The sequence below is a fragment of the Rattus rattus genome, chromosome 4 (genome assembly GCF_011064425.1).
Source record: "Rattus rattus isolate New Zealand chromosome 4, Rrattus_CSIRO_v1, whole genome shotgun sequence".
NCBI lineage: Eukaryota > Metazoa > Chordata > Mammalia > Rodentia > Muridae > Rattus > Rattus rattus.
In genome coordinates this window covers 175,928,569-176,216,926 of record NC_046157.1, presented here as the reverse complement: position 1 = coordinate 176,216,926, position 288,358 = coordinate 175,928,569, and the positions used below count along the sequence as shown (strand labels likewise).

Genomic DNA, 288,358 nt, shown 5'->3' with positions numbered 1-288,358 from the left:
TTGTTGATGTTGATGTTGTTGTTGCTGCTGCTGCTGCTGCTGCTGCTGTTGCCGTTGCTCATTTTCTATTGGTTCAGGACACTGGGGATAACGTTAAAGACCTGTGAATGATTAGCATATGCCATTTTGTTAAAGCACATGTAGAAATGCTAGGTGAATCTATTTCCAGGCCAACTAAGTAAGACACTAAGTAAGACAACTAAGTAAGACAGAGTGGTAGAAAACACTAGGAAGTGTACAGAACGGAGGCTCTTCAGCTGGTTCTCAGAAGAGAAGTGGTGACTGAGTGGTCACACAGGAGGAAGCCACAACCTGAGGTGTGTGTGTCTGGGAATCACATGATAGAAAGAAAGTAGCCCCGCCCCTCCTCCAGGAACAGGCTGAGGTCCTGGGCAGCAGGTGCAAAAGAGAACGGGCTGGGACAAGAGAGACTGCAGGCTGCAGTGAGATGCAAGTCTTTCCCTTGTTTGCAGAAGCCCCAGAGGCTCTATGCCTCTCCTGGGGACCCTGGACTGCTCCCTAGACGCAGACCCCTGTGTAGGACCTACCTCAGATTCCTCGCTGCCTGTGCCCCATGTTCCAGAAGATAAAGCACACACTGTCCATGGTAGGATCCACTGGGTAAGTGAGGCATTGCTCTAGTTCTAGACGACTGTTGACTATTGTCAGATTTATTGTCCCTTTTCTTCATGCCACTGTTAGTCTGCAATGTCTGTCTCCTCCATGTGACAAAGGTTTCCATAGAGAAGTCCCCCACCCACAACTGGGAGCTTTTGCCAGGGTCTAAGCCTGACAACCTAGGGTCCTACCTGACGGAAGGAGAAAACAGACTCCAGCAAGCTGTCCTCTGACCTCCATACTGGCATTTACACACCTGTTCATCTCCACTAACTATAAAGGCAAAAGAAATTTTAAGGAATGTTTTGAATGGGTCGAATGGATAGGTAAGCTGGAGGCTAACGTTAGTTAAGATGGTGAAAAGACAGTCTATTCACACTTAACAGTGAAAAGTGTGTCTCCTGCATAAAGAGATGGGCGACCAATAGTTCACAGCTTTAAATGGGGAATTGCAATACCAGGGGGTGTCAGTCTCTTATGCTATAGACTAATAAAAGGGATGAAAAAATCATCATATAAAAGAGGCAAACTGAGATGACAGCCAGGGAAAACAATGAACCACCCACCTCTCAGGATAAACAAGTGGAATGTCAGGCCACAAGTGTGGAGTGGCAGGTGACAGGTGTAGAGTGGCAGGTGACAGGTGTGGAGTGGCAGGTGTGGAGTGGCAGGTGACAGGTGTGGAGTGGTAGGTGACAGGTGTGGAGTGACAGGTGTGGAGTGACAAGTGTGGAGTGGCAGGTGTGGAGTGGCAGGTGACAGGTGTGGAGTGGTAGGTGACAGGTGTGGAGTGACAGGTGTGGAGTGACAAGTGTGGAGTGGCAGGTGTGGAGTGACAGGTGTGGAGTGGTAGGTGACAGGTGTGGAGTGACAGGTGTGGAGTGACAGGTGTGGAATGGCAGGTGTGGAGTGGCAGGTGTGGAGTGACAAGTGTAAAGTGGCAGGTAACCGATATAGGATGAACAGGAAGTAAGCTTTACTCACAGGAAGGAGAGTCTACTGCACAAAAGAGGTAAAAGTTCCCCAGATTAAGAGTAGACATAAAAAGAGTGTCATGACCTCTTCTTTAATTATGATTGTTAATTACATGAACATGCAGTCCATGTGGAAGAGCCGGCCCAGCCAGCCAGAGCCGAGGAGTGGGAAAAGACAGGCCAGTGGCACCTCGAGAGGTGTGCCCTTAGTTCTTGTGACTCTGGAAGTACAGTAAGCCCACAGGAGGCACAACTAAAATTTGACCCAACCAAGTAACTCAGCCTCTGACTGGAACGTGTTCTGCCCAGGGCACCAAACTCTAGGGCTCTCTTATTACATGAAGGGACCACAGTACAGTGGTGGAAGTAAATAGTCATTACAGACTGGCCACGGAGCACTCAGTGAACATTTGTCTCTCAAGCCAAGGGGGAAGGGGAGATTAACTTCCAGACTTCGAGAGTGAGTTAGTCTGACCTCAGAAGACTCCTGAGCCAAGGCAGAGGATCCCGTCCTGTCCCTAGCTCACTAAGACCCAGGTACATTGTGGAGCAACCCAAATGCTGTCTGGCATTGTGTTTAGCACGTGAAATGATGCCCTATAAGCCCTTTTATTGTCATTTGAATGTTTTAATTTTTTGAAAATTCTATACATGTGTACTGTGTTTATGTCATTTCAACCCCCAGCTCCCTCCAATTTCTCCTACTCCCCTCCCTCTCAAATTCATGACCTCCTCTTCTTTTATTCCAGTTATTATTGTTACATACATACATATATGCATGCATACATGTATATGCTTATGTTACAAATATGCATGCATACATGTATATGCTTATGTTACATGTATGCATGTATATGCATGTTACATATGTGCATGTGTATATACATATGTTGCGTGTGTGCACGCATATGTGTATATGCATGTTACATGTGTGTGCATGTGTGTATACGCGTTACTTGTATGCATGTATGTGTATATGCATGTTGCATATGTGTGTGTGTGCATATACATGTGCTTGTGTGCGCATGCATATATGTATATGTTACATATGTGCACACATATGTTGTATATGCATACTACATATATGCATGCATATATGTGCCTGTTATATATATGCATGCATAAATGTGTGTGCATATTACACATATGCATACATATATGTTTGTGTTACATACATGCATTTATACATGTATACAACAACCTGTTGCCATGTGTCCATTCATGTTTAGAACTGACCACTTGGTATTGAAACCTATCAGGATGAGAGCAACCATGGAAAAAAACTAATTCTCCCTGTCTTAGTCCTCAATGATTGCCTGTAACTCTCCACTAAGGGGTGGGTCACTGGGGTTGGTCCTTTGAAGGACACACTCCTTCATTCCACACCCTGTTCCTTGCTCCTGGTCCTCTGTGGTATGAGCAGCTCCACAAACACACTCCCATCACCATGAACATGATAGACATGGACCCACGAGCCAAAGGGAATCTTTTCTGCCTTAAAGTGTTTCATGCTAAGTTTGGTCACAGCAATGAAAAGCTAGCATAGCACATTCTGACTTCTGAGTAAGGTAGGAAGCTACTTCTTAGTCCCCACCCCACCCTACCCCCACCTCCACAGCTCAGGGCTGGTGAGGAGACAAATGGCCGAGGACGTGCTGCTTGGTGGTAGATGACAGCCGTGTTGGTCTCCAGTCACATCCTTTGCCTGCGGTTGCACACGTCACCCCCAGTGCACACATTGTCTATTTACAGCTCTAAGGTGGCAGCACAGAAGTCCCCTGGCTCCTGCAGCCCATACCCGTGGTCCTAGCAGGCATCCTGATCACTCTGAGAGGACTCACTGCCCCTTCTGGCCACTCTCCCTAAAGCTGAAATCTGTTTGCACCTCATTATGGGGTGGGGAGCAATCTCACAAAGCAATTTTCTACTAATCATCATCTGCCATTTCCTGCGACAGTTCTGACACTCTGGGATCACAGTTTGATGCTAAGGAAATTGAAAAGCTCTAGAAAGATGTCCGGGATGTTCTTATCCTCTCTTCGGGTTTTCACCTGCAGCTTCGGGCATCTGAACTCAAAGTTGTGCAGCTGCCGGCAGGTTCAGAACATACTAATTATCAATCAGTTTCTCTCCGTCCCAGCCTAAGGACAGGATGCTCTGCACATCTGTGTTTGGCATTTGTATTCAGCAAAGGCACCCATGTGTAGATCCAGAGAAGGTAATCTAACAACCAGTTGAAGACTTATAGTCTAACACACACACACACACACACCCCTAACACAGGAATAAATTCAACAAAATGTCTAAAGCAGACTGAACAGAAACAGTGTAAAGCATGAAGCCTCTAAGGCTAATGGCTCATTCTTTAAGATCCTGTGATCCCTTTGGCAAGCCTAATACACCTTCTGAGTGTGATGGTTTGTATATGCTTGGCCCAGAGAGTGGCACTATTAGAGGAAGTGGCCTTATTGAAGTAGGTGTGTCACTGTGGGTGTGGACTTTAAGACCCTCACCCTAGCTGCCTGGAATCGAGTCTTCCACTAGCCGACTTCAGTTGAATATATAGAACTCTCAGCTCCTCCTGCACCATGCCTGCCTGGACACTGCCCTGCTCCCACCTTGATAATAATGGACTGAACCTCTGAACCTGAAGTCAGCCCCAAATACATGTTGTCCTTTATAAGACTTGCCTTGGTCATGGTATCTGTTCACAGCAGTAACACCCTAAGACACAGAGAAAATGTTCAAAATAATGATTTCCAGTTTAAAACAAAAGAAAGTTAAAAAAAAAAAAACTACTTGTTTAAGCAAAGGGAGAAAGAGACACAAATAACGTCACTGAAACTACATTTAAAGTTGCATTCCTCACAGCCAAAGTCACTCACAGGATTCTCGAAAAGTTTAAAGAAAGCCGCGTTAATGAGAACAGTAAAGCTATCTGGAAAATCTCTTCCTCAAAGGATGCTGCGGAGGATACAGACTATAAGAGGGAGAGAGGATAGAATGTGCCCCTGCTACTGTGCCCTACATTTGGATGCAGCCATGGAGGAGAGGAGGAGCAGCGCTTCCAGACCCAGATGTGTCACCAGTACGAAGGAGCATTGTCCGGTCGCATCTGAACACATTCTGCCCTGAACCAGCCGGCGGAAGCAGACATCTTTGCTCAGGTAATCAGGTAACCGCAGCAACATGAGACAAGAAACGCACCCGGAAATGCCCGGTCTGGCTGTGTCTCCACTAAAGGGCTCCGCCATGCAGTTTTTTCCGGTGTCATTATGGAGTGGTCAAGGTCAGCATTCCAACTCAGCGAGAACTCATAGGACATTACTGTACCTGGGGGAATACAGAAGAATCACTCCTCAGGATCCACCAGGTCCTTGGTCCAGGATCCCTAGCCCTAACCCAAGGCCTTGATGCTCAACTGCCGCATACAAAATGGCGTGGTATTTGCAGGTAACCGCTACACAATCCTCCCAGTCACGGCTTGTTCCTAATGCACTGTGAATGCAATGGAGATGGTGTTAGACTGTATTGCTCAGGCAATAGTGGCAAGGGGCAAAAAACCCAGGCATGTTCCGTTACGTGCAATTTTTTCTATATCTTTTTATGCACCCCTGACTGAATCCAGGAGTACTGAGCCCAAGAACCTGTGCTTCCCAGTATTGGGCACTGGAATAGGTGTTCCCTAGCAAAACAAAGGGAAAACACAGAATTCTGTTATTTCTAGGAGCCTAGTTAAAGGATCTTGGTAAGATTGACTTCGGAACCAGATTCAGTGATCTCGAATGGAATAGAAACCTCATCATTTAAGATTTAAGTTTAAACTGTGTGTAATGGTGCGCGTGCACCTTTAATCCCAGCTCTCTGGAGGCAGAGGCAGGCATATCTGTGAGCTTGAACCCAGCCTGACAGAGTGAATTCCAGGTCAGCCAGAGCTACATGAGACCCTGTCTGAAAGAAAGAACGAAAGAAAGAAAGAACAAAAGAAAGAAAGAGAGAGGGAGGGAGGGAAGGAAGGAAGGAAGGAAGGAAGGAAGGAAGGAAGGAAGGAAGGAAGGAAGGAAGGAAGAGGCGGGGGGAGCCGTGGCTTACCGTGCAGACATGGCCAAGTCCAAGAACCACACCACACACAACCAGTCCCGCAAATGGCACAGAAATGGCATCAAGAAACCCCGGTCACAAAGATACGAATCTCTTAAGGGGGTCGACCCCAAGTTTCTGAGGAACAAGCGCTTTGCCAAGAAGCACAAGAAGAAAGGCCTGACGAAGATGCCGGCCAACAATGCCAAGGCCGTGAGTGCACGAGCAGAGGCCATCAAGGCCCTTGTGAAGCCTCAGGCCGTCAAGCCCAAGATGCCAAAGGGCTCCAGCCGCAAACTCAGCCGTCGGCTTTCATCGCTCACCCCAAGCTTGGGAAGAAGATTCGAAGCTACATGGCCAAGGGTCATAGGCTCTGCCAACCAAAGCCCAAGGTTCAAACCAAGGCAGAAGCCAAAGATCCAGCTAAGGCCCAGGCTTCAGCTCCAGCCCAGGCTCCCAAAAGTGCCCAGGCCCCTGTGAAGGCCCCATAGAAAAGTCCCCTGCCAGTGTGAAGACAGATGGACGGCTGTGACACACCTACCTACACACTATGTACAGATGACCAGTGTCCTGTGCTGTTTACAAATAAACTTGAGACAAGAAAAAAAAAGAAAGAGGGAAAGAAAAGGAAAAAGAAACTAACAAAAGGACTAAAGTTATTTATTATTGTCTTAATTAACAACCTACTGCTCTTTTGTATATTTATTTTATTGCATATGTCTGATTACCTGACATTTTTTTTCTTTTTTCCGGAGCTGGGGACCAAACCCAGGGCCTTGCGTTTGCTAGGCAAGCGCTCTACCACTGAGCTAAATCCTCAACCCCCAACCTGACATTTATATAACTAGTTTTAGTCGTTTCCCCCCTCATTCTCCTCTCTAACGTTTTCTTCCTGTGTGGCCACTGAGTTTAGAGTTGCTTGCTTGAGTGCCGATGGGAGGGTGTTTGCTGGAGCAAGAGAAACATGTCAGCAGATACACCACTGAAGAAAATGGCAGACACACACACACACACACACACACACACACACACACACACACCATGGCAATACTTAGTGCTGCTTTTACATTGTAAGACAAAGTAACGAATGCATTACAATTGGATGGAGTCTAAGAATTCATGTTAATGTCATAGCAGTGTGTGAAGAAATTCCCCCGGACAGCCCACTAAGCGTTAGTGAGCAGCTTGTAAAAGAACCTGGGTCACATGTAAGGAGGCTTGGCTACAGGCTTAGGGATGGTGGCAGGAAACAGAGGACTAGGAGAAAGACTTAGAATTTAAAAGTCTTGTAACATTTTAACCAAAAAGAAGAGGGAGGAGAAGGAGGAGGAGGAAAAGAAGAGAAGGAAGGTATATGATGCGGAAAGAGAGGGAGTATCTTTAATGTCCAAGCACAGAATCTCCACCTCTCAAAAAAACTGACAAAAAGCCAGGCATGGCAGCACAGGCCTTTAATCCCAGCACTCCAGAGGCAGAGGCAGGCAGCTCTCTGAGTTGGAGGCTAGCCTAGTCTACAGAACAAGTTCCAGGACAGTCAGGACTACGCAGAAAAACCCTGTCTTGGAGAAGGAGAAAAAAGAAAAAAGAAAAAGAAGAAAGAAACAAAGAAACAAAGAAATTGACCAGAGATTACCCACAACTGAAGAATATAAAAATTCTAAATTAAAACTACCTCTCCCTCCCTCTGTGCCTGTCTCTGTGCCTCCCTCCGACCCCTGTCCTTTTCTCCCTCTCTATTATCTCTTTCCTTTCTCTAACCCTCTCTTTTTCATATAACTTTTAACTATTTGTTTCATTAATCGAATAAATAAAACTGTATTTTGCACTCTTATATTATTTATTACAAATAAGGGTATTTATTACACTTAAAGATAAAATATGCATAAGAAAGGAAACGAGGAAGAACAAAAAGAAGAGTGGACACCATCCCTGTGTAGAGCCTCAACTGCTGATGCAATTCCTGGAGAGCTTGGAGCCCCGCAGAGGCCAACCCCACAGAGCGCTGCCCCACAGAGTCCCACAGAGCCCCACAGATCCCTGCCCCACAGAGCCCCACAGATCCCTGCAGAGCCTCACAGAGCCCCACCCCACAGAGCCCCACAGAGCCCCACCCCACAGAGCCCCACAGAGCCCTGCCCCACAGAGCCCCACAGATCCCTGCCCCACAGAGCCCCACAGATCCCTACCCCACAGAGCCCCACAGATCCCTGCCCCACAGAGCCCCACAGATCCCTGCAGAGCCTCACAGAGCCCCACCCTACAGAGCCCCACAGAGCCTCACAGAGCCCCACCCCACAGAACATCACTAAGGAAAACTTGTCCTCTCCTTTTCTTTTTTACAATTTGTTACTATGATGATGATGATGATGATGATGATGGGGGTGGTGGTGATGATGATGATGATGATGATGATGTGGAGGAGAGGCTATGTGCACATGAATGCAAGTACCCACACAGGTATCAGATCCCCCTGGAGCTGAGGTTATAAGCAGTTGTTAAGTGCCCTGATATGGATACTGGGACTCAGGACCTCAAGCAGAGCAATAAGTGCTCTTAACCACCCAGCCATGCAGACCTTCCCTTCTCCTTTTCAAAGGCTCTGTTGGCTCATTTTTCTATAGATGCGCTAGCAGCCAAAAGTCACTGTCCCTAGAGAAAGTTTGCTCCCTCTCATCTCTCTTATTCTAACATTTGCTGTGTGTTCCCGGAAGCCCCGAGATTCAGGTACAATCCCTTAGCAACCATCTTGTTTGGATTTCCTTTGTCCTTGGTCCAGAGCCAGATACATATTCTTTAAGTGGGCTGTACATTGACGTGTCCTGTGTTGCTTTTCCTTTTTCTTCTCTTTTACAGTGCTAGGGAGGGAACCCAAACTTCTTGCTCGAGCTCCACTCTACCACTGAGCTGCAGTCTAAGCCCAGACCTTGTGTGGTCTCAATCCAGTTCCCATTCAAATGCCCAGAGGAAGGTGTTCCTATCCAAAGCCTTAGACTGCCTCAAAACCTGGACAGAAAAATCATCTAAGGCATCAAACACATAAAAATCAGTCAAGAGAAAAAAAAGAAGAAAGAAAAAGAGAAAAAAAAAAATCAGTCAAGAAGAACCGTCTGATCTTTCTTAAATGTGTAACCAGCCTAGTAAGTAAATTATTTCTCTTCTGCTTGAGAAACCTCATTAGTTTATCTGAGGCTACACACTCGGGTTTTTTGGTTTTTTGTTTTGTTCTGTTTTTGTTTTTGTTTTTGTTTTTTGTTTTGTTTTGTTTTGTTTAAATAAATAAGCCCCAAGGTCACATTTTCTCAGCCAGTTCGCAAATCTGCCCCGGGGGATGTTGGGAAAGCTGCACCAAGGGAAAGTGGGGGAGGGGCAGTGGTGCCTTAATTAGGGTTCAGGCAGAGGTGTGATTGCTTGGTAGACATTGGTTTTGCTTTCCCAGCACATCGACTGCTGTGGCCTGGATCCTCCTGGGTCTGGAGCCCGCTGCCCTCTGCCAATTGGCTAGGCCATTGCAAGCTTTCATGTCAGGTTTTCCGTTTGTGCTGCTGTGCACCGTTCTAGGATTTTGGTCTTTAAACTGCTCCACACAGATACGGTTTTGAGTTTTGTTTGTTTGTTTGTTTGTTTTTGTTTGTTCGTTTTTCTTCTTGCTTTTTTTTCTATATTTCAGAAGTTAAACCTGAGAAGTTTCTCTTGTTATATTTCCAAAACCTGTTTTGGATTGCCAAAAGCTTTCCTTACAGAACTTAGAAGCGAGGGACTTTTGTTTATAACTTAGAACATATCCAGCAGAATCCCAGGGCACTGGCTCCTCCCTGGGGAGACCAAACCCCCTGTTAAAGGAGGTAGGATCAGCCTAGGCTGCTCACGTCTTCCTGGATTCCTGAGTGTCTGTAGATTACACATTGTCACTGAACAAGTCCCGTTTCGCCCTCTGCCCAGGGCGCCATTCAGTTGTGTGTGGAAGGGATTTATTCATAAAGCAAGGAACACGGAAGTGGGGAGACCTAGGCGTTGAGGCTGGAGAGATGGCTCACTGGTTAGGAATAAAAACTGCTCTTATTAAGGGCCTGGATTCAGTTCCCAGCACCTGTCCACATCCGGCAGCTCCCACCTGCCCTCAACTCCAGCTCCTCCGGGAGGTTGGGAGGGATTGGACATCTCCGTGCCGTCACATACATACACAATTTAAAATGAAATAAATCTAGAAAGAAAGCAGTAACGTTAGCATGGCATGGGAGCAGGGTGCTGGGCCCCCAACATCAAAAGGTCATCCATCAGATATCTGCAAGGCTAGAATGAAGAGTCAGTGTTTTCAATAAAGACACTGGCCTGTAAGTTGCGGAACAGTAACCTAGGCAACCATTGTCAGGGGAACATTGTAACTGGTAGAGATGCTATCTGCAGCCGAACTGGTGGGAGACTGACAATGTGTAGCTCAGCTTGTGTGACTTTTAGAAGTGGTGACTTTTAAAGGCAACAAAAATGTAGTGAATAAAAGCCAGCAGCCAGGGAGCTGGTTCAGGGTCTCACTGGGCCCACTTCCGGGGCCTGACACCCTGTAAATGCTGCGCACGCGCGTGGTCGCGCCCTGTGTTGTTTAGGGAATGAGGAAGAGAAAGATGTAAGTCAGGTTCAGAACAAAGGTGAGTTTTTTTTTTTTTCTGTCAGAACTTAGCATTGCTTTAATTCCTCAGCGCGGAGTCTGCTGGTGGGAAGAACCAGCTGTACCTTTATTTACTTCTAATATATATGAAAATAATTTAGATAAGCTTAAATTGGCTTGGGCCAAGCATAACCTCCTCACTTGGTGGGGGATGGGGGGCGGGGGATGTTCTGAGGCAGGAGGAAGGTGAGTTCAAAGCAGCCTGGACTATGCAGAGAACTTTAGGTGAGTCTGAAATACCCAGAGCGTCCAGTTTTAGTCTGCAGTACTTCCATTAAAATGCACATCGAGAAGTAGAAAGATGGTTCAGTGGTTAGGAGCACTGGTTGCTCTTCCACAGGACCGGGATTCAATCCCAGCAAATGCAGTGGCTCATGACCACCTATAACGCCAGCCCAGAGCATCTAATGCCCTCTTCTGCCCTTCTTGGGCACTGTATGCACATGGTACATGGATATACAAGCAGGCAAACACCCGTACACATTTAAGAATAAAACAAAGAAAAGCTATACATCAGATGTATGTGGAAAAAACCTCTCATTGACTATTAATAACCCACCCATGAACAATCTATTATATAACACTGCAATTGTTTGCTGCTGTGAAAAATTTCTCCATACAAAATAACACATTTTGCTGGTGTAATACATACTTCTTGGCCTCCACAAGTCTGCGGATTCAATTTAAAAAAATAATAATAATACTGATAATACTGAAAAGGTAATACATAGTGGGGTTTGCTTGAAGGTTTTTAAACACATATTTTTTTAATATTTTAAACTCTAGTATGATGGCTCACACCTTTAACCCCAGCAACAGGGAAGCAGTGGCAGGCAATCTCCGAGAGTTAAAGACCAGCCTGGTCTACATGATAAGTTCCAGGCTAGCCAGGGCTACGTACTGAGATCCTAACTCAAAAAAAGAAGTTTAAAATTCTACATAAAATATTATATTAATTTATAACTCAGAATGTCTTTGATTTGTAATGCATTCATTCTCATGAAACCCATCATAAATTGTCAGTATCTTGAGTTGAAATGAGAACAGCGTCCTACCTTATCAAACAAGGCAGCTTAGTGAAACAGCACACTCTACAGTGTGTCGATGTTTTTCCTGTGGTCACTGGGTGTACTGACTGGTTTTGTGTGTCAACTTTACACAAGTTGAGTTATCACAGAGAAAGGAGCCTCCCTTAAGGAAATGCCTCCATGAGATCCAGCCGTAAGGCATTTTCTCCATTAGTGATCAAAGGGGGAAGACCCAGCCCATGGTGAGTGGTGCGGTCCCTGGGCTGGTGGTCTTGGGTTCTATAAGAAAGCAAGCTGAGCAAGCCAGGGGAAGCAAGCCAGTAAGTAACATCACTCCATGGCCTCTGCATCAGCTCCTGTTTCCTGCCCTGTGTGAGTTCCAGTCCTGACTTCCTTTGGTGATGAACAGCCATGTGGAAGTGTAAGCTGAATAAACCCTTTCCTCCTCAACTTGCTTCTTGGTCCTGATGTTTGTGCAGGAATAGGACCCCTGACTAAGACACTGGGTAAGAGGGAACTGACTCAGTGTGCTGCCCATTATCACAAGAGAGGTCAGAGTGTGCAGAGCTGCCACCTGAAAGGTCAAAAGTCAAAGACGGCACCTACCAACTAATCGTTTTCAGGGGGTCAAACCAGCAGCTGGGGACCACCTGGATATTGTCTTCAAGTTAGCAGGCATACTAATTTGTCCTGTTTGCATGTTTTTAATTGCACATGTGTGGTGTGTATATAGTACACACATGTGAGTGTGTGAGTATGTGCACTTTTGCATGCATAGGCGTGTAGCAATTATCTACAAATTTAAATAGGCCATCCTGTAGGGAAAGGACTCACAAGTTTCTAGAAGTTTCTGAAACTGACCAAATTCTCAAGTCCCTGCCCCCCTGAGGTTATATAAGAAATGAGGAGGGAGCCCCTCCTACCTACTGAGACACCTACAATCACACAGAAAGCTCCAGGAGTCTGGCCTTCATGGGTTGGCACCCAGTGATGGGCTTTTACTGATGAGGTGTCTCTAAGTCATCTCTCCTCCCTTAAGCAACCCCCAATAAACTCACTGGTCCACAAAACCAGCCTTGGGGAGTAATGTCGGTCAATTCCCTGTCTGAGGTGAGGAGACATCTGTTCACGTCTCTCTGGGAATGATGTCAGCAAGAGTCCGGGGAAGTTAGTCCATTTAAGAGCTTCCCAGCCCACATCCTGAGACCACTGGCTCACCCTTGGTTCCCAGGCTCCACCTGCCTCTGTGCCTGGAGGCCGGAGTTCCAGCACACACAGCTATGCCTGGTTTTCTGTGTGGATGCAGGGGCCTCAGATTCTCGCATTTGTATGGCAAATGCTCCCATCCATCAACCTGTCCTCCCCAGCCACTACCGAGATCAGAGAGCAAAAACCCAAACCACAAGCGATGGAACTGTTCGATCACCAACTAAATCTTTAGCGGACAGAAGTAAACCTTGACGTTGAAGTGGATTGGCTGACTCACCTATAAGGAGGTCAGATCCATGTCCCTGTGCCAATATCACCCTAGATAAAACCCCATTCTAAGCAACATGAAGCAGGAAACGATCATTTGCCTTCTGGGTTTCCAAGATTCTGATTTTTTTTTTTTTTTTTTTTTTTTTTTTTTTTTTTTTTTTTTGGAGAGGGTTGGAGGAGGGAAGACAGGGAGTTGAGACAGGGTTTCTCTGTGTAGCCCTGCCTGTCCTGGAACTCAGTCTGATGTATTAATAAAAGGATGGGGGATATGTTCTATGGAGGTCTGAGGAAAGGGGTGCCTCAGTGGGCCCATCCCTTCCCCCTGAGGGACCAGCCACACGATGGTAGAGTATAGAATAGAGTTTATTCAGGGGATGGGGAAGGGAGTTGAGAGGGTAGTAGAGACAAAGAAAGGGAGAGAGAGAGAGAGAGAGAGAGAGAGAGAGAGAGAGAGAGAGAGAGAGAGAGGGAGAGAGAGGCTGGCCATGAGCACATGGAGAGAAAGGGGGAGGGGAATGGGGAGAGAAGGAACAAAGGGGGAAGAGGGTAAGAGCAAGAGAGAGAGGGAACAAGTGGGAGCAAGAGAGAGCAAGAGAGTGAAGAGGGGGCAAGCAGCCCCTTTAATACTGTCAGGCTAACCTGACTGTTGCCAGGTAACTGTGGGGTGGAGCACACCTAGCTGTTGCCAGGTAACCGTGGGAGTGGAGCTTAGAGAGAATGCTAACACACTCTGTAGACCAGGCTGGCCTCAAATTTGGAGATCCACCTGCCTCTGCCTCCCTAGTGCTGGGATTAAAGGCGTACAGCGCAGAGCCAGCTACAGAGAGTTTTTCTGTGTTGTTTTGGCTGACCTGGAACTCATGCCGTACAGCGATCTGATCTAGAAGTCAGAGATCGTTCTGAGAGCTAGGTTTAATGGCAAAGCCACCATGCCTGGGCAGATATTGGTTTATCTGAGCGTAGTTTTGGGTTTCTGCTCCGTGTAACTAGAGAGAATCCATACATATTTCGTTACTGCTCTTGTTTTTCATACATTTTTATCGTGTTCTCCCCTCCCCCAGCTCCTCCTAGCTTCTCCCCCTTCAGAGGGCACACAGACCCTTAAAGCCAGAAGAAAGTCTTCACAGCCAACAGCAGCTGCACAGGGAACTTGCCCAAATCCTACAGCCCTTAATGTTCTTGGCTTTTAAGCACAAAAACCCATGTCGTAGATTGACACATTTCAGTTAACAAGACACTTATCAAAAAGCAGAACTAGAAAAAAAAATCAAGGTTAGTACATTTAAGGACTTTCCCAGCCACCTATTGGGACACTGGCTTAGGTTTTGTTCCTGTTTCTGCAGGCATTGCCGCCACACGCCGGGTTCCAAGGCCGAATGGGCTTCTATCGTGGCGTCACTTGATCTGGGGCTAAGGTCTGGGGCTGTCGCAGTATTTAACAGGCGGTGAATGTGCCTAGGCGATAGAACAGGCTGCAACAGCAGAGTCACGGATCTTCCAAAGACACCAGCGCTGTTCATTTTACACATTTGAAATTTGTCAGCAAACACTGCAGCAAAAGCTCCGCGCGATCGATCGAATGCTTTACCGGAAGGCAGGCACCGGCTTTGCGACCAGTAAAAATCGGTGTGTTTTTAAAAGTGCGATGTGGTTGAATCTCCGAGAGAGAGAGAGAGAGAGAGAGAGAGAGAGAGAGAGAGAGAGAGAGAGAGAGAGAGAGAGAGAGAGAGAGAGAGAGAGAGAGAGAGAGAGAGAGAGAGAGAGAGAGAGAGAGACAGAGAGACAGAGAGACAGAGAGAGAGACAGAGACAGAGAGAGAGACAGAGAGAGAGAGAGACAGAGAGAGAGAGAGAGACAGAGAACGAACAGGTTCCATGGGAACTCAGTGAACCCATGTGAAAATCTCCGGAAGTATACAATGGGAGGCACATTCTAGAGATAAGCCCAAAGTGTTACTTTTTAAACTCCTACTTTCAACTGAATGTGCTCAACACTAACTTGGAACCATTTTTTAAGAAAAAATAAAATTCCTGTCATAAGCAGAAATTTGCAACAAGAGATGTCTGATTCACTAAGGTCTTTAAAAGTGTCACAAAGGGGCTGGAGAGATGGCTCAGTGGTTAAGAGCACTGACTGCTCTTCCAGAGGTCCTGAGTTCAATTCCCAGCAACTGCATGGTGGCTCACAACCATCTGTAATGAGATCTGATGCCCTTTTCTGGTGTGCATGAAGTCAGCTACAGCTATAAAAGTAAATAAACAAATCTTTAAAAGCATCATGGAGATTGGGAGGTTGCTTGAGGGAAAATGATGGTTGATTTGTTGTCTGTTTGAATTAAGATTCCTTTTTTCTTTTTGATTTTTATTTATTTTTTGTATGTTTATGAACACACTGTGGCTGTCTTCAAACACACCAGAAGAGGGCATTGGATCCCATTACAGATGGTTGTGAGGCACCATGTGGTTGCTAGGAATTGAACTCAGGATCTCTGGAAGAGCAGTCAGTGCTCTGAACTGCTGAGCCATCTCTCCAGCCTGATGATCTGGTTTTTAATATGTGATATTCAGGGGGATCAAATTGCAGTGTTTTCCTACACTGGGACAACAAACAGTGAAAAAGAAGGATGCTCTCATGGGTCTCACAACAGACAACCGAACACTAAATTTCAAAGTTCGCTTAATTTTTTTTTTATGTGACTATCCCTAAAAGCAAACTTCGTGATGTTGACAGAACCATAGACTAGAGAATATGTTAATCATTAATTTTGGTAACCAATGAAGATCTGCAGTTGAGCTCTGCTGATGAGCACATTGAGACATTTTAAACCCGTGGAAGAGGAAGGCGGTGAACTATTGAACTAAGTAGATTTCTTTATAATACATCGTATCAGCCTGGCTGGAAGTGCCGTGCATCTGTGACAGCAATTCTTGAGTCTTGAGTTGCGAATCAGAATATCTCCATAGCCTTCATGATAAGTTAACTCCTCCAGTTCCAGTCCTCTGTAGAGAATACAGCTTCTCAAGATAAAGCCTTTTTAAAGTTACTGGAGGTCTACAACGGTCTACACAGCAGAGTCCTGGGATAACAACGCACTGCTCCGAAGACTTTCGATGTCAATGACTTGGTCCTTCTAACTGAAGTGATACAAACTTTCGTAACTATCTCCTGTATCCAAAGAGACTGGAGCTTTCACTAACCCTGACAGCTGTTAGTAATGCAGCTCGAGGTCACTTAAGACTTAGCCGGAAGCCCTTCTGTGTACTCAGCCTGTTTGTTTAACCTCCTTAAAAGAACAAGGTCACAACCAACCTCTTGCCTCGGACAAACACTCAGCTTTCCCAACCTCAGCTAATATATACCTTCCATCTTAAATTATGTGTTCTTTCTTGCCTCGAGCCAGAGAGTGATGGGTGTGTGTGTGTGTGTGTGTGTGTGTGTGTGTGTGTGTGTGTGTGTGTGTGTGTTACAGTACTCATTTGCTGAAAACAGCAAGCAGGCCAGAAGCAACCTGTCACAACCAATATTTACCGTAGATGTTGGAAACAACATATGGATATCGCTTGGTGATGGTGTGTTTGTGGTTCTGAATACATTGAGGTCACTTGGGGTCAGTTAGAGAGTATAACTCTCTTTTTTCTTGTAAAACCCTGTTAAGGATTTCTGTACAGTACCCTCACATTCTTTCCTCCATGCCGTTCAATAAATACAGAGCAAAGCCCTGTGTCAGGAACAAACACAGGCAATAGGGACAGTTCAGACACCCAACCGACAGACTACAGACAAATCAGTAACCACAAACTGAGACCAACAGAAGAAACGTGGCTAGTTCAAACCTGGGCTCATTCTCAGTCAAATGAATCCAAGGGACAATGCTCTATTTCCTTTCCTTAGTGCAACACCAAAAATTCTGGTGCCTCTGAGGCTATCTTTAATGCACTTGATTCGTCCAATGAATGGCACTGGGTTTGAGTTGTGTATTGTATTTCTCAATTTAAGCTGCATAACTTTTTACTTTTCTACTCTTGTTAAAAGTATGCTTGGGATTTTGTTTGTTTGTCTGTCTATTCGTTAGCAGATGGAATCCAGGTCTTGCCTGTGGAGATCAGTACTATAATGAGCACAGGAGTGCCAAGGACCAGCCTTAGCTTGGAAAGGGCTTCTGAGGAAGGGGTGTTCGGGAGCAGCAAAAGCAACCACTTGAAATCAAATCATGGGGTACAAGCTGACAGCGTTGTGTTCTACAGAGACAGCTGTCTCTGGAGATCTCCTGACAGCGCATTCTGATAGGTTAGGTCTTGAAGACCAAAACCCGACCAGTCTTTTATTTCTTTTATTTACCTATCAATTCAGTAATTTACTCTAGGCCCCCTTCTGGTTATCCCATGAATCAGTATTCCTCGATTCTTAGAAAGAGAGTAAACAAGCGCTTTTTTTTTTTCAACATTACAAATGAATTCAGAGATCTGTCTGCCTTGGTCAGTGCAAACAATAAGCTAGCTGGGTGGGATCCTTCCTGAGACTACCATTCCCACCACACCTGGGCCCAGGCTGACTTGAATTTAGGAATCTGCCTGCCTTTGTATCTTTCCAGCAACCTGACTCAAAGTGCAGCTGCCTCTGTCCTATCTCTGATTCTACTCCAACAGGGCCACACCCTCTAATAGTGTCACTCCCTGGGCTAAGCATATACAAACCATCTCATGGTCTTAAAAAGCAAAGAGGAGACCTACTGGGAAAAATACCCAACACCCACTTCTCTACCACTTGTTACAGTTGGGTAACCCACTTGAATCAGCTGCAGACCATCTGGGCTGCACAAAAGCCCCATGAGGAACCGATGGAACGAGATGGAGCTCACACTTGCTCCAGGGTTTGTCTTTGACCACAGTGCTCATCACTGCTGCTTCTGATTGACTCTCTTGGCCAAGCAATTAAAAGCAGCTGTGAATAGCCACTGCATAGGATCAATACAGGAATCAATTCCTACATCTCCAGGTTCTAAGTGCCCAGGTGCTAAGCAGGTGCCCTTGATGAGCAGCCCACATGTCTGAGAAGGCCTGGATGTGTGTGTGTGTGTGTGTGTGTGTGTGTGTGTGTGTGTGTGTGTGTATGCTGTGACTCTATGCATAAGTGTACCTGTGACTCTGTGTATGCCTGTGCGTGTATGTATGCATGTGTGTGCACATGTGTGTATGTTATGTACCTGTGACTCTGTGTGTGCCTGTGCTTGTGTGTTTGCATTTGTGTGCACATGTGTGTGTGTACCTGTGACTCTGTGTATGCCTGTGCATGTCCATGTGTGTATGTGTTTTTGTGTGTATATATTTGTACATGTGTCTGTATGTGTGTATGACCATGTATGTGCACTTGTTCATGCCTGCACATGAGGACAGAAGTCTTTATTGCTCTCCACGTTTTCCAAGACAGTATCTCTTGCTGCTCCTGTAATTTGCCATTTTGGCTAACCTGGCTGGCCAGTGAGACCTTGAATCTGCCTGTTTCCCCCCTTCTCTCCACTAAACGCTGGGGTTCCAGGTGATCGCTAGCTGGCCTGGCTTTATATGAATACTGGGGGTCCCCAAGTCAGAGATTCTGAAACTGTTAAGAAGCAAGACCTCAGCAGGCTGCCGTCCCTGTGGGTGAAGGAGCCGGAGACCAAGGCAAGACCAAGAGCATCTGAAGCTGCTGAGGCAGTGCACAGTCCAACCCTCCGAGCCAGAAGAGCAGGCTCCTCCCACCGGGTGGTCAGGTCTTTACAGGCCCAGTCCCTTCATGGCTCAGCAAACCTTTGCTGGGGGCACTCCCCATGAAAATAAAAGTAACACAGGTCGATCCTGGAGTGAGGGACCCAGGTCATGTTCAAAGTTGTGGCAGACATAGATTTATGGTGCCTCGTAGAAGGACAGGGTCCTGTTAAATCCCAGGAGCCATTGAGCCTGAACATGGATTGTTGAGACCAGGGTGGATCACCCTGGCGCAGACTTAAGGAAGGTTTTTATGGCTCTGGAGACAGGCGTGTGTTATTCACTGAGAAATACATTTTATCTCATTTAGCTTCCTAACCGTAGTCAGAGCCAAGAAACTGGAGAGGTCATGAGGAGATGCGGACTAAGGTTTCCACTTCCTCAGAAGGATGAGTGACGCCCTGTGGGTGGACATCGCCTTGGCCGGGTGTGAGTAGAACTGTGGGATTCAGAACGTCACAACCGTAGATAAGATGGGAAGACTGCAGGCAAGATGAAGGGCCCTCCTCCATGACCCCTACCCCTTGGTGGGAATAAAAATGGAGGTTCAGCCTCCAGACAGATGCCAAGATGTCCACCGGGTTACTCTAAAGCCAGAGGGGACAGTTTATGTAGAGAATGAAATGGAGAGAGGAAAGAGAGAAAGAGGAAGAGTGGGTAAGGGGTCTGTTGTTGTTTTAAAGTATGTGTGACATAGAGAAACAGGCAGCCAGAGACAGAGAAACAGACAGAGGAATGGGAGCAAGAGACAGAGAAACAGAGAGAAAGTGAGAGACAGACAGAGAGACAGAGAGACAGAGAGAATAGAAACCACAGCCCCATGAGCAGCAAACAATTTTTTTCTGAATAAAAGGATGAGACACAGTAGGGAGCGGTAACTACATGCTTTGCAGCTGAAATTGAAATTCAGGCAAAAGTGTGTATTGTTTGGGTAATGGAGTGGCGTGGGCTAGCACGCACTGCACAAGCCACAAACCACATCCCAGGCAGCCTGGCCTGCCCTACAGCTGCCTGTCTGAAAGGCTCTTTGTTACCTGGAGAACAGCTACTTCCCACCATTAACACCAGCTAACATTGGCAGTGTTAAAACCCATCACGGTGGGCTTAATCTTCAAGTCTGAATAGCTCGCCCTACAGAGAGAGAAGAAACATTTGAGTTGTTTTCTTGCCAGCATGACCATCCGTGAAGACGTCCAGAAGCATCTTTGGAAAATGGTGACAGAAAACACCGTCTCCGTGGGGTGCAAAGCTGTTGAGAGGCGTCACGTCTTCCACACTTTGCTGGGTACTTGAGGTAGATGCCCAGGGCTGCCTCACCTCACATTACTGTTACGTCTCCAACACTGCTTCTCTCTGTGTCTGAGCAACTTGAAGTCTCTCCTTTCTAAACTCCTAAGTGCTGTATAAATATATATAAATGTATAACTCCAAAGGGAAGGGGTGGCAACTCTCCCATAGCTAGGACTTTTTTGTTTCTTTTCTTTTCTTTTCTTTTCTTTTCTTTTTAGAAATAGATGGACTGAAAATGCGGCATTAGTGAACTTTTAAAATTCACCAGTGAAATACAGCCCTCAAAGTCCTTAGGTTGGAGGTGAGGAGGATGGGGCATTGTGTAGTATGTAAGAGGATTTAAGGGTGGGAAGTTGCCTTCCCCACCCCCCACACACATATGTAGCAGATGTGCAGCTTGGGCTTCATGTGTGTCCCCTAACAACTAGAGTAGGGGCTGTCCCTGACTCTGCTGCCTGCCTGTGGATCCTGTTCCCCAAACTGGGCCACCTTGTCTGGCCTCAGTGGGAGAGGATGTGCGCCTAGTCCTGCAGTGACTGATGTGCAGTGGGGTGGGGGGGTCATACCCAGTTGGGGATCCCCCTTCTCAGAACAGAAGAGGGAAAAGGGGAGAGGAGCTTTGAGAAGGGGGATACTTGAGGGGGGCTGATATTGGAATGTAAAGTAAATAATTAATTAAAACAAGAGAAATGGGAAGTTGGGGTTACAGAGACAGCTCTGCCAGTAAAGTGTATGCCACACAGGCATGAGTCAGATCACAAGTGCCCATTGGGCACTGTAACCCCAACAGTTTGAGATAGGCAAGCACTGGCTGACCAGCCAGACTCAGTCTGTGAGCTCCAAGTCCAGCATGTGACATCAACCTCGGGCCTCCACCCCAGAACCCCAGGGAAGGGAAATGTGAGTGCTGCCCCAGAGCCAGTGGGTCAGACCGACGAGAACACCACCACCGTGTGTCAGCTTAGGCCTTGTCCAAGAGAACCATTAGGAGGGGCACTGAGCATGGGCAAAGCACGGGCAAAGAGTCAGAATTACCATTCCTGCTTAGGGAACTGCCAACAAGAGATGGCTATGGGCATGGAGGGCAGGCAGAACATAGGCAAGAAAGTCATACAAACCTTCCTCAAAGAAAGGATCCATTTTGGGCTGGAGAGATGTCTCAGTGGTTAAGAGCAGACAGTGCTCTTCCAGAGGTCCTGAGTTCAAATCCCAGCAACCACATGGTGTCTCACAGCCATCTGTAATGGGATCTGGCGCCCTCTTCTCTTCTGGTGCCTGAAGACAGCTACAGTGTACTTATAGATAATAAATAAATAAATATTTAAAAAGCAAGAAAAAGGATTCGTTTATCTTCCAGGACTATGGAGAAAGGAGGCAACAAGCCCCAGTAGCAGCTGAATTCTAATGTCTTTCTCTTCTTCCCACTACCCATTACACCTGCCAGCCCCTGAGTGACCAGAGCTGCGGCTGGTGAACTGCAGGAGACTAGGAAGCTGTGGGGTGGAGAAAGAAAGGGACCCGTTTTCCAGCCTCCTCTCTGCAGCTGCTCCTGCCCTGACTCTCGGGGAAATGCCCTGTGCAGATTTGCACTTAGATTATTGCAGGGGAGTAGAAAGGCCTCTGCACTGAGACCATTTGTATTCAGAATGATCTGAAGGTTGTTGAAAGTCTTAGGTTTCCTCGCACGGAGACATGAGCAACAAGCCCCCCTCCCCCACCCCCACCCCCACCCCAATGAATTTAAAAGAATATCGAACACAGGGACTGGAGAGGTGGCTCAGCAGTTAAAAGCGTTTGCTGCTCTTGCAGGAGACCGAGGTTCAGTTCCCAGCACCCACATGATTTATCACAATCACCTGTAACTCTGGGTCAACTGATCCCTTCTGGCCTCTGTAGGCGCCTGCACACATGTGTTGCATGTACATACACTCAAGTACTTACATAAACATAAAGTAAATCCTTTTTTAAGCGAAATGAAGTGATTCCATGGTGACAGCTGCTGTCTGTTCATGTCTGTTCATGTCAGACAAGTGTTCATGTCTGTTGCAATGAAAGCTGCTCGCACAGCGGGTGGAGAAGGCTCTGCAATGCGGGCTTATGTTGTTTGACTCTCACCATCACCTCAGCAAGGGAGCACACAGCCTCCAGTTACCTTGGGAAGAGAAGAGACATAAGATTCAAAGGATGACAGTCATTATTTGAAACTGGGGTCAAATTCATTATTATGACACTGATTGTCGTGTCTCCGAGTGTATCAGCCACCTTTTGTCGTTGTGAGAAAACATCGAAAGCAACTTCTGGAAGAGTTTCTCCATAGAGAGTTCGCCCTCTGAGGGAGGCATGGCAGTGGGAAGCCGGAGCAGGAAGGCTGGAGATCACATTTTCAGTCACAAACAGGAGGCAGAAAACACAGTGGGCAACACTCAGGAAGTGGGGCAAGACTATACATTCTCCAAGTCTGACCCCAGTGACCCACTTCCTCCAGGAAGGCTCCCCATCCTAAAAGTTCCGTCATCACCTCTTCAAACAGCACCCACAGCAGGGACCGTGAGTTCAAACGCACCAGCCTGTGGGGACGCTGCTCACCCAAACCACCGCACCGTGTACAATACTCGGTTCACCACAGATAGATAAAGTTGTCTCCCAATGCGACACACATTAGCTAGTTGACAAAAGTGCTTACGTAAAAGAAAGAGCTATCCAACAAAAATACAAGTGCAGCCAAGAAACAGCTGCTTGGTAATTCTGCAGGTGAAATGCTAACTCTCCTTGAGCAGAGTCATAGAAGAATTAGCTAAGTTAGTGCAAGGTGGGCCCACCGCTGTTCAGAAACTCCTGGTGTGCAGCCAGAGAAAGACCTTGGTGGTAAGCCTACTTCCTTCGTGAAGAGAGAAAGACAAGACATCTGAAGACAAAGAACAAAGATGACTCAGAGGGAATGGTGCCAACAAAACCTTTAGGAGCTGATGGACTTTGGGAGCTACTTCAAGACATAGAGAGCACAGAGCATCGAATGCTGGAAGCTGTACTAGAAGGTTCTGTGTGTCAACTTGACACGAGCTGGAGTTATCACAGAGAAAGGACCCTCCCTTGAGGAAATGCCTCCATGAGATCCTGCTCCACGCTGTAAGACATTTTCTCAATTAGTGTTCAAGGGAGGAGGACCCAGCCCACTGTGGGTGGATCCTTGGGCTGACAGTCTTGGGTTCTATAAGAGAGCAAGCTGAGCAAGCCAGGGGAAGCAAGCCAGTGAGTAAATCCCTCCATGGCCTCTGCATCATCTCCTGCTTCCTGCCCTGCTTGAGTTCCTGTCCTGACTTCCTTTGGTGATGAACAGCAACGTGGAAGTGTAAGCTGAATAAACCCTTTCCTCCCCGACTTGCTTCTTGGTCATGATGTTTGGTCAGGAATAGAAACCCTGACTAAGACAGAAGCTGGCCCAACTTAAGAAAAGAATACAACAATTCCCAATCTAAAAAGAACAAAATAAAAATGAACTACTACTGATCCAGTGATCCCATGTGAGTCAGCTTTCTGTCACTATAACCAATACCAGAGACTATCAGTTCACAGGAGGGAAGGTTTGGTTTAGCGCACAGTTTCGGGGCTTTACTCCATGACCAATCACCTCAAAGTTTTGGTCATGATCGAGAAATTGATGAAAGGGGTGGAGATCCCAACCTCCTCCTTTGAAGGCATGCCCTTGACAACCTAACTGCCTCATCCCTTTCTTTTTTCTTGAGAGAGGGTCTTATTATATAGCACAGGCTAGCCCTGAACTTACAGAGATTCACCAGCCTTTGCTTCTACCTTTCCTACAGAGCAGACTCTGGGTTCTGGTCTCACTCTTCTGGATCAGGCCTCATCCATGTGGGTTAAGGAGCTATGGACCGGAGGCCCTTTAAAATGACAGGGGAATATTCATAAGGCAGGATATGAGAGGACCCCTTTTATTACACAGTCTGGGCTTAAGAGCAAGCACCTTTATTTATACAGTTATCTGTGACGACTTCATTCACTCACCCATTCACTGACTCATTCATTCATTCATTCATTCATTCATTCATTCATTCATCCATCCATCCCTGTAATACTGGCTTGCTGGTGTGTGCCGAAGCTGTAGGTGCTGGAGCACCCTGGAGTGACTTGATAGTTGGTTTAAAGCTGCAAACAGGGCTGGAGAGATGGCTCAGTGGTTAAGAGCACAGACTGCTCTTCCAGAGGTCCTGAGTTCAATTCCCAGCAACTACATGGTGGCTCACAACCATCTGTAATGAGATCTGATGCCCTCTTCTGGTGTGTCTGAAGACAGCTACAGTGTACACATATACATGAAAAATAAATAAATAGATCTTTAAAAGAAAAAGCTGCAAACAAACATGGGACCATGGCCCTGTGGACTTGTTTCCAAACTCCCCATTTAAGACATTCACTACTCTAGTAAATTACAGGCCTACCTTACCGGGAAGAGAGTATTTTGGAACCAGAGTCTCTAACCTCACACGTCCACGGCAGTCACCTATTAGGAACCAGCTGAATTCCTTGCATTTATATCTCCTTTGGATCTGCCTCAGGCTGTGTGGAGAATTGCTTTGTCGTTCGTTTGTATTGACGTTTTGTGCAACAATGATACATGAAAAGAATCTTTTCATTCCCATGGGAGCCTCTAGGTCCCACCCCCAGTACCTCCAGGAAAAAAAGAAAGATGATGTAGGGTGGGCTATAACATTCTTAGAATCCCGATTGTGATTACTGTTGCAAAATAATGTTGTCAATTTTGCATCCATAGCAAGACAAACGCATGCGCTATGTATTAGTAAAGCTAGTTCTAAATACGGCTGAAATTTGGTGAGGAGCGTGATCATTCTTCGCAGGCTCGCCAGCTGCTATCATGTTTAGAACCCTGTGTTCTGAGGTGCTCAAGTTCACACGGAGGAATTTGCTAAATAAATCCCTGGCAGGCTTCTGTAGCCGTAAATACTTTCAAGTAGAAACGGCAAAATGACCCACCCACGTCAATACCTAAACCTTCGGAGTTTAGGTCGCTTGTCCTCTGAAGTTTTACCTGCTGGCTTCCTCTAAGGTGCATGTCACTTACTGAGTTTTACGGACTGTAACTCAAGAGTCTGAGGAAGACAGCAACCCAGTTAATTTAGCCGATTCTTCGGGGCCCCACACAGAAAAAGTGCACGCAGAGCCACGGCCCTGCAGGGTGCGTGGGCTTTCTCCAGAGTGGCGTTCACACCCTAACCCCGCGTGAGCCAGATCGTGGACCCTTGGCACCCAGAACACCCTAAATTCCAGACAATGATCACAGGCTATAAGCACTTTGAGACACGTCCCTGGGACGGGCTGTTAAAAAGAAGTGTGTAGTTCTTGGGAACAGTGCACGGTGAGGGTAAACCACTAGTGAAAGTGCGCGGGGGAGGGTGGGTCGAGGGGACGGGGGTGACTGAGAGAGACCCACACACTCATACACCCCGCGGATCGGAGCGCGCGGATCAGTCCTCCGGCCGGCAGGGTGCGCACTCCGGTCCCGCGTGGCTCCGCGCCTGCGCTTCCTGCCCCTCCCGGTCCGGGATGCTGCTGCCGCTGCTGCGGAGGAGCTGCTTCCCTTCCTCGACTCCCGGCGGCGGCGGCGGCAGCGGCGGCGGCGCGGAGCAGGTGGAGGTGCGGGGCCAGGGGGCGCGCGGACGGCGGCCCGAGCGCGAGCCGTATGCGTGCATGGATCCGAGCGCCGCGCTGCACCGGCGGCCCGCGGGCGGCGGCCTGGGCGCGGTCTCCCCGGCGCTGTCCGGCGGCCAGGCCCGCCGGAGGAAGCAGCCCCCCAGGCCGGCCGACTTCAAGCTGCAGGTCATCATCATCGGCTCCCGCGGCGTGGGCAAGACCAGCCTGATGGAGCGCTTCACCGACGACACGTTCTGCGAGGCCTGCAAGTCCACCGTGGGTACGCCGGGCCTGTGGCGGGTGGGCCTGGGGAGGTCGGGGCCCGGTCCCCGTCCCCGTGGGAGCTCTGACTGTCTTCTCCCGGTGTCCCGCCGAGCCGTCCTACGGGTGCCCAGGCATTCCCGCCGTGGGCACATCTGGCATCCGAGCCGCGCACAGCCCGGGTTCCCTTGGAAGCCTGACCCTCTCCAGGGACCAAACCGAGTTTTTCCGTGGCCTTTCTGCGGGTGTCCGACCCCCAGAACCGGGACATTCCCTCCCGGAACCTTCTCGAGTCATGAGGTTCGGGTGATGCATCCGCGGAAACTCCCGGTCCGTTACTCCAGCTCGCCCAGGAAAACGGCTTTGTGAGCTGAAAGTAGAGCCGAAGGCCACCCACCGGTGCAGTGCCCCGGGGTCACTATCCTAAGCGGGATTGGACCTCGCAGCTATTCGGGCTGGAGGGACGGACCAGGGTTTGCTTTCTTATTTTCCGTCTATTTTCGCGGTTTACTGAAAAGAAGGTTTAGTGCAGAGACCCGTTCGCGCTAAAGCTACACTTCGGTTTCTTTCTTGTTCTGTGCACAAATGTAGGGCAAAGGGATTTCAGCTGTGTTTATCCTTGACCTCAAATAACCGGGTGGATAGGCAAAGTGAGGACGGTTCCCCGGCATCCGGCACCCACTCGAGGTCGGTGAATTACCGGGAAATCCATAGGTGACGCTCCGGTTGTACCTTCCTCGCGATCTGGATTAGAAACTGCAAGGGAATGTTTTTAGTGACGTTGGATTGACAGGGCTCGACGTAGAGGTTTGTCAGGGATATGGGGAACAGTTGTGCCCATGGAAAAGCTCCCCCGAAAACTCTCATTTGGGGTCGCTTTGTAGAAGAAGAAACAGAGTAAGCAGAAGGTACTGGACAGACAGACAGTCAAAAAAAAGATCTAGCGCTCAGGAGAGTTTGAGACCAGTCTGGTCTACACAGTAAGTTCCAGGACAGCCAGGGCTAGGTAGACAGGCCCTGTCTCAAAACAAACAAAATCTCAGCTTGGAGATTTGAAAAGCTGAATCCTAATACGTGTATTTTCTGTTGTAACCATTGATGGTTACCATTTCTAGATGAGAATTCTGTAGAGGATTTTAGCAACTCCCCATTGTAATTGGTAAGTTGTCGGGTAACAAAACCACTATGGTTTTAAGTACTTACTGGAAAATTAAACCTCCAAATTTTCACACTGACTTAAATTTCCTTTTAATGCTTTTTTTTTTTAACAGACCATTTTGGAAATATTTATGTTCCTCTACCCTGTTTGCTTTTTAAATGTTTGTCTTGGGGACGTGTTATTAGAACCCAGTAACATAATTATACCCGCTGCAAATATCCAATCTTGGATCATAAGAGTATGCAGGGAGTTATTAACCAGGAAATGAGGCTTATATCGTTTTGTTTGATTCTGACACAAGTGCTTGAATGCAGTTGAGAATTTACCAGTCTTTTATGGCCCCACATTTACATATGCAAAACTGAAAGGTAAATTGTGGTATTGATGCGGAAGGGAAATCGGATAACAGCTCTATGAAGGCTTAAGGTGATGGAAGGGGTGGGGAGAGCTGTCCTTTAGGACGGCACACCTATGTTCTAGGAAGATTTCCTAGGTGCACACTGTAGTGGGTACTAGGAGACCTTGGCCATCCTGTCCTCTTGAGAAAGGTGGGCCTGGGGTTGGGGATTTAGCTCAGTGGTAGAGCGTCATTGGCAAAGTGAAACTAGCCTGGGACATCCTGGGATGGCACAGACCTTTAGAAACAGGTCTCCGTCCATACATAATCCTATGTCCATGTTTACGGGTGTCTACCCACACTGAGAGTGGTTGAGTTTTTTCCTTGAGTGTTTTTGTGTACTTCATATGCAACCTGAGGTAATTAATTTCAACGAGTGTTTCTTCTTGTGGGGAGTTCGGAGGAAGGTGGTAACTGTAGCTTAATGAAAGCCCAAAGACACTAAATGCTAACAGGTGCCTTTTCAGCTCCTGCCTCTGCATTGCTCTAGTTTGTTTTCTAGAGGACCTGTGGTTTGTTAGCACCTGCTGTGTATTGGGTGTTTCGCTGCCTGTCGGGTAATGTGGAAGCCTAGCGTGGGCTCAGTGAGCGAGTGGGGCCGGCAGGAGCTGTTACAGTGCTCAAGGGGAGCACAGAGTGAAGAGTACTTAACGCACAAGCCTCCTGGCTGGGGCTCGTTAGAGGATTCCTTCCCACTGGACCCTGTGGAGCCAAGCTCATTCCTTAAGTTCCTTTAGAAAAGGCTGTTTAAATACACCCCTGGGTGCAGTGTAACCTTGTATCTACTGTTTGAGCGAAGCTCGTAGGTCTTCCTGGGGCCTGTTTTCTAGTTCCTGCTCATTCTAACACAAAGAGCACAAACAGGAGTGACTTCCCTGATGTTTTCCTCACTGGGTCAAGGCTGCTTCTGGAAGAGACCACAGTCCCCAAGCATGTGTACACCAAGATGGGTGGCAGACGCAGGGACATGGCACCTGTCATTGAGAGGGGAAAAGAGGGGCTCCTGAAACACACCTCTGACAGGGAATCAGACACCTGTGGACCATTCGTCACAGAAAATAGCAGACTCCTTAGGGATCTGTGGTGGTAAATGAATGTTAAGTTTGTACCAGCGAATCATTGGTATCTTTATTATTATGATTAATAATCAGGGCATGGGTTTAAAACATAGACTTCACAAGGATGTGAAAAGCTAACGTATTTAAATTATTTAATGGAGGGCTAGGTAGATGGCTCAGTGGTTAAGAGCACTGACTGCTCTTCCAGAAGTCCTGAGTTCAAATCCCAGCAACCACATGGTGGCTCACAAACATCTATAACAGGATCTGATGCCCTCTTACAGTGTACTGTACTTATAGCTACAGTGTACTCATATATAATAAATAAATAATTGTTTTAAAAATTATTTAATGGAGGGGTTGGGGATTTAGCTCAGTGGTAGAGCGCTTGCCTAACAAGCGCAAGGCCCTGGGTTCGGTCCCCAGCTCTGGAAAAAAGAAAAGAAAAAAAAAATTATTTAATGGAAATTATCATGATTTTTCAAATAGATTCGTATTTGCAGAGTTGAATTAGTCTGACACAACTGGACTAATCAGCCAGCGCTGGTTGTTAGTGATTAATGAAGGGGCAGTATTTTTGAAGATAGCAGGATGGGAAAAGAAAGCTTGTTTGCCACAGCTGTCCACACCCCTCTGAGCTGAAGCTCACAGGCTCCTGTGCCAGTTTTTCTAGTTTCTTCTTTGCCTAGACTCGTGGTTCTCAACCTTTCTAAAGCCGTGGCCCTTACAGTTCCTCATGTTATGGTGACTCCCACCGTAAAATTATTTTTGTTGCTATTTCATAACTAATTTTACTACTGTTGTGAATCATAGTGTAAATATATGATATGCAAGATCTCTGATATTCAGGAGAATCCTCTCAGGGGTTCGTGACCCACAGGTTGAGAACTGCTGGCCTAGACAGTGTCTGACGTACTGATCCATTTTCCTCCCCTGCATATCAATGTTACTGTAAACGTACTTGACGAGCTGTGACTCCCTAGGTAGGTGTGAGTTCTCATGGTCCCTTTCTGGGCCAAAGCAGTGTTGAATTCCTGATCTGTCTTCCTCGTACTGGGACCCCTTAACTTAGTATAAATACCTTTTTAAAAAGTGAGTTGTCTCGGTGGTTAAGAACACTCGTTCCTGCAAAGGACTCAGGTTCGAGTTTCAATACCCACATGGAAGCTCACCCCCTCCTCAGGCACCAGGCACACGTGTGGTGCACAGACGTACATGCAACCCAAATGCACATAAAAAAATAAAAAAGAAAATTATTTTTTAAGCATTTAAAATCTGTTTTTGGGGGGCTGGAGAGATGGGTCAGTGGTTAAGAGTGTTGCTGCTCTTGTTGAAGACCAGAGCCTGTTTCCCACGTGAGGCAGTTCAGAACAGCCTATAACACCAGCTCCAGGCAGTTGGACACTCACTCCCAAACCATTGCACTAAATGACCTTCCTGCGACCTTTATAAGGCGTGTGAGGCATAAGCGTTGATTTTAGACTTTAGTCTCTGTCATCGTCTCATTATGGATGTGAAAGTGTTATTCCCACCATCACCAGCTTGGGGGGGGGGGCAGTGAGAGTGGAGATGGAAAAAAATCAGGAAAGATTAGCTAGCAGTTCTAAAGCTCTTTGTGAAGACCTCTGACCTCTGACCTCTGACCTCGCAGCAAAACTTAAAGCTTCCCAGCCCTGCCTTTGGAAAGGTTGCAGCTCAGAGGACAGCTAAGTACTGAGAGATGCTAACTGATTGGCCACAGTCCTGTGTTATTACCTTCCTGGATGCCCTCTCTAGTTCATGCAGGGATGGGGCCTCAGCTTCCAGGGCTAGGCCACCCCTGCTGGAGCACTTGAACTGACAACAGAATCGAGGGGCCATAAAACAGGTGAATGACCGAGTCCCCAAAGAAATGGCTACCTGGCTCGCCGCCTAGAAATGTCAGCATAGATGTCTAGCTTTGCGTAGAACCCGTATGGAAGAAATTGGCCTCTCTGCTCTTTAGTCTGGGTTTTGTTTTGTTTTTCCGAGACAGGGTTTCTCTGCAGTGGCTGCCCTAGAACTGGCTCTGTAGTCCAGGCTGGCTTCTGATTTACAGAGCTCTGCCTGCCTCTGCCTCCCAAGTGCTGGGAGTAAAGTCATGCATGGGCCACCACATGAAGTTCGGGTGAGAAAAGTCAAGATGAACCTACTATTCTGGCTTAAAACTCTGAGCTGATTTTATTTTGTTTCCACTTCTGTACTTACGTGCGGTCTTCCAGGCCATGACAGACCTGCTGAGAGTTGTGGGGAGGGGTTGCTAGGGAGGTGTCTCAGCAGTTAAGATGGCTGCTCCTCCAGAGGGCCTGGGTTCAGAACTCAGTACCACATGGCAGCTCACAACCATCTGTATACAGCTCCAGTCTAGAGGATCTTATGCCCCCTCCTGACCTCAGGGCACCAGGCGTGCACGTCGGTCACAGATAAACACGCAGGCAAAACACCCCTGCACATAAAACAGAGAGAGAATTAGGGAAGAAGGAACATAATTCTCTTCCCAAACATCAAAAGAACAGCACAGCCTCCCGATCACCCACCATCTCCCTGCCAGAGTGACATGCCATGACGACTCAGGGAGAAGTGAGGGTGAGAGGAACTGAAGTTCAAGTCACCGGCTCAGGGAGTAGCACTGTGATTGGTTTATTTAAGGGGGTTAGTGTAAGCCCACAGTCTTGTGCAATGCCCGCAGACTCCTGGTTATCTGTCTACCTGAAAGCTATCTTTCGGAGAAAGGCTAGATTTTGGAGTGGGTTGTATTGGGAAAATAAAAATCTGGTTAGGGGCTCAATGGTTAAGAGCACTGACTGCTCTTCTGGAGGTCCTGAGTTCAAATCCCAGCAACCACATGGTGGCTCACAACCATCTGTAATGAGATCTGATGCCCTCTTTTGGTGTGTCTGAAGACAGCTACAGTGTACTTATATATAATAAATAAATCTTTAAATAAAATAAACCCTTACTTTCAAAAAGGCTACACCGAGATTCTGAACATTCAATGTAGTTGCTAGCGGGCCTGTAAAGATTTAAAAAAAAAAAATCTGGTTAGACCTGGCCTCAGAACTTCCCTTTGCTTCTGCCTCTCACACCGGGAGAGAAAGTTTTATTATGCCTGCTAGGGGTCAGAGTAGAGATGGCCCCTGTTCCAGCCCTTGGAGTCAGCCAGAAGCCCTGGAACTGGCTGGAGAAGAGAAGAGGCTCCTTTGAGCTGATCGATCGCTGAGAGGTGTTTTACTGCCTAGGCATCAGATAAGTTGTTCCAAAAAAGCATTGGCTTGAACCAGGAAAGAAAACGTGACCCCGTACAGTGGTCCCTAAGCAGGTATTTTTGAGGGGTTCAGTGTATCTACATCAGACCGTTCTGGGAGCCATTAAATAGGGCATAAAGCTAGCACCTCCCTTCAGAGGGGATGTGGGTCACAAAGAGAGTGGCAGTCCAGTGTTAGAGGTGAGAACTGGTGTGCTTCGTCAGAGGGAAGAGACTGGCTGTTTACTTTTTTCCTCTCTGTCCTAGTATAGATTTGATGTTGGAAAAACAAAACTACATAAAGACCAGCTACCCTAATTAAGTGTGGTTATGTTGTTACTTAGTCCTGGAATCGCCAAGAAGCAACAATACAGATCTAACAGGAGCTGTGTATGTGTGCTGGAAGGTCTCCCGTCAGTCCCTCCTCAGTCTGACTCTTGACAGTCTGCTGATTCCAGCCCTTGTGCTCCTAAGTTTACTAAAAGAAAAACAAGTTCCAGTGGACCTCTGGGGGTGGGCACAGAGACCCTTCCTGTCCTTAACGGAGAGGCCTCTGAACTCTGCCAGAACCCCATGATGTCACTGCCCCCTACCATGCTTTTGTAGGGTTGAGAAGTTAGTTGCCCTTTGTTTTTTCTTCAGCCTTTCCCTGTGCTGGGAGTTTGGTAGGAAGCAAGCTGGACCTCAGTTCAGACTCTTCTGTGTGTTACCAATGTGTTTTAAAGCAGACCACTTCCCTCAGATCCCTCATGCCTTAAGAGAGGGTTAGGGAGACCAGGCATGGTGGTGTGCGCCTTTAATACCAGCACTGGGGAGGCAGAGACAGGCAGATCTCTGTGAGTCGGAAGCCAGCTTGGTCTACAAAGCGAGAACCAGGACAGCCAGAGCTACACAGAGAAACCCTGTCTTGAAAAAATAAAACAAGAAGAGAGAAAGGAAGGAAGGGGGTTGGGGGAGCTTTCCACCCTCCCCAGTTCACAATGTAGGAATAAATGGGGTATCATGTCTAGATGCCTGGAACAGAAAGGTAATCCACCATTCTGTCTTCCATACAAGTGCTATCAATGCAGAAACCGCCAGGAAATCGGTACCCAGATTTAAAGATGCACACGGTGCATGCGGTAGATTAAGAAATACCAAGTGTCAGGCACAGTCCTGGTGAAGGAGGACCACCTGGTGCCTGCACTGAGGCACAGCTGGCCGAACAACTGGCTTCCCCCAGCTGTTTCCCACTGTAACCCTTTCCTTCGCGCCTGGAGTAAGAACTGGCAATGATCTGTGACACAAGGAGTAACAGACGTCCACTGGTGTCAGATCTCATTTACTTGTGCATAATAAAGTTCACTAAAGGGGTACACAGCAGTGAAATGACACATATTAGGCTCTTAGAGTAGGACCTAGAACACGGCAAACACCAGAACAGTTCTTGGTCCTTTTACTTCCGTTTCCTGAGATTCCCCCTGTATACTTCCATGAAAACAGAACTCCCTCAAGGAGATGTGGGCACTCCGCAATCCTGGCCTCCCCTGCCCTATGTGGTGTAGCTGTGGCTGTGTGGTCACTCTGGCTGTCAGTTCTTGAGGCTGTGCGTCCTCCTCGAGTGTGCGACTGTGTCCTTTGTTGTTGGTTTTTTTGGGGGGCGGGGGGGCGTTCCAGGGTGGTCTGAATTTGTCAAGGCCAGAATGAAAGGGAAGGCAGAGCCAGTGCCATAGCCCAGTGAACTTCCGTAAGGAAGCATGGTCCGTTTACCCTCCCCCTCACCCCCCTTTAAAGACTTACATTATGGGTGTGGGTGTCGTGCCTGCATGTATGTCTCTGCAGCACACGTGTGCAATACCCTCAGAGGCCGGAAAAAAGCTGACGGGTCCCCCTTGAAGTGTAGTTGCAGATGGTTTCAAATTACCACATAGATGCTGGGAACCAAACCTGGGTCCTCTCTGAGAGCAGCCGGTGCTCTTAAACCACTGAGCCTTCCGTCCAGCCCTACCCATCCCCAGTTTTGCCCTTTAATGATGTCTTCTTCAGAAATAATCACAAGATTTTGTAATTAGGATATTATTTTTAGTTTTACTGAATCCTCGCAGTAACATAACTTAGGGAAGAAAAGTCAGCCAAATCCCTGAGGTTTCACTGGTAACATATTTTCTGGGGTTGATACAGTGTTGATGTGTGGGTCTAGAGGCAGCCAGCCGCATCTCCCTCTCCTTCAGGGTGTGTAGGCTCAGCTTACTCTTCTCAAGGGCAGTGCAGCTTGGGCAGGAGACACATTTCCTTTAACAATAGTAGAGCTGTCTGTCACACACACTCAGTGCCTCCCACCCAGTGATGTACTTGCCTCTGTGGTCTTGACATCTCTTAGTCTCTCACTGTCAGTGCAGGGATAAAATGTCCAAAGTGGCCGGCATCAAGTACTGTGCCAGAGCTACATTGTCACAGCCATTTTACCTATGTCAGAGCCCAGAACTGCATAGCTGTGTTAATATTGGGTAAAGTCCAGTGTGGCCTAGGACAAGCTGAGGTCTTGGGTTGGCAGATAAGCAAGGCGATCTACTGGGCGGGGAAGCAGGGAGGCTGCCTGTTATCGAAGACTTAGGCCACTGTGTTATTTCTTCTTCCGACAGGAAAGGAATGTGAAGAAAGAGTCTGTGTATTCCTGCTATTTTCATTTTGTAACTTCTTAGGGCTCGGCAAAAGAAACAATGTTTGGAAATGTTTTTCCTTCTGGCCTTCCTAGGCACCAATTCCTTCTGCTATGAAAGACCACCTAGAAGGAAGCAAAGCCAGGCTCGCCTGGTGACATGATATGATGAAAATGGGCCGTTTGCAGAACACCCCACGTACCTTTTCTTCTCACCCACACAAGTGTAAACGAGTAGGAATTCTGCAGTAGGCATGTGGTCAGTCAGTCACCCCCACCTCCTGTCTCTGATCCGATGTCCCCTGCAAGATGACGTGTCTGGGCTGCCATTGAGCACAGGATGCTTTGGGTGCAAGGCACTAGATGACAGATGTAACTGTCATTGCTGCTAAAACAGATGAAGGTTGAGCGGGAGCCACAGTACCTCAGAGGCCACACATTGGCATTGGTGACAGGGAGCCTAACACTGTAAGTGAGGCCTTTCTGGAAACACGGCTATTTTCAGAAGACTTCTAAACAACCGGGAGCTTAAATGTGGGTCCCCGTTACCAGAGTAATCTACTTAGGGGCTAACCACTCCATGGAAGTAACGGGGTAGGTAATTTGTTACCATAGAGATCACTGGGCTGAGTGTGCGCAGTCTAGTAAAAGCTGCCTTTTCCTTTACACAATTGTATAGGAAGTAGAATGCATCTGCACACACGCACGCACACACGCACACGCACAGGTGTTCGTATCTGTTGCTTCCATTTCACATCTGTCTCCTCTGCCTCTTTAAAAACAAACAAACTGGTCAGTCCTGGATAGCCCTAATTTCTCCTAAATTAGTCAGCATTTCTCCTTGAATACACAGCGTTTAATGGAGAAGAGAGGCCAACTGTGAGCCTAGGCAGGAAGCCAAGGTGCTGAGTCTTTGGGGACGCAGCCTATGGGTGAGGCCAGCAAAGAAGGATGCTGGAAGGACCAGAAGAGTGCCTGGCCAGGAACTGGGGCAGGAGCGGCGTGGATGCGGTCAGGGAAGGTTCCTTGGGAAATCTAGGATTTAAAAGGTTTCTGGGCAGACAAGAGGGTTCTCTAAGAGTGCATGGCCGGGGGAAGGCACTTTGCTGCCAAGTGCCTGGTGTGCTAATGTGGGTCAGTGTGACCCAGTCTTGGAGGCAGGGACGGTCCCCATTTACCGAAAGGGTAGTGAGGAATGTCGCTTGCCTCTAAAGCCTAGAGAAACTGCTTTCAACAGGTGACAGCCTCTTTGTCCCTTGAGTGGGTAGTTCTCCAGTCTCCGCTGACTGTCCCTAAGGCTCCTGTAGACAGCTGAGACTGTCGATGACTTGCTGGGATTCATTAAGGACCATTACCATTTCTGTGGCATGCAGATGCTGCAGATACACAACATGGAGTCATTTTATACTTGGGAGGTGAGGTTTCTAGACATGCCCGATGGTATACTTATATTAATACAAACGTGTGTCCAAGCCGTAGGTTGGATTAAGTTCCAATCATTACAAGCTACTTGGAGCTGTTGTTAGATACCGTGCAGGTTATTTTATTTGAGGGAGGGGACTGTTTTACTTATTTTTGGTTTTTCTTTTTTTTTTTTTTTTTGGTTCTTTTTTTTCGGAGCTGGGGACCGAACCCAGGGCCTTGCGCTTCCTAGGCAAGCGCTCTACCACTGAGCTAAATCCCCAACCCCTATTTTTGGTTTTTCAAGGCAGGGTTTCTTTTTGTTTCCTTGGCTGTCGCAGAACTCACTCTGTATACCAGGCTGGCCTCTAACTCATAGAGATCTACCTGCCTCTGCTGCCCCAGGGTTGGGGTAAAAGCGTAGGCCACCACATCCCCGCTCTTGTATCCATTCATCCATCCATTCACTTACTTTATTTACTTATTTTGTTTGTTTACTTATTTTGGGGAGGGATAATTTTAATGAGCTGTTACCATTTATAGACTTGTTTGTTTGTTTGTTTAGATTTATTAATTTTAGGCTGTGAGTGTTTTTGCCTGCAGGCTCGTATGTCAGAAGAGAGCATTAGGTCTCCTGGAACTGGAGTTATGGGAAGTTGTGAGCTGCCGTGTGTGCTGGGAACCGAACCTAGGTCCTCCTCTTTGAGGGCAAGCGTTGCTCTTGGCCACATTTCGGCCCTGATTAGATAGAGATTTAGCCACTTAACTGCACTGGGTGTCTCTTACCATGTGGTGTGGTTACTCTGTGCCCACACTCGGCTCTTGTCAGTGGGTAAACAGATTCCTTGTCCTGTTCAGAATCTGATACCCAGTCCCGTTTCCTGGTTTTGAGTATTAATGCCTGATCCTTTCGTTTTTGTTCATTGAGCTTCGTAGTTAGAGAAATGATCCTTGTGGAGGGCTGCTAAAGCAGGCCGGTTTCTCAAACTGCTTGAGGAGTGGAGAGTGCAGGACACTGCAGGCCCAGCATGACGTAGCAGAGAAAACTGTGTCCTCAGGACATACACTGCCTGTACTGGCCATGTGAAGGGTTCTGTCAGTCCACTGGAAGCAGAGCTTGGGAGAGATGATGTCACTGGCCAGTTCTCTTCAGCAAAATAACAAATTTACAAATGTTACATCTCCCTTAACTCAGATTCTGAGAACAATTTCATTTGAAGTGGGGGCAGGATAGCTATGTGTAAGGGCTCGCCTTGGAGGGAGATGATCTGCTCCCTGGTATCCACACTGTACAGAAAATGAACTCCTGCAAATCGTCCTCTGATCTCCACTTTCACAAGTACACACACACAATAAATAACAAATAAGTGACTTTTTAAGATTTATTTACTTATTTATTTTACAAATATGAGTACAGTCTTCATGCACACCAGAAGAGGGCATCAGGTCCCGTTACAGATGGTTGTGAGCCACCATGCAGTTGCTGAGAATTGGACTCAGCACAGAAGAGCAGTCAGTGCTCCTAACCTGCGAGCCATCTCTCCAGCCCTTCATTTAATTTTTAAAAAGTGAAATAAAAGAGTCATGGCACCTTGAATTTGATCTGTAATTCACATCACACACTTTTAGGTTACTATTGTGAAGTGGTTTGTCACCAAGATGTGCCTTTTAATAGTCAGAGCGGCAGTGTAGTCATGCACCCAAGGTGTCGCTCTAAAGAGCCGCCACCTGAGTGAGTCATTTAGGAGTCTCGAGGCCACGGACTGCTCAGACCTGCCCCCAGGTCCGCAGCTATGCCCGAGAGCCAGTAGACTTCGGGAAGCAGCCTGCTGGAGAACTTAAACGGGGTTGTGTTAGCCAGCCTTGCCGCTCTGGTGTACAGAATCACGAGTTGAAATGTGCCAGGCGTGGTGGTGCACACCTTTGATCCCAGCATGGAGGACCTGTAAGTTTGAGGTCAGCCTGGTGTGCAGAGTGAGTTCCAGGACAGCTGGGGCTGTAGAGAGATCCTGACTGAAACAAAATACAAACAACGAGCATAAGAAGAAGGAGGAGGACTGAAATACACGAGACCTGTGTCCTTTGTTCTATTGTACATTTTATATTCTCGGAACTTCTATGTCATAGATCTAGGGACCGCCCACCAGTTCAGTCTTGAAAAAACATGTCCTGTGTTGCTAATTTTAAAGCCAGTCACATGTCTTTGTGTTCATCTCAGATCCTCATCTGACCACTGCTGCCTCAGGTCCCAAAATGGATGACCAGAGGACAGGCAGAGTCACTGTGCTGGCTATGTCCCACCTGCACACGTCTGCTGCCTGGGATAGTCTGTCTGGTCCTGGCAGACAGCTGTCCCGGGCGTATGTTTCCAGTGCTTGTAGTCGGCAAGCCTCTCAGTTCTCTACTGTAAATATTGTGGGGGTTTTTTCCCAAAAATTATGGTTTGAAATATTTTTTCTGTAACCATAAGAGGTATCCGATGAGATACACGAATGCAATTTTGAATTTATTTTTTGAAATTTACTTGAGGCTTACTAGTCTTTAAAAAGAAAAAAAAATACATGTGATGGTTTGCTTGCAGTGTTAAAATGAATAAAAATTGATATTGAATATGCTAATCAGATGGGTAGATTTCCTTCCCAGGCTGAGGTCTTATTTTGTTGCTCAGCCTGTCTCAAGTGTGCCCCACCTCAGCCTGCTGCGAGGCTGCCCACCTAACCCGGCTTACTAGAAACAGGTTGTTCCTTCGTAATAGACTGAGTCATCCACTTATTTACCAACGCTTTTGAGGGCTAACAATTTTAATATATGAGTAGCTTCTAGATTCAAACAAAGGCTGTTTGAATCAGTAGTCATAAATTAGATGAAAGCAGGTATGAAGCTGGGGTGGGCTTCTAGGCTGCATGTGGCTCTCGAGAAAGCCCTGGAGCTGCAGGCCTCTGCTCACTGAGGCCAGGGCACCCTCGTCCCTCTCAGTTTTGAGTTCTTGTAATAGTTTTCTGAGTGGCTCACGTAAGAAGGACTCCTTGGTACATACACTGTTTCTCACTGTGTTTTTACTGCTTTTGCTTCATATCTGTTTTCCCTACCCAGAAGAAGGGCTCTTTGATACACTGTGTCTTTCCTGCCTTCCTTCATAGTCATTTGTTTTCCCTACCCAGAAGAAGGGCTCTGATACACTGTGTCTTTTCTGCCTTCCTTCATAGTCATTTGTTTTCTCTACAGGTGTTGACTTTAAAATCAAGACTGTAGAACTAAGAGGGAAGAAAATTAGATTACAGATCTGGTAAGTAGCGGTCTGTCCCAGTCACGCCCTGTATGTTTAGCAGTCCACACCCTTGGCCCCTAAAACGAACCCTGAGCCCTCTCACCTGCCCATGTCCCTTCGTTCCCTTTAACATCAGACGAAGAGCACTTCCTGAGAGCCGCCCCTCCCTCCCGTCACACTTCATTTGCCCATGGGGTGGGTGTCTTGTTACCGTCCTGAGAGCTGTGTGAGCCTCTCTGCCTGTGTTTCCGATCACTGACATGTCTCCAAACTCCATCGTTGAAATGGTTGCGTCATTGTTTGCCTTGCACTCGGCATGCAGCTCAGTGGTAGACCTCTTTGCTTGGCATGTACAAGGCCCTGGCTGGCTTCCACCCCGAGCACTGCTGCGGGGAAAGATATGTCTTGTGTTTTTTAGTTACTGCATGGTCTTCAAAAGATCCCAGTATGTTCATAACCATATTATGTTGTCAGGTGGGGGAAAACACATCACCTACACAAGCAGCTCAGGGGCCCTTGTGTTGGTGTGGTGTGGACATAGTGTGACAGGCATGCTCTTTCTCACTGGCTTGTGCGAGCTGTGTAACTGGGGCCTCTTCTGCATATTGGAAGGGGACCCAGAAACCCCATCCGATGAGAGAAGACCCTCAGTTCAGCGTTGGAACAGGAGGCCAGGCCAGCTGTGTTCTAACCGTAGTTCGGTGCTTAAATCTTTCTCTTCCCTATTAACAACCCACAGCGGCAGCTAGAAGTACCCGACCGAAGTTACCGGCCACCTCTGTGGAAGAAAGGGCAGGGTCTGACCTGTGTGCTTTAGTGGTAGCCCCCCCCTCACTCAGCTGTTTGGAGAATGCATTGTGGTTCTCAAGACACTGGTGCAACACACTCAGCTTACTAACTCCTCTTGGCAGGTCGCCCTCCGCTCTGACTGTCTGTCCACCGTCTGTGTGTGTTTGCTTTCATCCACGTTAATCGCTGACGCATCTGTGGTATCACCGGTCATCTAACGCTTGAATGTTAGTGGCATGTGTCCATCCTCCATCCATGTCCTTGTCTGGGGCACAGCTGCAGCCAAGCCAGCCTTGCTCGACTGGCGTCCTGAGGTAATCACTTTCATTTGGTCATCTGCAACTGTGTAACCCACATAAGGGCCTCTCGGGTTTTATGGTTTTGTTTCTAACAGTTTTGCCTAGATACTTAAATAACCAAAATAAATTAATAATAAGTGGTGTCTCTTAACACTAGTCCACAAACCAGGTAACAGTCTTTGTACAGTTCATTGCTGCCCACCAGATTATCGTTCATGGGCTGCAGAGGGAGAATGCTTGGCAGTCAAGTCCACTGACTGCTCTTCCAAAGGACCTGGGTTTGATTCCCAGAACACACAGGGTAGCTCACAACTGTGGAATTCCAGTCCCAGGGATCCAGCACCGTCTTCTGATCTCCTGTGGGTTCTAAGCTCATACTTAGTACATACACATACACATGTAGGTAAAACACCCACAGACGTAAACTTTTAATCTCTGACACAAGCTGCTGTTCTCTCTTGAAGGGTTCCAGACGTGTTCACCTCTGGGTCTAGCCTGTGTGGCTGTTGCTCTTTGTCCTGAGAAGGGTAATGGAGCTAATATTAGAATGTGTGGACAGCCGGTCTGAGTGGGTGACAGGCAGAACGCGTCCTGGGGCTAGAGAGATGTCTGGACAGTTGAGAGCAGCTGTGCTCTCAGGAAGGCCCCGAGCTTGGTTCCCAACACCTACACCACATGGTTCACTCACCACTGCCTGTAGTTCCAGCTCTAGAACATGTGACGCCTTCTTCTGGCCTCCCTTACAGTGTCTCCAGAGGGGGGACTGATCAGTTCCTGACTTCCCTGATGGAAGTTGGGTGTGGGTATTCAGACACATGGGGTTCTCAGACCGCTTCTCTCTTAGATGTGAAAGCAGTCCCCAGAACCTATCAGGAGAAACTTACAGGAGGAGGGCGTGTCTTGGCTCATGGTTTAAGGAGGCACAGTCTTCACAGTGGAAAGGACGAGTGGCGGAAGCCAGAGGCTGCTTGTTCCCGTCTCAGCAGCCCAGGAATCAGAATGGGATGTTGGTGCTCAGCTCCCGCCTTCTCCTTGCCCCTGGCTTTCTTCGGGCCGAGCGCCCAGCCTGCCGTGTGTCACTCGTTAACTAAGCCTCTTGCAGACATTCCCTTACCGGAGGGTGTGTGACTCACCAGTGCCCGGGGTGCTGTTCAGCCTGATCAAGTTATCAGTCCATCGCAACCTCTTTTTCCTGAAGGGATTTGCAGAGTGAATCTTACTTCTGTAATACACCAGCTATCTGATTAATCGCACTACACTCCAAAGACTTTCTTCTGAAATATTAAATTTAAAAGATTAAAAAAATGAGCCAGAGGAAATAGCCCAGTGATAGAAATCGGTTTTTGGGGTTGGGATTTAGCTCAGTGGTAGAGCGCTTGCCTAGGGCGCTTAAGGCCCTGGGTTGGTCCCCAGCTCAAAAAAAAAAAAAAAAAAAAAAAAAAAAAAAAAAAAAAAAAGAAATGGGTTTTTACTCATTTTGCTGGTGCAGAGAGCATTGGTGTGAGGCCCCTCTTCTGTTCTTTAATAAAAGTACAGATCGGACACTCCCATCTGAAATCCGTGAAACCACAAGTGTTTGGAGTTTGTAGATTATCTGCAGGGGTACAATGAAAATGACTTGGATGTGGGTCCCAAGTCTAAAACCCATTTGTTTGACAAGTCTTATGCAGTATCTCTAGTGGGCCTGCATCTCTCAGGGTCACATGCAGAGTTTTTCATGTGTGACAGCTCCAAAGGACTTGGAACCTTTGGACTTTTAGACTGTGGGCACCCAGCGTCTGCTGTTTGTCACACAGAGTCCAGGGCGGTTCCCAGGCCGTTGCTCTTGTGACGTGTTTGTGTGTTGTCTGCTGTGCCATTCGGTCACCTGCTGAAGCACTGTCTTAGGACAGAGGGACCGTGTTGTTCATAGGACAGAGCTTCCCTTCCCCAGTTGTCACAGAGGAACTATAAACAACTGAGGTTCTCCTTGATAGTTGATCTTTGTGGTCATCCTAATGAAAATAGTGTACTGAAGAGTCCTACACTTTTAGAATCCCCAAGTGTCAGCTCTCTGTCATGGTTTAACATTACATATTGTCGAGACCACCTTTTTAATCCCTTGATTGTGTTTAAAATTTTTTTGTATTAATTTTTATTTATATGAGTACACTGTAGCTGTCTTCAGACACACCAGAAGAGGGCACCAGATCCCATTACGGATGGTTGTGAGCCACCATGTGGTTGCTGGGAATTGAACTCAGGACCTCTGGAAGAGCAGCCAGTGCTCTTAACCACTGAGCCATCTCTCCAGCCCCTTTTGATTGCGTTTAAAGCACCACTTGTTTCTCTGCACTTAAGTCTTTCTATTCAGTGTGTCACTAAAACAAAATGTGCCCAGTAGCATGTCGTTTCTTGAATTTTGTGTATATATACATATAAAAACATTGTGTGTGTGTGTGTGTGTGTGTGTGTGTGTGTGTGTGTGTGTGTGTAAATATATGCATGAGGGCAGATGCCTGTGCAGTTCAGAAGAAGGTGTCTAATCCACTGGAGCTGCAGTTATAGGCAGTTGTGAGCCACCTGATAGGAGTTTTGGGAACCAAATGTGGGCCGTCTGTAAGAACAGTGTGCGTTCTTAACTGCTGAGCCATCCCTCAAGTTGCTGTGAGGAAATGGACCTGAGGCTTTTGAAATGTGTCTCCTGCCTTGAGACGACGTCGGATTGGCAGGCTGGTTTGCAGACCCCATCATTTTATCCATCGGCCCAGGTGGGTCCCTGTCCTATGATTGGTGCCACCTATGTGAATGCATTAGACGGCAAATAAGAATCTCTGAACCAGGGCTGGAAAGACGGCTCGGAGGTTACAAGCACACACTGCTCTGTTGCTGCTGCTGTTGTTTTGGGAAAGGATCTCATATGCCCTGGAACTCCCTTTGTAGACCAGGCTGGCCTCAAACCGAGAGATCCAGCTACTTCTGCCTTCTGAGTTCTGGGATGGAAAGCATTCATCACTGTGCCAAGCTCTTGCTGCTCTTTCAGAAGACCCACGGTCTGGTTCCCTTCTCCAAGGTCAGGGCACACAGACCTGTAACTCTACCCACATGGGGTCTGAAGCCTCTGGCCACTCAGGCATCCCATTCCAGTACACAGGCAGGCATTGTACATACACTCAATTAGAAATAAATATTTTTAAATATTGTATTACCAAACCAGAAAAATGGAATTGCAGGAATTTTTCAGCTTGTACCAGAAGCAAAGAGAGAAATAAGAATAAGACTCCTTGACAGCAAGACCCAAATTTCCAGCAATGAGTTCTTATCACTACAATGAAAACTTGTTTCCTGGAGGTGAAGGCGGAGAGAGAAAGGGTATGGATTTTCCATATCTTCCCAGCATCACGCAGTCATCAACAGTTGATTATCTTATCCAGTGGTTTTCTCATGGGTCCTTTGTGGAAGACAGAGAGACAGCTCTGCAGTTAGGATCACTTGTTGCGGGCTGGAGAGATGGCTCAGCAGTTAAGAGCACTGATTGCTCTTCCAGAGGTCCTGAGTTCAAATCCTAGCAACCACATGGTGGCTCACAACCATCTGTAATGAGGTCTAATGCCCTCTTCTGGTGTGTCTGAAGACAGCTACAGTGTACACATATATAATAAATAAATTTTTAAAAAATCACTTGTTGCTCTTAGAAAGGAACCAGGTTGGGTTCCCAGAAGCAACATGGTGGCTGTCAACCATCCCTGATTCCAGTTCCAAGGGACCCGATGCCTTCTTTTGACCCCAACACATACCAGGCACATACAAGGTACACGTACACATATGCAGCAAAACACTCATCGGCTAGAACAGCGTTCCTCTCCCCTGCTGCTCAGTCACGTGTGGTGATGGTCGTGTGTGGTAGCTCTGAGGAGTAGAAAATTACCTGAGTGCGGCATGCCAGAGAGTCACTCTAACGGCTGTTTTTCCTGCCGCAAGCACTGACCGGGCAGGTCAGAGGGTGACCCTCAGTGAGGAGTGGGAACTGAGGGGGTTTGAAGTGCTGAGTCCCCTGTTGTTTTGAAGAGGTGCACAGCCCCATGTTCTGATGTCCTGACATCCCTGTTGTAGCTTTCTGATGGTGCATGGCAGGCCGGAAAGGTTGTTGATCTCAGTGGGTAGCCTGTCTCCATTTGTGCGAGTTAGTTGTTAACACAGATACATCGTGTGTCTCTTAACAGTGTAGATCAGCCTGATCTTTTCCTAGTCCGCCTGTAAGGCTCAGAGCAGAGCATCCCCAAATCCTGTCCCCATCCCCATCCCGGGGGTGGGGTACAGAGCAAGTGTTCGCACTAGAACGTGGAGTTGGCTGCCTCGGTGGCGTGAGAACTGAGTTTACTGCTGTTTCCTAGGGACACAGCAGGGCAGGAGCGATTCAACAGCATTACCTCAGCCTATTACAGAAGTGCCAAGGGGATCATACTCGTGTATGACATCACCAAGAAAGAGACGTTCGATGACTTGCCAAAGTGGATGAAGATGATCGATAAGGTAAGTGTCACATCCCCGTCGTGGCCTTCAGCCTGTGCGCATCTCACTATTAAAGGAGCAGAGTGCACAACACGCACATCTCATTAAAGGGCAGAACACACAGTGGACCGAACGCCATCTAAGCCAAACGGCAGCCTCACTACAGACGGGGCACTGGTTGGATACATTACCCAGCATGCAACCGAGAGCCAGCTTCCATTCTGGTCTCGTGGATTGCCGGATTTCAAAACCATCCTCACTCCTGCCTTGTCTGCTGCTTTCTCAGTTACACTAAATAGGAAAGTCGTGTGGACACTATGTAGTTAAGGCGCCCATGGGTGGTCCAGAGGTCATCCTCAGCACAGTGGACATCTTTCTGTTCTCATTTTGAACAAGAGGTTTCCTTCTTCTGAACATTGAGTTCTTACTCAATTTTGAATGAAGAAAATCCTGTATCTCCAGGGTATTGTGAACCGTGTTTTCCTCTAGGAAATGTGCATAGCAAATGCACCTTTAGAAGACAGCAGCTGGGATTGAAATGTGACCGTGCAGATACAGTTGACCACAGTTTCATTTGTCCCCAGTTCCTTTATGTTACAAGCACACACAAAACAGGATGTGTAAAATCGACTTCAGACCTGACGGTGTCTGTGTGTCTTACAGCTGCTGGAAAAGGGTTCTCCTCTGGTTTTACAAGTTGTCAATGTGTGTCTCTTCACGGTGTGTTAGGGTGTGTTAGGAGGGCAAGGTGTGTCAGCAGCGCCTGGGAAGCAAAGGTGGGCAGATCTGCGAGAACTTGGGACAAGTTTCATGCCAGCCAGGGCTACACAGAGAATCTCAGTAACCAAAAAGAGTGGAGCAGAGCCGGGCCTCTCCCCCAACCTGCTCTGCAGAGAGGGTGGCTGTGAATGGAGAAGACCCTAGTCCCAAACACACCTCCTGTGGATAGGTTTAGGGATACTTATAGGATAAAGAAGCAGATGGTCGAGGACGTGGGGAAATGATTGGAGGGGTCCGTGGTCTGCTCTGCGACTCTTCAAATGCAATGACGATGGTTTACTCTTGAGGCGCCCTCATACATTGAGGAAGAGGACATCGAAAGCCCATCCATCCATCAGACTTGTGCTTAGGCCCAAGTCAAGAGTCAGGGTTTTTAAAACAAAACAAAACTTCAAATCCCTGGGGGGAAAAAATGACCGGATAGCCATCATCCTGGGGCTGACAAGAGGGCTTGCAGCCAAACCTGCTGGTTGTCCTCTGACCTGCACACGCATGCCATATAGCGTCCATGCACACACACAAAACCAATGTAAAGAAAAGCCATTATTTTCATATCATTACAGACTAATAGTACGTAGCTCAGCCGCATCGCTTCCAGAACCAGTGCTGTGTAAACAACTAAGAAACCAAAAGTACAGAGAGCTGGTTGGTGTTAAATGAGGCTAAGGTAGCCCTTTGTTCCCTGGAAGTCACTGTCAACGTCAGACTCTGGGCCAGCGTGCTGCTGGCATGTGTCAATCAATATTCCTTTTTTCTTAAACAAGGTTTTTCCTATTCTTAAGCCTGCTTATTAGGAGAGCTCATGTAGCTGGACCTTTGGCACTCTAGAGGGATGAGAGTTCATTTCCATTCACATGGGGGAGCACGGCCTGGCCGCAGGCAAGTACAGCAGCTGGAGTAGCAAGCTGAGAGCTCACATCTAACACCAAGAGCAAAGTAGAGAGTGAGCCTGAAGTGGTATGAGTCTCTAGACCCTCAAAGCCCACCTCTGGGACACGCCTCCTCCCACAAGGCCACACCTCCTAAACAGACACACCTCCCCCCACAAGGCCACGCCTCCCACAAGGCCACGCCTCCTAAACAGACACACCTCCTCCCATAAGGCCACGCCTCCTAAACAGACACACCTCCTCCCATAAGGCCACGCCTCCTAAACAGACACACCTCCTCCCATAAGGCCACGCCTCCTAAACAGACACACCTCCTCCCATAAGGCCACGCTCCCTAAACTTTCCCAAACCTACCAGTTGGGAGACCAATGATTTAAATGCCAGAGCCCTGGGGGGCGGGGGGGGAGTTACATTTTATCTAAACAGCACTCGCGGTTTGTAGAGTTTAATAAGGCCTTCATACTTATGTGGTGAGCGTTTTACCAGCTGATCTGTCTCCCCTCCCCTGGTCTTCGGGGCTTACATTTCTGAAAATAATATCAGATGCTGGGAGATGTTTCGAGGATCTAAAGATCCATGTTGCAGTTGTGGGTACTCCCCTCAGAAATACCTAGCAAGTGTTTGTGTCCCTCTGAGTTGCTGATGAGGGAGGGGATCACAAGAAGACAGAACTTCAGGTTTGTAAATCCACCAAGGTCTGGAGCCCCAGCAGTCCCGTGTTCTACCATTCTTTCTATAAAACCTAGCTTTTCTTTTCCTTTTTTTTGAGTGGGGAAGTGGGGATTGGTGACAGGGTCTCACTCCATAGCCTTCTTTGGTTACCCTTGAACTCAGGGAGATCTGCCTGCCTCTGCCTCCCAAGTGCTGGGATTAAAGATGTACACAGCCAAAGCCATTACGACCTACCATTTCTGGAATGCTCGCTCTGGGCCAGGCTGTCCTCCCACACCCTCACCTAGCCACAAGAGTACCTTGGCTATGGTTCTGAGATTCCCTCCACGAAGTCGCCTCAAATGATGTTTTAGAAGTACACAAAAGGGAGTGAATTATTCAAGAGATACCGACATTGTTTAAAGAGAGAGATCTTGTTGTAACTGCCTTTTTTTTTTTTTTTAAGTCCTTGCAGATATAGCTTAAATCTCCCCCACCCCCATTGTAGAGTTAATGCTAACTTCATTATGGCACGAATACGTCACCAGGTGTTCTACAGGCCCGCCCATGTCACTCAGTGTTCCAGAGCAGGAGGAGGAGGCTTGCGTGTGTGTTTGTATTTTGCTGTGCTTGTCTCTACCCGTTTTATTTAAGTTTGATTTTTACAGCTGATGACCATTTTGAGTACATAGTTTTGCCTGTCTTTTTTTTTCTTTTTTTTTTTTTTTTTAGATTATTTTATGTATGTGAGTACACTCTAGTTGTCTTCAGACACACCAGAAGAGGGCATCAGATCCTATTACAGATGGTTGTGAGCCACCGTGTGGTTGCTGGGATTTGAATGCATAACCTGTGGAAGAGCAGTCAGTGCTCTTAACCTCTGAGCCATCTCTCCAGTCCCCTTGCCTGTCATTTCCAATCACTTCCTTAATAGTCTTAAGAGTGACCAAGGCCTTAGTCATTCCCGCCACCCCTCAGAAGGTACTTAACACTGTGAGCCCTGTCCACCCCCAGGCGAGGCTCAGAAACAGTGGGAGAGAAGGAACAATGAGTGACAGGTGACAAGCCCCTGAGTTTGCGTTTGTCTGTCAGTGTGTGACGTCTTTAAAAATCCCACAGTATGCTTCAGAAGACGCTGAGCTTCTCCTGGTCGGAAATAAGCTGGACTGTGAAACAGACAGAGAAATCTCCAGGCAGCAAGGTGAAAAGGTGCGTGAATGTGGGCTCTCCCAAGCAGCACCCTGCGCTCTGCAACATGCCCTCCCCCTCACAGCTCACAGCCACACCCTTTGCGCTGTCCACTCTCTGTTTTCTTCTTTGGGTTCATTTTGAAGCAGAGGGCAAAAGCACATTGATATATACTGCATTATTACATGTTGGCACTTCGTGCAGAACAAGTGTTTGGGGGTTGTAAATTTGCCTTCGTGGTTCTTTTCCTCTCCTGCCTTGGCTTTTGCTAAGGATCCAGTCATGGAGAGGCAGTGATGCATTTTAAATGTCCGATACCTCGTACATTGAGACACATAAGGATGTAAAGGTCCCTAGAGATCTACATTGCTTTTACTTACAGGAATTTGCTATCGTTATGAGTCTGATATTTGAGCATAAATGGGACTTCTCAGACCCTGAACCCCCCCTCCCTCCCTTAATGGTAAACCAGAGTCTGTGGTCCTGTCAGAGGCCCCGCCTGGCACACCCACACCGTTGCGGGCGGCACCTCATGGTTAAAGCAGGCACATGTCTTCCCAGTTTGCACAGCAGATAACCGGGATGCGGTTCTGCGAAGCCAGTGCCAAGGACAACTTCAACGTGGATGAGATCTTTCTGAAACTCGTTGATGATATTTTGAAAAAGGTAATAGGTGGGTGGGTGGACGGACGGACGGACGGGTGGACGGGTGGATGGGTAGGCAGATGGACAGACGGACAGATGGGTGGGTGGGTGTGCCTGCTCAGCTAGCTGCCATGGTGGCTGTTGCTCATGCAGGGGTTTGTGGAGTCCTTAGGGTTTGTAGACATTCTGTTGGCTTTGCCTTGAGACAGACTGTGGTGACTTAGACAAGGTCTGGTGACTGTGAGAAGCTGGAGTGTGGCTCAGAACATTTGCCCAGCTTCCTGGGCAGTGCTGTGTACACAGATAGACTGGGGCTGAGTGTAGTGCCGTGCACAGTCAGAGGCCCTGGGTTCAGTCTCCAGCACTATGGGTAAATAAAACACTGTGTTTATTTGACACTTCCTCTTCTTTTTATTTTTTCCTTTTTTGCCACAAGAATTAAATATAAAGATTTGTTTGTTTGTTTGTTTGTTTGTTTATTATATACACAGTGTTCTGCATGTCAGAACAGGGCACCAGATCTCATTACAGATGGTTGTGAGCCACCATGTGGTTGCTGGGAATTGAACTCAAGACCCCTGGAAGAGCAGTCAGTGCTCTTAACCTCTGAGCCATTTCTCCAGCCCCAGAATTAAATTTAATACAGAGACCTAGAGCACTGTGCAGTCTTCCTAGCTTAGAGAGAGGCCACTGCCACTGCTTTCCTCGAGCCCCTCTCTCCAGAGAGAGACGTTTGCAGGCTAAGCAGCCTGACTGAACAGCCACAGTCTCTTTGGACATCTTTCAGCCCCTTCCAGTTAATGTTCACCAGAAAGGTGGTTGTAGAAACCCTGAAACCACCCGAAATTGATAGATGACTTAACAGTGTCAACCAGCTACAGCGTGTGGCGTTTAAAGACAGGTGTGAATGGCCATTGCAGACACAATTATTTCTTCCCAGAGTTTTTTCCTCAGAGTTGCATTCTGTCTGGCAGTGTAGAACCTTCAGGTACAGAGGGCTCACTGTTAAAGACTAACCGAATGTGTCCAGGAGGACCAGCTCAGAGAATCTCACAGATGTGGCATGATTCGGAAGCTACCAATGAGCGAGCGCCTTTTACGAACCTGGCAGAGGTTGCATCTTCCTTTAGACAATGGACCAGTTTTCAACTGAGTAACGTGTTAAATTTTCATCATAGTAGATTCTGTGCAAAGAAATGGTGGGGTTTTTTTATCACATTGCTAGGAACCAAGCCTTGGGTCTTTTCACACATGCCAGGCAAACACTTCTCACCAAGCTGCTTCCCAGTCTCTTACAAAGAGACTTATAAATAATACTTCCAAGGCTAAAGAGATGGCTCGGTGGTTAACAACACTGGCTGCTCTTCCAGAGGACCCAGGTTCGATTCCCAGCAACCACCCAGCATTTCACAACCATCTGTAACTTCAGCTCCCAGAGACCCAACACCGCCTTCCGGCTTCCTTGGGTAATAGGCATGTGGTATGTAGACATACATGTAGACAACATACCCGTACACATAAAAGGAAAGCCTTACAGTTTAAACACTCCTTTTGCTTGCAAGGCCGAGGTACATCTGTGCTCTCTTCTTGTCCTTTAGATGCCTCTCGATGTTTTGAGAAGCGAGTTATCCAATAGCATCCTTTCTCTACAACCAGAGCCTGAGATCCCACCAGAGCTGCCTCCACCCAGACCACACGTCCGATGCTGTTGATTTGATACTTTGGAGATGGTGCAAGCCATTGCTAGAAGGGGAAAGCATTCTGCTCTGCACTACAATCACGTGACAACTTCCTTTCGCACTTTGTAACCCAAGTCAGCTACACACTAACTTGTAAATATGCAAATATGCAATCCTGGGTGAGGTCGGGTTATAAGTTACACACGTCCCTTCAGATTCTATTTCCTCATTACCCCAGTGTCTAGTGTACATACACTGGGAGACGTAGTACTTCTAATATGAAGAATGGGAGAGAAACGTCCTTGTTAACTACACTACAAGGCAGACACTCCGATGAGAAGACAGGACCTGGTGCTTCGCTTGCTGTTTCAACGAAAATCTACAAAAACTGAAGATTTTTTTGAAAAGGAAGACAAGACAACTGCCTTTTCTTTATTTATGAGGCTTTCTCCATGTAGCATCTCAAGGTTTGGAGTTTCTCTGCCCCAAAGCAAAGCTTCCTTCACGGCCACCAGTGAGATTACATACGGCTATGAATTGAGAAGGTTTTCCTAGATAGGGGACTGGATTGGACTTGGTCCTGCGGCTGCAGAACCTGGGGTTTTCCCATTGGCTGCAACCTTCTTTTAAGAATGAAAAAGATTCAATCGAGAAAGACCTGAAGGGCTGGGATTGTAGCTCAGTAATTGAGCATTTGTCCAGCGTACGTGAGGCTCTGGGTTCAATCCCCGTCATCACAAGGAAAGGAAAAAGAGAAAGAAAAAGAAGCATTTTGAAAACTATAGAAAAGATTTTAAAATCATACTGCTGTCCTACACAAATCCTGTTTAAAGGGATTTTAAGAGTTACATTTTAGTATATCAAAGAATACACATGCATTTGCCTAAACACTCTGTATCTTTGTAACGATAGACTTCTCCCCTTGGTGGTGAAGCTTATGCCTATTTAGCCTAGACTGTGTTCAAGTTTTCTTGTTTTGTTTTGTTTTTTTTCTTGAGGGTTTTTTTTTTCCCCTGGTCTGATAAGGAATTTGTGAACTCTATCTTTGGTATACCTTTTATTAAACTGCACCGTTTTGTTTAGTCGAGGTAAATAAGTATGTATTTGAATAACTTGGCGTGTCCTGAGTGTTGTGGTATGAGAAGCATCGTGGTCTTTCTACACTAATGAAGTGCAAATAAAGTTTTGTATTTATGAATGACAGTTGGATTTGCCATGTGTTTGTGTGGTTATAAATTACACAAGCTAGTCTCTTTCACAAGCCCCACTTTTTTTTTTTTTTTTTTTTTTTTTTGGTAAGAAAAGCGTGATGTGTTCTGTGGAAAACACTTTGGCAGCTTCTAGAAGGTTCAGCATGGATCTCTCCTACATCGGTTTCTAAGTCTGCGTGCACTCAGGAAACAGATCAGGTATCAGACAAACTTCCAGCAGTGCCCAGAGCAGAAGTGTTCACAGTAGTCAAAGTCAGGGAAACCCAGATGGCTGTCAACCAAACAGTGGGGAAGCACACGGGATTCAGAAATGGTGGCTTCTATTCAGTGTATAAGCAGGAGGCAGCAGGAGGCAGAGGAAGAAGGATCATGGCCGGCATGGTCTACCTAGCGCATCCCACACCAACCATAGCTGCACAGCAAGACCTTGTCTCATAACACCCCAAAAATATTTTTTTGAAATCAGTCTACCGGGACTGGAGAGATGGCTCAGTGGTTAAGAGCACTGACTGCTCTTCCAGAGGTCCTGAGTTCAATTCCCAGCAACCACATGGTGGCTCACAACCATCTGTAATGGTATCCGAAATCACCTTCTGGTGTGTCTGAAGACAGCTACAGTGTACTCACATATGTAAAATAAATTTAAAAAAGATCTTTAAAAAAAATAATAAGGTTGGGGATTTAGCTCAGTGGTAGAGCGCTTGCCTAGGGAAGCGCAAAAAAAAAAAAAATAATAATAATAATAATAATAATAATAAAATCAGTCTACCGTATGCTGCTGTGCAGTGGTAGGGTGTAAAAGCCCTAAGTAAAATGATCCAATTACAGAATGACTACTATATACTTCCGCTCTGTGACATACAGTCCTGAAATTCAGAGCCGGGCCCATGACTATTGGCTGGGTGATTGGAGCGGGCTGAGAGCCAGGGTGTGATAGGTGGAATGTTGGTGGGGAGGGTGCTGGGGAAAGAGGAGGGACTGGTGAGCCAAGGTGTAATGGGTGAAGTGTTGGCGGGGAGGGAGAGTCGGTAGAGAAGATAAATGTCTGTGGAGATGGATGCTAGGGATGGTGTCACGCAAAGAATGTGCTTAAGATACTGAGCTCCTGCACTGTGTGGTGTGGACACATCAGCATATAGAGTCCTGAAAGGACTTTGGCAAGCATACCATCACCTGCAGTTAGTCACCTCCAGGCCCACTCTGTTCTTGCTCAAACTAGGTCTGTGATGAAGCCATACTTGCCAAGCTCTGCCTCTTCCCGATGAAACCTGAGGAGAAATGCAAGGAACTTGAGAAGGGGAAGGAAGGGACTTGGTTGCCATGTTGGCTCTGATGGCGGAACTCTCTGTGGGACCCCAGCTTCAGTGTGTGAGCATCTGGGCTCCCTTCTCCGTCCTGCAGGCTGTCCAACACACATGGCTATTTCCTCCTGTAGACTCTGTACCCTGGCCATGCCTCTCTCCTCTGACTACCCTCACCTCCTAAGAGCCCCATTTTGCAGGGATCCTTAGGGCTCTCTCTTCCTAGGACCACCAACCTGTACTGAATACTTGCAGGTGTTTACGTCTCTGGGCACCGGGCATGGCAGCACACACACCTGTGGATAAATCCTACACTCAGAAGCAGAGGCACAAGTACAGAACACGCCTGAGCTACAAGGCCAAGCTGACTTAGTGAGAGCTGGCTCAGTGGTTGAGAGCACTGACTGCTCTTCCAGGGGTCCTGAGTTCAACCACCTGTAATGAGATTTGATGCCCTCTTTTGATGTGTCTGGTGTATCTGAAGACAGTGTACTTACATATAAAAAAAGGATAAAAGAAAGTGCTTGCTGCTCTTGTAAAGGACCTGAATTTGGTTCCTAGCATCCCTAGCGTGCTATGCCGGCGTGGGCTCAGGAGCGGCCGGTTCTAGAGTACCATGGCACGCTACCTCTAGCTCTGGTTCCAGCAACGGCCACCCTCCTGGCTCCCTGACACAGAATCTGTTCACATTCCCTGCAACCACCCTCTTCAGTCACTGTCACAACCCACACCAGCCTGACCAAATCAAAACTTCAGAAGCTTGTAACTTAATTTTTTTTTTTTTTTTCCGGAGCTGGGGACCAAACCCAGGGCCTTGCGCTTGCTAGGCAAGTGCTCTACCACTGAGCCAAATCCCCAACCCCCGGAAGCTTGTAACTTAACAATCAGATTTATCTCAGTAAATTTACACTCCACAAAACGTCCACACAATAAACTCAGAGCCAATTGATAATGATATAAACCGCCCACCTAGATAAGATGAATTGACCTATAAAAACCCTTCCCTTAAGAATTATTCATAACTTCCAGTGGCCACCTAAGGCCACATGGATCTGGTCGTCCTCCTCTGCCTCCATCTTGGTTCTCCTTTTTTCCTTTTCTTCTCTCTCCCTTCAAAAATCTGCCCACCTTGTTTTTTCACTGCCCAATCACAGGCCTTGCCTTACCTTGTGCCAGTCCTCACCTGAATAAAGAGAATAGTTTACAGTCCAGCGCTGCCCGCAATCCCAGTTCCAGGGGCTCCTAGGCTCTCTGGTCCCTGAAGGAATCTGTATTCATGTGGTTCACACGGGTACACTTGGTGCACACAACTCACACAGGCATACACATATGGTACACATACACAATGGTACACATATTCACACAGGCATACATGGAAATAAGAACAATCTTTGTTTTGTGTACTTTGCCAGAGCGCGTTATCTGCCCTCTGAGGCACAAAAGACGGGGATCCCATAGAACTGGAATTATAAACAGTTGTGAGCTGCTGTGTGGGTGCTGGAATTGGACCTACGTCCTCTGGAAGAACATCCAGTGCTCTTAACCACTGAGCCATCCCTCCAGTCCTGAGAAATAAAATTTTAAAACAAAACCCAAGGTTTGGTAAGATAGTGCAGCTGGTGAAAGTATTTACCACACAAACTTAACCCCGAAACACACATAAAGAGAAAGAGAGAGAACCCATTGCAGAAAGCTGTTCTCTGACCTCCACATGCACCCATGGTGCATCATACATGTAAATAAAATAAAATAAAAAGGAAAGTCTCAGTGGGTAAGACACAAAATTTCCTAAACTTTTCAAGTTTTCTTTCTTTAAAAGTTGGTGCGGCAGGTGGGGGTGATGCATGCTTGTAACCCCAACACTCGGGAGACAGAGGCAGGTGGATCTCTTAGCTTGAAGTCAGCCTGGTCTACAGTGTTAGCCCAAGGACAGCCTGGACTACACAGAGAAACTATCTCAGGGGAAAAGTTGGTGCAAGTCCAAACACAGTTCAACAGGTAAGCATTTAAACACTTATTTTACGGTATCCTAGGGAATACTGCACCATAAGAGAAATACATGATGTCACCCAGGCAGGCCAGCGATGAGTCTGGTCTCCATGTCTATCTCAAGCCTTCTAAGACAGGAAAAGTGTGGCTTGTATTAATATATCCCCTTAAGGATCTTAACCCTGCAAGACCCGTAAGCTCAGAACATTGTGAAAAACCAGACACGGCCCTGTGTGCATGCTCCCTTCCTGATTTTGACCATCGCACCTCTCTCCACTTATCTTTCTCTGCTCCTGAGGAGTATGAGATTTGCTGGCCTGCACCCAACTGCCCTCCCTGGCCTATCTCCTTTTATTCAGATAAGATGCTGCCACAAGAAGAGGTAGGAATGAGAGTGTAGCATCTCTGCGCTCTCTCTCTCTCTCTCTCTCTCTCTCTCTCTCTCTCTCTCTCTCTCTCTCTCTCTCTCCAGTTTGCTGTTGGTCTAAAGTTATTTTTAGATTTTATTTTAACACTATAGCACGGAGGGCAGCAACATAATTACCGTTCGCTGCCTGCTGGGCCTCCTTACAAGAGGCTCACAGGTGCTTATCCTCAGGAGTCCTCTGAGCCGGGGTGGGGCGGTGAGGGTAATGTTCATTCATCTCTTAACCCGTATCTCAGTTGGAGAAATTGAAACACTTAAGTTAAATGGCGTTTAAGTCCTCAAGATTTGAACCTACATAACCTAGTTTTAGAGACCAGACCTTAACCACTGTAATTCAGTGTGCTAGGAACTGAGGGTGATTTCAGGGGTCCTAGCTGCCCCCCTCCCTCCCAAAGGCTCTCTGGGGACCAGTACACAAAAAAATTGTAAGCCTGTGAATTCTCCTCCATGGCACTTATCGGTATGGATCAAACCTAGGGTTTACATACACCAGGCAATTGCTCTACTACTGATGTATGCCCCAGCTGGTCTTTTACGTCACTACCATGCCCAAAACAATAAAATCATCATCCTTTCCAAGTCTCTCTCTTTTTTTTTTCCCCACGTGGAAAGATTTAATGAGAGAAGGAGAGTAGAAGAGGGGAGAAGTAAAGGCCAGACATGAATAAAATGTTTCCAGGGAGGACAGGCCTTCCCTAGGCCAAGGGATAGCTCTGACCACCACAGCAAACCTGAGCTCATGCCTATTCAACGGCTGTGAGAAAGCTTTTCAAAGAGCTGTGTGCTCAGGTCCCTCCTGGGTGCTCAGTGAATGATCATCACAGAGTGCTTAGAACCATGCCAACTGTCCTGGAACTGTCAAGGAATTCTGCTTTAAAAGCATTGTCAAAATATTAGGAGAGTCGGATGAGAAAAATGGCAAGAATCCAAGTCCTCCCAGTTTCCAGCCACTGAGCTAAACCTAAGCCTCTGATTTTCTAACTGATGGTTCGTGTGGCTTTTAGTTGAGATCCTCCCCAAGCTGACAGCATCCTCTCAACTCCCAGGGTTCCATTCAGCCCAGTGGTCAGCATACACACTCACCCACGTGTGATTCAGTCTAGTTCCAATGACTCCGAGCTCTAGGGCAGACACTCAAAGACTCTGGAAACGAATGCCCGTTTTGTGGATGGCAGGTTCACACTTGACAAGGCATCAGTCTCTTTCCTTGTGACTTTCAGTAGATTCAGTCCAGTCCAATCAAAATCTCTGAAGGAGGGGTTGGGGATTTAGCTCAGTGGTAGAGCTTGCCTAGCAAGCACAAGGCCCTGGGTTGGGTCCCCAGCCCAAAAAAGAAAAAAAAAAAAAAAAAAAAAAAAGGGCTGGAGAGATGGCTCAGTGGTTAAGAGCACCTGACTGGGGGTTGGGGATTTAGCTCAGTGGTAGAGCGCTTGCCTAGGAAGCGCAAGGCCCTGGGTTCGGGTCCCCAGCTCCGAAAAAAAAAAAAAAGAAAAAAAAAAAAAAAAAAAAAAAAAAGCACCTGACTGCTCTTCCAGAGGTCATGAGTTCAATTCCCAGCAACCACATGGTGGCTCACAACCATCTGTAAAGAGATCCGATGCCCTTTTCTGGTGTATCTGAAGACAGCTACAGTGTACTTATATATAATAAATAAATAAATCTTTAAAAAAAAATCTCTGAAGGATTCTTTGTAGAAATCAACAAGCTAACTCTGAATTTTATACAGAGAGGCAAGTTTCAGAAAATGTTGTGTCTTGCCCACTGAGACTTTCGTTATCTTTTTTTAATATATAAAGATTGATTTATTTTAATATATAGAAGTACACTGCAAATATCTTCAAACACACCACGTGAGCCACCATGTGGTTGGTGGGAATTGAACTCAGGACCTCTAGAAGAGTAGTCAGTGCTCTTAACCACTGAGCCATCTCTCATGAGTTGCCCGAGATCCCGGTTACTCTCCCTGAGTTTAGTAATTCTTGTCAGTCTTCACTGACAGGCAGAGGAGAAAGATAAAACAAAGTGGAGATAAAATTGAAACAATTCAGGCCTCCACACATGGGGAAAGGGTCATGAGATCTGCTTTAAAAGGAACTTCAGTCTGTGCCTCTCTGTGTGGGAAACCGCCAGTCACAAAAGGAAAACAAAGCAATATTAAGGGCTGGAGGCTTGACTCAGTGGTTTACCAGTGGTTTCTGCTCTTCCTACATACTGGAGTTGGGTCCCCAGAACCCACCTTGTCAGGCTACTGGAAACTGCTTAGCTTCTGGTGATCAAATCCCTCGTACCTCTGTGGGCACCTGCATTCATGTCACATACCCCTAATTTAAAATAAATATTTTGAGAGGATTTTTAAAAACGTATTTAATGCGCTCTCTGCTGCATATACATCCACAGGCCAGAAGAGGGCATCAGATCCCCTTACAGATGGTTGTGAGCCACCATGTGGTTGCTGGGAATTGAACTCAGGACCTCTGGAAGAGCAACCACTGGTCTTAACTGCTGAGCCATCTCAGCAGCCCTTGAAAGGATTTTAAGAAACAGAATGTTAAGTCAATATCATGTGGTGCTCTGTATTTACAATTTTTGTGATCAGTTAAAAATTAACTCAGGGACTGGAGAGATGGCTCAGCGGTTGAGACCACTGATTGCTCTTCCAGAGGTCCTGAGTTCAATTCCCAGCAACCACATGGTGGCTCACAACCATCTGTAATGGGATCCGATGGTCTCTTCTGGTGTATCTGAAGACAGCTACAGTGTACTTATATATAATAAGTGAATAAATCGTAAAAAAAAATTAACTCAGAAGAAACTAACTCAAAATAGATTCTAAACCATAAATATGACATCTAAAACTAAAATCCCTCCCGAGATAGATTATAGAATTAAAGGGAAATACAGTAGCCAAGGAACAGATTAGCCCGTCAGTTCCGGTTTACTTTTGAGTATTGGTCTCTCAGGTCTCCTTCCCCTTGCGTTAACCTGTTTTACGAAAGCCAACACGAGAAACCTGAATCCCAAGACCCGGCGACATCGCTTATCTATCGTCTCCATTGGCTTTATAATCTTCCGCCAGACACGAACCAGCCCTGCTGTTTAGACATACGGATTGTTCTTAATTATCCCCACGGCTTGCCCGCACTCCAGGCTGCTGCAGTGTGAACAAAAGCTTCATATCTGATGTTCAACTTTATCAAAATGCACATAGTGCCCATCCCGGCTTCCCCCTCAGGTACCTGAGCAGGGAGCAGCGAAGCCCCTGCCAGGCTCCCTGACATTCTTTGCTGTGCCCTGGTGTCCAGCCTTCACCTGACGTGACATAAGCAAGCTTTTCTGGAATCTGGTATTACCTGGCACAAGGGATGGTATCGGATGCACCGGAAGCCTGTGTGTATCTTTTCTGTGCCTCACAGGCGAAGGCTTCGTTCGTCCTCGGGCCTGGTTGATCTAGCTACTGCAGTAACGCGAATGTTCCATTAGGTGGAGGCAGAGCACCAGTGGTTGAATTGCAAGCACGCTTCTGTAAGATTTCCAAATGTAATCTTGAACATTTTACACGGCATATAAAGTGAATGCATAATTAGAACGTATAGATTAGTACATATGACCGATAAAGAGAACGTGTTTTTGTTATACTCTAGATCTTAGCAATAATTTTATCTAACAAATTCCATTTGAACATAGAGACAATTTCCTAAATACAGGACTGAAGATTTTTAGGTATAAAGACATTTTAAGCCAGCAGTAGCCGCACACACCTTAAACACCAGCACTTGGGAGGCAGATGCAGACGGATCTCTGAGTTTGAGGCCAGCCTGGCCTACAGAGTGAGTTCCAGGACAGCCAAGGCTGCTCAGAGAAACCCTGTGTCTGGGCAAATGAACAAAATATCTAGAAGTAAACAGAGTACAAAACAATACATAAATGTACGAAGTACAACAATCTTAAAGGTAATTCTTTGAGTAAAATGCTTTTTATTGGTTTGTTTTTGTTTGTTCCCTAAGAACTATTTAAGGTTTAAGGTGTGTGTGTGTCTGTCTGTCTATCTGTCTGTCTGTTTCGATGTAGGGTTTGGCTATATGCGGCTCAGAAGGGGCTCAAACTTACTTTAGCTTGTCTCAGCCTCTCAAGAGCAGGAAGCCTGTGTCTGATTCCCAGGTCAGACTGTTATTACTAAATCAATGTAGCGCTTTCTTTTTTTTCCTTTCGTTCTTTTCCATTTTCCGGTGTGTGTGTGTGTGTGTGTGTGTGTGTGTGTGTGTGTGTGATGTGTGCATACGTGAAGTCATGAGTTTTCCACATGCATGTTCATATTGTCATGGGGGTGCACATGCTTTCTCATGTGGTCATGGGGGGTCCACGTGCATGTGGATGGTTGAATGCTTGTGAAGGCCCAGGTTGCCATGGGAGACATCCCTGCTCTTCTACCTTATTCAATGAGGTGGGGTCTCTTGATCAAACCCAGAGCTTGCCTATAGTGCTGGTCTCCCTTAGAGAATCACACATACCCTCTTCTGTCTGGGGCTAGAGTTACAGGTCAGTCAGTGTGCCCCTCAAACATGGGTACTAGGGGACCCATCTCCAGTCCCCTTGTGTGCACAGCAAGCATTTAACCTCTCTGAGCCATCGCCCCAGTCCCCCTTCGTAAATGTATGGACCACACTTGGCTGTGACTGTTGACCATATAGACGTCTCAGGAGCAGTGGAGGAGAGGAATGAGCCAGCTAGGAGTGCTATGAGTAAGAAATCTCTGTGAGCCAGAGGTTCAGAGGCTATTTCTCTTTTTTCTTTTTCTTTTTTCTTTTTCTTTTTCTTTTTTTTTCCGGAGCTGGGGACCGTACCCAGGGCCTTGCACTTGCCAGGCAAGCGCTCTACCACTGAGCTAAATCCCCAACCCCTACAGAGGCTATTTCTAACAGCAGAATGGATTGTATACATGGGAGATATATACAATGTAGTGTGTGTGTGTGTGTGTGTGTGTGTGTTTCTGAGAGGCTGGGAGGAAACTGCCCCATCAGGTTCCACATGAGGACCAAAGGAGCTAGGAGTGGAAAACCGAGATCAAGGGTCCTGTGATCCCTGGGATTGTGAACCCAGCCCTGCTCAGAGTAGAGTTAGGGTCCCACTGACACCAGCTAGCAGCACAGTGTTCTCAGGAGCACGAAAGGAAGTCTAAATTTGTCTCACTTTCTCTTCTGGGAACTTGGATTCAGGCAGCAAATGTGCTAGGAGAGGCCCCAAGTTGGGGTGAGGAGCAAACAGGAAGCGGGCGGGTAAGTAGGTGAGAAATTCCCTTGCCTCGGACCAGTAGCTGTCACCCGGAGCTCAGGGAGAGACTGCTCTGGAAGTTTTCTGGTATTCTGTTCTGTTTGGGGAATCAATTGTAGAATCAGGCACATTAGTTATTTTTTAAAAGGACATAAATTATGGATTTTATAACTTTTGATTTTCTCAGTGACCCTTCCTGAGCCCCCAGTAAGAACCAGACCTCAGAGGTTGCCCTACAGCCTCTCCCAATGGCTCAACCACAGATAAGGCTTGTTACTTCACGTGGATAAAACCTCGAGTCCGGGACTGGTGAGATGGCTCAGTGGTTAAGAACAGACAGTGCTGGGCTGGGGATTTAGCTCAGTGGTAGAGCGCTTACCTAGGAAGCGCAAGGCCCTGGGTTCGGTCCCCAGCTCCGAAAAAAAGAACCAAAAAAAAAAAAAAAAGAACAGACAGTGCTCTTCCAGAGGTCCTGAGTTCAAATCCCACAACCACATGGTGGCTCACAACCATCTGTAATGGGATCTGATGCCCTCTTCTGGGGTGTCTGAAGACAGCTATGGTGTACTCATGAAATAAAAATAAAAAAGTCTTAAAACAAACAAATAAAACTAAAGTCGTCAGATTGCTGATGCCATAGTAGTCACTGTGCTAATAAAGCCATAACCCCCACCCCGTTCCATGCATGCCTTTTCCAAATTAGAGGAGTTTAGAGCTGATATCTTTCTTGTTCTCTCTTATGATAGACATGGGTATACACTAGAACTGACATGCCCTCTCTACACTCTCGGCACTGGCACTGATACCTACTGTGTGAATCCTCTGTCTGTCCAATAATTACTTCAATGGTATGCAGTGTTAGCGCCATGGTTATAGTCATGGTTATACTGTAACAAAAACAGCGATCAAACATCCAGCTGAACAATTAGGTGAATTAGGTCATTTAAATATTTAAATTGGATCTTACATTTGATTTATCATTTAAATAATGAAATGACTGTTTAAATAATGAAATAAGTGTATTTACTATTTATATGAATATATTTTATTAACTTGAGCTGCTTCTTTTCACTTTTTTCCCCATTCTGATTAACACTTGGTGGCATGCGTGTCACTGTGCTTTCCATTGCAGCTGTTGTTGTTTTGTGATGCCGGGCTTCCCGTAAGCTAAGCAAGCACTTTACTACTAAACCGTACCCACAGCGATCACTGGGATCTTGATGCATTTTTCCTACTTCTCCAGCCGTTTGCTTTGTCTTGTTGATTTGCAATGCTCTTTACATATGTTAGGTTCTCTTCTGAAGTATTTCTATTGAGCTGCAAATGTTAACCTGTGTAGTGGGACCTGATGTCTGTGCAAATAGAAGTCTTGTAAAAGATGAACCCTTACTTGGTGGCATCTGGTAGTGGCCGGGAGAGAACAGCAGAAGTCAGCACTGAGGTAACACAGGCATAAATTAACTTCATGAAAAGAACGTCAGGCTCTTCGCTTTATCGGACGTTTATAGCATGTTCCAAAGACATGCTGGAGAACTTGTTGTAGAGTAGGCTATTTTTCAGATTGCGGTCCTCCTGATTGACAGGCCTGACCGAAAACAAACAAACAAAACCTACTATATAATTGAGGGCTTGCAGAAAATGTGCTCCAAACAGCAGCTGGTTGTGCTACTGTGCCCCAGTCCTGTTTGGTCTTCACGCTCAGATAAATTTACAGAGAAAGGAAATGGGCTACTCTTCCTCATAAGTAGCCCGTGTAAGACAGTCGCTTTATGAGCAGTGCTTCCCTCTGACTCATACCCGTGTGTACAGCCCCCAGGCAGGACTCCTTTCTTACCGGAAGAGCCAAGGACAGAGCAGTTGCTCCCTGTGTGGTGCCTGGAAGGCCTCTCTCCAAATTGGGGGAGGGGGAGATGGCTGGGAGGCAGAAGTCCTGAGTCCCCGCACACCTTTCCATGTGCCCAACCCAGCACCAGGTCGGCCTGCTCCCGCGGGTCAAATGCTTCTCTGTATTTTGTGTCTGACATCATTGAGATGATTCATTGCCACTGGCATTAAACTTACGCTCACATTCCAGGAAAGGTCTGGTTCCACAGAGAGAAAATCTCAGTGGAAGTGACACAGACTCTCCCAGCGCCTCACAGTCCTAGATCAGAGACTATCAGGTGTCCTGCCTGACGGGAGCAGGAAGCTGTGACTTCTCTTTTTTTTTCCCCCATCCCACCTCCCCCGCCCCATGACTTCTTTTTAACACAAGCCTGGCTTTGTTATTGCCAAGGTCGCTTCTTGAACTGCCCCAGACTTCCGGCAGAGGGAGCCCTCTTGAGTCTCCCTGCCTTCCTTTCTATCTTCCGCTAAAAGGATCCAGGTTACCTGTGCCTGTCTTAAACAGGATTTTAAAGTCATCACGATGCCATCCCCTCCCTCAGCAGCCTACAGCCTGTTTTAAGATCCAAGAGCTGGTCGCGTTCAGATTCTGTAGTTGCTTTTTCTTGTCTGCCTCACTGTACAACACGCATCCTCATGATACAGGGACCACAGCGGAGATGACCAGCTCCGCAATCTACAGCCAACTGAAAGTCTGTATTTCAGCCGCCTGGAACTACGCTCAGGTGATTGGGACCTAAGTGTGATAGCCTGTGTATCCAGAGTACAGGGTTGTTTTGTTTTGTGGGTTTTCGAGACGGGTTTCTCTTGCTGTCCTGGAACTCACTCTATAGACCAGGCTAGCCTCGAATTCAGAAATCCTCTGCTTCCTCAGGACTGAGATGAAGGGTGTGCACCAGCACTACCTGGCAGCAGCTAGTTTTTTTGTTTTTTTTTTTTTAAGGCAAAAACTACATCCTTGCATCTTCCTCGGCAGCTACAGGGGTCTTCACAGAAACGAGCAGTTTAACAGAATGTAAGTTAACCGGGGCATCTTAACTCGATAAGTTAACTGGGGTTTCTAGGTTTTTGTTTTTTTTTTTTTCTTCCGGAGCTGGGGACCGAACCCAGGACCTTGCGCTTCCTAGGCAAGCGCTCTACCACTGAGCCAAATCCCCAACCCCCTAACTGGGGTTTCTAAAACACAGTCTGGTGATTGTCCACAGGATTCTCCACCAAGATCAAATTCTGGTTAAACCTGAAATGGCCTCAGCCATTTCAAGATGGAGGCCTGGAGAGATGGCTCAGTGGTTAAGAGCACTGGCTGCTCTTCTAGAGGTCCTGAGTTCAATTCCCAGCAGCCAAGTGGTAGCTCACAACCATCTGTAATGGGATCTGATGTTCCCTTCTGGTGTGTCTGAGGACAGTGACAGTGTACTCATAAAATAAATAAATAAATATACAAGATGGAATCTCTGTACTGGCTTGCCCTGTCACATCCATTGTCACAGCTTATGATTTTATAACAAAAGAATCCATGATTCGCCAAAGACTGATACCTCGAACTCAAACAGTGTGTAAAGGCAGAGTGTTTTATTCTGCAGAAGTACAGCATGTTGGGGTCTCCCGCTACCAAGATAGAGAGACAACCAAGTGAACTGCAAGCCTGATTTAAAGTACATTAGGGGTTGGGGATTTAGCTCAGCGGAAGAGCGCTTGCCTAATGGCGCAAGGCCCTGGGTTCGGTCCCCAGCTCGAAAAAAAAAAAAAAAAAAAAAAAAAAGTACATTAGGGGATTCGAGCATAGATGACCTTTATCTTGCGCCATCTCTAGGGACATTCCATTACTGGGCCTTGGGGGCTGGAAACTATTGCTAGGGAAGTCTGGAAACTGTTGCTGAGGAAGTCTGGAAACTGCTGCTGACCCATTGTCCTTGCCTCAGGCCAAGGAGCCGGGCAGCTTCGGAGACCCGGACTTGTCTGGACTTGCCCAGTTCTTGGAAACAAAGATTTAGGCCTTGTCTCCTGAATTGCCGATTTGAAGCCTGCTGTGGAGTCAGCCTAGCCTTCTCAACAATTTTCCTTCATTATTTAAAAAAAAAAAAAGTCACTCTGGAGAGCTGGCTCAGTGGTTAAGAGCACTGACTGCTCTTCCAGAGGTCCTGAGTTCAAATCCCAGCAACCACATCTGTAATGGGATCTGATGCCCTCTTCTGGTGTGCCTGAAGTCAGTGACAGTGTACCCACATACATGAAACAAATAAAAAGACTTAAGAAGGAAAGAAGAAAGAAAGAAAAGAAAGAAGAAAGAAAGAGAGAAGCCTTCTTTTCAACCTAGCCAGACCTTACATCTCAGTAACTAGGGCAGGCTTATTGTCCCATTTTCCTGTTCACCTACTGCTCTCTGTCCTGGGAAAGCCTCCTATGGAACCCTGTGGAATTTCTGACTCCAGAGCACCTCTCTAAGCCAACTTGCACACAACAGACCTGTCCCCAGCTCTTTACAGAGCCCTTGGTGACAAAGTCACCAGGACACACAGGAGAGGGATTGAGCTGGCAAAGGGACTGCATCAGCTCCCAAAGTGTGTTGAGTCCAGTGAGTGATCAGTAACGTGAAACTGTGAGTGGATTCTGGGGAGGCCAGATGGCACGCTGGCCCTTACAGCTGTGAAATCCAGCGGTGGTTATCGTTGGCCCCCTGGAGTGTCTTCACACAGGGTGCTGGTGTGAATAACCTGGCTGAAGTGGGAATCTTTTCTAGAGCTGATGTGCATCCGCCCCAGGAGTATGTGCGGTACAGCCGGTGACCCCCAGCCTCCACAGATAGGACTCAAGAAGCATTCCATGACAGCAACCAGTTTTCATTCCAGCCGTGACCTGCTATGTACTATGAATCTGAAGAATTTACAGACTCCCTGAAGCTTCCCTTCTACGGATGAGATCTTGAGTTCAAGGACAGAGCTTGGCTGTGAGGCTCCGAAGATACTCCATGGCAGAAATATTTTGACTTTTCTCATTAGAATCCACAAAAGAAGAACCCACTCCCCAGGAGCTGAGCTGACCCAAAGATCAACCTGCAGGGTAGCCTGGCAGTCAGCTGACATTTGGTTCCTCTAAGATGACTCAGTGTCTCAGGAGGGACGGCACACGGCTTATTAGATTGTCACTGGAGTGCCCTGTGTGCTGGGACTTCTCTAGAGAGTGACCTCACAGCCCTGAGGAGGGCACTTCACCAGCCTTACAGCTCTGAGATCCTGACAGGGCCAGCAAGTGCTCCCGAGAGCCCCATTTCCACAGAGAAAACAAATTGAGTTTTCCATAGACTGTGTTAGCATTTCTTCTAGACTCCGCCCCACATTACCTAGCAACAGCCAGATGTGCCTGATTCACTATAAGAGGAACTGCTTGCCCTCTCCTCACTCTGTTATTGTCTTGCTCTTGCTCTCTTGTCTTCCCCTCTTCCTTCTCTATCCCTTCTCTCCCCATTCCCCTCCCTCCTATTTCTCCACTTATTCATGGTTGGCCTCTATTCCTCTACACTCTACTCTCTCTCTCTCTCTTTCTCTGCCTCTACTCCCTTTCCAACTTCCCTTCCCATGTCCTAAATAAACTGTATGCTATATCCATCTGGTACCTCAGGGGGAAGGAATACCTTAGCATGGGCCCTCAGAGGTGCCCCCTTTCACCTCACCACACTGGGCCTCTACCAAACATATCCCTGGCTTCCCTTTCTTTTTTATAAAACACAACTGACTGGACCAAGACCACTCGGTGAGCTTTTGACTCCAGTTGCTAAAAGTTGGCTCATGTCTTTTAGAGTTAATTCAGTCGATCAACAGTGCTTTTCTCATCTATTCATATTCATTCATTCACTCACTCATTCATTCATTCATTCGTTCACTTTCCTTATTGATTTGTTTTCAATGCTGGGGATTGAGCCCAGAGTTTCACACATTTGGGGTTTTCCTTATTTTAAATCTTGGGCTAGCTCCATGGGAAAAGACACTTGCTACCAACCCTGGCTACCCAAGTTCAGTCTTGGAATACGCTTGGTGAAGGAAGAGAATTGAGTCCCACAGTTTGGCCTCTGGCCTCTGTGTGAAAATTGTGTTAGGACTGGGGGCACATACACATGCAAAGAAATAATGGCAAGTTTCCTTTAGTATTTTCAGCCCTTCCGTTTGGCTTAACACTTAGCACTCTGTACAAAGTCTATCATGATTTTCTTCAGCATTTTGTCTTGCTCTCCTATTTTTCTGTGCTAGGATACAGCCCAGGGCCTCGCACATGCTAGACAAGCTCACGACAGTAAGGGACACCTTCAGGCCCGTCAAGTTCCGCTTCAATAGTCCTTAACTCCCTCAGAGGCACTGGCTTCTGTTACCACAGATTATTTTTTGCAAGTTTTTGTTTTGTTTTGTTTTGTTTTAATAGCATGCAAATGGCCTCACTAGGTAGCCTACTGGACTTCTTCAGAACAAAGACTGTTCTATCAGCTCTGCCCAGAGCCTAACTTTACTGTAACATGAATCAGTGCATCAAACATCAGGAGAACGAAGTCTTAGAGAACAAACAACACCTGGGTGCACCTGAGGGACAGCTCTGCAGCAGGCACTGAGTAAAGATCTGAGTTCTTCCCAGGAGAGTTCAGTTCTTGAGTGGGGACTATGGCCCATTCAGTGGGTATCTTTGACCTCAGCTTCTGGTTCTGCATGGCTTCAGAGAGTCTTGAACACTGAAAATTCACACCAAATAAAGTTGGCTATCCCGATTATTATAAAATGTAATAGCCTTGCTTTTCTGAAATAATTCATTGTTGAGTCATAAAAATAGCAATAGTGTGTGCTGGAGAGATGGCTCAGAGGTTAAGAGCACTGACTGCTCCTCCAGAGGTCCTGAATTCAATTCCCAGCAACCACATGGTGGCTCACAGCTATCTATAATGAGATCCGATGACTTCTGGTGTGTCTGAAGAGAGTGATAGTGTACTCATGTACATAAAATAAATAAATCTTTAAAAAAAAACAACAGTAAACGTCTATATTTTATAATGTGTGGTGTGATTGAACTGACAGTCATAGTCATATACATATATATACATATACATATACATATACATATATATATATATATATATATATATATATATATATATTAGGTGTATGAGTACACTGTAGCTGTCTTCTTCAGACACAGCAGAAGAGGGCATCGGATCCCATTACTCATTTTGTTTGGTTTTTTGCTTGTTTGTGTTTGAGACAGGGTCTCACTATATATGAAGCTCTGGCTGACCTGGACCTCACAGAGGTTCTCCTGCCTCAGCTTCCTGAATGCTGTGCTTGCCTTTCTATTTAAAAATCCTGACTCAGCACAGGAGAAGACAGACATATGCGAACCAGGCTCAGTGAGCAAAGGTGGAGCAGAAACAGAAGTGTAGGCTGTTCACATTCGCGGGATTCCCCAGCCCCTCAGCCTGGTGGTTGGTGTGTGATGTAATTACTCCTAGGACAATTGGAGATGTGACAGACCGCAGGTGTGTCCTGAAGGTGTAAATGAGTGTCTGGATGGATGTTCACCGGTGATCCATCACGTCTGCCAAGAAAGGAAGCAGGGAGGGAAATTCTGCATGCAGCACTGCGATGCGTGGATACACGGATGAATTTAAACCCGCAGCATACGCCGACTGTTTGGGAAACGCTGCAACCGCTGCCTTGCCACACTTCAAAGACAGAGATAGCTAGCTATTCACACAGACAAGCTTCACTACCTTACTGTAATGAGCATTTAGCGTTAATTGCCTCACGGAAGCACGTTACTCCCGGACGAAATGACAAATTGCACAGCTAAGTTTTAACCTATTAGTACAAATTAAATAATAAACAGTGACAGTCACACTTGGGTGGATCAATGGCACTGAGCGATCCGCGTGTAGAGGGAACAGGCGGCTGGAAGCTGGTCACACTGGCTCCAGGCCATCTGCGCTGATGAGGGAAGGTCAGCCCGTACCAGTTCACAGGGTCGCCTCAAGGCTGCGTGCGACTCGATAAAAATATTCTCCTCCTCCAGTCCCGGTGAATTTTACCAAGGAAAACAGCCCCGCTGACACCAGGGAGGCTGGCAGAGACTGGGAACCACACCCTTTCTCCAGGCTAATTTGCACTTGCAGCTGGGCTCCTGACCTCCCAGGACTAATCGGATCACATGATGAATGAGGCTGCTGGGCCCTGGGACCCATCAGATATGCAATACTGAGCTCTCCGGGCCACCGTAACTCCTGCGGGTGAGGAGCCTGTTTACGCCGTGAGGAACCCGTCCGGCCCCCTCCTCAAAAAAAGAAAAAGAGGCTGAAGATGCTTTTGTTTTGAAAGTCATCCTAAGATGCCCTCTACAGGATTGTGATTTCGCATAGGGCCCTTTGGTTTGTGACTGACAACCTCTGATTTTTGAGCACTTCATTTTTATCAGTTTCCAGTTTCCACAGGTCCCACAGGTTAGCGTAGAAGTTGAGCTGGGCTAAGAACAAAGATTTGGCCTCCCAGTTCGGCTTCGTTGATTAAAATGTAAAACCAAGTAAGATGGCAGAACAATAGGGGTCCCGGCCGCCGTTTGGGACGGGCTAAACCTTTATTCTACAGTGCGGGCAGCAGCCGCGCCTCCTTTTGTCCCACCGTACACCAGTTGGCTCAGTGACTTCAGAGGGAGGGCTCCAGCTGTATGCAAAGTGCAGGGTCGAAGGTGGAGGCCAAGGAGAAGGGTGCTGTGTGCAGAACTAGATTTCCATATCAATAGCCGCTCTTTCCCTCTGTCGGTCTTTTTCTTCCCCACTTCAGCTGGCTTCCAACTCTGTATCGAAGGATGACCTTGAACGGGGACCTTGAACGTGCTGTCCCCGAGCCTGAATTTCCCCACCCCTGCCTCCCAAGTGCTGAGATTACAGGTTTAAGTCACAACTCCCAGTTTTGGATGATCTTATTCTCAAAGGAGCTTGTAAAACGGGCGGATTTGTTCCCAGGATGTCTGAACGAGGGACTCCCAATCGAGGGACTCCAGATAGAGGGAAAGTGACTTGTCTAGGATCCATGGCTGCTAAACAGTAGAATGGGGACACCTTCCAGAGACTCTCTTACAGTCTTGTCCCACAACTGCGGGCTCAGCACAACTCCTCAGAGCATGTGTGGCCTGAGGCTGCCAAGGCTGGAGAGCACAGCTCCTCTTAGATGTTTTTTTTTTTTTTTTTAAAGAGGTAACTCTTTAAAAAAAAAAAAAATTTATTTATGTATATGAGTACACTGTCACCTAGAAAAGGGCACCAGATCCCATCACAGATGGTTTTGCTGGGATTTGAACTCAGGACCTCTGGAAAAGCAGTGCTCTTAACCGCTGAGCCATCTCTCCAGCCCCAAACTTTTTTTTTTTTAAACCGTTGCTTCTACTCTCTTCATTCCTCCTCTCTATAAAAATATCCTCTGCTCAGCCCTCCAGACTCTCATTCAATTTGTGGAATGAAGTATTGTCTGACTGTAGAAGAGGAAAACGAACAGGACAAGCCACCAAGCTGTGGTAGTTTTGTCCTCTGACAGAGGCTAGACAGAAGCCCCTGCTCACCTGTGTAGTGCCTATACCCCAAATGCAGGACGTCGGAGTGGCTTGTTCCGGTTCAGGGAATGATGGTGGTTTGAGTGAGAGGGTCCTCCCTAGGCGAAATGTTTGGTCTCTAGTTGGTGAAACTGTTTGGGAAGGATTAGAAGGTGTGGCTTTGTTGGGCGAGGTGTGTTACTGGAAATAGGCTTTGAGGTTTCAAATGGCCACAATTAGCTCTCTCTCTCCCTCCCCCCCTTCTTCCCCTCCCCCTTCCTTTCTCCCTCTCCTTCTGCCTCCTACTTGTGGATCAGTTATAAGCTCTTAGCTACTACTCCAGCCATCATGATCAGAAACTCTAACTCCGAGAGATGGCTCAGCGGTTAAGATCACTGACTGTTCTTCCAGAGGTCCTGAGTTCAATTCCCAGCAACCACATGGTGGCTCACAGCCATCTGTAGTGGGATCTGATGCCCTCTTCTGGTGTGTCTGAAGACAGCTACAGTGTATGCATATAAAAAAAGAAAAAGAGAAAGAAACTAACTTCTTGGAAGCGTGAGTCCTCAGATTGAATCTTTATTCTATCTATCTATCCATCCATCCATCCATCCATCCATCCATCCATCTAGATATTTTTAGGTAGGTAGGTAGGTAGGTAGGTAGGTAGGTAGGTAGGTAGGGGTTTTCCAGAACAGTTTCTTTGTGTGGTCCTGGCTGTCCTGGGACTTGATCTGTAGACCAGGCTGGCCTCAAACTCAAAGAGATACAACCTGCACTTGCCTCCCATTAGCATCAAAGGTGTGCACCACCACTGCCCAGCTTTCGTTTTTTTTCTTTTTTCGTTTTTCTTTTTTTTTGGAGCTGGGGACCGAACCCAGGGCCTTGCGCTTGCTAGGCGAGTGCTCTACCACTGAGCTAAATCCCCAACCCCACTGCCCAACTTTTTAAATTTTTTTTTTTTCTGGTCATGGCATTTGTCACAGCAGTAGAAAAGTAATTAAAACAGGTACAAGCCGGAAATGGGGAACTGTGCCAAGTCAGAGTAAAGCAGAGGAATTGGAAGTGCAAGGCCATCCCCTGCTAGGTGCAGTGTTCAAAGCCAGCCTGATAGGCTTGATACCCTGTCTCAAGTAAACAAACAACAAAAGGGGCCTCTGGGCTGGAGCGATGGCTCAGTGGTTAAGAACACGGGCTGTTCTTCCCGAGGAGCCAGGTTCAGTTCCCACACGGTGGATCATACCCATCTGTAACTCTCAGCCTACGGATCCTAGCACTTGTGTGGCCTCTGAGGGCACCCGGCACACACGGTAAGCAGACGTATATACCGGCAAACACACGATAGAGTTTCTATTATCTGACAACCCTAAAAGTATTGATCGGATTCAGACTCAAACAAACAGAAAAGGGAGGAAGACAGCGTTTTTGAAGCAAGAGAGGAGAGATCAAGGGAGCATATTTGAACGAAGGCCAAGTTGAATGTAACTCCCTCATAGTCACTTCCCTCAAAGTTAGGGAAGTCATCATCTCTGTGGGATTGCAAACTTTCCCTTGTTCACGAATTGACACAAAACACATGCATCCAGGCATTCAGATCCCAGCTAGTGATGTGGTTTAGGCCCTGGGGATCAAGGTGCAATCTTCCACACCCATGATTTTTCTGTCACCTTTTTTTTGTAGAAAGAGAAATGAAATGGCCACCCCCGTGCAGAGTGTGAAGAGCATGTGCTGTCCCCTGGTCTCCTGGGCTTCAGACCTGTGATGCCACCTGCTCTGTGAGGCAGAGCTGAGACTGTGAGCTGTGCTCGCTAAGCAACCTGGGATTGCTCAGACAGCCCTGCTGCTGAGTATGTGCTCCTCCTGAAAATGTCAGCCAGAGGCCCACACCCTAGACCTTGAACCTGAGTAGAGTGGGACTCTCTCCGATCCACCACCGACAGAGTAAATAATGACACAGAGACTCTAACATAGTTTACAGCCTCAGTCTTGCCGGGACGGTCTCCAGCTACCTCATCTAACGTAACCCGTCCATTCTAGCCTTTGACCTACCAAGTGGCTAGCTCTCTACCCTTCTCTGCTCCAGTGTTCCTTCTGCATTCTCTCCTGGATCTCCCACTTCTGGTTTCTCCCCTCCTCCCCCATTGTTCTCTCTTCCAGCAAGTTCTACCCTCCTCCTTCCTGCCCAGGTATTGGCTATGGACTCTTTATTTCACCCCTCAGTATCCAGACAAACTCTGATACAGTTCTAGGCAGGTGAGGAAGGTTGAATATTTACAAAATAGCAAATTCATTGACGGGCTACAGAAAAGACAAGACTCAGTCTGCAGGGAGAGGCAGAGGCAAGCTTCTGAGGCCTGGACTTGCCTGGGTTTGCCCAGTTCTTGGAAACAGAAATTTAGGTCTAGTCTCCTTACCTGCCAATCCGAAGCCTGTCATGGAATCAGCTTAGCCTTCTCAATGGAAACTGAGGAGACCTTGCGTTCCCGGGTAAAAGACGGCGTGACATGAATCTAATCTAGTACAGAATATAATTTTTTGAGATATGACTCCTAGTGTTCCTCTGGGAAGAGTTTGACTTCTTTTTGTTTTCAAACCGGGTCCCCAGGTAGTGGTAGGGGATAACCTTTAACCCCTGAGGGTAAAGGTGACTCTTAATCTCCAGTCTTTCTGTCTCCACCCCTGCAAATGCTAAAATTACAGACCTGGGTTTTGTTTCTTCATTTGTTTTTGTAGTGCTGGCGACCGAGTCTCATATTAACGTTCTTGATTTTGAAATATAGATCTAATGATAGACTTTCATGAGATTACGGTAGGAAACATGCCCCCCCAACCCCGGTCTACCCAGCCGAGTAACGCAGGGTTGACCCATAACAAACTTGCTTCTCCGATTGCATCTGGTCTCTGTCACCTAATGACTGTTTTCTTTCCCTGTATAATGTCCTATTAAAGGTAAATTGCATTGTTCTTCCAGAGGCCTTTCTCTTTGGAGGAAGAGTCCACTAAATCTCACACTGAAATGGTCTTCGTGACGCTGGCTTCAGCGAGCCCCAGCCTGCTCGGAGACTGTGGTGCTGGGGACTTCGAGAGCCTTACCAGCCTCACTAGACGGAAATCCTTGTGTCTACCCAGACTCACTGACTAGGGGAGTCCTGTAGGTGAGCTACCACGGCACTCTGGGCACACAGGTGATGCCAGAAGGCCCAATTTAAGAAACCCTGCTTTGAAAACACAGGAGATCACAAGGGCTCAATCCCTAAGAGTCATATGGAAGGGGAGGGAACAGCTCTGGTCCGCACTTTCCATGGTCAAAGCAGCATCCGTCTAATAAATGAATTATCATAGTGGTAGAAGTTTAGACAGTGGCCCCAAGCAAAGCTCCTTGGTGTGTTGTTTTCACACCAGACTGTGCTTTTGCTCAGGGAGCATCAACACTGGCGGCTTTCCTTGTATCCAGGAGAAGCACAAGCTGGTTAGGAGTCTAATGTCCTCAGAGGGGACAGGCCCAGCCCAGCCAAGGCAGCAGGATTTTGATTTGTGATTTGCTTGTCCCCCAGTGGCACACTAAGCTTGGGGCAATGAATAGGTTATTTCTATCCGGTGAGAAGAGCCAATTCAAACCACATTAGATTAAAAGCAGTTTTATTGGGAAGCTGCCACTTGGGTGGTGAGTTCATTGGCCCCAAGGACCAAGGCCAGGGGGTCATGGGGAAAGGGGCTGGGGGAGTAGGGGAGAGGGAAGAGGAGAAGAGATCAAGAGACCAAAATGTCTGGATTATATAGGGAGGAGCCTCTTGGGTAAGGGCAGCCCAGCCCTTGGGCTGCAAAACTCAGGGTTGGGGGCAGGGTATGCCAGGGAGAGACTGAGGATTGTTGGGAGACCCTGGAGGTTAGGTCTGCTTAGTTGGAAGAACCTGGAGGTTAGGTCTGCTTTGATGTGTAAAAACTCAGCCCCTTGACCCCAGTCCAAAACCAAACAACAATGTCATGTTCCCAACAGGAGATATCAAAGTTGACAGATGCTAAGAGCTATTAACGCCTTCCTTGGAATGAGGAGCAGAAGAAGGTGTGGTGATTGCAGAAACACTCCTTAGGAGAAGCCAAGAGCCGGTCTCCTGACTTGCAGATCGTTCCTCACCAACTTTCACCCGGGTGGTCAAGGGTGCATTGACCTCCATTTCCTGTGCATCTATAACTAATGGCAACCGTCTTTCCTGATGACCCTTGAATACAGACTGGCCATCATGGTGTTCTCTCTGTGTGGTAGCATTTGTTTGCTGAATGACTTAGCAAGGGCTCTGTGCATGTCTGGGTGGCTAGGTGTCAATCTCTCTCTCTCTCTCTCTCTCTCTCTCTCTCCTCTCTCTCTCTCTCTCACACACACACACACACACACACACACACACACGCCCTGCTAGGGTAGACAAGCTGTAAATCTCTGCAGCTGCCCAGAGGAGAATGGAGAAGAGAAAAAAAAAACAAACAAACAAACAAAAAAAAACCCAAAACAAAAAAAAAAGCAATAAAAACCTTGTGTTTCTGGCATATAGTATGCCGCAAGGAGAGGGCTTCAGAGTGAAAGGGATGTAAGAAGCTCCTGCATCAGAAAGAGCAAACCAAAGTTCTGGCCAGTGCCTTGAAGAAACAGAAGAGTAAAAGGAAAAGGAAGTCGCTGAGCAGAGCTCTGCAACCTCGGGGCGCTCGTAGAGACTGTGTTAGGGGTGGGAATTCTAGGAATAAAACGTGCAATGTCTCATTAAAGGGATCATTATCCCACCCACCTCTTCAGCTCAGCTTAAGGAGAGGCAGCCTCCTTCCTGAGGGGCGGTGCCTTGGCCCAGGGATTGGTCGGTGCCACTGGAATGTTAGTTCTCCACCCAATCTGCAGACTTCTGTGGACCAAGAGTTTCCTGTAATGGTCCCATTGCTGCTCTAATTTCTTGTAAATTAAATTCCTTTTAGGTTGGGAGTGTCATTCGGGGATAGAGCTTGGACCTGGTGCTGGAGGTAAGCTCACCAGCACAGACACACACACACCCCCCAGACCCTTTCAGTGTAAAAGACTGTGGTGGTTAGTCCATTAGAAATGGACAACAACAACCTCTCCCTGTCAACACACATTTCATCCAGGAAGGTCACCTCTTAGCCACTTCTGAGCTCACTGCGAACGGCAAAGAAAAATCTTGAAAATTCAAGCTGCCCTTTGTTGGTTTTTTTAAAGGGCAGCCTGTGTACCTTTGGGTTCTCAGGGAGTGTGTTTGCTGAGGAAAATGGGGAAGGTCAACATGAGAGAGGCTCTGTTTTCCTAACGATGAAGCCTGCTACGCCTGGAGAGTTAGATTAACATATAAACAGGTTAATTTTGAGAATGGCTGAGCTGCAGAATTAGGCTGCTGCTGGGTGTGCTAATTATGGTCCTCTGTAATCTTTCTAGGCGGTTGGGAAAAAGAAATCTAGAACAGAAGAAAAACTAAAAACCCGGGAGGTTCAGTGATGGAGCCAAAAGGGTCACACGACCACCAGGAATTTGTTCTGTGTTTTGAATGCGGTAAAGATTTTATACGCAACGTCTGGTTTATTTGGTACACGTCTTTGTTTTTACACAGGCTCTCTGTGTAGCCCTGGCTAGCCTGAAACTATGTAGATCACCCCTGCGTCTGCTCCTGAAAGACCCCCGAAGGGAGCCCCCCACTCAAATCTCGGGAAAGGCACGCACCCAGTAGGACACAGACACCGACCTGCTGCAATCACACGAGGAAGTTTTATTGTAAGTGAGATGAAACGAGAGCTCAGGCCAGCATGCTGGGGTCGAGACTCATACACCACACAGGAGTAGAGGAGTTTTGACTTTTCACAGAGCTTATAAAGGAAAAAAACCACAAACCAGGGGGGAGCAAGAGGGAGGGGAGGAGGGGAATTCCAAAACCATAAACAGCCCATACAGTTAGGTCATATACTAGTCATGTGTAACACCAGGCAACACACCCAGGGCTTTGTGACATTGTGATTGGGGTAGTGACATTTTACAAGGCCATTGGGACATTGTGGAGGCTATGGGTCATTGTGGCTGTTCCAGGAAACTTTTCATGCAAGAATGTTCCGGGAACCATTGTACAGCAAGGGAGGGTGAAAAGTTCATGTTCTCACAGACCCCACTTCTTCTTTTTGGGTAGTTAGGCGGCTTATTATTAATTTTTAATTCTTCACTCCCCACGTGCTGGGATTAAAGGTGTGCCCCACTGTGCCTGGCACAATATCTTTTAATTCTCTCGATCTCTTTGGGGATTTGTTTGTTTGTTTGTTTTTTACTATTACCACCAAATTAATTATGAGAAAGGCAACCACCTAACCACGGAGAAAAATTAAGTTACAGTTTGCCCAGATGAACTCTGATAGTGACTGGCAAAGTCAGATGAAGCAGAGCTGAAGTTAGCCCTCTTCCAAAGGACATTAGGTCTTGGTGTTCTCTCTCTGTCTCTGTCTCTCTCTGTCTATTGCTCTGTCGTGGTGTGTGTGTGTGTGTGTGTGTGTGTGTGTGTGTGTGTGTGTGTGTGTGTGATTTTGACTAGATTTATAGTACAGATAGATTTCATCCTGAGGAATGGGCTTTGGAGCCAATCCAAAAGTGGCTGGATAGCTCATTCTCCCATGGCCCCCCTGACATTCCTGTCCCAGAGGGCACATTGTGTCTGATAGATTACTGTTGTAGTGTGCGGGGTTTCACCACCAGGTACGATCCTCGGTGGCTTCTCTCCCACGGTGGCCTGCACAGTGCAAACTAGGCAGCAGGGAGGAGTTTTCAGGTCAGCTTCCAGTTCGATTTCTCCATCCTGCAACTAAAGTATCTTCCATATTAGGGTCCTACCACCCAGCTCTGGTGGGCAGCCAAGAGCAGTGCCCGCTCACCTTTTTATGGGAAGGGATCCTAACTCAGATCCCCATACTTACACAGGAAGCACAGTTACCCACCCACGGAGCCCACTCACAGCAGCACCACGCACAGGTACTGGGACTGATCCTGAAAACCCACACGTTACAAAAGAGTTGCACCACTGAGCGCTACTCTTAGCCTTGGACGTTCTACATGTTCAGTTGGCAAAGAGCATCTGGTGCTTGGTTTCCATCATTATCCAAGAAAGGTTGGGCTTCATTTCCTGTGTCTCACTATATAGTCTTGGCTGGCATGGAACTTGCTCCACAGATCAGTGTACTGGCTGGTTTTGAGTGTCAACTTGACATAGCTGGAGTTATCACAGAGAAAGGAGCCTCCCTTGAGGAAATGCCTCCATGAGATGCAGGTATAAGGCGTTTTCTCAATTAGTGATTAAGCGGGGAGGACCCAGCCCCTTGTGGGTGGTGCCACCCCTGGGCTGGTGGTCTTGGGTTCTTTAAGAAAGCAAACTGAGCAAGCTAGGGGAAGCAAGCCAGTAAGTGACATCCCTCCATGGCCTCTGCATCAGCTCCTGCTTCCTGTCTAGTCCTGACTTCCTTTGGTGGTGAACGGCAATGTGGAAGTGTAAGCTGAATAAACCCTTTGCTCCCCAGCTTGCTTCTTGGTTGTGATGTTTTGTGAAGGAATAGAAACCCTGACTAAGACAACCAGGCTGGCCTCAGACTCACAGAGTTCCTCCTGCCTCTGCCTCCAGAGTACCGGAATTAAAAGCAGGTACCATTATGCCCTTAGGAACTGAATTTCTCGAATTTGAAAATAAAAAGACATTGTGTAAATTGTAATAAGCATTCTAGGTAGTTACTGATCAGACTTACTATTACAAAGGTATGTATATTGCATCCCACATATAAGTTGTCAAAATCACAATAAAAGTGGTATTAACCTGAATTAAACCTAACAATGGGGGTTGGAGATTTGGCTCAGTGGTAGAGCACTTGCCTAGCAAGCGCAAGGTCCTGGGTTCAGTCCCCAGCTCCGAAAAAAAAAAAAAAAGAACCTAACAATGTACAAATGTCTGTTTGTTCTCATTTTCCTTTCACTTGAAATTTGTAGCATGTCTAGTAGTGACTGACGTTGCATAAGTTTTCCCTTAATTTAAAATTTTTAGGTGCACAAATCCAGGTGGATACATCTGGAGGGGGGTGGCTTATACTCTCACGTGGCAAAGATACATATTTTTGTCCTTTGAAAAAAATTTCTCAGCGACCAGAAATGCAGTTTCCAGATTTACCCCGAAATTTGTAAAGCCTTGTCTAAGTTATTTGGGCAGGATAAATATAGAAACTTCCATTCAGCTTCACAAACGGTTAAGCATCTTCCCCCGGTGCTTTATGCTGACGGAGCGTGCTCTGACAGGAGGTTCAGTGTGGGCTGCTACCCAGAGCCTTTAGGGGAGCTTATGTGGAAATGTAGGGTGACTGGAGTAGGGCGGACGGAAAAACAGGCAGAAGAGCTCTCTCTCTCTCTCCCTCTCTCTCTCCCTCTCTCTCTCTGTTTGTGTGTCTGTCTATCTGTCTGTCTGTGTCTGTGTCTCTCTCTCTGTGTGTGTGTCTGTCTGTCTGTCTCTGTCTCCTCACTGGAACTTCTTACATAGAGAAAGTTAGTCATGAACCCACAGAGGTCTGCCTGCCTCTGTCTCCCAAGTGCTCGGACTAAAGTCGTGCCCTGCCAGGCCCAGCCTGGGGCTTCTCCAATCATCTCCCAGCTTCATCCTCTGGAAGCCTCTTCTACTGAATTGCACCATTCTCTCATCCATCCATATCAAAATATAGCTCCAGGGTGTCGTGAGCATGTGATGTCAGAAAAGAGATGAACACACTTGTGTCTTCCATACAATGTCAGAATGTTTTTTATTTTTTAGGAGCAACAAGTTCATAAGTCACGTCAGTTCCTTTTGCCAACACTTACCATGTGATATCTTTGCTCTCCAGAGTGATGGGCTGATGTATGGTGTCTTTCTGTTGCTGTGATACAACACCACAATCAAAAGCAATCTTTGTGGAGAGCAAAGGGTTTATCTATCTTCTAGACTCTCGCGTCACATCTATCATCAGGGGGAAGTCAAGCCAGGAACCCAGAGGCAAGAGTTGAGCAGCAGGGGCCATGGAGGTGCCCTGCTTACTGGCTTGGTCATCATGGTTTGTTCGTCCTGTCCTTCCTTTCTTCCTTTCTATTTATTTATTTTATGTATGTGAGTACACTGTAGTTGTCTTTGGTTGTGAGCCACCCTGTGGTTCTTGGGAATTGAACTCAGGACCTCTGGAAGAACAGTCAGTGCTTTTCACCGCTGAGCCATCTCTTCAGCCCTGCTTTCTTAAAGTATCCAGGACCACCTCCCTAGAGGTGGCCCCACCTACAGTGATCTGGAACCTTAATCATTAATCAGTCATTGAACATGGATCAAGAAAAGCCCCGAGGACTGGCCTATAGACAACCTAATGGGCATTTTATCAGTTGCATTCTGTCTTCCTAGATGACTCTGCTTTGTGTCAAGTTGACTGAAACAAACAGGGATAGACAATGTATCAACAACAGGAACAATGGTGAGCAGACCTAGAACTGGGAGTTCTCCACCTCCCAGTTGGGTCTCTCAGGGCACACATCTTACGGTTGGATCATAAGGGGGTTGATGGGGTTGTAGTCACCACGGTGTTGTGCGTCCTTGTTTTTATGGGATCTAGATGAGGGGTTTTTATCTCCTACTGGTCTGGTGTTTGGAAAGCTCACTGGCCCGTCTTTCTGATATGGTTTTAATATTTACCTGTCCATTTCTGAAGTTAACCGGCAGTTCTTTTTACAGAGCTGAGTATGCTCACAGTTTATGCCTTGTGGCTTGCGCTGGACAAGTGTCTGCATGTATAAATACGGTGTAGAATTAATGGTGCCTTCACATTTGTACTTAAAAGGAAGCCAACTGCTGCTTTATAAAATGGAGTCTCCCAGGGTAGAGTTCTACCCCAGACTCCACCTTAGACATCCTAACCTAAGGTTGAACTCCTTAACTAGCAGGCCGGTACCTAGCACCAGTTTCCAGGTTAATCCCCAACAAAGCTGCACCCTCAGGTGACAAGCCTGCCCCTGACACTTCACTTCCTAACGACCACCAACCAGGAGGAAAACAGAAGCTTGCTAACCAGCCAATTATGTTAAAGGCCATAATGGACCCCCTCCCCCAATCAGATGTGTACCAGGCTAGATATCCCCTTCTTGCCTCTAAAAGTGCTTGCCTGAAACATTTTCCTGCTTCAGAGACGGTGATGTGACCCAAGTTTGAGCTTGAATAAAGAGACCCTGGTGTGACTGCACTGGAATTGACTCCTCGGTGGTGGTCTTTTTGGAATTCATGAACATTTCCTGGCACAGCAATATGAATGTTATGTACAGGAAGAATTTATAGCAGGCCACTGGAGCGTGACGCGAGAGAGTAACTTAGAATCAACCACAGCTTCCCCCCCCCTCTCTCTCACACACACATACACACACACACACACACACACACACACACAGAATAGACTTTATTTAGGGCATAGGGAGGGAAGTTGAGAGAAAGGCAGAGGTTGGGGGAGAAGAGGAGTAGAAGCCAGCCAAAGCACATGGAGTGTGTGTGTGTGTGGGGGGCAGAAGCAAAAGGAGAGAGCAAGAGAGAGAGGAGGGGGCAAGCAGCCCCTGTTACAGTGAGTCAGGCACACTGGCTGTTCCAGGTAACTGGGGTGGAGCTCAGACAGAATGCTAACAGCAGGTACTTCCTGAAGACTCAGAATCTTGATCAATACACAGCCTCTCTTCCTATGCCTGCTAATTCTAGAGCTTCGTGTCAACCTCCCCATGAAGAAGCAGGACATCTCTGGGCGTCATCTCTCTGATGTCCATCAGTTTGTCCCCTCCGTTGCCTCATCAGCATCTTTTCCCTTCGTGCACCGTGTGAAGCTGGCTCAGAGATCCTGGCAGTCCTGCTGGCTGTCTGCCTGATAGCCCCACAGGCATGGGCAAACAGTACATGTAAGAAGACAAAACAGAGTCGGGGAGAGCGTGGGCACCACCTCTGACTTCACAGCCTGGCTGGGGCACTTAATCACATCTGTGAGTTTTCCCGCAGTCTTCTTGGTTCAAGACGACCTCGTTCCTATTAATAAATAGCCCTGGTGCCAGGGGGCTTGGACAGTGACCTAGAGAAAACCCCATGTGTGTATGTGTAGGTAGATTGCGGAGTGTGTATGTGTAAACTGTGGAGCTTCGGGGAACGTGAGCAGTGGCTGCTTTCCCTGGGTTCCTGATAATCGGGTTCTGCTGGAAGGATAGCTAGTTCTTCAAAAAGATCTTAAAATTATACTTGTATGTGTGTGTGTGTGTGTGTGTGTGTGTGTGTGTGTGTGTACATGCACACTCGCACGCAAGTGTGTATACTCCCTCTCACCCCCAAATACCATGATTCCCTTTTTTGAACGTGGAGGTCAGGGATGTTTAAGATAGCCCTCTCTTGGGGGCTGGAGAGATAGCTCAATGATTCCGGGGTTGGGAATTTAGCTCAGTTGAACGCCTGGAAGGCCTGGGTTCAGTTTAAGATGGGGGGAAAGAGCTCGACTGCTCTTCTAGAGGTCTAAGTTCAATTCCACAACCACATGAGTCCAGGGTGTGTCAAATTAGTGTACTCAGTCTACAGGTACTTGTCCTGATCATGAGTCAGGGATCAAATTAGGGTTGTCCTGGCGCGTGTTTACCCACTGAGCCATCTCACCATCCCCGAATGATTGCTGACTGATTGCTTTCCTTGTGCTATGGCTGCTTCTTCACCTGCGAAATCACAGCAGGATCTGTTTGCCTTGGGTGGACTGAAGTGGAAACTTGTAGGTTTTTTTTGGAAAGTCAGTTGTAGTGGATGGTGTTTTTCTGGGGCAGGCATGTAAAGAAGAGGTGGACAGAGGTTTTTTCCTGAGGTGGACAGAGGCGAAGGGATGCTTCACTAGGATGGACTCATGGACTGAGGCCGGACCCACGGTGAGGCCAGAGCTGTTGAGGGCACGTGATGATTGGAGGCAGTGTGAACAGGAGTCGGTGGCCTGTGAGAGGGGCTTACTATTGTAGGGCCAGCTTTGCAGTGTTTCTTGTGTCTTTGTTGATCTTTGTTTCCTGAGAGAGGCTCTGTGGAGAACTTCTCCTGGAGTTCCTTACACACACAGGTAAGTGCTGCCTTCCCCCCCTCATCCAGAAAACCTCTCTTTGCAACAGATGGAGACCACTACAGAGAACCGCAGCCAATCAGAATGCAGAAGCATGCCAGAAATGGATGCAGACAGGATCCTGCTGGAGTAAGGAAGGCCCCAGCCTCCCTAAAGTCCACATTTAGGCATCATATCATCTTTTTTTAAGTTTATTTTATGTTGCTGTCTTCAGACACACCAGAAGAGGGCACCAGATCCCATTACAGATGGTTGTGAGCCACCATATGTTTGCTGGGAATTGAACTCAGGACCTCTGGAAGAGCAGTTAGTGCTCTTAACCACTGAGCCCTCTCTCCAGCCCTTAACAGCATCTTATAAGATTACAACTCATCTAATCCTAACTACTACCTCCACCAAACATTAACTTGGATTTGCGCATCAAGCTTTCTCCAACATGAACTTTTGGGGCTAAATTTACACTCCTGGCTAAGTTGGCTTACTATCCTACTGTTACATTAAACGTGAAATTCTTAGCACATTCATCTCTGAACCTGTGAGTTTTCTCATACAATCCCAAGGGACAGTGGAGCATATGGGTCAGCAGAGGAAGACACGCCGCACAGGATTCACGGCTGCTGTGCTCTGGTTTTGTTTTCACACTGTGTCCACGGGACCTCTGTGCACAGTGTTCCAGTGGACCCGCGAGGCCTAGAGTTCAGTGGAAATCCAACTAATGAGAAGAGAAGGGTGTTGGATCTATGACTGAGTAGTCGGCAGGGATGTCGAAAACTCTTCTTGGAACAAGAGACTGCCTGATCCTTCTGGTGAGCACCAGGAGAGGTGTGAGCACCGGGAGAGGTGTGAGCATGCATACATATATATACTTGCACACATACATACATGTACATACACATACATGCATGCACACACATACGTACACATATATACATACATACATACATGCATACACATATATGCACACATACACATAGACACATATACACATACTCCAGCTTTAGCTCGCCATCCCCCAGTCTGATTGGTTTGGGGATGAACAGAGGTGACCTACGACGTACCACGGATAATCCTGCACTGATAATTAGCACTCACAAGTTCATCTCGACCTTGAGATTCATAAATCTGGGAGGTAGATTAGAGAGTTATTACAGTTCAGCCTTGGTTCTAGAGGTGAGGATGTAAAGAGCAAGACTGTGCTTACCACCTTGATTTCTATTGGCAAAAATCGCAGACAGTAATTTTACTTAGAAACAATAATTAAAATGTATTCTCACAGGTGACCCACAGGGTCCCATCTCTCGATTCATCGGGACGATTATTTCGTAAGCACCATCTGCTCCAGAACTTTCTATACACACACTTTTCTAGTTTTGCTTTCTTTATTTTATACATAGAAATGAGCAGGAAAGTTGGGCAGAGAGCTAGAAGAAATGGTTACAGGATATGGGGGGGATGGCTCAGTGGAAAAGCAGGCTTAGCGCTCTTGTGAAGGATCTGGGTTCGGGTCCCAGCACCCACACAAAGTGACTCCTCCAGTTCCAGGGCACTTGATACCTCTGATGTCTGCATGCACACGGTGCCTATAGACTCATGTAGATACACAAATACACACACAATAAATCATATGGATTTTTCTTCTCCCAGAGACAGGGTCTCTCTGTGCAGCCCTGGCTGTTCAGGAACTCACTCTGTAGACCAGACTGGCATGGAACCCAGAGATCCCTCTACCTCTGCCTTGAGGGCTGGGACTAAAGGCGTGCACCGCCCCCCCACCCAGCCAAGTGTTGTAAAACAAATAAATGAAAGAAATGGTGGGGCTGGAGAGACCGCTCAGTGGTTAAGAGCACTGACTGCTCTTCCAGAGGTCCTGAGTTCGATCCCAGCAACCACATGGTGGCTCACAACCATCTGTAATGGGATCCAATGCCCTCTTCTGGTGTGTCTGATGACAGCTACAGTGTACTCACGTACATAAAATAAATAAATATTTTTTTAAAAAAGAAGGAAATGGTGGTTGGTATCTTCTCTGCCTCTTTTATTTTGTGTGGTATTGGGGTTCGTGTCAACCTTGAGCTGCATCCTGAGCCTTCATGTCTTTACCCTGTTTTGAAGGGCTAGCACTCTGTAGAGATAGAAATAAACACTGGTTAATTACAACAGAAGCAGGCAGAAGGCAGTCTGAAATGCGTGGCGAAAATTGCAATGTTCTAAATCGGAGCCTGACAATACCACTACACACGGCGCTGACCGGGGAAGGCAAAGAGTTTTCATTATGTTTCCTTATTTAACAACATGTTTGCTCCCTGCACCAAGCTTAGAGCCCAGAACAGTGTTTAAATATAATTTTAAAAGAATTCACACTCAGATTGCCAGAGGAAAGAAGTCCAAAATTTTAATTCCTAGGTTGGCAAACATGCCGAAGCTTGTCTAAGGGCCTTGTTCAGTCTCTGATGAGAAGAAGGCTCTTAGGATCACCTGGAAGTTATTCTAAATCACACAAGGTACCACACACATCCCAACCTATCTCCCCACCTCCAACCCCACTGAGGCTGACACTGAAATTCTTGGTCCTCACCTCCGGGAGAGGCTGTTGTCCCAATATTGACCACCAGGGGGCACCCCTCCCCAACTAGGCTTCTTTTCAGCCCTGTCAGCGTTGAGGGCATATTTTTCTCAGGAAATGTCGTTTATATGAAATGAGAATGTTATACGTGTACTCCTCTAAACATTTATTTAAAAAAAACCCTAGGCCTGGTGTGATGACACACACCTTTAAACTCTGGGGGCAGGCAGATCTCTTGAATCTGAGATCAATAGATTTACATAGAGAGGTCCAGGCTAGCCAAGCTACACAATAGTGAGACCCTGTCTCAGGGGTGGGGGTGGGGCAGGGAGGGAATCCCAAAAGGATTAGAATGGACATTGACTTGGGGGAGGGGCATGCCTAAAGTGACATTTTCAAACCGCGATAGACCCCAGTAAACACATACACACACACACACACACATACATACACACACACACACACACACACACACACACACACTCACACACTCATCAATAACTTTTATATAATGCTGTAATGGTAAATGTTAGCATTCGGTCTAAGCTCCACCCACAGTTACCTGGCAACAGTTAGGTATGCTCCCTCCTCACAGTTACCTGGCAACAGCCAGGTATGCCTGACTCACCATAAAAGGGGCTCCTTGCCCCCTCCTCTCTCTCCTGCTCTTACCCTCTTTTTGTCCCTTCTCTCCCCAATTCCCTCCTCCCTTCTTTCCATGTGCTCATGGCCGGCCTCTACTTCTCTTCTCTCTCTCTCTCTCTCTCTCTCTCTCTCTCTCTCTTTGCCTTTCTCTGCTCCTACTACCCTCTTAACTCCACTCCCCATGCCCTGAATAAACTGTTCTATACTATGCTATGTGGCTGGTCCCACAGGGGAAGGTATGCCTCAGCGTGGGCCTGCAGAGACTCCCCTTCCCCCACACCTCACCACACAGAACATATCCACCTCTCTTTATCGTTTTATAAACACATCATATGGTGCATAAAAACAAAAGGGCGACTCATAGTAATGTGTGCATTTTCCCAAATAAGACGTATGTATAAACAGCAGAAAATATCTAACAGTGCTCTTTCATTAGAAGCCACTGTTTAAGTGCCGACAAACGTGGGTGTTGACAGTGACAGCCAAAATCCCTTGAGGGGCACCAGCTCTTTTTTTTTTTTAAGGTTTATTTATTTATCATATTTAAGTACACTGTAGCTGTCTTCAGACACACCAGAAGAGGGGCATCAGATCTCATCACAGATGGTTGTGAGCCGCCATGTGGTTGCTGGGATTTGAACTCAGGACTTCTGGAAGAGCAGTCAGTGCTCTTAACCACTGAGTCATCTCTCCAGCCCAAGCGGGAGGGGCACCAACTCTTTTTTTTTTTTTCCGGGGTTGGGGACCAGGGCACCAACTCTTAGGAAAGGGGATGGGACAAAGAAAATCCGGGTCCAGCCCACATCAAAAGGCACAGAGAACAAGTAACTCTGGCAGGGTTGGGGACCAAGCTTTCTTGTTGTCCCCAGCTCTCACCACCATATCACACTGCCCTCTGACACAGAGGTGACACTGAGACAGAGGTAACAGTGCAATTACAAGCAGAGCCGAGTGTATGACTTCAAAGACCTCAGATAAGTCTGTGCAGAACAAGGAACATTGAGCCCTGGGGTGGATATTCCAAGTGCATCATGGTTCCCACGCACAGAGTTGGACACAGAGTTGGTGAAGGAACTGAACAGGGGGAGGTGTGGGAAGTGGGGGCTTCTACTGAAGCAACAGTGGCAATTACAGGAGGCCACAACCTCCTTTACCTGTCAGATGGTGGTGAGATGAAGAAGGACCAGAAGTTGAAGATCATGCAGGGACAGCTAGATCCTCAGGACTGGTCGCTGTCCGGAGAGGCTGTCTGAAGCTTTGAAGTGGAGAAGAGAGGGGTATGTACATTTCTCTCTTCCTGGCCCACTCTAGTTTCCTGACAAATGTCTGCTCCGTCCAAACCCAGTCAGCAATTGTAAAACCACTCCTGTGCTAGTCACCTCTGTTACTCCTAAAGATCCAAGGAGAAAGACCACAGACCCAAACCATCACGGCCAAAGTAATGAGAGCAAGCAATCAATTAAAGCATGCTTTTTATCTGAGCACACGGGCTCCCTCCCTGTAAGGCAGGATTCAGGAGGTCTGTGTGGGATGTGAGGACAACAAGGGTTTTACAGTTCAGGGGTAGGAGGAGTGTTTCCAAATGGGAGATTTGGTGGGCAAAATAAGTCGTGTTACAGGAGCAGAACATTAATACAAGTTAGCCCTGATGTCGTCCTAAAACAAAGACCTGACTGCAAGGTGCTCGTAAGGTAGTCATAACAACAGGTAGTCATAACAACCTTTGGAAACAAAGGTAGGGTTGCAAGACAGTTACAATAACTTTTTGGATTTAAAAAAAAGACACGAGTGTCATTCTCGTACAGGACATTTGTAGTGAAGGTTACAGGTGTGGCATAGCACATCCTTGAGAAACAAATATAGTCATAAACAGGAATGAGCCTAACGTCTTTGCTATGAGATAGCTTTCCAGCCTAAGATGGAGGCGGGCTGGTATGTCCCTTTCAGAGGAGAGGCTGAGTAAAAGTCTACACTGCCCAGCCAAGAAACCAAACAGGCACAAGCACACCTTGTCCTGATGCCGTTCTACAGAGTAAGGAATTTAAGTTTGATTCTAATTATAAACCATTAATCTTTAGACTAGTTTTGTTTAACAGAAGAAAAAAAAATCTCTTTTTGAGTCATAGTTGACTTTTAGACGTCTTGCACCCGGGCGCGCGCGCGCGCGCGCGCGTGTGCGTGTGTGTGTGTGTACGCGCGCACGTGCGTGCTATAGTACCTGTATGTGGGTGTGCACGCGTGCGCATGATGTGTTGCATGTAAAGTGCACACCCCAGGATGCATACCCATGCAGGCCAGTTGTCTTCCTTCCTCTAACTCTCCATTTTGCTCTCTTGAGACCCCGGAGCAAATTTTTTTGCTACTAGGCTAACTGGCCAGTGAGCTCACACGTCTGCACTGCAAGCACTCTTTTCCAGTGAGCCATCCATGAACTCAACAAGCTCGTGTCTCTTTAAATTCAGGGAAGCAGAGCAGTACCTGACTCCTCAGGCTAGGTGCAGTAGTATCACGTGATGCTAGTAAGGAGGACCGCTGTCCTTTTTAAGGGAAAGGAAGTTGGGTACTATCGGTTTTTGGGAGACTTACTGAAACACTTTTGGGTGGGACTCTTCATGACCGTGTACAGTCTGAAAAGGTGACACGTTGTGCTAAGAGTCCTGGTCATACTTCTTCAGGAATGTGATGTGGGAATTGTAGGTCAGGGACAGGGGATTGGACTCACCACATTGGTACTGAAGCGGAACGCTGGAGCGCCCTCTGGTGGACACAATTAGCCAAGCGTGGCTGCCAGGCTCTTCCCTTCCTGGCCCACAACCTAACCAACAAGCTAGTGTCTTTTCCCTCCAAGCACTTCAGGGGGCAGGACTCAAAGGTACTACTCATTACCGGTTATACAGGGTGTGCCTCACTTTCAGAAGGTTTTCAGAAAAGTGACATGCAAAGTCCAGGCCTGTACGTGCATAGAGTCAGGAGGTTTCAATAGCGTCTGAGCCCCAAAAAGACATGCTATCTTCTGGTGTATACAGGAAAAAGCCAGTTTCTCCTGAAGCTTCAGTTCCGGCTAAGTATTCTGTTGTTAAGACTACAGACTTCGAGTACAATTTTCCTTTAACATCTCCAAGTCTATACTCTCGACTCTCGGTGGGCGCTCCACGATACAGCCATCCCCACCATGCCCTCTGCCGCATCCCGCGGCTCTGGGATCTTTCTCAGCGAATAAGATCACTCAGGGGCTGGAGAGATGGCTCAGCGGTTGAGAGCACTGACTGCTCTTCCAGAGGTCCTGAGTTCAATTCCCAGCAACCACATGGTGGCTCACAACCATCTGTAATGGGATCCAATGTCCTCTTTTGGTGTGTCTGAAGACAGGAACTGTGTACTCATATAAATAAAAATAAATAAATCTTTAAAAAAAAGGACCGATCAGAATCCTTCACTCCCCAGGTCTAAGCCCTGCCCCACCTACACTGTGCTGTGAACTGGTCTCTCTACAAAACCAGCTTCTTTCAGGAAAAATACAGGATTCCCCCGTTGGCACCTTCTTCTTGTCCACCCTTGCTTCTCCAAATGCTGAAGATAGATGGAGAACAACTAAGACTTGTCCCCGGGGCACATATTGCCCAACATCCAAAGCCTGGGACCTAAGCCACACGTAGCATCTGTCAAAAGCACTTGACAGTCGACGGGTGAGTCCTGCTCTTTGCTCAGTTAATCGGAATCCATCAAGAATCGGTTTTCTCTGACTCTACAGGTGAGGAGGGCATCCGAGACTCAAAAGCACAAGTGCTTTGGCCACGGAGCGGAACCCCTACTCAGGCTCCTTGGACATCTCAGACCAACGAGTACAGCTGAGATTTCTGCAGAGGACCTAGGTTTGAATCCCTGCCCAGCCATGGAGTTCAGACAAGCGGCTTCCTTTCCTCGTGCCCGCGTCTCATCCTGAAGAGAGGATTTCCAATTCGGGACTGTTACCAAGAGGATAGAGCGCGTGGCAGCAGCGCCTGGCGCGAGGCTGCCGGGACTATAAATGTGAGCTCCCTTTCAGACCCCGAGCTTGGCGAGCTGCTTCTCCTATTTCTACAGCGGCTCCTCCCTCTCGGAGCTGCCCAGGCCACTGGGGGTGCCAACTGTGGAGTGCTGTGTCGGTCTTGACGCTGCATCCGGTACCAGAGATCCTTAAAGAAACTCTGGGAGAGCGGAGGGGAGCGAACTGAAGAGGGGAGGCAGGAGTCGGATAGAGAGGGCTGGGCGGAACCGAGAGAGAAGGCTGGCACCCCCTGCAGAGGGGCCCTCTACGCGGCCTGCACCTGCAGTGTCCCCAAGTGGCTGATGCCGGCCCTCTTCCCTCCCTCCACCCCAGCTTCTTCCCTTCCTAGCCGGTTGCGGGTGGTAGCCCCAGTACATCCGAAGGGAGAGAGTGGTCCTCGGCCGGGTGGGCGCGTGGGCACTGCGTCCCCGGAGCTGCAGCCCCGCCCTCCTGCCCGCCCCGCCCCCTCCCCGGCCCGCTGGCAGGAGGCGGGGCGTGCGCGCCGAGCCCCGGACGGAGGGGGACGCGCGTGCGGCAGCTTCTCTTCGCCAGAGCGGCCGGGCAGAAGCCGTGGCAGCCGATCCCCGCGGACTGGCAGTGGGCGGGGAGCGGAACGCGGGAGCTGGGCGCGCGCCGCCAGACAAGTGTTTTTGTGCGAGGCCGCGGCAGCCGCCTCAGCGCTCTGAACGCTCGGTGCAGGGGATGCGAGCGGCCGCGGCGACTGTGCCAGGAGGACCCGAGCGCCGTTGACCTGAGCGAGGGGACACACTCCCTTGGGTCGTCTGAGAGCGGGGGAGGGGACGGCGGGAGCGCGGGGCGCACGCCGGGCGGGGCAGGGGGTCAGTGATGACCGGGCGCGCGGGGAGGCTGCACGCCGCCGCCGCCGCCCGGAGCATCTGCTGCCTGAGCTGCGGATCGCGGCCGCCGCCCGGGCCATGGAGACGCTGAACGGCCCCGCGGGCGGCGGCGCCCCGGACCCCAAGCCGCAGCCAGCCGGCCAGCATCACCGCCACCACCATCTGCACCCGCTGGCCGAGAGGAGGAGGCTGCACCGCGCACCCTCGCCCGCCAGACCCTTCCTCAAGGATCTGCACACGCGGCCCGCCACGGCCACCCCCTCTGCGGGCCGTGCCCCGACTCCCGCCGCTCCTCGCTCGCCCAGCCTTACCGGGAAGGCGCCGCCGTCGCCCGGGTCCCCGGCCGCGCCCGGTCGCCTCTCCCGACGCAGCGGCGTAGTCCCCGGCGCGAAGGACAAGCCGCCGCCGGGCGCCGGAGCCAGGTCGGCGGGTGGCGCCAAGGCCGCCCCGGGGACCAGGAGGGCGGCGCGCGCGGGGCCCGCGGAGCCACTGTCCCGGGTCGGGAGGCCGGCTGGGGCCGAGCCGCCGCCTGCCCTCCCGAAGGGTCGCAAAGCCAAGCGTGGCCCCGGGACGCCTCCAGCTCGCGCCGTCGTGCCCCCCGCTCCAGCCGCCCGGGTCCCCGCTGTGACCCTCTCTGTGACCTCGGTGGCCGGCACCCGTATCAGCCACACGGACAGCAGCTCGGATCTCTCCGACTGCGCCTCCGAACCCTTGTCTGATGAGCAGCGCCTGCTCCCCGCCGCCAGCAGCGACGCCGAGTCGGGCACCGGCTCCAGTGACCGGGAACCCCTACGCGGAGCACCCACGCCGAGCTCCGGCTCCCGCGGGCCGCCGCCGGGCAGCCCCGAACCCCCTACGCTGCTCGCGGCGCCCCCTGTTGCCGGTGCCTGTCTCGGGGGCAGAAGCAGCCCAGGCGGGACCCCCTCAGGGTCTCCGGGACCCGGTTCTCAGGAGGATGTTGGGGGCCGAGCGCCACCGGAGCGGACAATTCTCGGGACCCCCAAGGAGCCTAGCTTGGGCGAACAGCCCCGGCTCTTGGTGGTGGCAGAGGAGGAGGAGCTGCTGAGGGAGATGGAGGAACTGCGCTCGGAGAACGACTACCTCAAGGTGAGCGGCCGCTCTGGTGGCTGGTGTCTCGGGGGCCGACCTGGAATCCTCTGGCTTCCCTGGGGTCATGTGAGCTCTTCTCCTGGGGCCTCATTAACTCTTTACCCCTTCTTTGCTGCTACCCAGACCCACTGGCTTCTGGTAACCTAACTCCAAACTTGTGGAAGGACCTGTAGGTCTGGTTTTTTTCCCCCTCTTTGCTCTTAATTGTTTTTAGAAGTCTTGCCGTCTTTTGGGTGGCTATAAATCGTTTTGAACACATTGACCCCTGTACTGTCACCTGTTGAAGAGGTTTACCTAGATGCCCACATGTAGCCCTGCACGTGCCCTTGTGTATGGTGTGGTTTCCTGGTGCCAGACTTACCTGCCCGAGGACCTGCGAGTTCAGAAAGAGTTCGGGGCCTCATTGGGTTTCCTCGAGGTCTTTGGAACAGAGCAGAGGGGGACTGGTTGTACTTAGTGATAAGCAAAATTTAAATTCAGAAGGGGCGCCTTGAACTTCGTGGCTGGTTCAGGGACTGCAAGTATTTTTTTGTGAGCAGCCCTTTGTAAATGACTGCAAGTAGGTTTTCAAAACCGGTGTCAGGACAGGACACAGCAGCAGCTCTTTCGAGAGATTTTTGCCTCCCTCCCACGTACCGAGTGTTATCCAGTGGGGCCTGCTAGTAGTGGTCTTACTTTGTTATCACTGGGATGGATAAACTGTCTCCGTGATGTCCTCTAGGGCTGGCCAGCAGAGCAGAGGGGTTAGATAGTGTTGGGGGGATAAGTTAAAGACAGTTGAGGTAAGGGAAACCAAAGGGGGAATTGTAGTAAGAGTGACTTAAGTTGTTGTAATCCTTGGGCCAGAAAATAACTCCAGGACCGGAAATCTGCTCACACATCTGTCAAGATCTTGTTGAATATCCTCTCCCCGGGCAAAACCCAGGGTGTCCTCCATTTATGTGATTTGAGCTGTTTTGTTTGCAGGTGGCGAACCTGCCTGAATGTGGCCCTGTGTTGAGGCTGAAGTGGAGGTTTTTAAGGCTATGGTAGTGAAATATACAATTCAGGCTGGAATCCACACCTCATTGTGGGTGCTCGGGAACCCACACCATTGACCAGAAGTTACTCTGTTGATCAATGGTTAAGTTAGGTCGCCTTGTGTGGAGCAAGGCAAACAGCAGAGAGATCAGACGCTTCCGATAATGCATTTGCCTTCGTCGTTTGGTCTTATGTAATAGGTAGCAGAGAGCCTTTCAAAGGTGTGGACGGCAAAAGCAGCTACGTGGTGTGTGGCCCTCATGCAAGCAGCACTGTGCAGATTCTGTGTATGCCTGGCCAACTCAAGGTCCGGGCAGGTTGAGAAAGGAAACCACGATTTTTAGCCCCAGCTGTAAGCTTAACCCGTGGCCTACGACCTACAGCAGATCTGATCGAATCACCGGAATCCAAATTAAGACTGCCGAGCGACAGAAAGAGTGTTCAAGAAAGAGTGTTTGTCCCTGCACCCTTGGTCCCAGAGCAGGCAACTTAGCTGTCGTTTCTAAGTTCATTCTTGGATAACTGTATCTGCCCTGCCTATTTACTTGATTTTAAATGCATGAATAGATTCCCAGTGAATGGAATCCTCAGTGTATTTGATATTTCATTGGCCCTTGTTAACAGGGGAACCGGGTTTTGCCCACCCTTCCCACATCCGATCACCTTAGGTGTGAAACCCCTGCCTGGACTTGCTAAGCAGGATCTCTGCATCCGCCCTACACCCTCCAAACCCTGCTGCTGTTAGGTTTATTAAGACTCCAATTCCTTTAAAAAATTTTTTAAAAAATTAAAAAAAAAAAGACTCCAATTCCTCAGGCAAGATGCTAAGTATCAGACACTTAAGGTCTGGCCCAGGGTTACCCTGCCCAAAAAAAGTGGCGTTCCTTTACCTACGCCCCTCCTGAGCCTGCATACCAGGCTGTTGGTCAGCCAGGCTGTCTCTGTTTATACCCATCCACTGCCTCAGAGCTAACTCTGTTACTAGCTTTTCTAGGGAGAGGACCTGTGTCTTCTCAGGCGAAAGGCCCATATTGAGTAGCTCACAGTGGCCTGTGTTTGAAGTGGCCTTAGAGATCCCACGTAGGCAAGGTTTGATTTGCAAGAATTATTCATTCAGTAGCTGCCTCCTGGGGATCTGCGTCCTGACCATCTGTTTGCTGAGCCTGAGGAGTCCTGCAGTCTCTCCTTGCACAGCAGGAGAGTTGGTGAGAGGGGCCTGAAGGAGAGCAGGAAGCCAAAGCCATTGCCCTTGGTGGTATGCCATGCCTGTCATGGTAGTTCAACTTTCAAAAGAATAATAACCCTACTGGACTTTCCCATCGGCCAGTGAGCACATCATAAACTGAATTTTGCCTTTTGCTTATTGACGTTGCCCCAATGTCCCCCACCCACTTCCGTAAAGGAGTGTGAGTTTGCACAGAATTCCTGAGATGGGGCAGAGCGTCTGTCTGGACCAGTGTTCTCTAATAAGAAATTTGGTGCAGAGGTCTCTACATTATGGCGGCCGGTGTGTGGGGTGTGTGTGTGTTTACATTGTTTCCTGAGACAGAGCTGTTACCCATTGTTGTTCAGAACTTTCACAGTTGACCAGAGAGCATCTGGAATAGGAGAATAAGGTGGACCTTTTGAGAGGATGCCACGTTGGTACAGAAATTCAAGGGACATCTTTTTTATTTCTTTTTTTCAGAGCTGGGGACCGAACCTAGGGCCTTGCGCTTGCTAGGCAAGTGCTCTACCACTGAGCCAAACCCCCAACCCCAAGGGACATCTCTTTGACTAGTGGCTCCCTCTGTGTACACACTTGGGGCGTCCTCTGACCTCTGATGGCCTCACGGATAATATTCAAAAATTAAGACTGGCATCGGTATCTTAGACAAATCCAGGCAAGTTTCTTTTCTTTTTTTTTTTTTTTTGGTTCTTTTTTTTTGGAGCTGGGGACCGAACCCAGGGCCTCTGATGGCTTCCTGGATAATATTCAAAAATTAAGACTAAATCCCCAGACCCCCAGGCAAGTTTCTTAATGCTGAAGACTGACTTCCACTGGTGAGGGAAAAAGAAAATTAAAAAGACAAACAAATAAACAAAAAAACCTAGCTTGGTTCCTGGGTTCCTCCTGCTTGGTTCCTGGGTTCCTCCCTGCCTGGAGTTTTGCTTGAATGTTCTGGGACAATCAGACAAGCAGGCTGCTCCTTGTTAACATATTAATTATGCCCTCCATTTCTATGGACTTTTCACAAGGTACTCACAGAGTCCTTTGGCTGGTTCTGAAAATGCTGTCAGCAATCATACTTTTTGCTGTGTGCTCACAGCCCGGCCGGGGACAGTGGGATCTACGTCCTGGTATCCTGTGTGGTGGTCCAGTGTTAGGATAGGAAGGGCTGATTCATTCCGCTCTGCTTTCCACTGCTATTTTCTTTTCTTTTCTTTTTTTTTTTTCCAGTTTGAAAGGTTCTAAATTTTATTACTGGATACTCTAATTCAGACACACAAGCAAGTCTCCAGGTTAAAAATGTTGAAATCCATCTGGTCGGACTGATCGATGATCCCACTTCGGTATAAACCCTCAGTCTTCCCGTTGTGTGACCCCTTACAGACCCAGCCTCGTCTCCTCCAGTGTCTTCTCTTAGGGTTGTACCTGATTTTGTTACCAGTTTTCATTCGAATCCATTGAGGAACAGGACGATTTTGCTTTTGTTTCTTTGCCAGGAATCACTCGATTCTGAAAGTCTTGTGAGAAGACATGGCGAGAATCTGAATCAGGCGCAGTGTGCACGATGGCGGAGGAAAGGAGAAGAGTGTTATTTTCTTAGAATCATTTTTATTTAAAAATGAGGACAGATGTCTCCTTGGGAGGAGTTGATTTCTTAAAGAGAGATCACTGAGGTTTTGGTTTGGGGGGAGGTGCCGTAGATGGAAGCCTTGTCCCATGTGTACTAAGTGAAGACTCGGCCCTGGGAACACTCCCAGCCTCTGAAGTTTGAGGAGATTTTTAGTTTCAGGCTGACATTACTGTTTGTTCCATTTGGCTGGCTGGCTGCCAGGTGCTCAGTAGCATGGCCTGTGGGGTGGGGGTGGGGAGGGTGGTGTGGGCAGGAACCAGCGTCTTAGCAGCTGGAGGGTCATCTCCTTGCTCCTAGCCCTGTCCCCTCCCCTTTTCTTGGTGGGGGTATCAGCATGGCCGGCCTTGGCTATTCTCTCCCTATATTCTGCTTTCCATAGACATTCTTTATTCAGCCTCGAAAAGACCAGGATGCTAATCTTACTTAGGTGGCAAGATGTTGTGGTCCCGGACAGTGGCCACTCAGCTTCTGGCTGGACTGTCACTTGGTAAACAATAGTAGCAGTCCCTGGGCCTGCTCCGCCACAGCTGGTCCTCTCGCACCGAACATTTCCATTGTCCCAAAGGAAATGAGGCGCGTTATTTCTATATGACAAAAGGCAGCAGTTCTGCCTCAGACTCCCAGCAGAGGAGAATATTGCAACAGTAACCAAAGGACTTTGTGCTCCCACTGGGTCTGTTTACACGGAGTCATTTGAGGGAGAAGTAGTTACTGATCTGAGCTTCTGGGTTTTTTTTTTTTAAGTTCACACACACAGTGATGGACGGATTTTGTTATGTCGTTTCCACATATATGCGGTTAATCTGTGAGTAAGAGACGGGAGACTTGAATATAATTGTTAGTATGATCTGTCTAGGCTTTTGGTTAATTGTACCAAGAAATCCTACTTTTGCTTTTTTGGGGATAAAGTTGTTGTTTTACTCACCTGCACGCATGACACCCATACGTCTTCCAGTTTGATTTCTGTTAAAAGATTTGACTCGTTATCTGTGTAGCAAAGGGGAACTGTTGGACAGCTTCACACAACTTCAAGAATCCATTTTATATGAAATAGTTTTAAAGTATAGTTAATGGGCATCAGGGTGGCTTAGTGGACAATGACAGTTGCCAAACCTGAGTCTGCATCCACCTGGTGCATGGGGGAGAACCAATTTCTGAAAGTTAATTCTCTGACTTCCTCATGCGTGTGTGATGTGTGCCTCCCCACTTCCATGAATGAGTACAATGTGATACAGTTTTTACAGATCAACATATGTCATACATATGTAAAGACTGTTTTATTTGTTTGTTTTGTTGTTTTTGGAGACAGGGTTTCTCTATACAGCCCTTGGCTGTCCTGGAACTCACCTTGTAGACCAGGAGCAAACTCCCCAAGGGCTGGGATTAAAGGCATGTGCCACTACAGCCCAGCTAAAAACTAGGTTTTTTTTCAATCAGACAATGACCTACCATTTAAATAATTCAAAAAGTCTAATGTTTAAAAACAAAAACAAAACAACAAAACTATTAAGCACAGTTTTTTGCCCTTATCATTCCTGTGTATAAAAGGACATCGGGCTGGAGAGATGTCTCAGTAGTTAAGAGCACGAACCTAGGCATTGTTACCAGCAGCCACATCAAACAGTTAGTTCATCACAACTTTTAAGGATCTCTTCCTTCTTTCTGTCCTGAAGGAAACTGTACACACCTGGTTCATATTCGTATAGGCACACACATAAAAATAATTTTTTGTTTGCTTTTGGTTTGTTGGGTTTTGCTTTTTTCCTTCCTTCCTTCCTTCCTTCCTTCCTTCCTTCCTTCCTTCCTTTCTTTCTTTCTTATTTGGAGACAGGGTTTCTCTGTGTAGCCCTGGCTGTCTTGGAACTCAAAGTAGACCAGGCTGCCCTCGAACTCAGAGATCCACCTCCCTCTGCTTCCCAGGTGCTGGGATTAAAGGCTTTCACCACCACTGCCTGGCTGAGAAAACTTTAAAAAGGAAAGAAAGAAACTTATGTGTGTGAGAGACATCAGAATTTTCTACTTTACTTACTATATCAAAATTGTATCTGCTGGGAACACTGCATGTTCTGCTTTGTTTGATTTTCTTGATTTTTAAGGATCAGGAACTGTCTTCTGAAATTTAGCATATCCTCACTAAGTTATTGTAATGTAGCGTTAGTCTGAAACTCACAATCCACCGTGGCCTTAGTCCAAATAACAGTGCTTTTTGTGTTGCAAGGAACTGTGGCCATCTTAGGTGGTTATTAATTTGCCTCTGTAGCATATGACTTTCACTAGACCTGAAGATCACACTTTTCAAGGCTGTGGAGAGAGTTGAAACACCAGCTCCAGTTTACCTTTGAAGCAGCCCTGCTGTGGAAGGAAAGCTATGGAGCTCTCAGGGCCCTGGTATTTGAAAGGAGAATAGTCACTGGCCACCCACCACAATGTTCTCTGGAGCTCCAGTTGCTCTGATGCGTGTACACCATCCACTCTCAGGCTCTGCTAGGCAACTTTTCTCAGTTTACATGGATGTTGGGCTTTTAAAGCACAATTGATGGATGTTGGGCTTTTAAAGCACAATCGTAGGTTTGTTACTGTTCCGTCTGCCCTGTTTGCTGTATTTACTAGAAGCTTGAGTGTCTGTGTAGCAGACTACCATGTTTGCAGTCTAGCTTCCTTTATTAGCTCTGAGACTCTGGATAGATTATGGGGTCTGGCCTCAGTTTGGTTTGACTCTAAACAGGGAGGTTTATTTTAGTGTTATCATTGAGAGTCAAGTGCATAATATAGGATGCCTTCTGTTTCAGAAATTTATCTAAAATATGAGGTTATAGAAACAGTGTTTGGAAATGAGAATAATTCTGGTCTTCTCTGGTTTTCTTTTCAGTTCTACTAATACTGTTGGTGATTATTTGTGCCCAGAATAAGATTATCTGTTTATGTAAGGCCTGTTCAGTGATTCGGATATGTCAACATAAAAACCACCACTTCCATCTTAAAGGGAATAAGAAATAGTTTATTCTGGAGCCATTTTGAGTGACTGTGGCCCAGGAACGCAGATTTAGGTCACCCAAAATTCCATGTTCCCATGTGAAAGCAGTTTCATGGGGTTTTTACAGTCTCACAGAACACAGAAAGTCATGTCAGGGCAACTTTAAAATGCATTAGTGGGTACAGCGGAGAGGCAGGTACAGCAAACTCTTGGGCTCCTGGAACCCAGTTGTTCTGCTAAGTTAATAGCTTTTAGGAGATTTTTATTTGTTATCATGAGGTGTTAGCTTAGATACAGAGTGGGTCGAAGAGGTGGGCTCCAGAAGGCAAACACTAGCCCAAGATAAAGTTCTGGCACCTGTCAGTCTCTGCAGACAGACCCCCCTCAAGTTGAGTTTTGTTCACAGACAGATACAGCTTCTTTTCAGGGATTTCCCTTCACTGAGGTAAAGGTGCATCTAAAACTGGTTTTAGCTGGTTATGGTTATTTAGCAGCAGGGTGGGTGAGGTCCCTGTGTTGTAATGTGTGAAAGCTAGGGAGCGTCAAAGCTAGGGAGCGTATTTATAGCTGAAAACCGTATTTTCTACTTTCTTACATATACAAAACTGGTAATTCCAGATACTAATTCTTTGGCCTGGTTTTTGTTTGTTTGTTGTTTTGGTTTTTTGGAGACTGGAGCTCTGTATGTAGACCAGGCTGGCCTGGAACTCAGAGATCCACCTGCCTCTTCTCTTCCTCTCGAGTGCTGAGATTAACGGTGTGTGCCACCCAGTCAGCAGAGAAATTTAGACTTATAGTGATGTTTTCAATGTTACCACAGAACATTCTGTAAGAGGTTTGACCATTAGCAAGTGGGTGATGTTTTCTTTGTATGGTGTGTGTGTGTGTGTGTGTGTGTGTGTGTGTGTGTGTGTGTACTGCATGCGTGTGTTCAGGCAGTCGTACACATGTATGTGTGTGCCTGTAGATGCCCGAGGCTGACTGTCACCCTTTTCTGACAGTCTGTTATTGAACCCAGAACTCACCAATTTCGTTAGATTAGCTGGCCAGCAAACCTCAGGGATCCGGTTGGGGAGGATATCAAACAGCTTAGGAGGATACTGCAAGCTGGGCTTGGGGGGATGGGCTCCCATATCTGTGCTCTGAAACCATTGTGTGTAGCTAAGGTTGCAGAGCCATCTTCCTCCTCCTAGTGCCCACCAGGACTTCCTCCTGGGCTTCCTTTGCTTCATCTTTAGCCATGGTAACCTTCAGGATATTTCCCTTCTGTCCAGGATCCTGTCAAGCTAGGCTCAGAGGTTGGGAAATGTTGTTTCTTATTGTAAGTAAATCCTCAGCTTTAAGAACAAATCAGGATTAGGGAGGGTGGTGGGAACCCCAAGAAGCCTGGAACAAACTGAACAGCAGGGCGAAAGAGGGCTGGCTATATAGGGTGTTCTGGTGTGGGTGAGAGAGTTTCTTATTTTTCTTGAGCCCCCAGTGTTAATTGAACAAAACAAACAGGAATAACCGAGCACTTCTTACTCTGTAGGCATTTGAGTCACCACCAGTTATTAAACAAATTATGAAACATTCTAGAATGCTTTCCTCGATATTCTTCCTATGTAGCTCCTTTTCAAAATAATTCATGATACTTTGCTAGGCTATATATTCTGTATTCTGCAGCAGCATTTACTGGTTTGGGGAAGTTTCTTAAATAGACTGCAAGCTTGGAGCAGAAGTTTGAGGTCCCCCTGTCTTGATGATTTGGTCTTTTGTATGGGTTGATGATATTTCTGTATAGTCATTCCACAAATTTTTTTTTTTTTTTTTTTTTGAGAGTCGTGTGTGCCTTGTGCTGCCCTGGGTACACAGACAAGGCTTCAGGCCTTCACAGCTTACTTTAAGTGTAGGTTGAAGAACATGAAAAAAATGCACAAATAACACTAAATGGTGATAGGAAGAGACAGACAGACAGTCAGACAGACCGACGGACTCTGGAGCTGGTCAGGGAGTCCCAACTCAGGAACTTTACACATTCCAGGAGGGAAGAAAAGCAGGTGTGGGCTACAGGCCCCGAGGAGCCCTGGGAAGGGATGGTAGGCGGGATTCTGAGAAAGAAAAAGTCCTGAAGGGTTTTGGTAGTGGGTGGAGCAGTCTAATTTGCATACGAAAGGTTAACTCTGCAGGTAGAGATTTAGACGCGGAAGGATTTGGAAGCCTGCAGGGAAGCTTAGAGCCTTAGGAGGATTTGCTTATGCTCGGGATTGAGGCCGAAACCTGAATTGGAATTGGGCTTTGGGAGCCGGGGAGGAGAGTCACCCACTGAGACAATAATCGAGCTTCCTGGAGTGTGGGCAGTAGGGCGGGAGGGAAGCCGGGACCGGAGCAAAGCCTCAGTTAAGGAAATGGTTTTATCTGCAATTCTATAATCAAACTTACCTTCTTTCTCAGTTCCTTGGACTGGGGCTGATTTTATAGACAGAGAAAGACTGAAGAAAGCAGTAACAAAGAACAAAGCAGACTGTTTCAAAGTTACTCTCCCCAAGAGGCAGGACCAAGGAGACTGAACCAGACAAAAATAGATTAGGTATCAGGCTACCTCAGGTTACTCTCCTCCCGGTGATGTTTAAAGCGGGGTGGGGGGTGGGGGTGGGGGGTAGGGTGGGATTTCGTTACCATGGTATTGAAACTGGCCTGATTGGGACTTTTGGCTATCAGCTCTCTCTTGATATTTTTTTTTTCTCAGAAGGACACATAACAACAGCTTTGTCTGTTGGTATGGAAAACTTAGTTTGATTTCATATTGATATTCAGGCTGATCTGTGTAGGGGCCTAAGGCACAGTGTAGAACACTGGACTCTGATTTTGCGTGACGTTTTGCATTTAGAGATTGCTCATCTTCGTAGTAAAGATGGGGGGTCTGGGAAATGCAGGAGAAGAGATGGGTGGGGGGACCCAAACTCAGTGTGTGCTTGAAATAATGGAAAATGTTTCTAATTGGAATCACTCAGTGCTGACATTTGTATCGTGGAATAGGCTTTTAGAGATGTTTGCAGGCTTGTGGTAATTTCAGGGCAATCAACAGTTATTACCCTACTAAAGTTTATGTCCTTCGGAGGGGGAAGGTCTGTCTGGTTCCTCCTGGTACCTAAATTGTGCCTTTGGCTTGAATTTGGCTTAATTATTTGCAGAGCAGATTTCCATATGGATGGATGGATGGATGGATGGATGGATGGATGTCTTGAATTTGGCTTAATTATTTGCAGAGCAGATTTCCATATGGATGGATGGATGGATGGATGGATGGATGGATAGATAGATAGATAGATTCTGTGAGGAATCGAGGTGACTGAGTTTTAGAGCGTCCGTTCAGAAGATGTGAATACTTGGTGACATTATCTCGTGAGGATTTCCAGCGGTTCCTTGCTGCTTCAGCCTGAATGGCCAGGAGCTGATGGGTATGTGTACATGTTTGACACAGTGTATTGGGTGGAGTAGGGTGGGCTCTCTTCTGGAGAGAACCACATTCTTCTAGCTCTCTCCCGCTAGGCTCTGACTGATCTTCCTTGTCTGGATCCCCAGGATGAGCTGGATGAACTTCGAGCAGAGATGGAGGAAATGAGAGACAGCTACCTGGAGGAGGACGGCTACCAGCTCCAGGAGCTGCGGAGAGAGCTGGACCGCGCTAACAAGAACTGCAGAATCCTGCAGTACCGACTCAGGAAGGCTGAGCAGAAAAGCCTGAAAGTGGCAGAAACAGGGCAGGTGGACGGGGAACTTATCCGAAGCCTGGAGCAGGACTTGAAGGCGAGTGAGACCCGTCCCTCGGCATCCCGTTTGTTGCGGTATAATATTAAAAAGGGCGTGCAACCTTGTCCCCGAGAGTTCCCACTCTGCGAGGTTCCTCGAGCTCTTGCTGTTTCTCCTCAGCTGCTTTCACCCACTGTCCCCTTGGTGGGTTGTCACCACGCCTGTTACCATCGAATTCCGTGGGCCCTTGCTATCGTGGCCCCACCCCACGCTAGCCCCAAGCGTACTGTAGCCTAGCATGGCTTCCTGTCCCAGACTCTGTTCACACTCCCAACGATCTAGTAAAATTATAACAGACTGTAATAACCCAGCAACCAGACCTATGTGTTAAACGCTCAGTGTACAATATATCCACACAATTAACTTACAACTGATAAGGATATAAACCGCCCACCGAGATAAGATACAGTTTGCTCATCTAGACACACAAACTCCTGTATACATCCATCCCTTAAGAACATTCATAACAGCCTGTATCTATGTAAGGATGCACGGCGAGGATCGGTCACGTCTTTGCTTCTCCCTCGGCTCTCTCCTCACTCCAGTCTTCTCTCTAAAACTTGTCTCCCACCCATCCTAACTTCTTGTCCAATGACAGGCCTTGTTCTATCCTGTACCTGCCTTCACCAGCACAATGACATCAACCTACAATCGTCAGACGGTAACTCCACACACCCACCCAACACCATTTTGCTACTGCTCTTGCAGAGGTCCCACATCCACACGGCGGTTTACAACCCATCACATCCACACAACCCACCCGTAACTCCATTTCCATAACACACCACGACCTCTTCTGGTCTCAGCGGGCACCAGAAGTGAACGTGGTGTGTAGACATCTATGTAGGCAAAATACCTCTGCTCATGAAATAGAATGAATCTTAAAGAGCGTGAGGAAGAGTGAGAATACCTAGTTGAAGTGACTGAGAAGAAATCCCAGACTCTGCCCCTCCCCCCCGCCCAGTCGCTCATGTAGGTGTGGAATATACAGGACGCCCTCCGGGTTGTGAGAGCGGGAGATCTCATCTGGCTTTCCATAGAGCAGGAATAATCTTTGCAGTTCTCAGCTGTCGGCCGCTAATGGAGTGTCAGTGTAAGAAAAGGGTGATTTATAGTTCTCCTACAGTCTTTCCTCATTCATGTTTAAAAAATAAAGGGGCCGGAGAGGAGGTATAGCCGTGAAGAGCACTGGCTCCTTTTGCAGAGGACCGAGGTTTCATTCCAAGCACCAACCTGGTGGTTGGTTCACAGCCATCTACAACTTCATGGGTACTGCATACAAAACACACAGGCAAAATGCTCATGTATGTACACAAAATAAAATAAAGAAAATTAAGAAGACAGTGAAAGTTAATTGCTTTGAATCTTGCAGGGTTTTAACCACGATAGAGGCACAGAGACATCTTTAAAAACTTGCTTATAGGGGACACCTAGTGCGTACAGTAGCGTACAGTAGATGTTTACTATTGATTCATTTGACAGAGAGCGTGTGAGTACAAGGAGAATCGGCATTCCTGGGTTTTTGGTCAGCTGGACACAAGCTAGACTCTCCTGAGGAGAGGGACCCAGTTGAGAAAGTGCTCCACACAACAGGCCTGTAGAGAAGCCTGTAGGACATTTGATTGATGGTTGATGGGAGAGAACCCCGCCCACTCTGGGCAGTGCCATCCCTGAGCAGATGGTCCCCGGTGGGATGGGTAGGATGTCGGTTGGGGTGGTGGGGTGACGTAAGAAAGCAGGCTGCCATAAGAAAGCAGGCTGCCATAAGAAAGCAGGCTGCCATAAGGAAGCAGGCTGCTGGCTGCTGGCAACCTCTGTGAAAAAGTCAGTAAGCAACACTGCCCAGTCACAGGGAGTCACAGGTTTATTTAACTCTTCCCTTCCCAAGTTGCTTTTGGTCTCAGTGTTTTATAACAGCACTAGAGACAACTAGCTAAGACAGGATTCTTTATTCAAAGATCTGGGTCTGAAAGGAGTTCAGATTTTGGAGCATTTCAGACGTTGGGTTTTTGGATCAGAGATGTTCAACATGTAGTCCTTTCTTCCCTTAAATATAGGTCTGTCCCATATTTCCTGAATTTTTTGCTACGTCTCAGCTACTCAATGATTCTGCCTCTGAGGCCGTCTATTATCCCCTTGGCATCCCCCAGATTTCATATCCTGACGTGATCCCCGTGTGTCCGATGCAGGTAGCCAAAGATGTGTCTGTCAGATTACACCACGAACTTGAGACGGTGGAGGAGAAGCGAGCCAAAGCCGAGGACGACAACGAAACGCTCCGGCAGCACATGATCGAAGTGGAGATATCCAGACAGGCCCTGCAGAACGAGCTGGAGAGGCTGCGGGAGGTAAAGCAGAGACGCAGGGACAGTGCTTTCTCAGGCTTGTTGGGAATTATGGGTTCCTCACACCTCATTTTTGTCCTGGAAGATAAACAAAAAAAAAAAAAAATGAGTCAACACACAGATGCAAAGAAGGTTATGTAACGCAGACCGCAAATTGCTCGCAAAGCCTGAAATATTTGCTGTCTGGCCTTTTACATAAAAGGCTTTGGGACTCTGGTCTAGATTCACGTCTTACTTCTGTTCAAACGAACAGGCCAGGCCGCCAATCCTTTCAGTGTGTCTGGGTGCAGTGTAGTATTTCAAAGTACAGAACTAAACAGTAGCTTCTGCACACACCATTCCCTCTTCCAATCTTTTCTTCCAATAAGTTGGGGGTGTATATTTCGTTTGTCCCTCAAAATTCTGTTAACGGATGGGTGTGGGTGCCTTTTAACCTCGAGCCCTTGGGAGGCTGAGGCAGGTAAATCTATATGAGTTCAAGGCTAGTCTGATCTTCGTAGTCGGCCCCTGAACATCCAAGACTACATAGACCCTGTCTCAAAACAACAGCAAAAAAGCCCTTTTTGTAGGTAAGTGTGGTACATCCACACTCACTTGCACACACATGTCTATACACCATTCAGCCAATAGGATTCAAGCACAGATATCTATATATAGAGGTAGAGATCTTCTAAAGTTACACTGATTATTCTAGCAAAGCAGTCTAGAAGGAAAAAAACCCACTTCGTTCACATATGGCACCGTGAATCCTGACTTGACTTCCTCTCCGACTTGGTTATTTATAAGAGCGAAGCAGTTTCCTTGGAAAGCACCCCGCGCATACTGATGCCCTGCAGAAGTCCTGGGGAAGGCAGGTTCCAGCTGGCACATGACTCGCTGACAGCCCCGTGCAGCAGCAGGCCATGTCTTCTGGGTACCTTTCTTGTTTTGTTCCGGTCATTCGTTCCCATCCAAATGTCCCCGCATCAATCACACTTTGTTCAGGCCAGATCCTGTACTCTGGGGCTGAAGGCATAAACGGGCATTACCTCGGGGCACCCGGGAGTCTGTGTAGCAGATTTACAAACCACAGCAAAGCTACGATGCTGTCACCTCTTGTGTCCCCCACCGCCTTTGCTCGTGGCCGTACTGGCTTGGAAAATACCGTTTCTTGTCTCTCATGTGTCCGATTCTGCTAATGCTCCTTCCTCTGTAGTGTGAGCGCCATTGAGCCGGTGCAGGGTTTGTCGGTTTGTCTGTCTGGTTCACTGTGTGGTTCATCCATCCTTGTGCCTGGATTGATTGGACACATGCCATGTGAGGGAACCAACTCATGATAATACTATGTGTGGTAGTCAGCCTGTTGGCCTCGGGATGAGAAGTCACCAGGGCTCTACAGTCCAGGAGGGTAGCTGCTGAAAGCACTTTCCTCAGAAGAGCATGCACCTTAACTGCTGCCTGGATTCACCCCAGGACTGAGGGAGTTTACCTGCTAGTCAGGAATCTCTTGCCTCATTCACTATCCCTGCGACCTTTTACTGTCTGCTATTCCTTCGGTCTAAGTTTTCCAAAACCGTGATGTGTTTTACAGGCCAAGCCCCAGCAGTGTGCATAGAAGATAATTCAGAAGTGTAGTTTATAAGATTGATCTGGGTAGATGTTTTGGTATTACAGAGTAGCTATCCATGTTCTAGTTTGTATACATGCATGTAACACACATACACACATACATGCACACATACATACATAGTGATATGAGGAGACTCTAGGAGCCCCACACAAATGGAAGTCCATAGACACTCAAGAATCTGTGAGCACATCTGCACACTTGAAATAATTTCTACACTATTCATAATGTCTAATACAACATAGTCACTATATAAATTGTTGTGTTGTTTAGGGATTAATCTTAAAAATCTAGTCTATGTAATCATATTTACAGGAATATATTTTATATCCCTGGTTGGTTGAATCCATAGGTGTGGAACGCAAGGATACAGAAGACTGATAACATACATATCTTTTTTTTTTTTAATAATTGGATTTTTAATTTGCATTTTAAATGTTATCCCCTTTCCCGGTTTCTCCTCCAGGAGCCCTCTATCCCATTCCCCCTTCCTCTGCTTCTTTTTTTTTTCTTTCCTTTTCTTTTTTTTCGGAGCTGGGGACCGAATCCAGGGCCTTGCGCTTCCTAGGCAAGCGCTCTACCACTGAGCTAAATCCCCAACCCCCTTCCTCTGCTTCTTTAAGTGTGCTCTCCCACCCACTCACCCACACCCTCCTGCCTCCCCACCCTCACATTCCCCTACACTGGGCATTGAGCCTGGACAGGACCAAGATGATGCCCAACAAGGCCCTCCTCTGCTACATATGCCGATGGAGCCATAGGTCCATCCCTGTGTTCTCTTGGGATGGTGGTTTGGTCCCTGGGAGCTCTGGTTGGTTGATATTGTTGTTCTTCTTATGGGGTTACAAACCCCTTCAGCTCCTTAAGTCCTTTCTCTAACTCCTCCATTGGGGACCCCATTCTCAGTTCAGTGGTTGGCTGCGAGCATCCACCTCTGTATTTGTCAGGCTCTGGCAGAGCCTCTCAGGAGACAGCTATATCAGGCTCCTATCAGCACGGACTTCTTGGCATTGGCAGTATTGTCTGGGTTTGGTGACTGTGTATGGGATGGATCCCCAGGTGTGGCAGTCTCCGGATGGCCTTTCAGTCCCTGCTTCACACTTTGTCTCCATATTTCCTCCTCTGAGAATTTTTGCTCCCCCTTAGATACCGCTCTTGAGCAAGGGAAGAGTCCACTTATGTTTAAATGGATTGTGTAAGACTTGGGATCTCTTGGGAGGAAGAAATAATTCCTGTTGCTTTTTGACTTTAAAGGGAAGGTCAGAGGAAGCAGGGGTCATCTTGGAACCGGATACTGACTCAGGTAGATGTGAGGGGTGATGTGGAGAGATCAGCCTCCCACCCCACATGGGTTAAAATAAGACAGAAGGATGACTCAGTTGGGATAGAATAAATTTTCTCCCCCGTGCAGTCAGTCAGGTATGATGGTATTTTTATACTAAACGATTAAGGTATTGTATAACATACAGGAGTCTCAGGAGAGTCAGACAGTGGCAGAGGGTGCTGGACATAGGGTCCCAAGGAGGTGGGACTTGCTAGCCGGTGCCTCCGTGGATGGATTATTTTCATGAAAGCTTGAAAAATGCGCAGTTGAGCTCTGTGAGCTTAGCTCTCTGTTCTTCATCCCTGACATTTTGTTAATGGATGCACAGTGACCTGAAGCTGCAAGGGCATTCCCTGCTTCTCTAAAATAACAGAGTCCTTGTGTGGAACCGACCGCCTGTCCTCGGAGGACCCGAGCAGCCCCACTTGGTCCTTCCGTAGAGTCCCGAGGTTTTCATAGTTCAGGCGCCTGGTAGACACCACCAAACATTTCCCATCACTATCAGCCCGCTTCTGCCTCTCCTAGGTCTGCAGTTCCCAGGGCTTTGGGCAGCAACAGTGTTACTCTTTGCCTCCACCTTCAAGGATCTGCCACCAGCTTCGGAGTCTGTTCTGCTTTTTCAGCGATGATTGGCTTTGCAACATTTTTGTTATCAGGCGATGCTTTCTAGTCTTGTGGGAAAGAAAGTCGAGCTGTCTGGAATTGCCTTGGGTATGTTTCGGAACCACACAGAGGTGGTTGGTGTGAACACACTAGGACAGTTGGTTTTATGTGAGTTTTAACCTCCGTCGATTGGTTTTCTTTCTTCTGTCGTACTTGCCCAATACTTCGGCTGAAGATGTGGGCTGACTATGTACATTAAAATGTATGCATGATCTCCAGCCATTTCCCCCCCTTTACATCCCAGAGCTCTGACAGCGTCCTCTTAGTCTTAAACAAACTTGCCCAGAGCTCTCAGTTGTTTGACTTTTTAGGGTGGTACAAGGGACCAGCACTACCTGGCCTTCACTTTTTCTGTCTCTCTGCCCTTCTTCTCCACCCACTATGCAGAATTCAGATGGGGAAAGGGTTGTACAGGGTGATAAAGCCCCCCATCCCATGTTGTGTTTTATAAAAAAGAAAAGGAAGCCAGGGGTATGTTTGGTAGAGGCAAGGTATGGCGCCAGTTATTGGGGGGTGGGCGGGGGGTGGCCTAGTTGGGGGTCCCTCTTCAGACCCATGCTGAGGCATCCTTTCCCCCTGAGGAACCAGCCACCGGACAGTATTGTACAGAATAGAGTTTATTTAGCGCATGGGGTGGGGAGTTGAGGGAGTAGAGACAGAGAAAGAAGGGAGTTGGGAGGGTGGGAGAGGTAAAGGGCTTGGGAGGGGTGGGGGGAGGGGAGAGAGAAAGGGAGGGAGGGGCTGGCCATGAACACATGGAGAGAGGAAGAGAGGAGGGGGTAAGCAGCCCCTTTTATACTGAGTCAGGCATACCAGGCTATTGCCAGGTAACTGTGGGGCAGAGCCTAGAAGGAATGCTAACACCTCTGGCCCCCCAACTCTTCAAATACAATCAGGTGTGTTGTGAGACACCCACTTTCTCCATTGAAAGGTTGAAAGGCAAGAGTCTCCCTGTTGTTTTCCGAACCCAGACCCTTTGCCCTGAGTTGAAGCAGTTGCTCTTCTGAACTCCCCAGTGTTATTTCTTCTCAGCTCTTGGAACAGTATCTCAGAAAGTGAAAATGGGTAGCCGTACTTACCCTCCACTTTTTGCCGTAGCCCTTCTCCCAACTTTTTGAATGAATACAATTGTGTAGTAGACACAGCGAATAACTGGCCAAATTAACCGGACATTAGAAGGGACGGAGGCATGCCGTCCCACTGGATCAGTAAAAGTTGTTAAAAGACAAACTGAATGTCAGTCCATCGGCCTCCGGTTGTGATCTTGAGATTTGGGATGGTTTCTGTTTCATAAAATGAAGGATGCCTCCCAGCAGACCAGTTTGTAGAGTAGTAACAGGGAAAGAGAAAACTAGGGAAGACGCCTGATGGGCGTTGTACTGGTTACTGTCCTGTGAGGGGTCACATCAGCTGTAGGGAAGGTCTGGATTGTGGATTTGACTGTTTGGTCTCTCCTGGTTTCTCTGAGGGTCAGGTAAGTATGTAGTTGGCGTGTGGTGTGTGGAAGTTCACCTGGAGAATTTTACTGGGGTTTTCTGGTTCGACGAGCCTGCTGCAGAAGTTCAGTTTAAAAACTCACCCCATGTTTTGTTTAATAGAAGCCACAAGCTTCTGCACCGCCTTCCTGACTCTGGGTGTGATGTCAGTTCTGGTTCTGTGCTTAGTAAATGAGTGGTCTGATATTTCAAGTCTGGGTGGAGATTTTCATATAATTCCACTTGAGTGAAGTTTTAAAACTTGGTCGGCAACCCGGAGCAGAAAGAACATTTTATATAGTCTCTCTGTACAGATGTAAAGCTTTGATGGAATCCTGTTTCTCCATCGATGGGGTTTCCTATATGTTCTGCTTGGTCATAAGTGATTTACAGCCTGTTGGTGTATTGCTGCAATTTTAAAAAGTGGGTTCAGTTAATTAATTACGTTGTTTGAAGGTTTTATTTCTATACTTTATAATAAGGTCTGTACTAGAAGGTTCTGTATGTCAACTTGACACAAGCTGGAGTTATCACAGAGAAAGGAGCCTCCCTTGAGGAAATGTCTCCGTGAGACCCAGCTGTAAGGCACTTTCTCAACTAGTGATCAAGGCGGGAGGACCCAGCCCATTGTGGGTGGTGCCATTCCTGGGCTGGTGGTCCTGGGTTCTATAAGAGAGCAAGCTGAGCAAGCCAGGGGAAGCAAGCCAGTGAGTAACATCCCTCCATGGCCTCTGCATCAGCTCCTGCTTCCTGCCCTGCTTGAGTTCCAGTCCTGACTTCCTTGGGTGATGAACAGCCATGTGGAAGTATAAGTTGAATAAACCTTTCCTCCCCAACTTGCTTCTTCTTCTTCTTCTTTTTTTTTTTCTTTTTTCTTTTTTTCGGAGCTGGGGACCGAACCCAGGGCCTTGCGCTCGCTAAACAAGCGCTCTGCCGCTGAGCTAAATCCCCAACCCCCATCTTGCTTTTTCTTGGTCATGATGTTCGTGCAGGAATAGAAAGCCTGAGTAAGGGGGTTGGGGATTTAGCTCAGTGGTAGAGCGCTTGCCTAGGAAGCGCAAGGCCCTGGGTTCGGTCCCCAGCTCCGAAAAAAAGAACCAAAAAAAAAAAAAAAAAAAAAATCCTGAGTAAGACAAGGTCTTATTGTAATTTTATATCAGGCTGTGTCAAACTTTGACTTATGTATTTTGAAGCTATAGTTTAATATGCATTTAGGTTTTCCGGCTGTGGTGGCAAACGCCTTTAATCCCAGCAGAGGCAGGTGGATCTCTAAGTTCCAGGCTAGCCTGCTCTACAGAGTGAATTCCAGGACAGTCAAGGCTACACAGAGAAACCCCGTACCAAACCAAACAACCAAACAGAAAAAAGAGCAAGCAAATAGATTTAGAACTTTCTGTGACAAATTCTTGTCATTTGGCAATGAATTCTTTATTCTAATTTACTGGTTACTGCTATAAGGTCTCAACCTTTCTTTTTTTTCTTCTTTTTTTAAAGCTTTATTTATTATTATATAATAAATAAAGACACTGTAGCTGTCTTCAGACACACCAGAAGAGGGCATTGGTTATCCATTAGAGATGGTTGTGAGCCACCATGTGGTTGCTGGGAATTGAACTCAGGACCTCTGGAAGAGCACTCAGTGCTCTTAACCGCTGAGCCATCTCTCTAGCCGGGTCTCAAACTTTCTTACCCCTAATAAATGTATTTCATTGGCATTTGCCTGGGAGTTTTTCTGTGGTCCTTTTAGTTTCTGAATTTCTATGATTTTGTTTTAGATTATTTTTTATGAACCAGAATATAGGTATATTTTTTGAAATGATATCTGAGCAGTGCTTTCCAAGCAGTGAATTTAATCCATTTGTGTCATTGTGGCTATACGTAAATGTGTCGATTTATCTCAGTCGTTACATTTTGTGTTCTTTGTTTCCCATGCTTTTGTTTTTGTTTCTGAAATGTCGCCTTTTCTTTGACTTTCAAATTCTCCTGTTTTCCCTCTCAGTTGGGACATTCACTGTATGTTCTGTCTCTGTTAGTTTGACTCAGATATTTTGTGTGGACCTTTGCTTTGAAGTTTAAAATTATTATGTCTGTTTCTTTTCTGAGTAGCACACACACCTTTTAAAGAGCCAATCAACCCTTCTTTCCTGTTATTGGTCAGCTTCCTCCTTTAGAAGTCAGTTCTCCTTGTTGACTTATTTACAAGCAATGCTTGTTTTCATTAAAGTTTTCAATGCGGCCTCCTCCCTTCCTTTCTTCCTTCCTTCCTTCCTTCTTTCTTTTTTCATTCTAGCACGTGATGTGTAAATGTTTGTGTGTGGGTACATCCACATGTATGTATACCTACATGTGGAGATCAGAAGCCAATGCTTAGGTATCTCTCCATCTTTTCTTGAGACAGGTTTTCTCACTAACCCTGGAGTTTACTGAGTGCGTTAGATGGGCTGACCAGCAGGCCTCAGGAATCCTTCTCCTCTCTAGGGCTGGGACTGCAGCATGTGCCATGGTACCCAGCATTCTTATTTTGTTTTGCTTAGTTTTTATTGTTTCAGGTTTTGAAACAGAAACTCTCTGCATAGCCTTGGCTATCTTGTAACTCATTATGTAGACCAGGCTGGCCCCAAACTCACAGAGATCTGCCTACCTCTGTTTTCCTCAGTGCTGACTTTAATTTTTTTTTTAAATGTGGATGATGGGATCAGAACTTGGGTCCCCATGCTCGCATGGCAAGCACTTGACACTTGACCTAGTTAGTGAGTCCTCTCCACCGTCCCATGGTTACTCTTTTTTTTTTTTGCCTTATTTTAATCTTTTATTTTATCTTAATTGTATCTTATTATTTATTTATTTTTTTATTATTTTTTTTATTATTAACTTGAATATTTCTTATATACATTTTGAGTGTTATTCCCTTTCCGGTTTCGGGCAAACATCCCCTCCCCCTCCCCTTCCTTATGGGTGTTCCCCCCCACCCTCCCCTATTGCCGCCCTCCCCCAACTGTCTAGTTCACTGGGGTTCAGTCTTAGCAGGACCCAGGGCTTCCTCTTCCACTGGTGCTCTTACTAGGATATTCATTGCTACCTATGAGGTCAGAGTCCAGGGTCAGTCCATGTATAGTTTTTAGGTAGTGGCTTAGTCCCTGGAAGCTCTGGTTGCTTGGCATTGTTGTACATATGGGGTCTCGAGCCCCTTCAAGCTCTTCCAGTTCTTTCTCTGATTCCTTCAACGGGGGTCCTATTCTCAGTTCAGTGGTTTGCTGCTGACATTCGCCTCTGTATTTGTTGTATTCTGGCTGTGTCTCTCAGGAGCGATCTACACTTCTGCACTTCTTTGCTTCATCCATCTTATCTAATTGGGTGGCTGTATATATATGGGCCACATGTGGGGCAGGCTCTGAATGGGTGTCCCTTCAGTCTCTGTTTTAATCTTTGCCTCTCTCTTCCCTGCCAAGGGTATTCTTGTTCCCCTTTTAAAGAAGGAGTGAAGCATTCACATTTTGATCATCCGTCTTGAGTTTCATTTGTTCTAGGCATCTAGGGTAATTCAGGCATTTGGGCTAATAGCCACTTATCAATGAGTGCATACCATGTATGTCTTTCTGTGATTGGGTTAGCTCACTCAGGATGATATTTTCCAGTTCAACCATTTGCCTACTTAATTTCATAAAGTCGTTGTTTTTTGATAGCTGAGTAATATTCCATTGTGTAGATGTACCACATTTTCTGTATCCATTCCTCTGTTGAAGGGCATCTGGGTTCTTTCCAGCTTCTGGCTATTATAAATAAGGCTGCGATGAACATAGTGGAGCACGTGTTTTTTATATGTTGGGGCATCTTTTGGGTATATGCCCAAGAGAGGTATAGCTGGATCCTCAGGCAGTTCAATGTCCAATTTTCTGAGGAACCTCCAGACTGATTTCCAGAATGGTTGTACCAGTCTGCAATCCCACCAACAATGGAGGGTGTTCCTCTTTCTCCACATCCTCGCCAGCATTTGCTGTCACCTGAGTTTTTGATCTTAGCCATTCTCACTGGTGTGAGGTGAAATCTCAGGGTTGTTTTGATTTGCATTTCCTGATGACTAAAGATGTTGAACATTTCTTTAGGTGTTTCTCAGCCATTCGGCATTCCTCAGCTGTGAATTCTTTGTTTAGCTCTGAACCCCATTTTTTAATAGGGTTATTTGTCTCCCCACGGTCTAACTTTTTTGAGTTCTTTGTATATTTTGGATATAAGGCCTCTATCTGTTGTAGGATTGGTAAAGATCTTTTCCCAATCTGTTGGTTGCCGCTTTTGTCCTAACCACAGTGTCCTTTGCCTTACAGAAGCTTTGCAGTTTTATGAGATCCCATTTGTCGATTCTTGATCTTAGAGCATAAGCCATTGGTGTTTTGTTCAGGAAATTTTTTCCAGTGCCCATGTGTTCCAGATGCTTCCCTATTTTTTTCTTCTATTAGTTTGAGTGTGTCTGGTTTGATGTGGAGGTCCTTGATCCACTTGGACTTAAGCTTTGTACAGGGTGATAAGCATGGATCGATCTGCATTCTTCTACATGTTGACCTCCAGTTGAACCAGCACCATTTGCTGAAAATGCTATCTTTTTTCCATTGGATGGATTTGGCTCCTTTGTCAAAAATCAAGTGACCATAGGTGTGTGGGTTCATTTCTGGGTCTTCAATTCTGTTCCATTGGTCTATCTGTCTGTCTCTGTACCAATACCATGCAGTTTTATCACTATTGCTCTGTAATACTGCTTGAGTTCAGGGGATAGTGATTCCCCTGAAGTCCTTTTTTGTTGAGGATAGTTTTAGCTATCCTGGGTTTTTTGTTATTCCAGATGAATTTGCAAATTGTTCTGTCTAACTCTTTGAAGAATTGGATTGGTATTTTGATGGGGATTGCATTGAATCGGTAGATCGCTTTTTTTTTGGTAAAATGGCCATTTTTACTATATTAATCCTGCCAATCCATGAGCATGGGAGATCTTTCCACCTTCTGAGGTCTTCTTCAATTTCTTTCTTCAGTGTCTTGAAGTTCTTATTGTACAGATCTTTTACTTGCTTGGTTAAAGTCACACCGAGGTACTTTTATATTATTTGGGTCTATTATGAAGGTGTCGTTTCCCTAATTTCTTTCTCGGCTTGTTTCTCTTTTGTGTAGAGGAAGGCTACTGATTTATTTGAGTTAATTTTATACCCAGCCACTTTGCTGAAGTTGTTTATCAGCTTTAGTAGTTCTCTGGTGGAACTTTTGGGATCACTTAAATATACTATCATATCATCTGCAAATAGTGATATTTTGACTTCTTCTTTTCGATCTGTATCCCTTGACCTCCTTTTTTTTGTTGTCTGATTGCTCTGGCTAGAACTTCAAGAACTATATTGAATAAGTAGGGGAGAGTGGGCAGCCTTGTCTAGTCCTTGATTTTAGTGGGATTGCTTCAAGTTTCTCTCCATTTAGTTTAATGTTAGCCACTGGTTTGCTGTATATGGCTTTTACTATGTTTAGGTATGGGCCTTGAATTCCTATTCTTTCCAGGACTTTTATCATGAAGGGGTGTTGAATTTTGTCAAATGCTTTCTCAGCATCTAATGAAATGATCATGTGGTTTTGTTCTTTCAGTTTGTTTATATAATGGATCACGTTGATGGTTTTCCGTATATTAAACCATCCCTGCATGCCTGGGGTGAAGCCTACTTGATCATGGTGGATGATTGTTTTGATGTGCTCTTGGATTCAGTTTGCCAGAATTTTGTTGAGTATTTTTGCGTCGATGTTCATAAGGGAAATTGGTCTGAAGTTCTCTTTCTTTGTTGGGTCTTTGTGTGGTTTAGGTATAAGAGTAATTGTGGCTTCATAGAAGGAATTCGGTAGTGCTCCATCTGTTTCAATTTTGTGGAATAGTTTGGATAATATTGGTATGAGGTCTTCTATGAAGGTCTGATAGAATTCTGCACTAAACCCGTCTGGACCTGGGCTCTTTTTGGTTGGGAGACCTTTAATGACTGCTTCTATTTCCTTAGGAGTTATGGGGTTGTTTAACTGGTTTATCTGTTCCTGATTTAACTTCGGTACCTGGTATCTGTCTAGGAAGTTATCCATTTCCTGCAGATTTTCAAGTTTTGTTGAATATAGGCTTTTATAGTAAGATCTGATGATTTTTTGAATTTTCTCTGAATCTGTAGTTATGTCTCCTTTTCATTTCTGATTTTGTTAATTTGGACACACTCTCTGTGTCCTCTCGTTAGTCTGGCTAAGGGTTTATCTATCTTGTTGATTTTCTCAAAGAACCAACTTTTGGTTCTGTTGATTCTTTCTATGGTCCTTTTTGTTTCTACTTGGTTGATTTCAGCTCTGAGTTTGATTATTTCCTGCCTTCTACTCCTCCTGGGTGTATTTGCTTCTTTTTGTTCTAGAGCTTTTAGGTGTGCTGTCAAGCTGCTGACATATGCTCTTTCCTGTTTCTTTCTGCAGGCACTCAGCGCTATGAGTTTTCCTCTTAGCACAGCTTTCATTGTGTCCCATAAGTTTGGGTATGTTGTACCTTCATTTTCATTAAATTCTAAAAGTTTTTAATTTCTTTCTTTATTTCTTCCTTGACCAGGTTATCATTGAGTAGAGCATTGTTCAATTTCCACGTATATGTGGGCATTCTTCCTTATTGTTATTGAAGACCAGCTTTAGGCCGTGGTGGTCCGATAGCAACGCATGGGATTATTTCTATCTTTCTGTACCTGTTGAGGCCCGTTTTTTGACGAATTATATGGTCAATTTTGGAGAAAGTACCATGAGGAGCTGAGAAGAAGGTATATCCTTTTGCTTTAGGGTAGAACGTTCTATAAATATCCGTTAAGTCCATTTGGCTCATGAGTTCTCTTAGTCTGTCTACGTCTCTGTTTAATTTCTGTTTCTATGAGCTGTCCATTGATGAGTGGGGGTGTTGAAATCTCCTACTATTATTGTGTGAGGTGCAATGTGTGTTTGAGCTTTAGTAAGGTTTCTTTTATGTATGTAGGTGCCCTTGTATTTGGGGCATAGATATTTAGGATTGAGAGTTCATCTTGGTGGATTTTTTCCTTTGATGAATATAAAAGTGTCCTTCCTTATCTTTTTTGATGACTTTTTTTAGTTGAAAATTGATTTTATTTGATATTAGAATGGCTACTCCAGCTTGCTTCTTCGACCATTTGCTTGGAAAGTTGTTTCCCAGCCTTTCACTCTGAGGTAGTGTCTGTCTTTGTCTCTGAGGTGTGTTTCCTGTAGGCAGCAGAATGCAGGGTCCTCGTTGTGTATCCAGTTTGCTAATCTATGTCTTTTTATTGGGGAGTTGAGGCCATTGATGTTGAGAGATATTAAGGAATAGTGATTATTGCTTCCTGTTATATTCATATTTGGATGTGAGGTTGTGTTTGTGTGCTTTTCTTCTCTTTGTTTTGTTGCCAAGACGATTAGTTTCTTGCCTCTTCTAGGGTATAGCTTGCCTCCTTATGTTGGGCTTTACCATTTATTATCCTTTGTAGTGCTGGATTTGTAGAAAGATATTGTGTAAATTTGGTTTTGTCATGGAATATCTTGGTTTCTCCATCTATATGTTAATTTGAGAGTTTTAGGATACAGTAGCCTGGGCTGGCATTTGTGTTCTCTTAGGGTCTGTATGACATCAGTCCAGGATCTTCTGGCCTTCATAGTTTCTGGCGAAGTCTGGTGTGATTCTGATAGGTCTGCCTTTATATGTTGCTTGACCTTTTTCCCTTACTGCTTTTAATATTCTTTCTTTATTTTGTGCGTTTAGTGTTTTGACTATTATGTGACGGGAGGTGTTTCTTTTCTGGTCCAATCTATTTGGAGTTCTGTAGGCTTCTTGTATGCCTATGGGTATCTCTTTTTTAGGTTAGGAAGTTTTCTTCTATGATTTTGTTGAAGATATTTACTGGTCCTTTGAGCTGGGAGTCTTCCTCTCTTCTATACCTATTATCCTTAGGTTTGATCTTCTCATTGAGTCCTGGATTTCCTGTATGTTTTGGACCAGTAGCTTTTTCCGCTTTACATTATCTTTTTACAGTTGAGTCAATGATTTCTATGGATCTTCTGCTCCTGAGATTCTCTCTTCCATCTCTTGTATTCTGTTGGTGAAGCTTGTATCTACAGCTCCTTGTCTCTTCTTTTTGTTTTCTATATCCAGGGTTATTTCCATGTGTTCTTTCTTGATTGCTTCTATTTCCATTTTTAATTCCTTCAACTGTTTGATTGTGTTTTCCTGGAATTCTTTCAGGGATTTTTGCGATTCCTCTCTGTAGGCTTCTACTTGTTCTCTAAGGGAGTTCTTCATGTCTTTCTTGAAGTCCTCCAGCATCATGATCAAATATGATTTTGAATCTAGATCTTGCTTTTCTGGTGTGTTTGGATATTCCATGCTTGTTTTGGTGGGAGAATTGGGCTCCGATGATGCCATGTAGTCTTGGTTTCTGTTGCTTGTGTTCCTGCGCTTACCTCTCGCCATCAGATTATCTCTAGTGTTACTTTGTTCTGCTATTTCTGACAGTGGCTAGACTGTCCTATAAGCCTGTGTGTCAGGAGTGCTGTAGACCTGTTTTCCTGTTTTCTTTCAGCTAGTTATGGGGACAGAGTGTTCTGCTTTCGTGTGTGTAGTTTTGCCCCTCTACAGGTCTTCAGCTGTTCCTGTGGGCCTGTGTCTTGAGTTCACCAGGCAGGTCACTCGCAGCAGAAAAGTTGGTCTTACCTGTGGTCCCGAGGCTCAAGTTCGCTTGCGGGGTGCTGCCCACGGGCTCTCTGCGGTGGCAGCAACCGGGAAGATCTGCGCCGCCTCTTCCGGGAGCCTCCGTGCACCAGGGTTCCAGATGGCCTCCGGTGTTTTCCTCTGGAATCAGTAATGTGTGCAGAGAGCAGTCTCTTCTGGTTTCACAGGCGTGTCTGCCTCTCTGAAGGTTTAGCTCTCCCTCCCACGGGATTTGGGTGCAGAGAACTGTTTATCCGGTCTGTTTCCTTCAGGTTTCGGTGTCTCAGGCAGGGCTCCTGCGCTCCTGGGCCCCCTCCCACGGGAGCCCAGAGGCCTTATACAGTTTCCTCTTGGGCCAGGGATGTGGGCAGGGGTGGGCAGTGTTGGTGGTCTCTTCCGCTCTGCAGCCTCAGGAGTGCCCACCTGACCAGGCGGTGAGGTCTCTCTCCCACGGGTTTTGGGAGCCCCCATGGTTACTCTTAAGCATCTTCTTTTCTCCTTCTGTTCCCTTCCCACTGACCTGCTACTGTAGCTGTTAGGAGTTCTGATTAGTCAATAAAGGCAGAAAGTGCTTTTGTTTCACAGCCAGTGGAAAGATGTCTATTTAGGTGTCTTTGGAGGCCGTGCCCACTCCACCTTTTTCTGTGCAGAGACTACCTGAGTTGAACCTGTTCAGGTCCTGTGCATGCTGTCACAGCCGCTGTGAGTTTATATGTGCATAAGTTTTTCTCATGTCTGGGACACACTATTTCCTTGGAGTTATCCACCACCTCTGGCTCCTGCAATCCTCCTCCTTCTTGCTCTGAATAGATCCCTGGGCTCTGAGGTGAGGTGTTGGATAAAGACATCCCTTTTGGAACTGAGGGCTCTAACGTCTCTCACTGTACATTGTCCACTGTGGCTCTGTGTTTGTTCCCATCCATTGCAAGAAGAAACTTTTCTGATGAGGGTTGAGTGTTGCTGTGTTCCTTTAGCAGAATAATATCTTAGGATTTCCCTTAGGCCCCTCAGACCCATGGCCTTTGTCTCAGGTTCTTAGCCACGTTCACTGTATCAGGTATTGGTTCTATTTCATGAGCCTTAAATCCAACCCAGCAATGCTTAGCTACTCCTGTAACATTTGTGACACTGTTACACAGTAGATCTGGCAGGCAGGTTGCTGCTATGGCCGAAGGGTTTATAGCTGAGGGTTTCTTTTCTCCTCTGGTAGCATGAAAATACCTTCCAGGACCGTGAGTTCTGGTCAACAATGGAGGAGAATCTACTTGAGCACCAGCTTAGCTTCTCTATGTTGGGTGACGTAAGTGTCCTCAGTTATAGGATGTTGCCTTCGATTTAGGTTGTAGAGAGCAACCAATAGCGTTGCTATTGATCAGAGATAGAGCTTCAGTTCGGGCCTGTGGAAGAATGGTATGTGTGGATTGGCCATCGGAGCTGCATGTGGTGTAGGCCAGGATCATCTGTGCACTTGAAGAGAATGCTCTCCCTTCTCGGCTCCTTCCCAAGGGATTGTCAGTTTCCCTCTGTTTGAATTCCTTCAGTGCACATACCCCTGTCTCTGAGGGTCTAGAAAATTGGCCTTTGCCACGCTTACCCCTAACATCATCCTTGTTACCATCTATCTTAGTCAGGGTCTTACTGCTGTGAACAGACACCGTGACTAAGGCAACTCTTCCCCGGTTCTTTTTTTTTGGAGCTGGGGACCGAACCCAGGGCCTTGCGCTTCCTAGGCAAGCGCTCTACCACTGAGCTAAATCCCCAACCCCGACCAAGGCAACTCTTAAAAAGGAGAACATTTAGTTGGGGCTGGCTTACAGGTTCAGAGGTTCATTCAGTCATCATTCGGTTCACTGTCAAGATGAGAACATGGCAGCATCCAGGCACGCATGGTGCAGGAGGAGCTGAGGGTTCTACATCTTCATCTGAAGGCTGCTAATGGAAGACTGACTTCCAGACAGCTAGGGTAAAGGTCTTAAGCCCACGTCCACAGAGACACACCGACTCCAAAAAGGCTACACCTCCAAATAGTGCCACGCCCTGGGCCAAGCACATACAAACCATCACACCCTCTGTTCTGGTTTTCAATTCCTTATTCATTTCTGACATTAGAGAAGTCTTCTCCCCAGCCCTGAGTTGGGCTAAATAGAAGTGTTTTTGTTTACTGCGTTTTATTGAACATTTTGGCTGTACGCTGGGAAGAAAGGTCACTGCAGCTCCACACAATGTGTTTTCTTTTCTTTTTTTTTTTTTTTTTCCGGGGCTGGGGACCGAACCCAGGGCCTTGCGCTTCCTACGCAAGCGCTCTACCACTGAGCTAAATCCCCAACCCTCACAATGTGTTTTCTAAACTGGATATGACCAGCGGACAGTCTCTGAGTAGCAGCCTTGGAGTTTCAACTGGTGTTCTTGTCTCTCCGCTTACCACTGGGCTCTGAGTCTGCTCTGAGTCTGCACCCCATCTCCTTCCCTTCTCTGCCACACTCAGCCACCCTCACCCCCGCCTCCCCTCACGCCGTACGCTCAGGGCTTGGTCCTCCTGCATCTCCTGTGTCACAGATTATGCTCCCTCTGTGCTCTTTGGGCCTGTAGTTTTCTAAACTAAGACCTTGTTTATGTGCCTGTCTGACAGCCAGCGAGCCTGGAAGTGCAGGTACACAGAAGTAACAAATAACTGTTGTCCTGTCGTAGCGCAGTAAAATTTCATCACTGCTGGTGTCTCCGGGCTTATGCTTCCTCTTGTAAGTGAAGATTTGCTTGGCGGAGGTGGTAGGGGAGAGTCTTACCCTGGGCTGCTCCTTGGGACACTGGTTATGTTCTGGGCCGGAGCATCATCTTTGGCTCAAAACTTAATAAATCCAGATGTGGAGACACTGCACCCACTCCCGACAGCTGTGAAAGGATAATGCAGTCTCAGGTTTCTTCCCCTGTCATCCTGTGCCTTCATGCGTGGTGTGTGTGGGAGTGGGTGGCAGGGAGACTCCAGCTAAGGTTTAGGAGGGGGAAGACATCTGGAACCTAAGTGATATACCAGTTGTATGTCCTGTTAAATTAATAATGGGGGAGACATGGGATGGAGAGAAGGGGGAAGACTTAATAGTGCTGGTTAAGCCTTTTCCCTAATACTAGAACTTGAAAAGAGGCAGCCCGTGGTATTAGTCAGTCTTAGGTGTCTGTCTGTCTTCTCTGTGTACCTGTCTGTCCTGCCTCTCTGCCTCTGTCTGTCTTCTCTCCCCCTCTCTGCGTGTCCATCTGTCTGTCTCTTATGTGTCTGTGTGTGCTGTGTATGTTGTACACAGTGTCTGGGGCCTGCAGGGAAACCACCCTTTTTCCTACTGCCCCTGTGAGCCTTTTCTGTACTTTATCCAGACGAGAGGTCACAGGTTCCCAGCTGGGTAATACAGAGTTCAGAGACCCACAGGTCATTTTAACCGGCACCAGCCTCAGAAAGACATGGTATAAATATTTTTGAGTGCTTAAGCTGTAGTTAGTCGGCTGGAAGAGTGTGCCCTCGGTTCAGGCGCTGTAAATACACAAGTGTCAGTTTGCTGCTGTGAGGGTGAGAGTGGATCATAGGTCGTCGGTAAGTAGTTCCTCTCTGAATCAAGGCAAACTTGTATTAAAGTCTCTGAGGCCAGAAATCGCCCTGCGACTCTCCCAGCACCCTCCTGGGGCGTGCTGGGCTGTGTGCTATGTGCAGGGTGGTTTTGTTTGCTTTTTCTCGGGAACTATGGCAGAGATTTGGGAAGGAGAGTGACTGGCCTGTTCAAGTATTTGGAATGTTCTGGTTTCTTAGGTTATGTCCCTTCGTGGCGATCGGTTGTTAACTGAGATTGTTAAAGGTCAATTTTACTAACACCTGTCTGGTTTTTATTGTGATAATGAAGACATTGGTGGTGAGGAGAGCGGGGAAGGCAGAGCTGAGCACGGATCTGAAGGCGTGAGCTGTATGTGTCCCATCTGGGTGCGAGGCCAGATCTGTACCACGACCTACGGGAGGCTTGCTGACTTTGTGCAACTCTGAAAAATAGAATATTTGAGATAATTGACTTACAGAGGATTTACCCTGATTCTTAGATGTAGAGATTTCAGCCCACGGTCCTTGAGGCCTGTGAGGAAGAGAGAATGTTGAAGGGAGTCCTGGAGCAAAGCTGTTTATCTCATGGTGGTCAATGAGCCAAGAGACAGAGACACAGATCGACATTCTAATGTCCTCTTCAAAGGTGTATCCCAGTGACCTCTCACCTCCTGAAGGTTCCAGCATTTTCCAAGAGCATCACAGGCTCTGAACCAGATTGTCAGCATGTAGCCTTTTGTGGGGCTTTTAGAGTGTCAGACCCATTGAGCATCCAAGCCTGAAGGGTTCCTAGGGACTTGGGCCTCCCTCTTAGTGCAAAGCAGGGAGGCCCAGGTCTAGGAGCTCTGGATGGCCTCCAGTCATGCTGCAGCAAAGTGGGTGGGGGCTCTCCCAAGTCCGATCCTTCTCTGCCTCCATTGCTCCCTAAGCATCTTTATTGTAGCTAGAAAAAGCTGATCACTAGGGACCAAACTAGGTCATCACTAGGGTAATCCCTATGGTGATGCCTCTTGAGCCAGCCTCAAGGCAGGTATGCAGGTCTAGCCTCAGGTGTTGGAGAAAGGAACCTTTGACCCATTGATGCCTCTCTATTTAATTAACTTCTACTTGTGGAGGTTTGTACCTCGCTGCTTCATAAGGAGAACGAGGAAGGAGGAAGGTTCTCTCTTGCCCGGGAGTTGAATATGAGTGCCTTATCCATCACTCATGCCTCCTGCTTTCCATCCAGGGCCTTGGTTTGTCCCTTCCGTTCTTGATGGCCTCAGCAGTCTTGCGCTGTGAGATTTTCCTGGAAGCACCTGGAAGATTTTCCTCAACAGAAGCTTTCTGTAAAGTTCTGGCCTTTAAACAGTTGTTTCTGTATGATGATGAAACTGCTAGATGATTACTGTGGAAAACCTGAGGAATGAAACTATGGGAGAAATTGCTGAGAGACCGTTGACTCTCCCCAAACCGGAAATACGTAGTGTAGTTCTTTAGGGTAGGAACGAGGTGCAATATCGTTTCACAAATCACGTGGTTTGTTGTCACTCAGGAAGTGTTCCTTTTCCTGTGGTTCACAGGAGTGGAATCTGAGATCAAAGCCCATGGGCAGGGTGCATTCGCAACCTGGTGAGTTCCAAAAATACCAAGGTCTCATTGCCCAGCCCAGCTGGGATCGGGCAGAGCTTTGGAAACTACAGTTGCCAGTCCTACCTTATCCGTGGCTTCGCTTCCCAATGTTTGTTGTAGGCCGACTGTGGCAAACATAAAGAATGGAAACTCCAGAAACAGGTGATGCAGGTGTTTATATGTCAATGTCATCTCTTGTTATTCTGTTAATTTGTAAATCAAACTGTCATAGGTACAGTGTAGTCACGTAGAACCAGAAGGGAGTTTCTGAGTGACCCATCCTTAGCCTGTGCACAGACCTAGATATATTGGGAATCTTTTCACACACGGAGCTGATGATGATATCTCGAGGGACCACCCTGTGTGTGTGTGTGTGTGTGTGTGTGTGTGTGTGTGTGTCACAAACGCAGTCAGCTATGGAACACGCGTGTACCTGTGCTTGTTTTCTTCATACACTTTTCCTAGCACACCCTAAGACCTTATAGCTCCTAAGACCTTCAGAATCTTAGGAGAAGGCAGATGGTTTAATCAAGTGCATTGTCTCGGGAGAGCTGGCTGAGGAGACTGTAGGCTTTATATTCTCTCTTTGGAGATGGGAAGAAGGAGAGAGCCATTCTGTTCATCTGGCTACAGACGTGGCCATGTGGAAAGTGTGCCTACTCTGAGGCTAGTTTTATAGCGGCTTGATATGAGCTAGAGTTCTCTTGAAAGGAGGAGCACTCAATTGGAAAAATGACTCCATAAGATCTGGACGTAGGGCGTTTTCTTAATTACTGATTGATGGGGGAGAGTCCAGCCTTTGGTGGGTGGTACCATCCCTGGGCTGGTGGTCTTGGGGTCTATAAAAAAGCAAGCCAGGGGAAGCAAGCCAGTAAGTAACATCCCTCCATGGCCTCTGCATCAGCTCCTATGTCCAGGTTCCTACCCTAATTTGAGTTCCTGTCTTGACTTCCTTCAATGATGAACAATGATATGGAAGTGTAAGCCAAAGAAACCCTTTCCTCTTCAACCTGATTTTTGGTCATGGTGTTTCATCACAGCAATAAAAACCCTGACTAAGACACTCACCATGTGGGGCTCTGTTCCATTTCTTAACACCGTCAGGAAAAGAGCAAAGGTCAAGTGATCTTCAGTAGCCAATGATATTGATCAGCCATGCCTTCATAGCAAGGCCTCTCTAAAGCCCAGGGAAGTGCCCTGGAGACAAGGGCGTGGCAGGCTGTGTGTCATCCCACTCCCCTCCCCCCATCCTACTCTAGGCAGCCTTCCTTATGGCTGTGCCTGAGTTGCATCTTTTTATAGTAAATGATTAAACATGAGTGAAGTTTTCCTTTGACTTATATGAACACTACTAGCAAATAATCGGACCGTGCATGGTGAGAATGTCTTCTTCTAGCCAAGTTGGCAAAATGCTCTAGGTAGCCTGAGATCTGACTTTGGAAGTTGGCGTCCCAGAAAGGGTCAGGAAGTCTTGCACATCTTGAAGTTCTCACCTGATTCTCTCCAGCTTAATCATCATTATTGAATTTTATTATGGCATCCCCATCTGGTCCCATCTGGTTTTGGATAGTGGGTCACTGTGAGAAAACCCCCACACATTTATCACGGAAGAGCTTGGCTTCGAGTGTGCGTTGAGAGAAAGGAAGGCACTGTGTTCCCACCTCGTGGGCCACTACAGAGAGTTGGGTGCTGATTTTTGTGGAAATTCGAGTTTTTATTTCCCTGGGAAAAAACACCCAAAATAGTGATTCTAGATTGTATAGGAGTTGCATGTTGAATTCTGTAAAGAAAGCAATCAGAATGATTGACCCTGCCCTGTGGTAAGGCTTGGGTATTCCAGGCTCTCCACACACACACAAGCATAGGCAACACTGAGCTGGAAGCCAGTCTGGTCTACAGAATGAGTTCCAGGCCAGCCAGAGTTACATAATAAGACTTTCTCAGAAAACCAAAAGAAAAAACCAACTAAAAAATTGGCTGGGTACGTGTGTGTGGTTCTGTATTCCTGGTTCTCGGTAAAAACCAGGCAGGCTTGATTCTGCACTTTCGTAGTGAGCGCGTTCTAGACATGATCTTCTAGGCCTGCCTGGTGTGGCTTATCTGATCCTTTATGGAACTTTTAGACTGTCACAGCTTTGCTGTGTGCTGTGAATACTTGTGAACCACCCCTGTCTGTCAGGCACTTATTAAAAACTTGTTACCTTGGCTAAAGAAACAGCCATGTCATTATTATTATTATTATTATTATTATTATTATTATTATTATTATTATTATTATGTTTTTCAAAACAATGTGTCTGAGTTAGGGTTTTACTCCTGTGAACAGACACCATGACCAAGGCAACTCTTATAAGGACAACATTTAATTGGGGCTGGCTCACAGGTTCAGAGGTTCAGTCCATTATCATCACGGCAGGAGGATGGCAGCATCCAGGCAGGCATGGTGCAGGAGGAGAGTTCTACATCTTCATCTTAAGGTCTCTAGGAGAAGACTGGCTTCCAGGCAGCTAGGACAAGGGTCTTAAAGCCCCCACCCACAGCGACACTCCCACTCCAACAAGGCCACACCCACTCCAACAAGGCCACACCCACTCCAACAAGGCCACACCCACTCCAACAAGGCCACACCCACTCCAACCGGACCACACCTTCTAATAGTGCCACTCCCTGGGCTGAACATATATACGAACCATCACACTGGGTTTTGACTATCCTGGAACTCACTTTGTAGATCAGGCTGCTCTAGGACATACAGATGTCAGCCTGCCTCTGCCTCCCCCGAGCGGAGATGAAAGGCGTCTGCCACCAGTGCCCAGCGAGCCATGCCATTATTGGAAAATCTCTTCTTAAGGGATTTCTGTAAATGACTGCCAGGACAGTTAGTGGGGGCTGGCAATTCTACTGAAGGTTAGGTTTGCTTGCTTGATGATGCCTGTGAGTTGTGAAAGTTTCCTGTTCAGCGGGAGGTAAGCAGGGCTGCTCTGCTCGTCAGATTCCTGAACATGTGTGTAGCCAAGCTCCACTAAGGTCATGCAGCGAGTGCCAAGGAGGCCCTGTCGGCTGGTGGGGTCTCACCCACAACATCATGGTGCCCAAGTGGCTTCTCAAGCCAGAGGCCCTTTGCATTGGCCGCGTCTGAGCATCATCGTGGTTCACAGACTTTCTTGGGGATTTAAGTTCCAACCACTTCTTCCTTTCCAGCCCCTTGTCCCCTTTTAATGAAAACCTCTGATAACAGAAGGGGACGTTTCGAGGTTGTTACCCATCGATCTTTGAGCTTCAGAACGGAGCTTGTGAATTCTAGCAAGGTCTTATGGTTGGTTTTTTAAAAGACTAAAATCAGTCAGGCATGGTCGTGTACACCTTTAGTCCCAGCACTAGGGAGGCAGAGGCAGTGGACTCTGTGAATTCGGGGATAGTCTGGTCCATATAATAGAGTTCAAGGCCACTGCACAGTGAGAACCTGTCTCAGTACACTAGACTTCATGACCTGGAGATGAGCTTCAGAGGAAGAACAACCCTTTTCCTCCTTAATGTAGAAAGCTTGGTGAATTGTGCTACCCGAGGAATTCGTGTGGGGATGAGGGCTTTGGTTGTACCTTTTTGGGTCCCACAGCCGTTTGACTAGGCTCAGGGAATGTGGGAAATGTGGGGTTGCTCATCTGATGGTTGGCATCAGCATACAGATGCTGTTCACCTGTGGGTGCTGGTGCGAGCTGGTCGCGCAGACAAAACAGTATGGGTTTGGTAAACACCTGTGTTGATCATTTAATTCTGAGCGGCCAAGGTCGATGCTTGCAGGTTGTTTCCCATGGCATCTGGGTTCATCTCTTCAGTGGAAGGGGGGTAGACTAGGGAAGGCAAGAAGAGTGTTTGCATGACCCTTGGTGGGGGAGGCTGGACTGTTGGGGTTCCTCTCGGGGACTGCCACACAACCCTGGCTGTGTGGTGGACGTAGACCGGGCTCTTGGACGTTTGCTTTGTGTTGATCCACACGAATGTCACTGCTGCTTCTCCCTGCGTGAGGGAAACAGAAAGTGACGGCTGAAAAGTCTTCCGTGGATTAATTTTAGAATATAAGGAACTTGAACACTTAAAGGTGTGGTAGCCGTATGCCACAGGACCCTGTTCCTCATGCCGAGAGGTCACCAGCATCCCTGTGGGAAGAAAGTAGTGGGGGAGCCTTCTCTCCAGTGAACCCAGTCACTGTGGGGTCGTGACCAAGCTATACACTTTAAAATTGTGAAGGCACAACAAATATTTGCTGTTTCCAGAGGTCTGGATGTAGGCATTTTTGGGGTCAAGGATCGGGGCTTATTTGTAAACAAATTCTGTTGGATGATCACCCATGCCCACGTGTTATGGAGCCGCGCACGGAAACGCTTGCGTGTACACACGAGGGTTGTTGTGGAAGGAATCCATTCTGCGTTACCTGCCTAGATAGAGCAGGCTTGCTCATCCTCCTAGCACGTGACATTTCGGGATGGGAATTCTTTGTGTTAGGAGCTGCTCCATGCATCTCCAGTCTCTTTCCACCAGATGCCATTGGCACTGTTAGGGCTTCGAGTGGCTTCCTGTTCTTTCCTCTGGAGGGGCTTGTTTGACACGGGACATGGCCGTGAGGACCTGACCGGGGACAGGATATCATTGGTAGATAACTGAACAGGGCTCATGATCGCATCTCAGAAGCATGCTCTTATTTGTCAGGCTTAAACTGGTCTCACAACTTGTTCCTCAGTTCTCCTGTGGAATCTGAAGTCTAGTCATTGCATTTCCTCAGAGTTGGGCTAGCCTGAAATCTTTCTTCCTTTAAATCAGTCAGATGAGCATCAGGTAGCAAACACTCCTCTCACCTCTTTCAAAGCTTTTGCACGATACTACTTGGAGCTTTGTGGGTAGGAAGTTATGGCACAGTCCTGAGGGACATCCTCGAGCAAGATGCTCCTTGTAGCACTGGTTTCTGAGGAGGGAAAAGAGTGCAAAAATGTCTATGAAGGAATGCGTCCTTGGGCCCATGCTGTACAGCTTGGCTGCGTATCACAACCCCTGGGTATCTTGGAAGACTCCTGATATCCACACCACATCCAGGCTGTAACTTAGGGTCCTCTGAGGCATGACCAGGCATCTGGCTTTCATAGCTCTTCAAGTATTCTGGGTTTAGTAGCCGTACATCTCCCTCTCTGTAGTTTAAGTGTGTCAAGGGCCGGGTTGGATTCAAGACTGGTAAAATGTGAGCGGCCCCAAACTGGTGCTTTATGGGGCCAGGCTTTCTTTGGAGCAGCTTGTTTGGACAAATGACCTCTCCGCATCAAAGTGGAGGCCCAGACAGCATAGCTGCAACATGTAATTTACTCTAGCGAGTTAGTAAGTGCAACCCTGGGTTTTATATTTTTATGACTTCAGCGGTTGTAAAAGGACAATAACACCTTCTGTTTCCTCTCCATTAATTACAAATCAGAGACCAGGTTCCAGAGGACAGGAAGGTGACCTGTGTCTGAAGTTCATTCGAAACTGGCAGTCCTCAGAGTTGATTCCTTACCTCTCCGACATCTTGGATTTTTCCAACACCCCCCCCCCCTACCCAGTGGTTCTGCCATTTGTTTGGTCCTGTCCTTGCCGGTGGAAACTGTCCTGGCACCTGTTACAAAGTAGTCAGTCACTAGGTATCCGCTCAAACTTCCTCCTTTAAGATATCCCATCAGGTCATATGTGGTTAGCCTGGTCTACATAGTAAATTCCAGGGGACATCCAGTAGGGTTATGTAAAGATACACAGACACACTCCTCTCTCTTTCTCTGTCCGTCTGTCTGTCTGTCTGTACCTTTTCTTTTACAAAACAGGGTTTTCCTGTTTAGCTCTGAATGTTCTGGAACTTTCGGTAGACCAGGCTGGCCTCCAACTCATACCCACCTGTCTCTGCCTCCCTAGTGCTGAGATTAAAGATGTACCAGCCTAAGAGACTTGCTCTTTAAAAAAAATTAAGCCACTGGATCAGGGGCAGAAGGCTTTCCCCCCAGAGCTAGTTAAGTAGCTGAGGTGGTCTTACTCAGCACATTTCTGGGAATTCCAGTGGAGGTGGGAGGGCCAGAGTTTCCACCAGTCAGCTGGACGTTCCCTGAGCCACTGGGGTGTGGCCCTCAGTGATCTATGTGCCTGTCTTTGTCCTACGGCCACCCAGTGATTTGGGTGGGGCATGCTCACCCAAATTGGTAAGAAATTTGAACCTCAGGGCAAGGATCTCACTCCAGGACACACAACTCACTGTAAGTGGCAGAGAGGTCCGAGGTCCGCACTGTCCGTGAGTAGCAGCGAGTCCAGTGGACCGAGGCACTGTAAATAGTCAAAACAGCTTCTCCTAAAGAGAAACTCCTAGAACATGGGGGAGTTTTGTTTGAAGTGTGTTCATATGTCTCCTGATCTCTGTTAAGGCTTCATGTGTTCAAAATAAAGAGACAAACATGATGAATCCTACAGTTTCACATTTTAAGAACCGATGTCTCACACACACAGCCCGGGAATAGATACTTCTGGGGACAAACCACTTTTTACTGACTGGGCCAGAGACGAGAAGGGCTGTCATTAAAATCAAACGGGCAAACAGTGGGAAACCGTGACCTGATTTCAGAGATGTTCATGGGTGAGTGTACACCTTGGAATACTCAAAGCATGGTATAAGCGCATTGTGGTTCCCTTGTAAAAGCCCTAATATATTCCATACTTCCTGAGGTAGCAATCTGAGGGCACCCAGGACACCACATTCCTAGGGCATGTGCGGACCCATGTTCCCTTTGATGAGACAGGAGAATCCTGGAGCAGGATGCTCATATAGGGGGCTGGGGCTGACCTTTATTTTTATTTACAAGGCAGACGATGGTCTGTATTCGCTAAAAGGTTCTTCTGAATTTGTGCATTGAGGCTCCATTTGGATGTTTAGCAAAAGAGCATGGGCTGGGGAACTGAAGGCTGTGTAAGGACAAAAAGGCAGGGAGACACTTCCTGTCACAGTGTCACGCAATGCCTACCTTCTATTTAACTTTCACTCTTTTGAGACAGTCTCTGTCTGTGGACCTGACTGTCCTTGAACTCACTATGTAGACCAGGCTGGCTTTGAACTCGCAGAGGCGGCACATCTACCTGCTTCTGCCTCCCAAGTGATGGGATTAAAGGGATGTGCCACTATGTCAGCTTGTTTACTGTGCTCGAGAGCCACAGGAGAACAAAGCTCTGTGGAGCCTTGGTTCCCAGCCCTGGCTCAGAGGGGAGTCTGTGTTTGCCACCCTAAGATCTCCGTGCAGGAGAAGCAAGCAATCACACTTCTTTCTCGTGGCGGTTACAACCGCAGGTCTTGTTGTAAAATGGCCGCTGTCTCCTCTGCCTCTTCTGCAGTCTGGAGGCAGACGCTTCAGTCATCGTTGAGTAAAGAAGTAGCTGCAGGGACTGGAGAGATGCTTTGTGGCTAAGAAGCATCTGCTCTTCCAAAGGAGCCAAGTCGGATTCCCAGCATCCATCTTGGTGGCTCACAAATGCTCTAACTCCAACTGCAGGGGACCTGTTACCCTCTCCTGACCGACCTCCTTTGGCTTGTTGTGCTCACATGTGTGTGCTCACATGTGCGTGTGCACGTACACACACACACACACACACACACACACACACACACACACACACACACACACACGAAATAGCTACCCCCGCCCGACATACAAGGTCCTTTACTGTAGCTCTGGCTCCCGAGTGCTGACAGTGTAAGCCACCATACCTGGCTTCAGTCTTTTTTTTAAACCAGTGTTTTGTTTTTTCAAACTTTGAGGTCTCTGCGATTCTAATCTTGAATTCTTTTTTAAATCGACCTAATATTTGAGGGTATTTATGAAGCCCAGTATGCCCTGATGCATTTCAACAGTGGAGCAGTTGGCATTTCCATGTGCTGGGAACTTTAAACTCTAGTTGTAGCTCTCTCAACGGGTTCAGCTCTGGACAGCTTGAAGAACTCCTCGAGAAGGAGTTAATGGCCTAGTATTGGCTTTATTTGCACTTAACAGCCCTGCGAGGCAAGCTGGCTGCTGATTGATTACTTTATCACCCTTATCAGCGAGGTACCGTGGGCCCAGGGAGATTAAGGAGCAGGAATCTTGGATAATTGATTTAGGAAGTCGCAGGGCTGCAGGAAGCAGGCTTGCTTGGGACAGGCACTGCTGCTCTGTTCTTATCACCTCCTGGAGCTGTTCTGCTCACTGAATTGAAAGCGAACATTAAGCCACATTTCTTGCCTCTTAGGGTTTCTCCCCATGGACTGAATCATTTCCGGAAACAGCCCTAAACTTTCCTTTTACAGAATTAGGCGGCAGGGCCAAGGACTTCTTAAGCCCTAGGAGAGTGTCCTGTGTACTGCCCAGTTTGACGCTTGCAAAGATGCGGTTACAGCTGACATTTTGAAGTGGATGCATGAGAGGGTTGTCTGATGAAGTCAGATGTGTGGTCTACAGGATCCTGGCTAATTAGGGGTGGTGTTGTTAATTAACCCATAGTAATTGTGTCTGGCTGTCCCTTCCCTACCTTCCATGGAGAATTAATGCGGGCACTGGTTTTAGCCATTCATCAACGTGCTTTGTTTCAGCCTCTGTTTTCCCTAACTTCAGATGAGTTACTCAGACAATAGCCAGCGTCTTTGATCCCACTGTTAGCACTGCAGATGTTTAAAGGATGGATTTCTGCTGGGTTCATTCACAGAAGGGAACTGGGTGTTTCTCCAGGACAAAAACTGTATGGATGGCAACCGAGAGCTGTGCAACTGGGTAAACGATCGTTGAACGGGGAAAATAAAGGGAATAACAGCCGCAGAGAAAGCGCACTGAGCACCAAGCGGTGCACACACGGAGCAGGAAAGACGGGAGGCGTAAGGGAGAAACAGCAGTGATTTACGCCGCCGCTGCGCCAACACTCCACAGATGCACGGACCAGTCATGGCTGCAGTTAAATTATGATGCGCTTGCTGTTCGGGGCTTGATTTCTCAGTTGGTGGCTGTCCAGAACTCATCAAATCAAGTTAATGGAGAGTTAAATGGCTTTGGAAACAAGCTGACCCGGGGCAGCTGGAAGCCAGGGCTGTGTGCTCTTGGCTTGGCAGAGCTCTGAATCGGGCATGCTTCCGATAGGTGAGCTCACTGAGAGGAGAGAGCGCAAGGTCTCAGGGAAGCTGTGGAGAAGCAGAATAGGGTCTTAGGGATGACCTCTTCAGACTTGCCATGGAGTTCTGATGTAGCGGAAGCCCTGCCCCTGCACTGAGCGAGGGGCCAACCCACCTTCCTAGGGTTACGGTTAGGGAGGTTGGAGTAATTTACAAAGCGGAAGCTCGATGGATTTCATTCGTGTTTATTTCAATCATGGAGATTTTCAAATGTATCTAGCACTGAAGAGAACAGCACAGTGAACCAGCTGGTCCCACAGCCCAGCCCAGCCCAGCCCAGCCCTGGTCAACAGCACTCCCCTTATCATCCCCCACCCCGTATGTCGACATTTAGAAAGCAAACATCCGATAGCCACACAACTGATATTTAGTACACTTGGACCCTTTGCTTTTTCAAACAGAATGTGGACCAGAGGTTAGCAAGCTGAAGGGGCCCATATATAGGTTTCCTTGAATGCAGCTCACACACTGTTTCTGAGCAAGCAAAGCTACGGAGTCATGGTGCAGATAGAAACCTTTTATAGCAGACTCACATCGACTCATTGCCTGGAGGTTTGTTGTTGGTTTTGAAAATGCCTGGGATTACCTTCATATGTGCTCCATGGAAGTGCTCCTCACAGTGCTTCAGGAAAGTGCTCCTCACATGTACTCCAGGGAAGTGCTCCTCACAGTGCTCCATGGAAGTGCTCCTCAGTGCTCTATGGAAGTGCTCCTCACATGTACTGCAGGGAAGTGCTCCTCACATGTGCTCCATGGAAGTGCTCCTCAGTACTCTATGGAAGTGCTCCTCAGTGCTCTATGGAAGTGCTCCTTACAGTGCTCCAGGGAAGTGCTCCTCACAGTTCTCCATGGAAGTGCTCCTCACATGTACTGCAGGGAAGTGCTCCTCATATGTGCTCCATGGAAGTGCTCCTCAGTACTCTATGGAAGTGCTCCTCACATGTACTCCAGGGAAGTGCTCCTCACAGTTCTCCATGGAAGTGCTCCTCACACGTGCTCCCGGTAGTGCTCCTCACACGTGCTCCCGGGAAGTGCTCCTGACAGTGCTCCATGCAAATGTTTCATGCAAGTGCTCCACCTTTGAATTTACTGGTTTATTTTACTTGGCATAGCATTCTCCCTGTTCAGTCCATGTGGCAGCGTCTTTCAGAATCCCTGTTCTTTCAGGAGCTAATGCTCATCATCGGTGACCACACCAAGTTTTTGTGTTTCAGTTTGTCTATTGATGGGCACGAGGGACACCTCCGCAGTTTTTGTGCTGTGAACACAGATTTGCAAGGTAGTCCCATTCCTGATTTTTTAAATGAATAAATTTATTTATAGTTTACAAGCATTGGTGTTTCCCTCTGTGTATGTCTGTGTGGGGGTGTCAGAACCTCTGGAACAGGAGTTACAGACAGGCGTGAATTGCCATGTGGGTGCTGGGAATTGAACCCAGGTCTTCTAGAAGAGCATCAGTCCTCTTAACTGCTGAGCTTTCACTCCAGCAGGGCCCCCATTTCTAATTCTTTGAGATGTCTGTGTAGAGGCAGAATTGTTGGAATCTATGGTGGCTTTTCTTTTAAATTTTGGAGGAAAGATGCTGATGTTTTCCACAGCGGCTCTGCCATTTTCCATAGTGACTTGTGAATGCACCACGTTGCTAATTTATCTGAAGCCCTGCTTCAAGTTTTATTATTTCATTTTACAGCTTTTGAGCTGTAACATCTCACCATGTTAACTCTTGCTGGACTGAGCTTCCTCTGTAGACCAGGCTGACCTTGAACTCAGAGATTCCCCTGCCCGGTCTCCTCAGTGCTGGGATCAAAGGCATGTCCTACCACACCTGTCTTATTTTTCTATCACTTTGATGGTAGCCATTTTTGGTGGCTGTGAAGGTCTGTCTACTAGTGGTTTTGACTCACACTCTTGCTGTCTGGTGATGGCGTGTTTGCTGACCTGTTCACACACGCTGCTTTCTTGGTAACACATGATCTTCACACTGGTTGTGATAGTTTAATGCGTCTGCGAGACTTTTGTCTTGTGTCCGTTGCAAATGCTTAGGCTTTAGCTTCTGCCTTCCGCTGAAGCCATGTCTCCCGTCCATGTTCTCTCTCCTTCAGTCAGCTTCTCAAACCGTTCCGCTGTTTTACCTTGCCTCGTCCATTCTTGGTTGCTTTTTGTGAGATAGCCTTGGCTGGCCTGGAGTTTGCTATGTAGATCAGGCTATCCTCAAACTCAGATCCACAGGCTTCTGCAGGAGTAAAAGCACGTGCCACCATGCCCAGCTGGGATAGCCTTAGCACCACTGTCAAGGCATTGTGCTTACATATCACGTGCACATGCGGAGAATGGCGCCACTCTTCCAGATTGTGCTTATTTTCACCGTCCTGCACCCCCTTTTAAGAACAGAGATTTCAGTTATATCGCACTTAAATGCTGTATGCTCAGATTATATGCTGCAAGCTCAAGAATCTAGTCTAACATAATTGAGTGTTTGAGCCATTACAGTTCAGTTCCTGAATCGAATGGGAGTTATCTTCCTGGTCAATATGAGCAGATCGAGTGTTCGGTCTCTCCTGTGTGGAGGCCAGTTTTCTAGGCCGTTTGTTAATTGTTTCTTAGACGGTAGACTGGGCCCTAGCGTTATCAGGTTACTGTTTGCAGCATCACCTCACTATATCTAAGCGTAATAAATGAATGAACTGAGGGTTACATACGCAAATAGTAGGACTTTTTTTCCCCTTTAAAGTCGGGTTGATCTCTTGATAGGCTATTTTGTGACTTTAAATGTAGTTTAGTATAAATGCACATGGGTAGTGTGGGTGAGTGAGTATTCCGTTCTTAGAGAAAGGAGACAGGAGATGATGAATAAGACCCTGGTCCCAAAGTCTGATTCATTAGGTTCCACCTACTCCAGTTGGGGCTCCTCTTAATGGTTAAACCTGTAGGTGCACACTAGGGATGGTGTCAACCTGCCATTCCAAAGGCTGACTGTCCTCTCAGATCCCATTTCTGATGGGAACAGGGCAGCCAGTTGAAGGCCAAGCTTGAGAGCCTGCCCTGGCCAGTTCCCTTCTCTCTCCTCACGCTGGCCTTTGTGCCAGAGCCCGCTTTGGATCACAGAACCCATTCTCCTTAGTGTACTGGCCTGGCCTGGCCTTCCTGATGGAAATCTGAGAGGACAGTCAGTCAGCCTTTGGACTGGCAGGTTGACACCGTTCCTAGTGTGCTCCTCAGGCGCTACCTGCTCCCTAGTACTGGCTCTGTGACTTTCCATGGGCTACTGGGACAGCGGGCTGCAAGCTGGTGGCTTTAGATCCAGACACTTGTTATTTCACAGTTGTGGGGGGACTACTAGGAGTCTGAAGTCAATGCGGCGGCTGGCTATGTGCACTGAGACTTTACAGAAGATTCTGAGCCCTTTCTGTTGCTTCTGTGGGTGCCAGCCATCCCGGGTGTACTGTCATAGCCGCATCCCTCCAGTGTCCACCTCCGTGGCCTTTCTGTGTGTCCAATGTGATCACACACATAGCCTTCTCTGAGGATCTTAACCATGGCGGATCAAATTCACCGACCTCCACCTGACTGCATCGCCAGGACCCTTTTTCTGCCTTCAGGTTTCGTTCACTTCTGTCAGAGCGAACGCTTGGACATATCTTCTTGGGGGGGTGGTCACAGGTCAACTCACAGTGTTGAAGTAGGCAGAGAAATCGTGAGCACAGAATCAGTGGCCTGTGTGGTCTCTTTCCTTTTGCTGGCATCTCTCGGTAGCAATTCGTTTGCGGGAATTTTTGTACCCTAACGGCCTCCCCACAATAGGTGGCTCCAGTCCACGCAGGGGACCTCTATTCCTCCTGCCTTTTGATGTGCACTCTGGGCTGTGGCAGCCCTAACCCGTGTGGGTCAGGAGTTGATTGACCCCTTTGTCACTTCTGAGTTGCGCTGACAGCCCCGCCGTTGCTCCTCCTACTCCAGATCTTCAGGCCCAGCCACAGCCAGGTCTCCCTGGAAGAAAACCCAGCACCCCGGTCAGCTGCTACACTACAGAACTCCCTGCTTTTACCTGTCCTTCCCTTCCTCTGCCTCCAAGACCTCACTACTTTGATAGTCTCATGGCAGACCTCTGCCTCAGGGCCTCCAGTCAGTTCTGCATAAAGCTGCCTCGTGAGTCTGCTGCAATGACCCCCTCCCCCAACAAAGCTGTGGGCAGGCCCCGCTACCCCTGGGGACTTCTTGTTTTCTACCTTCCTCCACCCTGTTCCCAAGAACCTAGTGACTCATGTGGGCCCTTGCTACGCATCCCTGTGCATGCCTTGCTGGGGTGCACCCCACACGTTTGACTCATATTGCTCTGCCTTCTTCCTTGCTGTCTGTCTGATGAAGCTCTCATTCCCTTGAGGAACACAGCTGGAGGGCTCTCTCAGGGTTGTAGAAGCCCTTTTTGTTCCTATCTGAATAACCGTCTTGACCTCTCTGCTTGACCTCACAGCTCTGTGAGGGAAGGCACAGGCTCGCTCAGTCTCCTTGTCCTTGCAGCGGCTTCTTAACTCAGTAGAAAGGTGGCGGGCATTTGTTGACTGCATGGATGAGTGCATGCATGCGTGAATGAGTGCATGCATGCGTGAATGAGTGATGAGCTTGCATGCAAGCCATAAGCTAAAGAGAGCTGAGACCAGCCATGAAGACAGGAGATGATCCCCAAGCCAGTCCGGCCTGCTCTGAGCAGCCAGCAACCCAGGGCATTCACGGAGCTGCTTGTGATTAGCTGCTGTTTCTGTCTCAAGAGGTTGGCCAAGACACATTCTTTCCAATAGCAAACATTTCTACTTCTGTTTAGAAAAAAAAAGGTCCACCCTTTTGGTTTCTGCTTTGTATATTGTTAAAAGTATATTTTGGGAGAGATGGTTCAGTGGTTAAAGTGAGGAGGTCCTGAGTTCAAATCCCAGCAACCACATGGTTTTGTAAAGATCTGATCCTCTTCTATTTGGAGACAAATATAAATAAATAAATAAAACTTTTAAAAAAAAAAAGGTAAAATCCTATTTGGAGAAAACATTTAAAAAAAAAAGAAAAAAGGAACCAATGGTTATAACTAGGAAACAAAAAAATAGCTAACGGGAATAGATTTATAACTCACAAGGAACGGACATTCAGACAACCCGAAAAACAGTTATTTGATTATTTAGCATATGTGTGGGCCATGGTGCAAGTGTGGAGGGGGTTGGGGGGGGCTGTGTGTGGCAAGATTCGTGGGAGTCAGTTCTCTCCTGCCATGTGCGTTCTGGGCCTTAAACTCAGACCTAGCAGAGAGCAACTAAGTCACCTTCTCAGTCCCTGAAGCTTCTGATAGAAGAGAAGTTACAAGATTGTGTGCGTCGTGTGTGTGTGGTGTGTGTGTGTGTGTGTGTGGTGTGTGTGTGTGTGTGTGTGTGTGTGTGTGTGTGTGTGGTGTGTGTGTGTGTGGTGCATGTGTGTGTGTGGTGCATGTGTGTGTGTGTGTGTGTGTAAAGTGAGGAAGAGGGGATTATTGGTGTGCTCACATCGGTTCAGGAGGGTTTCTGCCGTTTTTCACAATGTTGGCGGGTCAGTGTGCGACTTCAGTGGAGGACGCTGTGGTTAGTGAACTACAGTACTGTCAGGGCGTCCTTGTATCTCCCAGCCAAGTGTCACAGTTGCTTCTAGGATCCTCACTGTCCTCAAACCGTTTTGTACATGCATAGACAAAGTCCTTTGATGGCACCAGCAGCTCGTGATGCCGCCCTGCAAGTGACAGGCACATCATTCCCACTTCTAGTTTTGTTTCCTACAGGGACCCTGGACCGGCCCCACATGACCTTGAGAGTCGTTTGGCCATTTACTGTATTTGTTCGGCGGCTCTAGCTACCCAGCAGCGTCTTTAGCTCCTGGGGTGATCTTTGAGAAGCGTCCCCTCATTGCTCTCAAGCATGGGTGAACAGACAGAAAGACAGACAGGGCATCTGGATCAGCCAGCCGCCTCAGTAATGCTGTTAAATCAGGTTTGAAGAGGCCCGTGGTCAGAAGGTAAGGAAATCTTCTGGCTGGGGGCTGTAAGGCAGGTGGTGACTCTGTCCAGGAGTGCAGGATGCAGAATGCAGAGAGGTCAAAGGTGAGCCTGAGGGAGACTGTGCTGGCCAAGGACAAGCCCTGTGGACACTGGGGAAGAATGGGGGGGAGGGGAGAGGGAGAGAGAGAGAGAGAAAGAGAGAAAGAGAGAGAGCGCGCTAGCGCTATGTGGGAAGAAAAGAACCTAAACGAAGGTGCTTCTGACAATGACAATCTTCCATGATCAGGAGACCCTGGAAGACATGGCCCTCTGTTAGGCATCTGGAAGGACAGCCCCTTCCACTCGGCGGTGTGGGTCACAGTGAGTCGTGTCCAGAACATGCTTGGCGCTATCTAGACACAAGTCGTGGTCCGTCATTTAGCAGCATGGTGGCTTTGGACAAGTGGCTTAATAACCTGAACTTAACCATCTACATCTCCAAAGCAGGGGCCGCAGCGCCCTGTTCTGAAACGGCTTCTCTTTGTATTGTGATCCCTGCTATCCCTGAGTGATGCAGCCTTACGAAGACAGCCTAAGAGGGCTACAGAGGGCTTGCCCTAGAGCACCTCATCTTCCTGACAGCGAAGTGCCTTGCAGATAAAGCAGGTTCCCTGTGGGAGTCACGAGAGGTGCCTGCAGGCTTTGCTGGCCCAAGGCCTTCGGAGCTCCTCTCTGTTTATGTGATAAAGTTGTTAGTGAGCAGTGTAGCACTGGGGTGGGGCAAACACTTTTACAGCTGCAGGGTGCCCTGAGGCCAGGTCACTGTGCCAGGTCACTGCCCTCATGTGCCCCAAAGATGAAGACTGGTCAGCAGGTTCCCTGGGCAGAGGCAATGACCGCAGCTGTCCTTCATCCTGTGACTGTCTCTCCATCAGCACTGGGTCTGTGCTTGTCAGGACTTTGTGAAGAATAAAGTTTATGTAGGAATAAAGGCTTAGACTGCTGCAGACTCTACGCTTTCCCTTAAATGTTTAAATAGACTTTTGACATGTTTGGACGTAGCTCGTGTGGGTTCTGTCATAAAAGGCCCTGGGAGGGAACTGTGCCAAGTTATGGGTTCTATATTTCAGATTTTATAGGCATATATATTAAATGTGCCTCTTGCTGCGACCACCCGGGAGTGTAGCATGATGTTTTATCTGTGCTTCTGAGGATGTAACTAACGTTGTTACTACATTACGGACCGGGCTCACGAATGGCTATGCAAATTTATCTTGAATAGAATCCTGAATGCTCTCCCACAGTTTTTTCCTATTGGGATGCTGTGTTTGATATCCCATATGCCAGTGCCCTGAAAATCACTGCTGTGTTCTTGGCCTCCAGCCTTATGTATGCCTTTCTACCAAAGAGGAAGCCTGAGGTGAACTCTGGTGAAATTAGAAACCCAGTGACCCTATGCAGAACCATGCTCATGGGCAGAGGGCACGATGTAGTTGACGTAAGATTGGCACTGTGCACAGGGCCGGGGCTTAGGTGTGCATTGCAATAGTAGTTACCTCTCACCGATCATGAAAGACCAGGTTAAAACAGAAATGCCCGAAGTTGGACAGACAGAGCCCACATAGCTCCCTTCTAAATGTATATCACGCACTGGGCATAGTGTTTAAGATCCACTTAAGCCAGAAACTGGAGGCAAAGCCAGCATGGCGGCACCTTGAGTGGGCTGCTGATGTGTGTGTGTTGGCTGACTATGAGAGGAGTGGGCGGTAGGGCAGACTTACTGCTCTGTGGCATCCAAGGGCATGAGTCTGGGGAGAAGAGATCTGGGGCAGGTGCCATACTAAATATGAGGCAAGGTTACATACTGTTATATGTGCTAAGTGAGAGCCTTAAACAGTTTATGTGTACATTAGCAGTAAGATGTGTAAACATCATGGCTATTCATAAGTGAAAACCCCCTGTATATTAGAGCAGTAACTTTGAAAAGTTTGTTAAAGTCTTGTGCATTTGTACTGGCTGGTTCTGTGTGTCAACTTGACAGAAGCTGGAGTTATCACAGAGAAAGGAGCCTCCCTTGAGGAAATGTCTCCTTGAGATCGAGCTGTAAGGCATTTTCTTGGTTAATGATCAAGCGGGGAGGACCCATTGTGGGTGGTGCCATCCCTGGGCTGGTGGTCTTGGGTTCTATAAGAAAGCAAGCTGAGCAAGCCAGGGGAAGCAAGCCAGTGAGTAACATCCCTCCATGGCCTCTGCATCCACTCTGTCCTGCTTGAGTTCCAGCCCTAACTTCCTTTGGTGATGAACAGCAATGTGGAAGTATAAGCTGAATAAACCCTTCCCTCCCCAACTTGCTTCTTGGTCACGATGTTTGTGTAGGAATAGAAACCCTGACTAAGGCAGCATTCAACATTTTAGTTCTCACATACTGGTTACCTGTGAACTAAGAGAACTGGTGGTTTTCAGAGTAAGTCTGGCTAGAACTTTTTAAAGCTTTATACTTTATAGTATCTGTAGTAGTTGTAAGTTGTTTCATGTTGGATTTGGAAGAAAGTCTACTAAGGGACTTGCCTAACTTTTCTCAGAGGAAGAAATGCTTAAGAAAGGACTAGGGTGGGCAGTGTTTTGTTTCAGAGGAAGGCACCAGAAACAGTTAAGGGAGAAGAGTCCAAAGTTTCCAGCCCCAGGATGGAGTGATTTGGGGACTGCAGAGATGTCTCAGTGGTTAAGAGCACTTAAGAGGACCCAGGTCTCCAGCATCCCCACGGTGGCTTGCAACTATCTGTGACTCCAGTTCCAAGGATCCAAGGCCCCCTTCTGGTCTCCACAGGCACCAGGCTCACATCACATGCAAATGCCTCTGCACATCTATACATGAAGGGGACACACCATCGCACGTTTTAAAAAGGCAACAACTTTTACTTTGCAGACACTCAGAGAGTACTTCCAAGGTTCTTGGGGTAACCACTCAACATAGTTTCCTTGCTAACTCGAATATCACTCCCAGCAGAATGATACTGAGAATATGGTCACAGGTAAGAACTGGGATCCAGGCTGGAGAGATGGCTCAGTGGTTAGGAGCACTGGCAGTTCTTCCAGAGGTCCTGAGCTCAAGTCCCAGCCACCACATGGTGGCTCACAGCCATGTAACGGGATCTGGTGCCCTCTTCTGGTGTGTCTGAAGAGAGCGACAGTGTACTTATGTATGATAAATAAATCTTTAAAAGAAAACAAAAGAACTGAGATGCACTACCAGTGGATATCAGAACCCAACACTGGGTATGTAACCTACTCTGAAAACCCAGAGAGGCTCCGAGTTCTGTGTGGTCACCGGCACTATAGGGAGGCCTAAGTGCGGCACCACGAGGAACAGCGAGGCTGGCAAACAGCACGTCAGCGGTTCTAACGTGGCTCTTTGGATCTTTTGGAAAGAGAGTGGCCGGCAGGGGATGGTTTTCATTCCCAATCCCAGCTTTTACGGCTGACACCAATAAAACCCGGGAGCCCCTGAGAGTAGATGAGAGAAGAATGAATTGGCCAGATTTCTAGGCAGTTGTCAGTCACTGGGGTTTCCTGGCCCATGTTTTAGACAGAAGTCCTTATGCACACTTGCGATTGGGTTTCGAGGGGACAACATGGAAAAGACGGTCTTCATAAAATGACAATCGTCTTTTAGAATGTCATGTGCTAGATAAACCCCACCTAAGAGCATGTGTTTTGTTTGTTTTCTCTTTTTTCCTTTTCTCGTCCAATTATTTTGTAAACTTGTAAAGTTTTTCAGAGATTTTCTTTGTTTTCATTTATATACACACATATACATATATGGTATATGTATGTAAGTGTGGATGTATGTTACAATTGCACATGCCTGTGGAGGCCAGGTGGTGTGAGATCCCCTGTAGTTGAAGTTACACGCACTTGGGAGCCACTCACTCCCTGTGAGTGCTGGGAACAGACCCTGTCCTCCGGAAGGGCTGCTCAGTGCTGAGCCATCTCTTCAGCCCCTACAGCCGTGTTTTTCAAATTGGAATAAATCATTATTTAAAATAAAGTGCTTGGCATTTGGAACTAGGTTTAGCCTGCGTGTAGCCTTAAACTTTAGTAAGCTTGCTGCTTCTCTCTGGAGCCAGAAGACCTGAGACTTCTGGGCTGGAGACAAAGGATTTCATCCCTCAGAACACCAGGCAGTCGTGTCCCCCCCCCCAATATTCCCCATCCAGAAAGTGTGACCTAATAGGTCCCGGTGGTTGCTATGTCTTTAGTGGGCTGGTGTCTTGGTTGAAAAAAGCTGAGCTTGGGAATTCACGGTCCTCTCTCCGTTATTTGTGTTATTTGTACGCAGCCTGTTCTGTGCCACAAAGGGACCTCAAGGGCTTATCTAAGCATTCCTGAGAAACAGTCCAAGTGAAGACTGGTCATGGCCTTGGGTTCATGTCGGGCACACACACAGCAGAGTGTGTGAACCACACAAAGACAGTGCTACACAGTATCAAAACACAAAGACAGTGCTACACAGTATCAGAACATCTGGGGGCACATTGTGAATTGGGACTAACACAGAACCATCCCACATCCTATTATCTGGCTATAGTTTTTAACTCTGTAAAGTTTGTTAATTCTTATCTCAAACTATTACCATTCCCAATGCTTTTCTGTCGACTTAGATAACGGACACCCACTTCTAGGTATTTCTTCGTCTCCCTCTTAATCAAGTATCTCCAGAAAGCAATGCTTATGCGAATATTCATTGCTGTTGTGAATATGAAGGGCATAAATGATTCAATCCTTATGACCCAGCCCATGTGAAACAACCCACGTGCTTTATAATGAGACACCAGTGAGGTCTGGGAGAAAAGGGAACGGGGTCGTCTAGTAAGATTTCTACAGAGAATGTTTGTATGCCTTTTTCTCTTCCTATATTTCTGTAGCCACATCCACCTGGCTTCCCAGGATAGATAGTGTGTCTGATGTTACCTTCCTGCACTTCTCTGCCATGTGCTCTCTCCTCCTATCTCTTTCCTTGTCATGGTCTCTCTGAGGTGTGAAGCACAGGACTATTTGTGGGAGGAGAGCTGTTTAGTGGTGGGAAGGAAATCATTTACAGGTGGAGGATATCTGAAAGTCTCTAAATGCCCTTTCTCTTTGATGCAGTCTGCTTGGCAGCATCAAAGAGGCCCCCTGGCGTGAGCAGCCAAGCCCTTCTGCAGCTGCTGGGGGTGGGGCAGTTAGTCACCACAGACATTGCTTTGGTGTCTCTGGGAAACTTGTCCATGAAGATGGCAGCTTTAACCACATGGCATGGCTTGGAGCCAAATGCTGCCTTACTAGGGTCGCTTCTCAGCTGTACACTGGAGATAGATGGCAGCGTCTCCAAAAACTCCCCTCATTTTCACCAAAAGACTTGTTTGAAGTTACAAATGTAACAGACAGGAAGGTTCTAGAACCCAGACTTCTGATGCCAAGCTCCCAGTCACTGTTTTGGATTTGTTTGCTGTTGTTACAGTTCTGTTACCTCTCCTCTGTAAGCCAGGCCATACTGGGAGGCCTCTTTCCAGCCTTGCAACATAGACAGTTGCTACTCTTTTTTTGAAAAACTGATAATAGGGGCAGCTGTCCCTTCTGCCAAGAACACTTCAAGGACAAGCACATGTCCTCCTTTGTCAGTTCCCTTTCCCTGGAATCAACCCTGTCCCAGAAAACCGTCCTGAGCAGTGCAGCCCTGGTCCTCCAGGACATCTTTCAGGGGCTCCAGGTTAACCTGACCCATTTGTGGCAGGTTACAACTATTTTTAATGTCTAAACCATTTTTTAAAGACAAACCTTGTCCTCCTTGAGAGCACACAGCCCTGCTAAGCCTACACATGCTTCTGGGTGCTGTATAATGCACAGTTCTGACAACGACCATCTTCAGTTAGGTTAGCATGAAGACTGGGAATTACCATGCACCCAGTGGGACAGCAGCTCTCTCCCAGGAAGTAGGCATCTGTGCTTTGGCACAGATTACTGGGGTTCCTTGAGGGGCTTTTGACTTTCCTGGAGGTGGTAGTGGTGTGTAGCCTTAACTATGTTTCCATTGAGGAACAGTCTTAGCTAGGTATGAACAAAGAATGTTACATCTCAGACAATGGGTTAAAATTTGTACACAGGTGGATTTTCAGCAATATTGAAGTATGGGGGCAAACTTTTTTGAGGGGAAGGAAACATTTAGAGCCTTTCTAAGGGAGGAAGAGAAGCAAAAATTGAGTGTCTTTGTCATGTTAGATGGTGATATTCTGCTTGTCCCAGTATCCGGGTCTTGTCAGCTATTACCATGTGTGGTGTGGTCAGAAATTCTGAGTATTTTTCTTTTCTTTAAAGTTTCTAATTCTGAAGAATCATATATAGTAAATCCTAAATATTCAGTGTAATGTATTTATACCTCAGAGACCCTTTCTGTACATGAAGGCTTTCAGCCATTTCTAATGTCCTCAAATGACATTAACAAGGCACAAAGGAGGTACTGATGAGCCCCAGTTATGGCTGAGGGGAGCAGTCAGCACCCTGGAATAGTCAGCCATTGAACTCTACAGTAGAGTCCCTAGGGAGAGCTTCAGATACAAGGAAAAAGTTAACGTCCATTCTATAAATTACACTAAAAATAGGGGTTGGGGGGACAAAAACAAGCTCTGCTTTTCTGGAAGAGTGGATAGGAGTTGCAAGTAGAGATTGAGCATTCATAATCTGAAAGTAAAAAATGACCCACAGTCCAAAACATTTTTATATGACATACAAATGCAAAATTCCATACTCAAAACTACTTTGTGTTCAAAATTATTTTAAGACACCTTCATCCTAGATGCATAATGGATACATGACTTTTGTATTTAGATTTTGGTCCTTGAGGTATTTTATTTCATATGCTAATATTCTAATATCTTGGAGAAGAGGGGTCAACCCTGAAATGTGAATACTTCTGATCCCACGCAGTTTGGAAAATGTGCCATGGGGTAGTATGGAGTGCCCCACCTTACTTCCTGTCCTTTGCCCCCTAAAGCCCAGGAGTCTAGAATGTCACTGCCGTCTGTAGTGACGGACTTTATTCTCTAAAGTTTAACATTTTAACTTTTGCTAAGGAAAGCTCAGTGTGTCACCCTTGGGCATGCTGGGCCCGTGAACTCTCCCTGGGGTATCAAGTAACACTGACTTTGCAGGGACAGCTCATCTTCTGAAGGACTCTTCTCGTGAGAAATGTCTCGTAATGCATGAATAGAAATATGCACGAATGGAAAAATGCAAGTCAGAAACAAAGGTAGAGATGGCAGGAGGCAGGAGGGGGGAAAGAGACTGTTTTCTCCCCGTTGACCCTGGGTCAGGAGCCTTGAGGAAGTCTGGCTACCGCAGAGAGGACATGGGACAGGAAGGAGGTGTTATGTCTCTGCCTGACCCGGGTCTTTGCAGAAGCACATCTGGAGCAAACATGGGTGTTTCCAGCAGCACAAACGCAGGAGAGCTGTTCGGGTGTGTCTCTGGGGGATTTTGATTTTGATTTGGTTAGAAATAATGATGTGTACATTTCTAGATTTTGAAATGCAGTAGCATTTTGCTGTGGTAATAAGGTGTGTTCATCCTTTTGAGGAAGGTGAATCTTCCTTTCACTGACTTCCAAATTGTGGATTTGACTAAACGAGTTTCTAAAGCCAGCTTCCTCACTTTCTATCCACAGAAGATCAAGACTTTGAAGCCGCCTCTGGGGAGAGGCTCGCAAAGCCTGTCAGAGGCCTCCTCCCTCAGCAGGGTGAGGGGTGAGATGTTTTTCCCACTTACCCAACTGACATGGTTCACCTCATATTTCCCTGGGAAAAATGATCCTAATTTTTCTGGTTCTGTAGATAATTTATAGAATGTTCCTTCAAGCATAGGATTTGGGGTGATTGGAAGGCAGTGGGTAAATCTTTCCAGTTGATCATGTTTCTACCTTGGTATTTTAAGTCATACGACTTGGGCGAATCTACGAAAGTTTTTTTTTTTTTTTTTGTCTATAAAAGCTGTGGCCTTTGGCACTGTTGAAGCTTCCTGAAACCTGTCCATGCTTGTGCCTGTTCAAGTCATCCGGTGTTTGTGATCAGACAGAAGATAATACCAGCGACCTGGGGACAAAGGATGTGTACATTTTGCTGGTGGGGGTGGAGGAAACAGACAAGTTTTCAAAGTACAGTTGAGGACGACAGAATGTGCCAATCTTGTAAAAATTCCCTCCCAGCCTGAGACAGTCACTCGTTTCTGCCCCAGAGCAGAAAGGGAAAAGGTGAAAACGGGTGAGGGTTGCAATGTAGGGGGAGAGTAGACAGTTGCCTGTTTCCCGTTGTGACTCGAGATCACTTGTAGGGGATTAGCCTCCCAGGCTTAGTGTCCACAGTCGATGTTTGTTCTCCTCCAAGCAGAAGAGAACCTCTCAGCACTACTGACTGCTTTCCAGAGGCTCAGCCCATGCTGCTCTAAGCCCTTAGTGGGTTTGTAAGCCATACTCAAGGAGGCGTTCTGGAAGAATCCGCAGATTTCAGTTTGGGCTGTAGCACTGACTCTTTGCAGTGCGAACAGTTGCTCACATCACCTTCCTAGAGCCGGAACCATACACTTGAAGCCTCCTCCCCATCATTAATTCAGGGCGAGAGCCTTTCCCCAAAGGGCACTCCTAAAACCTGCTTGTAGAACAATTGGAGAGGTTTCTTTTTTTTTAAATCAGCAGCACGAAAACAGTCCCATGAGAAGAAAACATTTCAAAGGCAGAGTGCTATAATGAGGCCCTCACTTAAGGGCAAGTTGCCCGCCAAAGCAGGGGACCTTTGGAAAGGCTTGTAATTGGCACACATTTCTATCGAAAGTGCAGTGGTCATGAATGGCCAATTGTTGTGCAAATGGGCTTTCTGTTTGTACCAGTACCTCAGGAAACATTAGACCTTGGCCTGCACCGACTTGAGGTCAGAGGAGGTGGAATACAAGACTGGCGCACAGGAGTGACTGACAGGAGGGGTGACAGGCCTGGAGTGCTAGGTCTCTTCACAGGGATTCACAGAGCACGTGGTCTTAGGGCCTTGGAACTTCTAGGGTGGAGCTGGTGCACTGCTGTGCCATTGCTGTGCTGTGGCTGTGGACCAATACACACATGCTTTAGCTGTGGAGTCCTTTCTTCTAGATTCAGATGACATGAATGCAATCTCTGCTTGTATAAGGAGTGCCTAGCCTCCAACATGCCCTCTTTGGAGTCCCCCAAATATGGAAGTCACAGCATCCTACACTTCCCATGTTCCCTTCTGGGCTGATCTTACCTGTTCATTCAGATCCTGTATGCTGTTGGCAAAGAAGTAGCCATCCATCCTTCAGGGTCTTGTCCATGGAGTTATTCTTTGAGAGGCTGTGGGGACACTTAGACTTCCAAGGGACCAGGTTCAAATGTGGCTGTGGGCAGCAAGCCACTTTCTGGGCTCTGGCATACGAAGAAAGATTAATATTTCCGTCTTGTGTATCAGGAGGTGTCTTGACTCTAAAGTGTTTGGCTCTCCTGGAATAAGTGACTAGACACGAAATAGAAGCCACATGGTCAAATGGAAACCTAGGAGCCCACGGAAATTCAAACGTCCCCAGTCAGTTCTGGGGCTCAGGGAGCACCTACTAGAACTGTGCTAGGAGGATACGGTGAGACTCCCATTTTCCCGTTTTAGGCCTCAGTTTTCTTACCTCCGTTCCTGCCAACCCCTTCTGTGCCTGTCAGTTTTTTTCTTCCCATATCTCCACGAGACAGTGCTGTGTGAGCATAGGTGCATGAACGGCAACAGTACGAGGCCCAGCAGGAGACATTTTCTGGAATGTAAAACTTCCGATGCCTCCAACAAGTCGCAGGGTAGCTCTGAAGGATCAAAATTTCTCCCACTAGTATCTTTTTAGCGAATTTTAGAAACATCTTTTCAAGAATAAAGGAGAAACGATTTACTTAGAAAAACTCATACCTACAGTAGTTATGAGAACAGACAGACTTGAAGTATCAGTACAGGAGACGTAAGAAAATACAAATTATAGAAACCGCATTACTATTAGAAAAAATAAGGCCAATGGAGAAAACCCTCCCTAATAGAGCTTCGGTTTGTTTAAAAGCTGCCTTGAGTGTGTATTTTACAGATTGAAAACAGAGCTGGCTAATCTTAGCTGTGTGGCCATAAAAGGAGAGAAAGGGGGATGTATAGCTTTGCACGGGGGGCAGGCAGTAAATCATGAGGGTTCATCGTGACACCCCAAACTAAGCCACAAGCACCCGTATGAGAGTTGTGGGTGTACCTTTCAAATTCTTACAATAGACCACATCTGGATGCAATTTTTTTTTATTGCAGTAAACATACACAGCACACAAGTTGCCGTTTTTAACTTTTGTGGAGGGTATAATTGTGGCATTACTCTCAGTAGTAGGCAGCCGCACTACTATGTCCTGAACATCTTCATCACCCCAGAGAGGTGTTCTGCACCTCTTAGGCCATAGTTGGTTGACTGCCCTGGTCCACTACCCTCCACTGTTCTCTTCTCTGTCTCTGAATTTGTATACCCCAGGTGTAGTGCTCTAGTGGGATCACACAGCACTTGTCTGTGTTTCTGTCTTGTTTATTTCACCTAGCATGGCGTTTTCAAAGTTAATCCACACATCAGAGCTGCTTTTCTTCTTCCTGCCTAAGAAGCCACATTTTGGTTAACCGTCTAATCTTTTGACAGACCACATGGGTTATATTCACCGCTTGGCTGCTGTGAACAGTGTGATTGGATCATTGGTGAATTATTGGTGAACAATAATCAGTGCTTGAAAAAGTGTCTCTGGGTTGAGAAATTTAGGGGAGAATGTATAAGGACACATTGGTGACTAGCAGAATGGGCACATGGCATTGGGTTGCACATTCCCCATAGGTGACAATGCCCACATAGCTGCAAGGGCTGTGCAGCACAGAATGCGTACTTCAGCCAGAGAAGTGACCATATTGCAGATGCATAAGTGACATTATAAGCAGGTGGGGAGCAGTGAATGTGGTGAGTTCAGAAGACTCGTGACTGCTTAAAGGCTGAAAATAAGGGTTCGGGGGTGCTCAGCCCTGAATGAGATATTGATCGGAGGGGCAGAAAGATCACAAAGGCTGGGAGATGGGGAGGAAGACTACAACGTGTGGGTTGACGCTACCATTGCACTCATCAACGCAATAGCACTGGGGTCTTCACACAACTGTCCTGTCAATGGTCAGTCGTGGGCGCGGGCGCTGTTTATAAAGCTCTACTCTTCTCTGGTGAACTAGATAGGTTCTTGGAGAGGGGAGTCAATGTATTCACCTACAAACCCACTAGAGAGCCTATCAGACTCCAGTAGACAACTGTTCTATAGACAGCCCTATTTAAACTCGGTGGATAATAAAACAAAACAAAAGACATGGATATAGGAAAGATCTGTGGGAAGAGCGTAAAGTCTGATAGGGGTTAGAAGGTTAGAAGAGAGGGCAGGGGTGAGAGTCATCACAGTGCACAATATACATATGTAAAATTACCGGTGGACAAACTTAATAATAAAAATAGAGTAGATGGGAGGGGGCTGGGGCGAAGGTCCAGTGTGTAACAGTACTTGTGGCACAAGCCCTAGGACCTGAGTTCAAATTCCCAGCACCCATGTAAAACACTGGGTGTGACCACGTGGTCCTGCAGCCCCAGTACTGTAGGAAAGAGAAACAAAAAGCATGGCTGGGCCTTGCTGGCTGTCAGCCAAGCTACAGTTTCAGTGGGAGAACCAGTCTCAAAGGAATAAGGTGGGGGGGGGTTAAGGTAGGATACGTGGCCCCTGCACGTACACATGGGTACTCCCTCTCGCCACTCCTCCCCTCTGCTAATAAAAGTGGCCATGTCACTATGGCTTACCAACCCATCATGTTATGAAAATAGCCCAGGATCAATAAAAGAGAGGGAGGAGAAGGAGAAGGAGAAGGAGAAGAAGAAGAAGAAGAAGAAGAAGAAGAAGAAGAAGAAGAAGAAGAAGAAGAAGAAGAAGAAGAAGACAGAAGACACATGTCCTTGATATCCGAGAGTTGGTGTCTTACTGCTATGAACAGACACCATGACCAAGGCAACTCCTATAAGGATCACATTTAATTGGGGCTGGCTTACAGGTTCAGAGATTCAGTCCAGTATCATCAAGGCAGGAGCATGGCAGAACCCAGGCAGGCATGGTACAGGAGGAGCTGAGAGTTCTACATTTTCATCTGAAGGCTGTTAGCAGAATACTGGCTTCCAGGCAGCTAGGATGAGGGTCTTAAAGCCCACACCCACAGTGACACACCTACTCCAAGCAAGGCCACACCTCCCAACAGTACCACTCTCTGGGTCAAGCATATACAAACCTCCAGGGTCCAGTTGGTCTCCAGGGTCCATGAGGACAGAAGACATGTGTCCTTGAGAATGGAGAGTTGGCCTCCAGGGGCCCCAAAGGTGATGGAGATCTGAGCAGTCACACTGTGGCCATGTGGTAAGAAGTGTCACCCAAGGGGTTGGGGATTTAGCTCAGCGGTAGAGCGCTTGCCTAGGAAGAGCAAGGCCCTGGGTTCAGTCTCCAGCTCCGAAAAAAAGAAAAAAGAAGAAAAAGAAAAAAAAATGTCACCCATAGGTTATGGGAAGGCCCAGGATCTAGTATCTACAGAGGCGACATGAGAAAATGGAGGGTGGAAAGCAGCCCCTTAGCCTTCCCCATCACACTCGTGTCTGTCTGCTTGCATTGTTTTGGTTTCTCCATTCCTTCTCTTCCTTGTTGGTTTCATTGGTAATTGTTTTGTGGGTACCGAGAACATCTAGGTGTTCTGTAGCTTGAAGGGAGTTGACAGCTATGTACACAAAGACATCCTCTGCTCTAGTGTACTAACCCACAGCTCCACTCATTCATGATGCTCTTATTCTGAACGAAACAGATGCTACTGGGGGGTGAAGAGGCAGCCTTGTGAGGGAGGCTGAGCTGTTCCGATTTCCAATTTGGAGGAAGAAAAAAGAAGAAACCCAGAAATGATCAGAGAAAACAGAAAGAAAGGAGTTGGTTAAAATGGTCAAGAGAGAGGCAGAGTCGTGGAAGGAGCGTCCTGGGGCAGATGCACGGCAGTCTTGCTGAGACTGACCCAGACCTGAATCCCCACCAAGCTGATTAGTTAGACAGTGTCAATATGTTAACGAGGAAACTCTCCTCTCTGGTGCTTAGGATCTGGTAGGGAGAGACATTGTTGCGACTTGTGTGCTAGCTGTTTGACACATCCCATAAATTGTGTGTGAAATCATTGCTCCCATTGGCTCTTTCGTGTTCTTAGCAACATCATTCAAAGTCTAACCTACTACCTCCCTCCGTGATGGAAGCCATGCCTTCCATTGTGGGAAAATTTTACTGTTAAAATGTCTCTTGTGAGTATGAGCCCGCAGTAATAGACATTTTCCCAACCAGACGACATCCTGTGAACTCTGAGGTACTGCTTGGGGAGCATACAGATGGCCACAGAGTTGGTTTGTCTTCAAAGTATACATTTCTATGCAGAATGGTAACCGCTTTTCTGAACATCGGGTTCCTCCTAGAGAGAAGAAAGCAAGTGATTCATAGTAACCAAGAAAGAAAGTGATTCATAGTAACTCTTTCTGTGCTTAAAAAGCCTCCCGAGTGTGGGTATTAAAGGCGTTGCCATTGCCAGATGATTAGCACTTAGGGTTTTAACCAGGAAAAAGCATACTTGCTTTTCACCTAAGTTTGCGCCTCATGGCTGTCACCTATGAAGCACACTACCTCACCCATCCCTACAGGAACCCTTTCTCTCAGGCAGTTATGATTGTTACTTGCTTGTTTTTGTTTCTGAGACAGCCCTGGCTGGCCTAGAACTCACAATGATACCCCTGCCTCTATTTCTAGTGTGTTGGGATTAAAGGCATTCACCACCACACTCAAAGCCACTCATTACTGCCATTCGCAAGTATAAATGAGGAAGTTTCTGTCAAAGCAGTGTGGTAATCTGAGTGAGAATGGCCCCCTTAGGAACTCTTTGGGAAGGATTAGGAGGTGTGGCCTTCTCAGGAGGCCTGTCACTCAGGGCAGGTTTTGAGGTTTCAAAAGTCCATGCCATTTCCCAGTTAGTTCCTTCTGGCTTGTGATTGTTGTCTCAAGATAGGAGCTCTCAGCTACAGCTTCAGCGCCGTGCCTGCTTGCTGGCCACCATGCTTCCTGCCAAGGACTCTAAGCCTCTGGAACTGTAAGCCCTAGTGAACTCTCATATAAGTTGCCTTGGTCATGGTCTCATCACAGCAGAGGAGGTGCTGCTTGTATATTAGAAGCCCCCAAACAAGGCTGTTCAAGAAACAAGCGTATCTGCTCCCGTGGAGACACACATACAGGCACAGCTCAGGAGTGCCGCAGCCCTGCGTTTCAGCAGGAGTGCACACAGAGCGGTGCCCCATAAGGCCTCTTCTGTCCCTGTCTGTGTGGTTCCTGCCTTGTGAGTTGGTCCACCTTGCTACAGCAAGGCACCAGCTCAGTGCTGGAAGGATGATTTTCAGACTTTGTAGTCATCAGAGACTGGTGCCTTGGGCTCCCCAAGTGGGGTTCTAGCAGATAGCCGTGGCTCACATCATGTCTCTCTTGATTAGCTGTTGAGGGGGCAGCATTGGAAACATTTGATCTGGCAACTGCCCATGCTTTCAAATTGTGACATATTCTGTTGCCTAAGTGTAACACAGTAGCAGACGCCTTCATGGTTCGGAGGGTCAGAGCCACCGACCAGCACATTCACTTAAAGAATAGGCACTCAGCCCTGGAGATAACCAAACTGCCTTCTTTGATTTTTTTCTTTCCCCTAGCACCTAAAGTTTGGGCTTTTTGTGCGCCTTTGCAGAATGCCACACCCAGCACAACCCTTTCCTAGCCACCTTGCTCATGGAGGCGTGGTCAAGAGGGCTGTGGGCAGGCAGGTGTCACCTTCACACCCCCCTTTATCTGTTCTGTTCCCTGCCCATTTGTAGCACCAAGGTCACCTATGCTCTTGAAACCCTTCCTTCAATGGTATCAAAGCTGCATAGTGGCCCCCAGCGCCTTCTTAAACATCCTGCCCCTCCCTTATAGCCCAGTTGCTGCCTTTCCCTAATTAAATCACTTGTAATACTCAGGGCACATGGAAGCAAAGGGAGAACAGAAAGCTTCCGGTCCTCAAGACTCATAAAACCATGGGCTAAGCTCTCCCCACCCCCACCCCTCACACATCATCTGGGGTGTGTCCCTGTCGATGCTTGGAGGAAGGGATTTAAGCAGCCACTGCCCTGGAGAGAAGAATTGCTGGAGGTTTGCCCTTAGAACTGGAATGGCTTTTCTGCACGGTGCCAGCGAGGCCAGTGTTTGAGCAGTGTGGTGGATGATTAATGGAGCCAGGCTGTGACACTAGATAACAGGAATCTTAGGCAGATTCGGGTCAGTAAGTCAGATGGGCATTAGACTTCGTCTGTCTAGTAGGAGAGCCTCCAGTTAGGAAGCCCTGAGCGTGCAAAGGCAGTCAGAGACTCAGGGTTCCACTTACTAGCCCCAAGTGTCCATTAGAGCCCGTGCGACGCCCGCCGTGCCGAGATATACACGAGGAACCACACCCACACCGAGTGAGCCAGTCTCGCCTGTTGAAGTTGCTCCTCTGTTTGATTTCCAGTTGGTTTCTGCATGGCATGAGGAGGCTCAGGGCTCCTCAGTCTCCCCCATTGGGAGGTGGGAAGACAAAGGCTTATGGATTAGGATGTTGGATGTTTGACTCCATTTAAAACAGAGGTCTTTCCTGATTTGAAAGAATAATGATATAGATCATGTTTGATAAAAGGTGCTTTGCGGTGTAGCAAAAAATGGTGTGCATTGAGGAGAAACTGTCCTTAGATTTCTGGGTTTTGATATTTTTTCCTGGGCCAGGGACATTTGACGCAGGGTACTACGGAGCTGGACTTGTCTCAGTCAGCTGCAGGCACGGGTAGAAGTCACCAGCACCCTTCATGTCCTGAGCTGTTCAGCTGTACAGTTCTGTAGAAAAGTGCATTAAAGCATTTTTTAAAAGTAGAATATTTTCTTTACTTGAGTTGTATCAGAATATAATTGAATTTTGCCTTAAAGAACATCTCTTAATCTTGACGTTTTAATGGAATTTGTAAAAATCTGCAGTCACTCATAATTTTATTACTCACTGACAAATAGCCGCTAGCATGTTAATTTTTAATTAATTTGTAAAATTTATTTATCTTATTATTTTAAGTGTATGGGTGTTTGGCATGAATGTATGTCTGTGCACCATGTGTCTGCCTGATACCACACAGGTCAGAGAAGGGCATCAGATACCCTGGCCCTGGAGTTACCAATTGCTGTGTGAAGCCATGCGGGTGCAGGGAATTGAACCTCGATCCTCTTAATGCTGAGCCAGATGCCCAGAGTCCCTGTGTTGACATTTTAAAGGTGTGTTTATGTCCAAACCTTTTCAAGACAACATTTTTAACCTTGTTAGATTATATGTTTTAATTCTGCACTGAAAAGAGTAAGATTTCACGAGAAATTTTCCATGCCTATAAATGTTTTTAATAATCATTTCAGTGGCTCTGCAGTATTCTTGTTCTCCTTCTATTTTATTGGGAACATTTGTAAACATTTAATAAACTTAACTTAGTAGTACACACCTTTATTCCCCTCACATTAACACTTGGCACACTTGGTTTATCTCATCTGTTCATTTGCCCTCTTACATATTATTAATTAATTAATTAATTTACTCCACATCCTGAATATCTTGTTTTGGATTTTCTGTTGTTGTTGTTTTTGGTGTTTTTTTGCACTTGAAAGTAAATTATAGATTTTCCCCCAAACACACACTGTTAATTAGACCCCGTGTGGCGTTAATTAGAGGTGTTTTCCTTTACAGAAGTGCACAGGTCTTCGATCTTTTTAATTACGGAGTTTTGACAAGTGTGGAGGCCATGAGGGGTCACAATACTCATTGTCTGAGATGGCACTTTCGTGGTTAATACTGTCAAGTTTTCAGAGGCGAGATCCACCTATGAAACACTGCCATGCACAGATCTGTGAGGGATATTCAGATTGGATTAGTCTCTGGCCATACCTGTGGGGGATCATCTTTATTAGGATAAGTGAATCGGGAAGATCTGCCCCAAAGGATGGGGGTTCCTTTCATGCCCGCCTGCTTGGTCCGGGTGGGCAGAGGCGAGCATAGAAGAGCTTTTCTGCTCTTTCCTGACTGGAAACATTGTAGCCACAGTCACCTTCAGCTACTACAAGGCCATGACTTCTGTACCATGCTGGAGCCAAAATAAACCCACCGTTCCTTAAATTGCTTTTGCAAAGAATTTATATCACAGTAAGAAGATCCCCTAAGTCAAATTAAAACACTGTGGTAGATCACTATAAAATAGGACCCCATAGCTCACAACCTCGTGTACGTTTGTGCTTGGAAGTTAAGTGAAAACAATAAACATTTTTTCTATTTGCAATGCATCTGAAGAGAATGAGCCATGAAGGTTCTCTGTGAAGGGCACAGTGTTTTAATTATATTTGTTCATGCAATTTTTCAGCTCTGCTTTGTTTGTCAATGCATTCTTATTTTCCTAGGCTAGGAAACAATTTGCATGGCTTTGGACTGGGTTATCTCCCTCTCATCAGTCAGGGGCCACAGAGTCAGTTGTTTTGGGTTTTGGTTTTCTTGAGACTAGGTCTCCTTATGTAGCTGAGGCTGGCCCATGTCTTGATTGTCCTTCTTCAGCCTTTGTGGTCTGGGAGTACCAGCAACTGCCACCAAGCCCAGCTCCTCCCAGGGACAGATTGTGCTTAAAAATACAGCTTTATCTTTAGGCAATTTGTGTGATTTTTCAACTTATCAGCAAGCAAGGGTCACTAACCCTTCCCCTCCTAAAGGAAATCAGTCAGCGCTTCTGAAGTGCAAATTCTGCAGCACAGTGCTGGGTGGGGACACTGATGCCCACATGAGTGGGCTTATCCAGAGTTGGGATTCTTTGTTTACCGGGAGGTTTCCATCATAATGGTTTCAGAGTGACCATGATTTCTTGTTTTTCTTCATGTATGTTATAATTTACTGTCATTACCTTGGTACGTTTGGTAGTACATGTCAGAGTAACTTCCCAATAACTAGGTTTCAGGATCCTCGTCTGTAGGGTCTGAGGTGGATTACTCAGCCGCTTGTAGCCACGAGCACTGGTGGGTCCCGTTCCTCAAGGTCGTACGTGTTCTGCCCTGTGATTCTGACCTGAGTTCACTGGGGAAAGTTGCCTTTAATAGGTTGGGTGTGCGTACTGGGGCCTCTATCCATTTGTGCGCCTTGTGCCCCTGGGCCTTGTGGCTCTTGACAGGCTGTTGTCGTTGTCTGCTCCCTTTCCTCTTCAGGTTTTGGCCAGCAGGGATCGGCGTCTATTATATAATTTTCTTCAGCCCAGTGTGTCTGACTTAGTATAATTTCCCTCGTTGACTTTGTGGTATTTTTGCCTGCAGATGACAGTTTTCTGACTGACTTATCCATATAAGGACATGTGCTGTCAGTCGGCAGCTCTCGGATCTTCCAGAAACCTCCAGAATGCCAGCAAGTGCACCTTCTTAGCCGTGCACAGGCGCCTGAGACCCGCAGCCTGCAGCCATTCCTAGAATAGTTCTTTGGGCTCCTTGGCTATAGGAAGACAAGATGCTTTGGGAATAAGAAAACTTGCCAGTCAGGAGCTCAGAAAAGAACAAAAGAAAAAAGAATTAGCCCAAATCTGGGAGACCAAGGCTATGTGAGCCTTAAGATTGCTCTAACAAACTGAGGACCATGACCACGAGCAGAGAGTTCTAAGGCTGTTGTTCCTGGTTTGCCGGTGCTGACATCACCTGACCTTCAGCGTTGTAATCAGTGATTCTCATTCTTCCCCTTCCTCTCCCTGGTCTTCCCCTCTCTCATTCAGCTTTAGTGGGGTAGCATGTAGCCATAGCAAATGCCCCAGGCTGAGTAGCACACACTGCAGCTTCTTCATGCACTGGGCTCACAACCCCTTACCTGGCAGGGCCTGTGTATGTTCATCTTGCTGCTTCACTGCAGCCTTGGTGCAGAACACCTACCATGAGGGGCTGTCCCCGTGCAAAACATCGTGCCACCTGACATCAAAGAACAGATGCTGTCTCAGACACCCTGCATCAGGTTGTGTCAGGAATGTCAGTGTTTCTATTGAATATAAAAAAAGTTCGGCTTTTGTGAAAGCATAATTCGTTAGTTACAATGGTCAAAAAATTTAGTGTTTTCTTACCATCATTCCTCATCATGTAAACTCATATAACTTTGGATTATATTGTGTTACAATGTTTCATTTTAAAGATTGCTGTGTAAGTTGCCGACTTAAGTTTTATAAAAAGCATTTTTTGCTGTTCAATTTGCTTTAGAATTAGGATAAAACTTCCAATTATTTCTGAAATGGCCCTAAATATATTTCTTTCTTTCTTTTTTTTTTAAAACTACATATTCCTGCCAAGTAGTATTCTTAGCATTGACAATCATAAAATCAAAATATTGATTAACTATGAAAAATGTTGAAGATGTTTTCCATCCTGCTCTGCCAAATATCCATCCAAGATGTCATTTATTATGTAAGAGTAAACAAGCAGTGCACCTCGTTAGTATGCAAATTTGCTTTAATCGTTAATAGATGGAAAAATTCTACATGCAGCAGAAATCTTTGTGATTTATTACCGGCATCTGTCTTATATAGAATAGGCATATTCTGTTTAACTATATGTTTGAAGTCACATGAAGATTTGTCAGGTACAAAGATAGCAGGAATAGAAAATATTCAAGGAGCCCCGACTTAAACAATGGATCACCATTTCTCTTAGTTCTGGAAGCTGTGGGGCCAGGGTGAGAGTGTTAGTGTGGCCGAGCTCTACCCAAGGCTCCTTAGCAGATCACAGAAGCTGCCTCCTTGGGGACTTATCCAGCAGTACACAGAAGCTCTGGCGTCTTTCTCTTAGAGTGCCATCAATCCCATTATGGTGGCTTCGCCCTCAGGACTTCACCAGACCTCATTATCTCCCAAAGACCACCTCTCCTCACACCATCGAATTGGATCTTAGGAGCTTCAGCATAAGGGCTGGGAGGAGATGAACACTTAGTCTGTGACAGATGTGGAAAGGAGGAGTTTAGCATGGAGCCCAACGTAAATGCCCAATAAAGAAGGTTTGGTGAGATCACCCTTGTCCCTTTGACAGAACCTAGCAGAGGGGACTTCCTCTGTACTGCAACTATGATGTTTCCACTGTACAGAAAAGGGGGTTGTATGTCTCGGGCCCCAGGAACTGTCAGAGGGTCAGGTGATGTAGTGGTTTGAATGAGGTGATGTAGGGTTTGTTCCCCTTTGGCTCATGTATTTGAACACTTGATCCTCAGTTGTCGGTCCCGTCTAAGGAGGTTATGCAACCTTTGGGAGGCTGAACCTTGCTAGAGGCAGGACATTCCTCTCTGCTGTCTCTGCTTCTCTATGTTACTGGAAAGGTAACCAGCCAGCTTCCTCTTCCAACCAGCTTGTCTACTTTCCTTCCCCACCATGGCGGACTCTAGTCCTCTGGAACTGTAAGCCAAAATAGAATTCTTAAGTTGCTTTTGGCCATGATACTTTATTACAGAAACAGAGAAATAACAGATACAAATGAAGAGGAGAAAAAAGGTGACGACTTGGAGCCAGGGCACATGGGGTGAAGGCGGCCTGGCTGGTCACAGCCCTTTTCACATCTCCTAGCACTGGAACAAGAAAATAGAATCAGTCTTTTTAACTTTATCCCTAAAAGGAGCAGCCACTTCTGTCGCCTCTGTGATGGTTAGCTTTAATTATCTACTCAATATAACCTAGAATTACATGGGAAAATCCTCAGTGAGGGATTGTCCAGACTGGGTTGGTTGGCCTATGGGAGACTGTCCTAGTTAAATCAATGGATGTGGAATAACCCTCCCAGTCTTCATTGCCAGGCAGGGGAGACACTGAACTGAGCACATATAAGCAGGCAAGTGAGTACCTTTCTCTCTTGACTGTAGGAGTTTGAGGTTCCTGCCTCGACTTCCCCACATTGATGAACTATGATCTGGCATTTTGAGCTGAAGTGGACCCTTTCTCCCCTAAGTTTCTTTTTTGGGGGGGGTATTTTACTGCAGCAGCAGAAATTAAACCAAAGTAGCCACATGTCTCGATCTGATGTTTCTGTGTGTGCCAAAAAATTTAAGATAAAATAAGAAAAGAAAAGCTTTCTAACTAATTGGAGTCGCCAGGGCTTGTGAAGCCGGCAGCCTGTTTCTGCGTCCAGCTCCCCACACAGACTCAGTTTACAATGTCCTCATTTTTATTTTGCTTCCGCTTACTACTAACAGTTCACATTTTAAACCTTAGCCCGCTCCCGATAAGCCACCAACCCTGTCAGTTCTTCTGAAATTCCTTGAGGGAAATTGGCTACGCAGGAAGTCTCAATGACTGACCTGAAGGTCCAAATAGCTGAGCTGGCAGGATGACTCAGTGGGCAGAGTTGCCCACTGTCAAACCTCAGGTTCAACTCCTGGCATCCACGTCGTGGGAGTAGAGAAGTGACCTCCACATATGTGCCATGACAGGCACTCCCCTCCCCAATAAATTATTAAATAATAAAGAAAGCCCAACTAGTTGCCTGATTTTGTATGTGGTAAGCACAAAACGCAGAGGCCTGAGACGGATTCAGTCTGGATTCACAAACCTTGTGTTTTCAGTAGGAATGTAAAAGTGATTTGCTGGCCGTTGACCAGACGGAAAGGTGCGTACAAGTCCCCAGCCCTGCCTTCCACTTAGTTTATCCTACACTTACCCTTTCTCTTCATTGTTCTAGAAGACCCTTGGATTGCTGAGTCATGCCCAGGTATAGGCTGCGCATACAACGAGCCACACAGACCACCCAACCCCCAGGTCCCCTTGGTAGAGTCCCCTGGCTCTCAAAGTGGACCAGACTCAGGAGGAGACCTTTGCTGAGGACTGTTGTCATGCACTGTGACTTGCGTCTCTGCCTTTAGACCTGCAGTAATAGTGAAGTGCCTGGCAGTTTCTTCCCTCCTTGGGACCTCACATGTATATGTAATACCTGATGTACCAGGCTCATAAAAACAGTATCAGCTTGTGAGGCGAGACAGGAAATTGGTGAATGATTTGGTATTGCAAACTTGCATGAGAGGTCAGAGACAGTCCATGTCCCCCCTTACATTTTAACTTCTTATGCTTTTCTCCTTCTTTGTTTGGGTACTGGGCTTTAACCCAGGGGCTTACCTACACTGAGCATGTGGACCGTCTTGCAGTATCCCTCACTCAGCCTTTTGTCATTTTAAAGACATGGTAGATAATGTGAGGACTGTGAAAAGCCATCAAAGCGAAAACTGCTCATGATTCTGTCACCTCAGCACCATTGTGACCGTTGTATTCCTTCAACCGGCTTTGCTGGATCACACCTGCAGTGCACTGACATTTACATTTCTATCCTAGGGAGACATTGTTCATGATGCACATTTTCTTTTGATACATTGCGAGCATTTCCTGTGTCCTTCCATATTACTCACAAGTATCATTGTATTTGAAGATCAGTGTAGCTAGGTTAACATTTGTATTGTGTGCCTGTGGCTTTTAGATACTCTTACAGAACAGAAAGAAAAGTGATTGAGCTGATGTGTACCTTAGCTTGCTTGGCTTACTAATGGCTCCCCTTGGCTACGTGCATCTCAAGACGTCTTTCTGTGCACACCTAACATGCACAGGAGAAACCAGAGCAAGGAGTGTGCCATCTCCACTGCTCTTCTGATTTACATAGAAAACGTGCTGTGTGTGCGGACATTCTGTCTGTACAGCTCAGCGTCAGTTCTCAGGGCCCATCCCCACAGGTAAATTATTGTGTCAGGACATCTCCCTGAAGTTAGAGCCCAGCTTCCTACCTCCATTTCTTCATGGACACTCCTCTCTTGGTAGACAGATAGGTCGGTCCTAACAGCAGGTTCCCTGCTCTTGCTGAATCTGTACTTATCCAAGCAGGAAAACACGACACTAATAAAACACAAGTCCTTTGTTTTAAATGTGTGTCCTAGATAAAAAGTCATTTTTTCCTAACCTGGAGTTACAGATGGTTATGAGCCCCCATGTGGGTGCTGGTTCCAACCTGGGTTCTCCGGAAGAGCAGACAGTGCCCTCAGCTGCTGAGTCAGCACTCAGTCTCCACTTTTTTTAATGCTTCTTTTACCTGGGAATTTTTATACGTTGTAGAAATGTATACAGGCTAGCCCATTCTTTCCTCATTGGGTTAAAATGTTGTGGGTGTAGATTGCTAAGCTCCTATCCCCTCCAATGCTGTTTCTAAGCTCTCTGCTTTGTTTCACTAACTGTGCAAACTTGTCGCAGCACCTGCCCATCATGTTACATTTCTACATCGTCACTGTTCTCCTCCTCAATGTTTCCTTGCCTGTTCTCGCCAATTTGCTGCTCCCGATTTAGCGTTTTCCTACCAAAGGCTGGAGATAGATACTTTAAACGTTGCAGGTGACAGTTTGCTGTGAGAGCTTAGCTCTGCCCTCTGCTCCGCAGAGCATCCAGGGAGGATGGGAGGCAGGATCCTCATAGCACATTTATAAGTCGGGCAGCTTGCTTCAGCCTCACAGCTCTAGTGTGACGACCCCTGTTCTAGATGAATTCTAGAATCACTTTAAGTCCTTATAAATTCTGACTATGTTCATACACACATACGAATGCACATCGTGTAGTGTGTACACAGACACGCATTGCCTGTTACAGACACATTTCATATCATTCTCATACATATTACATAGTAAAGGGAGAGGGATTTGGGCAAAATGACATTGTCTCCATAAAGGAAGATAGTGTGTCCTATAGCACAAAGTCTTCCCACTGGCTAGCATCCGTCATTATGGTTGTTGATCACCAATGTTTCACGCCTGCCCTCCTGTGCCTCTGCAGACTCAGGGTGAATGTTAAGCTGTGTAGTGGCTTCCACTCTAGTTGCCATTATAAATCTAGTCTTTTTCAGCAGCCTCATGACTCCCAGCGTGGTCTGTGGTTTGTTAGATCACGGGCCTGGAAGAGTTCACCTATGGGCTCCCTGCTCCCAGCAAGCCTCACCCTGCTGGTCCAACCTCCAGCGCCCGATGACTTTTCTTTTCTTCTAAGTTGAGAGCCTCGGCCTCTGCTTCTGCCGTTCGTTTCAGCATCTCCGCGTTTCTTTTTCTTGAAGCACACATGACATCCGCGCTGTTACTAGAAGATGGGTGAAGCTTGGGGTCAGACATACCACAATAGGTGGCAGGCCCTGACGCAGGCTTCATCACTGCTGTGGGCCTGCAGTTATGCTGTTTGTGGCAAGCTGAGGGACTGGGAGCCCTCCATGCTGCTGTCCTTTTGTAATTCTCCAAGACAGAATCATTAGAAGCTTGGGTCTCAGTCTTCTCCTTGAAATAAACCCACCCTTAGCTGTAGGGTGAAGATGAAAACCTTGGAAACCCCGAACTATGGGGGAACAAGTCCAAGACTTAAGGCGGGCTTCCCTGTGCCCACTGCTGGACGCCGGTTCATTTTGTAGTTCAACCCTGCCTTTTCTAAAAACTTGAAAAGGAGTTGAAGCCAGTTCTGCAGCTGCCATTTGAAGAAAATGCCTCATCCCCTCTGCTGGCCTTCCTGATGCCTTTACTGGCCTCCTTACTTGTTTAACCCCTAGGTCTCCAGCCTCCTAGAGGCTAAGAGATAACTAGACTTAGATATTTGCAAAGGGGTGGGGGAGGTGTTCTTCTAGACAGAATTTCTCTGTGTAACTGTCCTCAGTGTCCTAGAACTTGGTTTGTGGACCGGGCTGGCCTTGAACTCACAGAGGTCTGCCTGCCTCTGCCTCTGCCTCTGCCTCTGCCTCTGCCTCTGCCTCTGCCTCTGCCTCTGCCTCTGCCTCTGCCTCTGCCTCTGTCTCTCAAGTGCTGGAATCAGTGGCATGTGCCACCATGCCCAGAAACACTTAAAACTTTTTAAGCCACAATCTCTATAAGTACAAGACCTGGCACTCAGAGAGGGAGGCGCTTCAAGTGGGGACTGTGCTAAGTTAATGAACTCAGATGACTGTCCTGAGTGACAGGCACAGGAGTCTCCTTCCCAGGTTATAGTGATACTGGAACAAAGGGACAGAGCTGCAGAGGGACAAGGCGCACCTCCAGACAGGTCAGGAGGACCCAGGAGGGCACAGCACTGTCACTTGTCACGTGTCACAGTCTGAGCTGAGCCAGGGAGGGAATGCAGGTGTTGGTTAGCTATGCTTTCCATCCACCCCATCCCCCCAATTACTCACTCCAGCTTTCCTTAGAACTATTGACAGAATTTCCTCAGATCAAGAGGCTCCAAGTCCTTTCCAGTTCCTCCAGGATGCTGCTCTTCCTCCAGACTATTCTGTCCCTTTTCACGCCTTATTTTAGCAAGAGCAATCTCAGCTCCCTGTTCATCCGTTCCAGGCACCCCTGGTCCTTAGTTAGTTACACTTATGTCTGTGTTTCACACATGCTCGCAGTTTGCTGAACGAAGCAGGCAAAAGTCTTCTGAAATGTCACGAACTGGCCCTGATAGCTTGTATTTACTGGAGCTCCACATCCACACAACCAACTGCACATTGAAAATATTTGAAAAAAATTGAATGTGTATAGAACAGATTAAGCTGTTTCTTTTCTCCACCAAAACAACATAGTATAATATCAATTATAGTATTTGCATGCTTTTAGGCATTATAATTAATCTAGAGATGACTCAAGGTATTCAGGATGTTCACAAGTTATAGGCAAACACTACAGCACTTTACGAAGGTGCTTCAGCATCCTAGAGTTTGGGATCTGCAGGATCCAGAAAGAGGTCCTTTCCAGAGACAGGTAACTGCGGAATCTAGGCAGGCACATAAACTACTGAGGGACTCAGCCAAAGCCACTTTATAAGAATAAATTGGGAGTGTTAGGAGACCCTTATGTTGGTGCTTTTAATGGTGTCGGGTTGTCAGGAATACTGCAACCTAGGTTGTTTTCTCCACAACTAAGTGCCTGCCACTTTTTAATCTGATCATACAGAATTCAAGAATTAATTTTGATAGTAAGTAAATAAAGTGTAATTAGGGGATAAACCAACTCCAGGACTACTTTTTTTCTGATACTTCCTGTTTGTCTTCTTGCCTTCTCTTCCCTGTTGGTTCATTCACCCAAGCATTAAACAGAGAAGCTGAGGAATGCACCCCCAGATATATAATTAGAATATAAGGTACCTTAGTACACAGTACATACAACCTTACTTAAAAGTTGACTGAGCTAATCTTTGGTTTCTCTCTAGAGTCAAGAAATGGCTCTAACCAGTAGGAACAAGTGCCAGCTGTCAAGTGCGACCTCTCAGTAACAAAGTATCTATTGGATCTTTTTCAGAGTTCTCTGAAGAGAAGAGGCAGCCGGGAAATTTACAAAGAGAAGAAACTTGTTAACCAGGTAAGAAACTTGTTAACCTCACTGTTCATCCCAGAGTTCTGCTCCTCACAAGAAGCCCCTCCCCCTTTCTGAATTTTCCTTTTGCCTTTAAGTCACTAAAAGAAGCATCATCCTCCAGCACATTGGCATTCATTCACACCTTCACAGGGCGAACATTTTCTTACCACTTCTACATCTCCATCCTTTCCTATCTTCTTGCTCTGCTAACCTGCTCGTGCTTTAGGAAAGAAACCAAACTGGCTTTGTGTGGAATGGAAGTAGGTGTGGTCCAGGGTTCTGGCGGCTCTCCTAGTTGCCAGGAAGTGTTGTGGTCATCATAGTCATTCACATAGTGAAATAATACAGCCACTAGATGGTTGGGTCATTTAAACGCCATTGTTTATATACCTTGTGTGTGCTTTAGCTGTGTAGCTGAACAGTGCCTTATATCGACTCACTGGAACATCAAACATTGTAGCAGGAAAGCTAGGGAAATTCAGCCCTCTTTTACATACAGGATATGTATTCTTCCAGGCTCTCTAGCTTTTTTGACGTTGCCTTTCTGGATTTCTTTTCTCTTTTTAAGATTGCTTTCAATATTAGGTGTTAAAAAAGAACAAAGGTGTTATTGGTATATAGTTTCAGCAGTCTCTAAATAGCAAGGTAGTTAGAGAGATACAGTGGGTCAGGAGACTAAGAGGGCATCAAGGGCCTGTATGCACCCTGTTCCTGGAAACTCCCTCTTCGTGATGCCCTGGACATCAGTTACTTTTCTGTGGCTGTGGTAAGAACACTTATGGCCAAGGCAATCTACAGAAGGAAGATGTTTGGGCTTATGACTTAGAAGGATAAGGGCGCACCAACACGAAGGTAGGGAACACCTCATCAGGCAGGCCTGCTTGCCAGGGGTAGCATGCTTAGAGCTCACATCTTGAACTGAAGGCAGGAAGTAGATCAAACTTGGGGTGGCTTGAGGTCTTTCAATCTCAAAGCCTTTCTCCCAGTGAGGCATGTCCTCCAGCAAGGCCATATCTCCTAAGCTTCACCAAGCAGTGTCACCATTTAGGGATCAAGTGTTCAAATGCTGGAGACTATGGGAAACATCTTACTCGAACTACCACACCCTGGTTCCCGTGTCCTCCAGAAATTCAATGTTGTTCGAGGACTCAGCAGGAGACTAGTTTTTCTCTTGCCCCCTGATGAGTTCGCCCAATTCTTATTGCAGAATCCATCGATCACATGGAAATTAAAGACATCCCAGTGCTGGGTGTTTCAAATATCCTGAGTTTAGAATGCGTTTCTTGTTCCCTGTCTCTGGCCCAGCAAAGAACTTTTTCCTCAAAATGCAGTTACTGACTGATGAGGAGGTCAGGTATAACGGGCCAGGCACACGAACTGTAGCCTCTTGGGTGTGCGAAGGTAGTCCATGCTGTGTGTGTGGGGTTGCCCCACAGAGCCTGCAGGGTGATTGAGAAAGGAGTTTCTATTCAGCAGAATGGTGGAGTGGAACGTCCTGGGAACTGCAGGTCGGCCACCAAAACCCAAAGGAAGCTGACACCAAGGCGCAAGGTAGGCACACGGGCAGTTGGCTGCTGGGGTGCTGGCTAGGTGCACACTTGCAAGGCAAAGAATATATACCAGCAGCGATATATTTCTGTTGCTCAGCAAGCCTTTTCAGCTTCTGGTGATGGTGCTGGTCCCTGTGTGTCTGGCCTGTGCTATGCTTGGTTTTTCTGCCCATAGTTGGAGTCGTTTCCCTTGGAAAGATAGGTTCCACCCAGTGCTTTCCTCAGCTCCTGCGACTTGAGCTTGGTACCCCCAAGTTTAGGATTTAACCTAGACCCCTATTCTATTGGTAGAGCCTTCTAGAAGTCTTTGGTTTCAGGTTAATAACAGCTGTCAGCTGTGTGAGCTGAACTTGTCTCGTTAGGCTAGGATCAGACTCCTCCTCAGAACGGGCGGACCTCAGCCTCCCTTAGGTAGAGGGACCCCTTTCTCACAGAGTAGTGGGCCCTGCTTCAGCTGCAGTGACATCAGGGAGCAAGACCAACTTCTTCACTTACGTTCATTTACCAGGCTGGAAGGTTCTCAGGTCCCTTTTTCCCTCTCCCTCGCTGCTCTGGTGTGGTGGCAGGCCCTGTAGTGTGCATGGGTGTTGGTAGACTTGACAGCATGCTTTATCACGCATCAGAGTGCCTGCTTTTTGGATAGTTTCTTTCTTCAAGGAAAAGAAGACTGGACAATGATGGGGATCTGCAGACTGGACACTCTTTGGGCTAATTGTGACATTGATACTCTTTGGGCTAATTGTGACATTGATGACGATGCTGTCCTTGTTCCAGCTTAGGGAGACCGGAGGTGACTCCTAGGAGGTGGTAGATGGAGGAAATGTGAGGGTCAGGTTTTCCGGAATTTGGGGTGACTGCAGGGTTCTGTGGGATGTTCTGTGTGTATGGGTAGGTGATGGCAAACACTTGGGAGCTTCGGAGTCTCAGACCACTCCTTCCCCCATCACTCTTCACCTTGGTCCCAGGAAAGATTGCTGAGAACCCCCATCACACTCCCGTTTGACAATTGCTTCCCGTGCTGGGTTAGGAGCCTCTCCCGCCCTCGATGGTACCAAGGCCTCACATGGGTTACAGCAGGTGGCCCTGAACTAACTTCTGGTCTGGCCCTCCTGAGTCTCAAGCTAGAGACAGCAGAGGATAGGTATCTGGTTGAACGATACTCCTGTCTGTAGTCTCTGTTGAAGGATGCGTTTGCCTCAGAGGTAGTGATGGAGTCATTTAGGTAATTTTGGTGACATTGTGGTCATCCAGGTAAGGATAGACCTGAAGCCTTTTGCTCTCCCAGTTCCCACATTTAACTCTCAAGTGAATTCAGTTATGGAAAGTATTTACAACCCGTCTTCATTGATAAGTATTGTAGTTTCCTGCAGACTCCATGCAAACAGCAGAGAGCCATGAGTGTGTGTGGATTCTGTGCAGATCTTTGCATAACAGGATGCTGGGAATATGATTTTGTTTGTGTTACTTCAGAATGTTGTGAGAAATCAGGGATGTTTGAAAATACACAGCAATTGCTGCTACTCAGCAGACGTTCAATAGACAATGAACAAATGAATGAATGAATGAATGAATGAATGAATGAGGGAAGGAGCAGGTATGCATTTGTTAGTGTCAGGATCAAGCACACTGTGTGTCCTTCCAACTTTTGCATGAAATCCTGAGAAAGAAATTACAACCATACAATCTGTGAACCCATTTTGCTAGTGGTTAACAAAGCCAGAGCAGCCTAGCATGGCGGCACTCGCCTTGAATCCCAGCGCTCAGCCAATCTCTCTGAGTTCAAGGCCAGCTTGGCCTACAGAGCGAGTTCTAAGACAGTCAGAGAAACCCTGTCCTCAAAACCAAGACAAGAGAATAGGACTAGTAGCCTTACTTTAAGTTAGTCATGGAGACTAACCAAAACTAAATCCTTAGTGTGAAAATGTTCAGAAGTCGAAGATGGTGACCTGTGTAGATCGCTCTCCATGGTACAAGAAGGGTGTGGGTTGGGGAAGAGGTCCCAGGGGACAGTGATGGGAAAGCACCACACACAGGGTACAGGAGGCCCCGGAGGACGCTCTGCCCATCATGCTTTCTGCAGTTTGGTTGTGGATCCCTTCAGTTGTCTGGGTCACTCAGTTCTCCTTCCATGAGTCTGTCTGTGTCAGGGAGAAGTGGGCAGGGCACCAAGGAAGCAGTTCTGTATCTCAGTGCCAGATGGCTTTGCGCTGCCAGGATGTGGCAGAGAGTAAGTAGCTGCGGTTCTCTGAGCTCGGGAACTTCATAGAGCCTCCTGGACGGTGGGGACACAAACAGTCAGCCGTGCATGGAAGGTTGACTTGTTCCACCACGTGGCGGACAGTCTGGGCAGCAGCAGTTCAGCAAGTCTCAAAGCCCGTGCCAACACTGTCTGTGTGCCGGGGCGGGGCTTTGCGGACCTCAGCCCTGCCCCCATCAGTCTAACAACTGCTTTGTGAAATTCACTGCTCATATGTCCAGAACACAAAGAATACAGCAATTTCGTAAGCCAAGATGGTATAGATTACTTCAAGGCCCGGGACCCAGGCTGAAGAGGTAGTTGACTTTCTTAATGTCTGCCGGGCAGTACTCTGGATTCCCTGGTATTCAGTTGAGAACTACTTCTCAGATTTTCAAACACTTGGCTTCGTTCTCTGGTCACTCTTTAATTCCCCACTGTGTCACAGCAAATGTGGACTAGAACAAGAGGCTCCAAGGCTCCAAAGTGGCTCTTGCACAGCGAGGAGCCAAGATACCCTCGCTTTTACCAGCCAAAATGTCCTGGATGCCAGTGTGTGTTCTTTCCAAGTTACCTCAACTTGGAAAGCTTCGTGATGCCCACCATGACCTCTGTCCTCATGTCCCTTTGGGAGCCTTGAGGAAGGAGACATGCCAAGAGGAAAGATGAGTTACCCCATCTTATGTACGTTAGCTACTCAGTGGAAAAGCTATGCTCCGACTTAGAGTTGTTTAACCTCACTGTCCTGGTGGAACCTTCTGGATTATGAGACCCATGAGGGACATTTTCAGTGGCCACAGGGTAGATGTAGCCCCTGAATCTGGTGAGCTTTACTACCAGGCTTCGATGAAGGATTTTGGTGACTTGCTCAGAGTGCTGATGATGAACCTGACTGGATCTGCAGTGTCACCATGGGCCACCATGTTGCTGATGGCATTTCTTAGACTTCATGTAACTTTCTCCTTCATTTGTCTTCATTTATAACTTGTGTGTTGGTTTCTGTGTTGCATAATCTCCCCGTAAAACTAACTGATTAGCTTCTTGACAAAGCAACAAACCACGGGTCACTTCAGGGTTCACTCTGGGGCTCACTGCTGCTCTGTCGTGACTCCTCTCTTTGCATAAGCCAATAGCACCAATAGGAAGAGTGGGGTGGTGTGTGTGTGTGTGTGTGTGTGTGTGTGTGGTGTGTATGTATATAGGTATAGGTGTATTGTGTGTGCATGTATGTGTGTATATGTGTGTATGTGTATGGATGTATATGTGTGTATGTATGTATATGTTTGTATGTGTGTGTGGGTGTGTGTGTATATAGGTATATGTGTATTGTGTGTGCATGTATGTATCTATATGTGTGTGTGTGTATGTATGTGTGCATGTATATATATGTGTGTGTATGTATGTATGTGTGTTGTGTGTGTTTGTATGTATGTGTGTGTGTTGTGTGTGCATGTGTGTGTATGTATATGTGCGTGTGTGTGGTGTGCTTGTATGTGGTGTGTGTGTGTGTGTGTGTGTGTGTGTGTGTGTGTGTGTGTGTGGTGTGAGGGGATCATAAAAAGCACACATTTGGTATTTTCAGATAACCCTCCCTCGGGCTATTCTTGCCTGGCAGGATGACAGTGCGGATTTGAAGTGTCAGCTTCAATTTGCCAAAGAGGAAGCCTCCCTGATGCGCAAAAAGATGGCCAAGCTGGGGAGGGAGAAGGACGAGTTGGAGCAGGAATTGCAAAAGTATAAGTCCCTCTATGGTGATGTGGACAGTCCCCTCCCAACAGGAGAGGCTGGCGGTCCCCCCAGCACCAGGGAGGCAGAGCTGAAGCTGCGGCTGAAGTTGGTGGAGGAGGAAGCCAGCATCCTGGGCCGGAAGATCGTGGAACTGGAGGTGGAAAACCGTGGCCTCAAAGCAGAGATGGAAGACATACGGGTTCAACATGAGCGAGAGGGAACAAGCAGGGACCACGTGCCAAGCATCCCTACCTCACCCTTCGGGGACTCGATGGAGTCCTCCACAGAGCTCCGCCGGCACCTACAGTTTGTGGAAGAAGAGGCAGAGCTGCTGAGGAGATCCATATCTGAGATTGAAGACCACAATCGGCAGTTGACCCATGAGCTGAGCAAGTTCAAGTTTGAGCCTCACCAGGAGTCAGGGTGGCTTGGGGACGGTGTATCCAAGGGACCTGGGGCCAGTGCTCCCCTGCAGGAGGAGCTGAAGTCAGCCAGGCTACAGATCGATGAGCTGAGCGGGAAGGTACTGAAGCTGCAGTGCGAGAACCGGCTTCTGCTGTCCAATGCCCAGCGGTGTGACCTTGCTGCGCATCTGGGGTTACGCGCCCCGAGTCCCAGGGACAGCGATGCGGAGAGCGACGCGGGCAAGAAAGAGAGCGATGGGGAGGAGGGCCGCCTTCCCCAGCCAAAACGAGAAGGCCCTGTTGGTGGGGAGAGCGATTCGGAGGATATGTTTGAGAAGACCTCGGGCTTTGGAAGTGGAAAGCCTTCAGAGGCGAGTGAGCCATGCCCGACAGAACTGCTAAGAGTCCGGGAGGACACCGAGTGCCTGGTGACCATGAAGCTCGAGGCCCAGCGGCTTGAGCGGACTGTGGAGCGCCTCATCTCGGACACCGATGGCTTCATCCGTGACTCAGGCCTGCGGGGCAATGGATCGGCCTCACCTGGTGTCCAAGGGGAAGGTGAGGGCAGCCTGAATGAACCTCACTTGTTGGAGACCATCAATGGGAGGATGAAGGCTTTCAGGAAAGAGCTGCAGGCCTTCCTGGAACAGATGTCCCGGATTGTGGATGGTCTTTCGCCCTTATCCCACCTCACAGAGTCATCCAGCTTCCTCTCCACTGTGACTTCTGTGTCCCGGGACTCCCCCATCGGGACCCTGGGGAAGGAGCTGGGCCCAGACTTGCAGGTAAGGGGCCTCCCAGCTTTGCCTCCCTGCTCGGTCTCGTTCTTCCTCCTCCTCCTCGCTGGCATTACTGCTCTAGGGCTCGCACTGCTTACGGCTGCTTGGTTTTAAGTTCAGACCTGCATTGTATACTAAAGCCTCGGCGTCAACTAAATCCTCTCTCTCGGTTGATTTCTTTCCTTTCCTTTTTTTTATTTTTTTTTTAATTTTGTTTTATAAGTTCCTTTTTATTTCCTTGTTCCTTCCCCTGTTCTCTTCTATCTTAATTGCACCACGATTCGTGGTTTAGAGGGCCTTTCACGACGAGGCCACGCCCAGTGGAGGCACTAGGGACCGATGCAGCCTTCCGTTGCTCCTCTCTTGGTGTCTCAACCAACCAGCCACCCTGACGAAGAAGCGCTGAGGAGTTTCAGACAAAATACCGACTCCCATCACAGTCAGGACACTTAGACTCAGTAACAAGCGCCCGACTCCCTCTGGTGTATCACCAGAGGGACAAGTGCAGTTCTGAGAAGTCTCAGGCATCCCAGGCCCACCCAGTCCCTCTGGAAGATAATCCGGGATGGGGGAGAGGAGCCAGTTCTGAGGAGGCTGGTTTTGAAGGAAACCCCCCTGCTGCCATTCGCTTCGGCCGCCCTTCCTCGCCGCCCAGGGTGAGGGCCAAGGGGAGCTTCGCCCTGGGTGCATGGCTCAGCTGCTGGCCCGGACTGTGGCTTTGGCTGCTCAACCCACAAGTAAGGAAGGCAGAGCCTCTTCCCCGTGTCCTTCATGGGTAGTGTGCCTGTGTCCCCATTGCATGTGTCTTTATATCCATAACCGCCCTGCTTTCCACATTAGCTCCTCCTTTCGCTCGTGCCCATTCTTATTCTGTTTTGTTCGCTCTCTTAAGTGTTTGCGTTGATTTTCTTTCTTTCTTTTTTTTTTTCATTCACTCTCTTCTCTGTCTGGTAGTTCTTCCCATTGTCTAGCCACTTCGTGTTTTACCCGCCACCTCCTCCTCCAGTTTTTACCTACCCCTTCGTCTTCCGTTTCTCGTTTAAAAATTAAAAGCAAAACAAAATAAACCCCCTTCATGCACCTAACAGTCCAAACTGAGAGAGCAGCTGGAATGGCAGCTCGGTCAGGATCGAGGGGATGAGCGAGAGGGCCTGCGCCTCCGAGCCACTAGGGAGCTGCACCGGCACGCGGATGGAGATTCTGGGAGCCACGGGCTGGGAGGCCAGAGCTGTTTCAATCTAGAGGTAAGTGAGCTGCCGGGCTCACTGCTGGCTTTTCACCTCCCTTCCCTGAGGAAGTGTATATGGCTAAGTTAGTGTCTACACACACACACACACACATACACATGTTAGTATATATACAGTTATAGATACACTAACTTAGCCAAAGCTGGCAGAATCACCATCTACTTGTGGAGAGAAGCCCCCATGAGGCACAGAGAGTGGCAGAGTCCCTGGCCCTCCAGGTAGAGTGTCCGGCATGAGCACTGTAACATTTTCTTTATACTGTTTCCCCAGTACAGTCTTTGGACAGAGTTAAGTGTATCCACTTTAAATTTCAGGTTAGATGTTCCTGGTTTTATCACTGAAATGTCACAGAGTAGCCACATACTAGCGGTATTCATTTCCCCAGGGATTCCATGAGTTAGCTCTTAGGATTCTGAAACTTTCATAGGAAGAAGTCTTTGTTAGCCTGTACTGCACACGGGGAAGGCCTGCATCCAACAAGGTTGGTAGTTGCTTGGGTAGGCACAAGTGCACGCTTTTCAAATGACTCCTGGGGTGATTCTTCACCAGGACAGATAGGCCAGGAAGACACTTTCTCCAACCTTTGGTGAATGGTGTACCGCTAATCTATCCTCATCAGGGACATTTTGAGCCCAGGGGCTCCAGCCCAGATGTGTATTACCAGCTTGGTCTCCTGAGCAAGCCTTTGTGCTGTTTTCCATCTATGCAGTGGGTCAAAGTTCTGCTGTGCTCACCTCCTAGGGTCAGGTGTGATGGATCTCAGGTGATTCTTTTAGCCCTGAGTGAGGATTGCCTCTCTAGGTGCCTCACGCTCACAAAGGAGGATTTTACAACAAGGGATAGAATGGTCCAGGTCACTCTCCAGTCTTTGAGTGCCATCGATCTGCAGCATGTGGTCATTAGTGGTCTCTTCCTGTGATGGACTGTTTAAGAACTGTGTCCCCCACCTCTGGAGGCTGATGCATGTCCTGGTGAGAGAAGGTCTGTAAGCCTCAGAGCTCTTTGCCCTCCTAGATGCCTCCTGGGTCCTGTTTGTGCTGGAGTGATGCCGAGGTGCTACATGCACACAGACGTCACAGCCTGTCACAACCTTTAGAAACCAGCAGCGGTGTTGCAGAGAGAACACCAAGTTAAATCAAATACAGAGGGACAGTCAGTCTCCATGAATGTGGGAGGTGACATACCACCACCACCACCACCACCACCACCACCGCTGCCAGTCCAGTTCAGAGAGCCCGGGAGGAAACATCTGATCCTCAGCCTGAGCTCCCTTGTTCTGTGGGTAACACAGATAAGGCCTTTGAAGAGAGTGACTCCACGTCCCGCCTCTCCTTCCCCTCAAGACAGTGGGTAGCAGTCTCGAGTTCAGAACATTCGTCTTCCCAGCCTGCTCCAGTGTTCTGTGACAACAGAGCCAGGCAGCCCAGGGCCTACACTCTCCACGGCTGTATTTCTGGCTACTGCCATTCAAGGCCAGTAGACCTCACCATAGTTACCACCATTCTCCCAAATATCCATCCAGGTTCCTTTCAGTTGTACATATTTTAAAGGGAGAAGGGAGAAGACAGAAGAAGGTCAGGTCAAGGGAGCATGTTTCCTAGAAGGGACAAGAGAACCACACATCCTTCCTTCACAAAGAAAGGCATTTCACGTAGAGTAGGCAAAGGGTCAAGTATGTAAACATCTATTTTTAAACCTTTAATTAACCGTTTGGGAGCCTTTGATCCTGCTATAGTTTTTTATGTCAGAAGAGTCCTCCCTTGTAGGGCAGCCAGGGAGGCTGCCCATCCTGGTTTGCTGTGTCACTCCCATAGCCTTGCTCGATGCAACACTACATTCTGCTAAAGGACTGTTCAGTGTGACATTCCAAGGAGCAAGGAAAGCCTCCCAATGAAGACGTCCCTCAATTCCCTGCCAGTCACGGAGGCAGCATGGAGCTCCTAAGAGATAGCAGGGCATCCTGACCACAGTGCTGCTCTGCCCTGAAGACCCCAGAGTCACTGGGGAGGGAGGGTGAAGCAAGCATGGACACTTTGTTGTTGTTGTTGTTGTTGTTGTTGCTGTTGTTGTTCTGCTGGGGTTGAACTCAGGGCCTTGTACACACTAAGCAGCCACTACCATCGAGCCATGCCCCAGTCCCAGCATAGAGAGGGATCCAGAGTGAGGCCTGGCTCACAGCTCGGAGGTGTCCTGCGGGCAGATATCTCTGCCCACTCTTACATTGTCGTTTAAATAACCAACGAGTCGGTCCTTCGGCCAACATGTACCTGTGTGCAAACCTTCTCTAGTTCTGTCTTAAGTTCTTAGAAGGAAGAGGTGGGGGCGGGTGGGTGGGAGGTGGTGGAATGGGTAAAAACCCAGCATTAGAAGAACCTCTTTCAAAATGTAGGTGGAAGTGTTTTCTTTTTTTGAAGGTGGGTTCCTCCAGCCCCATTGGTGAGAGGCCTTTGTTAGCTTTGGCCTTCTGAGAGCTGCTGTTCAGACCAGAAGAAAGACAAGTTGCTCCTTTGGAAGATTAAATAATGTTTTTTGTTGGGGGAGGGGTGGGTTTAAGCTCTGATTACTGCTAGTAAGACCAGTGACAGCGTTGTATACAGCAAGGAGGAAAAGAAAAAAGTTCGCTCTTAGGAGGTCACAGGTGTTATATAGACGCTCTTCAGGTGCCAGGAATCACCAAACCTAGGAGAGGAAGGCCGTACCCGAGCCAGCGTTCTTGAAAATGGAAGTCAGAACCCGCCCACACCTGCAAAGTCACTAATGCAAGTGCTCAGCTCGAAGGCTTATGAGCAGCTGGGTTCAGAGGGACGAATGTTTGCATCACCTGTCTGTCCCCGAGCATGCCAGCTTGAGGCCCCTGCTGTGCACTGGGCTCTCCTCTGCCAGGAGACTCGCTTATGCTAAGAGCAAACACTGAATGGGACATTCCATATGGAATGTGCAAAGCGCCTTAAAAATAGTCCTGAGAAGAGGCCAGGCACCGACGCTGGTCGGGTTTCATATATAAGTGAAACCGAGCCTGTGCCCAGAGGATCGAGTTTCTGAGTCAGGATCTCAAAGGGTTCTTCTTACTCGTTCCTCCTCCTCCTCCTTATCCCTTAATCACCGAAGCACACAGCATCTGTGGTGCCCCTCGTCTCAGCTGTGAAATACCAGTCCCAGTAAAGCTACGTGGGGTTTATGCCAAGTATTTGTACATGTGTGGAGACCATCTACTGAGTCTGAAGGAAGTGGTGGAAAAGGTGTCCAGGACAGAAATGATGTCATGGTCCGAGTGGCTCTAGAGCTCTTATATATATAAGTGCTTGCTGGGCAGGAGACGGATCACAATTCCCTCTTTGCTTATTGTCCCTAAGCCTTGGATTAATTTATAAGGTGGTATCTGGAGCTGGTCAGAAAGTCAGCAGTGTGGATGAGAGGGAGATGTAACCTCTGGTGGTAGGGCACGGAGAGTGGGTTTCAGAACACTGATTCGGGGCAGGGGAGGGCATGATGCCAAGGCTACTGTCTCGGCAGCCTCTGGACAAGTGGGTCTGGTGTTTGCTTAGACAAACCGACTTTATAGAAAAGCCAAGGACCAGCTCGTTTGTTATTACTGATCGCAATAGGTAAGTGAGCCAAGGAAGGTTTTTTAATTCAAACCCTGGGGACCTGGTGATAAAGAAAAGTATTAATTGTTCTACAGGAAGTTTGTGTTGTGTGAAAATGTCCCCTAAGTGTATGTGATCGTTTGCAGTTGTGTGGAATCATTGTAGAAGGAACTTCTTGACATAGCATGTTTGTATTTTGTTCTTTGTAACACTGGAGTGACCACAAGTGTTCTAGTATTCCATTAGCAAGGGGAACAGTGCGTGGAAAGACACTTGAAAGAACAGGATTCTAAGTGCTCGAGGTCTGCCCAGACCACACTGCCCTCCGTCCCCCAGCTGAATACGCTCAGACGTCAAGGGCTCTCCCTGTGACCCTGTTTGGCCGACAGAAAGGCGTGCTGTCCATCAGGTGTTGCTGAAGAATGAGGCTTATCATTTTATCATATTTTAAGGGTTTATTAGGATTAAAACTAAAGTGATACAAGACCGAGCCTTTCTGAGCTGAAACCCAAAATGCCCCAAAGTCCAAAACTTCTGAGAACCCACAAAACTCCGTAAACAGAGAATTCTATACTGTGTGGCATCACACACAGAGTTATCAAAAACATGGCTATAAAATTAAGCTCGGACTATGGGTATGAGGTGCATATAAAACAAATGAATTTTGTCTCTAGTTCCCAGTGTATCGTGTTATATGCTGTTCTTAACAGTGAACTTGATTGGCATGTTTTGTGTCTACTAATATAATGTGCTGGCTAGTATCTAATACACAGAAACACAGGGGTGTTCACATTCTGTGCCCAGGCCCCTGAAACAAGCCTATAGACAGCCCCTGAGCTACAGGTCCGTGCTGTGATCCCATTGCTATGGATAGTGCCCAGCATAGGAAGTACCCAGTCATGCTGTATAAAGTATAAAACATGCCAGGCTGGAGGGATGCCTTAGCCCTTGCTGCTTTTCCCGAGGGGCTGGGTTTGGTTCCCAGCACCTACAGTTGGGCAGCTCTCAACCAAGTATAGCCACTTCCAAAGGATCTAAGATGCTTTACCTGCCTCTCTTGGCACCTTCGTACACAGGTACTCATAATTCACACGGGCACACACATAATTAATATACAAATTAAAGTATATAGAACGTATATTTCCACTTGATCAGTGAATCCTCACAAATCTGAACTCACTCCAAAATGGACAGAGAGCAGTGTCTAGCCTTTAGACGTGGCTTAGGGTGGCAGTTGCCGGCAGTGGTGACTGTTGGCTTTGCTAGCTCCAAGGTAACAGGGTGCTGGGCCAACCAGTGGCAGGGATGGTTATCAAAGAGCGCGACAAACATTTGCCTACAGGTGAGTAGGCAGAAGCGAGGAGCCTGTCTACCAGCGTGGGCTATGAGAGGGTTTGAGAGGGAAGGGAACCATAGCTGATGATACTCAGGGAGAAGATTTGAACTCGTGTTATCAGTTTGAACTGCTGTCTGTAAGGCTACCTTTGGCAAGCACACACTCAAGTTTGTAATTACACTCGCACCGTCAGCCAAGTCATAAACGCCTATAGAGGATGAATTCACAGCACAGAACTTCAAACACACCACTGAAAATGCCCACCTAACACACAACAAACCCTTCAGCTGTGCACATGCAAACCACCCTAGTTAAACTGAGAGGATTAGCCGGCTGTGGTGGCCCATGCCTTTAATGCCAGCATTTGGGAGGCAGAGGCAGGGGGATTTCAGCCAGGGATACACAGAGAAACTCTGTCTGGAAAACACACAACACACACACACACACACACACACACACACACACAGAGTGGATTATATAAAAACAAAAGTCACGAAGGCAGGAATGGGACGTTTTGGGACGGAGAGAGAGTGGGAGGGGATAAAGGAGGAGTAGGAGGTGAATAAGAGCGAAGCATTTTCACTTATGAAAACACCAAACTTTGAAATAGATAAATAAAATACCAATGAGAGAAACGGAACAGGCAGACAACAGGATTCACCTCTGAGATTAGATAACAGATAAGATTATCCGCCGAGCACTAACAGTGAGCTTGTGAAGCTTATACCCGATGGGCACGAGGAAAGAGTGAGCGGCTGTTACGGAAGGAGGCATAGCCATCACGGTAACTTCAAAGAGAATTCCCAGCAACTCACCGAACGGAGAACGATCCACAATTCTTGCTCTTTGAGTTCTTTGAAGTTGGGTGGGTTTAAGTCTCTCTAATGTTGGTAGAAGCCGTGCAGGGTCAGCTAGTAGTGCATTACAATAGAGTCCTGCCCACAGCTTTCCTGGCAGGAGATGGGCCTCACTGTGGAACCCTGGCTATCCTGGAACTCACTACGTAGGCCAGGAAGTACTGGGATTAAAGGTACACGCTACCACGCCCACTGAGTTTAAATCTTTAGTGCTCAAGAGTTTACAGCAAAGTCACCAAACCCACCGTGTCTAGCTTTCTCAACCTCTAACTGTAGTAAATCAAGAGGGGCTCCGCCCTTTTGAGGTCTGTGCAGCCATCGCCCAATGACAGCCAACTAACACCAGCCTCTGCCAAGAGCCGTGTCCCCAGTGAGAGGTAGAAATTAGACAGGCAGAAGGAGCCTGTGACGAGCCTTTACAATGCCCCACTGTATCTCCCAGTTTTAGGAATCACCTACCCAGGCAGGTGTAATGGCATAGTTCCTTAATCCCAAGGCAGAAGCAGAAGGGTCTCTGAGAGTTAAATGCCAGCCTCGAGTATATTTGAGAGAATTTGAGAGATTGCCAGGACTACTTGGAGAGACTCTTTCTTTCCTTCCTTCCTTCCTTCCTTCCTTCCTTCCTTCCTTCCTTCCTTCCTTCCTTCCTCTCTCTCCTCCCTCCCTCCCTCCCTCCTTCCCTCCCTCCCTTCCTCCCTTCCTTCCTTTCTCTCTCCTCTCTCTCTCTCTCTCTCTCTCTCTGTTTTCTCCCTTCCTTCCTTTCTAAAATCACCTACCTAAAGCACAAACATTTTGCTTACATTGTAACGGCGTCTCCAGTTTTAATGCAACATTACTTCAAAAGTAATGAAGAATCTCTTTTTCATGGCCCTTCCGCCATAAAGTGAAAGCTTTATCAGTAATTATAGTACAGATTCCTTGACCTGCCTAGGCTGGAGCTTAGTAAGTATAACTGGATCTGTGCAGTTCCTGGACATGAAATGACACAAATGTGTGCCCTGAAAGGAGCCCCACCTACGACGACCCAGGGCACATAGGGCCTTGCTGTGGGATTAGAGGAAGGCACCCTTGGTCGGGTAGGAAAATCTCCAAAAGGCAAGCATATGGACAGATTAGTTATGCAACCAAGAAAGACCCCGGATGTTTCAGGGAAGTGAGCCTAGGAGGCCAACTCTTTGCTAGTGGCCTCGGTGGACTAAGTGTTGTCACCACGTCCTTCTCCTGGGATGGTATAAGCCACCTAGAAGCTGCGGTGGTAGCAGAGAGCCTTCCCGTATGCTCAGGTGTTTCCCTCAGCCTGGCTAATGGCTGCTGTAGTTAAAGGTTCCCAGTTCCCTTCCTCATCCCCTGTGTAAAGGAGACACAGGGCAGTTCAGGTAGACACAGCCCAGAGCAGCAGGTCTCCTCTGGGGGAAGCCCTGGGGAGGTTGCCGTGGTCACTCCACTGCTGCATCCGCTGTGCTCCCGTCTGTGTCACCTTGTCCAGATGTGTGTCCTGCGTCATCACGTGAGGCCAAGTTCTCTCTTCCACTAAACCCTTCCTTTATCCTGCCGATCAGCTCAGGGGCTCCCCAGTTTTAACCGAGCAGAGTGTGTCGGTAGAAGAGCTACAGGGTCAGCTCGAGCAGGCGGCCAGACTGCACCAGGAGGAGACAGAGACATACACAAACAAGATCCGAAAGGTAAATATTCCCTGAGGATTGCCATACGCCTGCTCTGTGGACCACAGACCTCCTCAGGAGCAGTGGTGTGACGCATTTTAAAGTGACGCTGTCTGTTGCGGGCAGGTGCCAAGGCCCATGAGCGGCTACACAGGTCACTTGGCTGAGAGGCTTCCTCTTAGATGCACCAGAGGGAACCTGTCCACCTTCCCTGCAGCCCACCTTTCAGTCATGTAGTCTATCCTAATGCTCAGAGGGCCATTCTAGAACATTCCAGAGATGCCTTGAAACCACAGAGAGTGCCAAACTCCTTGTATGTGGTTTATTCCTGTACAGTTTCCTTGCAGGTCACACATGGTAGAGCGGGACAGCAATCATTAATCAGGAAGTAAAACCACTATAAGAAAACACTATAGTAAACATTATTTAGATGAATTCGCTATTTGGGGGGTTTTCTTTCTCTTCAGTATTTTGGGACCGTGGTTGGCCAACAGAAAACAAAGCCTTGGAGAAGGAGAAATGTAGTGTTGGGGGTGGGGGGGTGGGGATCTTCAGATCTATTTGAACTTTCATGCAACCATGCCAGTAAACTACTACAAAACAAGGTGTTAAACGTAACCAAGGCAGTACATGAGTCTGTCAATAAACGGAGTTGTCAAATAGAAACAAACTTACCCTAAACTGTTGTCTTAAAAAAAAAAAAACAAAAAAAAACAAAACAAAAAAAAAAACCCTGCCACTAATTGAGGTGTGGCCTGATTAACTTGCAGTTATTTTTAAAGTTACAAGTCAAAGGCTAATTAACCTCTATCCACTAAGGGATTCCCAGATCCAGGTGCTCCTGCCCTGGTCCTCCGAGGACACTGCACTGCCACCCCGAATCTAATTAAGTTGTGAGCCGGGATCTAGATGCAGAATTGTTAGGGCTCCTCTTCTCCCCATTTGCTCCCTCTTGGAAGAGAACTGTAGCTTCAAAAGAAGACAGCAGAGCGTTGGCATTGGTGTTGGTGTTGGACTATATACCTCGATGGTTCAAAAACACGTATACTGTGCAAAGGAGTCGTTCGGTATATCCAAGAATTTGTTTTGGCCAGGGATGTGTGCTGTAGGCATACACCTCTATGGTGACTGAGGCCAAGAGTCTCTTAAGTGGGTCACAGGCTAATGCAGGCAGTGACTGCCATACCTTGTAGCTTTCAGAGGGCAGAGCCGAATGCCAGACTCCTGAGTGTCCCTGGCTGTGCTTCAGAGTTGCACACTCCTTTCCAGGTACAGGTGAAGTATCAAATATTGTTACAGAGCAGAGAGAATTATGTAAGAGAGGAGTCTACCCCTCACCCCCACTAATGTGGTGCGTGCACGCACTCATGCATGCACGCACACATCTGCATCACTCTGTAAAATGGTTTGAAAGGTGAGTCTGTCACTGGAGATGCTGGTGACACAGTGGCAGAGTCTTAGTCGTGCGCAGCACTTGGACTTACAATCAAGGAGTATGTTGTAACAGACTTCAAAGGAGGAGCTGTTGTCTTTTAGTTTGCCAAGAAGGGACTCAATGTCACCAGAGGGCACAAGGCCAAGCTCTGAGCTCAAGAGGCACTTAGTGGACTGGAACAAAAGGTCTGGACTGGGTGCTGCAGGTTTCAGCAGAGCGCCTTGGGAGGCCCAGCTCCCTGAGCGATGATGCCATTCCACAGCGTGGTGGGAGTAGATGCTGTTGCCTTCGCCTCCCTCTGAGGTGGCTGCAGTTTCCCCAGCCAGAAGAGCACGGAGGAGGTGCAGGGCTGGATTTTCAGAGCACCGTGTTGTGTTCTGCACTCCATGCTGTCATGTCTATATGACAACGGCCAGCATTGCAACTCTGAGGTCTGTAGAGGAGGTGTGGGAATCAGTGGTCTTTCCTCTTCTTCCTGCTTGAAGTCCAGCTTGAAATGGAGCAGGTACCATGATGGTAGCCACACCACACACCCATGCGGCCCAGGGTTCATTTAGCACATCGGTCATGGTGCCTGGTCTCCACCAGGCAGCTGCAGTTGTAAGCCAGTGGTTCTTAAGAATGAATCTAGTGGTTGATCGGGAAAAAAATACTTCCTCTGCTTTCGGTCTGAGCGTTGAGTCAGGCAGGGGTAGGGGCTGCCATTCTAACCCTAACTTCTGTTTAGAAGCCATTGCTCTCCGGCCTCACTGTCACTACAAGGAGGGTTATCCTTGAGTCTTTATCTGCAAAATAAGATTTTATTTGTATTCCTTTGCTTAGTGCCGATGTACAGTAATTGCTTCCGGCTTGGAAGACCTCCATAGAGTTTTTTTTTTAAGGACTGTGGTGGCTGGTGTCTTTGGTTCCAGCTACTTTGAAGGGTGAGGGAAGAGACTTGCTTTTAGCCCAAGTGTAGGAGGACATTCTGAGGGACATAGTGAGACCCTGTCTTCAAAAAGAAAAAAGCCCAGGACGTTAATGTGGAGGTAGAGATGGGTGATTCTTTAATGATGCTTCGTGAAGCAATGATCACATTGAATGTGGAGACGGGTTATCACCATTGCTCACACAGTGGAATCCTACATGCTCAGGAGTGCTCTAGTTTTCCAGTGCACAGTGGGTCTCCCATTGTCTCGGTATTCTCTACCAGGGCTTGGGAGAAAAAAACCACAGGAAGTAAGAGGTAGATTTCTATTTTCTGTTATTGTGATGATGTGTGCCTAGCATAGGCACACAGGGGAATTGAGGTCTCCTCACCCGGCATCTAAGTCAATCGTGAGCATGCACCCAACTAGCATTTTCCTGATTGGGGATGGAAATTCCTGTTAAGCACTGAGAGGTCGGCAGAGAAGCAGGTTGTGATGCCTTCCTTTCAAACAGCGTTTGCTTCTATGTCACAGAATTCACGAGCCCATTAATCACCCTAAACCTTAAAGGATTCCCCACGTTTCACATCTCCAGCACACCATAAAGCTGGGGCAGTAGGCCGCTCTAGAGAACCTTGGTAGGGTTTGGATGGCACATCGGATCAACTGGTTTCTGACAGTTTCTTGGTTCTGTTTAAGATGGAGGAGGACCACCTCTACGCTCTGAGGTGGAAAGAGCTGGAGATGCACAGCCTGGCCCTGCAGAACACCCTTCACAAGCGAACTTGGAGTGACGAGAAGAATATGCTGCAGCAGGAGCTCCGGTCCCTGAAGCAGAACATTTTCCTCTTCTACGTCAAGCTCAGGTGGCTGCTGAAACACTGGCGCCAAGGGAAGCAGATGGAGGAGGGAGGAGAGGATTTCGCGGAGGTAATGCCTCCCACCCCGTTTAGTTTGCATCTGTTGTATCCTTGGCACCCATCCCCATCCAACTGCCTTAACCATCGTGTCCCTTGTTTTTATTTATCTTTCTATATCGATCTGAGCCTCAGAAACGGAATGGCCTCTCTAGGCGCATGCGCATCACGCAATGCGCATGCGCACAAAAACCAACCTGAGCGTTGGACTTGGTTCTAAGAGTGTCTCCGTGTTTAATTCCACTCTGGAACAGTCCTGCTCCCACATCCCCTTTGTTGTGGATAGATATCAATCTTTGAGGTCATCACCCAGGTGCCTTCACTTCTCGTCTAAGCTCAGCGGTTTATAAAAGCTGGTGCACAAATGTCCCCTGTCCTTCGTACTCCCATATCCCTCCGGCTTTGTAAGGATTCCTTCTAAGCCTTACAGGGGTCGCTCTGTCACCTCTGACATCTGTACATGTTTACCTGGTGTGTCACAATCCCTAGATTTAGAGCAGGGTTTGTTTGTTGCTTTCTGTTTAGTTCCATTTCCACATAGGAAATTTGGTTGGTAAATGTGTGTCCCATATGCGCGGATGTCTGCGCACCATCCGTGTGCCTGCAGCACCCGGAAGTGGTTGTGGGATCTCCTGAACTGGAGTGGACGGTTATGAGCTGCCATGTGGGTGCAGGGACCTGAAACCAGGTCTCTCTGTGCACGGGCAGCAAGTGCTCTTAGCCTCTGAGCCCTGTCTCTTGCCCCTTAGGTTTTTGCTTTTTAAATAGGATTTTTGTATGTAGCCTAGGCTGACTTTGAACCTGAGATTCTTATTCCTGGGCCTCCCCGTTGTTGAGATTACAGGTGTGGGCCACCTTACTTGGCACTGACCAGCTCCTTACTGACCAAGTGCTTGCCCTGTGGCTTTGCGTGCCCTGTCCCCCAGTTTTACATTGTGGACGGCCTGAGCAGCCGCACAAGCTACTAACTCAGCAGCTCCTGCTTTGTGAGAACTTGGAGCCCTTTGAGCTGCGGAAGCCTTTTTGTCTGCCCTTGAGTAAACGTCGCATGCCATTTGAGTTTCCCTGTGAATGCCAATTCTCTCTCCTCAGATTGAGGAACATCCTTAAAAATTAATTCAACCATGTTCCCGGGATCCATGACGTGGAAGAACATGGTTAAGCAAAACTTAGCCTTGGCTGTGAGGATTCTGGTTGATGGACACACTGGAATTCCTCCTCTGTCATTCATAATGCTACCTCTGCGGGCGATCGTACTTTACGAAACATAAAAATTTTCATGAACCTTTTCTAACAAATTGAGCCCCAGTCCTGAACTGCTTAGATGAATGGGCCTCTTAGGGGAAAAAGACTGAGAAGAAATTAGTCACTTTCAAGGTGAGCAGTCACCCCATCAGGTCACGCAGAGTTCTAGTGTGAACCTTGTGTGAGACCAGGCGTTTAAGGCTAGTGCTGGCTACTCACAATGAGACTCTGTCACATTTGAAAGTCGTCTGTAGAACAAAAGAATACAGGCGAAGTTAAGATCATCATGCCTGCTGCTTTCAGAGCGACCATCCAGAGAATGTGCCTGGGCTTGCTGAGCTTGGAGTCCAGGGGGGCCACCAGACAGACGGAACAGACCAAGAGGACACTGATCGAGGCTGTGGCCTTCCCATGGGAGAGCCTGCCCCACACTCCCCGGTACAGATGAGCGAACACGGATCACGGCTGCAGACTGCAGATGGGGGACCACTCAACAAACAGGTGGGTGCCTAGCTCTAAGGCCAGCATTCTGGACACCCCAGAGGGAGACTCCGGAGATGTTTCTCTGTCATCTTATTCCAAATGCTGACGTTCCTGGGTGCACAAAAGTCCTTGGCTAACTCTGACCACCAGTTGGTATTGGGGAGGGAGTTGACGAGGCTGGGAAGTCCCCAGATGTCATGACATGACTTTCACTCCAGTGTTGGCTTTTCCATTCATCTGGTTAGCCCACAGCTTAGGACCCTTGTAAGATCAGGTATGTCGAGTTCCTGCCTCCTTGGATCCAGAAAATTGGTCTAGGGATGAAGAAATTCAGTAGGCAGATTTGTAAGAAGGGAGAATACTTGTTTTTCTCATAGAGAGGTAACAACTTTGCAGGGCGTTTTGATTGGTGTTTAACTGAATAGTCTGTGCCAAGAGCACTGCATTGGTAACATAGTTTGTGAGGAAAAATAAAGTATTTGCCTAAATTCCCATCATGTACAAAGTATTTCATGGCACATGAAGCATACAACATGTGCTTTGGACATGTGACAAATCCTAGCATGTGAGAAGAGGAGTGGAAATTAAACATTACTAGATGTTTAGTGTCATGACCACAACAGAAACTCTGAAAGCCAACTCCCCCCAGAACCACATAAACTATCTTTCTACCTTTCTTTCTTTCTTTCTTTCTTTCTTTCTTTCTTTCTTTCTTTCTTTCTTTCTTTCTTTCTTTCTTTCTTTCTCTCTCTTCTCTCTCTCTCTCTCTCTCTCTCTCTTTCTTTCTTCCTTTCTTTCGTATCTCTATAACAATTATTTGGAGGCTTGAGATCCTGAGAGATCTCTGAGTACTTTCTGACCCTCCCTGGCTTCTCAGAGGGTTCCAGAAGGAAGCCTGGAGTCCCCACCCTGGCTGCTTGCTTGCTGGAGTAAGGGTGCAGGTTTTGGCACTGGGCTTTGCCCAGCCCCCCAGCCACAGGCATTGTGGATTACCCCTGCAGTGTGCTGTAGCTGCCGTTCCTTTCTCACCTGTCCCCTCTGTCCAGAGTTGCATGGTCCAGTGGAAGTTAGCTGTCACCAGAACTTTGGTGCAGACACCAATGAGAAAACAGTGCTATTTGGAGTGCAGGCTAAGGGGATATTTGGGGTTCCTCTCAGCACTTTCTCTTCATACACAAATCAGAACAGTGTCTGTACCCCACCCACCCTCGTTCCCCCTGGAGCAGTGTGACTCAGGATGGAGATAATAACTTTCAAAGGAGCCTCTCCTCACACTCACTCATCAGGAAGTGCGTCAGTGTGCCAGAATCCCCGGGGAGATTTGAGGTCATGGGACAAGTTTTCCAGCAGTGATCTAGTTAGAAACTAGAATGGTGCACGCTATGAAAAAAGCTTTAAGCTGTAGGTATTTTATTGATTTGAAAAGAGATGCTGTCCGTGGTCCGAAGCGTCTGCGATTGGCTTCAATCAATACTTAGAGAGAAACCTGTCAATACAAAGACCACATGGTGGGCCTTTCCCAGGAGAGCACCCAAAGGCTTTGGAGAAAGGAAGAGCTGCAACACATCTGCTTTTCTAAACAGTCATGGAAAATGTTACCCTTGGGGTGAAAAATAATGTAAAGTCACTCAGCTAGAACCACCCATCAGTGTGCCTGAATGTTTACCTCCCCCTGGCCTTCCGTGGCAGATGTGTGAGTTTCCACCACATAAGGGTGGAGGATGGGCTGCTGGGGGAGTGCGCAAGTCAGAATCAGGTCTGGGCTGCTGGGGGAGTGCGCATGTCAGAATCAGGTCTGCGCCTCTCTGGGCCCACCAGCCTGCAGTCCTGAAAGGGAAAGTGTACACAATGCCCTGCGGTGAGGACTTGAGACTGATAAGCTCCACTGTAAGCGACAGCTGCTCCACTGAGAGCGAACATTCTCTGTCAGAGGATTTGCCGCTCTGGGAGTGGCGTGGTCATCAGCCTGGCAGTCAGGATGCAAGAGACACTGCTTGTGTTTTTAAAACGCTTCTGTGCAGACCCCCGGCCCCTTCGGAGCCCCGAGAACCTCTGGGGGTGTGATGAGTAGCATGGGAAACGTGGCCAGACGGCTTTCCTAAGGATTGATAAGCAACCAGCAACGTTTCCCAGATCTGCGTTTTGCTGCAGTTCCCACAGTGAAGCCCTGTTGATGGCAACATTTATTATGTCCACAGGCATTAAACATCGCAGGTGTCCACTCACATTGAGTACGAGAAGCAAAATTCAACAGGTTGGCAGGCATCTGGTTATGCCAACGCCCCCTGCTTCCCAGTCTTCAGTTACACAACCCCAGGGCACTGACCTCGTTCTCAAACTCAGTGTGCACTTTCATATTCTTTGCCGCTGAGGCTGGGGCAGGGGACAACTGGCTGTTTATGGTTCACGTCCAGCTCAGGGCTGTCGGCTGCCCCGTGGCCATTTGAGGCCAGCATCACTGAGGCCATTTATGCACGTTGTACTGTTTAGTAATTGCTGAAATGGAGGTCTGATACACAGGTGATTCGTGTTGCCAGCACTTCGACCCTATCGCCTCAGGGCAAAACAAAGGGTGTGGCTTGCATGGCTAGAGAGAAAACTCCTCATCGTTCCCAGCATTAGAATAAGTTAAAAGAAAGTTACTCTGACATACAGAGATACGACAAAATTCATGAGCACTCAGTGAGCCTAATGTAAGATTCACAAGGACAGCGTTAGAAACGAGATTTCACGTTGATCTCTGAGACACCATTCACGGTATTGCTAGAGTCCTTCGTCCCCAGGATGGCTGCAGTGTTAAAATCGTAAGGGGTTGTCCCCAAAGCTGGCCTTCCCTCAGCTAATAGACTCTGGCTTCTCTGTTGCTTCTCTGTGTGTCTGTCTTTCTCCAAGATAAAGAAAAGTCTGGAAAGATTGATTGATGAGATTAGCATGTCAGGACAACTACTCTAACGCCCCTTCCCCCACCAGCTGTGGTGATACTTACCTATGATTGCAGCACTCAGGAGCCTGAGGCAGGCAGATTTCAAGTTAGAGGTCAACTCAGGCTACACAGCAAAACCTTGCCTCCAAAAACAAACAACAAACTTCAGTGACCAGAGGATGTCAGTGTAGCTCAGCAGTAAGGCACTCGTTTTCAGTGCACAAGGCCCTGGGTTCAGTCCCTGCTCCGTCCAGGAAGAATTAATTCTTTAAGAGGTTACCCTCTTGATTCTCGATTGTACGTACATTTTGGGTTTTACACTGCGGCCTGGTTTATTTAGATCCTGTAGCTTCCCTAGGAGTCAGGCCAGAGCAAACTAGAGCAGAGCACACGATCACACACAAGTTGGTCTTGGTCATGTCTTCGCTGCCGCACACAGATGTAAAAACCTGCCTCTGTGCTTAAGGTGCTTAGTAAGAGGCTCCTCCCCTCCTCCAGCCTCCCTCCCAGAATGCAGCTCACTCAGTAGTCCACAGCATACCTTCCACAAGGAAGGCAGACCCTAGAGCTTGCTGAACAGTGGCTCAAATGATCAGCTGCTTTTCATCAGGCTTGTCCTGATTTCTCAGGTTATACATACCAAGTTATTACCTATTATTAAATTATCATCATCATCATCATCAAATTATTTAATACTTCCCCAGCCACCTGGTTTTATTCCTGGGGGGACTCTTAGACTGTAGGCAGAGCGCCCTCTTGGCCATCAGCCCCTGGCACCTTCCCAGCCAGAAGGCGAATGGTGACCGGGAGTAACATTCCTTCGAGCTCCCACCGTAGATTCTACTCTCAAGGTCAGTCTTCAGTGGCCCATTCTCTTTTATCTGCAGAAAGATAATGGTTGCAGGGAAGAATGCTGAATTTAATCTCCGTGTAACAATGAAGGCAGGAGTGACCAATGGCTCGTGCAGGAAAATGTTGCTGATACGTGGATCTATCGTTTTTAAGGACTTGTTTGGGTTTCCTGCCAATAGATGTGGACTGCCTGGAATTGATTCGTTTGCTTTTATTGAACGCCACATAAGCTCCCTTCTCATCTTTGTCAAATAGAAACTGGCCATGCATGGGTCAGGCAACCGGGGCAGCTCTCCCAACACTGCAGATCTCCCCTGCCTATGTGAGTAGCTGAAGTAAACAGGAGGCAGAGGCCATCAGCGCTGTGTCGTGCCTGGTATTTTGTGGCTCACCCCACTGTGGCAGGTCAGAGTGTCCTATTCACCTTTAGATTAAGACTGTTTCCAAAGTTGATGGCTTAAAGAGGCAGGCTAGGCCGTGCTGAAGATGGCTTCCCCCTTCACAGGGCTGCTGTTTTCTGTGGTGCACGGGTCTCAGAAATCTCAGATTCTGAAAAAAAAAATAGCACCACAAGTAACTTGTTAAACCACCTCATCCACGCTCCTGCTTCACTTGCTGTGAATACCACAGGCTTGCAAGGCACCCTGGGTGACTGAAGGACAACCTTGAACCTGTTGAAAAGAATGACCCGTGAGCACAGACTTACGTTTTGGATTTTATAGCGCCCCACCCAAAAGAGATGAGCTGTGAACTGGAATGTCCCCAAACAAAGGAGCAGGAAACAGTAAGGCTGCTGGTGTATTCCAGCCACTCTGAAAAACTTGGGAAGTCGTGTGTGGTTTTGTTTATTTTGTCTTGTTTAGGTTAAAACTGTGCTGGAATGTACAAACTAAAAAACTGCATAGTTGGACTCTGGTACAAAAAGTTCATAAATCTCTTGTGTCCAGATAACTTCCCAGATAGAAATCTTCATGGAGCGCAGTCTTCCCTCTGTAGCCCTGGCTGGCCTCGAACCCACAGAGACTCTCCTTCGGTTAATACATTTACCTTCCTTTGGATAGCCTCTCTCTCTTTACCCTGAAACCTGTCCCAGCAAGAGGCATCAGAAGAGAGATGACAAAGGTGATGACAGTTCCTCAGGGACAGGATGGCTTCCCCAACACAGTGGAAAGAGCTGGGCTCAGTGTACTGTGAAGTTTTAAATGTTTCTGGCTTAGAGGTTATAGTCCGGAGTGGGACTTACTGTGCCTGTTTGCTCCGAACTTTAGTTCTTCCTCTCTCTATAAAGCGCACCAAGATTGGAGGAATATGAGGGCCTACAGATGAGTATAAGCTAGTGTGCATCCTGGCAGATACGAGGTGGTAAGTAGGGTCTACAATGCTCTTCCCAGGGAAGAGCACTACCCGCTCTCCCAGAGGATCCAGGTTCGAGTCCCAGGGTCCACGGTGGCTCACAACCGTCTGCTGATTACGCATGGAGTGCATGGGATATACGCAAGCTAAACAAGACACATACAAAATAAATAGAATTAAAAGTAAATTGTTAGGTAGTAGTGACTGTTACTACTGGATTCATGCGTGCGCATAAAACCCATGTGGAAGAACCGTGCCCACCCGTGGCATGGGAGTCTCCAGAGATGTGACGTGTTGTGGTGAGTTCATGGCAGAAGCTGCCTGGCTCACTGCTGTCCCAAGGCGGGGCTTCTTGGGGTGGTTATGATAGCAAGCGGCAGTCACATTGATTCTCTGGGCCTGCTTGCCTCTGTTTTGGAGCAGTTTTGAAGCTCATAGGGTAAGAATACTGCCCTGGGATCGGAGGGTATTATCCCGATGACTCGGAACCAGATGCGCCTACAAACGTTAAGGCTTAATTTCATCGGACGCGGTGTTTGCTAATGCCAAGACCTGCCAGCTTTGCTTCCAGTGACAGTAAAATTTCAATCTGCAGAGAGCCTGTAATGCTCAGATTCTAATGTTGTTAGTAGCCACGTGACGCAGGGGATGATCCTTCACAGGCTGAGCCTCTATCTGACTTGGGATGGATGGAAACTGTGGATTACGTGTAAGAATGCTTTCCCATATAAACAGGATGAATGATGACCCCAGAGACCAGATCGAAACTCTTGCGGTTATTTCACACTTACGTTTTATTTGATTCGAAAGGTAGTGATTTTTAAAGATCTAAAGGTGAAAAATAAATCTTACGAACTAGATAATTTTTCAGAAGATCCCACGTGAAAATGCGTATTTCTCTTTTGTTGATGGGAGGTTTGCCTGCCAAGTGTATCTGCACCAAGTGCACGTAGGGTCCACAGAGACCAGTAGGGGGCGTTGGATTCCTAGAACTGGAGCTCAGGGTTGAGGGCCACCATGTAGGCGGTGTGACTCCAATCTGGGGCACTGGAAGAGCAGCCAGGGCTCTTAACCACTGAGCCATCTCTCCAGCTCCCCTGTAGGCGCTTTAGATGTGGAGTTTATGTGTTCGTGGGTATCCATCTCCGTGAGGATTCGTAGCTGGAGGGGCTGTTTAAATCTTTAGGAAGTTTTCTACCTGCCCAATTTTTCAAATGTTAGCTGAATTTTACTTTTAATGCCTTTTGTCACAAGTAAACCGTGGTGGTGATGGTCAGAAATTTAAAAATGATACTAAATACTAATAGACCTAGTCACTGACGAGATCCAACTCCATTTGATCTAGTAACTTTCCCATAAATTTCGGGGACAACCATGCCCTTCCAGGTCATTAATACGCTGTGAGTGATTAAACTTGTTAAACATACGCACAACGTTTCTTAAGTTCTTCCCCTGTGTGACATTCTTTTCTGCCTGTGGTTAGTGGATTCAGGAGTGTCCATCCGGGAACCACACAGCTGGAGTTGTCTATAAACACCTTCAGTGAGTTTGCTTCTGTGTGCTCATCTGCATTCGTGGCTATCCTGCACCACGTGCGGCCCGAGATAGATGGTTATACGTCCCTGCCTGAGAAGTGGTCCTGTCTGTAGACTCCGACTGGAGCCTGTGTTACCGGCTGAGTGGAGCAGCTAGTGAGTTTCCTGGGCACTCGAGTGTCGGTGTGAGCCCGAGGGGCTCTGCCGCCCTGAGGCAGAACTGAAATGCTCGAGGCGTGACTTAGTTCCTAGTTCCCTGTGCTTTCCAGAGTAAACCGAACCAGGAACACCATGACGTCATCGGACCAAGAACTCAGGAACTCAGTGCTTTATGTCTCACTGGGCCCATGGCTGCCTATATTATCAAAACGCCATAATTACTCGGAGCGTTTAATTCAGACAGACCTCCCTCCTGTATTTCCCTCCTTCCCTCTTCTCGCCTTTTCAGTTCCCAAGAGACAATCTCACCGTGTAGCTCAGGCTGGCCCTAGACTTGGAATCCTCCTGTTTAGCCTCTCTCTCCAGGGCTGGGATTACAGGGGCTGTATGCCAGGCGTTGTGACGCAAGGCCATTGGCAACACACACTAAAGCAGAAATCAGAGTTTTGAAGTGTGCCTTCAAAGGCTGGGCAGGGTCTGGAGAGCTTGGTAGCTTTTATGTGAAGAACAAACGGTGAGGTAATAGTTTGGTCTCGGGATCAGCAAACCCTGTGAGATGCACTTTTCACTGCTGGCTCCAATTAGGAACTCTCAGAAGCTCCCCTCCCACCCCGCCTTGCTTCTCATCTTTAGAGCCTCTTCGAAACCCAAAGAGTGACGCTGCCCCCAACCCCCATGTCTCTAAGAGCCACTTAGGACCTCAGAGATTACTTCCAGCTCAGTAGCTGGCACTGGAGTGATGTCATAACATAGCCAGCCAGCCTAACTCAGTGTCCTGGATGTCTGAAGTCCCAAAAAGTCCTGACAGCCTGGCATTCAGGGGTTCCCTGTGGTTTTTGGCACTTTATTGATTCTAACACTCAGAGCTCAGAGTGCCTCTGCTGCAAGTGCCCATAGCACCAAGCCATGGTTCGGCCTCTGGACACACCTGCCCGGGGACCTTGGCTTCAGGGTGGGACCATCTTGCCACTATCCATGATTGGAGGCCCCACCCACCTGTGTCTTCTGCAGGGAACCCGGCACAAGCTGCAGCCCCCACTGACCGAGCCCCTCTGCTTCCCATCTCTGAGACACTCAGAGAAGTAGCCTAACCGAGCTCTGTTCCCACAGGTGGTGGAAAACCAGCAGCTCTTCAGGGCCCTCAAGGCCCTGCTGGAGGACTTCCGTTCCGAGCTTCGCGAAGACGAGCATGCGCGTCTGCGTCTGCAGCAGCAATATGCTAGCGACAAGGCTGCGTGGGATGTGGAGTGGGCTGTGCTCAAGTGCCGCCTGGAACAGGTACCTGGCCCCCGCGCCACCTCCCTTTTGAACACCCCATGTGTCTGTCCCCTCTACCGTATCCAGGATGGGTGGGGAAGAGGCGCAGGTAGGTTCTCCACAGCAACCCCGCTGCAGGGGCACGGAAAGCAGAACAGGAGGCTGCCTGTGACGTGCCTCACCACCCAGGTACCGCTGCTCACAGTAATCTCCTCCCTAGGGGCGAGGTACACCTTCAACAGTACCATTTTGTTTTATTATTTGTCCCGTGGACGCTAAATGAGGCCATGGAGTAGCTCCATTGAAGGGCTGGCAGCCTGAACCTGTGGACATATGGAGATGACTATTCTGGACCACAAGAAGCCAGAGCCGACTCTCTGTCCTTTTTGAGACGGGGTCTTATTGTGTAGTTCTAGCTGTACCGGAACTTGCCGTGTAGACCGAGCTGACCTCACAGAGATTCACTAGCCTCTTTGGCCTGCCAAGTGCTAAGATGTGAGAAGTGTACGTGGTTTTGTGATCTTCACACTGTGGTTTTGTGACCTCTGAAAAAGGCGACATAGGGCTGCCCTTGAGAAATTCCAGAATATCGGTAAGAGCTTCCGCTCATGGCTGGGAAGCCTCATCAAGTCCAATCTCCTTTTTATGCTGAAGAAACTGAGCTCGCCTCAAATCCGAGTCAGAGCTAGGGTGGGAAGAGCCCATGTGCAGCACCTCCAGAGAGGATTTACAGCCCAGCCCGCGGAGTGCGTCTCAGGCCATAGGACCCCTCGGCTGAGCTCAGCTTCCCTATGTGTCCCACACGGTCTGCAGTTGTAGACAAGAAGGAAAATGTAATTGTTCTGCCAGCCACTTTTAGACACTGCTTCTTGGCCTCAGAAGAGCCCGAGCTCCACTAGTGTGTCGGCTGCAAATAAAGCCTGGGAAGAAGAGGGCCTTCCTGTCAGGAAACAAGCTAGACCCTCAAGTTTAGAAGCCAGGCGGTACCACAGACTGTTCATCTTCTGCCTAACTGTTTAGGAAGTGTCCTCAACACACAGCCCAGGTTCAGTGAATGGCAGATAATGCTAATTTACTTGTTCTGAGCCCAGTTTGACCTTTTTTGCACTTAAACACAAAACAAAAGCCTAGATAGTTTTTAGTGGAGCCCAAGTCTCTCTTTTTTTATTTGTTTGTTGGTTGGTTGTTTTTTTTTCCCTCCCAAACTAAGACTTCCTCTAAATACTGAGGATCTAGCAACAAATGAGACAGTCCTTGATCAGCTGGGCTTGGTGTGCATACTTGTAGGAAGGCTGAGGCAGAGAGATCCCAAGTCTAAGGTCATCCTTGGTAACTAACTGGAAGCAATTTCAGTATAAAGGTAATTGCCTAGCATGCATGAGGCCCATGGCTGCATCTCTAGGGATCTTTGACCAGCAAGTACTTCATCCCCCTCATCCTCTCTGTACCACTTTTTACATCTGTATGTGCTGTATATACAAATGTATCACATATGTATGTGCTACATATAAGTATATCATATCTGTATGTGCTGTGTATACAAATGTAGCACATCTGTATGTGCTGTATATACAAATGTATCTCATCTGTATGTGCTGTATATACAAATGTATCTCATCTGTTTTTGCTTCAGAGGAATGGTGTGGTGTTTAAAACCACTTAAAATGGAAGAAATGAGTTTTATATTTATAGCTGCCATTTTCATTGTGCATTTTCCGATAAAGTATTGGTCCATGTTTCTTCTGTTTGAAGACCCTCCCTTGTCTGTCTGGAAGGGCAGGTCTACTGGCAAGCATTGTTTTTGTTCTTATTGCGTGTTTTCTATTCTCTGTGTTAGAAAGGTTGCTCCTTCACTTTTGACATTTAGAATTTTATTGTTGTAGTTGGGTTTTTAACCTTTCTGACAAAACACGACTAAAAGCAACTTGGTGAGGAAAAAAGTTCATTTCAACCTATACTTCCACATTGCCATCCATCACTGAAGGGAGTTAGGGCAGGAACCCAAGGCAGGAACCTGGAGACAACTGAAGCAGAAGCCATGGAGGGGTGCTGCTTACTGGCTTGCTCCTTGAAGCTTGCTCGGTCTGCCTTTTTTAAAGTACCCAGGACCACCAGCCCCGGGGCAGCATCACCCACCGTGGGCTGGTCCCTTCCCATCAATTATCAATCAAGGTAATACCACACAGACTTGCCTACAGGCCAGTCGTCATATGGAGGAGTTTTCTTAAGACTTCCTCTTCCCAGAACTGTTTAGGCTTGTGTCAGTTGACAGGAACCAACAAGCACATGGATCAGATTGAAATTTTGCCTCAGCCATTAGAGGTGCCCACTGTCATCTGACTTGAATTTTCTGATGTTTCTTGTGTGATTCTTGAGCACCATGTGCAGTGATCAATAGTTCTAGGGACCAAGAGCACTTAGAAAAAACAGGGTGTTTCCTGGTCTCCAGAGGGAGGAAGGCCTAGTGCCGTCACCTTTCTCTGGTTTCTGCCAGTTTGACTATCTAAGACATAGAATGCATTTTGTTTTACTTGTCTATTTCACCCTCAGGTATTTGAGGGTGAAAATTTATTAAACATTCATTAAAGACTATTGGGTTCCATTATTTTGACCCAGATAAGGGCCAAGAATATTAGACCAGACATGGTACCATCTTCAAAGAGCTGTAGAGGGAGAAGGCCGAGTGGCTTAGACTGGAAGGTGGGATAAGAACTGCGCTCAACAAGCTAGAGATTTCACAGTCAATATTCTTATTTCTGGCCTTATAAATCCATGGGATCAGTCCAGCTTCCCTTACGTGTATATCCTGGGATCGGGTGTAGACATACCGAGTTCTTTCTCCCTCCAACGCTGGACTTCTAGAGAGGGTGTTCCTATGTCTTTTCTTCTTGGCAGCTGGAAGAGAAGACTGAGAAAAGCTTGGGAGAGCTGGACTCCTCTGCTGAGGGCAAAGGGGCCTTGAAGAAGGAGAGAGAGGTACACCAGAAACTGCTGGCTGACAGCCACGGCCTGGTCATGGACCTGCGCTGGCAGATCCATCACCGAGAGAAGAACTGGAACCGGGAGAAGGTGGAGCTGCTGGAGCGTCTGGACAACGAGCGGCAGGAGTGGGGGAGGCAGAAGGAGGAGCTCCTATGGCGGGTGGAGCAGGTAGGCATGTTGCAGCTCCAGAGCGCAGCAGAGCAAAGTGCACCGCAGCCCAGAGTGCACCGCAGTCCCGCAGCTTAGAGTGCACCACAGCCCCGCAGCCCAGAGTGCACCGCAGCCCAGAGTGCACCGCAGCCCAGAGTGCACCGCAGCCCAGAGTGCACCGCAGCCCAGAGTGCACCGCAGCCCAGAGTGCACCGCAGCCCAGAGTGCACCGCAGCCCCAGAGTGCACCGCAGCCCAGAGTGCACCACAGCCCCAGAGTGCACCGCAGCCCAGAGTGCACCGCAGTCCCAGAGTGCACCGCAGCCCAGAGTGCACCGCAGCCCCAGAGTGCACCGCAGCCCAGAGTGCACCACAGCCCCAGAGTACATCACAGCCTTAGAGTGCTGCAGCCCAGACTGCAATGCAACTCCAGAACTTAGTGCAGCACACAGATAGTTCTCAGTCCAGGAACATAGAGAAAGGAGACTGTTGTTGTCATCTGCATTCTATTGAGAGCATCCAGAGGAAGAGTGAGAAATGCTAGGCTTCTCACAATGGAGATCTGGTCCTGAGCTTCATGTGTTACTTTTGTGTAGCTGTGCCAGAAGACCCGTGAGAACAATGTAAAAGGTTGTGGTTCGCGTTGGTTCAGTCAACGGTTGCTTGGTGCAGTGTCTGGACGGTATGTGGTGGCTGAAACACATGACAGAGGAAGGCCTTCATCTCATGGTGGACAGGAAGCATAGAGAACAATAGAGAGGGATTGGGCAAGCCATGGCTGCAATGGCATAGCCCTAGGGACCTGCTTCATCCAGGAGGACCCCACCTCTTACTGTCCACCACCTTCCAGGAATACCATCAACTGTGAATTCGCCTAGGAATTAATTCATTTATTAGGTCAGAGCCCCAAGGATGTAATCAATTGAAAGGCCACTATGGATACTCCCAGGTCAGCATTACTTAACGTAGGCATTTCTCAATGCAGTGAAGTTGACAATTAAGGTTAATCATCACACCCTAACCTCACACACACCTTTCACTGCAGAGTTAGTAGGCGACTTGCCTCTGTATATAAGCGCAGGAGCTGGTAAGTGATCTTTTAACAGGATTTGGAGATTAAACGTGAAAGGGGAGGTTATTTTGGGTTGTCTTCAAGGAGTTCTACCCCAGAGTACTCCCTTAGGATGGCCACGGAAGACTAGGTGACGCCGCAGCCTGAGTGGAATTGTCACCATTAGTGAAGTAATTACCAAACTGAGTCAGAGGCCATTGTCTGCTGGTGATCGCTCCTGCTGTGGGCATTGCAGAGCTATGATTGGACAGGAGCAGAACCAAGGGCGGTATCTGGTAGCTCATCAGCTTCCGGTGAACAAATTCAGACGGCTGCAGGGAGAGCAGAGGGAGCTGTTTTCCTGCAGCCTGGAGAACCACTCTCGGCATCGCACACACTCGGGCAGTTTACGCAGCTGCAGGAGGCCGGGAGCAGTGTGAAAATTCAGGTTACCACGTCACACTGAGCAGAGGTTTTAGAATACCCCAGTGGCTAGATCTTCAGCCTGCAGATACCTTGCCTGTTTCAATCCATCATTCTCATAAACGCATAAGGCCTTGAGGAATATCAGTTAGAAACAGTAGCTAGAATAAAGGGGATCGCGATTTTGTTATAAGCACTCACTGGGCTTGCACCCCTCAGAGAGCCTTTAGAGAAGTATGCTCTGTCAACCACATGTACGGCACGGTTCCTATGCTAGAATCGAACGCAGGTAAATGTGAGTTTAAATTTACACAGGAAAAGACCCAGGACACACTAAATGACCTAGAAATGACCCAGAGCCTTTGACTTGGAAACAGTAGAGAGGAAGAAAGGGCACTACAGACAGAAGGAGCAGAGGCTCTCCCCGGTTGATCACCAATGAGTCACCTTGCTAATATTTGATGTGGCTCCATTTCAAAATTCTCCAAATACTACCAAGAGGAAAGTCATCATTTCCTGTTTGGTTTAGAGATACAGCACTGTGAAGAGTCTGCCAGATTGTGCCTAGCATCTGTGCTCTGCTGAGTGGGTCTGCCTCGAGTCTGTGCTCTGCTGAGTGGGTCTGCCTTGAGGCAGGAATTCGGAGCTAACAGTAGCCTGTATTCTTATAAAATAAACACCATTTTATCACTTTCTCTCAGCAGACATGAGCAGATGTCTCTGCCCCAGATGGAGTTCCGATCAAGGGATGATTCCACCCAAATCTAGTTTAGTGAAACGTTGAGTTTATATGGGGTACTTACAGGACCACGGGTGAGGGGTTACTTACAGTGTGGCTGCCAGGAGGACACCTCACTGATAAGCCCACCCACCTCAGCACACAGTGATTCATGGGGGCTGTACCTATGCTATACATAAACTGCAGGCAGCTCAGCCAACTAGTGTCTCCTTCCTCCACAACTGTTAGTGTTTATGTAACCTTGGAGAAGACTCTCAGTGAATCTGCTCTCCATGCTTCCTGGGCCTCATACATTGCATGACGCTTTCTCCTTCCTCGGAGAGGCAGTGTTTAATCTCCTGGGAAACAACAGTTACTTAGGACCTTCATTCCCAGCCACTGCTTTGGATTGCTCATCTGACTGTCCCTGCTGTGTCCCAGCGAGGCCGTCGTGCTCCCCGTCATGGACCTTTGAGGATCCCCTTGTCTGGTCATTGCTGCTTGTTGATCCTGTCCCAGGCTTCTTCAGCTCTGAAAGACACACTTGCCGTAAATTCAGTGGGCATCTAAGGCTTTTGTTTTCTTCAGGGAAATAAGGAATTTCTAGCAAAGAAAACCTTGGCCAGACACAGTTGATGACACTCAGTTTCTGAAGTGACCCAGGGCTGAGCTGTCACCTTACTTTGACACTGTTTGGAGGATGTGTGTGTGTGGGGTGTGGGGGGGAGGGTAACAAGGACCAAGGCCTGAGCTTCCTTTCTGTGTCTTAGGTGTTGTATAGCACCCGGCATTTCAGGTGTCCACCCGGTCCTCACGCCTGTTCCGTAGACCCCAGCATCTGTGTAGGACTTCCCTGTTTATCAGAGCGGTCCATGATGAAAGAATGCTGCACACACAGAGATTGGGCTCTCAGAAATGGGTCTAATTTCCCACCGAAGCACTCCAGCACCTTAAAGGGTTTCGTAATCACACTGCCCTATTTGAAAAACTAACACGGTAGCCATTTTATCTGAGAGAGGACTTTGGCTGAAGGGAGCGCCCATGGAGATGTTTGCACAAGTGGAAGCGATCACGGGGCTTCATTGCTCACCCAGTTGCTTGCTGGTTTAATGTCTAGGTGTACATTCCATAGATGAACCGAATATGTAACTGAATATCCCCCACAGCATCCACTTGATATCTGACTCCCCGGGAAGCCGTATAACCTTGGCTGTGATAACTTGATACAGACAGTCAAAGAAGTGGCACTAAATCCATTTTCCACTTCCAGAACACATGCTTCGTGCTTTTCCAGTGTCGTTAAACTACCACATTAATTCCTGCCCTGCACAAGGCGGAGCGTATGGTGAACGACCGTGGAACTGTGGCTAAGGTCACTCAGCGTGTCTCATCTATCCTAGCAGAAGACCTCTTACCTCCTACCCACGTTTGACTGGGGTGGGGGGGTGGGGTAGTTAGCTTTTACGTAGTCATACTAGATTTCTCCATACGACCGATCAGCTCCCAGATCACAGCCACAGAGCGTTATCTATCTATCCATGTACATAGGGAGCTAAGTCAGCTACCTTCAAAACCCGAACAGCCGGCCCACCCTCTAAAACCTGTTCTGGGGTGACCTCCTTCCGCTCACCCAGTTGCGAGGGGATAGTCTTGAGATTTTGCTGGGCTCAGTCTTTTGACATAGAACCTGTTCGATTTCCTGTTTGCACTGAATGCTGTTCTGCTGCAGATTGAAAGTACAGTAGTAGGTACGCAGGCCTGGGAAACCTTACCCACCAAGGAAGGGCCCATTACAGCAGTGCACAGGCATCTCAGCAGCCGGGAAGGCCAGCTCCAGCCGCTCCGGCACACTCACACTCTCTCTCTCTCTCTCTCTCTCTCTCTCTCTCTCTCTTTTTAATAAAGGAAACCTGATACTTAGCAGGCCCAGTGCAGACTGCTGCTGGCTGCCCGGGTGTACTTTTGCAGTCCCACTTTACTGAGTTAGAATGCATCTGCTCACAGCTCTCCTCTCTACTCGTCCCCTTCACACACACACCCTCGGCACACATTTGCGGCTTCCATCGTGACGCTTGCATCTTTTTCCTCGCCCAAAATAACTCGGGAGATGATCGTGCGTTGGAACTCGAATGGCACTGACATGCGGTAGAGGGATATAATAATAAGCTTCCCTTTTTATGTAACTTTCCTAAGCGAAGCATTTAGCATCATCAAGGGAACCGGGAAGAGAGGGTGGGGGAGAAGAGACAGAAGGAGCTGAGCTCGAACCCAGAGAGATCGGTTTATTTCCCGATTTAATGGTGAACCTGCTTCAGGTTGCCACCTAAAATTTTGCTGCAGATGCCCCATCTTTAAGAGCTTTCTGTGTGAACACCTCCAAAGTAAGGGGGAAAAATCTGAGTAGAGGGTCGTTTTGTCCTGTGCAGCTTCCTCCCGATGGGCCACAGGCCGCACTTTTTACAGATGTAGGTTCAAACTGGGTGCAGAGAGGCAGTCTGTAAAGGTGCTCTGGAAAACCGTCTGTTTGGGTTTGAGGGGGTTTTAGAAATTCTTCCACCATCTCAGCGCTTGAGAACTGGAAATCTCTAATCGGCCACTGTTTCGGATGAAATCCAATTGCCACTTTGGGTTTCATTAGAAAATTTGCTTATTCAAGAGAATAGTCAATCTAGGAGCACATGCCAGTAAAGATCTCACTGGGAAGTCCTAGACGATTATGCCTTCAAGCCTCCATTGTAGCTTCTATAAGTGGGGGTGGGGGTGGGGGTGGGATGGGGACTATGAGGCACACTCCTGGGACATCCTGACACTCCTCTGTGACTTTACATGGCTATGTCTGTATCTACCAGTCCCCTCTGCCGACTCACCTGTCCACTCATCTCCAATGAGCTAAGTAACAGCTGAGAAATTACTTCTGCTGGCTAGCCAGCAGGCCACATGACCACAGCTACAGTCCCTGCCATCTCTGAGCGCTGGGATTTGGAGCAGGGCTTTGCGAGTGTTAGGCACGCGCACCCCCAGCGGCTTTATGCCCAACCCCTTCATCTCCAGCCTCTCTCCAAGCGATCTGTGCTTGCCCGTGAATACTCCAGTTTCCCAAGCTAGAACAGCAAGCGCGCCGTACCTAGCCGTCTGCACAGTTACGTTTTAACCGTCTGGAGCAGAGTTAAAGCCATCTTTTAGCACTGTGTGGCTCTAATCCAGTTCAATCCCTTGAGTTATATATAGAATTTGTTATCCACCTTGAATCAGTTAGGGAAAATGCGGTTCACCTCAGGAGTTTGCCATCCACGAAAGTACTCTGTGGAGAGTAACTGAAGTCCTGGTGGTAGTTGCAAATGAAAGTATTAAACCTGATGTTTATTCCCATTAAACTTAAAAAAAAAAAGTCTAATTTCCCGTGAGCACAGTAAATTATACAACCACAGCAAAGGCCCCTCCAAACAGAAATATTTGCACCAGGAAGGCTTGCATGGTAAACACAGTTTCCACAGTCCCGGTAAAGCGCGCTTTCCTTCAGAAAGCATATGCGATCTTGAGGGACATTTTGTAACTAAGGTCAGAACCGTAAGAGCATTTTCTTCCAGCCAGGTCTTTTCAGATAGACACAGGCAACTCGAAGCAGCGGGAAAGGGTGGTCTCAGAGAGATTGTCACGCCGAAAACCAGAAGCTGATTGTTTCCGTTTTTAACACCCCCAGTTACAGAAAGAGAAAAGTCCCCGGAGAAGCGGCAGTTTCCTCTGCAGCCCAAGAGAAGAGGACAGCCATCCTTACCCACACCAAGGAAGCCTACACCCGTCCCGTCCTGTGTCCATGTGGCCCTGTGAAGACGCTGACTCCATGCCTTTTGAAGACCGGCCGCTCTCCAAACTGAAGGAGTCGGACAGGTGCTCAGCCAGCGAGAACCTGTACTTGGACGCTTTGTCCCTGGACGATGATTCAGAGGACCCGCCACCCCTCAGGAACTGCCTTGCGGAGGTCAGCCTGGGTTTGTCCCCTGAGGTTCCTAATGGCTGGAGGGCGGTGTCCTTAGGTGCTGCCAGTGTCTAGCGCTCATCAAGTTCCCCAGACAACCTGTGCATTGAGCCGCGTGAACTATCGGCATTGGTGATGTGATGGCCGTGTTGGTGGGCCTGACCCCAATCCCACTGAAATGCTGGACTGTGGTCCCCTATAATGTGACAACTCTTGAGAGAATACAAAATACAAAAGACAAAATAAAAGTATATTTTTCAACTTTTCTTGATATCATAGTACAGTTTTCTGATTCTGGAAAGCTAACAGCTGAGAAGTCTTTCTGTATTAAGAAATTTCTTAACACTTAATAGCTATCACTAAATGGCAGCCACTATAAATACGTAATTTTTGGGCGAAGGGAAAAAAAAAATCCAACAATTAGATTGCGAATGAGCAATTAAGAGAGCCACCAAATATCTGCGACATAGATCACTTTTTCCCCTGCGATGATGTCTTTTTAGAACCTCGTTTTAGGGATAGTGAGACCCTATCTCAATAAAACAGGGATGATTGGACAAGGGCACATCCAGGGATCATTGTATGTGAACCGGTTAACGGAGGTGTTCTTTCAAATACTTCATACTTACAGGGTCTTGTCTCTGGTAGTGTTGAAATATGGACACGTTACGTGACTTGAATGCACCTGATTCAAAATGCAGAGACCACAGGGTTTCAGATTTCCTATTCTTCCAGGTTTGGGATATTTATGTATACATATGAGGTGACTTAGGGATCGGAGTAATTCAAACACAGAAATCATTTTAAGGTTCATACCTTACGCATGTAGCCTAAAGGTTATCTTATTCAATGTGGTTACTTCATGTGTGAAGCAAAGGTCAGAACTGAAAGCTTTTCAGACTTTGAAGTACTCCATATTCCAACCTTCCGGGTTGAGGGATGCCCAACCGTGCAGTCAGTGAGGTCAGCGCCTTACTCCCAGTAGTGTGTATCGGGCGGTAGGATGTTCGTCCGCCCTGCCCACAGATCTGCAGGCAATCTCTACAGTCCAGTCTCATAGAAGACAGGGCACAAGGTCAGAGTGCGAACCTTACTCCTCTACACAACGGAAACAGAGACACAATGTCTGTGAGGAGGGGCACCCTTCAGTCTTTCTGTCCAGAGAAACATGGTTCCATTATTCTCAAGGGATTGCTTCTTACAAGCCGTGTCAGCTTTCCCAATAGACAGACAACCTGTGCGTTTGTAGTGCTGCTGGCCAGCACCGTTCTCGGTGCTGTTAGTCTTTGGATTGTAGCTCAGAATGTTTAAAAGCAAGCAGGGGTCCTGGCCCCAAGGATGCCACACCAGCCTTCACGGTAAGATTTAGACCAGAGGATGTCAAGCTACAAACTCTCTCTTCACTGTTACCCTCTGCTCCCACCCCAACCCAGAACACACACACACACACACACACACACACACACACACACACACACACACACACACACACACACACTCGGGATTGACAGTTCTTTGAACTCCATAAAGTTGGGATGTGGAGGGCTGATTACTCAACTAGCTAACTTTTCTCACTCAGCTCCTCCTTCCTGGGGGGAAGACCACAGAAGCTCCTACCTTCCCATGATGCTTCGGATGCTGCTTTTACTGTTGGACTTCAAAGGGCTCAGGGCAGTGACTTAGGACCTGGCCTCAGTGAGCATTCAAAACCACATCTTAAGGGAGCAGAGCAGAACTAGTCGCTTTAGCACAGACAGGATTTCTAGGAAGCCAAAATTGAGTGATTCCAACAAGTATTTGTTTCCCTTTACAGGAAGAAGAAAGTCGCAAGGGAAATCTTCAAAGGTAAGTAAATGGATTGCTTTTAAATTATTCATCCTGTGGACATGCTGGGTTTTTAGTTATAGCAACAAAAAGGCAACACACGCTGGTATGTGATTTAGGATAAGAACTTCATATTCCATGTACGGAAAGGCCAGCTATTAAATGATCCAAGGCAAACTTTCTTCTCGCGAAGTTCAGAAAGCCTCTCCATCTGTGAGGCGCTGTACTTGCTGTAAATGGGATTTGTTGTTAAAGACTTTCCTAAGGGAAATGGACTGGGGCTGCTACCCATGTTAGTTACATACCAGCTCCCTGCTTGCCTCTCTGGTTTTGCCTTTCTTCCCTCTGCAGATGGATACATGAGCTCTCAGGTCTCGCCTGTCCTCCCTCTGCAGATGGATACATTTTATTTCCAGCTCCTGTGTCTCTGGCAGTTTGCCACCTTCACCTTTATCCTTAATTGTCCAGTGAACGTGGAGGCTCTAAATGACTGTCTCTGTGTCAGCCCCTGATGGCTGTTGTCCACACAACCGAGATTGTTGCCTAGGCATGGATCTGCCCCTTCTCGAGTCTTCCCCAGGCAACTGAAAGTCTACTTGTGGGCTTAGACTCTAGGAGCAATTTGCATATGTCTCTTACTGACCTGTTCCCGGGTGGGACTTAAGTGCTTTGGGCCTCAAGTTTCCACAGCCATAAACAGGAGGGCTTCAGTTTCTCTTTTCTCTGTGTAGCTTGTGTGTATGGACATGTAGGAAGTCAATGGTATCTGACACAGAGGAGTAGCACGTAGCTGGCACTCCACCGACTGCTCTCCCTCACCCACACAGCAGCTTTAGCTTCGTGTTGAAGGTGAAGGCTTGGAGCCCTTTGCTTCTGATAGCCCAGGCCGCCCACCCCTCTGTTGCCGTTTTGCACTATAACCGTGTTTTTACATTTTACAGGCTTCTCTCAACTTCAAAAGTAGTCAATTACAGATTATAATCTATAAATAGCATCAAAGTGCCCAGTGCAAAACCACAAAGGTTCTGACCCCTCCCTGGCTGTGCGGCCCCTGACTGCTAACAATATGGTGGGTCCTGCCACGCCTCCTGCATCAGGAGGTGCCCAGACATGCTTCCAGTAGTCCCAGTCTCTCTCTCTTTTCTTTTCTTTTCTTTTTTTCAGAGCTGGGGACCGAACCCAGGGCCTTGCGCTTGCTAGGCAAGCGCTCTACCACTGAGCTAAACCCCCAACCCCCAGTAGTCCCAGTCTTATTGTGTCTCCAGCATGGCTGCTTCTAAGTTCCCTCCATTCTTTCTCATCTCCAAGCTCCTCCATCCAGCTCACCCCCGGAACCACGAAGCCCCCACCCGTTGCTTCCACTGACCATTCTGTGTAGCCACCACTGAACACGCTTGTTCACAGGGTAGCCCAGCCTGGCTTGCTTATTAACAGGTTCTGTAGAGAAGTGGTCTGTGTGCTGAATCTGGGGTCACCCCTGACAGGGCTAGGTATAACCCTAGGTATAAACTCTATCAGGTGAGGGGAAACTAATCTACTATGATGGTGTCCATCTTGCCTCCTACTTGGGCTGCAGCTGGAGATTCCAGGTCACAAAGGTTCTGTCACCTCAGGTGGCGGGAACTTCCAGCTCCCACCTATGCTTGCCCTGGTGGATAGACTGACTGCATGAATGCCCCAGCCACCTCCTGACTTGTCCAGTATGCCACCCACCACCTCTGTGGTGGCAGATGGGCACATGGAACACAATCAATTTAGGTCAGATCGAAACGGGCAGAGTTAAAACACCAGTGTTGAGTCCACACCCACGCTCATACCCATTGGCTACCAAGTCCAGCTATTGCCTTGTCACACTTGTCTTCTCCTTTCCCACTGTCCGTGGATCCAAGGGAGTTTGTCACATATAGAGGACAGTAAAGACACGGGCATTCATCAGGTGAGCATATCAGCACTCAGAGGATATCAAGTGGCCGGCCCATGCTTTAAGAGGTAGAGGCAGGCACCTCCGTGGCTTTTCTTGTGCAGAGCATGACCCAGGAGCTGACACCGGTTCTGCATCTTTCCCTAGGGCAGTGTCTGTGTCCTGTATGTCTGAGTTCCAGCGTCTGATGGACGTCTCCCCGTTCCTGCCTGAGAAGGGCCTACCATCTGCCAGCAGCAGGGAGGATGTCACTCCACCCTTGTCCCCCGATGACCTGAAGTACATCGAGGAATTCAACAGCAAAGACTGGGACTACACATCCCCCAGGGCTGGGGCTGATCGGCCTCCAGACCTCTGGGCAGACAGGACCGAGGTGGGTCGGGTAGGGCACGAGGCCACAGCGGAGCCTTGTCCCGACTCCTCCTGGTACCTGACCACAAGTGTCACCATGACTACAGACACCATGACCAGCCCAGAGCACTGCCAGAAGCAGCCATTGCGGACCCATGTCCTCACCGAGCAGTCTGGGGTGCATGTGCTGCACAGCCCGCCTGCCATCCGCCGGGTTGACAGTATAGCATCAGGCGGCGAGGGCAGGAGCCGAGTGGACCCTGAGGGCCCCTTTCCTATGAGCAGAGCGAGAGGGAACCTGGCAGATGCCAAGGGTGGTCATCCAGAACCTGTGCTCAACAGGTGGCCTTGCACCCCACCCAGACACCCCCGAGACTGTGTGGAGGGGTCTCTCCGCCCCCTCGACAGACCTCTCTGCCCCTCCCTGGGATTTGCCTCCCCTCTGAACAGCCTAGATATGTCTAGGAACATGAGTGATGACATGAAGGAGGTGGCCTTCTCCGTCAGGAATGCCATGTGCTCTGGTCCTGCCGAGCCCCAAGTCAGGGACATGGCTTGCCAGACCAATGGGTCTAGGACAGCAGGGACACAGACCATCCAGACAATCAGTGTGGGCCTGCAGACTGAGGCCCTGCGTGCCAGTGGTGTCACCAGCAGCCCCCACAAGTGTCTCACGCCAAAAGCCGGAGGTGGCACCACACCTGTGTCTTCTCCTTCCCGCAGCCTTAGGAGCAGACAGGTGGCCCCCGCCATTGAGAAGGTGCAGGCCAAGTTTGAACGCACCTGCTGCTCCCCAAAGTACGGTTCTCCCAAACTTCAGAGAAAGCCCCCCTCAAAAGCTGACCAGCCAAACAGCAGGACCTCACCAGGCGTGCCCCAGAAAGGGTTCAGTGAGTCGGCTTGGGCCCGCTCCACTACCACGAGGGAGAGCCCTGTGCACACCACCATCAATGATGGCCTCTCCAGCCTTTTCAACATCATCGACCACAGTCCGGTCGGGGTGAGGGCCGGGAGCCGATCTCGATCAGCAGAACCTCGACAGGAGCTGGGTCCAGGCCAGGAAACAGGCACCAGTTCCCGAGGAAGGTCGCCCAGCCCTCTAGGGGTAGGCTCAGAGATGTACAGGGAGGACGGTGGAGAAAGCACACCAGTGAGACAGGACCTATCTGCACCCCCTGGCTACACGCTCACTGAGAACGTGGCCCGGATCCTCAACAAAAAGTTGTTGGAGCATGCCTTAAAGGAGGAGAGGAAGCAAGCCACCCATGGCTCCTCAGGTCTCACCAGCGACAGCCACCCCGGAGAAGCAGTGCCAGCTGAACCAGGATCCATGGAGGTAAATTGGGTAACTGCTCCCTTCTCCGTTAGGCTGCCCAGCATAGGACGCCCGCAGTGGACCCTGGGCAGCGGTTCCAGGAGTCTGTGTAGCTTGGGCAGGAATGGAGTCAGGGTGGAACAGAGCAGGCAGAGAGACAAACCCAGAGTACCTCATAAGCAGGTTCACTGTAACTCTCCCCAGAGCCGTGAGATGGGTCTTGTTCCAGCTCCATCCTCTGGTCTGATGTGTGTTTGCTCTTTATGTGTGATACGGTGCAAGTGTAGAAACTCAGTAAGCGGGAGCTGTGCATGTGTGTCTGTCTGTCAGGATTTCTACGCACTGCAGCTCTTTGTGTGTGGTTGCGTGAGGGGCGTGTTTCAGTGCATTTGGATAACGGACACCAAATTCTTAACTTGGGAACTACAAGAACGGCTTGTGGATTCTCAGGCCACCTCAGTACAGACCAGCAGTTTGTCATCTTTTAAACCAACCGTTTTCATTGGAATCAGGTAATGAAAAAGTGTGCCGCAATAGAACGTGGCAATGGTGACACAAATCTGTCAGCACTGGATTCTCCTGATACGGATGCCCACATGTACCCTTGCACCAAAAACAAACATAAACACAAAACAAAAGACACAAGCATACAAGGGCTCTCACAGGCGTGATATCATACTACGTTAGCACTTGGGAGGCAGAGGAAGGTGTGGCTCTTTGAGGTCTAGGCCATCCAAAGCTACGTAATGAGAACCTGACTCAAAGGGAAAGAAGTCCTATGGTCCTATGTCCACAGCAACAGGAAGCAACCTGATAATAGGAGTGGTGACAGGGTTTATGCCTCACTGTCACTGCGGTGCTGACAGAGTAGGTCTGACCAGTAAGCAGTCACAGGACTGCAAGTCCTAGGATCCCGGATGCATGCATGTTCGTGAGCATCGACCAAGCCCAGCCCACATACAGCAAGGGCAGCGGTCGGAAGACAGCAGGATACTCCCAGGCTTCTTACTCACCACTCCCTGCATGGCACCAGGCCTGGCTTCCTGATGACAGAAAGAGAAAGGTGTATTTTCTTTGTCTCCCTCAAATTACTCACAGGGGAGAAATGATTAAGCTCCCCATCCAGCCCTTCAAGGAACACTTAACTCAAAACAGAGTTCTAACCAGAAGTAGGTCAGGCCAATGTGGACTCTGACAGTCACCTATGGAAACAGCTGTTCCGTGACCTGCCCCTTCCCAAGCTCTACAGTGTCAGGACAGGTTGGTCACACGCTCTTGAGAAGAATGGATGTCGTAGGGTAAGAGTTCTCAGGTAGTAAATGGTGTCTTCTCTCATCTAAACCTCCAAAGTTTACCACTGAACCTCAGGAACCCTCAGATAAGTTCTCGTGGCTTGGGAGGGTCTGTTTGTATGTGCCTTCAGCTAAGACAGCTTCCTTTAGGGCATCATCAATTGGCTATCCTGAGTGTCTACTCATTAGAGACCAGAGAGATTTATTTGGGGCAGCAAAGACCGTTTGTATTCTTGATGTTGTTTAGAGCAACCTGCTAACGTAACACAGAAGACATGCTCTCTCCCCTTTCTCTCAGACGTTTGCACGGTCTGGATGCCAGGAGAATCAATCATTCCTGTTTGGATTGACCCCTCATAGTAGTCCCATTGGAAATGACGTTACATCTCTCGGTGAATGTGTGGTTTTCACACCCAGATAAGCAGAGTCGCTGGTGTTTTTTCCTAGCCTGTGCCAAGCACCCTGTGTGGTATCGTTACTAGGATCTCAACATCTGAGAGACAGGAAATGTTTCTCCCCTGCTTCCCTCTCACCCCTCAAGGGACCCTGGCCTGCCTCTTGTGGTGATCAGAACAAACCAGACTGTGTAACCAGCCATGCTATTTGTGTCCCCCCCCCCCCTTGGCCATGGAAATTCTGTCAGAACTGGGAGGCCCCTGCCCCTCAGTTCTGCTTCCTCCAGTGTGTTGGCTCACAGCAGAAGACAGTCCTATGAGCTGAGCCACGGTCTCTTTCTGCCTGGCCTCCCTCTGAGTGAACCCAGAGGACAGCATTCCCTCCTGGAGGCCATCTTGGAGCAGGGCCTATATTTGTATTGTTTTATTTTCAACATACTTTCCAACCGACTTGTTTATTTTTTTCTCTTCTTTCTCTCTCTGTCCGTCTGTCCAGAACCAAACTGTCTTACTAACTGCCCCGTGGGGACTCTAGCCCTGCCTGCCTCACACTGTAAGTGCTTCTTCCGGCCTCCACCCGCCCACAGAGTTGTGTGTGTAGCTGAGGTGCTCGTGGTGGGCGCTCGGCATCCATCATCATCATCTGTGGACATCCACTCACCCCCAAGGGACAGACACTGAGCTCACACACACCCCATTTTGCCCACCTCCGGGGTGAACTACTTAGAATATAGGGTACTGCTAAAGTTTCTCCTCTCGCGCAGTTGAACAGAGAAGCCCTGGCCAGGAGGGACCATCTCGGGAGTCTGTCTTTTCCTGTGGGAGTGTTTGGCTTTACACCTACCCACCACTGCTCACTGGCGTTTCGGTGTTGCCGTGTGCTGGGGCATGGCGTGCATAATGTGCTGAGCCTTCTCTCTCTTGTTTTTCAAACAAACATGAATCAAGGGCAGACCTAAAAGTCTCTTGTCCTTCCAAGTGAGTCCAACTGTGAAGAAGTTAGGTTCTTGATAAGAAGGAGCTGAGTGAATCGTAACAGACATTCCTGCTCCGGGTGTTTTCAAGACCTGTGCACAGCCATCAGAGCCTGGATGGAGTGAGACCGTAAGAAAGGATGCATTTTGGGTCGAGTCCAGGATGTAGTCAGCCTCCTGGTCTACCTGAAGTTGATAATAAAGATAGAGCCACACTTATTAATCGGCGTGGCGCACGCCTTTATCCCAGCATTACGGAGGCGGAAGCAGTGGATATCTGGGTTTGAGGCCAGCCTGGTGTACATAACAATGTCTTGGGGGAGACACAGCTACCATCAGATATAAGGTGTGTCCCCATAGCAGGGTGGGGGAAACAGCCAAGAAAGTGGCGGGGAAGGCCATTTCCATACAGCCACCTCACTGGCTTCTGGATTCCGAACAACGTTGCTTGTCTGTGTGCTGGTGCTCTAATAAGGAAAATGTTCATTTTCTGGATAGCAAGGCTGCATGGTTTTTCCTGCGCAAACCTTCGATGCTAGTGAGGAGGGTGGGGTGACCTCTGAGAAAAGCTTGCTCCCATTCACCCTCAGAAGGAAGATCGGCTAGATAACCCTGAAGCCACTCCAACATTTATTATAGATGCACGTGTTCACTCTGACAGTAGTGGGTGCGAGGACACAGATTTCTCAGACCATCCCTACCCTTCTCCCCGAACTATGAGATGACGTAGTGAGACAGTTTCGGGCAGCACGCTTGACTATGAGTACATCCTGGCTGTCAGGGTACTGTCTGCATAATGGCCCAGGGCGGCCCCTCCTAGGTCAGGTAAGATGCCTGCCAAACATCTGATGGAATGATCTCAGTGTTATTTCCTTTTTTTGCTGGCCCCTCAGGAATAAGGGAAAGACTGCCCCATTACTCCATTGCTCTTGCTGGGTGCCTTGCTGCTCTTGGGGCTGCTCTTGGGTCATGCCATCCTCACTGGCCATCTCTGAGCATCAGCTGCCATGTTTCATCTCCCCCCCGCCCCCACCAAGAGCCATCATCGCCCATCCATTGGACACAGCCTCTGCTCCTCCACCCCTCACTGTCTCTTCATCCAGGGGTCTTTCACTGTTAGTCACGTCTAACTCTTGTGTTTCACCTCCTGACTTCTCACGGGGCCTTATTCCACGACATCATCCATGATTCACACATCGTGTGACGCAGCTTTCCTCATTCCCGATCCCCGACCCGCAGGCGAAGGACACGGAACCTTACATTCCTTTTAAACAAGCAAGAGGCCACAGATGACTTGCATCATGGCCGAAGGTTGTGTGTCACATGGTCAGCCCTTAGATTGTTACAGTGGCTGAAACACAAGTGTGGCATAGCCCTAGTTGTAGGACCACAATTAAAATGTCTGAATGCACCAGGTTCCCCCCAACACACAACTTGTGGGAGTTTGTTTAGCCTGCTGCCAGTCACCTTGGAATAAGCAGAGTTCCGTTTGAATCCCGTTGCTAATACAACTGGATGTAACCCTAGGTCTCTGGACCTCAGTAGACTGAGATCCCTCGAGACCAGCTCAGTAGCTGAAAGGATCCTTCAAAGGCTCAAGGGTGAACCTGGGACAAGGTGGACCCAGTTGTTCCTTCATCTTCTCTGTGTTCCAGCCCAGTTCTGGAGATGCCCTACAAGTCATCGAGTTGCTATGTTCTGTCACAGTGCACTAGGTCACGTCACTAATCATTCATGTGGAATGTCTTACCGGTCATTTTAAGTTACTCCATGCATGCAGTAATCATTCAGATGCTGAACCTGCCCGGTCTCTGTCCATTTGACTTCAGTGTGTTTGGAGTATGTTGGGGTGTTGCCCACATGACACTGCAGGTCTGAGTAACGCTGTCTCCCTCTCTCGGCTCTGAAGGAACTGCCTTGTTCTGCGCTCGCGCCATCCCTAGAGCCCTGCTTCTCCAGGCCAGAGAGACCAGCAAACCGCCGCCTTCCATCCCGTTGGGCCCCACCTTCCCCTACTGCCTCACAGTCTCAGTCACCCGGAGACCCAGTGTCCTTGGAGGAACGCGGTGAGGAGGACCCACCCGAGGAGAAGCCACACCCATGACAGGAAGCAAGCTTGCATGGATGTTCACCGGAATAATTCACTGTAATTTGCATAACCAGACTATCACCCTCAACCAACCTTCGCCCCCAAAAGAAAGACGTAGCTTTCTCAAGGTCAAAGGATGTTTTTCAAAAACACACGGCTACTACTGAATGTTCAACCCGGTAAACTGAGTTGTTTCGGGAATGAAGCAGTAAACGTGCCTGTAATAATTTTTTCATAGCTCAGAAAACTATTTTTGTCTCCATCTTTTTTACACTCGGTATATTAAACAAAAAAAAGGTAAATAAGGTATAAACAGATTTAAGAGTTTTAAAAACAATGTACATTTTAAGAGCTCTCGAGCGCCCTTGTCCTCGGTCCTGCCTGCTTGTTGATAAATCTGCACTGTTCCGCTCCGGTGGGTTCTCTGTTGTTCAGGGTGTTCTAAGTTAAATTTTATTTTGTCCAGTCTTAATTTTTTTTTTAGGAGTGTTTTATTTCATGCTTCAGACTGTCTAACTCAGCGAACTTTTTGTCGTGAAAAGGCCAAAAGGCCAGAAGACAAGAGTGTCTGTAATCTGGAAAGATGCAGATGGGAAAAGGTACGGACCCTTCAGATGGACGTAAGACACCTCGTGACCCATCCGCTCAGCCTGACCGCACGTCCTCGGGCACTTGTACATACATACACTGCTCTGTCCCTGCCCTTGCCTGCGTGTGCGTCGGTCCGGTCCACTGTAACTTGTTCCTCGTACTGTATGTACTGTTGCTGTCGGTCCCTTGTACCAGTGAGACGACAGCACCATTTTTTTTTTTTTAATTATTGTCAAAACATTTAACTGATGGTGTACAAAGCTCACTCGACATTTCCTTGTTTAAGGAAAAGCACTACAAAAATCACGGGGAGGTCAAACCGAGACAGACGAAGGTGCCTCAGGGTCTGCCTGAGACCACAGTGACGTGGAAATAAAGTCCTTACAAGGAAGCAACAAGGTCTTGGTGTCACCGTTCACTGACCCCCCCCACCCCCGTCTTCCTCAGTTCTAAATGGACCTCTGGGTTTTCCGTAGCTGGCAGAGGGCGTGGGGATGAAAGGGAGGGGCTGCACACACCAGAAGACAGGGACACAGCGCTAGGTATCGCTCCATCTCCATGTGGATTCGCAAGCCTGCATGTTGGTGTTGGGGGTGGAGTTATGAAGGAGTGCTGAGCAGCACAGAGCTGTTTAGAAAGGCCAGAGCTTCTGGCTTTGATGTTTCATTAACCCAATGGTCCTCTTTTTATACAGATGAGGTAATAAGGCCTCTTCCCAGGGTCATGTAGTTCTTCCTTAAATAGCTTCAAGACAAGTGTTAGTGGGGAGAGGAGCAGTTGCAGCCCTGATGTCACATTGGTGGAGAAGGAGTCGCCTAACATTCCTTTATCCATGTAACAGTTACCGTGTAGCCAGCTTTTCCCCATGTGTCCATGTAACAGTTACTGTGTAGCCAGCTTTCCCCATGTGGATACAAGTAGCTTCTGGGCTGAACTAATAAGACTCATATATAGATACTTTTCACAGCAGTTTTATGCATAACAGCCAAAAACAGACACAGCATACATGTCCACCCACAAACCAGTAGAGAAACAGAATGTGTGCACTCAGTGGAATATTAGCTGGCAGCAAGAAACAAGGATGTGGTGGTACTCTCATCGTGGGCGAACCTTGAAGACCTAGCAAATGAGATACGTCAGTCACAAATAACTGTGATTCCCACCCGTGTGATATTTACTAACCCAGTCAATGGTAGAGACAAACTGAAGTAGTGGTGACCGCGAGTTGAAGGCAGGAGAGAAGGGAGCTGGCATAAGATGGTGGCAGAGCTTCAGTATAGCATGAAGAAAAGATGACGAAGGTAATAGTAATGACTGTCCAACAGCAAGATACACTTGGTGCTACCGAATTAACACCTTAGCGGGGCTAGCACAAGAAAGCTATCGCACATTTTACCACAATCAGAACTTTCTAATGCAGAAAATAAAAATTTTCACACAGCCACAGTAGATAGAGCCACAAACAGCTTCTCAGCAGGTCGGTGTTTGCGGGAGCTGAGCTATGGCTCCGTGGGAGTTCCTAGCATGTTTGAAGCCTTGGCTCAGTCCCTAGTCTTAGAGACAGAAAGCAGTGCTGACAGCTGCAGACCAGCACAGGGGGAGCTGAGAGGCTCACAGCAGGAGCTGGGACTGCTGACTCTAAGTCCCCTGCATCCTTACTCTGAGAGGAGCATCCGAGGTATCGGTTCTGATGGTGCCCATCCCTCCTGTTAGTGTGGGAGTCCCAGAGAAAGGCATTCTCACCAAGGTTTCCTGAAACTTGATATTCCTTATCTCTTTGGAATAAATCACATCTTGGTAACAGGCTGGCCCAGTATTGGAGTTGGGAGCTGTTAGAATAGGAAAAGAGGATGCCTGGGGGGCAGTGTGGGCTTTGTATTGCTACAGGACACCCCAAATTACACGAACAAAATCTGGTCACCAGGATCTCGGTTGGACAAGGTAAACTTCCCGGTTGGTCAGACAGTGTAAGTAAGCATCATTCCAGGGTGAAATGGCAGAGAGGTACAGGAAGCCTTAATAAGAGCAGTCCCATCAGGCATCTGTCTAGTCGCAGACCTCCATGAACAAAGCCACCTGGAGTCTCCAAATAGTTAGGTCTATGGTGGAGCCATTCAAAACTTCAAGACTGTAGGGTGAAATCATGTTCCGCTGGTCGGACCGAATGCTGATGAGGCAGTTCTGTGGGTTTGGGGGTCTGTTCTGAAGGCAGAGCGGCCGTCTGCAGGGAAGGGTTCAAGGGAAGCATCTCAGCCAGCCGCTACTCACGCACCAGCTGCTCTCCCGTCCTAAAGAAAGACGTGGCAGATTCCAGGAAACAAGACTCACCCACCGGCACACCCTGCCCAACGGTGGATGGCAGCTTCAGCCTCCCGGAGACCTCCGCAAGCTACAGTGGATGGCTGTGTACTGGCTCCAGGAGGTAATGTGCTACGTCGAGGTTTCCAATGTCATGCATCTAGTTTCATATCGGCGCACATAATTCTAATTTTTCTTTACCCTTGTCTATAAGAGGGCCCAGAGGTCTGCGAATACTTAACCTCTTAAGTTTTTATTAAATGCACCTAATGGTTTGCTATGCGTAATGGGTGTCACTGGGTCAAGCGGGTCACCGTTCCCAGTTCATACAGGAACACCTCCCCCTCCCTCTTTTCATCAAGAGCCCCTGAACATCTCTTCATGTACCCCCAGCTGGCCTTGAACTCAGTCCTCCATCATGGCATCCCTGGCAAAAGTCCCAAACACAGCACAGCCTTTGCACCAGACACTGGAGCTGTGGACTTTTCAATTTCAGCTATTTTGCATATTCATGTCACCTGAAAAGCGGGACTGCCTGTTTCGTTTTATTTCCTAATATGTCATTGGTTTTTCTAAAAGTTGTGCTAAAATATATGTAGTATAAATTTTGCCATTTAAACCTTTTCTTGTTTGCTTTTTGTTTTTTTGTTTATTTGGTTTTGTCAGACAGTGTCATTATGTATCCCCTGGCTGTCCTGGAACTCAAATCTACAGACCAGGCTGGCCTCAAACTCACATCGATCCTCCTGCCTCTGCCTCCTGGGTGCACCATCCCACTTGGCATTTAAACCATTTAAAAAGGTGCATTTCAGTGGTACCTTTCCCAGCCACTACCACTATTTTGCAGACACTCCAGGAAACCCAGATGCATTAACCCCGCCCCATTCTCCCCCCCCCCCCATGCATGGATCTAGTTTTATTCTCCAGGGTCTTGCTTACCTAGGGAATCTCCTGCAAGTTGTTTGTAGACTGCAGCCTCGTGTGTCTCGCTTTTCTCTCTTAGCACAGAGGTTTTAGGGTTCGTTTATGTTGTAACGGTAGCAAGACTTCATGCTGCCTGTTTGTTTGGTTGGCTGATTTTGGTTTTTCAAGGCAGGGTTTCTCTGTGTAGCCCTGGCTGTCCTGGAACTTGCTTTGTAGACCAGGCTGGCCTCTGCCTCTAAGGTGCTGGAATTAAAGCATGGGCTACCACCACCAGGTTGACTTCATTCATGTGTATGGATGTATAATAATCTGCTGTGGGTTTTTTTGTGTCTATTTAGTGGCTAGTAGTGTATGTCTATTTTTAAAACAAAAGAAAACCTTTGATTACCTTTAAACAACTTGGAGCATTCCCTCCAAAGGAGAGGATTCACAGTGAGGAGTGGGGCCAGGCACTCTGGAGTCTTTAGACTTCCTCGTTACAAGAGGTTCACTGTACTTAGGTTTGTCTTGATTTTCTTTGATTGCATACTGGCCTTTCAGCATCTCTCTCTGAGCACAGAGCACATCAGAGTATTGTACGGCAAGAACTCAGGCTGAGTCACAGACAGGCTATTTTAATGCATTTGAAGACACTACATATTTAAAGCACTTGGACCCAGAATCCATATGGCACTGAGAGCCAGAGACCTGGGCCAAATCCTGGTTCAAACGCATGTGGCATCAGGCACTTCTCCGAGGCTCAGGGGAAAAACGCAGCAATAATGCCCAGGTCGCTAGAACAGTGTAAGGATTAAGGCTGCAATTGCATCTACCGTATGCAAGGTACCATGTGCAAAGTTGCAAGCAGCAGAGACAGACAGAACGACACACAGCAAACAGGAAAGTTTGGTTGGTATAGAGAGCAGCTGTTGCCAAAGGGGGCCCATTTTGTCTGCCATCAACTATGCCAATCCTCAGAGTTCTTGGGCTTAAGTCTGCCTTCCCAGGGTTGCAGTGCAGAAACAGGTGGTCTGGGGCGGGAAGGGTGCAGGCTGGAGGTAAGGGACATGAAAAAGACAGCATTCATAGGCTGAGTGACACTTCTTAGAGCAAGTGTGGCCGTTCAGGAATTGGCACATTAACGTGACCCAAAGGGTGGAGTGTAGCGACTTTGTGAGAACCCTGGGATTTCGGTCTCTTTGAAAAACACAGGAACATTGTAACAACATGCTTCCACTTTAGTCCCAGGTGTGGGGATGTGAGGCTGCTTTGGACTGCCTGCAGCAGCTGACCACGATTTGCCCTCATGCTGTAGCAGATAATTTCTCCAGTTGTGTGATGTTTGGAAATCTGGGAGCTTTTCATAGGGTGCGTAAACGCAAGAGCCCCAAGAGGTGGCCGATGGTTGTTGGTCATTTAGGGAGGTTGGTTGAAGTTTGTTAGTAGCCACAGTCATAGAAGAAACAAAAGGAAAAAAATAATTAGATTCAGGGTTTTTCTAGTTCCTCTCTTCCCTGTATCTTTGTGTACCTCCTATCTAACGCTAAAGGGTGAAACCAGAGGAATAAAGGGTGGGAAAAAGAACCCACCAAACAGCAAAGACCACCTACAGTGGGAGCTTTCATTCACTGATGTCACAAGACTGACCATCAGACACTGTCTTAGGAGGGAGTCAGTGGCTCCAACAATTTGGAGCCAGACAAATCCTTAGGACAAAACAAAGAACAGTTGTTTGTCAAACCAGCAGGTCTCTGCCACCTTATCGATGCCTTAAATGACATCCAAGGCCAGTGACAGCAGGTACACTAAGGTTCATCCGGGTCTTCTCTGCCTTTCAAAGGAAAGGAGAATAGCTCTGGTCTTTTACAAGGGGGAAAAAAGGTATTAATTAATTTTGTTGCTGGGAGCTGGTTTCATGACTAAGAGGGTTCCCCAGGTGCCATTCGTGTACGGTTGGGGTAGGGGTGGGGTGGGAATCTAAACGAAATGCTGTCGCTATGCAAACATCCTTGTGGGAAGGTGGGGTAAGCACCACGTGTTGCTGTAAGTGGAGATCCGTGTGGCTAGAGGGAGGGATAGGGGCTCTGGAGAAAAACAGAGGAGAAATCAAGGGGCCGTGGGGAGACCTGGGGGCCCGTGAATGAGGGTTTGGGTTTTCTAGATGGGAAAACAAAGGCATTGGCAGATAATGAGCGGAGGAGGAGCTCCAGAAAGTGTGCGCATCCCCAAACTGTAAGCACCGGAAGAGGAAGAGGCGGAGAAGGAGGCTCCCAGGCCCATGGCCACGGTGCCGAGGCAGGGGGCGGGGCTCACAAAAGAACAGGGCGGTGGGGTCTGCTGCCGAGAACCTACACACTGACCAGGAGCCCAGTTAAAAGCCCTTATTTATTCTGTAGCTTCCTAGGCCCGGCAGCTAAGAAGCCGGTTCCTTTCAGTCCCTCCCGTTCACAGCGAGGTCCTCAGGGCTTTGTGCTGTGCTTCTCTAAGGTTAGGCACTTGGAGGCAATCATTGGAGATTGGTAATTTAGCAAAGTAAGTGTCTGTCCGTTTGTCTGTCTTAACCATTCTGTAAGGGGATAGCGGAGGTCCCTGGATGTAGATCTGGTTGGAGAGAGCTGCAGGGGCCGGTTTGTCAGTGCCGCACGATACAATCTGAATGGGATGGATGGGAAGAAATCTTGACCCATTTCCCTAGTCTAGTTCTCATGGGATTGGGACAACCTATCTTACCGTAAAGGTTTGCTCCGTGATTTTATAGCAAACTACTAACCATCAGCAAGGACCCCTGAGAAGGCACACAGATCCCAGAGACCCCACAGCGACCGTGGGATGAATTTACATCAACCCGTGGTGCCTCTGTCCCTTACAAATACCATTTCAGATTGAATAGAACGAAAGCAACGAATAAAATAAATGGGCCTAATAGTAAGTTTGAGTTCAATATTTCTGGGAAGAGAAAGAAATTTATCTCGCCTAAAACACTATTTTTATGTCTTGCGTCATTTTACTTAGTGTGTATGTTCCCAAAGGGCCCCAGTGAGATCAAAATAATCTGTAAAATGGGTCTATATGGACTTGAAGTCACAGTGAAATGTGGGGCAGGCTGACCAAATGTCCATGGATCAGTGTATCTAAAGGAACAGAATGGAAGAGTGAATATAAATATTCATATATTTTCTTATATATACATACATGTATATATGCATACACTCATATGTGACCTATTTGAGTGGTTCACAGCTGCGATCAGGTAACCCAATAAGGCTGGCACCCAATAGAAAGGGTAAGAATGCAGTAGCTGTTTGGTCCATGAGACGGCATGTCTCAGCAGTCCCAATCTGACACTGCGGTCCTGGAGGATTCCTAGAGATTGTTAGTCTTCAGTCTATGCTGAAATTCCAAAGAATTGGGTTCTAAAGAAGTAGGGAAGCAAAGGAGTGCCCCAGCAACAGGATAGATGAGCTTACCAGCAAGAGTGAGGGCAAGCAGGCAAAGAGCCAAAGCTTCCTTCCTCCATGTCTTTTATGTGGGCTGCACCACAAGGTACAGGGCAGGTCTCCCTTGCTCAAATAAATCAAGAAGATTTCTTACTTGCATAGCCCTTTGCTTGGGTTTTAACTTCAGATACAATCAACTTGACAGCTGAGATGAGTCACCATAGCACATCAGCAGGATCACTCCCTTAACAGCCATTCCTGATTTCAAGCTCTGACCTAGGCCCCTGAGAATACTAAGCTCATGGCGATTTCCCTCTTTCCCCAAGGCTCCCAACCTAATCAAGAGAATCCAACTATCATTCCGCTCAAGTCTCTGTGTTTTCTCCTGAACCATCCTGGGGGCAAGGGCCTGCTCCTCTGGGGCTGGGCTTCTCCTGTTCCAAGTAGACATAGCAGGGGTCGCTTCGTAGGCAGGTCACAAGGATTGGATAAAGTGATACTGGTTAAACAGTGAACATCTGGATAGAGAACCACATACCCTGGTTGAATAAACCATTAGATAAAAGCAGGCCGTAGCCCAGAGTGATGCGTGCTGTCAGAGCGCAGACCAGGGACCCGCTCTGTCTAGGAGGTGATGTGAGAAGACCTCACGCTGCTTGTCAAGAGTCTCGGAGACTACAGAAGGTATCTCCAGGGAAGAAGAAAGGAAAGAGATTCTCATGTTTCTCTGGGATTTTCCCAAGATAGGTTCAAAGTTATTTTAGGTTGATGTCATTATGTAGGTGAAGGCAGGTATAGGATAGAACAAGGCCTGTCATCAGACGAGAAGGAAGGATGGGCAGGAGAAAAGTTCTAGAGAGGCAGAGGAGCCTGGAGCGAGGAGGAGGGAGGCAGCCAAGAGAACATGGAAGCGGATGTTAAGATTCCTCTCTGCACATCTACGGGTTGTTACGACAATTCTTAAGGGATGGATGTGTACAGGATTTTGTGTTGTCTAGATGGGCAAATTATATCTTATCTAGGTGGGCGGTTTATATCCTTGTCAACAGATTGTAAGTTTATTGTGTGGATGCATTGTGGACTGAGACTTTAACATGTAAATTTGATTGTTGGGTCACAGTTTGTTGAGTTTTGATTTTACCGAGTGGCTGGAACCAGAGAGTTTGAGGCTAGCAGAGAGCTGCTGGGAGAGATACTAATCTGAGATGAATTAGCCATAGTTCCAGTGGCCCTCTGGAGCCGGAATTAGCAAGGGAGCGAGACCACCAGGATACGTGTGGGAACCCTTCTGCCTCATTTTTATTTTTACCACAACAAGTTGTTATCAATTATTTTTGACTGTTGGACAGCTGTTTGGGTTTCGTTGTTGTTTGATTGGTTGTTTTAATCATATATGACCATGTGTAAGTTTTACTGCAAAGAGAACTGAACTCAGGAAATGACGGTCATCATGGTGACACTGGAGACCCTGCCATCATGGTAACACCAGGGACCCTGCCATTGTGGTGACACCAGGACCTTGCCCTGCCATATGTTAAGGTGGCTGGCAATATGCAGTGGTCTACGGGCAGACCACTTCCCGTTCCTTAACCACCTCCTAGGCACAAGCTTGGTCTGGCTTTGTGTGGAAGGAAGCACTTTAATTTCTTTCTTTTTTAAAATCAATCATTTTATTCATTTACATTTCAAATGATATCCCTCTTCCCAGTTACCCTTCTACCAACCCCTCATCCAATCCCCGCTCCCTACCCCCTTTGGCTCTATAACAGTGCTCCTCCACCCATTCACCCACTCCTGCCTCACCCCTCTAGCATTCCCCTGCACTAGGGCATCAAGCCTCCCTCCTCCCCCACTGATGTCAGATAAGGCCATCCTCTGCTACATATGTATAGGGAGTCCTGGCTCCCTCTGTATACTCTTCGGTTGGTGGTTTAGTCCCTGGGAGCTCTGGGTGGTCCAGTTAGTTGATACTGTTCTTCTTGTGGGAGAAAGAGATCCTTTTCATGATGCCCATGAGATCAGTCTTGTCTCCATCAGCCTGTGCTTACTTTCACTTCACTGCCAGAGTAAGCTAGAGACCAGGCAGCCACACCCATGGTCTGCTGCCGGGTGCATGTGAGCCTCACTCTGTGGACAGCCGCCAAGGCTCTCAGGAAAGTGCCATTAACAATCATATCGACATATTAATCTTGTGTTCGTCATTGCAGCTGTTCATAATGATTCTCCTCACTCCCTCTGAGCCATACTTCTGTCATCCTTCCCTTAAGATAGGTACAACTCTTTGGACAATGGGATGTGAGCAATGCTGAATGTGTCCGTTTGTTGTGCTGGTTATCTTTAGATTGTTGTGGTTTTTGACAATTTCATACATGTGGGGGCTGTATTGTGAACCTATTTCCCTGTTACCCTCTCTTTCTTACCTCTCCCCCTCCTACTGCCCCTTTCCTCCTCAGCTAGTTTCCTCTTACTTTCGTGCCTGATTTCATGAGTGTGAAGGTTTTGTGAGGGAAGCCATAGTCGCTATGTTACATCAGCCACGTAGTATCCAGTAGACATTGTTTCACAGGATTTCCCCAGTGCTGGAAATTGTCAGAGCCAGCACTGACTAGGTTCTTTATTCTGCCAGAACACTTATGCAGACCTACTATAAAAGTGGAGCATAAGTTCTCAAGAAGCTACTGAGATTTGGGGATTATCCAACAGTGTAGTATAGCTGACCACAGTATCCATCCCCTCATGAAAGAAAAATGGAAGGTAGAGTTGTCACAGCATATATACAAATGCCACAAATCAAAGAGTTGAGAGAGGTCTGCAGAGACGGCTCAGTGGTTAAGAGCACTGACTGCTCTTCCGGAGGTCCTGAGTTCAATTCCCAGCAACCACATGGTGGCTCACGATCATCTGTAATGGGATCTGATGCCCTCGTCAGGTGTGTCTGAAGACAGCTACAGTGTACTCATACAGACATAAAATAAATAAAATCTTTTTAAAAAAGTTCAGAGAATTAAAAACAATGAAAAGAGTTGGTTTTTTAATTAACTTGTCTGACTTTATAATAAGGAATTTTCAGATCCTTTTGGTGAGTACTGACCTCATTACTGAGCTCACCAACTATGGATGTGCCACAGGAGGGTTGCAGTAACCCTCTTGGGGACTGTCCCTGGCCTGTCTTCCCTCCTCTACCCACTTGCCAGTCAGGGAGAATCTCTCTTTCCAGCTAGCAAATGGAGACAAACACAGTGCTACTCCTAAGGCAGCACAATCACTAGTCATGATGGAGACCACCGTCAACAAAGCCTTTTTTGGTTTGTTTTTTGTTCTTCAAGACAGGGTTTCTCTGTGTAACCCTGGCCTTCCTGGACCAGGCTGGCCTCAAACTCAGAGATTGCCCTACCTCTGCCTCTCCAGTGCTGGGATTAAAGGCATGCACACCATCAATGCCACAGGAGCAAAGTCTTTGTATGGTGCTTTGGATCTGCTTGGCCCAGGGAGTGGCACTATTTGAAGGGTGTGGCCTTGTTGGAGTAGGTGTGGCCTTGTTGGAGTAGGTGTGGCCTTGTTGGAGTAGGTGTGGCCTTGTTGGAGTGGGTGTGGCCTTGTTGGAGTGGGTGTGGCCTTGTTGCAGGAAGTGTATCACTGTCACTGTGGGCTTTGAGAACCTCCTCCTATCTGCCTGTGGAGGTCAGTCTTCTCTTGGCTGCCTTTGGAACAAGATGTAGAACTCTCAGCTTCTTCAGCACCATGTCTGCCTGGATGCTGTCATGCTTCCCGCCTTGATGATGATGGACTGAACCTCTAAACCTATAAGGCAGCCCAAATTACATGTTGTTCCTTATAAGAGGTCATGGTATCATGGTCATGTCTTGGTCATAGTGTCTCTTCACAGCAGTAAAACTCTAACCAAGACTCTTTGTTTGATACATGGACTCAGTGGTGACGACTAGCTTCTGTTCTCTGGGATTCCACTCACTATCACAGCACAACCCTGGCTCCGCTGGACTTCAGGACCATACGCCATATAACTCAGAAGCTCCTGAGGGTGGCCACTGGCATCTTAGAAATGATTGCCTCGATGATTCTAATCAGCAGCCCTGTTGAGAGACAACAGTGAAGGCAGAGTCTCTTAATCCTGTGTTTCCCCAGCTGTCTGTCCCCAGCCCTTCAGGCATAACTGATTGTTGACCCCCAGTTGTTTTTTTAAACTTCCATGAACTTTTATTTTCAGCAATGTTTGGGGACCACGTTCTTAAGCAGATATAGCCTGGCAGAAATGGGTGCAAATCTTGCATCCTATAAAAGTATTCTACAATCTCCAGAGTCCCCTCTTCTCATTCTGCAGTGTGGGGAAATGGCCTCTCACAAGGATGGCAGAGAGCATTCAGGGACATAGCATAAATCCCATGGTGTGATAATTTCTCAAAACTATTGACATCGTTCATTTAATGCTCTCAATTGCTTGCCGCTCTTTTATTTCATGTGTATGTGTGTGAACTTCAGTGTCTGTGTGCATTGTTTGTGCCTAGTGCCTGAGGAAGTCAGAAAAGGGCATCAGATCCTCTGGACCTGGGCTTGTAGATGGTTATGAGCCACTGTGTAGGTATTAGGAAATGAACCTGGGTTATCAGTAAGAGCAGAAAGTGCTCTTAACCTCTGAGCCACCTCTCCAGCCCTCAGTCACCTTGTGGACCAAGACAACCTTGGGGGGGGGATTTATTTGGCTTTCACTTCCACATCGAACTCCATTGTTGAAGGAAGTCAAGACAGAAACTCAAACAGGACAGGAACCTGGAGGCAGGAGCTGATGCAGGGGCCATGGAGTGGTGCTGCTTACTGGTTTGCTCCTCATGGCTTGCTCAGCATGCTTTCTTATAGAACCCAGGACCTGGCCAGGGATGGCCCCACCCACAGTGAGCTGGGCCCCCCCACATTAAGAAATATTTTTTTTTTTTGAAGATTTATTTATTTGTTATATATGAGTACACTGTAGCTGTATTCAGACACACCAGAAGAGGGCATCAGATCTCATTACAGATGGTTGTGAGCCACCATGTGGTTGCTGAGATTTGAATTCAGGAACTCTGGAAGAGCAGTCAGTGCTCTTAACCACTGAGCCATCTAGCCAAAGAAAATATTTTATAGGCTAGCCTGCGCCCTGATCTTACAGTGGCATTTTCTCCACTGAGTCTCTCTTCTCTCTAGTAACTAACTTCTGCCAAGTTGACATAAAACCAGTCACCACACTCAGAATTGTCAGAGCCAGGAGTCACACTGAGTTCATGCTAACCACTGAGATGTTTCTGACTCTAGCAAACCAACCCTCCCTCTTCCAAGAATGGACGATCAGTGCACACATGTCCCTAGTAGCTGAACTGGCCCCAGTAAGGGACACGTTTAAGCTGCCGTGTGGATCTGAGGACTTTCTGCACTCTCCTCTGCCCCCAATCCCTGCAGCTGCATAAACTAAGACCTGCCTTGAATTTCATTACTTCACTGTATCTCTTGTCAGGGTTGCAAAAGAGCCATAAATGACCGATTTGGCCAAAATCCCCTTTCTCGATATCCCAGAAAAGCAATAGCTACTGATGCTTGTTTCTTTAATTGCTGTGGGAGCCATTTCCCAAGGGACCATAGCCCCCTTAAGCCTTAGAGCACTCTTGGTGGAGAAGGTCACATGCACTCAGTGTATACACCTGCTGAGCTGTTAAGGAGAGGGAACTGCCCTAGGCATTTCCACTCTGCTAGCTTTCAGTCCCAGATGAAAACACCCAAGGCAGTCAGTGACACCGTGGAAACATTTATTTGACTCCTGACAGCAGAGAGTCTAGTCCACGTTTGTCCATCGCTTAGCGTTGGTCCTGACACTATACTCCATGGCATGAGTGCACAGTAGAGCTTTGCCTAATGTCTGATAGGAAGGAACCAGAGACCTGTGACTCACTCCAGAGTTCAGCCCCAGTGACCTAACTTCCTCCCACTGGGTCTCTCCTGCCCAAGCGCCCACCATCTCTCACTAGTGCCACCTGCTGGCGTGGAAGTCTCCACCACAGGGGCTTCGGAGGGGCCCAACTGCAGTGTATGCCTTAAAGGCTGACACTCTGACTCAGCATAAAACGGAATGTGTAACCTTAGGACAAGGGCGCCCTCACCTTCAGCGGAACCGAAACTTTCCGTTGTTTACTTAAAACATGTGTTCACCACTAGCAGTGGGCCGTCAGCCTGCCACCCAGGACTTTGGGCAAGGGAAAAATCACTGGGTTTAGTAGGCGGTCTAGGTGTAGGAAGCCAAGTGTCAAGCCCATTGGCTGTCATCCCATCTCTCCTCCATTTGGATCTGAACATTGGCTTTTGGCCACTATGTAAACTGAGACAACCACCTCCAGAACTTTCCTAATCCCTCTTCAATTAGAACGAATCCCCAGATTCCATATAGGAATTCTGGGGCCTCCTGCAGTCTCTCCTGCAGGGGTAATGGATGCATGCCCACCGCCAGCACTGGCAATTCTGAGTTCTCAGAGGACACAGAGCGATTGGATTTCTGTCCAGGAAATGGTTCCAATCTACAGACCATGGAAGGGGCCGCTTCCACTTACTGGCACCGCTGAGAACCTGAAGGAGGTCATCCCCAGAGCACAGCTAGTTAACACAGGAGCTCAAAATAACACGGTGGGAGCATCTTCCCGTGAGAACATTACATCCTTAAAAGTCAATTCCAAATTGAATTGAATTCTTAGAGCCTCTAAAGATCTTGTCTAAAATTACCCTGACCCACTTAGGGGAGGAGTCAGAACCAAGCAGATCCTTTTAGAACTGAAACTCAGTTCCCTATAACAAGGACACCAGTGTCCCATAAAGTATACAAGGACCAGGTTAACTCTTGCCCGTGAGATCAGCCAGCCAGCCAAGTGCATCCTGTTGGTCAAGGCAGGGCAGCTAGCTGGAGGCTCCTGGGCACAGCATGTGGGATGCTGCTGGCAGGGAAGTCAGGGATGCTCTGAGCCACCCAGTGATGCACAGGAAGGGGGAGCATCTTGTTACCTAGCAACACAGATGCGGACGTCACTCTTCCGAGCATCAGCAGCGGCAGATGATTACCCCGTCACTCTGGCATCTCAGCGAAGGCAGAACGGGGTTTAGATCCTGCATTAGGTGGGGGATAAACCACAGCACTGAGGCACATGTGTCAGAACCCCTACCTTGACTTTGGCGTTCAAAAAAACGAGAGATCAATTTTCCCTGGGGCGGAAGTGCCGGGTGCATGTCGGGACAGGTGGCAGCCCCAGCAGGCACCCTGGCCGGTAGAGTCTGGTTTCTATTTCCAGCCTCCACTAGCATACTGCTGTGTCACAGGCAGCAAAAGGAAGGTGAGGTGGTTTAGCACAGGGATTAGAGCTGATGGACCATGCCCCTGCAGGCACTCTGAACCTTTAAGGCAAAGAGGGAATTCGTCTACCCACCTAACAGAGCTCTCACACTTTCAACAGAGCCTCCTGAAATCGCAGATACACCCAGTCATCTCATTTCTAATGTGTTTGGCTGCACGGGGGACAGTGCATTGCAATGTAAGGAAGATGTAAAACAGGCCATCCTACCCCATTTGACTACGTGGACTGACCTGGGAAGCCTCACACAGAGTTAGAGCAGCACTGAAAGACAAAACCACATGACCTTGCTCTTACATGGACCCTCACAGACGCCGAGAAATGCAGAACAGTGGTTACCCCAGGTCCTGTAGTGGCCCTGTTATTCAACCATTCATCAAATACTTCAGCTCCACCCTAGCTGGTATGCTGTGGGCTAGTCCCGTGGCAGAAATCAGAAGAAAGCAAGTTCTTATTCCTATGTAGCTTACGGCTTGGTCACCAACCTCTATACCGTGGGGTTGCCATTTGCAATAATCAAGCTGTGGCCCACACACCCGGTAGTGTGATGGACCGTGAAGACGGACACTCAGCCAGGATCTGCAGTGATCTGTTGCGAAGCGTCCACCAGAGAAAACCCCTGAGACATTGGTTTAAACCAATAGACAGTCTTTATTATCATGTGACCAGTGACTACACTGGGGGTTTGGGATGCAAGTCCTATCCAGAGTCTTTCTCAGGGTGAGCTTTTAAGCACAAAACCCACATCCTGGGTTGACATACCTCAGTTAGCAAGAACAGTTAGCCAGCTAGCGGAACTACAGGAAGCCAAGAAGCAAAGGTTAGTACACTGGAGAGACTTTCCCAGAACTCCATGGATTTTGATGGGTTGGGCCTCCCCTGGTCTTTTTTTGGCCGGGTGTTGCTGCCGAACACGCTGGGTGCCAGGCCTGAATGAAAGCCCATCATGGCAAGTTGTGCTAAGGACAGGGACCTGTTACAGCTTAGGACTGAGAGCTTCACTGAGCTGACATCATTCTCCGGTAAGGCGCTTCTTTTCTGTCCAGCAAGAGTGTGTTAAGAACACTGATTCTCAAAATCTTCTTCTAGGAGACATAACATTCATAAATTCCGTCCTTGTCTTCAGCAAGACCTTCCCCTCGACCCATCATTCCTTGAGAAGGATGATCCATCAGGAAATGATTACAATTATTGAGCACCACCACCATAAATGGCTTACCAGGATAAGATCCCACTGGTATGGACTTTGACCTACTAGGCGCTTGAAGCACCAGTCAGCCCGGAATGAGGAATGGATACCCTCTACCTCTGCCTTCATAATGGCTGAACTCTTGTGATTGCTGCTTTCCTCTCGCTGGTCCTGGTGTGTCTGTGCCCTCTCCTTCCCCGACCCATCCATCTGCACGTCCTCCCTCTCATTCTCTATGTGCATGGGGCCTTGAGTCCGAGGAGACCCCGGTACAGTCTTCCTTCTGGGAACATCATTTGATGTTGCAGGGACAGAGAGGAGGGGCAAGGCTGAGGGAAGCCATCGTCTGCACAGCAGTGTGTGGCGACCGTGAAGCAGCTTGAAAAGCTGTTTGATATAATATTGGTAACCCCCACAAGTGAAGGGCTGCCATGGCCATCCATCTTGGCATCAGCTCCTCCCAGCTAAGACCTCAGGGCACATGCTTCTTCCAGGGGCCAAGACCATTCATGGGGGAGCCACCCTGGCCAAGTGGCTTGGCCAAAACAATGACCTGTGGGTGGCTTTTGTCTCCTGACAAAATGGCTTCTGAGCCCAGAAGTACCAAGACACCCGGATGGAGGTTGATGTCTTTATTGCAGGTGAAGGCAGACACAAGATAAAACGAGGCCTGTCGTGGAACGAGAAGGTAGGGAGGCGGGAACGGCGTTTTAGAAGGGAAGGAAGAGGAAGAAAGGAGCAGAGAGGCAGCATGGAGGCAGAGGTCAACGATCCTTGCCTCGTATCTCTACATAGATGGAGGTTGTTATCAATATTTCTTAAGGGATGGATCTCTGTAGGTCAATCTATCTTACCCAGGTAGTGGTTTACATCTTTATCAACTGGTTGTGAATTTATTGTGTGGATGTCTTCTGGATGGAGAATTTAACATATGAATCTGATTGTTGAGTCATGATGTCACCGGGTAGTTGGAAGTTTACCCTTTAATTACCAGAGGGCGGTTGATGGGGGTGTGAGCAGAGTCTGTGTCAGGAAGCCACAGAAGGCCAGCCCCATGCTGGACTTCTAGAGCCCTGATTTTACCAGGTCGCTGGAACCAGAGAGTTTGCAGCTAGAAGACAGCCACCGGGAGAGATACGAACCAGAGATAAATTATGGTTAGTTCCAGAAGGCCCAGCAGTGCCAGAACTGACTCAAGGGACCAGCATGGCAAGGTGACATGCTAGAAAGGCTCGTGGACCACCTGGGTCAAAGAGTACTTGGGGGCAACGTGGAGCCACTGAGATAAAAATACCCTGCAGTGCCACGTGGCCACACAGGTGCCAGCAATATCGAGGGATAAAAGGTTCCCCCACATTTTTTAATGTTTACCACAACACCCAGGAAGGAGTCGTATCACCGACTTCACATGCTCTGTCTCCTATGTACTCAGTGTAAGAGACTGAACCACAAGCACAGCCCGTGGGAGCCTCTATAACATCCTGTTAGGGATGACACAATCCGTCTGCATTCAACAATAATCCGTGTCCCTTCCAACTTCTGACCACACAGCCACCGACTCTTCCTGGGAATCTTGCGCCCACTGCACAGTCTCCATTCTTCATCCACCCCCTTTTAACTCTATCCTGGAGCTGGTGTAAGGTGTTCAGTGTAAAGTCTGTGGCCAAGACTCTTTCATTTAGCCAATCGACTTGCTAACCGTATATCACACTCTAGCCTAGAGGACACAGGGATGACCGTGTTTCTGTCTCGAAACACTCCGGAGAGAAAAGGCCCAAGTTCCCCCTTGTTATCTCTCAGAAAAGACAAAAGGTAAAGCCAGAAGATGACATTTTCTCGGGGATGTTTGTTCGCTAGTTTGGCTCACTTGGGGATGGCAGCTTGACTCTCACGGGCCTGCCCTCCTCACTAATTCTTTCTGTCGTTGGCTCTTTTGCTCTGAACTTTACCATGACGTCAAGACCATCTCTGGGTATTTGTAGGGGTTCCATCGAAATTAAAGAGTCCTGGACGCAGCATCCATACAAAATGGATAAGTGATTGACACACATGCTCGCTGCTCCCTAGGGAGGAGGTACCGCCTCCTGGTTGGTGTAACTGGGCAGACAGAGCTCAGGAGTTCACTGCTTCCTCTGTAATGCCTCTGCCTTCGCTATCAGCTCTGACTCATCCATCCTCCTGCTAACGCAACCGCTAAAAGATCTTTGTCCACGGGCCTCTTTGTCCAGCAAGCGAGTGTCTCTTCCTGGACTCTGCAGGGCTCTGTTCACAGCTGCAGCCCCTTCCTCAGGCCGAGGGCTCTGCTTGCTTTCACAGCTCGTTCTCCAGTCAGCAGTCCTGGCAAATTGGTCCTCTGGCTGTGGCAGTGGCAGACACAGAAGTAATGCCTCCCCAGGGGACCCATCTGCAACTGCTCCTCTGCACACTGGCACAGGGCAGGACAGCAAAGCAGAATCTGGGCACGATGGGGAGCTCTGAGTCACTTCATGATGCCTGTGGCAGGGCCTCTGGAGGCTGGGTAAAGAGGGAAACCGTACCCAGAGAAAATCTGGAAGGATCAGACTTGAGGTCCAAGGACAGGGACTCACAAATAATGGGGAAGGAAACTCAGCACAACAGAGGGTAACTATCAGGGTTGAGATTGGCCTGAAGGGGCAGAAATCCAAAGATCCACCGAGTCTTCAGCACAGCGAATATCTTCCCTGTAGAAACTCGAGTTTGCTGGGCTGCTAAGGAGCTTTTTGAGTGTAGGAACCCGAGTCCGTATTGTACTATAGCTGTCAGACCCAACCGGAGAGCTTTAGCTCGGGTCTCCCTGCTGCCTGTCCCCTGGACCACTCGCTGCCCAACACTACTTCCTTTTGGGGGTTGGAGGTGAGGTGGCGCAGAATCAACTGGGCAGACTGGGAGCAGGAGAGAACCCGCAGCAAGCTCGTAGGAACGCTGCTACAAGCTTGGTTAATACCGTCCACCCCTGTACCATTGGTCCCCAGTAAGCAACTCTTCCAAACAGCCGTTCCTGATTGGCTGGCATTGTCTGCGTCAGCAATCCTTGGTCTCTCCTGCAGTCTTCAATTAGGTCCTCCAGCAGGAGTTGCCTTTGTGGCTGCGCCCCCCTCCCCCATTATGCAGAGGCCACCACTGAAGTTCCTCCTCCAGTTCACCACTGCATTACTCTACCGAGCAGATGCGAAGAAGTAATGAATTTCTGTGAGGAAAGTTCTCACAAGTTGCACGTGGCTTCCCTGCTTGTGTGACTCTGAGGTGGAAGTCGGTGACAGCTCCACGTGGCATCAAGAGAAGTCACCTCAGGTTCAACTGCAGACTTCCCACTAACTTCCATAAATAACGAGTAAACTCTCAACACTTAAGGTCCCAGAGGTGGAGCGCTTTCAGGGTGGCAGATACAGCAAGCAGGCAGCTAAAAGACTGCAAAAGGTGGCGGGCAGTCTGAAGTTAAGGGACAGTGAGGTTGGTCTGCTGGGTAAATAAGAAAGACCTTCAAAGGTTGAAAAGAAAGGATTGGGACGAACAGGCTGACTCCAGGGTGAAATTAAAGCAGTAGACCTTTAAGCCACAACTTAACCACAGACTCAAGTTTACTCTGTAAACATTTCAAGAAATCAGAAAGCTGGGCTTGGTGTACAGCGCTTAGAAGGCTAAGCAGAAGACTCACAAGAATCATGAGTTCAAGGCCACCTTAGTTGTATAGTAAGATTCTATCTTAAAACCATCACACACGCATGCAGAGAGAAAGAGACAGAGAGAGACAGAGAGACAGAGAGAGAGAGACAGAGAGACAGAGAGAGAGAGACAGAGAGACAGAGAGAGAGACAGACAGAGAGGGGGGGGGAGAGGCAGGGTCAGAGAGAGGGGCGCCAGAAGGAGGGAGGAAGAAGACAGGGACAGACACAGAGTTGAGCAAGGAGAGGGGCTAGAAGGGGTAGAAGAGAGAAATAAAGAACCCAGAAGCCTCGCCTTTGAGCCTCCCACACTAGAAGGATAAGTAAGAAGTCAGCGGCAGAGACCGAGCCCTTCGGTCCCTGAAGAGGAGCTCCAATGTTTCATCTCCCCAGCCACTGTTGGCTCAGCACGAGGAAATGGTCAAATATTCCTGTTGTGCTGTGATGTGCTGGCACCTGCCTGGATTTTTTGACCCCATTTGAAAACAGGGCTCTACCTGCTTTGAAGATTGAATATATAAGGTAATGAAAACACACACACACACACACACACACACACACACACACAACTAAACCTACAGTGTCATACTTCATCCTAGACACACACGATGATGCTTGCCTCATGCATTAGGCACGGGAGGAGAGGAAGAACAGTAAATAACAGAATAGGTGTAACAGTTATATGTGGCAAAGGCTTAAAATTTCTGAGTTATTTACTTCTGGAATTTTCCACCTAATAATTCAGGACTGCAATTGACTCCAACTGGCTGAAACCACATAAAGTGAAAATGGAAGATACTTGGAATCAATGTGTGTCATGTTAGTATCCACAGCGGAATAGAAAAGAGTTCTGCAGATCCCTAAAGTTAAAAAAATTGCAGTTTTCTTTTATTTTCAATAACACGTATACACAATAACAGACGATAACATACTTACCTATGCACTAGTGAAATAAATACTTAACATTTACACGTCATTTGTATTTGATCTGTGACACGTTCAGGAGTATAGCTGCAAAGTTGGATTAATGAGTGCCGAGTCACAGCTCCAAGGAGAGAGGTGTCACCAGAGGGAGACATAGGGTTATTCTTGGACGCCTCTGGTGTATATGTCCACGAACAGGATGTGGTATGGTTGCCCTAGCAACTGTTCTATTGCTGTGGAGAGAAAGCACAGCCAACACAACTTGTAAAAGAAAGCCACTAAGTTGGAGGCTTGCATCAAGTTCAGATTAGGTAAATCAGAGAGATTGCGCCCGGTATGAACTTCTGCAACTTCAAAGCATGAAGGCGTTTTCTGAAACAGTTGAACAGTGGGCCTAATGAGAACTTAAATCCATGGATGGATTCAGAATTTGAATAGACTGTGGACAGGGACCGTGTTGGACCTGTGGCAGATGAGGTGTGGTTAAAGAGGTTGCTGGATCCTGCCATTAGGTAATTATATCTCTCCCTGACCCCTGCCTGTGTTACTTCCTGGTTACTTTCTGCTCCCGTCTGCTATGAAGCAGACAGGCTCCTCCTCCATGTTCCACTGCCTCTCACTATGGAGGCAAAATCAAGAGGAGCGAGGGCTATGCATGGAGATCTCAGAAACCATGAGCCAAAAATCCATAATTTCTCTAAGTCGTTTTGGCCAGGCATTTTGTCATAATGACAAGAGGAGTAGCTAATACAACAGGAGTTCCACAAACACTCACTAAATGTGCACAGCTGCTAAAAATACAAACTGAGCCTTGTGCGTTCGCGCACTATTTATTACGTCATTTTCAGATCTCACCGCCTTTCTTCTCTAACGGATAAGGGGAGAGTAGGGGTGCTGAAGAGGGGCAGGGGGAAGATTTCAGGAGGACGGTGGGAGGAAATGTGAGGTAACACCGTGAAAGAGAACGGAGTCCAGCAGAAATGCTCTGGGAGCTTAAGTACAGAGGGAGACGGCGACACCAGCCCATCGTCCCGAGAGTTTGTTCCTTGGTAGTGGCTAGCTTCTACCTCACAAAGAGAAAGCCTGGGGAATAGAAGGAATGTGAATGCTTGGTTAGAGCCAGGTGGAAGAAGTTGGAAGCCCCAGTTAATCCCACACCATTGTGTTTCCTATGGGAAAGTCTTACCCTGTCAGCTGTCACACACATTCTCGAGCCAGCCCCATTACAACCTCTCTGCAAGGTCGTTCTGAAGCTTCCCACCCAAATGTTTCAGATTTCGCCTCTCCCTCAGCTCTGCAACCGAAGCTGTAGACATGGCCGAGAGTGTCTGTTGTGTATTTGGGTGGTGGGGTATTTACCAAACTATGTGCATACAAACTATCCTGTTTTTATCTGCTAGCCTTAATGTCCCCACATTTTACTAATAGAAAATTGTAGAGTTTTTCATTTCAGGGCACCTCTTTATATTGTGGGAACCCAAATGTTCTGGAAAAATATGAAATAGTTCTGCTATGAAGGCAGGGAGGCAGGCAAACGCAGGAGGCAGAACCCAAACACATTTGAAAGTACTTCCCGGGGGAAAGAATGTCACATTTGAAAACAGAAAAACAGATGTCTTCCCTCTTTCCTTAGCTCAGGAGGAAGCTACTTGAGCTGTAAAAACCCAGTGTTGCAGAGCCAGCAAATTCCTTATCCTCCAGCTGCAGTTTTTACTATGTCCAAGGCAGGCACGGATAGAGTCTGAGATCATTGAAAATTTAAAAGAGTGGAAGCCACAATCAAAATGTCACTGGGTGAGAATGAATGAATGAATAATTTAGCTCATGAAAAGTTAACATTTAGAGACGTCCAGACTCGAAGATTCTGAGAGGCAGTAGCTGCCTGAAATAAGACAGCTCCCCCTATCCTATTAAAAATACGATAGCCAGAGAATCTATGCGACCTTCACAGACGCGTGACTTTTTTTTTTTTTTTTTTTTTTTGGCAGGCGTGTGTGTTCAGACCTGGGGGCAGTAGCCACAGAGTTACCCAGCCACTGTTAGAGCTGCGGACACAGGGACTCTGTTCAGTTTAATTCATCCATCTCTTCCTGAGCTCCCCCTAATGAGAATGAGCAGCGAGGGCTTGGGATGACAGCTGGTCCAGCCACCATCTCCTCTGAGAAGCAGGCAAGACACAGGACAGCATATCGTGAGTATGTCATACAGCGGTGACAAGGGGATTGTGTTTTAGTTAGAAGGTTGCTGCTGTGAACAGACACCATGACCAAGGCAAGTCTTACAAAGGACATTTAACTGGGACTGGCTTACAGGTTCAGAGGTTCAGTCCATCACCATCAAGTCAGGAACAGGGCAGCATCCAGGCAGGCATGGCGCAGGAGGAGCTGAGAGTTCTACATCTTCATCTGAAGGCTGCTAGCAGAATACTGACTTCTAGGCCCCTAGGATGAGGGTCTTAAGCCCATGTCACAGTGACACACCTACTCCAACAGGGCCACACCTTCTAATTGTGCCACTCCCTGGGCCGAGCATATACAAACCACAGGTTGGGAGGCAGGCCCACTTGCCAAAGCTTGTGTTTGTAGGGAAAATGGTCTGATAGAAAATGTAGGTGATTACGATGGCTTGATTGAATTAAGAAGTGCCTGAGAGGCTAGTAGCACCTCTGGTGTGTTCCATGAGGATGTTTCCAGAGAGTCTGACTGTGGGAGGTCTGACTTAATCGAGAGATTGACATCTGACGGATTCCTAACATTCATAACATATGAGGGCATCACTGAGATGTGTGCAGAGTAGAAGGTAGGACCTGGGAGGAGCAGGCAGATAACTGAGGTGCGTCCTAGGGTTACAGGTTACCAGGACCCTTCCCACAGTCCTGCATCCTAATGAGGTCTCTGAGGCTCACTGCTGGGAAAACTCCACCCACAAGCAGAAATTTGAAGTCCACGGCCAGGATGCCCTGAAGATTTTTCTCTCATATCCCAGTGTGGAAGCGAAGCATCCTCCTTGCCTACACGTGCTTACCTCCACTCTCCCCCCAGATAGCTCCATCCCTCTGTAAGATGCTGTCAGCAGCTCTGGTTCCCCGTAAAGCCTCCATGGCAGCCCCAGACAGACTCAATGCCCGACTGTCAGATGGCGCTGATGACTGTCTCTGCGGCTGCTCCTCCTCAGATCCTCTCCGTGCTCAGAGAGCAGAGAGCAAAGGCCATGTTTTATGGTACCCTGGTCTTCTCCGTGTACACAGAGCTGCCAAGCAAGGCATTCAGCAGGTGTCTGTCAAAATTAGTGTGGCAGATAATCTGCTCTGCTCAGCAAGAGAACACAGCTTCTGTCATAACAAAAGCCCAGCACTTCACCAGTTAGAGCGATGGCTCATTGACTAAGAGAACACACTGCTCTTGTCAAGGACCAGAATTGGGTTCCCAGCACCCACACCAGGAGGCTCACAACTGCCTGTAATTCCAACCCCAGAGGAATCTGATGCCCCCTTCTAGCCACTTCAAGTGCCTGAATTCAGATACACACAGTCACACAGACACACAGACACACAGATAAACACACAGACACACACACACAGACAGACACATACACACACGCACACACACACAGACAGACACACACACACACACACACACACACACACAGAGACAGAGAGAGAGAGAGAGAGAGAGAGAGAGAGAGAGAGAGTTTTAAAAAAAATCTTTTTTAAAGCTTAGCACCCTAAGGAATATGATAATTTTTGACCTAACTCAAGAGAGAGGCCATGAGATAATGATATGAATAATTTTGGAATACTGAGCCCATCTACGCGAGGGAAGGACTTGTTTAATGGTCAGCAGAGATGGATGAAGACATGGCTGCCAAAAAAGCATAAAAAGAAGAAAACAGCTATAATTGGAACAAAGCATAGCAATTTGAACTGGAAGCTGCAAACACTAGATGGGGGTAGGAGGTCTTCACAAACATGCTAGCCCCCCCTCCAAGGGCCTCTGTCAGAGACTCCCAAGAAGTTGGGGACACCTTCTGAGATGTCAAGGCAAGACCAGAGGAGTGGCAGAAACACCTGTCCATCTTTGTCCCACCACAAGCCAAGCAGACCAACCATCGGCCAAGACAGAGAGGCCTCTGCCCTGTGGGTGTGTCTTAATGAAACAAGTAAGCAGTAGATAATGGGGGTCCCAGGGAGCCAAGCTGCAAACTCGAGGGGATGAAATTCACACAGTGCTGAGGGTTCTAGGCAACAGTGCTAAACCCAACTGTTCTCCCTGGCTTCTATTGCTCAGATCGACTCCACCACCAAACATACAGTTACGGTTCATCATGAGGGGAAGGCAGGGCAGAGCCTGAAGACAGGAACTGAAGCAGAGACCAGGAGTTCCGCTTACTGGCTTATCTCTCAGGGTTTGCTCACCCCGCTTCCTTACAGAATCTCGGACCACCTTGCTAGAGGTAGCTCATTCCTCAGTGGGCTGCAATACAAGATGACGTGAACACATTTTAAAATTTGCTGGATGAGAGAAGCCAGACACAAAAATATTGTGCTGTATGCATTTGGATTCTAGAATCTGAGCAAATATATGAAGAAAGAGAAATAGCTATCAAAAGAGAGAAAAATTGATCTGTATCAGAATGCAAATCAGATCAGTGGTACATGTAAGAAAGGAGGAGTTCATGGAATTAACTGAGAAAGGGTGTAAGGGAATTTACTGATATATATATATTATATATATATGCACATATATACAATGTGTATATATGTATAGTGTATATATGTGTGTCTGTATATATAGTATAATATATACATTATATATACACTGTATACATATATAATGTATGTATGTATATGTGTGTGTTTATATATTATATAACATGTATATACTGTATAGGTATATGTACAATGTATACATATTAATTGTACATATGTATATGTATGTTTATATATGTATGTGTTACATATTTTTTTTCAAGACAGGGTTTTCTCTGAATATCTCTGGCTGTCCCTGTCCAGGAACTTGCTCTTTAGACCAGGCTGGTCTTGAACTCATGTAGATCCTCCTGTCTCTGCCTCCTGTGCTACCATTGCCTAGTTGCAAAGAACTATTTTTCAGTCTGATAAAGGTTTGAACCATATGGATATAGACAGATATAAAAACTCAACAAAACATATCCTTAAAGATTTGAGCATTTTATTGACTTCAAATTTTTATCTCCACAAAATAAAAATAAAAAACAAGCATCTCCCAATACTTAAATGTGGCGAGGCATGATGGTATAGGCCTGCAATTTCAGCATTCAGGAGAGTGAAGCAGGGGAGCCACGAGCCACAGGTCCCCCACTTAATTCCCTGGCCCACTCCTGTGTCGTTCTTGCCTTAGCCTCATGGTCCTCCAGGTTTGTCTCTTCGGTGTCTTCTTCAGTCCTTCTTCAGTGCTGGGACTACAGGCGCTGCCATCATGCCTGGCTTCTCCATCCATTTCGGGGAAGGCGATCTAAGACTCCCAACGATGCTGGACCAGGGACACGTTCTCTGTGCCCCTTGCCTTTTGTTATTGACAAGGCTAGCCCTATGGAAACCCTATGTGGGAGAGTTCACAGCCACTTTAGGCAGAGGAGTTTTTAGAGCTCACCTGCTAAGGCCGGAAAAGGACGGAGGGATTACAGCATTCTGAAGGATTCAGTAGTAGTTGGCAAGTCTTCAAGCTCTAATGGTGGGGATGATGCATTATTTAAAGGAAATAATCTTGGCCTCCTCCACTCACTCGCCGTAGTACAGGGGTATCGATTCTGTCATTACCAGCCCACAGAGGCCTTCAGTGTGAGATGCTAATGGACGCGGAAATGTAACAGTTCTCAAGCATCGAGGGGGTCCTCGTTTCTCTCGTTTTCTTTTATGGCTTCCTTCTGGTACGGGCTTCTTTTCCAGGAAGGTCCACCAGCAGCAGGAAGACCCATGCTGTCTGAGTTGCTCCGGGGTTTCTATCGTAAAGGACTGATTCAGAAACCCCGCCCACAAGCAGGACCACCAGCTCACTTCTGAGCTGATGTTTTTCCAGCTTTGATGTGCAGGAGAGTGGCCCACATTAAACGCAGATCCTATACCCCACTTTTCTGACCAACTCCCAGCTGATGCCGGGGCTCTTTTACAGGTTGGAAGTCACTCTTCTGGTGCCAGGAGACAGTTATGAAAACCAATGCTGACCCGTCCATCCCCAGACCCGCCCATCCTCAGACCCGCCCATCCCCAAATTAAAACAACTACTACCTGGGCTTGGCAGTGGTTCAGGAGGTGAAGGAGTGGTTTGAAACCAGTCAGAGATCTGTGTGGAACCCATCTGAAATAAAAAGCTCACACTCTCCCCAAATAGGCTAAAGCCCCCACCTTCCAGTCTTTCCCCAGCCTAACCTCTTTAAGGTCCCTCAGTTGTTGGCCAGTAAAACCCAGATGACTGGGCACAAGCTGCTCCTTCCTGCTTCCTCTTCCCCTCCACCAAGTTTTCTTGTCTTCCCTCTGCATACTCGACTGTCTCCTCCTGCCCATCAGCTTGCCTCTTTGGTAGAAAACAACTGTTCCAGTTTCTACCACTAAAGACCTGTTTTGTCTTTTCTTGAATGTTCTAAATGTAAAATCATATATAATATACTCTGACACTCAGCACAGTTTGTGTGCGAGCAACTGCTGAAGAATTCAAAGCCCTCAGGAAGGCTGGGAACTCCCCGGATGTCTGAGTTACTTTTCTTTTCTTTTCTTTTTTTTAATGTATTTATTTTTATGTATGTAGATGTTTTGTCTGCATATATGACTACTTACCATGTGCATGCAGTGCCCAAAGTAGCCAGAAGAGGGAGTTGGATTTCCTGGAATAAAGTCACAAACTGTTCTTTGTAAGCCACCCTCTGGGTGCTGGGAATTGAACCTGGATCCTCTGGAAGAGCACCCAGTGTTCTTAACCAATAAGCCATCTCTCCAACCCTGAGTTACTTTTCTATTGCCACGAAAAGATACGAGACCAAAGCAACTGACAGAGGGAAAAGTTTAATTGGGGCGTACAGTTTCAGAGGCTTAGAGTCCACCATCATCATAGCATAGAGCATGACAGCAGGCAGGCAAGCAAGGCACAAAGCAGTAGCTGAGAGCTCACATCAGGATCCATAGGTAGGAGGCAAAGCAAACCAAGAAAGAGCGTGGATTCTTTTGAACCTCAAAGCCCACTCCCAGTGATACACCTCCTCAAACAAGGCCACATCTCCTAGTCCTTCCCAGTTTTACTGATTGGGGACCGAGTATTCAAAAATGTGAGTGTATGAGGAAGATTCTCATTCAAACCACTACACCTTAGTTAGAGGGCAGCTTGGGCTGGTGGTAGTTTAAATGAGAATGGCCCCATAGACCATATATTTGAATGTTTGATTCTCATTGGTGGGTTGTGAAGGAAGGATCATGAAATTGTGGCCTTGTTGGAAGGGTGTAGCCTTATCAGAGGATGTGGCCTTGTTGGAGCGATGTGGCCTTGTTTAGGGGGTGGGGCCTTGTTTAGGGGGTGTGGTCTTGTTGGAAGGAGTGCCTCCTTGGAGGTGGGGACTGAAGGAGGCCCAGACCAGGCAAATGCTAAATTATTTCTTAGAAAATGTAAAGCAAGACCTGAGGCTCTCAGTACCAGGTACATGGCCAGGTGCTACCTGCAATAAATTCTTACCTTCTTCAGGGAAGAAAAGGGAGAGTGATAAGTGTGTGTGTGTGTGTGTGTGCGTGTGTGTGTGTATTTGAGTGTGTGTGAGTGTGTATGTATATGTATGTGTGTATCTGTGTCTGTATGTATGTGTTTGTGTATGTGTGTCTGTGTTTATGTGTTTGTATATGTGTATTTGTATGGGTCTGTGTGTGTATGTGTCTGTGTGAATTGGTGTATGTTTCTCTCTGTGTCTGTGTATGTGTGTCTCTCTGTGTGTGTCTGTGTGTGTCTGTGTGTGTGTGGTGTGTGTGTGATTGTGTGTGTGTGTGTGTGTGTGTGTGTGTGTGTGTGTGTGGTGTGTGTGTGTGTGATTGTGTGTGTGTGTGTCTGTGTGTGTGTGTGTCTGTGTGTGTGTGTGTGTGTGTGATTGTGTGTGTGTGTGTGTGTGTGCGCGCGCGCGCGCGTGCGTGCACACCTGTGTAGGAGCCACACTCTCAGTCTCCTTCCTACAGTTCTCTTCCTTTTATTTTAAGACAGGCTGGCCTCAGAGTTGTGGTCCTTCCACACTGGCCTCCGGGGTGAGCATTTGGAGTTTTAGGGCCATGCCACCATGCTCAGCTCACTCTGCACTCTTTGAAATGTCATTTTCCAAGTGCTCCTCAAAGAAGCTCGGAAAGGGTATCATCATTATTGCTTCATGAAACTGCAGCCCAGAAAGCTGATGGATTTCCTGCGGCTGAGTCATAGTGGCGGACTTGGGTCTAATATGTGCTGGGCTCTCGGCTGTTTTTAGCTCTGATACTCTGCCTTTCTGTCTGGCTCCTTAAAGGTGACCTCATACATCCCGTCTCAGTGCTTAGAGTTCTGGCCACAAAGCACTTAGGAGAGGAGCCAGGCAGGGGATGTTGCCCCACCCCTCCCAGTCGAGGAGTCTGCCTGGCCTTGCTGCCTGACTTTGCCAGAACTGCCTCAGATGATTTTGTGACTTGCAAAATTGACAAGACCCAGTGCGTTGGTTTGCTAGGGCTACTGGAACCAAGAAGCAAAGACTGGGCAGATTTCTCAGTTCTGCAAGCCAGAAGGCAGGCTTAAGGTTCCCTTCGAAGCTTGCTGATGGCTGCTTTCTCCCAGTCTCCTCGTGTGTCACCTGTCCTCCATGATAGTTTTACTGAATTTATGGTTTATACCAGTGACTCTCACTTTAAAATAATTACCTCTTGCAACGCACACGGTCACATTCGGAAACAGTAGAGGCTAAAACCTAATGTATGAATTGGGGGAGCTCAGTTCTACCAACGCCACTTGTCTAGTGATGTGTCTATCCTAGAGGGCTACATGACTTCAGATTCCTATTCCTGGCCCTCCGAGTTCATTAACGAACAAAGATTTAATGGACACAGGAGTCATTATCTCCTATTAACATTGTAGCCATTTGCCATATGAATTACTGGGAGCAATGCCAAGCCTGCCAGGATGGCTCCAGGGTAAACTGAGGAGGAAAGTATGTTTTCAGATTCAACACAAGAGCTCAGGATAAGGACATGATAGTGTAGTGGCTCTAAGCTTCTTGAGAGGGGAGCAGGGGGGCAAACAACCCTGAAAGGAAAAACAAGAGTTTCCAGGACCAAGGACTTCTCCCATTGATGCCCAAACAAGGCCATGCTGGAGCCATGAGTCCCTCCATGTGTATTCTTTGGTTGGTGGTTGGGTCCCTGGGAGCTCTGGGGCGGGGAGGGGTCCGGTTAGTTGATATTGTTATTCTTCCTATGGGTTTGCAAAGCTCTTCAGCTCCTTGAGTCCTTGCCCTGATTCCTCCATTGGGGTCCCCGTGCTCAGTCTGATATTTGGCTGTGTGCATCCACATCTGTATTTGTCAGCTCTGGCAGAGCCTCTCAGGTGACTACCAGGCTCCTGTCAGCAAGCACTTCCTGGCATCAGCAATAGTGACTGGGTTTGGTGGCTGCATATGGGCTGGATCTCCAGGTGGGGCAGTGTCTGGATGGCCTTTCCTTCAGTCTCTGCTCCACTCTTTGTCCCTGAATTTCCTCTAGACAGGAATGCAGTGAGGTGGGAGTAGGTGGGTGGGTGGGTGGGGTTGCACCCTGATAGAGGCAGGGGAGGGGAGGTTGGGGGTTTCCAGAGGGGAAACCAGGAAGGGGGACATCATTTAGAATGTAAATAAATAAATTATCCAATAAAAAGGAAATAATTACAAAACAAAACAAAAACAAACAAACAAACAACAACACCAACAAAACGAGTTACTTCAGAATATTGCCGGGCGCTTGTGTGGTAGAGCATTGAGACTGTGAGCGTCAGAGCTAAGCAGAGCCTGGCTTGTGCTACTTGCTCTCCTGTGGATATGTTTGCCTCTGTCCCCAAAGGGTCACACTGTTCGAATGGGAGGGCAGCAGGGGATGCATGATATACGTCTTGGGAGGACTCAGTTGGCTGAGCAAGCCTGGTACCTCCCCCTGCCCCCCTAGCCCCAAACTTCTCTTGCTTTCTATCTTGTTGTATCATCTCTTCTTTTTTACTGGGGTCCTGCTATGATGTTGTGACACAGCCAGAAAACTCAAACCGGAAACGAGCAGATGCCAGCCCTATGTCCTTAGATTTCCGAGACAGGGAGTTAACTAGCACAGCGGTCACCGGCTTTGTGACCCAGGCTTAAACTCTCTGGATCTTTGATTTTATTGGCCACAGATGGGAGCTTTTAGTGTGTCCCCTCCAGGGTTAGAGCAGAGAGGCCATTCTACAGGTAACACGTTTATTGACAGCTGTGATGCTTATGGAATGGTACCCTAAGGCTGTTCAAATATTCCATCGGGAGGTTTGTGGATGTTGGAGAGGGAGAGTGGAAGGTTTCCTGACGGAACCCTTTGCAAACGAGTCCGGTGTGCAGGTGTACCCATCCACGTGTTAGGCTTTCCTGCTAACTCGTTAGGTGGATGGCATGCATGGTAGAATCAGGAAAAAAATAGGATCTCCGAATCAGGAAATGATATCGTGGCTCATTTTTGCTTGGTTTGGCTAACTGCCTAAGGCGAGTGCTATGGGAAATCGCTTCTAAGTCACCCAAGCAATGTGTCAGCCTAGGGAAACTTAAGAAAATGGTAGAAGAGGGTTAATCATTCAGTAGGTGTGAGACCAGAGTCTTCCCCCTGGAGTGCCAAGCCTAGCACTGAACCAGTGTGCACACACTTTGGGTAAGTCAAGGAAAAGGATGATGCATGTCAGTGCTACATTTCTCAGAGACTTGGAATGAGGGGCCACCTAGAGAAGAGAGACAGACTCAAAAGTCCATGTGCAAAGACTCCAAATTTCAAAAGATATCCCAGGAGTTTCACTTAAAAGTTATTCTCTCACTTGGGCCAGGCTGGAAAGCAGATTCCAGAACACGAGCTCTCCATGGGCTAATCTTGTTCTCCAGCACCTAAGTAGGAAAGAGAGAGCACCCACAGTCAGGACATGGCATACAATTACATCCATAACCTGAACCCCAGAGTCGGCCAGCACAACCAAACTTCAAAAGACAACAGCACTCGAACTGTAGACTTCAGAGTGCCCCAAAGTCAAATCACTGGGCACAGCCTGGAAGAGAGAGACCAGGGCTGGTTCCGACCCAGCATGAGACTAGCTGCAGTGCTGCCCGTGGCTTCGAGTGGCATGACACACGTGCCCTCACATCAAATTCTTCGTTTGTGAAGAGTGAAGACCCATGAACATGACGCCCATCCCTCCTCATGTGTGAGCAGGAAGACAGCCCTGGAGGCTCCTCACTTTGCAACCGTTGTGTTACCCAAGCCCAAGCAGGCTAATGCAGATTAAAAATTAATATTTTTGCATATTCACATCCCCCTTAAGTGCAGGCCAACCTTTGCATCTGATGCAGGAGACACAAATAAACCTGTCTGCTTTAACACCAATGCTGATTGGCTGACTAAGAGATGTCAATATAATTTTGGGGGTGATTTAGGGACTGTAAAGGACAATCTTGACTGTGTGCAAAGCTAGGTGGACTGAACACTCAACCTAAATCCCATAAGAATCTACTGTGCCTTTTAGTTCCTGTGCATTCAAGGGCTTGGAGAGTCAGATCCCGAAGGATAAAAGCAGGTTAAGACCCAAGGCAAAGAACAGTTAAATCCACCTTGGACTGCATGGGCTCCCAAGGGTTTGCAGAAGTAAAATCTGTCAAAGTCAGAACAAGAATGGGCACTACTCCAATGCCGTCTGCATGGGCTGAGCTCCTCTGAGTTCTGGGTTGTATGTTTGGAATTGTGTAAGTCATATCCCCCAAAATAGCTAGGAAGAGACAAGACTCTTATCAGTATTGAAGGTCCTGGTACATGACCGGTTGGTCCCATTCCTGCTGGGCCTGCGGGAGGGTAAACACCTCATGTTAGGAGAATGTGGTAGAGCTCAACCAGGGTGATGAGACTTCTAGGGCTGGGGCACCATTTAGCCCACAGTCACCACCTTGGACGATCTATTCTTGCCATTTTGGAGTGTCTGTAGGCTAGGATCTGGAGGCATGGCTTTGCGGGATTCTGCACTCAGGGACGCACAGCTGCCAGACAGGCTGTGGCATCCTCCCCTCGATTCTGAGTCAGCTCACTAGCTGTTGGCAGCATTTGTCTCCTTGTGACTGTAGGGCTGAAACCCTAAGCTCTCTGAGGCTGATAGCTGTTCCACACCATAGTTCTCCCAGCATGACCATGGTTTTTCTTCATACTCACGGGTGAGCATTTGCTGCTACTGCTCTGAATCTCTCCGACCACCTCTGACCTCTGCAATCTCTTTCCATGGCCTTCCTTCCTGAGGTAATCTCCAGTTTCACTAACTCGCAACAGGCCGGCCCTATACTGCTGTGGTTTGGATCTTCACGTTCCCTGAAGTCTCCATGTTAAGGTTTGGCTCCCAGCCCCAGCCAACCACGTTACTGAAAGGTAGCAGAACCTCCAGATGCTTGGGTCTAGTAGCTGTGAGCTTGCTCAGCGTTGTGCCTGTGTGTCTGGAAGTCTAGTTTACCTAACAGCTAAAAATTCTACATAGTGGTCAAATCCAGAAACCAAGAGGCATTACATTCAGCCATATCCATGACCACCTCTATGCTTAGCCACTCAGAGGCCTAGGGGGAGGGTCTGTACCTGGAGAAGGAAGGATGGCAGGTGGGTGGCTTGAATAAGAATGTGCCCCATAGGGAATGCTTAGTCATCAGGGAATGGAACTCTTTGATAGGATTAGAAGGATTAGGAGGCGTGGCTTCTCTCTCTGTCTCTGTGTCTCTGTGTCTCTGTCTCTCTGTCTCTCTCTGTCTCTCTCTGTCTTTCTGTCTCTCTGTCTCTGTCTTTCTGTCTCTCTGTCTCTCTCCTTACAGAACAGGATGTAGTTCTCAGCTCCTTTTCCAACACCACACCTATCTGCTGCCATGCTGATAATGGACTGGACCTCTGAAACCGTAAGCCAGCCTCAATTAAATGCTTTCTCTATGAGTTGCCTCCATCATGGCGTCTCTTCACAGTAACAGAACACCAGAGCAACATTTGGAGGGAGAACCTCAGCAAGGGCAGGGTATTGGGATTAGATGAGGTCATGAGAATGGTGGGTATTGTTAGTAGCACTAAAAGCAAAGCAAACTAGTATATGTCTCTGTCCCTCTGTGATTTCCTTCACCTTGCTATAATGCAATAAGAAAGCCCTCCACAGATGATGGCCCAGTTCTCTTGGATCCTCCAGCCTCCTACCCCATGAGCTCAACAAACATTTATGATGAATACTTCTCTTGAACATTTTTATGGCATCAGGAGCAGGCTGAGACAGGTCACATAATAAGGAGGAAGAGGAAAAGGAGGAGGAGGAAAATGAGGAGGAGGAGGAGGAGGAGGAGGAGGAGGAGGAGGAGGATACAAAGTCACCCACAGGATGGATACAATAGCAGAGAGTATCTTTGCTTTGGCTCAGGAAGGCATTCAGCACCTAAGACTGCAGCAAAGAAACAACATAGCCAGGAGAGGAGGGTGCAGGCCAGCCTGAAGAACTTAGCCACCATGCCGAGCAAGGCCTCTGCTTCTGTTAATTCCTAATTCAACTGGGGGCCAAGTCTGCTGCTGAACTGGTGTCTAATTAGTGAGGATCGAGGCAGGCACATCCATGGGGCAGAAGACGACAGGAAAATCCTATTCTAAAAGCAGCAGGGAAAGCAGAGCCCACGGAAAGTTCCAAGACCTTGCTCCCAAGCCTTGACTGTACCAGAGACGAGAGGTTCACCTGAGGAGTTGCCAGAGGCAGAGCATGTAGCCCCGGCTGGCCTGGGACTCACTATGTAGCCGAGGCTCTTCTCAAACTTGTGATTTATGTGTAGATGCATGTCAGCACATCTGCCTGAATCGGTACTTTTCTGTTGGCCCGGATTCCAACCACCTTGGTCTCCCGAACCTCTAGGATGTTTTCCCACGGAGGCTGCATCCTTCCGACAGCAAACTGTCAGTCTCAACCTCTTCCCAGCGTTCATTTTCTTTCTTCAGCTTCTGGGTCTCTGTCCCAGGGGGAGGCTCTCAGCCTCAGCGTGCCTCTGGCCCGGGAGTCAGTCCGTCTGTATTCATGTCTCAGTGCCCTTCCTGTACATCATCTAGGAAGGGGCACAGTCTGCATCCTGTGTGGAGATCGATGGTGCTAATGGTTTCTGGTCCATTAGCCGCAGAAGACGAGTCAGCAGCGAATCACTTATCAGCTCAGCAAGGCTGGGTGTTGGGGGGGAAGAAAACCCTTGTCTCAGGTCCTCTGACAGACAGCTCTATCCCAAACCACAGTCCTCGTCCTTCCTCTTCCTAAGGACATGCTACCCCCATGAAGCTGTAGTGTAGCTGTACAGACAAGGGTCCTGTCCCTGAAGACTGCAGGCGAGACTGGTTTATTTACACAGAGCACTCTGCTCTGGGGATAACAACTTGAAGGAGACATGTAAGTGGGACTCTGTATCTCGTGTGGTGGTCCCCCTGTGCAGTGAAGATGGCTTCTGTCCTTGTTTATGGACCCCACTGAAGTGCCTATGTGCGCTGGGTCATTTTCACAGTGAGCTCTGCCTCCTGGGTGCAGCTTCACTGAGGGGCGTACCCTGGTACCCAGGCAGCCAAGAGTCTATTTAGTCCATTGTTTCTGGGTGTAGCCTCTGGTAGAACACTTGCCTAGCTGTGCACGAGACCCTGAATTTGACCCCCAGTGCTGGGGAAGAAGAAAATCTGCCAAACAAAAACGCATAGGTAAAAGCATTGCTGTTTTCCCAGAGCCCGTGTTTGAGCAGCAGTAATTGTGCGAATTTCCATCTCTAATGGTAACTGAACCAGGATCTCAACTGTGGACAGTGCAGAGCCTCCCCACCCACAGGCTACAATTTTGGTGGTGACGGCAGAATAAAAGGGAAAGGGCAGAAATCCAAATATGTCTTAAAACCACAGGTGAGGGACTGGAGAGATGGCTCAGTGGTTAAGAGCAATGGCTGCTCTTTCAGAGGTCCTGAGTTCAAATCCCAGCAACCACATGGTGGCTCACAACCATCTGTAACGGGGGCTGATGCCCTCTTCTGGTGTGTCTGAAAACAGCGACAGTGTACTTACATAAAAAAATAATTTGAAAAAAACAAAAACAAAAACCACAAATGGATAGGCCTTGGCTTCCTTTTTTTATGTGGTACCAGGTCAGAATCACGTGGGCACATGCTCTGTCCATCAAGTGTAATCATGGCATTTTGATAGTTGGATTATAGTTCTAGGATTGCAGCCCAGCCTGTGACTGGTGTTGAATTAAGCCATGCCCGCTCCCAAGGGATTGCTCTTCTTCCCCTAAACCAAAACCGTGGCTTTCTGCCTAAAGTGACTCCTATGTACCCACTGGTTGCTAAAAGGGAACCACCCTCTTTCTCGTTTGGTCTTCGACAGCCTTGTTTACAGTATTAGTGACCTCTAGAAATCTCTAGAAACTCAGTTCAGTGTGTCAATCTTTGAAATTTTTTTTGTAAATAATGCATTTTCCCCAAAACGATTTGAATTTTGAGCCACAGGGTAATGACAACCCACTACCAATCCTCCACTTCCAGTACTAACCAGTAGAAAACACATGCCTGCCCTGAGCACACTTGTGTTTTACCTGCATGACTGCCTGTGCATCACCCGGGTGCCTAGTGCCTAAAGAGTCCAGAAGAGGGCACTGTACTCTTGGAACCGAAGTTACCTAAAGAGTCCAGAAGAGGGCGCTGTACTCTTGGAACCGAAGTTACCTAAAGAGTCCAGAAGAGGGCGCTGTATCTCTTGGAACCGAAGTTACCGACAGTTGTGAGCTATCCCCCATGTGGGTGCTGGGAATCGAGCCTCAGACTTCTGAAAGAGCAGCCGGTGATCTTAACCACTAACCATCATTCCAGGATCTCAGCTGAGATTTCGATGGTGGTGGCTGAATGTCTGGATTTGTGCGAGGAGGATTGCCATCCAATAACATGAATCACATCTGGTCGTTAAGCACGACTTGTTTTTATCTAGAGACTCCCTGGAGCAACAGAGGAGGAATCAGCCAGAATCACTGAGTCTCTGAAACTCATTGTTTCGGGTGACCTAGACTTGACTGACCTTCTACTATAACCAGAAATGTGTGTCTTAGTCAATGCTCTATTGCCGTGAAGAGACACCGTTACCAAGGCAGCTATTATAAGAGAAAGCATTTGACTGAGGCTTGCTTGTGGTTTTAGAGGTTTAGTCCATTATCACCACAGCACAAAGCACGTTGGCGCACTGTTGCTAGAGGGGTAGCTGAGGGTATCTAGATCTGAAGGCTTTTGAAACTCCAAAGCCCACTCCTAAGTGACACACCTCCTCCAGAAAGGCCTCACCTATCGCAACATACTTCCTAATCCCTCTCAAGTAGTGCCACTCCCCAGTGATTAAGCAGTCACATATGAGCCCATGGGGGCAACTCTCATTAAAACTTACACAGTGTGGCTACCACCCCATCTTCCTTTTTAAACACAGGATCTATAACATGAGCAAGTTCAGGAATGCATCCATCTTTCCTTTGTGAACTTACGACCTTGAATTGAACAGGCTCAGGAATATGCATCCTCACGTGAGCAATGGCCCAGTGCTCTTCTTCCCGTGGGTCTTGAGTTTTTCTCTTTTCTTTTAGGGTCCTTTGCTCCTTTTGGCTCCTCTCTTGTTATTTGCTGTGGTGGTTTGAGTGAGAATAGCCTCCGTAGGCTCATACACCTGAATATTGGGTGCCCAGTTAGTGGAACTGTGTGGGAAGGATTAGGAGGCGTGGCCTTATTGAAAGACAAGACTTGTGCCATTCCCCGTGTGGTTTTTCTGCTTCCTTTGTGCACCGGGATATGAGCAACTCCTGCTTCAGTGACATGCCCGCTTGCCTGCCGGCTGCCACACCCCTCCCCCACCCCCTGCCGTGATGATGATGGGCTGTTATCCCTGCTCCCCAAATCCTTCCTTCTATAAGTTGCCTTGACCATGGTGTTTTCCCACAGCTATGGAAAAACAGCTAAGACACCACATGCGGAGACACACTTGCAACCCCAACACTTGGGAGGTAAAATGCAGGAGGATCAGAAGCTCAAGGTCATCCTTGGATAAGTGGTCTGCAAGAGACTGTCTCAAGAACAAACAAAAAATTCAGAGAGTTTTATACTTCCTTTCTTAATTTGTAGTGTTGTGTTTCACTCATTTATTTTTTTATTTCTTACATGTGTGACTATTTTACCTGCATGTATGTGTGCCTGCGGACCATCTGCATGCCTGATGTCTGAAGAGGCCTGGAGAAGCATCCCTGGGACTGGAGTTACAGACAGTTGTAAGCTGCCACATGGTGCCAGGGACTGAAACCTGATCCTCTGCAAGAGCCACTCTCATCTGCTGAACCACACCTCTGCCCTTCATTTACTTCGGAAGCTATCACAATGGGCGGGCTTTTTGCTCCTATCGTTCCACAGAGAAGCCCTTTCTTGCACGGAGTTCTACTTTACACAGATATTTCAGTCACCCAAAGATTCTAGGCTTCGCTGGTTAATCCCCAACAGTCTCACATCTCATCACCTAGACAGAACCCTCACAATGCCTGCCTATGTTTGCTCTGCCCCAAAAGAGCTAAACGGGTTAAATTTATCCTTTTCCAAGGGCTTATTATTTTAGAAAATGCTTCTTTAAAACTTCTGCTTTTTAGCTCAAATGCAATGAACAGGAAAGCAAAGTGTGGCTCACCCTGCTTTCCTGAAATCTATGTTAAATAACTTTGTTTGAAGAAAAACAAAGAAGAATGCCTCCCCAGCCTCTTTCCTTGGGCAGAATTCTCCTTCTTGGGCTATTTCTTCTGCAAGCCCTTTGAGCAACATGATTTTCGGTTGCAACATATGTGAATCTCAAGTTTTTTTCCTTCTTGGGGAAAACTAGAAAAAGCACAAAATCGAGTTCAGAAATAGAAAAGACAGGCGTTATAAAAGAAGATCGGTGGGGCTGGCCTGGAGGCCCACGCACTGGGGAGACAGAGGCAGCCAATCAGGCATTCAAGGTCGTCCTCTGCCACAGGGTGAGTGCCAAGCTTTGAGGGGAGTGGAAGGAGCTGAGGGGAAAGTGTGTGTAGCATGGGCAGCACCATGCTGGCTGAGGAGTCACAGCACCCAGTAGGGTGTGTCTGACAGCAGCTACATCAACAAGATCAGAGAGGAATCAAAAATGACTCCTTCATTTTTTTAATGGAAAAAAAATTAAGTAAATAAGCATACAGAATAAAAATATAACGATACAGGTCCTGTAGCCATAGGCAGTGCAGAGCGTCTGCTGTCCTTTGCCGCTGGGAGTTGTAGGTGGTGAGTACAACACCCCCTCTTCTCCACCTCACTCTTTTTTTTTTTTAAAGATTTATTTATTTATTTATTATAGGTACACTGTAACTATCTCTTCAGACACACCAGAAGAGGGCATCAGTCCTATTACAGATGTGGGCCACCATGCTGTTGCTGGGATTTGAACTCAGGACCTCTGGAAGAGCAGCCAGTGCTCGTAACCACTGAGCCATCTCTTCAGCCCTCTGCCTTACTCCTGGACTTCTGGTTTTGAATTTATATGACAGGAATGTGTTCGTCTTCTGTTTTCTCCATATTTCCCGAGTCATTGTACTGCGGCAAAACGAATATTGGAATATATAATAGTCATCATTATAATTTAATGTATAGTCAATATTTTCATCTGTAAATATATTAATTTATTAGGTAGGTGTTTTTGTACCAGTAAAAAAATTTAACTACCTAAGATCTTTCTAGAGCAGAGAGAAATAAGAACATGTGTTTGTGGGGCTTCCTCACACGATGGGGGTTCATTTATACTCAACTCTGCCAGCCACCACGGGCTGTTTCGTAAATGCCCATCTGATTCCTTAATTGATCATGAGCTTTGTGATGCTGAGAAACGACCCATCTCACTTACCCTCTGTCTCCAGCTCATGGAGCCTGAATACTACTAGGTGCTCATTGTAAATGAATTGAAATATCTTTTCATCAAAGAAGAACAAGAATCATAAGTAAGCCACTGTCATTTCCAGCCGACAAACAACATCTACAGCGTTGGAAACCCTTAACTCTCTTGGTGGGAATAAAAGCTAATGGAGCCATTACAGATATCAGTTAAGAGGTTCATCAAAAAGCTAAAAATACAACTAGCATCTGACCAAGCTGTACCCCTGGTAGATATTTACTGCGATGCATGTAAGTCAGCATCTAACAGACACCTGCACAGCTGTGTTTACAGCAGCTGGATGTGCAGTAGCCAAGCTTAGGGATCAGCCTGGGTACCCATCAAAGGTGACGGGTAAAGAAAATGTGTTATGTGCACAGTGGCGTTTTGTTCAGCCACCAAGAGGAATGGAACTGTCATTTTTCAGGTAAATGGATGGAATACAAGGTGATCAGATTAAAAGACATTAGTTAAGCCCATGAGAGCCACTGTGCTGTGCAATGTAGCACTGTGCAATGTAGCACTGTGCAATGTAGCACTGTGCAATTAGCACTGTGCAGTGTAGCACTGTGCAATTAACACTGTGCAGTGTAGCACTGTGTAATTAGCACTGTGCAGTGTAGCACTGTGTAATTAGCACTGTGCAGTGTAGCACTGTGTAATAAGCACTGTGCAGTGTAGCACTGTGCAGTGTAGCACTGTGCAATGTAGCATTTAAAAAAGACTTGAAGTCTGGGGAGGGGACAAAATTTGAGAGGAATGGGACCATTGTGAGGAGCATGAGAGATGATGATGGGGTGACAGGAATAAGAACAAATTAATGATATATGCCTGCAAAGATTGATAGAGAAACCCACCATTTGGCGTAATAATAAAAAATGCTACCCAAGAGCAGATCTGTGCACAAGGAAACCCATGACCTTTAAATCTTAATGAACACATAAAGAAATGATAAACGGTTGGCGGACATGCAACTACCCTGGTCAGACATTGTACACTGTTCATGCATTGAAGAGTCATAGTGTTCTCCTCAGACATGTCTAACTATCATGTACCATTTAAAATATTAGCAGGAGAAGTATGGTTTTCCTGTTGTACACTAATCAAAGGTAAGAATACTCACAATTTCAGCAGAAGCTAGAAGAAAGGATTTTGAATTCATTTTATCACAGTAAAATGATAAATGTTTGAGGAGATTGGAATGTCGAGCCCAATTTGACCATTTCCAGAATGTATACGTGCATTAAACTTTCCATGTTACCCTGTAAACATGTACAATTTTAGGTGTCAACTTCAAATATAAAAAACATTAGGCCTTAAGGGATATAGAGGTTAAGACAAAAAGACAAGACTAGGCATCATCTTGACACCTTTTGAGAAAATAAGGGCTAAGAGTAACTTCTAAACGTCACCCAGTTAGAGTCTCTGGCATCAAAATACATGCGTCCTCAAAGTAAGCGCTCAATGCTCCATTTTAGCCTACAAGACCGTTAAGTGTGAACCTCTTCATTGTGTATTGGAGCTGAACAAGAACAAGATTCCTCCTGTTACTCCTAAGGTCCAGACTCTGCCAATGCAAGATCTGGGTAACCCTGGCTGAGATCAAGATGGATAGGAGGTGGTCACGGAGGAAGGCATGCGTCCAGCCCACGCAGCAAGTGACTATGGGAAGGTCAAATACCTAAAACATTCCCGCTGGAGAGGAGACCGCTAGGCTGCTGCTGGCTGTGCGGTTTCCAGCGCAGCAAACCTTTCCACTTGGTTCTAAATATGTGGAAGACATGGAGCATCAAGTACACATTTGTTAGCTCCGTCTAGCACTGCTCTGTAAGGTCCGGGTGCTTCTCAACTTATAATGGACCGTGCTCCAGCCCATCCCAACATAGGCTGGAAATACCACGTGCTGAATGGTGTCACGCACGGACACTGTAGTGTTTTGTCCCTTTAGGAGTGACAGATGTAGTCCAGTATCTAAGAGAGAATCACACTGATATCAGTAGCCCAGGAAAAGACCAAAATTCAAAACTTGGAGTATGGTTTAGACAGGTCTTTTTTTAATCACCATATTTGTGTGTGTGTGTGTGTGTGTGTGTGTGTGTGTGTGTGGTGTGTGAAGTCAGCCAGCTCTCAGATGCTCAAAGTACTGTACATTTGTGTGACAGACATGTTTGTGTCTCACCTCTAATTAACAACCGACTTTGAGCTGAGTTCCGTAAGAGTTCTAAACATTATAAATATTAAGTAAGAGGCCACTGCTAATTGGGAATAGAGATCATCAAAGTACCATGTGATGGCCACGTGCAAACAGATCAGCCGGAATCACTAGGACGTTTAGAAGCGAACCGTGTCACGTTTAGTCACGTTTAGGAGTTAGAACGCAGTGAGTCTGATGGTCCAATCAGTAGGAAAAAATGACATAGGGACAGCTTCCAGATGGGCTGGAAATATACATTTGAAAAGGAACAGAAGCATCCAGGAGTTAAGGGGCATGTGGGGAATGGTAGGTAAGGGAAGAATTTACATGTATGAGATTAAATCTCATGTCTATATCCTGGTAATAAAGAATGTTTTGCTGCTGGCTCACAAGGGTCTGTAGTGCTAGTTTCAGGGGATTCAAAACCCTCTATTGACCTCCTCAGACACCAGGCATGCACATGTTGCATGTACATGCATGCAGGCAAAATACTCACATAAATATGAAAACAAATATTTTAAAAAAGAACATTGCTGACTTTTGCCAGTTTGGGGAAGGTATCCTGGACTCCCTCAGCCTTTCTGGGTATCAAGAATGTCTCTGTCACTCCGTGATTATTGGTAGGTCATGCTGGTGGGGTGACTCACGGTGTGGCCTCTATGCACTTTACACTAAGGGATGACTCCCAGTAGGAGAAGGCTTCACAGAAACACCAACCATGTGATGAAGGAACCAGAGCTTTGCGTCAGGAGACACCAGGTCCAACCTCAGGCTAGGGAAGGGAAGCTAAGATTTGATTCAGCAAACTCTGGACATCTGCTCCGGTGGCCATCCATGATTGGTAGAACTGTGCATAGTATTCCACACTGATATCCCAGGATGCATCCTGATTCCACTGAGAGAAAGCCCTGGAAGCTTTGCATGTAGGGTCTCTCCTGTCCTCAGCCTTCTCTTGGTTGGTTGTGATTCATATCTTTTTTTCTGTAATAAAGCCAAAATTCCAAAATGACACCACTGTTCCCAGAGTTCTGTTCACCATGCTAGGGAGTGGGCTGTGGGAACCCTTGTACCCCAATCCAGTGGTTAGAGGTAAGGGTGGCCCTCATATCTTGAAATTGAAGGCTGGTGTCTGCAGCATGGACATCCTGTGGATGGTGGAGCCCTCACTGTGAAGTCTATGCAAACTTTGGTAGATAACACTGTCAATGGGTAAGGGACAGAGACAAAGCTCCAATCTGTCACCCCCAGCAGCCCAAGAGGTTCCCTCACTCTCTTAGTTAGGGACCTCAACTCAAGACAAACCTGGATTGATGGCTTCCACATAGAGAAGGGTTTCATGACTTAGCCAGAGTAGAGCAGAGTTGGAGAGTTTATTGAATGTCTTTAATATGGACTTAACAAATGTGGGTTAGGAGGAAGAAAACTGTGCCCCCCTAAGGTCATGGGATGGGCTTTGCTGATGTAACTGGTAAAATGCTGTGACTGTTCCATGCTGTGCAAAATGCTTTCCTATGCAGCTCATTCACTCCTCGAAGTGACGTTTGGATGTGCAAATCTTGACTTTTAACCTATAGAAGAAAACCGTGAAATGGTGTAGAGGAAAACAGCATCAGCCATGGGACCTGTGCCGTCCAAAGTCTGCATGTATGGCATTTGCATATAGAAATATTGGCGATCTAAAGAAATTTGACATCGTTAAAGTGACCAGTGGGTCTTCTCTGTGCCAAGAGAATGTGACACAGGGACAAAATATGGAGTTAAATAGCACAAAAGAAAAGACCCCCCCCAAACATACATGCACGCACATACATTATGCAGGACACCTGTTGACTGGGTGGTTATTGGAGGGAACTCCAGTACATGAGGCATTTTTATACAGCTCATCTCTTCCTATCATAAGGAAACTTTATTTGAACAATATGTCATTTTTTAAAAAATAAAAAGCCTGTTAGCTTCTGTTTTTGAATAGTTCAATAAGTTTCTGGGTGTATCTGGGGGAGAGGAGAGGTCACAGAGTAACTAGGAGGAGAGGAGGGAGGGGGAAAACTGTGGAATGTAATATATGAGAGAAGAAATAAGTAAACAAACGGATAAAGATCATCCTCCATGAGCAAGTAGGATTCATCCTTGAGATACAAGGATGTTCCAATATACCTAAATCGAAAAATATAATCTACCACATAAAGAGACTGAAAGACAAAAGCCACCTGACTATGTCACTAGATGCAGAAAAGGCCTTTGACAAAAATCAAACATCCCTTCATGATAAAAGTCCTGGAGAGATTAGGGATAGAAGCAACATACCTCAACATATTAAAGTCGATTTACAGCAAGCCCACAGCCAACATCAACCTAAATGGAGAGAAACTCAAAACATTTGCACTAATTTCAGGAAGAAGACAGGGACGTCCACTTTCTTGAAGTCCAATATAGTACTTCAAGTCTTAGGGAGATCAGAGTTACAAATAAGGAAGGAAGAAGTCAATGCAGATGATATGACTTTATATATAAAAGACCCTACAAACTCCACCAGGAAACTTTCACAGCTGAAAAAAATACTTTCAGCAAAGAAGCAGGATATGAAATTAACCCAGAAAAAAATCAGTGGCCTCCCTATTTACACAAGGTAATTGGACTGAGAAAGAATCCAGGAAAGCAGTAACTTTCACAATAACATCAAAAACATAAAATATCTTAGGTTGTCTCTATCCAGGTAAGTAAAAGACATATATAATTTTTAAAAAAAAAGAAGAAATCGAAGAAACAAATTTGAAGAAAATGGTAAGATCTCCCATGCTCATGGATCAGTAGGATTAACAGAGTGAAAATGGCCACTCTACCTACCCAAAGCGATCTACAGATTCAACGCAATCCCCATCAAAATTCCAACGCAATTCTTCGTAGATATTGAAAGGACAATTATTAGCTTCATATGGGGACACACACACACACACACACACACACACACACACACACGTATAGCTAATATAATCTGAATAATTAAAGAACTCATGGAGGTACCACCATTCCTCATCTCAAGTTTTACCACAGAGCGGCTGTAATAAAAACAACAATGGCATTGGATAAAAACGGGAAAGTTGATCAATGTAAACGAGCTGAAGACACAGGTGCAAGGCCACCATCCACAGACACCCATTATTATTTTTTTTTTTTACAAAGAAGCCAGAACCTCACATTGGAGAGAGAGAGAGCTTCCTCACCAAATACTTCCAGTCAAACTTTATGGCTGCATGTAGAAGAATGCAAATAGATCCCTAGTTATCACGCTGCATAAAACTCAACTCCAAATAGACCTTAACACAAAGCTATATACCTTGAATCTGACAAAAGAGGAAGTGTGGAGCAGTTTTGACTTCATTGGCACAAGAAAAGACTTTCTCAACAACACTAGCAAAGGCACTAAGAATAGCAAATAATGGGACCTCAGGAAACTGAAAAGCTTCTGTACGGTGAAGCACACCATCATTCAGACAAAGGGGCAGGCTACGCAATGAGAAAATCTTTTTATGAACCGCACATCTGATAGAGGGCTAATATCCAAACTATACAAAGAACTAAAACAACTGGATATCAAGAAAATAACCCAATTTAAAAATGGGGTACAGATCCAGGCAGACAGTTCTTGGAAGAGGAAACACAAACAGCAAACACTCAGATGTTCAACGTCCTCGGTCGTCAGGGAAATGTAAGTCAAAACTGCTCTAAGGTTGGGGATTTAGCTCAGTGGTAGAGTGCTTGCCTAGCGAGCGCAAGGCCCTGGGTTCGGTCCCCAGCTCTGAAAAAAAAAAAAAAAAAAACTGCTGTAAGATTTCATCTTACTCCAGTCAGAATGGCCAACGTCAGCAAAATGCGTGACAGCTCATGCTGTCAAGGATGCGGAGTTGAAGGACCACTCCTCCTGTGCCAATGGGAGATCAAACTGGAACTTCATAGTGTGCCACTATGGAAGTCGGTGTGGTGTTTCTTTTTTCTTTCTTTCTTTTTTTTTTCTTTTTTTCGGAGCTGGGGACCGAACCCAGGGCCTTGTGCTTGCTAGGCAAGCGCTCTACCACTGAGCTAAATCCCCAACCCCCGGTGTGGTGTTTTTTTAGGATGTCAGGAATAGATCTACTTCAGGATCCAGCCAGACCACTCTTGCGCATGCACCTAAAGAACTCTACATCTACCACAGAGATTCTTCCCCATCCATGTTCATTGCTGCACTGTTAATAATATTCAGAAAATGGAAACAGCCTAGATATCCAACAACAGATGACTGGATAAAGAAATTATGGCGTGTTTGTACAACTCTTTTTAAAACTTTACATCATGAGTTTGCAGATAGACGGATTGAGCTAGGAAAAAATCACCCCTAGTAACGTAATCCAGACCCCCCAAAGGACAAGTATGACATTTTCTGTTGTGTGTGGAGGTTAGTTTTTTAGTCTTCAGTAGGCACGAGACCATCTGTATGACCACACTAGTGAGGCATAGAGTAAACTACCAGTGTGGGAGGGTTGGATCTTCCCAAGAAGGGGAATAGAACATGTGATTATGGAGAGACGGGAGGGAGGTGGCTTTGGGATGAGAGGATTACACAGAGAGGGGGAGGGAAGAGAAGTAAGGGAGGGAATACGAGGAGGGACCAAAACCATCAAGGGCCATTTGAGAGGCCACATTGAAGTGACTACCATAGAATCTCCTCAAAACCTATAGGTAGATAACAGAAATCTAAACAGAATCACAGAGGAGCAATGTCCCATTAGACATCGTTCCCCACCGAATGAAACTCCCAGCGCCAAGAACAAGTTACAGCCAGTGGAATTGTTGGCTAAAGGATCTCCCTCAGAGAGCCCAAGCATCTCTGGCTATTGCCAAGTCTACTGGTTGCTCTCCACAACCTGAGTGGAAGATCCTATTACTGAAGACAACACTAACATATCTTGTTGAACGTAGCTAAGTTGAGCTGGTGCCTAACTAAAGCTTTCACTCCTACTGACTAGTATTCATGTCACTGGAGGATAGTCTGAATGCTACTAGTGGAGAAACATAAACACCAACTTAGCTACCAACCTTACCCGTATGATACGCTGGTGCAATGGTGGCACATAAGTTGGGGGAGTAGCCAATCACTGTCTGATTGGATTTAAGGCCCATGCTAACAAAGGGAACCCATGCCCGATGCTGCTTGAGTGGTCAAGAACCCAAGACTAAATAGGACGTGGGCTTAGAGGAAAATCAAATACTATTGTTCTCTTTAAGGAACATAGCCATACAGTGACTTCCAATAACATTCTGCTTTACCCATAGACCAGGGTCTCTCAGACACTATCAGAGAAACTTCATGCGGTACGTGGGAACTAATACAGAGATCCATGACTGGACAATGTGTAGACAGTGAGAGACTTGGACACTCAGTCGTAGATCTTTATCACATCCCTTCCCTCAGAGAGCTGTGCAGGAAAGGGGTGGGAAGACTGTAAGAGCCAGGAGGAAGAATGACATGGAAACAGCGTCTTCCAGATACAACAGGATTAATTCACATTTGAACTCATGGAGGATGTGGCAGCTTGACCAGGACCTGTGCAAGTTCAAGTCAGGTAGAATCCCAGCATTGAGAGGGGAAGAGGACACAATCTCTCATCCTCAACCGAGAAGCTGTCTCTACTTGACAACCATTAACAAAGGGAAAATACGTTTCTTTCCAAAGGAGTTTCACAGGGTATATAAGTCACACTTAAGAGTAGTTCCCATGTCTAGCAGTAGATGGATAACATAGGGAAAACTTAGTATATGGCCAACACAAGACAAGACAAACTCAGTAGATGGCCAACACCACCCAAACTCAGTAGTGCTGTGTTTAGTTTTTTGTTTTATTTTTGCTTTAGTTTTGTCTCATATTTCATGGTTTAAGCTTTCCTTTTTTCCTTCCTTCCTTCCTTCCTTCCTTCCTTCCTTTCTTTCTTTTTTTTTAATCTTACTGATCTTTTGCCTGTCAGATCATGATTTCTGATCTTGTGTTTTTATGGGTTTTATGTGCATGTTTCTTGTGCTTTTTTTTTTCTTACTATTGGGTGTTTTTTAATGTCTGGTTTGTTTTTTATTTGCCTGTTTGTGTTTTTTTTTTTTTTGAGAGAGAGAGAGAGAGAGAGAGAGAGAGAGAGAGAGAGAGAGAGAGAGAGAGAGAGAGAAGGGTGTGGAGTCAGCAGAGCAGTGAGTCCAAAGGATCTGGGAGGAAGGAGGTTGAGGAGGGAACCCATGATCACAATATATGATTTAAGTTTTCAACATAAAATTAACTAAAATATTCAAGATGTGTTTAATAAAAAGCAAATGTGGTTCAAATTCAAAGAAAAAAGAAAGAAGAAAGGAAAGAAAGAAAGGATGGATGGATGGGTGGATGGATGAAGGAGGAAGGGGGGATCCTGATTGCAGAGAGTATTTTCTATATTCTACTCCCTTTATTGATTAATAGCCAAGCCTGGTTGACCTGAACTTGACAATTTAGGGTCTGGATGATCTCCATGATACCTCAGAGGGACCCGGAGTTAGAAGCATGGGGTCTCCTAGGGAGGAGAGACTCTTCAAGGTAGGGATACAGGAGGAGAGACACCCACAGTATCAGAGGAGGTGAGGGCTGAGGTGTGGGAGATCGTCAGTCCTTTAGCATTGTAACTGATGAAGCCAGCTGTGCATGGGTACACTGCAGATGCCCTAGACTCCTGGAGCATCTTTAGTTCAAATTAGATCACTTTTAGCAGCTAGGGCCCGTGTATCTACCAAAATCAGAAGGGAGCATTAGCAGAGACATCACCCTAACACCAGGGCCAGTTGGAACGGAGAGAGACGAGCTGGTCAGGAGCTAAGGAAAATTCTTCCTCAGACTCAGTGCTTCTTAGGATGGAAGAGAAAACGAGAGCCGTAGGACCACATCTAAGTTTATTGTGCAAATTTAACCTCCCTTACTCATGGACAAGTCGGGTGACCTTGACCCAGCAGCTGGCCTCTGTGGCCAATCTTGGTGCTCGAGGCAGAAGTAAGGGATGGGAGCCTCTAGACCCTCTAGAAACAGTGAGACTGCACAGGGCAAGTGATGGATATTCCGCTGCCCCGGCACCCAGCTCACTCCACTTTATGGGAAGATTAACTTACTTCCAGTTTGCGTCTCTGACAGTGATGGCAGTGATGGGTGTGTGGCATGGGTTCAGGAGTTTTTGCTGACTGAATGTGTCCTGTAAATGCCAGTAAAGCTGGCAAGCCTAGGGCACTGGACCTGCAGGCAGAGTGAAGGCCGTAGAGTTCTTGTCAGCCTCACTTGGGGAGCATCCTCTGGCTCTCACAGACCTGCTGCTGGTCCGGCAGAATCCCGACTCACCATGGACCTGCCCTATTACTCTGTCATAAAGGCTGTCATATGTTAATGGCACAAGGACGCTGGCCATCTGCCACTGGATCTTGAACAGCTGTCTGGCAAGGAGAGGTGTGCCATGCCTCCACTGAGAGCCTGGAGGGCACACTTTGGGTCTAAGAAATGATGGGGCCGAAGCCAGGCAGGAAGCCGCAGTAGGGACTTGCTTAATGAAGACAGCTGCTGTCAGCGCCCCTCTGCATCTGGCCGTGTGCCCGGCTTTCCACGGGACATCACCACATCTTCGAAACTCCCTTCCAAAGAGGTTACTCTGTGAATCCCAGTTTATACCTAAGGAGCCAGAGGCAATTCTCCCAGCGACTCAGTGGTAGTGAGTGGTGGGTCAAAGGCCTCTAGGCAATCTAACATCCACCAGATGGTAGGAGCATACGACCCTGAAAGGAAAGAATGGCTGAGCTGAAGGAGACCTCCAAAGTCAGTGTGCTCGCTGCTCCTTGAGTGTCTCCCACGTATTTACAAAGTGTCCATGTTAATAAACCCATTTTTCCTTCCTTAGCATGTCATGTGTAATAGGCGTCTGTTCCCACTAACTGCTGATAAGAGCTGTGGTTGTTTTAGCAGCATCATGAGAACACAATGGGATACCGGATCCCACTGCCAGCTCCCCAGGGGCGGGATCCCAATGCCAGCTCCCCAGGGTCCTTGCACTGGGCACTGTCCTTTAACCCCACTTTTTCACTTACTCTCCTGCAAATATATACGGTTAGGCTGTGGAGGCCTTAGGGGTGGGTGCTCAGTTTGCAGCCTCCGGAGCCTCCGGAGAGGTCACGTCGATAAGATATCAATATTTTGAACATCTAGCTCCAAAGGAACCAAATTCTGGCTAAGTTTCGAGATTTTTGCCAGAGAGATAAGAATGTCAACACTTGATAACTTCTAAAAACTCCTGAAGAATAACCGACAGTCCGCACAGAGAGGATCCGTGTGAAGGATGTCGGGGGAGAGACTTTTGTTTTTGACAGGCTACTGACCGGCTGATCACAAGGGCGGCTCTCAACGGTGAGCTCAGAGGCGCCATCTCTGTCATCGTTGCCTTTGCAGCCCCTTGACAGCACCTGTTTGATGGTCCACAGGGATGCACCAGCTGCTGTGCCACCCTTGCCTGAACACAGGGGGACAGCCTTGTCCAGCCCCTGCTCCTCCCAACCTTCCCCCACCCTCACAGCTCCGCGCAACAAATGAGCAGTCAATTTAATTTCACTGCACTCTGAACATCCACACCAGATGGAAGGCCGCAGAAAGTAGGAGTGCCTTTGGCAGGAAAGAAGGGGAAAGGGAGGGAGGGGGGCTGTCACCATAACAACTGGAAAAGCACCGCGCCGCGTTCTATTTTGGTGCCACCACTAATTACTATGAATGTTTCATTCGACCCCGTGATCAGCCGTCCCCAAAGCAGCCTGTACCGGCAGATGGCTGGCTTGTCACTCTGTGAAGTTAGCCAAAGCCACAGTTGTGTTTGGTTGTTTCGTTTTTCTTAAAAACACCGACAGAGTTAATAGTGTTTTGTGTTACATTTTATTGTAAGGACTCAGATGCCTCCAGATTGCCTGCAAAACAAACACTGTTTTGGGAAATGAAAGACAGGCCCAGGAGAGGTAACTAATTGATCATTCAAATATTACAAATATAAACCCACGAAGGCACTCTGGAGGAGTAGTGCCTGACAGGGTCTCTCTCCTGACACTTCTGGTGAGGTTATTTGCAGAAATTCGGCTTTTCCTATTTATATTTCGGAAGTTTTAGGAGGATTCATCCCAGCTGACCCGCAGCCAGCCTTCAAAATGACACAGGGTTGGCTTTGTTCGGTGAAGCTCTGGGCCACAGGCGTCAGACCGAGCTCCAACAAGAAGGACAAAAACTCAATCTACGTCTTAAGAAATCTGTTTGGGCTAGCAATGTCGATGATTAGCCAAAGCGACATAACGTGTAAACCAATCACCTGAACAGAATTCACATCAGGAAGAAAACAGGAAGCAGGACTGTTGCAGCGAGAAAGAAACACACCGGGACCAGACAGCAGGACAGACAGTGGGTCTGGGAGGCCTCGCGCAGGCGCAGAGCCTTACCAAGTTAACATGAAGGAGACGGGCTGGCAAGGAGAAAGACTGCAAAGGTCCCCACTCAACCCTTGGCCAAGGAAAATGAGCCCCTGGCAGAGGCTGGGAGGCACTCACTCCAGAGTGTCTGAAGGGGGCCCGTGGTTCATTACAGCACTAAGGCACACTCCGCGGTAGAGCTTTAATATGTTAATGAGACAGGGACCATACCGAGTTGTATGTGTAATTACATGTAACGGATTATGTGAAGAGCTTGTACAAACGCAAATGTACCAAAAAGCCCACGCTATGCAAGACCCCCCCCCACACACACAAAGCCTGTGTTCTATGACTTTAAAAACCCCAACTCTCTGTGTGTGTGGGGGGATTATCTGAGCCACTGACCTCTCCACTCCAGCCTCTCTCTCCCTTAGACACATACCTTTCCTTAGAAAACTCTTTGTTCTGCTCAAGTTCTTTGCTCCTGGGCACAAGACCCTGGGACCTCTCTGGAGATGCTCTACGCATCCCCACATCAGCTGACACCGATACCAAATAGTTCTTCGTGCTTGGTAGGTAAAAACATGCCACCCGGCAGGACACTGGTTTCTTTCTGTGCACAGCAGACAGTGACAGGAGGCACTGCTTTTCCTGAAGCTGGATCCTGGGTATCGTGATTCATTTGGTCCAGGATCAGGTCAGCCTGCGTCTGGATTTGCCACCATCAGCAGCAGGGACGCAGGCACAGCTCCAGGCTGTTAGTGGTAGCGGTTGGGGGGTCTTTTGTCTTTTAGACCCCACTAACACAAGGAAAGCTCGACCTTTGACTCTGAGGCACAGAAAAGAATTTCTGGATGAGCAAGTGTGAAGAAACTTCTGAACTTCAGAAAATATATATTTTAAACAGATTTTAAAATGTGGTTGACAGAAACAATGGCACTCAGGAAGGAAGGAAGGAAGGAAGGGAAGGAGGAAGGATGAGAAGGAGGAAGGATGGGAAGGAGGAAGGAAGGAAGGAAGGAAGACACTCCTGAGATTATGAGTGTGGGCTTTTCAGAGACGGAATTGAGATTGAGTTTTGGGGGTTCTGTTGTCTATTTTCTTTTGTTTTTACAATAGCTTTGAAGCTTCAAGGACTGCTAAGAAACCTGAATGAGCTCATAGAGCTGTTCCTAGGGACTGAACGGGATTATAGGCGATCGGGTAAAACTCTTGTTAGCAAGGATCACAGAGAAGTTGTGGTGTCTTTACTGTCTTGTTTTTGAGATTCCCAGAGAATGTCTGGGAATGGAATAAGGCCGTATAGAAGATCACCGCACAAAAGAGATCGCTCTGGTCCATTTTCATTAGGAGGCATGCTTTGTTACAAATACACAAGTGGCACCCCTCTGTTCCTAGCTGGCAGCTAGTGCTTTTTTGCCTCAGAATTGTGAGAGTTGGAAAGTTATGGGTGGTCTGCTCCATGATTCAGCCCACAATCAGAAAAGGGGGCAGTCTCAAGGACCAAATTATTAACCAGAGAAGGCTTTGTATTCTAAACAAATGGTGGGGGTGGGGGTGGGGGTGGAGAAAGGGCAGATCCCAGCCTATGGGGAGAAGAGCAGATACAGTTCCATCAAGCTGGGTTGCAGCTACACATAGGGAGACTTTTAAGTCAAATTTCAACCTGGCCTGAGGCAACTCCACGAGGCCAAACTAAGTTCAATTCAACAGACACACATGGAATTTGATTAAAATGATGTGCAGTGGACTGCAGGAAAGGAGCTGGCTGGCAGGATGGTGGGAGGGAGCAAAGGTCATATCCTGCCCTGCCCATAGCAGAAGACCTATCTGTCTCTCCTCACAAAAGGCAGAGTCACAAGAGGAAAAGCATAGCAAAGTTATCTACAAAGCTTTGAAGGACAAGGGAGGCTTAAGCTGTGAAGGCCTAAGTGCCCAGAGGAAAGTGTGTATTTCTCTTAATTTCCTGTTTGAAACTTGGTGCCTGGGAACATCAAAGTTGTACATATTCATGAGTCACCGTGTGATGTCACAATACATGTACATAGGTCATGTGATGTTTAAATTAAATCACATTAATTTGCTCATCTCCTCAAACATTTATTATTTCTTTAAGGTTAATAAAAAACTTAAAATCATGGGACCATGAAGTGCTTGCCTTGCAAGCCCGAGTAACCCATGTTTAAAAGAAGTGTTAAGTGCGATGGTTTACCCCTGTAAGCCAGGGGAGGCAGGGACAGGTATGTCCCCGGAAGCTTAAGAACTAGCCAGCCTGACCCATTCCAGGCTGGTGAGAGAGAGGCCCTGTCTCCAACAAAAGGTAACTGCCATCGATAGTCAAAACTAGAGGTTGTCTTCTGACTGCTACAGGTAAGCACTTATACATACATATACGCACACACACACACACACACACACACACACACATGCACACACATTCAAAACCATTTCTTCTAATTGAAGTTTGTATTTCCATGCTCAGAGTCAATGAGCCTGGACAATCATTTAGAAATGTGGTTGGGAGACTGGAGAGATGGCGCAGTAGTTATGAGTGCCGGCTGCTCTTGTAGAGGACCCAGGTTCAACTCCTAACACTCACACAGCAGCTCACAACTGTCCAGAACTCCAGTCCCAGAGGATCTGACACCCTCACACAGACATATACACAGACAAAGCATCGATGAAGATAACATAAATGAATAAATCTTTCAGAAGGAAGGAAGGAAGGAAGGAAGGAAGGAAGGAAGGAAGGAAGGAAGACACAGGTGGTTAGGCTAAAAGGGGCTTTGATGTAGTAGGAATAAAAGCATGATCTTATTGTTCAAAATTGTTCTTGGATTCTGGGGTCTTCATTTATTTCACTCTGACACAGGACAGAGGACCTGCCACATGCAGCCTCTCTCAGGGAAGGGAGACTAGAGTATTCCTGCTGCCTGCACTGACACAGAGCAGTGGTGTGGGTGCAGGGTCAGAGAACATTTCCTGAAGAGGGTGTTGGATCCCCCGGAACTAGAGTTAAAGATGATTGTGCGTCACCATGTTGGTGCTGTGAATAGAACCCCGGCCTCTGGTAGTAACCAGTGCTAACTAAGCCATCTCGCAGCCCCCTAAGTTCGCTGTTGAATTTAGTCCTATATTCCCACAAAACCCCACTCCAAAACCAACCTGAGATCAGGGACCTGAACGGACACTTGCACACCAGTGTTGGTTGCAGTATTATGAAAACAGTCTGCCCCACGATCAGCAATGCCCAGTTATGCAACATAACACAAAATGGATAGAGATGGGAGCTGGGCTTTCAAAAAACTGGAAAAGGTGAAATCTATTTTTAAAGTCGCAGCACAAGGTCTTGACTCCATGGCGATGCCCTCTAAAGGTCTGGTGAGTGTCCACGTGCATGCCACTACCCGGGACTCTGAGCCCTGTTCAAATGTCACCTCCTTTGAGACATTGTCCTCTCTCAGACTGCCTCCTTGTGCTCCGGTGTGCGGTTGCGTTTGTCTACACAGAGTGTGCACTGTGGGAACTGCATGCTCACTGTAGAGCCCTATGCACTGGGGTAGATTTCTGTCCTTGTCTGCCATGTGACTTCGGACAAGCTATGTAGTCTGCTGAGTTCCCTCATTTGGAAAACGGAATAGTCATGAGCTGTGTCCAAGGAGCACTGGACCTCTATAGATGCTGTTACCATGGCTGCGACAACCCTGTCTCCTTCCCACTAGTGAGTGAGTCCCCTGGAAGAGGAAATACAGCATCCTTCTCTTCACCCAGGACAGCCAGCTCCCAGTTCAGAGCAGAGGGTCAGAGAATGAATGAATGAATGAATGAGTGAATGAATGAATGAATGAACATGAGTGGATGAATAAAATTATTGTTCAGAGGGTCCTCCTGTAAAAGACTCTACACCTAGGGCACATCACCCATGGTGCCAAACATGGGTGCTCAAAGCAAACACACATTTTGTTTTGTTTTTTTTGACACCAGTGTCCCTCCCAGTCAGACCTTAAGACCCCAAAGTTGCCTGTAAGCCACGGACCACCTGCCAGAGGACATCTCTTGGCATCTGTTTTTTGATTCAGTGATGTCCATTTCTTCCCAAAGCATTCATGCCTTTCAGAACATCCGAAATGAGGTCTCCCCAGCAGATTCCCGCATCCCCTCTGCTTTTGGGAAAATACCAAAATAACATATTATTCATCCTGTAACTGCAAAATCAACCAACCTGTTGACAGTAAGACACGCATCCTCAAATAAACATGGGTGGGTGATTTTGCCCCACGTGGGCATTTATTAGCAACATCTGGAGACAGTTTCGGCTCTCATCTCTTAAGCATGGCAGGTGCATCATGGTACTTTAAGTATGAAGTGGATAAGGTCAGAGAGGCTCCAAAGACCTTCAGTGCCCAGCATGACCTTCCAGAGCAAAGAATTCTCTAAGTAAGAATGCACTAGTGTAGAGGCAGGAGTGGAGGCTTGAGGCCATCCTGAGCTACACAGGGAGTCAAAGCAAGCTAGCAGGCAAGCAAGCTAACCGAAGTCACTAGAGCAGAGACAAGACAAATCTTGCTTCTCGGTTCCACAGTAGAAACGTGGCCTCACCTGGGTGTTTATGTCAGACTAAGATGCTGTGTGCACATGGTCAACCTAGAGCTTGTTAGAATGCAAATCCTACAGGTGTTCATGGGGCTTGAAATGTTGACATTTCTAACAAGCTCTTGGGTGAAGCCAGACAGTACTGCCAGTTTATTGGATGTGCTTTGAGGAGCAGAGGTTAGAAAAGATAAGCTTCTTTATTATGAAGTGGGGGGAAGCAAGCACACAAACACAACAGTTGGCCTAGTTTCAGTCTTGCTGGTCTCTTGGACTGAGGAAAATAGTCTTTGAAAATCTGCAAGCATTATAATTCACAGGATGCAGCATCAGACCTGGGTGCTGACACTCCCTGTCAGGGCAGAGAGGTGGATAAGAGAGGATCCTGCTTACATGGAAGGGCAATATCAAGAATGAGGGGGAAGCAGATGAAGCATCCTTGTGGAGGGAGAGGAGGTGACAGGCCCTGCCTGGAAAACTCAATCCTGTGCACAGAGTGTGAGGATGGGCACACATTCCCTAGAAACAGGAGGAGGGTGGGGATTTGGGACAATGACCAAGCTTCCTCAGGAAACAGTAGACTTTCTCTGGAGTACCATGTGCCCTATAGTGAGGGGACATGTTCAGAACCAGTTGTGGGCATCTCACTCCTCATCATTCAGAGCATGGCTGGAGGCTATGGGTGTCCACAGGAGTTTTCCTATAGGCAAGGAGCCAGCTAGAGAGCAAAGGATAATGCTGTCCTCCACACCCCACTCCCTGTAATTTTCTTGAATCTGGAAGTTGCTTAGAGAAAGCAGGGAGGAAAATTACCTCAATCCTCTTTTAAGAGTAAAACTATTAGAGATCTAGTTTTGCACCATTTTTGTGTCTGTTTTCCTGAGAATGCAACCCAAGAAGCTCGGCATTTACTCTGCAGCCCAGGTTGACTTTGAACTTGTCACAATCATTCTGCCTTAGTCTTCTGAGCGCTGAGCTTATAGGCGCACACCATCACACCCACTTTTATTTGCCATTCTGGAATGGAGCAGCAACTCGGACTAAAAGTGGTTCAGAGGGTTCCACTTGATCATTTAGGCAGGTTATATTATAGCCAGAGAAAAGGAAGTAACAGAATGGAAGTAGTCAGCATCCAGTAGACTAAGGTGCAGTTAAAGTAAGGCTACTCTGTTTATAAAGCACAGGTTAGCTTGTTTATATGTGGAGTCAGGTTATAACTCACCACTGATGAAGAAGCCCTTTTAGATGGAAAGGCTTTAGGATGAGCCTAGCTCAGTTTAGCAGTTCCTGCGCATTCAATCTGGGAATAGTTACTACTGTAATGCCATTGGGTCCAGACATATCTGGTTAAGGATCCTTTAGGAAAACAGTGTAACTGATAAGGCATTAAAAGAGAAACAAAACTAATCAACATAGACAACTGTTTTCAAATGAGTTAAAGCAAGGGAATTTACCAATGACACTGTCAGGTAGACTGAAACTTCCTGTCTTCAGGGAAAAAAATAGATCTGTTTGGCGACCCAAATGCTTCCTTGTGTTTCTGTGATCAAGTGGCTTTCAGCATGATTGACTCCTATTTTGGTCTGTTCTGGTTGTCTGGGTCTAAGTGCAAGGGCTCTTCTAAAGCAATGGCCTCACATACATTTTGTTTAACATCTGCCTAGTGCGAGCCTAGGAGATGGTGAGAATCTCTCAGAGAAGGGTGGGTGACATTCTCCATCCAACCCATCAGAGGTGTCATGGGAAGCTACGCTGTGGACCAGCTTGCACACCAGGGATCCAAGGCCCTGCAAAGAGTTATTTTGGAGGAGCAAACAGATAGAGCAACTTTGTTTCCTTCACTCGGGTTTTTGTTTCTTTTCATCCCCCCCCCACCCCCAGCTGGGGACCAAACCCAGGGCCTTGCGCTTGCTAGGTAAGCGCTCTACCACTGAGCTAAATCCCCAACCCCTTCTTTTCATTTCTAAGAAATGCAATTTTATTACTTTTAAGTAAAAGCAACACCTTTGAGCCCAGTTAACAATAACATGATCTTGCTGCCTAAAGGAAGAATCTCTTTTAGGTTGTCATATAGCTGAAAACAACTATAGTCAGCGCAATTAGTCACTGGGTAAAGGAATAGTTCTGTGGGGCATGTAAATAACTTCCTATCTAATAGAGATATCCCATTCCACAGTTATTCTCGAGCTTGCTTAAGCACTCACTCACCCCACACACCCTTAAAGAGAAACTTCATCTCACTGCTTTGAGATCAGAACTCACATCAGATTAATGGAATACAAGGTGATGTATTTTATCACGTTGCTATAGACGTTTGATTGATGAGAGAGACCAGTGTAAGGGGCAAAGAGAATTTTCCTTTTACCCCCTGAAAATTCCATAATTTAAGTCTGACAGCAGACAAATTAACAGGAGAAAAATCACATAACTTCATTATGTTCATACACATGGGAGACTCACAAAAACATGAGACTTGGAGACAAGCCAGATGGCTGAGAGTTATATAATGTCCTAAACTGCAGAGGCTGGGGAGTTTCTGGGCGAGCCGTGAAAACAGGTTAAGCGAGAATGAGAAGAGGAAGCAAGGGCAGACAGAGGCTGTCTTGTTGTCTAAATAATCTCTCAGAAAGCAGGCCTAGAGGGTAAGTTAAAAGCTGTACTTGTTGGACCTGGAGAGAGACCTCAGGGGTTATACACGCTTGCTGCTTTTCCGGGCAACCTGAGTTCAGTTTCCAGCTCCCATGCTCCATGTTCACGGTATCCTGTAACCCCAACTGCAAGGCATCTGAAGATCTCTGACTTCTGCTGGTGTGACATGAGCAAACACACACACACACACACACACACACAGAGAGAGAGAGAGAGAGAGAGAGAGAGAGAGAGAGAGAGAGAGAGCTTGAGAGAGAGAGCGCCATAAATATAAATTAAATCTTTTCTTTTTAAGGTTGTCCCTCTTAGCGTCCCATCACTGAAGCAGACTCCTAAGATAACGTATAAGGGTAATCGATGTCCTGGCTCTCAGCCTCGGAGGCTCCTGCTCACCAGCTCTTTCCAGGACAGAGACTCCCACTAACCATCTGCTGCTCCCACCAGGAGAGCACACAATGGTGGGGACACATGGCAGGACAAAGCTGACCACTTTATGGAGGGACTGTGAGCAAGTGAAACTGAAAAGCTAACAGTGAGTGCCCCATCATGCAGCACCCAGTCACTTTAACATCTTCTGGCCTCCACATAAAGGATCCCACCAGCTCCCACCAGCTCCACCCTGGGAAACAAGCCTTCAACATGGAGGCCTTCAGCTAATGCTTGTGATCGAAGTTACGGTCTGTGCAAACGTTAAGAATAAGCAGACATTGATGCTTTTCTCCTCTTTGGTTAGGAGCTGATCCTGCGAAGGGGTTCCTGACATTGGCGTTCCACAGTAGGTACTGTCTGCCAAAGTTCCCAACTTTCAGATGCCTTTCTCTGAGCTCCAACACCAGCCTGAGAAATATGGCGGAAACATATATAAACATACTAGTATTTTTCCAGTGTCCGAAAGTATTGGATAGCAACCAGTTCATAAAGCACAGTGGTTTCATTGGCACAGTGAGTTCTTCTTTCCTTGATAGCCGGGCTGCAGCAAACACCAGTTCATTTGTCTGCTTGCTTGCTTTACTTCAGTCACAACACTAACTTTCAGATACATTATGTCTTCATGGATGCATATGTGTAGGTCGCCAAGTGGCTGTAAAGGGTTAAATAAGCTGCAACAGAAGTCAATGTGCTTCAAAGAGAAAGGTTGAGAATCTCCTTAAGAGTCAGATACAGAGCCCAGGCTGCTGGAGTCAGGCTGCAGGGTCAGATTGAGCTGCAGAAGGGAGTTTTAGCGAGCAAGAAGAGCTGTGGTGGGAAGGGCAAGACCAGGTCCAAGTAAACAAATGAGTAGACGTACTGATGCCAGATCCCAAAGACAAATGGATCTATGGTCAGTGTTAGCATTGCTTCTAGGCTCTGCCCCACGGTTACCTAGTAACTGCCAGTTAGGACCCTGGCTGCTATAAAAGAACTGTTTGCTCGTGCTCTCTCTCTTTCTCTGGGTGTGTCTGTCTCTCTGTCTCTGTGTGTGTCTCTCTCCATGTCTCTGTCTCTGTCTCTGTCTCTCTCTCTCTCTTTCTCTCTCTCTCTCTTTCTCTCTCTCTCTGGCTTCTCTCTCCCTCGCTCTCTGTCCCCCCTTCTCTCTGTGTGTGTTCCCGGCTAGTCTCTTCCCTTCTTTCTCTCTCCTCTCTCTGTCTTTCTCTGCCCCCTCTCTTTCTCTGCCTCTACTCCCTTCTCAACACCTCCTTCTCATGCCCCCAAATAGACTTCATTTTATACTAGACCCATCATATGGCTGGTACCGTGGGGGCAGGGGAGGCTCATCATGGGCCCACTAAAGAACTCTCTCCTGCCACAACATGCCACCGCATAACAAAACGTATCAGTCAGAAATTTGAGTGGACCATATAAACAATGAGGACCAAACCAAGTTGAAGCCTCTGAGACAGCCAAGAGTGTTCTGTCTGTCAGTCTCTCGGTGCACATACTGGGTGATCAGAGGGCAGGTTGACGAATCCATCACTAACAATGTTGGTCTCTTCCTTTTTATAGGGTCTGGGGGTGGGGTGGGGTTTGCGCCCTTTTCTCAGTCTGGCACGGCTTTTCCTGATATGACTTTAGCACAACCACGCATTCTTAAGGTTCCAGTTTACTGTGATAAGTTTAGAGGGTGGCATCCTTCCTACTTTCAGGAATATCTTATTTATCGGTTTGTGTCTTGTGTGTGGGTGGTTCCAGGCAGACGGTGTTGCTTACACATCTATCAAGGTACATAGACACCCTCGTCTCCAAACTGTTGTCAACTCTTGCTTGCCAAGCGGATTCTTTCAGGAAAGGTTGGGGTGGGAGGAACCACTTTTTTTATACAATGCAGAGAAACTTCGCGAGGGGCACAGCCAGATCTCAATGCAGAAAGAATGCTTTTCACAAGGACACTAAATCTACACTGGTGAAGCTACATCTGTTCACAATGTGGCTATAAAGAGCTCCAAGAGAAAAAAAATTGTGAGATTATATCATTTCACTGACTTGCCAGCTTAAATATGCAAAAACATTTTTATTTGGGCACATCCGGGAAGAGAAGTAGCTGGTGTCTCATAGCTATACTAGGTAAGTGTGTTTATACTGACGGGGGTGTGTAATGTTATGGGATATACATCGTGGGGTTCGTCCACAGTTCCTGACTCACAGCTCCTGAAGCCCTCATAATTTCCCAAGAGACTAGAGCAAGAAGAAGAATATCTTTTGTCCTTAGTTCCTGAAACAGGTAGAGAGCCCAAAAGGTGAGAGACAGTCTTTATTTACAAAAAGCCCACTTCCACTACACCTGAGTTCATGTTAATGAGGCTATTTGTGTGAACCCCTAGACAACCCCAGGATTAGGTTGCCAGGGCAACCAACCATATGCTTGAAGCCCGTCATTCCCTCCTCAAGCTATCTTGGTGGACAGGAACTCAGGATGGTCGCCAGTGGCCAATAGTTTGATCAGTCATAGCTGTGTAACGAAGCTTCTGCACACCGTGAGAAGCTGGACTTGAGACTCTGCAGAAGGGCTCAGTGTCTGTGGCGTGGTGTACCCGGAGAGAGCGTAGAGGTGACATATCTCTTCCCACGCACACACCCAACACATGTCTCCCTGTCCTTCACAACAGGCTTAGAAATGCATGCACACGTTCTCGGACTCCTGCAAGCCGTTCTAGCAAATTCACCTAACACAGTGGGAAGGGAACTAGGAAACTGATTTACAGGCATCTAGTCAGAAGTGGGGCGCACACCGCTGCTTGCAGCTGGCCCCCGGAATAAGAGCTTTCCTCTAGGACCAAATCTTTGCCGTGTGGGATCCGACACTGTCCAGCTAAGCAGTGTCAGAATGAACTTAAGGGGGAGACACGCTACTGTGATTCCAGGGCCATCCGTTTCAGGGCTGTAGGGTGTGTGAGAACCAACCCTCACATTTAGTCACAGATGCATTTCGTTCTGTGAGAGCAAGTGGAAGCAGCGTGTTTCCTGCTGAGGGTGTAACCGAATGGGGAGGTCTGTGGAGACTGCAAATACCACCTCATGCTGAACAGATCCTTCAGCCTGTTCAGTTCCATTCAGAGCAGAATGCAGTACTCCACGACGAGGTTCCTTCAGATACTGAACATTTTAAGCTGAAGGAACTGAGAAAGCCCAGATGCAGGAAGGTCGCCTCACCCTTCTCTTGCGTCCTCCCCTGAAGCAGATCACAGACAAGTCTCCTCTGGCTGTAGACCATAAGACTCACTTTGGAGGGCTCCTGCCCTATATATACCCAGAGGCCAAGGAGAATTGCGCACACAAGCACACAGACCTTGCTGAGTTCCCTGGGTGTGTGACTCATCTGGTTCTGCCTCTTTCTCCTCCAGTCACCTCTGCATGACTGTCCCTAATAACACATTGTTTCCCTGAGCTCTTTTTATGCACATCAAACTTCTGTTAAAATGTATCATCCTTTCCTGTTGCTGCTCCTTCCTTACCATAAGAATTCCAGCCTTGAAATAGGCGGAGGAAAGTTTTGTTTTGTTTTTCTCCCACTCAGGAATTCATTCTGGAAAAAAATCTTTATCCTGGAATTACAGGCCAGAGACGGTCACCAAAATAAGGTGGGCGGGCAGTTCTACATTACTTCTCATCCTTAGTCAGTTGTCAGAGCTTCCAGTCAGGAGCCTGCCCCTAACCTCCTGCAGCTGGAGCTTCTCTGAAAGGCTGGGCAGGTCTGGCAGACTAGGGCTGGTGTTTGTGAGCCACCCCACAGACATGATTCCTGCTGGGCCCCCATCAGGGATGGTCCAAACAGCCTGCAGTCTGCCCCAGAATGTGGCCAGATGAATTTACCAAAGGTCACCTTTGTGCTCCTTCATTTTCGGTAGGGTTATCAGGAAAATGAAATCAACCTGGTACCCACGTTTCTCTTTTCTATCAAAACTAAAACTAGACCAAGACTTCACAGGAAGAGCATGAAAACCTGCCTTTTCTTAGGAAGTAGAGTACACGGATACTGTGAGATTGGCTCCTGCAGATACCAAACTCCAGTGGCATGGACTTTCAAACAACACCCTCCTGTATACTTGAGTCATATCTAGCCTTACAGTAGAAGAACAACGGAAGTGCTGTGCAGATGTGTTCTACTACAGTGTTTAGAGATAGCAGGCAGGGAAACTCTGTCAGCCCCTGGTGCAACCTAATACAAGAAAATACTCCCCAAATTCAATCCCCCCATTTACCTGTTGTGATGGTTTGTATATGCTTGGCACAGGGATTGGCACTATCTGGGCAGGTAAACATTGGCAGTGGGGATCCTACTATCCTGGGCGTGTTCTGAAGTACTGCAGGTCCTTAAGGCTTTATCCCTGGATACCTTGCTTTATTCTTGTACAGAGTTGCACAGCAAAACCTCATGTGGTAATCGGCGTACTCCGGACTCTACTCCTCAGGGGACAGAGAGGAGGACTCAGATTTTCAATACAGTCTTTCCTTTTTCTTCTCCTTCCTTCCTTCCTCCCCCTCCCTCCATCCCCCCCTTCCTTCCTCCCTTCTGCCTTTCCTTCCTTTCCTGACACAGGTGCCCACTATGTAGCCCAGGCTAGCCGGGAACTCATTATGGAGACCAGGCTGTCTTGGAACTTACAGAGTTGCCTCTGTTCTCCAGTGCTTAATTCCAAAAAAGAGTTTTCTCGAGAAATCTTTGCAGCTAATAATTATTCCTTTCTGTGTGTACAATTCCTCTTCTCTGTTCCCACATCTGACTCGATCCCCTTCTTGAGACACATGTGTGTCCAATGCTCTTTGTCCTGACCAGTTCGAGACTAAATGAAAAGTACTTAAGTCAGTTGTCTATGCTCCTTCCAACCCAGAGAGAGTGAGCATTAACACACACACTTGCCAAACATCACAGCCTTTTGTAACACTGGGGCCACATGATCAACCACAGTTTGAAGCTTCTTACTGTATAAGTTTCCTCGGTCCCCTGAGGAGGACTCTAAAGGACTTGGCCACAGCTTAGGGGAAGTGTCGCCATTTGTATCACAGGCTCAGGCTAGGTTGAGTGCAAAGGGTGGTGGAGCAGAGGACTTTACTGGGCAGACATCTGAGGCTGAAGGGAGCCTGGGCAGTTTCTCCACACTTGTTAGCATTTTGTCTAAGCTCCACCCCACAGTTACCTGGCAACAGTCAGGTATGCCTGACTCAATATAAAAGGGGTTGCTTGTCCCACCCCAGTCCTCCCTCTCTTGCTCTCTCTTTTTCTCCCCTGTTATCCCCTCTATCCCCATTCCCTTCCCCCCTTCTCTCCACATGCTTTATTGCTGCCCTCTACTCTTCTCTACTCCTCTCTCTCTCTCTCTCTCTCTCTCTCTCTCTCTCTCTCTCTCTTTCTCTGCATCTCCTACCTTCTTGAGACCCCTCTCCATTTCCTGAATTAACTCTAAACTCTATACTACACCTTCATGTGGCTGCTCCTTCAGGGGAAGGGATGCCTCAGCATGGGCCCGTGGAGGCACCCCCTCCCCCCATACCTGACTGTACCTCCTTCCATAAGACATATTCCCACCCTTTTTATCTTTTTATCGACACATCACTCCTTTCTCTGCTTCCTGTGGAGACATGAGTGAGGGACTGCATTAGCGTCTGTGACATTGCTGCAATCAGAATACCTGACAGAAACAAGGGAGTAAGCCATGTTTTGGGGACGTGGTTTCAGAGGAATCTGTCTGTCCGGGAGGTAAGGCTCAGTGGATGCATTTGTCTGTGGAGGTGCAAATACCAAGTGGAATCTGGGAAAGTGGCAGGGATAGGAGCCCGGTGGTGGCCATCAGGGGTCCACCCCCAGTGACTACTGCCACCTAGGCCTTACCTATCAAAGGTTTCATACACACACACACACACACACACACACACACACACACACACACACACACACACACACACACACACACACACACACACACACCAGATAGCACAACCAGTCGGGACACTGCCCAAAAACATGAAACCCATGAAGGAAATCACAGATTCAAAATGTAGCAGGCACTAGGCAAAGCCAGATCATATTTAAAAGCAAGAAGGATCCAGATTCTGCAGCAACCAGCCCAGGAACTCCATGCTGCATTTTTATCTCCAGTAACCAGTTCAGACAGCCAAGCCTGCTTGAATGAGTCAGACTCACAGGAAGCCACACTGTTATCTCTAGCGAATGATTATCCAACGGTTCAATACTTGATTAACGACTGACGTGGGCCTCTACGTTTTGTCCCTGTTTCCAATTAGGGCCAATCAGGAAATGTTAAATATGGCCTCCCGTTTAATCATGTGGGATGACCTGTATCTAGTTAACCCACTTATTTATTCGTAGCACCAGGCTCTAGTCAGAGCACACCTGAAGGCTTCCCTTCCGCACTGCAAAGCTTGTCTGATTTTCTGCTTTTGTTTTGAGTCCCTGCCATAACGCAAGTGGTGGTGGCTGGCTCCCTTACAATCTCTGACTAAACAGCCTCGTTTTTCTCTCATTTAATTGGTTTTCACCGAATTTTACGTGGACCTAATATTTTTTGATTGCTACCCAAATTTACATTTGCTCAACAAATATTTACGGGGAAGCTAATTAATTCTCCTATGTTAGATGCCAGAAATCTGGGTTGAGTTTCCAGACTAGTGAGGGAGAATTTCATTAATTGAATAATTACACCAACAGATACAACATCTCAACTACCAGGAGAAGCAGTGTGCTGTGCTATGAGGACCTAAACTACTTGCTCAGAGCCCATTTCTTTGAGGAATTAACAATTAGCCTGAGATTTGGGGAGGGACAAGACTGTAACAGGCAAGGGAGAAGAAAGATTACAAAGGCCCAAGTCAAGGTCATGGGTAGTATGGACAAAACCGAAGCCTGGAGAACGGGGAGCCTGGTTGGAGGCCATAGAACTTGGGGACAATGCCAGAGGAAGTCTGATTGGGAGACACATGCCGGGTCTCATGGGCATGTCGAAGGAACTTTGTCTTGATCCAAACACAACCATATAATAGCCAACAATGATTGTAAGATACTTCTGATGGTTTGGTTACAGGAAATCTGTTGTTTATTACAAGTTTAAAGACAACAGGGGATTTATGGTAAGCTTTGCGGGTGTGGAAGAAAATAGGTAAGTGTAAACTTTAGTAGGTAGAGAACACAGGGCTGGGGGCCGGGGACATGGCTCAGTACGTGAGGTGTTGCCGAGTGAGTTTCAGGAGCTGAGTTCAGCCCTCCAACGCCTAAGCCAGGTTCTGGTTTGCTTTCTGTTGCCTTGATAAACACAGTGATAAAAAGCAGGGTGAGGAGGAGAGGGTTTCTTTCACTGTATAGCTTACCATCTATCATGATGGGAACCAGGGCAAGAACTCAAGAGCAGGAATCTAAAAGCTGGCACTGAAGCAGAGAGTGTTGCTGACTGGCTTTCCTTCAGTGCCTTGCTGAGCTGGCCTCCTTAGACAACTCATGACCACCTGGGTCTACTACCTCAACCATTAATGATGAAAACGTACCACAGACCAGCCAACAGGCCAATCTCATGGAAGCATATTCTTCACTGGCGTTCCCTCTTCCAAGGAGACTCTAGTGTGTGTGAGGCTGATAAAAAAATGAACCGACATGCCAAGTAAATACTGTGTTGGTATAGAGACCTACCCACAATCCCATCATGCCAGACGTGGAGATGGGATGCCTGGAGCGAGTTGGCTAGTGAGATTTGCTGAACCAGTGAGAGACATTTTCTCAATACGCAAGGTGGAGAATGCTTGACCAGACATCAACGTGTGACCACACATGTGCAAGAGTAGTGTCAAGTGATGCTTACGGGAAGAGGCAGATCCCTCAAATTTAGCTGGATGGAGCTGAAGTAACACATTCACAGAGTCACGGATGATTGAAGACCAAAAGCTCAGCAGGAAGGCAAGAGAGCAAGTATAACTGAGTATGCTGTATGTGGCTGTGCAGGACAAAGGGGTGGGGTGGCAGCTATAAAGGGGAGGGGCAAGGGAATAAACAGCTAGGAGTTGTCCGTCCCTTCCTTTCTTTTGACTTGGATTGCTTTGGTCTCCAGATATTTCAAGCGAAAACCTTGAGGAAAAACCAGGTGAACGTGAAGGGTAAGTGCATAATTCCCTGAGGAGGGCGATCCACAGCTTCCGGTTTCTGAGGCAGCTGAAAGGGTGGGGGTGGGGCCCACCTTTCCTCTGAGGAAGAGTAGGTGGAGATGAGGTAGGAAAAGGCAAGAGCTCATCCATCTGGTGAGTTCTATCTTTTCCTGCGAAGTGGGAGGCTCAGTCATCTGCCAAAAGGGAGGAGGAGGAGTGGGCATCTGAGACCAAAGGGAGGTGATCTCAGCAAGACTCATGGGGACCAGAGACACAGAGTACACAGCAGTGTTAGGCTCTGGGAAGTTTGATGAAACCAAGCAGAACCAATGGGGGCTTCCCGTAGTGGAAGGAAAGAGTGCATAAGGTGTGTGTGTGTGTGTGTGTGTGTGTGTGTGCGCACAGACATCATGTATATATACAAATGTATGTATCCTATATGCAGACATATAAAATACACATATCTATATAGATATATCTATATATAGATATGTACATATGACTATTTGCATATATATACATATATACATATATATGTATATATATATATGCCTTCCTTATGATTAGGATATTGCCAGAAAACAAAGTGGCAATGACCTAGAGACCAGCTAGTAAGCCAGCTAGGAAGCTTACCTGGTTTAGCATTCAGGAGACGGTAGACAGATAGGAGAAGGGGGACAGGTCTTACAGAGCTCTGTGATGGGGTGACAAGCAAGAGACAAAGTCACGCTCGGAGTGGTTCTGCTGTGCAGTAGTTGTGGTCAGCTGCTATTTCCCTGGCCCCGAAACACACACTCAGACATAACTCCAGAGAAAGCCCTAGAATGGGAACGTCGTGTTAAGAACTCTGCCATGAAGCCATACAACTTAAGCTTTGGGGCCCTCCACCTGCACGCCCTAAAAGAGCCCCAGCAACTTTCGTATTTGCTACATTTGCAGGTTCAGCTCTACCCACGGTCTCTTCACAAGCGTGGGATGGAGAAGATCAACAATAGACTCTGGAGCCGAAGCTTTCTTAGGATGGATGTCCATTAGCAAAGACTTCCAGCTATGGAGAAGTGAATGGGGGCTGGAGATGGGGCATGAGAGCTGCCCTGAGTTAGGCAACAGGGGAACCACCCTTAGCCACTTGCTCCTGGAAGCCTGTTGTAAACCCCTACCACGTGTCACAAGACACACATTCCTCCATACATCCTTTTAAATTTTTCTTGTTCTGAGACACTGCCAGGACTCTGACATTGTGGTGTCCCTGTTGTTGTGATATAATCATGGCTCGTGTCTGGACAGACCACACCAGGCCAATAATGGTCCCATGTGGAAGAGGTTTATTGGGGACGACGGAAAAGTGGGGGGAAAGAAGAGAAAGGGGGCAGAAAGGGTCTGTCTTCTAGTTGAACTGCTCCCAGGTGAAGGTGGGAGCTGGGAATGTATGGCCATTACCGTGTCAGCGGATGTGCAGGTCCCTGTCCCCTGCAGGTGACGTCATAGCTGGAGTCGAAAGCAGTTCCTGATGCCAACGCCTGTGACCGACCGTTGCCCATGTAATATTCTTGCGCTTGCTTGATCCACAGGCTTTCCTGGTAGTCTCTTTGGGAAGACAATCATAAACACAAACAAGACAGGGGCCATGATCACGTGACATGTTTCTCACTATGATGCTGACCCACTCTATTTACCAGTGATGTGCCTGACCCAGACAGCTACAACCTAGTCCTTTTCTCAACAGAGAAGGCATAAGACACATTCTGAAAGCTTGGTCTCCATCTGAGCATTGGGTCTACTCAGCATTTCAACCAAGGCCCTTCACAGTTTAGGTTCCAGGAAGTAGTTACTGCCTCGGGTGGGAAAGGAAACAATGGGTTTGGGTAATGGTCTTGCCCCTTCAGAGTTTCTAGTTATCTATTTTACTTAAAACATCATCATACACTTTGCACGTATTCAATTGATTAAATTTGATATTGGTTCATGGCTGACTTTGGACTACTTTCTCAGTCTGCCATGAATGTGTTAGAGATGTCTAGAATATCTACCCCACTGGGTCTGTTTGGGCACACAGAGGAAACATACACTTGGATAGGATTGGCTCCTAGGAAAAGATCAACACTGTGTTTCTTCCTTTCAGGACTGGTTAGCAAACCCAGGACTCTGTACCTTCTAGGGAAATGCTCTATCCTGAGCTGTACTTTGGAGACAGAGCAGCCCAGGTTGCTCCTGCACCTGGGATCCCAGCTTTGTGCCAAGTTTACATTCTTCTGAGACCTTGAGTTGTTTCTCAAGAAAGCAAGTTGTAAATCAGCGAGCCTGCCCGTCCCTCCACCCGTCTCTGGCTTTCTAATATCTTCCTCACTCATACCTCTGCTGTGGTGCTGTCTGCCCTGAGGAGACGCAGCCAGAAGGGCCTGAACAACAGCTGCTGCCACTTTTGTCTTGGCACTTTCAGCTTCCAAAAGGTGAGTCAAATCTTCCCCCCCCTCCCTTTTCTCCCCCCCCTTCCACCTCCTCCTCCCCTCCTCTTCCCCTTCACTCCCCTCCCCTTCCACCTCCTCCTCCCCCCTCCCTCTTCCTCCCCTCCCCCTCCCTTCCGCCTCCTCCCCCCCTCCTTCTTCCCCTTCCCTTCCCCCTCCTCCTTAGCCTTAGGTGTTTTGCTATGGAAACTGAAATCATACTAACACAGTCTATGTAACCGTTTCCAGTTTTGTCACCATCTTAAATAAGAAATGCTCACGAACGAGCACTGCCCATTACTCGCTGGCTCATCCCAGGGCACGTGAAGCCTCCTTCACGGTTGTTAGGTCACGTGACATGGAAACAGGTTGTAGTTTCTAATTCTTTACCCTTGGATGTTTCTTTTTTCTTTTTCTCAGCCAAGACTTTTTGCCAAATGTTAAACTGTAAATAAACAGATCTGCAAATAAATGCTTCGGTTTACTCCAGGTGTGTCCACATCTTAAACCGCAGCGCTTGGTGAAAGTACCTTCTGTCAAGGAAAGCCCTGGTCTGTGAGAGATGTCAGTTATTCTCAGATGAGACCCTCACTCATTTTTCCAGACTTATCTCCTACTATTTTTAAACAAAATATAGAATCGCCAGCAAAGCCAATGTAGCCAGTCCTTTCTGTCATACGCCGCATCCTCCCCCCTCCCCCACGCACCCCTGGTCCCGCCTCCGGGGTCTTTGCTTGTCTCCTTCAGCATTTCAGTGCCAGCCGCTATTCTCCAAGAGGCTTAGTCAGTCTCATTCCCAGGAGGAACCCACAAAAATCGAACAGGATAGAGGCAGATCCTGCTTTTCAGTGGGGATGAGATCATTCGCATACAAAATGCTTCTGTCCTGAAAATATTTCCCTGCTTTTCTTGGCCACTTGTTTTTTCTCCATTTCTACTCATCCTTCAATGGTGATTGTAGCAGAGCTCCTGGGGGCTACCTGCAAACTGTCTGAACCCCTCTCCCCCAACTCTCCTCCTCCGCCCTGCTCAGGGATCTCTACCCGAGCTCCTGGCTGCCCTGGGCTCTCATGGTCTGCCCAAGCGGCCAATAATTCAGCAATATGGCCTCTGGATACACACTAGACTTTGGGGTCTGCTGTCTTTTGTTCTTTGAGACCTACCTTTCTGCCTTGCAAACCCTCTTGCCCAACGATGTCCCAAAGGAGGGCCCGTAAGACGCAGTACTAAATCAAATGAGCACAGAAACCATCATTTCGTAAGCCGAACAGCACTTTTGTAGTGAGAACTCCCATTTTTTAATTCCCCAGAGCATGTGTTCAAACGCTGTTGAATCTGGGCCCCTCGGAGAGTCGATCTGCTTTCTGATTGGTTCAGTGTGCGTCTAAAGATTTACTGAGGACTGGAAGAAGGCACCAGTCTAGTTTGGGTTCATTTTATTCAGGAACGGGTGAGAGTGGCCTAGAACTCCTGCCACCAGGTTGTGTCATCTGTAAGTGCTAAATTAATTGCTAGGGCTTTTGTCTGTTTGTTTTGGAAATACTGTCTCTGTATGTCCCAAAACTCAGTAATTAGCTCAGGCTGACCTTGAACTCCAAGTCTGCAGGCCTCTACCTCCTGGCTCTTGAGATTACAGACCTGTACCTGCCATGCTGAGCCTTTTTTTAAAGGAAAAAATTTATTTTCTGTTGAATTACTAAACTGACTGATGCAAAACAGCCTAGATCTAACCATAAAGAAAAAGTCACAGATGTGGTGTGTGTGATTCCCTCTTTGAGCAGGATGCTCCCATGGCTTCAGGTGAAGTCAGCCAAGTAGTCATGGCAGCAGCAGCAGAGCAGTGTCCCAGCACTGAAGTCCTCAGACCAGCGCGACTGTCCTCTGAGCCTCTCCCTCCAGGAAGTTGTTAGTAGCTCAGGACTTGGGATTTCTCTGTCCTTGAAAGGATGCTCTGGCCAGCCTTGTGACAGAGATGGAATCGCCAGGATCTGGCCCTGTCGACACTAAGTGCTTTATCCTCTTCCTCCACCTGTGCTTTGTTACCTTCCAAACCCCAGAGAACCGAGGGCAGCTGTTCTGCTGCTCTGAGAAATTATTTTGCCTGGAATATTGATCACAGTTAGGAACACGTACGGAATGGAATATAACACGCCAGATGTTCATCCAGAGAAGAGGACGTTAGCCAGAACACGGCATCTCTTTATTTACATGATCCCAAACCTGGTAATCCCCAGTGGGATTAACTCCCCTGGTTCCTACATCAGAGACCTGTAAAGTGCTGCTCTAACCAGGAAACCCTGAAACCTATTGCATTGGTTTTTTCCAGACTGAGACTAGAAAGCCAGAGTCCCAGACAAGTTAAACGCTGTCCTTAACAGACATGGCTCTAGAAGAACCCGGAGGGACCTAGTATCTCCATAGATAGATTGCAACAAGAAAGAAACACTTTGTCCATTAGTTGTAACACTCTTTGTTATCCCAAAGCCTAAGAGAGATTTCGCTTTACAAACTGACGCTCTCCCAGTCACTCTAACGGATGATGCTACGACTTCACCCAGCTAAATCTGTTCCAGAAAAATATGTGCACGAAGCAAAGCCAGGAAAAGAAAGGCTTCGAAGAGTCATCAGACTTTAGCTTCTTGTCCCAAAACGCTAGTTGAGATCAGAATCACACTTTTTTAAATAGTTTCATACCACAGAATGGTTGTTCAAATTCTGTCTGAATGTTACCTGAGTATCTTTCACGGAGATCAGTGGGGTGAGCAGGCTCTCCTGACCAAGTAGACCCCACCCAACCCCAAGGCTTTTATACTTGCGATGTATTACTGTGAAAAACTGTCACTCTGAGCAGGCCATCAAAGCCCACTGGACGGCAGGGTCAGATAGCTCTGAATCTTACTGGCCTTTTCTAAACACAGAGGTCACACTGTGAGGGGTAGGGGTGGGTGGGTGGCCATACGAAAGATATCACCAAGGAAAGAGAATTCCGGCTTCAATTTATATCTCAACCTTTACCCGCCATGCTGTGAACAGAGTCTTTGCGTTCTCTCCTCCAAATTTAGACGTTGAAGTCTTGACTCTTGTTAGATAGTCCTAGAAGAAGGGGGCTTGGAGAACTAGGCTGTGGATGTGTTGTGGAACTCCCAAGAATGAGATTAGTGTTTTAGTCACAGTTCCTATTCTTACACAAAACTTCACGACCAAGAACCAAGTTGAGGAGGAAAGGGTTTATTCAGCTTACACTTTCACATTGCTGTTCATCACCAAAGGAAGTCAGGACAGGAATTCAGGCAGGTCAGGAGGCAGGAGCTGATGCAGAGGCCATGGAGGGATGTTACTCACTGGCTTGTTTCCCCTGACTTGCTCAGCTTGCTTATGGAACCCAGGACCCTCAGCTCAGAGAAGGCAACACACATAATGGTCTGGGCTCTCCCACTCCTGATCACTAATTGAGAAAATGCCTTTCAGCTGGGTCTCATGAAGGCATTTCCTCAAGGGAGGCTCCTTTCTCTGTGATAACTCCAGCTTGTGCCAATTTGACACACAGAACCAGCCATACAATTAGTGACAGCTCCAGTTTGGATCTGGAATGGAAAAGGTCTATGAACCTTCAACAGAACCCCAAGCCCAAAGTTCTACCAGACATTAGAAAAGAAAAATGTTTTATTGCTGTGAAGACACAGAATGACCACGGCCACATCTGTAAAGGACAACATTTAGTTGGCGCTGGCTTACAGTTTCAGAGGTTTAGTCCATCATCGTCACGGCGGGAACATGGCAGACACGGTTCTGGAGGGGCTGAGTTCTACATCTAGGTCCACAGGCATCAGAAAGAGACCGTGTGGCACACTGGGCATCGCTAGAGCATATGAGACCTCAAAAGCTACCCCTACCCCCAAGGTGACACACTCGAAAGACCACATATACTCCAATGAGGCTGCACCTCCTAATAGTGCTGCTCTCTATGGGCCAAGTATGAGTCTATGTGGTCCATACCTATTCCAGCCACCAGAGTCGTCATCTTCTAAGTCTTCCAAGCAGTATCCGTGTCTTCAGAGGACACTCTTCAGTAATCAATGTGAGCCTTAGCTGCTTTGAATTTCAGGACAATAATAAAATCTGCGGGCAGTCAGTGTTCAGTAATGCCATCACGATTGATCGGCAGAAAGAGTCCCGCCTGAGAATCCACGAGCACTCTCGACTCTGCTTCACATATTCCTCTCCTGGAGCGGACAGAGCTGTACCTTCCCTGTCGTGTCCAGGGCACAGGGGTGGAGCACAGCAGATGACATCTGTGGGGCGGAATGAACTGCAATCCTTGCATTTGCGTGCTAGAGTCTGTTAACCCTCCTCTGTGCAGCACCTATTCCTCCTCCCTCAGGACGGGTATGATGCGATGACGTGATTGTTTACATAGGCACAGTGAGTCTCAAGCCTTTGAAGGCAGTGGATATGAAGGCCTGTGTCTGTATCTGACACAAAGCCTAGAACTGTAACCAGTGCAGGCTGATTTCATGAATGAATGAATGAATGAATGAATGAATGAATGAATGATGAGATGTTAAAAATCTGATCGATGCTCCTAGGACACACCGCCTCTCCTCTAGGCACATAAAAGAGTGAAGATTACACCTCCCCGCCATTAAATGGTCTTTGGAAGCAGCAGGGATACGAAGCACTTCTGGTCTGAACTTCAGGCCTGCGCTCTCTACCAAGACTTTTCTCTGGCCTAGGTCAGCCACAGTTGATGAGTCTGGGTTCCTAAGTGACCGTGTGAGCAGATCACACCCTTTCTCTCCTGACCTGTTCTGGATTTTATATTCCATGAGCAAGAAATAAACCTCGGCTGAAAGATCCCAAGGTCTTTTTTTGTCCTGTGGCATAACTTAGCCCATCCTGACCAACACAGCCCAGGGCCACTTCAAGAAGAGAGCAAAGAAAGTACATTTTTTTAAATTAATTTTTTAAAGATTCTATTTATTCATTTTATATATGACGAGTACAGTCACTGTCTTCAGACACACCAGAAGAGGGCGCCAGATCTCATTACAGATGGTTGTGAGCCACCATGTGGTTGCTGGGATTTGAACTCATGACCTTTGGAAGAGCAGTCAGTGCTCTTAACTGCTGAGCCATCTCTCCAGCCCCAAGAAAGTACATTTTTAAAGGATAAAACGTGTAAGCGCTCGTGCAGGCACTCTCTTACCAAAATTCTTGGTCTGGGGCCCTCTTACCTGATTTCTCGGGCAAGATCTAAAATTTAAAAGCCACTTGTGCCAGACAGGACAGCACACCTCTGTGCTCCCAGCTTCTTGGGAGGCTAAACAGGACGATCACGATATGCAAAAGACAATCCAGGACCGAGGAAATGGCTCAGTGAATAGAGTAGTTGCCACATAAGTGTGAAGACACGAGTGTGAATCCCCAGAACCCGTGTAAGGTCAGATGCGGTGGTGCATGTCTGTACTCTCAGTGAGCCTGCCATCTCCGAATGCATACGGAGAGAAGGGAGTTGGAGGAAGAGGAACCCCAGGAAGCCGGCGTGGCATATGAGATGGAGAGGAAGAGACTCTGTTCCTAACAAGGTGGACCTCCAGGTTGTCCTTTGGCCCCTACAGGCATACTGTAGCATGCTCACCCCTCTCATAAAACAAAATAGAACAACTCTGTCTAAGAAAGGCTCTGCCAGAGTGTGATACAGAGGCCAATGCTCGCAGCCAACCACTGGACTGAGAACGGGGTCCCCAATGGAGGAGTTAGAGAAAACACTGAAGGAGCTGAAGGGGTTGGCAACCCCATAGGAAGAACAACAATATCAACCAACCAGACCCCAGAGCTCCCAGGGACTAAACCACCAATCAAAGAGTTCACTTGGAGGGAACCACGGCTCCATCCGCAT

General features: G+C 47.4%; 2 protein-coding genes across 2 annotated transcripts; both read left to right on the top strand.

The window, feature by feature from the left end:
• The first annotated feature begins 25,542 nt into the window (after positions 1-25,542).
• Positions 25,543-51,606, top strand: Rab12 (RAB12, member RAS oncogene family). Its single transcript, XM_032901724.1, has 6 exons — positions 25,543-25,823; positions 38,945-39,005; positions 44,449-44,587; positions 48,007-48,096; positions 48,637-48,741; positions 50,319-51,606. Exons 1-6 carry the CDS (start codon positions 25,601-25,603, stop codon positions 50,430-50,432), a joined length of 732 nt encoding a protein of 243 aa, XP_032757615.1. The 5' UTR covers positions 25,543-25,600; the 3' UTR covers positions 50,433-51,606.
• Positions 51,607-90,228: 38,622 nt separating this feature from the next.
• Mtcl1 (microtubule crosslinking factor 1) lies at positions 90,229-212,898 on the top strand. Its single transcript, XM_032901723.1, has 16 exons — positions 90,229-91,358; positions 101,760-101,984; positions 104,177-104,335; positions 165,003-165,062; positions 170,461-171,762; positions 172,845-173,000; positions 180,343-180,465; positions 183,487-183,717; positions 185,253-185,450; positions 193,365-193,532; positions 196,407-196,661; positions 202,535-202,813; positions 204,624-204,655; positions 206,703-208,242; positions 210,405-210,461; positions 212,792-212,898. The coding sequence occupies exons 1-15, from the start codon at positions 90,330-90,332 to the stop codon at positions 210,441-210,443; spliced, it is 5,796 nt and encodes a 1,931-aa protein (XP_032757614.1). The 5' UTR covers positions 90,229-90,329; the 3' UTR covers positions 210,444-210,461; positions 212,792-212,898.
• Positions 212,899-288,358: the final 75,460 nt, after the last annotated feature.

Coding starts and splice junctions, on each gene's coding strand:
- Rab12 (XM_032901724.1), top strand. CDS start 25,601: ATGGATCCGAGCGCCGCGCTGCACCGGCGGCCCGCGGGCGGCGGCCTG. Junction 25,824..38,944: donor GGCCTGCAAGTCCACCGTGG/GTACGCCGGGCC, acceptor TTTTCTCTACAG/GTGTTGACTTTAAAATCAAG. Junction 48,742..50,318: donor TTGATGATATTTTGAAAAAG/GTAATAGGTGGG, acceptor CTTGTCCTTTAG/ATGCCTCTCGATGTTTTGAG.
- Mtcl1 (XM_032901723.1), top strand. CDS start 90,330: ATGGAGACGCTGAACGGCCCCGCGGGCGGCGGCGCCCCGGACCCCAAG. Junction 104,336..165,002: donor AGCTGGAGAGGCTGCGGGAG/GTAAAGCAGAGA, acceptor GATCTTTTTCAG/AGTTCTCTGAAGAGAAGAGG. Junction 183,718..185,252: donor GAGGAGAGGATTTCGCGGAG/GTAATGCCTCCC, acceptor TGCTGCTTTCAG/AGCGACCATCCAGAGAATGT.